Genomic DNA, 288,358 nt, shown 5'->3' with positions numbered 1-288,358 from the left:
TTGAATTGTTGTTTCTGGAATCGTACCATAAACTATTGTGGGATACAACCGCAGTACCGAAAGTCATAAATACGGTATTAAATTGTAAAAAAAATTAAAAGGTATATTTTACTCTTTATTATAGTTCACCGAGCTGTTTGCGGTCGTATAAAGTATTGAAGTAAACTAACGCGATATAATTATGTACAAATTATATCGTCATAGAAATGAACGCAGCGTATATTATCTGTACTAATGTTAATAGCAAGCTTGCAATCCACATACACACACACAAAAGCTTGGATAATCTTGTTTTTATCAGACGGCCAACTTCTAACATGCGAGCGAAACCTCGTTGGTAGGGCTTTGTGCAAGCCAGTCTGGGTAGGTACCACCCGCTCGTCAGATATTCTACCGCCAAACAGCAGTACTCGGTTTGAAGGGTGATTGAGCAGGGGACGTAACATCTTGGTTCCCAAGGTTGATGGCGCATTGGTGACATAAGGAATGTTTAATATTTCTTACAACGCCATTGTCTAGGGACGGTACAACTTACCACTAGGTGGCCCATTTGCTCGTCCGCCTACTGATGTCATAAAAAAAAGAAACCTCGGCCGATGACTTAAGCTAATGAATAACAAACAAATGTGTGTCAAAAAACTGTGAAAACCAACTCGAAATCCACATTATGCGATATTGGCCTTAATAAATATAACTTTTAAAGGACACACGCATCAAATTAGCATATCAACGTAAGACGGTTCAGAACGAGTAGGTTTCACGAGTGAAACGCAGAGTGAGTTCTTACAGCAACGCATCGCTGTAACCGAACACCGGTACGCCACTAAAATAAATAAAACTATTTAACAATAAATTAGACAAGTCTCGGACTTTAAAACGGGACATATATTACAATTGGTGGTTTATTCCCTGCTCGCTCGATTGTTTTTAATTTATTTCCAAACATAGGTTTAATTATCGAGGCATACGAAAATATCGGCAAAAAACGTTGGGAATTTGGCGCAAACGGCGGTTACCAAAATGATATCCGTACTATCCAGATTAGACTAGGTATACAGAGTCCAATGTATGCCAAGAACACTCTTTATAGCAAGACAACTGGCACACATTTCGAGTTATAAAAATAGGCTCATAAAATAACTTTTTAAATCATGTTATGTATGAAATATGTAAAGCACCACCAAGAACTGAGTTTTTTTATTTACAGAATTTATCAAGTATCAAGTATTTTAATATCAGAATTTATCAAAAAAGTACAATTAAAATTATTTACATCTTGCCTGAAAATCAACGAATATTAAGTCCACGATTTTTTACCATTAATATCGTCTAGTTCTAGTTTTAAGTAATATATCTTATTTCTCAATGTTTTTTTGACAAGTGATTTAAATTTATTAACTGGCTGTTTTCAAAATAATTATAATAAGTAGAATCTTATTATAGAAATGAATACCGTGCCGTAACGTACCGTACGTTGAATTTGAGCATTTCACGAGTTTTTTAGAACGCAGTAGATTGAACTGGCAGTATCGTCACGTGAGGAAAAAGCTTTATGCCCCACCACAACCATTCGTCCATCTTTCGGTGACCTCTCCCTCTCTTAACTCTCTATCTATCTCTATCTTTTGTATACAGTTTTAATTCGTTTTGTTCTAATAATATTATTAGATTTAGATAGATATATTCTATAAATAATGTACGTAAATATACATCGAATGTTATATCAAACAAATAAAAAATACTAGTATTATTTTATTGTTAATTTTCATGTTTGTTTCGTCCTAATTCCCCCTTCCTTATTTAGTCAGTTCCCAACACTTTCAGACATAAATTAACCATACAAAATTAAATACCGTCCACAAAATAATTTTAATTACCCAAGTAAAAATACACAAACGGAAATTAATTAAAAAATACACGGCGATTAATAAAAAATACCTTGCAATTGTTTTTGTTGCAATTAGTACACGACTGCCTGTCACACGATGTAATTAGTACGTTTCCACCAGTTCTCGAAACTGGTATCACGAGAGAGGTACCAAATGCCAAATACTATAAAAAGTGACAGTTTCCCGTAAATGTCATTGAATTGGGTATTTTAGTTAGCTAATTAATTATAAAAAGCGAAGCAATACATTTTGTCGACGACGGAATACTTGAACTTTTAATATTTTTTATAAATAGTAGAAAGGCAGACCGATAAACGGTCCACCTGATGGTAAGTGGTCACCGCCGCCCAACGACTTCGGTACTGAGTGAAGTATTCACCGCCCGATACATCGCCAATCCGCCACGTCTTGGAAACTAAGATGTTATTTCTCTTGTTACCGTAGTTACAGTAACTCAATTTATATATATATAAATGTCAAAAAGATATAAGCGACTTTGACTTTAATAATTATAAATTTTATTTGAAACTACATTTTGATACGTGGATCTTGATACGTGAATCTGAAAAATCATGTAGATCTGTCTATCTACCGAAGGCGCGCCCTTTCTCATTAGAATATTATAAGCATTAGTGTGAGTGAAGTCCGACTTTAAAATATATCTTAGTGTGCGTGAGACCAAGAATAAAAACAGCAAAAAGAAAAAAAAATTGACAACAAATATGTCGTTAACATTCATTGGTTAAAATAATCTCATAATTTATTCACTCTCATGATCCAATAAATTGGCAAATCGATAAAATGGAGGAGGAAAGGAGAAGGCTTAAGTCTGTAATCACTTGACTTCCTTCAGACTACAGCATCAAACATCAACTGACAGTTAAACAAAACCCGATAAATAAAAAGTTCGGTAACAAATAGATGAGTGTGTAATATACCAGCGTGTTAAAGGAATGTTCGTCTGATAACTCAATCTAACACTCGGGCCTCGATTATGTTAATGTGGGAACTTTGGTTTCGATTGGGAATTCGAATGTGTTCCTTTTTCTTTAATTTAAATTTCTTGTTGTAATATTAAAAACTATGTAAGTATTCCGAAGAGGTTGCATATATTAATTATAATTTAATAAAAATATTAGTATATTTCGAAAAAATCAAATCATTATTACCTTTGGTATTTTATATAGAAACCCCAAAAATTATACGTTTTTAAAATAATATGAACGCACCCATATATATAAATTTAGTTACCACAAGAATCGGTAGAAAAATCTTTATTAAAAACGATTTGATACTTTTTATAAGACTAAAGAGTAAAACGAATAAAATAAGAACAGATTTATTTAATAAAAAATTAAAATGTAATTAAAAACTTGTTTTTCACAAGATTTTAAGAACGTGTATTTTATTTAAAAAAAAAAAACAGTGTCGCGCGCGGCTACGCGTCTAAAGGTCTTCATATTGTTAGGTATATACCTATGTCCTTCCTTGTAGTTCGAACTGCCTTCGTACCAAATTTCATCAAATTCGTTTCAGCAGTTTAGCTGTAAAAGTGTAACAGAGAGAATTACTTTCGCATTTATAATATAAGTAATAATTAATATATATTATTTAACTTAATTTAAATGTCAAGTAGTCGCAACGACGCAACGCTTGGATAAATAAAACGTATCTCCCACAGATTAAATCTTTGACAGATAGAAAATCCAGCTACTCAACTAAAGTAAAATACTTATTCAACTGCATTTAATTATCTGTGTAATTTAATTGCCGGAAAAGACTACTATGTTTCCAATTGGTCATTTCGGTATAATTTACATTTCGAACCGGTGGTAGATTTATTTTAATTGATCTTCTGAAATGACGAATCAAAGTGTTTATAAGAGGCTACTTGAATTATGTTTATTAATATGAATATTCTTCTTAGTCTTAACTACTAAATAAAAGTATGTTTCTTAGGTTTTCTTATTATTTTATAATAATTATAAATGATGTTTTACTCGATGTACAATGAAATGTATATCCGAGAATCAATTTTCCCGCCATGAGGAATATCTATCAATGTTTGTGTTGCCAGTTTAAAAATGTAATATTATAAGGTTTTATTTACAAAGTGGCAGATATTTGTCTGTAATATACAGGTGTCACGGAAATCAACGTCAAACCGGCAATGGGCGATAGGCAATTGATGGGGGATTTATCAGAAGAAAAAGGAATAAATATTTAGAAATAATTTAAAAGAACATTGGCTTTTTAAAAAAAATCGAGAAATTGACATCCTGTGACAATGTTTCAAGCTTTGTGACCACGAATCTTGACCATGTTTTGATTTTTTTTTTGTGTAACGGATCCCTGAATAACAGTTTTATAAATTGTAATCTAAAATCGATACAAAAATTCCTCAATTTAGAAAAACATTTTATTGCGCAACCGTTACGCAAAAAAGATTACATCGTCCATCCTTATGTGACTGTCTTGTAAAAAAATGTACTGCGCTCTTTTGGCAAGTTACTTTAAAAGATGGCGCATTTAGTCTGGATTCTAAAATGTTACTACACTTAGTAGACTACACATTAGGTAGAAAAAAATGTAAACCAATTGATCCAGGAAATAAATATGATGCTGATATATGATGATATATTCTATATATTATATAAGTTTATTAAGACTAAATTAATAAATAAGTCTTATTATTCATTCAAAGAGTACTTTTTAGAAAAAAAAAGTCTGGATTTAGGCTCGGTTTCCATCAGAAGACACTAATTATTGTAAAAAAAAAACAGCATTGTAAATCTGTTTATTTGAAAAGAGCAACTATGCGAGTTTCTTGCCGTTTCCTCTCGCTGGAGGCTGCTTTCCGAAACGGTGGTAGTATTTTAAAATTGACGATTCAAAAACGCTTCGTTGTGAAGTTTACTTGAATACATTTGATTTGATTTGATTCCTGGCCGATTTCGGCCACGGCTCCAAACTCAAAGGAGACCAGCCAAGTACACAGGACATATTACTGCACTCTCTATTCAGACACTCTTAGAATCTGATAGGACGGCAAATCCGACACGACTACAAAGAGTTCAGGCATTGACCCTAAGACCAGACTCAGACCAGATCAGACCAACATTACCGAAAATTTTTCGACAGCCAAAAACCCAAAACCCAATAACTGTTTATCGGGGGTTTGAAACCAGAACCTCGAGATCTGTAGCCTTATATCAAGCAACAAGACTACCGAAGCAGTTAGAAATATAACCTAGAAATATATCTATGGTCGTGAAATAATTCTGCAGGCTGAATAACTGAGGGGGAACTCGCTTAAACAACTCTCTCGGATGAGCCTGGAATGCAATACCTGCTATCGAACATTGAAAGGATTAATGAAAGGGGTTCTTGAAGGAGGAATATCAATAACCAACGGAGTTCGTCTAGAACCTTCTAGAACCTTCTAAAAGCCTTGAAGATAACAAAAATATAATCTATTTGATAGAACATCTACCAAATAGGCTCAGGGAATGTATACCAATTAAAAGGAGCCCTAAGTTTGTATTTATATTTAATTTATAGCTATCTCTAAGTAAAAAAAAAACAGTTGAGCCGAGATGGCCCTGTGGTTAGAACGCGTGCATCTTAACCGATGATTTCGGGTTAAAACCCAGGCAGGCACCACTGAATTTTCATGTGCTTAATTTGTGTTTGTAATTCATCTCGTGCTCGACGGTGAAGGGAAACATCGTGAGGAAACCTGCATGTGTCTAATTTCAACGAAATTCTGCCACATGTGTATTCCGTCAACCCGCATTGGAGCAGCGTGGTGGAATATGCTCCAAACCTTCTCCTCAAAGGGAGAGGAGGCCTTTATCCCAGCAGTGGGACATTTACGGGCTGCTAATGCTAATGCTAATGCTAAGCTTGACATTAATATTTTATTGATAATTGCTACGATATATTTTTCGTAATCGATACTTGCAAATTAAAATCAAAACATCTGTCAGTAAAAGATCAGAACGGGACGAGACGTTGTCCTGAACGAAACTGTGACGTTTACCAAATAACATGGAACAGGGGGTGTGAGGTTACCCCGCGTCATGTTTATCTGTCAAGGTCAACGACGTATACCCTCATAAAACAGCATTTCTTTATGGATATATTTTTCGGTTTTATGATAAATTTAAGCAAAATAAACTTTTATAACACAATTATATACCTTCTTGAAATACGCAACAAAATATAATACGTTTTTTTAAATTTGGAATATCTGTAAACAAAGCAGGTTCTATTACGCTTTAAGCAGGTAGTATATGTATTAGAGGAACTGTTTCGATATATCAATTAAAGTCATGGGAAAAGAAGGTATCAAAACAAGCAACTAGTAATGAAATCGGATCGTGCCCTCTGAACTAAAAAAAAGTTAACGTCTTCATCGGAACATACGTCCAAACATACACATGAGCGTACTGATTGGTATGAGATAAAGAATCGATTTGGAGTTCAATATGACAATAAGAAAATCCTTTTTAATTATTATTCATAATAAATTATAAAATCAACTATCATGACTGTATTTTTAGATGTTGAAAAGGAGTAACTACTGAGTTTCTTGCCGGTTCTTCTCGGTAGAATCTACTTTCCAAACCGGTGGTAGCTTTATTTTAAATAGTTTGCTAAATGATCATTCAAGAGTACTTGTAAAATCTTACATAAAATATATCTTGATTTGATTCATTTATTTTAATAATTCATATTGTAAGCGTTTTACTATTGTTTATAAAATATACTGTTTTTATAAACAATGAATGTTACTTGTTTAAGAATGTTACTTGTAAGATGACGTCCGACAGAGAAGTATGGAAGAAGAAGACATGCTGCGCCGACCACAAGTAAAATTGGGATAAGGGCAGGACAATGATATACTGTTTTTATAAATACGTATAAATTTATACGAAACAGCGTGGTGGATGATGACGATACAATTGGAAACCTTCTCCTGAATCATCGAGGCTTTAGACCAGCAGTAAAATATTAACTTTCTATTAACAGCTACAGGCGATCGAGTTCAAGACTGACATTGGAAAAAATACACTTATTTTTACTTAACATAAATACACTTAATTTAACCTATCAGTTTTTTTTTTTTTATTAGCAGCCTGTAAATTTTCCCACTGCTGGGCTAAAGGCCTCCTCCCCCTTTGAGGAGAAGGTTTGGAGCATATTCCGCCACGCTGCTCCAATGCGGGTTGGCGGAATACACATGTGGCAGAATTTCGTTGAAATTAGACACATGCAGGTTTCTTTACGATGTTTTCCTTCACCACCGAACACAAGATGAATTATTAACACAAATTAAGCACATGAAAATTCAGTGGTGCTTACCTCTAATCATCGGTTAAAATGGTCTCGGCTCCTATCAGTAACCTATCAGTAGCAGTGATATATGTACGTGTACGTATATATGTGTGTGTATCGATCCTATTTCCAGGATTACTGTTGTTTGGAAAACCCCAACGTCTAACTACGTATTTATTAAATATTGTACACGGAACAGTTGTCATATTATATTCATAGATATAACTCGATTGTAGGGCTGTACAATCCGTCTGGGTAGTACCACCCACTTATTCTGTATTGTACTGCCAAACAGCAAAATTTAGTATTACTGTGTTCCGATTTGAACGATGAGATGTGGATGTGTGTCTCTTCCAGGCAACCAACTTTTATGCTATCCACTTTATTGTGACTCTCATGGTGCTGCTAGTGGTGCCTTTGTGTAAACCTGGGTTACTACCATCCACTCATCAGATATTCTAACAAAAAACAGTACACGTTATTAATGTATTCCGGTTTGGGTGAGTGAGCCAGTGCACCTACAAGGAACTGCCTCTGCTTCTCGCATAATCTTTAACGTAAATTAAGTCTAAATTAATTATACATATAGAGCTTAATTTTACGTAAGCGATTTCAAATCCAATGCATTCGGTAACTTCGAAACTAACACAAATTAAATATATCAGTAATACTTTTATTTATTACTTTTTTGTTATAATATATATAACCTTAATAATTATAATAGGTGCAAACATTTAAATAATAAAATAGATATTTTTTTAATTATACGGAACCTCGACGGTACGGAGCGACGCTTACGTTAAACAAGAGTCGGGTTACCAACGTGATGCTCGGTGTAAGTTACTGAGTGAAAAGTTGCTATGAGTTTCTATAAACATTGTTACCGATACGAATTCAACATAAATTTCAATTTGTTTTTACTGTTAATAAATAACACTTATAATTTAATGTAAGTCGAGATGAACAAGAACCATAAAATCACAGGTGGTTTCTTGTTAGGCTGCATAGAGGTCCTGGGTTCACGACTCGGGTTGGGCAAATAAAAAATTTTATGGTTTTTCTATTAGAAATTATCAGGAACAGCGCGAAAGTTGGACACTCATAACGTACATTTACTAGCTGTAAATTTCCCACTGCTGGGTTAAGCCTCCTGTCCCTTTGAGGAAAAAGTTTGGGGCATATTCTACCACGCTGCTCCAATGCGGGTTGGTGGATACACATGTGGTAGAATTTCGTTGAAATAAGACATACGCAGGTTTCCTCCCGATGTTTTCCTTCACCGCCGAGCACGAGATCAATTATAAACACAAATCATCGGTTAAGATGCACGTTTTATAACCACTGGTCCATCTTGGCACTTGTGCCTCGAATAGCATGTTCTGTGCATGAATTGCCTATCCGTCATGACCGAAGAGAGTTCATGCCATGAGAGAATCCATTGGATTAGGTATGGAGTGTCCTGTTGGGGAAAGTTTCGCTGAGCTACGAGTATACCGATACGATTCTACAGCCTCTCCGATCCGTACCGGTCTTCACAGTGGTTTTCCCATAATTCCCACGTGACCCAGAATTATAAGAGCCGATTCAAATCCAGGCAAGCACTTTTCACAATTTTCTAATTTCAACGAACATCTGCCACATCTGTAGCCTACTCACACTGGAGCAGCGTGGTGGAATAAGCTCCTATCCTTCTTCACAAAGGGAGATGAGGCCTTCGCCCAGCAATAATTATTTAAATAATAAATATATTAATAACCACCAAACATATTAAATGTTTGGTTTGGTATATTAAACGATAAGAATAAAAGCGACTATGACATTTTTATTTAGTGTTTTTTTAAACGTTAAGATAGCCTTTAGTTATTAATATCCATTAAAAAAATATGATAAAAAAACCATATAAATATAATAATGATTGAACTATACAGAAGTAAGTATTAAAAAAAATTACAAACGGATGGTAACGGGGCTACCGTTATCGTTCAGTTAAACTCAAAAGGTTAGCTTAGTGCTTTAATATATCACTTTTTTTACAATTATTTTAAGTAATTTGTTCAATTATTTGTCATTGAAGTAATTGGTTCCATATTATTGTGACAGACATACAATTAACATGTGGATATATAAATAATTTATTACCATTGCTATGTTGAGAAAAAAAAATTCAGCTCAACAAGGTCGGCAACGACTCAATTTTTTAGAGTTTATGTTACATGATAAAAAAAATTATAGCTCAAATGATAAAATACTTTTTCTTAATAGACGGAGCACGTGAATGGATCCAATCTGTGCAAATTTTCATCTTGTGCAATAGCAGCAAAAAAATCGGAAATATAAGAAATATTACGAACCCTTAAATCGTCAATGCACACCCAACATTGGTAACTAACGTTTGATGTACCTTGTTCCTACAGTTACACTGGCTCACTCGTCCTTCAAACGGTAAGACAATATATTATAAGTGAACATTACCTATGCAGAGAGGCTTCCATAAAGCCCTAGGAATTACGTCTATCGTCTTAAACTAAAAAAAAAAAAACTTTGACATTCATAAATAAAACTTGAATCATCGATAAGCAATTTCATTATAATCATTAAAATAACTAGTAACACTGTCACTAAATTAAGTAATGATTTTAAACAATCCTTATAAAACACTTTGACATAAGTTATATATAATTGTATACACAGCCTAAGTCAGTAATGGTCCAGACGTACAGACAGACAAATTTATAAGCGGGCGCTAACGAGATGTAAAGACGGTTCGGGTCGATAAATACGCAAGTGAAAATTATTTGAACAGCCTTAAAAAATATCAGTCTAATTTAGTATGAAACTTATTTATTCTTATATTACATTATTGTGATTTTTTTTAACTGTTAATTTATACTTTTAAATTGTTCCGTATTTTCTTAAAATGTTGTTTTATTTGTTAAAAAAATAAATGTATATTTCTTAAAAATAATAAATACATTAAAACTTTAGACCTTCTTTTTGGCAAAGGTATTGCAATATACAACCTAAAACTAATGACATAATTCTGACAGCTCAAAAAAAATAAAAAATAAATAAACACGAACGATACCATACAGCCAGTCATTAGTATTTCAATATCGGTAATTTTCATATAGAATCTTTTACACGTCGAGTCTGTAACGAGGTACTAAAATAAAACGACAGTTTAAACCTCAAACAAATAAACAGAATAATGTGCAGGTGTGAATGAACATTGGCTGCTGGTGGGAAGGAGATGGGAAACGCAACCCCAACGAGTGAGAAAGAGAAGATCGGGATGCAGATAGGGAGATCAAATTTCGTATAAAGGTAACGACTTATTTGTACCTTGTACATTTTTTTTTAATATACACATAATAAATTCAACGTCGAATTTTTGTGTGTATGATCAAATTAGAATCGTACGTAAGTATTAAAACCACGGCTTCTCTTTACGATTATTGGTGCACTTCATACAAATAATTTCTAAAATCATTATACAAGCTTTAATACTAAATAAAGTTACAACAAGTTTGTAAATTGTAATGTCAATTATTCAGAGAAGAACCGGTTTAAAACGCAGTAGTTATTCATTTCCATAAATCAATTTACATAAAACTACATACTACATACCCACAATTATAATTAGAGATACCCTTTCGAAATCAACAAATACTAGCTGCACTCCTTTTATCATCTATATAATATTGTATCGAGCAATATCCTTTTATAATTATAAATATAATGATAAATTATAATGACAATTGTAGAATTAAAAAAAAATACATTAGAGCAAATAGTTGTGTATTAAAATAGTGTATAACTAACTGCTCGCAAAATTATTAGGAATATATTAAAGGATATTAGAATTATCAATTATCATTATTATTTTTTTTAACTCCATTAAAAAAGACAGCATTAATACTGTTGTCTTAGATTTTCGCGATTATTACACATTGAAATAAAATTGCAGTGTTCGTGGTCACGTCAGGTCAGTCTGCCCGTGACCACGAACACTGCAAAGTGCTCGAAACGTCGGGATGTTAAAATAATTAATATACGCGATTAAATCCGTTAAAAACTAGTTTTATTTCAAGCATTAATACTAACAGTCTTAATACTAGGCTGTAACAATTAAGCCTTTCCCTGTATAATATTTGTAAAAAAAATCATTGCGTAATAGTCTGTTGATATTTACATAAATTGCCAACACTATTCAGTTTTAAAAATTTAAAAAATTATTATAACTTTCAATAAAAATGTATTGCATTTCGTTTCGATATTCTGTATCATAAAAAAATCCAATTTAAAAAAATAAACAATAAGTAGTTTTATGACTTAAAAGGATATTATTTAAATTAGTTTAACACGTAAAGAACAATAACGACAAACTAAAAAGATAAAAAAAAAAAAAAAAAAATCCTTCTCTCACTTTTTTATATCTTTATTTTTAATCGCAATAAACATTAATGAATTTGCCGTAAACCTCGATCCGAATAATGTCACAGATTATCAAAGTAATAACTGACACGTATTTTTATATTTAGGGTCTACCCGCATTGACGTCAAACGCATGCGTTTAGTGTATACTATTTTACATTTTTTATTATTTAAATTAGCTAGGTGAACGGGCAAATGATCACCTGGGGTTAAGTGGTCACCATCTTTAATAGACTTTGGCACTATAAAAAATATTTCCTGCGCCACCAACCTTGGCGATGTTATGTCCTTGTATTAATCAATTTCCAAGGTTAAACTAAATATAAATCTACAACCGTTTCAGGGTGTAAATTCATCCAGAAAAATCGGCAAGTAACTTAATACTCTTCGCCCATCAAATGTCATATAATAATTGTTAATAATTGTAGATGATATATTGTAATTGTATATGTTTCCTCCAGCAATAACGCGAAACAATAAAGCATAAATTGACTTACAAAAAAGTCATATTTTCGTTTACTTCTAGCTAATAATAACTTAACGGCAGTATGACAATGACATTTTATTAGAACCCAATACATTTGGGCGTCATAGACAAAAATTAGCATTAAAATTGGAAGAAGACATAAAAAGTCGCATTGTGGAAAACGCAGTGTGAACAGCGCCTATCTTTTACGATTTTATTAAATTTTATCTCGGCAAATGAGCATTATTAAAGCGTTTACGATATTTTCGGGTCGTAAAAAAAATCTTTTTATGTGAATAATTCAGAACGAGCTGTGATTATCTTTGGTCATTTTTATTATTTACAAATCGATATTAATATTGTAAATATGAACATGTCAATTGAACTGTCTGTATCTTTAAGTATAATTATATATTTTAATTTTTATTTATAATAGAATGGCTGAACGGCATATGGCATGGACTGGAACTGTAAAAAAAAAACATTATCGTACCGGCAATTTATCGTCAACCATAGGTAAGTTAAAGGCGGCTTTACACGGTGCGTAGTATTTGGACATACGCGAACTAGCACTGATGCACTCTAGGAAGTTTCTGAAGAACGTTTCTGAAAACACAGGCAGGTATGATCTGACTCGGATCTGTAATCACAAAGCTGTGCAAGTCCGAGCTCATCCGTATACACACAGACTAGCAAATCTTGTACCAAAATGTCATGTTCCTTGAGCAATACTTGACGATTTGGCGCTAAAATATTTTACATCTTTCATATATACTGTGTAGCACTCGCTTTATAATTATTAATAATATTTTTCTTATTTAGATTTAGCCTTATCTACATACGCATAAAAAAAAAATATTGTAAAAATTATAACCGGAATGGGGGCTACAATGCAAGCATTTCCCCGTTGAATCGCAATTCCGATCCGCTGGACAAAAAATGAACCAGCCCTCCTTATAATCAAGGTTTCTATACTGGACTTCAGCCAGTGTTTCTAATTGGTTTTCAAACACACGAATATTTAAACAAAAACAAACAATACGTCCCGCGGCTGGACTAAGGCTCCTCTTAAGGAGAAGGCTTAGATCGTCCGTGCTGCTTCAATTCGGGTTGGTACGTAGCGGAATTTCAGATAAATGTAGTTTTCTTCTCTTTAATTATTAGCCACTCGTTCATCACACATTCTACCAATAATCAGCAAAACTTAGTCTTTGAAGGGATGTACCAACTTGGTTCCCAAGGTTGGTGGTATTGGTGATGTTGGAAGGTTGTCATTTTTTAAAGTTTAAGTGGCTTTACATTTAATACAATACTGTTACGAACAGATTCATATTTTGAATTGATATAAACATTTCAGTGGTGTCTGCTTAGCACCTGGTGGTCAATTTGTCAATCTCTTTTAAATCAATAAAAAAACCTGCAATCTGCAATGCAATGTTTTTTTATTACGGTTCATGAGTACCACTGAGCCAACACGGCTCATGAATACCTTTACTTAATATTACTAACATGACAACAACAATAATTTGGTCACATCGTGTTGAAGTTTCTCGTGTAACGAATATTGCTTTTAAACATGTTGATAAAAAAAAAATAATCGATTCGAATCGAGATTATATCGGTTTGCTGATCGAGAAAGCTTATAATATTGATGCATATCGAGTCGGATTTAACCTCGGGTGTTCAGTATACAAATGGAAAAGATTTTTCACGCGCAATATTTTTTTCTTTAATATCAATTCAGTATATCTAAGCCATAAATTGACCAGATATCTTGACAATGTATGTATATATGAGCATCATTGATTAATTTTTCAGTCAAAAATATTTTCTTCCGTAACGAAGTAGGAACGAAGAACGAAGTTTTTTTTTCGAACGTTGGTTCGAACTGTTAGAGTAATAATATGTTGTAAGCTTGTTATGGTTAAGACAGGGGTCAGGGACAGCGATTGTTCTGGTGAACTCCCCTTTCCCCTAAAAAGTCTAACCTAACCTAAAGAACAGTTCAAGACTTGACAATCATCGGCAAGGACCAACGCCGTAACCGCAGAACACGCTTGTGAAATGATAATTGTAATTGCTTTTATTTTTATATTTCATATGGGTAGACTGACAATGATGGTAAATATCTCTTCCACAGACAAAGTAGACTGTAGGTAGATGCTGTAAGCCTTACTTCCAAATCAAATATCAAAAGTGTAAAACATAATACGGAATCCTAAAATATGAAATATTTAAAATTAAATAACTAATGTATTCAAATTACATTCTAAATTTTTTAATATAATTTTAATTACTACCTTTGCCTGAATGAGAGGTGATGTCATTTTAAGGAAACCTTTTTTAATATCACAGATAATTGAGCGTATTAGGTTCTTTTTTAACCGACCTCAAAGAAAGAAGGTTGAATTAGAGTTTATTTACTTTAAATGCAGGTTTTATATTTTCAAAAGTCGGAATAAATATTTTAATTTTATTTTATAACTGACATAAATTTTACTTTTTTAATCAACTTATATTGTTTAAGTAATTGACACATAAATTCATAACTTTTTGTTAAAAAAAAATATAAGTACTATTATTAAATATTTCATTCATGCAACACAACAACTCAATTAAAAAAAATACCACATAAAAATTACGGCATAATATATTTTTTCTTAACTACTCTATTAAAAAAAAAAAAAAGACTGTATATAATATATAATAAAACACAGCAATTGTAACCAATAAAATTAATTTTAAATTGCACGAGTAATACAATTTCGTTCGGCGCCATTTTATTTTCCAAGGCGATCGGATTTCGCGCGCTTTATTTTGTTATACATTTATTTTATACTTGTTTTTATATTAAAATTTCAATAATAACAAATTATTGGTAAGAATTTATTGTACACGTCGAATTGTTTCTTTAACAAGACGATTTATTTTATATAAAACACTTTTGTTTAAAAGCGTTCGAGCGATTTCGTTCACCGAGGTTATACCTTTTTGGCGCCATATATATTTAAAAAAAAAACTTATTATATTATTATAAATGAATATCGATCATGCTAATTTTTAATAATATACTTAGTTTTTTTTATTTTTTTAGGCACACAAAATAAGTACCTCAGAACATAGTCAAACATTATAATATATCTCATGTCTGTCATTACACTAGCTTACTTTATCTTTCAAACTTTAACTAACCAATACAAATTTTGTTGATACAATAAATAGCTAAAGCTTAGCCAAAGGCTACCAGTAAAAAAAATAACACATACAGTGGGTACTGTTTATGTAGTTGTCTAACACGGCTTCGCTCGAATTCTAGGGATGGGTCATCAGGTGATAGACATAGAAAAAAACAGACAGACAGTATTATTTTCGCATTTATAATATTAGTAAAGATAACCTTATTTACTTGGTGGTAGGCTCTGTGTAAGGCCCGAGCGGGTACCACACCCTCATCACATATTATACCGCTAAGTAGTAATACTTAGTACTGTTGTGTTTCGGTTTAAAGGGTGACTGAGTCACTGAAAGGAACAATGGACATAAAAACTCAGTTCCCAAGGCGCCGCATTGGTTATCTAAGAAATGATTAAAATTTCATACGGCGCCTATGTCTAGGCCGTGGTGAATACTTTCCATCTGGTGGTTCATTTACCAGTCTGCCATAAAACAATACTGACGCCATAAATAGCTTAGCTACAGGAAATATAGTCTTTTCCAATCATAGAAGAAATTAATATAAACAAATCTTTACCTTTTTTTTTTACATTAACTGCCTGTAAATTTCACACTGCTAGGCTAAGGCCTCCTCTCCCTTTGAGGAGAACGTTTGGATATTACATATTCCACCACGCTGACAACGTTCAAAACGCCATTCTTTCGCAAATCCATAATGAAAACCACAGATTATTTAAGCTCTCGACCAATGATATCGCGTCGATTCCATATCAAATGCTGTTTATGTGGCTCTTGTCCTCTTGTAGTTGGAATATATGGGTATTATAATTTATTGTGTCTTCCTATATTTTACTAATTGCTCCGCGCTTAAAGTTACTTCGATCCCGAAGGTCATAGCGTGATGTAATATCTATAGTATTTTAATTATCTTTCTCAATAAAGGGGCTATCTAATACCGATACATCCTTTAAACTTGAATTGGTGAAAAAAGTTTGTTCAAACAGATATTCTTCAGATTAATAATTAGTACAGATAATAAATATATTTTACACACACAAACATATATATATATATATATATATATATATATATATATATGTTTGTGTATTTATATTGTATACTAAATTGCTACTAAACAGGTCATTACTTTCTAAAATAAATCTATATTCTATTAATGAATTAAATCAAATTATAAAAAAAAAACTTGTATGAATTGACGTGTGAGTTTTAAATTTATTTAATTAATTAATCATTGAAGTTTTTAGTATGTATTAACGTAATGATATCTCATTAATAAAAGGTTTTACGTTACATAAAATATTACTTATTGATAAGGCCGTACAAGTCCGTCTGAGTAGGAACTCATCATTTATTTTACAGCTGAGCCCACTCAGTATTGTAGTGTTTTGGTAATTCAGGCACAAGGGACATAACTTAGTTCCCAAGGTTGGTGGAGCATTGGGGATACAGAGTATACAGAACAGTTAATTTCTTAAAGCGTTAATGTCTACGGCCCAATAACGAACAGCCTTTTATAAATAAAAAATATAGTATTTTTTGCATTTTATTAAATATTGAGAACAGTTGTAATTAGTGTAAAACAGATTAATAATACATTATTGAATACAGATTATACCAATCAATTTATAGTCTGTTATCTGCTACTGAATTTAATTAAATAAATGAATATAATTATGATTATGACACAGATCTTAATATTTTTTTAAAAAAAATGTTACTGATAACCGTTAAAGCACTTTTAAACGAAATAATCGTCCCTAAAAATAAATACTGTACTCAAACATCGCTATTAGGTCCGTATTAAGGGAAAGAACTCACGTAATTCACCCGTCTCGCTCTAGCTAGTCGCTCATATCATGGATGAACGGTATCGCTATCCTTGTCGCACGTCTTGGCAATTTGCTGGCACGTTGTTAAGTTGCAATCAATTGCCATGCGCAAACAGACGCCTATGATATATCCAATTAAGACGCTTTCAAGGAAAACTGAGTACGGGAAATTTTAAATCTGTAACGTTATTTTGTGGAATACATTTTGAAATTTAATTGAATTTTTTTTTTTTATTATGAATCAAACATAATTTATTTCGTTATTAAAAATATATTTATATTTTTTTATCATAAATTGTATATGCTGTTACTAAATATATATTCCTCAATACGTGTTAACATTTTGTTAATAATAGTGTATGTTTTGTTGCTTGCCTTATGACATTTTATTTTTTATTTTATTTCGAAGGTAACCTGGTTGAAATTTGCTAAACAAAATATAAACTTCAAAAATAAATTCCATTTTTAATTTTTTTTTTTTTTTTAATTAAATATAACCAATAAAATATAAATCATCAAATACTAAATTCATTTCTTCTGATAACTCCGTAGTTATTTATTTGCCGATAATATTTAGCTTCAGGAATATCAAGAATATAATTTTCACATACAATAATATTCAAGTTAACCGTAATCTCAGGTAACGTGAAGAAATTTACCGAGTATTAAATCTCTGAACAAACAAGTTGTTCGCGCTTACACACACACTCAACCCGCACACGCAGCTACACGTAACGATGTAAACATGTAAGTTACACGCACACAAATGCTAACTTAAGGGCAAGTTAACACATATATAAAGTTTATACTGCATTCTTAACTGATTATTTATCATTTATAAAGTTTATTATATTTTTGTAAAGGACTTTTTAATATATTATTTCTATTCAAAAATATATGTATGTAATATATATTGTTAATGTTAATTTTAGCTGATTTGATATAACTTCGCATTAACACACACATTTAATCAATACACGCTTACATAGCTTTTAAATAAACCTAGGCGTATACTATAGATTTTATGCGAACCATCAAAATACACAAATTAACTGTCAGAAAAAACTTATTCGCATCAGAAACGGAACACAAAACGTGACACGCATGAAATTTTACTCAAATAGAAAAAATCAAAACATTTAATTAAGATATATAATATAAGCAATATAAATATGACAGATAATTATTAATAATGTATTTCGTCCTTTGCAAAAAAAAAAAATTAAAAAAAAAAGTCAAATGTATCTCATTCATCATCATAATTAAGTGTAAGGTACATTCAAATGTAATTTTATTTAATAACATTTTTAATTGTGGAAATATGCATCTTGCAAAAACCTCCTTGTATAAAGTTTATTCTCCTGTTTATGTGTCATAAATATACATGGTGAGGTGAGGTTAAGATTAATCAAAACATTTTTTAACATAAAATTATTAATAATTAGTTAATTTTAATAATCTTTACGTTTCATTGTTTAAACTATAAATGCTTATAATTTTAGTTAACTCTTTAAGCTCGACACTTTTTATCATTGTTAAATCGTAACGTGTATCACTACAATTTAAGTATTTGTATGCCAAAATGAACTTACATGGTATTAACATTTAAAAAAAGAGCTCTTTCAAGTAAGAAATAAAATAATAAAATACTTCAATAGCAGATGCCACTTTCTTAAGGTTGGTTAATAAATTTGCCGTAATTAAAGGGCATTTAATTACTTTCGTTTTCTTTAGAGATATTTTCATTGTTTTTAAATGTATGTTTTATATATTTATCTGGTGGTAGACAGCGATATGTACTTAGTATTGTTGTGTTCTGGTTTGAAAAGAGCCAGTGTCACTACAAGGGACATAACATCTTAGTTCCCAAGGTTGGTGTTGCATTAGTTATGGCACAATCAGATGGCACCTAAGCCCGTCCACCTACCGATTACATAAAAAAAACAAGAAAAAATAAAAAAATTTAAATGTCAGATTTGACAGACCGCCAATCTATGCGAGTATTATAAATGCTGATGTTTGTTTGAAAGCGTTCATCACTTGATATGTGTACAATTCCAAGTTGAAAAATATATGCGATTGATAGCCTATTTATTGAGAAAGATTTTAGACTGGGGGTAGAGCAGTAACATTTAATAAGGGTGAAGGGTTAATTATAATTAAAAGAGAAATTAACACGAAACCAACATCTAAAACGCAAGAAAAGCCACGGGAAAAGAAAAATAAGATAAGCAATATATAAATGAATACTGTTGTATTCGTTAAGTCTCCAATGCGTGACTGCTTTCACACGTAACAACTCCTCTCGTAACTCGATATTGCAGTTACGGGCATTAGAGCAGATTAGCGCCATTGCTCCGCCGATTTATCGCTTTCCAACAACACCGTGTTTGTACACTGTGTATCAATTTGTTCGCCAAATCGTTCTGGAGATTATAGAGTTGGATGTGTGTGCGATTCAAAATTCGAACGTTTCGCCTGAACAACAGCGATATTATTGAACTATTAGAAAATTCCATAAAAATATTATATATGCAGTTATAAATAACAGCAAATTGCTTTTCTATGACAAACGTTTTATATACATAAACAAAATAATGTATTCGTTTAGAAACAGTCTTATATACAGCAATAAATATAACAAAATTGTTCACGTTTTCCTCGAAAGTCCTTGAAAATGAACAGGCGACTAAATTAAAAAAAAAAAAATTAAACCTCGTGTACAATTCTAGGTAAATATTTTACGTCCTTTTTTTAGACATAGATATTTAAACTGCAGGTAATCTTTTTTACTAAAAAATAAAAATACTTTTTTTTAATGTGTCGCAGGCAAAGACACAAATTGAAATGAGATAAATCTATATTGACTCCAAATTAATATAACCATGATCTGAGTTGTGTCTGTTGTAATGACATCAGCACTTACCATTTAAACTATAATACGAAGTAAAATAATAGTGTGTATCCCAGAGCTGGGCGAAGGACTCCTCTCATTTTGAGGAGGTGGTTTTAGCTGGATACACATGTGGCATTTTTTCAAATTGCCTATAATTTAAACAGGGCTCGAACCCACTATCACAGGTTAAAATTAACCACTGTGTCAACTCGGCACAAATTAAAATATAAACGTGTCATTTCCGCAAAAAAGAAAAAGATATTTTTTTGTTAAGACCAAATCCCAAATAGCGTCAAAGCGAACCGCCGTAACTAACCTAATGTTATTAACATCTTCAGTTAACTTAAATACGGCTTAAGATTTGAAACTAACTAAATAGGGATTAAATTTACATAATAAAAAATTATATAATGAATTGGAATCCATTCTAAAAGACCGTTAAGGTTCCAACAAATAATTACTAAACTATATATAGGTGTAATAAAATAGTATGTCAACTGTATATCTCAGGGACGAATTTGAAGAATAATGCTCTGATTATTTATACCTACGTCTAGTTACTATTTAAGCTGAGAATAGGTCGAAAAAAAAAGGCGGAAACTGTTGGCCGCTAAGTACACGCACCTTAGTAGTGTAGTACTAGTGGGTCCGCCGCGAAACTTCGCTTTTATTCAAAAGTTTTTTTAGGAATTTCGACACCTATGACAGGTCTTGTTTTGATTTTATTTCATTGTAAGCTGCAAGACACTCATCTACATTCGGCGCCAAAATTATGAAACCTTTTTTTAAATGAAATTTTTAATGTCAAATAGTATACATTAATTCAGTGGAATTGGAGTTTGCTGATAACAATATATGTACATACTTTAATTTTGTTTAAGTTTTTAATTTTTTTTTTCTTATACAGCCGAAGCGCCTCTCTGTATCCGGCCAGTAAACTTTTTCCGTTCTCTAAAATTAATTCTTTGTTAAATCGTAACAATTTAGTAAATTGCAATTAAGAATCCTCTTTTATTTTCTGCACATCTACGGCTGGAGCTCTTCAAATTGAGACTGAGAGAGAGAGATGAGATTTTATATACAACCATCACCATAATCGCTTGGACAAAAATCGGCTTTGACGTTTGGCGAGTGTAGCGTAACTGTCACCCACACCAAGATATATAAATTTGTCTTAGATCTTTTATATATGTAGATTTAAGTAATCATTTTTGAAAAATATTAAAATAGCATGTGCAGGCCTATTGTAACCTTGGAATAAAAGAGTGGGAATAATAACATTAATAAGAGTTTAAGTATTTGATTACCAGTACCAGTAATTTATTGATAATAATTAATCAATAAGGAAGGAATGGTTAATATTTCTTATAGTTCCAAAGTGTATGGACCATATCATCACCAAATACCATCAAGTAGCCCGTTTAATAAACTGCACAAAAAAAAAATATTAAAAAAAACGTATCTTTTAAGAAGTGTCTGACCACTTGTCTTCGGCCCCTGAGAATGACATAAATACTGGCTCTAAGCCGAGTTGTTAAGAATAACAAATTTAATAATAATAATATTAAAATTGATTTTAAGAGTGAAGTTAGAAACAATTTATAACGAAAAATTAAGGAAATCATATTCAAAAACAGTCATTCGCTTAGGTAGGTAATCGAAAACTATTACTAAATAGCAATAAATAACATCGTAACGAATTTTCTCCAATCATCCATCAAGTTAAATAGAGTTTTAATCTGATCGCTCTATTATATAGAGAATTATATGAAACACGCGAAGCCATTTTGTCTATAATTTTGTCGTAATTTCCTCTAAGTATTTTCAAATTAAGAATCCCATGTTTGTACTCAGTTTTTTTTTTTAAACTGTATCATTAAATATAAGTGCTGATAACGGAAATATATTATACTTATAAAAAAAATTATCCTGTCTGACTATACAAAGTATCAAGTAAGCTAAAATTAGCATTATAGTTTTATTCTAGAAGGTAAATTAATCGCTAAGTTGACATTTTTGGAAAATTTTCTCTTCTAGGAGGAAATTAAGATGTAACTTTGTTTAAATTATATATATTGTAAAATCTATGTGTTCTGGTTTAACGGGTCAGTGAGTGAGACAGTGAGACAGTGTACCGCAAGCACAAGGAACATAGCATTTTAGATCATTAGCGGTTCGTTGGCATTTTTACCATAAGTAGAGATTGGTGCGTAGTTAGGTAATACGGCGACAAAAAACAATTTAGATATATTAAAATTAAATACCGTTTTGAAATCGTATGTAAAGGATTCCAACGTAAACCAGTCGACTGCCAGAGCCCCATATTCCATGCCCTAGAACCCCAGAACGGGCTCTAACGAAAGGAACTGATATATAGTTCACGCTTTACACGTAAATAGTCTGTTCAAAGAGTAAACTTCTCATATTTTAATATAGATGTTTATATTCTTTAATTTTATATAGTTTTTTTTATTAATGATGATTTTAAACAGCATTACCAGCAAAGAGGTTTTAACTAAAAACTTGCATAAATTCACAATAATATTGGACATATTTTTCAGATAGATAAAAGGTATAATTAATAACATTGCATTAACAGATTATAAATACAAGATATATTAAGCTAATAAACGTAATTTCATCGTATTATTCATATAAAACTAATCATAAACATTACATTATCTTGGTAGTTATGACGAATGGTTGAACGAAGGGCGGGGCGGGGTATTAGAAATAGAATGAGCTTTTAAACACCCACTTTGCCCATCAACAGAGCTGGCCGCTAAGCGGAATAAAGCGGTGTACGTTTCCATAATAACTATGAAGTATTATTGGGTTTTTTTTTTTTTTAATCTATCAAAGGCGAACGTACAAAAATGACACTTGAATTTAAGTAACCTTAATATAAGAACTATTTACATTAAACTTAAATACAAATATGAATTAAAAATAATTACCAAATAAATTATGACCGCGTGGTATGGTGGCAAGAATGCTTTCATCGTTTAATCTCAAAAAATCTTTTTTCATAGACACTAAGTAGAATAAGAATAGATAACTATAGGATCTTAGATATCCATTATAAACCTTAAATTATGCAATGATGAATTATTATTTAATATAATAATCCGATTTCAGTAGATTTAAACACAGCCATCACAATTTGTAAGTGTTCGCAATCACAAGGATTCCGTTATTTGATTGGACGATTGGTTTCTGATCCTGTAATACCTCTAACAATCAATTTTGATTAATATAACAGATTAAAATAAAAATATTATTTTAATAAAGATCAAACCTTTTAATAAAAAAATATCAAGTATTTTTTTATATTTTTAAACATAAGAATGATTACTGCGATAAATAAAATTTATATGACTAAGGTACTTTAGACGTTTCGGAAATTAGCAAATGTTTTTATTTCGTAATATCTACAAATAGTATGATAGCGTTGATAATAAATAAAGAAAAAAACCTACGTTTGTAAATAATAGCAACGCCACACAAGGGTGTGCAGAGCGGCAGCGAAGAGGGAACACGACTGCATGAGAGTCGGTCTTACCCATAAGTCGTATCAATAGACGGTTCACATCAAAGGTAAAAAATCATGATGATCATATCATGATGATGAATTTCTTGCCGACTCATTCATTTTGGATAATAGTAAGACATAATTTATCTATTAAAACAATAGTATATCATAGATAAACACAAAAATCTTCTGATGTAAAGTGCTCAGATTTTTTTATTAATTTACACCAATTTATTTTCAATTAATTAAATACAAAAAAAAAATTAGTGGCTGTATTGTTTCAAGCCTTTGCCTTTTCTAAGATATTGTCAATACGATTTTTTTATCGTTGTATAGTGAAAACCTGCAACTCCCGTTTAGGCGTACCCCATTTATATAAATATAATTATGTTCCTGCCCATTACGTGGATACGATTTGTGCTCGATAGCTCCTTATTAAATGTTAATTTATTAGAAAATGAACGCATCCCTTACCCCGGGGTCTGGAAACATCTGACAGATGTTCTTGTGGTTAAAACAAAAGATATATTTAGGACTCGACTACGATTCAAACAAGAGTGATATTTCAGCCTTGTTAAAAGGCAATGGCCCTTTTTATCTCTGTGAAGTCTAAGAACGAAAAATGTCGTTAGAATAAATAAAAATGTTTTAACTTGAATTTACTTCACATGACAGATAAATCTTGTCATCGCCTCTCACAAAAGTAGGTGTATATCTATGTTCGAGCATCGATTGGAGTTAAATTAAATGTAGAGCTATGTAAGAATAAACTCGACACCAACTGTATTACGCGATCGTGATATTTTAGGATGTGATATTCGACGTTGTCTATAAAAACTAAAATATATATATATTTTTTTTAGCATTAGCAGCCTGTAAATTTCCCACTGCTGGGCTAAAGGCCTCCTCTCCCTTGAGGAGAAGGTATGAAGCATATTCCACCGCGCTGCTCCAATGCGGGTTGGTGGAATACACATGTGGCAGAATTTCGTTGAAATTAGACACATGCAGGTTTCCTCACGATGTTTTCCTTCACCGCCGAGCACGAGATGAATTATAAACACAAATTAAGCACATGAAAATGCAGTGATGCCTGGTAGCGAAATCATCGGTTAAGATGAACGCCTTCGAACCACTGGGCCATCTCGGCTTATAATGTATAAGATACAAGTATCAAAATGGCGTATCATCGTATGTCAACTGTCAAAATTTAACGTAAGGTACGAAGTGAATTTTAACAGAATCGCACTGTTCTGTTACTATACAAAATTTGTCTTAGTCTGGTTCTTCTTGCAAGTTCTTAGTAGAATCTGCTTTCTGAATCGGTGGTAGATTTACATTTTATTCAACACTAACGTGACGTTTCAAAAGTACTTTTACGAGCCCACTTGAATTAAGAATATTTTGGTTTTCTATCCATCTTTGTAAAAATATTTAAAAAAATTATCATTACATACAAATATATAATATAGAAAATGGCGGCGCTACATTGTAGCACCTGTTGAGTCAATAGTTTTTGTGGCCCAAAACATTTTTGGTATGTTTTTTTGTTCCAATTCAACTATTAACTTGCGTTCTGCACCTTTAACTCTCGTTTACATTCCACCTACTTAACCGTAGCTATTATGTTTAAACTGTTTAAGAGGTAATACATAAAAAAAACTCATTAAAAAGCAATTTTAGAAAATAATACCAAACGCTCGATAGTTATTTTATTTGTCTATCACGAAAATAGATAATTTCTTCTTGAGTAATTTTGGGCTCGACGGTCTTTTTAAGGTTATTTACAATTGACTAACCAGTCAAAAGCGCGGGATATAACATGGTGATCAGTCTATTCCAAAAGAAGAATTTGTTTTACGTATTCGATTCGTTTTGCTAATAGCTCAGCTATATTGTGCACTATACTAAAAGTTCTTGATTAATACATATTTATTTATATCACAACACGATTTAACTAAGTACTTGTATCCATTTTAATTTTAAGTTCCAAATACAGTCTCGTCGCGAAACGTCATTTTTTCACAAATCCATAATGAATATCATAGATAATTCAAGCTCTCGACCAATGATATCGAATCAATTCAATGTCAAATGTTGTTTATCAGGCTTTTATCCTCTTGTGTTCCGAATATACTATATCCTCGAATAATGCCACACAAATGCACTTTTTATTCCACTAGTTCTACACGCCCGATGAAAATTACAGCACAAAAACAACAGTTAACTAGAAACACTAACAGCAGCTAACTGATTTCGATAAAAATTACGCCCAATTTTTTTTATCCGTTGGCAGAATGGCTTATCTCCACCGCCTTGGGAACCATAAGATTATGACCCTTATAATCATTCAACAATTCTATTACATCAAGGTATTTCTATCTGGCGGTATAGTATGATAACTGGATACAGTAAGTGTTGTTGTATAATGTATTAAATACTATTATTATTTTGCAACTTGCTATATAGAATCCTTTTTTGGTCTGTTTTTTTCTAAGCCTAAATATGACCATGACTGTACAAAAGTACTAGGAAATATAAAAATAAAAAATTACATTACTATTAAGTAGTAACTAAATTAATAGCTTCTACAAATCAAAATCCAGGAAACATCTTAATTAGGAATCTTATTTTTAAAAGATTACAACATTACAGATTACAACAATAATCTTTTATACATATGTCAATATTTTATTTAAAAAAAAAAAAACTACATAATACATACTTAATAAATGTCATTTTTTTTTAATCAAAAATCGGTAAATCTTTAAAAATCACTGTGATTAATATTAATTTGGTAATTTCGGTAGACATTAGAAGCTATTTAACAAAACATTTATTAGTCTTACAGAAATTTTAATATCTATATGTATTAAGCGTATTTTTAAACATACAATGCTTAATCTGTGGTCGTTGACATGTTCAACACATGTCAAAGTTTGGCGCGCTTTAAAATTAATACTTACTAACACATTGTTAAGAAATGTACATGGAGAACATAAGTACCTATCATATTGATTTTTTATTATCAACTGAATGTAGGTACAATCTTAACTATCTTTACAAAATTGATATATTTTTAATTTTTGCTACAATGACATTAAACATTTGCCTTAAACAGGAAACAGGAAACAAAACCTAGTAATCAAAAATTCCTTAGCAATTAGCGAAAATACAAAGCCATATTTAAAAAAAAAAACTCCAATTCACAGATTAATAATATAAATAAAGGCCACTAGCTGGCTGCCGGGTATTATACATTTGCCTTTTCAAAAGTATCCAATAATACTACACATTGCTGCTTGGTATCATAATATTCAATAAGTACCTTAGACTACTTTTGACTTAGACCTAAAAGAAAGATACATCTTTGACTACAAGATATACCATAAGTAGTAGAAATATTAATTTTATGTTTAATACCCCCTCTAAAATGAGAAAGGTATATTTATACAGGCATAAATTCATGCTTGCTTGTGTTTACGGAGAAATAACGATGACTCCAATGAAATAGATAAACTTATACAATAGGTACTGGTTTGTTATTCGTATATTCAACATGTTAAGCAAGTGAAATCGCGGTTCACAGCTAGTATATACAATTATAAAATACTTATTATGTCAGTTTCGCCAGAAATCAATATTGTCAGTGTCTAATACTAACAATTACATATTTAAGGTTGTACTTACAATTGTTTTATTTAAAATCGACTGCCACTCTCATACATACGATTAATTAAAGCGAACATTATTTTAATCGAAATAATCTGTGCCTTTTCGGCCCAAATAAACGACAAAATAAAAAAAAAAATTACACAAAAAAAATATTGTATAAGTTATAAAGTTCTAAATATTAATTAAATAGGTTAGTTTTTTTATCGTATTTAGATTATCTTATTTTTATAAAAATAAAGTAAACCGTTCCTCTTTACAATAAAACAAAGTCACTTCCCGCGGTCTGTGCGTTTCAATTTTTTAAACTACGCAACGGATTTTAATGAGGTTTTGATCAATATACAGAGTGACTCAAGTTCTTTTAACGCTGGCTTATATATATATATATAATATATACATATGTATGTATGATTATTATATTAAAGAATAGACGAAGATGTCAAATTTAAAGCCGGAAGAAACAAGATTTTTTCTTTTTGTTTGTTCTTTGATCTTGAAGTTGTATTTAGACCCTAATTGTGAAGCCGTGACGGGAAGTTACAAATAAATAAATTAAAAATATATATACATTTAAACGGAAACACATCACGAGTTAAATTATAATTCAAATAAAAAAAGTATTAAATAAATTAAGACATTTATCAAAATAAGCCTTTTGTTAAGATTTCAAAATGATAATCACTAACAGATATGGAAACTAATTTGAGCACACAATTCCCCTTAACTGCCTGTGAAGCGCAAACGAATGTCGACGGACTGAGATTCAATGATAAAACACAATACAAACAAACATATATATTACAACTCCAAAACGGCCCAAAGCAAATCTAAACGAACCCTATTATTAACTAAATAAAGGTTATTTTGTATTACATCGAATACGCCATTTTGTTTTATCGGCGACACAATTAAGTCGGCGGTCATATTCTCTATTTATACACCATAATTTGATTATATTTATCTAGATGGAGCTGTCAATCGCTATTAGAAGCATTTTGACAGCTTTGGAAGGCTCGTTTGAATTTCGAACGGTTTCGAGTAACTAAAAAAAAACTTCGTCTTATATTGTTAAGATGCGGCTTTATTGAATAACATGTTTTTTAAATGTTTAAATAATACCTGTTGTACCTTTGACAGTTTTTTTTTTTTTTTTAGGTTAATAGATTGTCCACAGATTTTTAAATTCATTACACAGTTCAACAGTTGCTTTTTTATATTCATGTACTTATTTGACAAGTCGTAATCTTACCATAACTTATAAACTATTACTAATATGTACAACAGGTTCCTCTATAGTAACAATGATTTCATGTATCCATTTTATTTTGATATTTAATTCGTTTATTAACAAATTTACTTGAATAAAAATAAAAAAGATAATTATTTATCTATACTAACATTTTTAAGAGGTACCTAAATTTGTTCGTTTGTGTGTAGGGATTATCTCCGGAAATAATGACCCAATTCTAAAAATCTATTCACTTATATTGAGAATTCACTTATGTTATTTGGATTGAGTATAAGTGATAATTATATCATAAAATTTTGTTTATTAATAAATCGCACCCGTTCAAAGGGGCGCGTGGCTTGTATTTAATTCAATCGTTATATTATTTGATTTCGTGTATTATTTTATAGAAAACATAATATTAAAACAATTTTAAAATAAAAATGGGCGATGATCTAATTTGACAGATTTCATGAGATTTCATTTCATAAGTTGACATGTTTAATAATACTAAGATCTTCATTTGAGTGAAACCGATGTGAGATATGAGGTAGAGAGGACAAGAATAAGAGGAGCTGAAATACCTCAGTGGATAAAACGTGGATCTAGGAGATGGGATCAAGTCCCGACATGTATCACTGACTTTTTATGGTATTCGTTCTCAGCGATGAAGGCAAACATCGTGAAGTAACCGACTCGTGTTAAAAGGGCTAGTGGCCAAACTTCAAGCTTTATTTTTATGGAGAATACACTTGGGACCAGCGTTGGGCAACTTAAAGGCTGTTATAAAAGAAGAGAAATAAAATCGCTGTCATGATTGTAATTTAAGTGACATTAATTTGATACGAGATATAATTTCGAATTTAAATGCAACTTTTATATGTAACTATGAGTAAGATTCTGACGTAGCGATGTGCTTCCATTTCTGTATTGAGTTCAGGGACTATCAATGCTAATTATCTTGCATGTTAATGAGATTTCATGCAAATAGACAGATTGATTGAAAGTACATAATAAAAAACGCAGAGACAGGACTCGTAAAGTATTTAAATTAATAAATACAATTAAAGTCAATTCAAATTAGCATTAACGATGGATGAATGAAAAGATGAAAAAAATATCTTGTCTATTCTCAAACACCAAACGTTCCGCTTCGTGCTCAACTGAAAAGATCAATTAAACAGACAACAGATAATATATAATACATTTAAAACAGTTTAAAACTCTTTCGGCGTTAAAAGAACTTGAAAACGTCTACTAATCCGCCATCTTTATATAGATTCAAACGATTACAGATTATAAATGGCAAAGGAAAAAATTATACTTTTTAATCCTGAACGAAAAAAAATTCAAGCTAATTTCTCGAAGCTTATCTTATATTTGTTTGTAAAATCTTCTAATGTCATTAAAAACGCCACCCGCGTCGTTTCGTGGAAATTTCACTAGCTGCGGCTTGGAATCGAATCCACTACCTGTGGTAATCCCTTTACCTATTTGACTTTTCTCGCCTTACTGAACGCGGCACTTGATTTTTTTCAATTTTGATTTTTAATTTCTAACAGTGTCGGCTTTGTGCAGTCGCTTAGAATTAATTTACCGCATTTTTTTTTAAATAGTCCACCTTAACACTTGAAATAAAATTGTATTACATACTTGAAAAAAAATTGTCCTACCCGATTTCGATACGGCGGCTATTTTGAAGGGAGACTAGGCAACTACGTAAAACATACAGGTTACAAGTGTGTGTGTGCAAACATGGTACATATATATCCGATAGAACTGCACACAACTGGAAAGATTCTTTACGCATAAACAAAATCTTTACGTGTTTTCCGCGGCATGGAAATATACGCACTTTCAGACTCCGGGCTGTTGTTAAGTTTTTTTCGATTATATATACTATAGCTATACCTACATACATTTTATAAACTTACAATAAGGAAAATTACAAGTTTTCTCGATGTTTTTCTTAATCTATTATGTATATCTACGTCGGTGGACGGACAAATGGGCCACCTGATAAATATTGATTTATTCTCCGCCAATGCGCCAATAACCTTGGGAGCTAAGATGTCCCTTATAGTTTCACTGATTCACACACATTTCAAACAGACAGTAATTCTAAGTATTGATGTTTGTCAGTAGATTATTTGTTGAGTGGCAAGCTTGCACTGCCTAGCACGAGAATTCACTACCGAGTTTAAACCCGTAATCTTCAGTGAAGAGACACGTATCTACCCACAGGAGCATCCGGCATTTTAATCGACCAGGACATTATAGGAGTCTCAGAATATAAAAGAATAGTCACGGACAATACTTGTGTGATATAAAAATGTAATAAAAAAACAGCTACTTAACATTTTATGAGGCCATTCCGTTAGTTATATGTGACAAGTGCTTACGTATTAAACTGTATGAGACATACATACAGCACTATTTTTTACGACGTCTGTTTGTTTATAGCTCGTTAGAATAAAATAGTTTTTTTTTAATGGCTAAAGAAAGCGTTATGGTAACTTTTCGTCCATACTTATTGTCAATACAGTTACAATACAAAAAAAACAACGTTACCTTTATTTCCTATGCCAATTTCCTAATAACATAGTTTTTTCCTAACGTCGTCAAATTACACAATTATATATATTTTTATAAATAATAAAAAAATCTATAAAGATATATATAATATGTGCTGGATGTCTCGGCTTAGTATGGATCGAATAAAAATTTTATTTACTTCCGGATCACAGCGTCGCCGACCACTCAGAGTTCGCTCTAAACCATCTAGGATTACTCAAATTCACACAAAAAAAACATCGAAACGGTCCAACCAAGGAGTTTAATTATATACACACATAAAGATTATAAAAATATAATTTGAGTAAATATTATCTATGTTATTAATACGTATTGGGGTAATGTTATATATGTTCTTACGGTAGCAATACGAAAAATATTGGGCGAAGGCATCCTCCATGTCTGCCCTGCATATTTAAATATATCGTCTTCCGCGTGTTTACCTATTCATAGTCGAAGATAAAAACTAATTACGGTAACATATCCTGATGCGAAAACAATCATAAAATACCGAGTCGATGTAGAAAAAGTTTATTAGTTTTCTATGTTGTCTTGGGTCTGGGTGTTTGTGGTACCGTCGTTACTTCTGATTTCCATAACACAAGTGCTTTAGCTACTTACATTGGGATCAGAGTAATGTATGTGATGTTGTCCAATATTTATTTATTTATTTATTTATTTATTTATTTATTTATTTATTTATTTATCTTTAATTAGGATTTTTGTAGTCGATATTTGTAACAGTTACTGCGTGATATTCGCGTCCCTACCGTCCGACCGTTGTAACATTGTACAAGCGTCTATTATTTTCAGTGTTTCAATTTAAATTTTACTTTTAAGCAATAATATATAATATAAAAAGTGTTAAAATTTTCGGATAACGAATCTTTACAAACTTTTGTATGTATATTTTTTAAAACATTTTTACAATTTTTAAAATCATTAAATTAAGAAAATAATATGTTCGTCATTGCAAAGTTATGTCGATCAGAAAAAATTACATCTGTCAAAAAGATCAAGCTATATTATACAGGGTATTATGTCTTACACAGATGTCTAGTATTAATCTAGTCTTCCTTATTAACCGCATGGCCTACCTATGTAAAAAAAATAGATTTAAATTATGTATCAATGTATTGTTGCGCACTCTTTGCTAGAACAAATGACAGTTACTAAAGTTGACTGGAATTAAAACGGTGACGTCATCGAATCGTTCAATACTTCCTCGGTATCATTTTTATTATTTGCACATGCCTTTTGTGTTACGTATATAATAATAATACTAGTTAATTTCTAAGGTTTCGTCCGTATTGAGTATTAACTACAGTAATAATTTATATCAATCAGTATTGAAGTTGATTCAGTACCGCTTCTAGTGTCTATATTATCAACTATGTATTATTTTTGTCCGTGTAGAGATATATTTGTTACGGAGCTTTAATTTTTTTTTTTTACCATATGCCTAGTTCTGGCATATGTAAGAACAAGATGGCAAGCACCTTGGAAGGAACAAAAAATCAAATCAAAATATATATATCAAATCGTCATTTTACAAAACTATATTAAGTGAAGTTACCACCGGTTCGGAGTATAGGTTCTATAAAGGACGACCGGCAAGTAACTCAATAGTTCCAACATTTAAAATACAATGTTATGTTAGTTAAATACAATTATATAAATAATATATCCAGCCTGAAAGTCAACAAGTATTAGCTCCACGCTTTTTTTGTCATCTACATAATCTTGTTGAATATGCTTTATTTATTAATATCGCTGTTTGATAATAGAACCTGATGAGTTGGTGACACGTACCCAAACGCGCTTGCAAAGCCCTAAACCATCAAACTGCAGTGAAATTGTCTATGTCCATGTCTTGATTGTCTTTGATTAGTGTTTATTATATTTGTCAAGAGAAGGATCTATACCGAACAACTTCTATTCCAATAATCTATACTAATATTATTTATGCGAAAGTAACTCTATCTGTCTGTCTGTTGTTCTTTCACGAAACCACTAAACCGAATTTTAAACGTAAAGCTTTAATTCCATCGAATGATATAGGATACTTTTTAGGCCTAACACCGTTAAAAGTGATGGAAGTCGCGGACAACAAGTAGTTATGTATATATTGTACCTAATTAGTATTAAAATAATACCTATACCTTAATATCTGTAAGAATAACACCTAGAGTCTGTAGCTTTACTTATTCATAAGTCGGCGTACATTTTAACCGATGATTGCGAGGATCACTGAATTTTCATGTGCTTAATTTGTTTTTATAATTCATCTCGTGCTCGGCGGTGAAGAAAAACATCGTGAGGAAACCTGCATCTGTCTAATTTCAACGAAATTCTGCCACATGTGAATCCATCGACCCGCATTGGGGCAGTGTGGTAGAATATGCTCCTAACCTTCTCCTCAAAGGAGGCCTTAACCCAGCAGTAATTACAGGCAGTAAGTGCAAGACGATTACCAAAATTAACACCCAATTGTAGTCATTCTAGTAGATGTCTACTACTTGATGTTATAAACGCGAATATTACTTTGTTAAGCATATATGTATATCTATACATGTATTAAGCATAAGTATTTGTATGTAAGTTTATAATACCCAGATTGCGTTTTTAAAAGTCTCTCTGTGATCGTGTCTGGAAAAGATGGCTAATTATAGGTCCGTCTGTTGTACAGCACATCGAAAATATTTTATTTAATCCTTAGATTTTTGTATATCATGTTTGTGATGTACAATAAAGTATATCATTCAGCGATCTTCATGAAATTATGCACTTGCACTTGAATAGAGTTTATTGACTTAGGTACGTAAACTATTATACAATAAATTATAAAATTCCATCGAAATAGAGCCACAACGTGTAATCGTCGTGGTCATAAGAACTAGATGATTCTAAAAATCAAGCGCTTAAGCGCTGCAATAACCCAATCCAAAGTCCATAAAAAAAAAACTTAAACAAAGTTTCTAAAGAACAAGGATCTCTGAGCCCGAATTGGCATTAAGCGAATTCGTCAATAAAATTGTGTTAAGATGCTCGGCACGTGGCCATCGGTATGCAAGCGGTGCATGCGATCACGCGTGACGTCATCGTGTTGTGTGGTCGATTACCTAGGCCTAATAATAGACATTACGCCACATTCGAGACTATCTACCTAGGTAGCTGTAGATTATTAGTAAGGTTTTTTAAGTGTGACTTTTAATACAACTTTAATGTTTTTTTTTTTACGTTACAGACGTATGCCTTTGCCTTAGGTTATATTTTTTTAATGTCTTATACCACAGACAATATGTGCGTATTACCTTGGGTTATATTTTTTCCTAAATTTACTTACATTTCTGCCCATGCATATCGTCGACTTATACAATTTAAAAGGCACGTTTTTCAATTATAGAACAAGGAAATCACCAGACGAATCAAAATTAAGACCCATTAATAATAATAATATGTCTCATTTGGATATAGACAATTGTCAATTTTCGCATGTCTCATAAGGCTATAGGCTATTCCGATCACAGAAGGGGTAGAGATAAACAAACTTCATTAGTACATATTATGCGATTTGTTAAAAGCTCAACTTTATTTTGGTTCTCGATTGTATTATATTTATACTACAACACTATTCCAATATACAACTAACAACTACGTCGCTGATATAAAAAACGTCACTATTTCACGAATCCATAATTCATAATTTAAAGAAATATCAGTACCGAGGAGTAGTATCCGAAGCCGAATGAGAATCCTCGAACAAAAGTACATTTAAATGGTGATTTTGATTTTGACTTTGATTTTTGACTCTACTAAAGTGCGGCAGTATAGTGTTGCGAATGTCCATGGGTTATGGTACTCATATTCCACCAGGGGAACCGACGTTTACAGTCCTCGTTTAACAGTAGTACTTATATATAATAAACTAACTTCAGCTCCGTTCTCCTTAATTTCTATCAAAGTATTACATTAGGTAATTTATATTATATTCATTCAAGTAATAAAAGCTTAAAATTGCTGGGCTAAGGCCTCCTCTCCGTAAGCAGAAGCTTTGATTTTTCCACCATGCTGCAAAAATACTCTTTGGTGGATTTTCATACAAAACAGATATCCAACCAATGTTTTCCTTAGAAACCCAACATGAGATAAATTCTAAGTACAAATAAATGTATAATAATGCATGAAAATTTAATGGCCTAACATTGTAAGTCATTTGTTTATCTTTACAAAAATACAAATTGCATTTCACAAATACATACGCTACTAAGAAATCATTTTGAACGTATAACTAAAATAAACTACTAAACTTAGATAAATAAAACTTCTACCAGGATATGCTACGCGTTTCAAAATAGGGTTTAATCAATAATGTTATTATATGAACTGATGAACTTCGCAATTTCACAGGCTTTTAATTTAGACTATTGTCGTGACGAGCGTGATTTTAACGTTCTATTTTTAAAATAATAAAACAACAATGTAAATGAGTAAAAACATATATTTTTATATCACTCGTCGTTTTATTTACTACTCATACATTACTGGGTACAGTCACATAGAGAAGTGTTAGGAGAATATACACACATACACTTAAAATAATACCGAAACTAACACACAATATTTACACTTAAATAATTAAATAGTAATTTACAATTTATAATTTTAATATATTATGTTATATTTACAACCTTCCCTTCATATGGCATGAACTTCCAAGGTTAAAGGAACAATTTATCATACTGGGTTTATATAATAAACATGATACGCTAAAGATAATGCTACTTTCAAAATAAATTAAACACTTTTCGTTGTAACAATCTTTGATGACAGTTTTTTTTTTTTTTAATTTAGCAAAGGTTTCAAGAGAAATGATCTTAGATTATAAAGCGCTTTAAAGCGCGGCAATCATATTTTTACCAGTATGATATTTTTAATACTCTCAAATTAAGTCATTTAATTTAAGTACACAAATTATAATAAATAATGTATATTTACATATTCTTTTTATATTCACACGATCAATGGAAATGCGACTGAATAAGAAAAACGAAAATACTGTAACTTAATTGATATGTAAGCACATCTTACATCTAATTAAAAAAAAAAACAATGAAATTAAAAAAAAATCTTATTCGACAGTAAAAGAAAATTTAAAGTATTTTATTCACGTCTGTATTGAATTTTATGTGTAAAAAGAAAACAAATATTTAAAAATAGTAAAGTTTAAAAAAAAAAATTATTGAATGTTGGGTTAAGTACGAGATTTTTTCTAAATTTCCTTAATTATTATTGTTTACCTTATGTATAAGCAATAATAATTATGTATCGCCATAAATTAATAATGAATTTGTGTTATACAAATTAGACATAATTAGAAAAATATAAATTCCAAATTACGTCACAATTTGTCAAAATTTTTTTAAAAATGTCGAAATTCAAAAACCTACCATGAAATAGAATATTATCTTGCTAGTAAATAAATAAGCGTTAGATACTCTTTAAAATTGTTTCAAAATGATACAAACAAGAATGCCCAAACAATGGCTGCACATAGCACTTATAATATTTTAGCAAGATAATACTACAAAAAAAAAACTTCATTTTACTTATATATACAAAAATTAATATTGTTTTTTTTTTCATGTATTCTCGTGTACCTACTACAGAATAAATTATAAGGCTCCAAAATAATCAGATATAGGATATGTTTACATAATTTTTATTTTATATAGCAACATTAATTTATTTATAATTCATCGCAAAGAAACGTTGTTATTATATATTTTATTATTTAACAATAACTCTAAAGGAACTCTACACTATAATATTTTGAGCGATATCGTACTTTACATTTATATTACGCGTTTATGTACCTCGATGTTAAAATTTATACATAATATTGTTAAATGTTATAAAAACTTATTTCTTACAAACTCAATGTAAATTTCGCGCCAAAATCAGCCACACAGATAATATAGGATGGAGATGATAAACGTTTTTGAAAATAAATTGACTAAGAAAGGTACTCATTGAGCACATTTAAAAAAAATGCAGTATAACCAAAAAACAGTCTTAACTAAGGTTATCGCGTTTTAGCAAATTAAAAAAAAGTACTTTGGATAATGTTGACAGATAATAAAAAACTAATTATTAAAATGTAATAATAATATTTAAGAGTGTATAAAAAAGTAACCAAGATTTTTAATTAAATAGACGATATCAAAATCCTACATTTTATTATCTTTATCTATCTAAATTCATAGTTAAAATTATCAATAACGGACTATCGCTACGTTATCTATAATTATTTTTAAAATTGGAAGGTTGCGTCCGAATACGCATGCGTAGTGTTTTAAATAAAACAGTCTATGGACGTTAAATAAATTCCATAAATTCTTCAATTATTATTCGAAAGCACTTCAATCAAAATTGGATTTATTTTATTGAATCTTAGTCTAGTTATGTCCGATGTAAATTTTCATACAGTAAAAAAAAAAATTGCCAAGTCAAAAATAGAAACAAAACTTAGACACAAGTGGCATACTGTTACACACACAGAGGTGTTGAGTTTTATAATATTCATTTAATTTAATTTCTGCCTATAGATTCTAAGACTTTACACTCTAAATATAATACGGAATAAACTACGATTTTTATTTACAAAAGATCGAACAGATAATATGTTATTGTATCTAAATTGATATTTATAATTTCCCTAAAACAAAAGTTGAAACTAAAATCTCGGCTATTGTATGACATTTGTAATAAAAGAAGTATAATTTAAGTTGTGAACCCTAGAACTTCGATTTATTTTTAAATTGATGTGAAAAAACCAATATTACAATAGAAAAAAAAAACAATAAAAATCATTTTTAATCCAATTGCGATTAAATCAAATGAAGGAATAATTTCAGCTAATCAGTAACGATGTATGTAATTAAACAATCGAATGGAATCGTTAAATATCGACATGCTCGCTAATCAGAAACAGTTAATGAATAAAAACCATAATCAAAATGGCGGTCAATTGAGCGGAAAATGGAAATATGCAAGTAATGAAGTTGACATTAATATTGACTTTATTTTTTTTTAAAAAGGTGTGTAATGTATAATCTGTTTTTTTTTAATTCTAACTGTGAAGGAATAAAACGATAATTATGGTATTCTGTTATTATATATCTTAACCATATTTAATTGTCATTTGAAAATTACGAGTGTGATAATTCAAATAACTAATAATTCACGATTTATATTTAAAACAGCATTAACACAAATCAAAATGACTTCCCGTATTTTAATGTCTCCTTTAAAAATGTCTGAGGTTTTTAATTTCACAGATAATAAAACACAAAAGCATTGTTTTGTTCTTATGTTACTGAAAGCATTACCAATTGCGTTGTAATAACAAGGCATTACGCGAAATAAAGAGTTTTAATTTGGAATGAACGAATATGAACGAATGAACGGGAATACGATCTCGATCGTAAATCATTCGAACAAAGGACGGAAAAGTAAATACAAATTAGGCTTATAATCGCGTTATGGACATTTCTGTGGAATGCTTTATTGCCAGCTGCCACCCAGATTACGATTTTTTTAATCAAAACTTTCATTAATATTTTTTTTTAATCATGTATATAATACAACTTTGCCTTCAATTTAAACGTTCTAAACGTTCTAAATCGGAATAGTTTTAATAATTTAAGACATATCTAAATGTACATTTATACATTTCTGTTATCCTTTTTAATTAAATTTTAGTCCGTCAATTGATTATAGTTGTTTTTTTAATAAACAGTTCTACGAGTGAAGCAACGATACAAGTTTATACAAATGAAAGCTATTACCGGTAATGTTACCGAGTACTTAAGTTTTGAAAATGGCGGGAACAATAGCGTCTAACGTATACGAAGAAAATTAAACGTTAATTCCTATTACGATTCAAAGTAACTATTTTTAATTAAACAAATCCTATCTGGGCACGCTGTAATTTACTGCAATCATTTTTACACTTACTTACTTTTTACAAAATTTCATAATTGAATATCGCTAATAGATTTCTATTAATGTTTCATAGATTATATTAATGTATCGAATTATTGTTATTAGATTATACAGAGATATACAAAATAACGGACTTGTCAATTGGACTTGAATGACATCATGTACCAACTATATTTTGATTCAATTATTTATTTTTAGAAATAAAATATACTAATATTAAACAATCTTTGTTGTATATTTTTTATTATCATTAGCAAAATTTAAATTACACATATGTGTAAATATTTTGACACGTAAATATTTATAGATCTTTCTGAACGACTCGGAAACCTTTCAAATAAGAGTTATAGCAGACATTAGCGAAAATTACCGCGAAATGGTCTAAGACGTAAATATTTTGACATTACAACATTTGTTTATATTTCTTTTAAGTTTGATCGAAACAGACTTACTTTTTCAACGTCATTAAAAACGATGCTGAAAAACTATATCAAATTTAGAATCGATTTAAAAAGTTTGACACGCCATTGACTTTAGGCTCAAGCCCGTAGAGCTTTGGCCTCGGTGGCAAAATATGAAGAAAACTAAAAAAAAATGTTACGACGAAGAATGTCTCTTTTTTATTAAAACAAATACATATTTATCATATATACGGAACTCATTGTAGGTTCCTATATCTTAGAAAAATAAGGAAGCAAACTTACTTATATCAAGTAATAAGATATCCAAAGAGATATTTAGAAAGAATTGTCTCCATAAAGTACAGTCACAATTATCTTTTGACATTTAAAATCAGGTTGTCAAAATTAAATGCGATCAATACAATGGTCATACAATAGCTTACGCGTGAAAGCGATCACTAACAAGACTATTCGAGATCTTAATCAAACTCCAAACGCGTAGACAAATAGCCGTAGAGAACAATCGTCAACAGTTTAAAAACAATTTTGTTACGTCGCAAGCAATTACTAAGAAGATTTCGACCCGAGATACCGTCTCAGAAACCATCTCTTAATAATAGGCCCACAAACGACGTACAATAATCTACCTCCATCTCTATAAATATAGTGTCTCTCTCTCTAACAGCACATTTAAGCATACACCCGTCCCTTTCACACGTTGACAGCTCTCGTTTAGAACTCACAGTCCCTACGTATCAGCGTTTAAAATCAAACTGTCTAATTATACCCACATCACCAGTGGAACGCATCAAAGGAGGCATTTTTAATTAATTTAATCCCAAAAACTATTATAATGCGGCCAATTTTGTTATCTAATAATTCGTGACGCGCTAACAAGAGTTGTTCAGACGCCATTTTGAATGTATTCCGTTAATTTAATGACACGGTTGCTTGTTTGGGGAAAATAAATGACGGTTAGTGAATTGAGATTAATTGAGCGATGAGTTTTAAATAGCTGTTTTATTTTTATAACATTCCTTACCTTCATTTAAACAAATTATAATGAGTAGGATTCAATTCAATTGTTGCCAGTAGCAAAAATCTCTTGACCATATAATTTTCCAATTACTAGAAGAAATAAATAATAATCGATATACTATTTTTAACTAAATTACATTATTATTTACAGTTTAGTGTCCTGTCACATTTTGTATAGTTTTTACGTTTCGTTTTCACTCTCACTCAACTCGTCCATATCCATATCTATTAGTTCTTCGTCTTCTTCTTCATAGGAATTGTTGAACTGGTTACTGTCGTCTGGTTTCGAACTAGACGAACCAGATTTCGTTCCAGTTTTTGCTTCTTCTTCTTGTTGCATTCTTTTATGTTTCGTTCTTCTGTTTTGGAACCAGACTTTCACCTGTAAAAGAAATGAAAATTAAGAACTTGGAATATAAAACAAAATATAAGTAACGTAACGGTTACGGACAACATATAAATATAATTTAGTAATATACATTTCATTTCATGATATATGGAATTCATACAATTATTTGTGCTTATAATGTATACGAATATACGAATTGAAAACTTATATATATATTGTATATATTAAACAATAAAATGATTTTTATAAATTAAATAATAAATTTACTAAAGGCATTAAGCCATGCCTAAATATATAAATTGAAAAGACTAAAATGCAATGTAAACAACTAAATTTAATTAATACGATATGTATTATTAAATAACAAGGGTAGTTCTACCCCTGACAGAATAAACATTACACACACTCGATTAACTCAACCGTAAAGGGTTAAAGAAATAAAACTATTCAACCCCAATAATATATCATCGCATTGAAAGAAAATTGTCGAAATTTTTCTACTGGCAACACAAAGAGATTTCCCGCGTTACCGGACGCCATCTTGTGAAGCGATCTGTCACGTGTTTAATGGCGGGTGAAATCTATTCACGGAGTTTGAAAACTGTTTTGAGAAAATATGTTAATGGAAGCGAATCCCGGTTTTGGCAATAAACTTTAACAATGTACGGTACATACGTAACAGTCTCTGTTATCGATATTAAATGGAAAATACGTTTCTGTTTCTGGTTTATATGTATATTTATTGTTCTTATATCGCAAACGACTGTAACAATAGTTAAACGGAATTTATCTGTTATTTGCATATAAAACCTTATTCGATGAAAGTTTTAATGCAATTGAGTTTGTAAGTACAAAGATATTCAAACGCTATATATTATGTCAAACGTAATATATATAATAATAGTATCGTAAATAAAGTTAATTTTGTATTTCTAATTTGTAATATATGATTTACATGACGCAATTTTTTTTTTAAAAGTATATCTAAGTATTTATTATAAAGTATTTTTTAATGAAAAAAAGCCACGGCCGACAATTAGTCGTAGTAGTAAATGTTGAGAAAAACTTTCAATTTGTCATTATAATCCGGAAAGCGTGGCTATATATCTACTTTCCCCTAAAATTAGATAACAATGAGCGGCCACGGTACATTAGCACTACATATCGACATCAAATATCAATCAAACACCCTTTGTAGTGACGTAATGGTCCGTGACAGAAAGGGATGGAAGGTGTCCGAAAGGGACAGATAGATTAAATCATTTGAATTTAGGTATTGGTTTAAAATTCAATGTTTTATTCATACCGTATACATGAACGTAGACATGAATCTGTTTTCCTTCCAAAGTAAACAAACAATATTACCAACAAGTTACCACAGATAATTAAGATCTTGAAGACTCAAAGTCAAGTCAATTTAAGATCAAAGTTCATTCATCATAACACTACTGGACTATACGTATTATAAACACAGCCCTTCCCGTAACCGGCTAATCGGTTAACAGTTAAACCGAAGCTTAAAAGAGTAATTTAAACGAACGTTTCGAACTACAACAGATAATAAACGCTTTAAATATATAATCGTCTCGTAAAACATTAAGCAATAAACAAGTAACGACAAACCAAATATTAAGACTCATACGTGAAACGATAATTTCCCACACAATGACTCGCATGTCGAGTTACGAATGAAACTTAGCATTTAACCCGGCGTATTTGAAAAAGCTATTGTAAATTTTATTGCTACTAAACATATGATCTGAGCTAAGTTTCTAAAACCGTTTGTGTTCACTGAATGAAGTTATACAGCCAGACAGGTTGCTTTAAGTTAAATGCGTGAAAATTACTTAAATGTTTATGTTAAATTTTAGAGAATTTGCTAACTTCACGTAGGTATAAATATGTTAATGTTACTTTTTAAATATATTATAATTTATAAGTATATGATAATTATTTGCTTAATCTTATAAATAACTGAAAATTCTCTTAAAATATCAAGTTTGTAGACTTCGTCAATGGCAGTGTATTCGGTTTTAATATTTTTATATTTACCAATGAATAATTTAAAAAACCTGTTATAGCAGAATATTCACTTTTAATAAGGCTTTTGATTTTCGTACTCGATACGTAATTTTAATTGTGTGCGATTATTGAATTTGATTGAAGATAAGGAGTACCTGACTATTGACTGACAGTCCTCAGTAGAATAAACATTCCGAACCAACGTGAGTTTCAAAAATATTTTAATTACGCAGATTATTAAAGTTAATGCAGATGGAGGGCACGGAGCATTATCAAAAAATAATAATTATTATAATGACAATACTTTTGACGTATTCATATAAAGATCCATCGTTTCGCACTGCCAGGAGGATGTACATTATCAACCAAAGCGAATACTAATCGCTTTGGTTGATAATGTACTGTGCGCTTCTTAACCTTTTGTTTAAAATTGTTTAATTAAATATTAATTGATCATATGTATTTGACAGTTATACAGCAATAATTAGTATTGTTGTGTTTTAAAAGGTGAGTAAGCCAGTGTAACTAAAGGCACAACATTTAATTCCCAAGGTTAACCTAAAGGTTAAGAAACACCTAAAACTCGAACCAAGTACGGCATTAAAACTATTTCATTTGAAGGAGCACAGCTGTATAACTCTTTGCCTCTAAGTGTTGTAAATTCGAAATCTCTAAATATATTTAAAAAACGATTAAGAACCCATATATTAGAGGATTTCACTGATCTTGTTTAATATCACTACTGTTGTTATTTGTAATATATTAATTGTAGTTGTAATTTTAAAATTTCCTTTGTAAGCGAACTTTGTTCTTTTTGGAAATAAACTTCTTAAACCCTCAAAAAGGTTGGTAGGGCATTGGTAATGTTTCTTACAGTACCAATGTCTGTAGGTAGTGGCGACCACTTACCATCAGTTAACCTCTTTGCCAGTCCACCAAAAAATGATTTTCAGAAATGTTATACGACTAATTTATAGTTACATAATCCAGAAAGATAATCATCAAATTGATCACCGATTCATCTTACGCTTCCTCACCAACCCCATAATGTAACGAGGGTTGTAACCCCACGGGACATACCATGATAAATGGGGTGTTCGATCGGTACCAATAAATTGGCCTATGGGACCCGAGCCCGTCGGATACGCTTGTAATTTAACGAGTAATGGGGAATTTTATGGGGTTACAGATTTTTTTTTTTCGATATACAATCGACGAGTAAAATTTAGATGTTTTTATTGAATTGGGTTATGGGAAAGATTGATTGAGATTTTATCTTTTTCTCTCTGTATTTATTTAATGGTATAATACCCATAAAGTAAATCTCTATTCAACGTAGAAGCATTATTAGGTACTTGCCTATTGATTGACAAAAATCTACCACGAGTTCGGAAATTAATACTTCTATGAGTGAAACGGAGAGTTTTTATGTTAACAATAAACTGCGTTACGTATAGATACATAATTTATCTGGTTATCATGCTTAGGTACATCCTTTGATTTTTTTTTTTAAAAAGTAAAGAATTAATCTTTAATAAAATTCTAATCAACAATTAAAAACAATACTATAATTTACATAATAAGCTAAAATATAATAATTACACTGATGAACTAATAAATCCAGACCAACCACTGAGTATCCAAAAAAAAGTTAATTTTACAAAAAAAAAAAAAAGCGAACGGAACAACTATTGGGTCCTTGGTCTTGCAATCACTTAGAATAAGGTCTTATATCGAAAACAAATTATGTATCAATTACTATCTATCATCTATAAATACATAACAAGACAATGGCCATTATCCGTTCGAAACTCAAACACAGATAATAAAAAGCAAATGTCAAACTCGCACGGAAATAAATCTTTTATAAGTGACGATTAACAAACAAAATACGAAGTGATTAAACAATTACGAGGCCCCGATGCAAATTTTATGAAATAAATTTCATATACAATAAGGATAATTTAAACGGCGCATCTGCTATTACACGGGCGAGAATAAATCGACCCTTGTTACAACTAACTCGCGGTGTCAAAAGGGGTCCTAAATAACTGGTCCCATAAACGTTGTAAGACTCCGCAAACAACTTCAAATAGAAGGGTACCCGCGTTATAACGATACCCGCACTGAATAAATAAAGGGTGTCATTCAAAACATGCCCCAAAATACGATTAAGTGCTTATATACGCGATTATACTCCCCAGCGGATTAGAGTGAAACGGGGAGAGTGATCGCCGTATGAAAGAACGAGACGGCTACAAGGGGAGATGCGCAATTATGGGGTAGATACGAATTGGGCCAAAATTTAAGCGAAAAGCTATTTATCTCTATATTACTTTATTGTCGATCCATTAGTGTGGAAACAGGACAGATGTATGCGATAGAGTGGGACATCATTATGCGACAAATTGGGGTTGTTAGGCGATTGTAATTTTTACGCCCTATTCGCAATTCGCTACTGTAAGACAAGGAGGTCTGATACGGTTTTATTGTGCGCGAAAGAGACGGCTGTAAAGAGTTTAATGTCACGGTTACGAAAGATCAATTACTTGTTAATAATAAGCGCATTGTCAGATAATTGGTAAGTCAATTTGTAATCAGAAGTTTAGTTGTAACAAATGTTTGCTCTTAAATTTGTGGGCGGCCATTTTGTTAGTTTAGATAATAATTACGTTAGAACGTTAAACTAAGTGCTTTTTTAAATTATTGTTCGTTTATATGTTTTTAAGTAAAAATAATGTATGTTTTAATACTACCGTCATATGACTTTGAGTAGTAGTGTATTTTAAATGTAGAATTATTAGGTTTAAATGTTTAAAAATAACTTATTGTCCAAATCCCTTATAATATCTTTGATGAGATAAAAATGATTACGATCGGTTCAAAATTAGTCATGGTCACGTAACAGACAGACATTTACTCAATAATAATATTAGGAAATTAAAATATTGTTAAATGTCGATTATATTTTTATGTAAGTATTAATTTAAGCCAATATATAATTAGTAAAATGAAATTGTATATTAAACAGTTTTTATGGTCGGTAAAATTATGCGTAATTTACAAATAAGACCTTTTGAACTAACAGCAATAAAATTTTAAACTTACGCAGTTTCGATAGGTATCATTTAAACATTATAATTATAGCCGTCAATGGCGCTTAAAACTTTCTGACGTTTGAATATAGTCACAGAATAGGCTCACTGTTAGTAAACAGTTGCTATGATATTAACGAATTGGCTTGAAATATTGCTATCATTAAAAAATACCTTCTCGAACATAAATCGTTGCCGAAAATTTTAATTTCATCACTCAAAACATTTTAATTTACACCAATCAATTCTACTTAATAAATCATCGCTGACTTTTATTCACGAAACAAAATCTAAATTCATCAAAAGAGTTTTTAATTGTTTTTATTCCTTATGGCATAACAGTTTCAAGTCATCGTCATTCATCGATTTAAAAAAAAAGTAATATCCTGTTTAACCCCGGATACTGCTATTACTGATTGTATTTGGCGTCATTTTATTACTGCTCAATTATTATGCTGAATCTGTCATAAAATCATTACGGTTTATTTATTGATAACTAAAGCTACACGTCCGGCTTCACTTCTCGAAAATTCTCTATCATAATATGCGTGTATATCACATATAAACCTTCCTTTTGAATCGTTCTGTTTATTGATGAAATCCGTTGCGAAGTTTCAAAAATACCAACGGCGGTAAGCGACTTAGCTATCCTTAGCAAGTTATTTCGTTCATTTCAACACATATTTATATTAAAATAAAATGAACAACATTTAGTGTTTTGTGACATTTCGCAGTTCAGCGAAGGCCGAGACGCTTGGAACATATTCCTCCACGGTTGGCTGATACACATGCATCAGAGTTTTATTTGACACAAGCAGGTTACTAAACTTAAGATGTATAAATTCGCCTCTGGAGACAATCATGAGATCAATTAAACACAATATTTTAGATTTCGCCACGTCATTTTCGAAGATACAGATAAAAAAAAGTAAAAATTGCTATAGCCAAAAATTTTTAGCATTAAAAGATTTTAATACTTAAAAGCATTACGATAAACCAATGACAAATTCAACAAATATAATAAATTACTAATAGCATTTGCGATACACTGAATTTCTTTTGTTTTATAAACTGTTACGATACGATCCGCGCAACACGAATTATATATTTAAGTCCTATTTCAGAACCTTTAGGTTCTAACTAATACTACTGAGTCTTAGTAAGGAAACGCATAGAATACGAACAAGACAATCATTAACTTTTACGACGACGAAATGACAGCATTAGAGTTTGCATTTTGCATCTGTGGAACTATTCTCTTTGAATTCTAGTAAAATTACATCGACAATAATAATTATAAAATTTAAAGGACTCGAGCGGCAAAAAAGTTGTAAGCTGTTGTAAAACGTTTCACAAGTGAGATATATTTAAAGAAATAGCTGTATTAACGGCTGCTTCACAGTATATTTATGATAATAGGTATAATGTTTATACAGAAGAATATACAAAAGTATTCCATAAAAGCTGATATACATACTATTGATACAAGAAATAAGAATAAACTTGTAACCCCTACTTTTTTGGGCAAAGGTATACGCATATATAATAACATACCGGGAAATGTAACCAATTTACCATTTACGAAATTTAAAAAGTTTATTAAGACTAAATTAATAAATAGGTAAGTCTTATTATTCATTAAAAGAGTACTTTTTAGAAAAAAAACGCCTGGATTTATGCTCGGGTTCCGTCAAAGGACACTAATTATTGTAAAAAAACAGCATTGTAAATCTGTTTATTTGAAATGATCAAGTATGCGAGTTTCTTGCCGTTTCTTCTCGCTGGAGGCTGCTTTCCGAAACGGTGGTAGTATTTTAATACTGACGATTCAAAAACGCTTCGTTGTGAAGTTTACTTGAATAAAATTTTGATTTGATACGAAGCGACTTACAGAATAGCACTGTGCTCCTAACGCTTTATATAAACTTATTTATACATAGATATAGGTAGGTATGTAAGACGTGCTCATAGCTTTAAACTCTTTGGTTTCCAATCTCCTTTTTCCTTGTACCTAAATCTTTTTGTTTCTTATTTTGAAAGGAAAATATGGCGGCATTCGTGATTCTGATTAAAACTATAAAGCCAACCGCACATAACATTGCCACAGATAATATTCTTCAGAGATAATAAATATTTACATTCATTATTAAATTCCAAATTTAAATTTATTTACATAAGAATTATTTACATTAACGCCTTAATTATACGTAATAAATAAATAATTACAGATTATAAATACATATATGTATATTATTATTATTAATTAACATAAATAAAGACGAAGAGAAACTATTACCAACTTAATAAATATTTATTTACCGGCGAAATTGGACAACATTACAATAAAATCAATATGAATAAATAAATCGTTAATTACGTGTTATCACAAATATAAAAACAAACGAGTATTTTTCATAGTACTAGTTCTTTTCACCGATAAAACATACAAGAATTAATACTATACACGGATGTTGTGAGAAGTCGTTGGTATTCTCATAAAATATAATATAAATACGTGTTATAAATCATGTATGATACGAGTGTCATGATCCCCTGGGCGGAGCCGCGGGGTGCCGTCGTGTTGACACGCGCGCCCTCAGGGAACAGGGGTTGCGCGTTAAACGAAATAACTTCATATCCAATAAAGAAATATATCCGATTGTATATCATGGAAACGTGATAGGCTATGATCGCTTTTTATTAGTGACTTATCGGGACAGCCAGTTATAGAAAATTATTTTAATATTAGTTCAACGACGTGATCATTGCTAGACATGAAAAATTAAACTTAATAAGTACTGAATACTGCACGATCACACGAACAACGACGAGTGCTAAACGATCGAAAAAAATAAGTCGCCTCAAACATTTTTAACTTTTAAAAAAAGGTTTTTTTTTTCTATTAAGCGAAGATCGCAAGACAAGCAACCCGATTTTATTCTTGTTTTATTATATTTGTTTATGTTCTTAAATACCTAAAATAATTTGCAACACAATAATCGAATGATACTTTCAATAAAACATTATACTTAAATTTTAAATGTATCTGTAATAATACTATATGTATCAAAAAATATTTATTATAATTTAGTCTAGATTGTTATAGCTCCTAACTGAAACGTGTGTACTAACGTTAACTCTTGCGTATTCTGATGTACATTTTAATGTACAATCTTTCTCAATAAATGATCTCCCAAACGCAAAAGAGATTTCCTTAAACCCGATAAATTCAGAGAATATTCTTCATCCAAAACATGATTGAATAAGACACTTCCTATTTAATAAAGAAACGTAACAAAATTTAATAAACTCTACCAACCAAGTATCAACAGTTTTGGAGTTATTGAGAAACAAACGTCCAAACAGTCACTTATTTATATTAAAAAGATAAACAGAGATCAATTTGAATATATAAGAGGGAATTTGATACATAGATTATAGAGACGCGTATAAGATGATCCCCTGGGCGGGGCCAAAGGGTGCCGACGATTAACAACGCTTCCCTAAGCCAAATAGGGGGAGCGACGAGATAGGCATTACTTTGTACCTATCTATATCGTAAATAAAATATTTGACATTGAGTCAAATTTGATGTGATGTTACACACGCAAAAATATTTTAAATTTTTTATGTCATTGTTACTTGGTCACTATTGCCCAGAGACATCGGCTCAGAAGTTTCAGCCCTTCCTTATATCGCCAATACCCCACCAACATTGGGAACTAAGATGTCATGTCCCTTGTGCCTGTAATACACCGGGTTACTCGGGTTTTCATAACGGAACACAACAAAATTAAATATTGCTGCTTGCTTGCTTGGTAAAATATGTGATGAGTGAGTGAGAAATCCAGACGGACTAGCACAACCTACCACCAACTTTTTTCATATTATGTAATTAATATAAAAGTATTCCATAACCTCGTACAGACTTTATTGTACTTAAATTCTTCGGAGAAGAAATAGCAAATACTTCATATGCTTGTTTAAAATATTATTGCTAGAAGACTTTATCATGTGCAGATAATAATGTCTTCTGGCATTCATATTTAAAAGTGAAGACCTGGGTCGATTCTAGTGTAACTACGTTAATTATTTATCGAAGATGTTATCAAAATCAAATTATACTTTATTCAAGTAGGCTTTTACAAGCACTTTTGAATCGTCATTTAACAAACTGCTTAAAGTAAAGCAACCACCGGTTCGGAATGTACATTCTACCGAGAAGAACCGGCAAGAAATTCAGCAGTGTGTTATGTCTCCTGCCTGGAAGTCAACAAGCCACTCATAAGAGGGATAATATTAATTATAGACTCGTCAAATTGTGCAATCAGAATCCCTTCCTACACGTGGATTGCAATTCTAAAATGACGTATAATGAAGCATTTTATTGCAATGTAAAACAAAAATGGCTGCCAAAATCTAAATAAAATTCCTATTTTAAATTTTCATAGAACGTTACTGACAGATATATGTGTTAGGTTATTTTTTTCAGCTGCGATATAAATGTATTGTAATGAACTTCGACATAGTTAGTTAATCATTATTACCGTTATAATGATGACTTTATTCGTGTATTTTTTTTTTAATAAGTAATAATTATTGATGCAAACGTCAACAATAATTTGTAGGCGAAGTTGTAATTATTAGCTCTTAAAATTAACTACCCGTCACTCCCAGAGGGCTGAGTTTTAATTTTATACACGACTTAACATTGTTAGAAATATATTAAAGTCTTATTAAGCCTTAACAATTTGTTTATTCTAAACGAAAAATGATCGATTTTTTTTTAAAGTTTTTCACTATCCAATGTTGCCATTAATTTGAAAATTAAAAAATAAATAAGACATCATCACCAGCTGAACTGAATGTGCAAACTCCTTGGTTAAAATAATTACACTATATTTTTATTACTATAAATGAAAATTTAACAAATATAGCCGAGTGTCATTAATAAAAACGTACATTTATCGCATTCATAATAATTAAAGTTGTTTTTGCTTCACAATGTTGCCTGACATTAAATTCTTCGATGATCAAAACTGGTCGAGCCTCGTAATTTTATATTATTAAGTAAATTGTACACCTGCCTCATACGGTCTGCAGCGATTATAATAAAATGTTTATGTAGATAATTTGATTATTGGGAATTGTGAAAACGTTGAAATAAATCAACATAGGATTCTTTATTTTTGATTTTCGAATCGTTCGATTCTGTTCCGAACTTTGACACTTCTGAATGTTGACAGTTCTTTTTTTTTAAGTTTTTTTTTTTTTTATTTCATGTTTTATGCTCGAATTATTCGAACCATATTTAAAATAAAATATGAAAAGAAATACCTAAAGTTATTAATGTAATAAATAAATATGAATGTATAACATACGTATAAGATCTAGATCTCTCGACTTCACGCATGAAAAACTTTCAATTGGTACAAAAAAATGAGTAAAACCTCATCAAAATGTAATAAATATAACAGCAATTCAAGGCTCATTACCTCGCAATTTTCGATGTTAATTGTAAAGAAGAACAACGCAGACTTTATAAAAAAACACACAGAAAAAGTAACTGTCATGAATGACTGAGCTTGCACTATAAGTAGATACATGTTTTAAAAATAATTCATATCATATTCACATTTATGTTAATGTAATAAAAGCCAATTTGGCGTGTATGTTTTTTAAACGTGTTGTTGCGTGTACTTTACTTCGATTAAACGCTGAATTCTCAATGCATTCGCGTAAGGAAAGAGCAAGTTCTTGCAACATCAAAATAAAAAATACCCTATCCTTACTGTACTTCAAATTATACTTCTTTAAAAAAAATAAACGTCAAATAATAAGGATGTCAATGAGCTGTCAAAATTATTAAAAAAAAAAAACTATTTAAATAAAAATTATAACGTTCCATTTAACACATCAATAAATAATAATGTCATCTCCACACATGGTCATTAGAATTAATGCAGCTAATAAATTCACGATAACATTATAACCGATGTTTGTCTATTTATAATGTCCCATTCTGTTGTAAATACATCACTATCGAATGACAACACTTACAATGTTAAACGCACACCACTAAATAGCTGTAATAAATATACTTACGACATCTTTATAAAATAATCTTGTAACATTATAATATAATGCTTTAAATAACAAATATTGCTTGTATGTTACGTTTAATATGACATATACGAATAAAATATATCTCATAGTTGTTTAATTATACAATTGAAGATAACGTTGATACTAATAATATTGTTCATTGTTTTTTTTTTTTTTAATTTTATTTGATAGCTAAGGTCTAATTATATTCAGCAGAATAATAGCGCCAAAATCTTTATCATAATGACGTATTAATCGGTTATAAGATTATGTATTTTTAAAATCATGTATTGAACTTCATTGTTAAGTGTTTTATTTAAACTATTTCCAACGATCCGCTTTACTGATTGCAATTAGTGATGAGATGGATTTATAAATATAGAAAACGATTTTCATTTGTCAAAGTGTTCTATGAATCAAAATTATAACAGTCCGTTAACTTCCCACACCTGGGCAAAACCTTCCTTTCCCGTTTGAGGAGAAGGATTGGTGCTTCACACGCTGTTCCAATGTCGTTTGGTGGATTAACGTGGATTAACAAAAAATATATGATATTAGTAATCGTAAAAGTAATCGATCGAATCTTATGCATTTAAAACATAACCCTATTTTAAAGATTTAATTTTGACGGTGTTAACAATAGCAATACAATTTCTAATTAAAAAATTCTAAATATAATTTCGTGAATAAATTTCAATCTGAGTAAGAGATAGTTGTCATTTTTAAATTCTTATGTCCAACAACCAATTATACTTAAAATTATACATAATTAAAACATTTGCCAACATTAAAAATAATATAAGACCAAAATTAAAAAAATAAAATCTTTAAATCACATATAATTTAAGCTGTTGACGTGCTAATGACAGAGTTAGTGGCCTGTCAAGCAACAAGGGAATGACGATTCTTAAAAAAAAATTGAATTATTTTATTCCTTTAAAAATGTCAATAATATTAAAAAAAAGTTGCGCAAACGAATTAAATTTTAAGACATGTTTATCAAAATAAAATTCATTTCACTCTGTCATTTATGTTGTGTGACAACACTACGGATAGAAACAGAAATGTCATTAAAAAAAAAAAAAAGATATTATACTATACAGACACGATTTCTCGGTTATCTCTTGATCATATTGAAAATTATAAGCAATTTGACAAAGAAATCCTCTGTGTAACTGAAATGGTGGTAGTTTTTACTTTAAACATCACTAAGGATTACATTGAATACGTGAATTGGAATTCATAAAATAACTTAATAAATTGACGCATTATTTCTAAGATAAGATAAACTTAAATTAGAAATATCCATACATTAATTATTGTACAATCTTGCACTGATTAATTAAATCGGAACGAGGAAATGACAGGATGTCTAAGCAGAACGGTAATGACAGAAATGACGTTGCAAGACGGAACTATTTATAATTTAATATTTATTAAAACTTTATTCAAAATATTTTTTAGGAATTTCGAAACCTATCACAGGTTTTGTTTTGATTTAATTTAATTGTAAATTGCAAGTCACTCATCTACATTTGGCGTAAATTTGATGAAACCTCTTTTAAATAAAATTTCTAATATCAAATAGTAGACATTAGTTCAGTTGGAATTGGAGTTTGTCGAGAACAATTCAAATTTTGTTTGCGCTTTTCATTTTTTTCGTATATATTCTTAACGCCACTCTCTAACCGGCCAATAACTATTTACAAAAGAAATTCATTGTTAATTCGTAGTAATTTAGTAAATTGCAATTAAGAATCCTCTTTAATTTTCTGCACATCTACGACTGGAGCTCTTCAATGAGACCAAAACCGATTTATGTAGAGCTATCGTCCCATATTTAATCACTCGGACAAATATCTTACGCTATTAATATATAAGATATATTAAAATTTAACTGAATATGTGACCCACATAAATATGCACTAAATGTGAAACTCTCGCAATCATCGTTTGCATTCAGCTGTAAATAATATCAATGCTGTAGAAACTGGGCTAATAATCGCCGGCCACACCCGGGCGTGTCTATAGTATGGTACGCAGAAACATTATCATTTAATTATATATTTTTATTTCATGTATTAATCCGTAATATTTCCCTTAGGGAAAGGCCTTATTTTCATTAAGGTTATTAATCAGTGGCCATACTGTTGGTTAGTTGAAAACGAAATATTTGATATGAAAATAATTTCTCGTATGCATATCAAGAAAGTTAACAAGAAACAAAACGGTAACTTTTTTTAATCTATAGTGTGACCAAGATCCAATGTTTAATGTCATAAACTTTGCACTTTTATTCTAAGGAATCTGAAAAAAATAGTAATTTAATTGTAGTAGTATACTTAAGAATCCTCAAGTAATTAATAATAATAAATTCGAATATCGAAATGATCTTAAAATATAATTAATTAAAGTAAATAAACGGTACAAAACTAGTATTGAATCTAAAATCTAACAGGAGCCTTAACGAGTTAATTTTTAATCTTGATAATCATGTAATTATATTTTCTGCTATCAGTACTCGGACAGGAGCGCACGCAACGCCTAATGAACGTAATTATTGAGTTTTTTTTTCATAAATTTTAGAATTAAACGCAATGTTGATACGTTAGCCGATTTCATTATTACGTACGTCAGTAACAATTAATATTGAATCTATTATTGTTACGTCGATTTGTTATCTGTAATTGATTTTTAAAGTGCCGAAACGTACTCCTTTATTAATTCCTGAAGTTTAACTGAAACCATAAATATGTTTTTCTTTTTTCGTCTTTTGACTAGATTTTCATTGATATTTTATTACTTTATATTCTGTAAATATATATATTCTAATTCAATTCAATTATATTATATATACCTACTGGTGTTAAAACTACGTACCTACAATTTTTTTTTTAATTTTATAAATCGTTACTAAGACACTTTTTTTTTATAAATACAATTCTTTTTTTATCTATAAATATTCAGTATTTTTAATTTAGGATTGATATTAGATAATTTAACCAACTTTATGTTAATATTGTAAGTAATAATTATTATTGAAAAAGAAAAACAATTTAAACGGCAACACTAATATTAAAATAAGCGATTCGTATAATAATTTGAGTTTTAGTGTAACATCTATCGGCGCGCCATGAGGGTAAAGACCTAAACCCTTAAGACCGACCCTTATACCGTGACGTCAAACGGCATGACTTCGTTACTCATGTGTTCTCAGTATACACGCACACACGCGTGACGTATATACTATATATAAAAGTAATAATAAATATTACTTTTGCCATTACATTGCCATTTTTTATATGTTTCACATCTGCCGAGCGTCATATCCGTATTTTCTTAATAGTTTGCCTGTCACAATCTTTGTAATGAAGATATCTACACGGTAAGCCTTTGTGCAAAGACATACTAAGACACTTACACATCATATATTCTACCGGCAATGACTTATACTTATTATTGTTGTGTCCCGGTTTGAACGGTAAGTGTAGTGCAGACACAGATATGGTTAAAATTTTATACATTTACAATTAAAAAAAAATGTCTAAGGTAGTGGTCACCACTTACCATTTTAAATCACAACCGAACATAACATCTTCATACAAGAAGTAATATTGTATGTATTTTTTCGTTATATATAAAAATTAAACAAAGCTATTGAATAGTCTGCTCGTCTCGTTCTGTCATCAGGAATTTGACAGTTTGAAGAGGGCAATGGTTAAGTAATGCCGTCTTCTTCTCTCGAATGTCAAATCAATGATGTTAAAAAGAGATAAATCTGTGTTTATCTAAACGTCCGCTAAATAGTTTAGGTATCTACCTATCATTTTATTTTTAATTTCTAATGAGTTAATTAATTTAAAGGGAACTAAAATAAAATATACGAAACGCTGTTTTGAATATATGTACTACTTATATAAAACACCTTAGCTTAAGGTTTGTATGCCGAGAAAATGCAAGGAAATTGTCAACCGTCAACCAATGTCAAAAATGTGTCATGTCTGGATATAAATATAAACATAGGAATATCTAATAAGTCATTTACCTGTGTCTCAGTCAAGCTCAATGCTTGTGCTAACTGCTTCCTTTCAGCGCCGACGACGTAATGGTTCTTCTCGAAGGCGTGCTCCAGCTTCAACAGCTGGGACGGAGAGAAAGCTGTTCTGATCCGTTTGGGCTTGCGGAACGGCTGAAGGAGGAAGCCGGGGATATCTGGACCTGGAGAAAAAATATCACTTATTAAACGATTTGACAGAAAATTTAAACTTACATTAGAGGTTGCTTAAGTTATATCGATTGTTGTTGATATCGATTCAATATTCTTACATAATTTTTTCGATATTCAATGTATAAATTTATATGTTTCGAATAATTTATCTCTAGTTTTATTGCCATTTGTTTATTGATAACATCAAAGATATAACTACCAAAAAAAAACGGTTGCCAAACAAAGACGAAGATAGTACACTGTTGTGCCTTAGATATAGATTTTAATTTGACAAAATCCTTTTCGGAGTACTAGTTAAATATAATTTAGGACCATTTGTAATTAATTCACAAATGAAACCGTTTATTGAAGCGACATTAGTTACATTTAAAGTTATAAATCATTACAAGCATTGATTTAACGCTAACTTAATACATTCGGACATTTTCAATTACACTGACATTTATACAAACATTTATGTTAATTATACAAAATATTAAATTCATTAATTATACGTACGTTCATTAAACGTAATCTCCGTAACATTTCAAATTCTAAATGCTCGCAAATATAATAACAGGCTATTTCGTACGAAGTATCTTTGTAATGGCGGCCGGCTATTAAAATTAAATTAAGCAAAGATTACTGCTAAGCGACCGACAGCCGGTTAATCTATCAAGCGCTTACATACATATATTTTACGAAGAATTATTAAGTAAGGAAAGAAATAATACTATTTTATAAATTGCATGTTGTTCTTGTCTTTAACGCTGATGAGAAAGGAGCTAAGCGAACGTTACGTCTTATAATGTTGGTTAATTATCGTAGACTTAATATAATCTTTCGAGGTAAAAACGAAGTAATTCCCGTGTGTAGATGGTAGATAAGTGTCTAACAAACGTGTCTACTGGGTTTTAGACGTATTATCAACTTTGAGTTTATTTCGTTTTAATGCTAGCAATGTTCTGGAAACTTCTAGTAGTTTTCAATTTGATAGTTCAAGAGATATGTATTTTTTTTTGTTAAACCATGTTTTTTTTCTTTACTTTTATTAAAAAAGGTTTTTTATAGTCAGAATAATAACTGTAATAATTCGCCTGCACGCGATTAATTTTATTAATTTTATTTATTTTAATATGTAATTATTTGAGTATATAGATAACAATCAATTGAGTTAATATACATTGGATAATAGTTGGAGTTCGAGCTTGCCTCATACCAAATAATATAATCAAATGGTTTGGCGAAAGAGCAACAGACAGACATATTTATAATATTAGTAAACACTGATTATGATATGTAATCTTCTAGTAGTCATTTAATTTTCACTTAAACTGATTCAGTGATTTCACGCCAATACACTATTAAAATCATAAACAAATAATCAATTCAAAACAAAATTAATAAAAACCTAAATAAATAAAGTCTAAATTCATATAATTATCTAAATCATTTTGACACACCTTAAACTAGCAACGATTAATTTGGTCAATGCAATTATATTAGCAAATGGCGGACGTTTAATACAAGGGCACAGCGCCACCCACGTTTACCGTCGGCACCGCGAAGTATACTTTTGATTGGTGCGGATGATGTAAGCCGAGATAATTTTAAAGTTAAACTTCTTTGAGTGCAACGATATTTAACGTTAACTTTTCTTTTTAACGTTATGCGTGTATCGTTTCAAAATTTAACGTTTTCGACGTCATATAATGGAACCGTTACGCTTTTCCCACTGTCGTTTTATTTAATTTTGAATTAAGAATACATACTCCATCTATATATATATAAGCAATATACTACTGATTGACTCATCAGGAGATCTCCGAAACTATACGTTCGATTGACTTGAAAATTAGTATAATAAGGTTTAGGCGATGTAGACAGGAGTAACGCCGTACTAATCTTACCCATGACCACTAGATTGTATTGTCAATGTTTGTTTTTTTTTATTAATTTTAGAAAGCAAAAGTTCAAAAGTCCAATTCTTAATTTTTTATTGAGAGGAAATAAAATAATATTTAAATTACATTAATGTTTTACTTAGTATGGCTAGACTATTTTGATTTTACAACATTTTTCAGTTTATTATTGAAAGGCCTAACCTTACGGTGACCTAGTCAAGACAGAGTTACGACTCCGCGACCTTTATTTACGATCCTAATGTTCTACTCACTGAACAATCTCAGCTCATACAATGAATACATAATTAAGCACACAATTTAACAACTTAACACATACTTAAATTAAATAATATCTTATCAAACAAAAATCTTATTACTCGTTCCCACGATTAACCTTAATAATAACTAATAAATCCTCTTTATATTAATCAGTTCATATTCAATTACGAAAAGACAGAGAACACGATACTTTAACCGTATCCTCTCTTTCACTCATAGTTATGAGTACCAATTAAAAATCAGTGCTTGCAGTTAACTTTGGGTTAAGTCTGGGTACCACTCATTACATACGCAACAATCAAATAGCAATATTTAGTACTGATGCTTGGGTTTGAAAAATACGTGAGCCAAAACAAAGCTAAGCTCAAGGGACATACATACTTAGGTCCTAAGGTTGGTGATGCATTGGCGATACAAGGAATGGTTAAAAGTTCCGACAGTGCTCAAGTATATGGGCGATCATGTATCCTATCCCATTTGCCATTTATAAAAAAATAAAAAAGTGCTATTCTTTAAAGACTTATTTCGATTTCAATATTCACTCCTGAAATGTAAAAAATCGACTTACATTGATTGAATTACGCTATTTTTAATCGTGTATCCTATAATTGTCATAATTTCTTATTATAGTCAATGTCGCATGTCAATCTGACATTTCACGATCGTTTTCTGCGGTGAGTTACGAGTTTGTTCTTACAGAATAACACTATAGATCTTTATAAGGAAAAAATATTACGAATGAGACATTTACAAATATGACACATATCTAATATAATTAAATAAACAAGACATTGTTATTCGCCGTAGATAATGTATTTTTTATAAATGAAATCGTGAGAAGCATTCTTATCTGTGTTTATATGGGCAAAGACAAAACAGTTCAGAGCCGTTTTCTTCTATTTTGTTAACCGATTTTCTTTTGTTTTTTATTTATTGACAAGCTTTGCTTTAGCTTCGGTTGCACAGCAATGCAAATTAATAAATTTACGTTTTTTTCATTTTTTAATAATGTTTAAGGTCGAATTTCGGTCAACAGTCGAACACTAGGTAGTATTTAATTTAGACGTTTACATAATTAAAATTGGAACGTTTTATTTTTCTAAATTTAAATATATTTTTTGACACAACATTCCATTTCTATTTTATTTCAACGAATGAGGTTTTATTAGATTATTATTAAAGAGGTTTTAAGTCTGGCTAAGACATGTTTTATTTACATTGACAGTGACAATTCTGTGAAATTGAGATGTTTCATAATCATATCGAGATCTTTTCGCCGCTTCTTTCTTTGCTATGATGTCACTCAAAAATACTGTGTTTACATACTTGCCGTGAAACAAGAATAGATTTTAATGTACAATTAAATTTAAAAAAAAAGATTTAACCTAACGTTCTGAAAAAGCAAACGTTCGAGAAATATTTGTCATAAGGGGAAATAAATGACCATTAAACCAGAGCACAGCTACAGTAACAACTAAGCTGACGAGTTATCAATCAATAATTATTATATCAAGACTTATTTCTCACAAAGAAAAAACAATACGCATTCCATCATGACAGAAGGATACAACTATATTACGTATAGCAAAAACGGAAACAGTGTCTGTTTCTTTATTGAAATATCACGTAATTAAAAACTGTCAGTGAACGTTCTATGAGAACAAAACGCGATCGTGAAATGTCAAAAAGTTATATGCGACTTCAACAATTATAATTATTAGGTACATTTGAAGGACTCAAGCACCAAAATTGCGTTTCACTGTAAGTCGACATACGACATTTTACGATTATTCTTATGTTTTACAGAGTAGTACTAATATTAGGTAAACAAACGCTCTACTAGGTGTAAATTGAAGTTTAAAAGTACCCCATTAAGTAATTAAAACAATATGTATTAAATTAAATTAAATAACTTTTTATTAATCTGACCCGGGATTTTTAAGCCTTATAAAATAGGCCTTAAACCATAGCAGCATTTTAAAAGACTAAATTATAAAGATATAAAGACTCGCACCAGTGACAATTATGCCGTTTCATACGGAGAATTAACAAAACTTCAGTGTGAACACGCAAAAAGATCATTACGGCTGTCAAAAGTTGTACATAACCTGTAAGATTATAAATTACAAATACGTGTTTATTAAATTATATTTAACTCCTTAATGACATTTAAAGTGGGGTAGCCAGCTTTTCAAATTTCCTGGTATTCATTCATTTTTGAATATTCAACGACATTAATAAATTTTTATAACGTTCGAATTTTAAATATATTACATTTTTTCGTACATATTAATACAATATCATGAAACCGCTATCTTTACATACTTTTAAAGAAAGTTTAAAAAGACCTACAATGGATCAGCCTGATTGCAAAGGCTCCGGAGAGGATGCCTTTGCCCAGCGGTGAGACGTTTACAAGCTCTCATTCTTTTTTTTAATATGACAATATTCACCAGGACAAGAGTGCTAGTCTCATCGTCCGTAGAATTGTTGTAAATATAGCCCTTGCGTGCGTTTATGAGTTTTAATATTTTTTTATCTGTATTTATTTAATTAAGTTATAAATATAATTAAATATTATGTGATAAAAATTATTAATATTCATATAATATATTAAAGTAAATGTTGATGACTTCCGTCGTTTAGTTTTTCGTCCCATAACTAGTTATCGATCAGACATGAGGCATAACATCTCAATTCCCTGGGTGGACAACGCTTATTAAGTATAAATTATTCTTAACAATATATTGATATTGTTAAAAATAGTTTATACTTAATATAACGGCAATCGTTGTCAGCGTCTTAACCGAAGACTGCGGGTTTAAATCTTGACAACTACTGAGTATTTGTTGTGTGAATGTATTTAAATTGTGTTTGTGTGGGATTAGGGTGTTTACTAGCTGATACCAAGCCATCATATGATGGTACCAATACATAGATGGATGAAAGACAAAGGGTCTTTGGTTCAATTGTGATAAAAAAAACTGTCACAAACACTGAATTCTATTTTTAAATTCTTTTGACATAGTCGCGTGCACAGATTATGCTTCAATATAATAACGAAAATATGATGTGCGCTCATATTTATCAGTGACCTTAGAGCCATGAGTTACATAAATTGGTAGTTTAACGATTCTGATAAGTCCATTGACGTTTATATTATCAATACTTGATATCTCATGTTTAACCGACTACAGCAGTTTAAGAGGATGTGTATTATTATTACGAAGATTCATTGCTGGTTTGTATAAATAATATTGCATAGATAAGGTATTTTTTTTTTAATTTGAACCAGTCTACGTTTCGTGATTTTTATTCATAAATTTTCTCTATGTATGGAACATGAACTGAAACCATAAACAAATAATACACTTATAAGATGTCAAAGATCAAACATATCGGTCAGTATCAACAATTTTATCATTATTATATATTAATGAGTTCCGTGCTTCAGATAACACGTCAATCTTTCGGCGTAGGCTTGTCTCTGTGTCATATTTACGTCCGAAATTTGGGAAAGAATAGTGCATGTGTATCTGTCTCTGCGCTGTCAGCAATTTTATAGGCTTCATTTTAATCGAATCGAAGCCAGTGGGGCTATTACGGCTAAAGCATAGCAACTGTTACTAACAAATATTTGATACATTACATACATTACTCTGATCCCAGTGTAAGTAGCTGAAGCACTTGTGTTATGGAAAATCAGAAGTAACGACGGTACCATTATATTGTGTACCACCAAATTATTGTGTAATTTCACTAAATTTTGATCTTTTATAAACTGATTCGGATATCGATATGCATGCGTAAAAAATCATGTATCGAATAGAAATATGTCTAAGATTCTTTTAAGAAATGAGTTGTGAGGTCTCCTGATTTGTTTGTTGCGTTTATACTGTCACGTGTCTAACAGTATTTGATTTTGACACATAGTTTTTCTAAGAAGAAATTTAAGAAAATTATAGACATAAACACATGAAGACTTAAATGTACTTGACAGAGATTAAACCCGCAATCTCCACTGTATAACCACAATTTAATTCAATTCTTAGATCAATGGCTTTTAGTTGTGCCGACAGGGCACAGATTATTTCGCCAATGTCACTGTATAACCACAATTTAAAGCCCCCTAGTTGACAGCGCATTGCAAACGTCAGGTGACAAATTTACCATTACGCTTATAAGGGTAATAAAAAGAAAAAAAAACACGTGCTGCTGTCTTCGTCAAAATCGCTTTACCTAAACGTTACAAAAAATCGTTGCGTTTAAATTTACAACCACACGTTACCGTAAATAAAATTGAGAATATATATTTAATGAGGCTTCTTCTGCGACAGAAACGTTTAAATTAAATGTTACAAATAATATTACAGACCAGGGACCATGTTGTGAGAAAGGTTTTGAGTATGGATGTGGATGGATATAGAGGTAGGGGACGACCCAAGAAACGATGGATGGATTGTGTGAAAGACGATATGGTTAGAAAGAATGTTATTTATGAGATGACGTCTGACAGAGAAGTATGGAAGAAGAAGACATGCTGCGCCGACCCCAAGTAAAATTGGGATAAGGGCAGGAGGATGATGATGAAATAATATTACAGACATAATTCATCATTGCAATTATATCCTCACAATAAACAAGCTTAACTCCAAAAGCACAGACGAATGTTTGTGTAGGTAGACTTCCTGACTGTTCCGTAACTTTCTCAATTTCCAACGTTCCCATTGGCCGCAGTTCGAAATAAAACGTTTATAGCCGGAAGACCCTTTTAATTTATCAGTGAATTAATCAAAATAACTGCTTCTCGTTACTTATAACGAGTTATTTGTAACGTTAAATAATCAATGCGGTTAAAATAGGTTAGTATATTTTCATATATTGAAATAGTACTAGTTTGAAATGGTTTTTACACTCACGTATGAAATTAAAAATGAATGCCTAAGATAATTAGTAGGTTAGTCCGCATTAGGAATCAATTAATTTATCTACTAATAAAATATCTAACTATATATAATTTGTGCGACTTTGCCGTCGAATAATATAACATATCACAATAACGTTAAGTTTTTAGTAACGATTTTCGCGATATTAATAATTTCTTAAATGAATTAGTTTTTTTTTTATGGTCTAAGATGGTCATAAAAAAAAATGCAATCCGTTCCATTATGCTTGCATGCTTCGAGAAAAAATATTTGAATGTTATTCCTGTTCGAATCTTTTTAAATAATATTAACCGGATAAATATTTTCAATTTTATAAATCACTTAACAATAGCAATAAATAACTTTTTTAAACGAACGTAGGCACTTATTATATTTCCAAGCAATTACCAGTTAAAGACTTAATTATTACCACTCTGTTGTACAGAGTAAACAACTATTAAATATAACGAACTTTTGAACTCCACTTAAACATAGCATCCATACAAAATAATTAATCATAAATATTCTCGACTCCTAAACGTAAATCATTTCACCTAAGCAACGATCTTGTTTCAAGATGGCTGCCGCTGCCAACATAACGAACATAAATAGTTTAATTTAGGACGCCTGTTAATCTCGCTCACTCAACAACAAAGTCTCAAATTACATCCAATTATATACCATTCAATCCTTTTAGAGGTATATTGTAAAAAAACATCCGGTAACAATCGCGGTCATTAAGAAAAAAGGCGCGTAACGAAAGATTTGACGTTTCGAGCTACCAACATGTTTAACGATGCAGACGAGTAGTGATGCGCGTCTATCGATAAATAGGGGACGATTATCGCGAGTTAATTTCGCTTTGTCCCCTTTAAGGTTTACAATTAGTATCGATGAAACCTTAAATGTCGACGTTTATCCATACACTTAAACGATGACCATATTAAAAACTATAATTACACTATAATGTGTCGAAAAAAACTAATAACAGTGATTATAGGAACAAAGATAACCAAGGTTAACTTATTAGGTATGTTATTTGCTTTATTTTATAGGCATGTAATAGTAAAGTATGTGCAGTTTATAACTGTAGAAACGATTTATTACAAAAAAAAAAGTTACAGCATAGTGCTATAATGTATAGATTAATTGTGTTATAAAATAATATCGATAGAACGCTATCCTACTCTACGAAATAATCAAATTTGGAACAACAATGGCGCTGGCTGATAATCGCGGGCGTTCATTCCCGCCTTCACAAAAGTTCTTTGTCAAACCGCTTCCATATTACATTTGTATTTTTTTTTTCTTTTAAGCGACAATTTTGACGCGTTAAGCCGGCTTGATTAAAAACCATTTTTATTCTGTTCATAAAAATAATATTGTTAGAAGGGTAGTCAATTGAGGCAGGGAGCTCAGTTATTTGTCGAACAATATTTTTTATAGCTTTATATTACGTATATCGTTATATCTTTTTGTTGACACAGATAATGGCGAGTGTTATGAGGGGTTTGGGAACAGTAGCGAGTAATTAAATCTGGAGCGGAGTTTATATTTGGAACGATATCAACATTGTGTTTATTGTTCAATTGAGAAATAAATTACATAACGGTTCTTTTGCCTTTTTTTAATCGATCTTAAATAATATAATATTTAATACAACTAAAATTAAGTAAAAATAATATTATAAATATTTCTATGTTAGGGTCGAAATCATTACCGGTCATAGTATAACACAAATACTGGCAAGCTGCTGCTTTTGTATTAAAACAAAAGATTAAAAAAAAATGTTTGATTTATGAACAAAAATCATATTTTTTGAGAGTTAAATTTAAAGCTACCACAGATTAGGTTAGATCCCGTAAGATATTCAATCGGCGATATATTATGACATATTTAATATATAATATACTAAAGTTCATTGTGTTCTATTTAATAATTTATCATACATAAATAATAGGTAACTTAGTAAATAATAAAATACGCAACAGACTATCAAAACTTGACAGATTATTTACAATCATCCGAATAAAAGATTTGAAAATGTAATAAACTTTGTTTATTGAATACACTATCGTTATAATTAAGTTATCTCAAATAATTACAACTAATGAAGCGATTGTTACATTGTAAGAGGTTATCTGACACAAGACAGAGTAATTACGAAATGGTGCTGGCGGGTCACAGATAATATATCAAAATAACTTTTTAATTAGATTATATTATGCCAACATTGTTTAAGCTAAATGATAATAAACGATTTTAATGAGGACTTTTTGTACAAGATCAAAACGGACAAAGTGATAATTTTTAAGTTTTTTTTTTTTAAATTTATTTATAAGGTAGTGTAATTCGAAACAGGTACAAGGGACAACGCTTAGAGCCCACGGTTGGCGGCGTATTGAAGACGTAATGAGCAGCTTAAAAATCTTTTAGTGCACGCTCTTATAGGGAAAGGCTTGTTATGAAGTAAATTTAAAAACAATAACAGTTTTATGACTATCTCGTATTATACAAAGTTACTTTTTTGTTCGATAAGTTTAATATACCATAGATTTCGTTCTAAATTTTTAAATATGATATCAAATGAAGTATCACTATTAAATATCTAATAAAAGCAATTCATCCCTCATTACAAGTTTTTGCTTAACATTAATATAAACAGCTTGTCAGCATCTAATATTATTGGAGAAGTAATTATTCAAATTACTCACAACAAATATTGATACAAGATTAGTTCTGAGCGCCATATTTTTTGCTGTCAACCACGCACAGATAAAAAATATAATGATTAACGATTGTGTTTGTACAGCCATTACAGCACTATTGAACTATTTCACATAATAAAACTGGTTTAGCACTTTATAAATATAAGGAATTTATGTATGTTGGAATTAACTAACCTTTTTACATGACTTCTGTTAAGTTTATTGCGCTGACTTCTAGTCATATATAAATGTTATTTACAAATAAATCATTTTTAACAGCGATAGGTATATAAATGAATATTTTTATGTGTGTAAAGTTAAACCGTTTTAAATTTAATAAATAAGACGTGGTATTTATGTATGGGAATAAACATCGAACCCTTAATGACATGGCCACAAAAACGTAACTCGTTACAAACTCATTTTCACACGTAACTAATCCTCAAAAGTAAATATATAATTGTTTTATGAATGTTTGTTTATGCGTTTTTTTACTATTCAGCCAATTGCGATGGCATTTTCGTGATCGTGCATACGTTCGAAAATATTTCTGATATAATACAACCATTTCAAAATAATTAGGGACCATGTACGAAAGATATTGTAGTGTGTGTGTGTGTGTGTGTGTGTGTGTTTTTTTAAACAGTATTTTATAGAAACAGGGATCAATTTTTTAAGTCCTAATATGCGGCTAGTATAGACGACATAATTAATGGTTTAAGAGTCACAGCAGTTAGTGTTGCGGTTGCGGTGTTGTTTCAAATTTTCTGAATATTGAAAAAAATTACAGAACAATATCGTATCGAATATTTTGTTAAGCATTATTGAAATGTATCACATCTTAGAAGGCATCTTACTGTTATTAAAAATACATTTTTTGTGTATTCGTATGTTTATTCCTCACCTTAGTCACCCTTGGATAGCTCCTACTGATAGTATTTAATTAAATTTGATATACCTACTTAAATTATAATTAACTTGTGCCGTCGGATTGGACATAGAATAATAATAATTCATTTTTTTCTAAAAAAAAATCGTTAAAAATTATGTTACTAACGCTACAGGAGTTACCTGTACCTTGAGTTACATAATTTTGTAACCATCGAAAAATTGCAAAAGGAAAACTCTTGACATTGTGCATACACGTATATAAAAAATAAAAATAAATAAATACAAAAAAGAAACTAGAATGTTCGAACAAAACTACAGTTTCACTCGCTATTAAACTTATAATTAATTCCTATTAATTCAGACTTTAAAATGTATAAATGGGTATATTTTACCTTCTAATCAAAGACATGTGGACTGAATAGCTTGCACATACTTGTTAATACACTGTAGAATTAACAGGTAACTTTTTGACAGATGTTAAATATGGACATTCGCTCCTATTTTACCTTTTAAAAGACATTCATGACTTTTGTAACAGATTACATCTACACACACAAGATTATTAGGCAGAAACTTTTTTGTCCTTTGCAATAAGTGTCTTTAATATTTTTTTTTTATCTTAATGACATTCAAATTTAATATAAAATTAATAAGAATAAGCTATTTAGTATATTAAAAAAACACTAATAACTAACACACATTTCATTAAACTCTTAATTTTAAATATATTTTTATAGTTTGTAAATATCCATTCCATTACTCATATCTTAATAATCAGTTTGACATTTCCCAAATATATAACTCGCCGCCGTTAAAATTAAAAAAAAGAACGATCGTTTCCCGCGTAATCTTCACTTTCTTTTTTATCAAAGAACAGCGATCAGAAATGTTTCTCCTCGATAAATTTTTATCTTAATAGCCTCATGTTACGGATAAGCTACTATTTTTTGTGCGGTTAATTCGATGTATGTATCTTTAGTGGGAAGTGACAACTTTTCGATAACAGCCTCCTTTAAAATTGTAATAAAAAATATTTCAGGCTTGCGGCCTAGGGTTGTTAGTATATTCATTATTATACCATTTTTTTTTTTGTTTAGACCACTGGATGGTTATAAGACCTGACTAATGAATTTTTATAAAAAATAATAGCCATTAATAATGATAATAATAAAATTGACTATTAACTTACAATGTATAAATATATTTGTGGTTTAAAATTTTATAAGTCGGTAATTAATTATACAAAAAATTTTGATGTAAATAAAAATGATATTTTTAACAAAACTTAAATAAATTCTACAGTCATTACGATTTTTAAACATAATTATATCATGTAAAACACGAATATCAATTAGCCGTATTAATGTTTAACAAGCCTTTAGTTTAATATTTCACGGTCAAATTTATTGTAAATTAAAAAAGAAAAAAAAATAATTGTATTGTAATATTTATTAAACTTGAATTAATGGCATAAAGATAATAAACAAAAATTTTAAAATAATAATTTAGTATTAATTCAACAGTTATTTGTTTTTTTTTTTTATTAATAGATAATAGGAACGAAGACGGCCAAATAAGCGACCTACATATAGGGAGTGGTCAGGCCGAAAATATACGTAGAGTATTGTAAAAAAATAAATAAGCACTACGTGATGTTATTTGACAAGAATTTGTGGCGAAACTGGCAATTAAACCTTTTTTTATATAATAACTATTTCCTGTGTATATATTAGTTACTATAGATATGTGGTGAATGGTGACATTTTTTCTGCCAATTAAGAAAAACCGGTAAAATGTCTCTGCATGCCTTTTATAAGCCCGCTGGCCGTGTCGTTTAAGAACTTACTAAAAAATATTAAGATTGTACAAAATTAATACCAAAAAAGAAACAAATCTAATTGTAGCGACGGATACAAAAAGCTCTACCTCCGAATCTTATCCGAATCATTAAAATAATTCTAAAACTAAACTGATTCTCACATAGTACATAATAAAACTTACCCCCAGGGAATCTGTGAGGAAATATTCTGCCATGTCTGTTGATCAGCCAAGGGTAGAGCTGGTAAGATTCTCTAGGCACAGGCGCTGCTGGATGCGGAGGTGGATGTGGAGGTAGAGGAGCTCCAAACCCTTGTTGCTGATGAGCGAGCGCTGCGGCCAAAGCCGCTCCTTGGAAATGGGCGAGGAACTGGTGGTGATGGCTCTGAGCGTCCAAGTACGGTAGCCTCTTCAATTCAGGAGTTGGAAAAACAGCCGGCAACGCACTAGGTCTCAACAACGGCCTCGGAGATGGACTACGAGGAGACGCCACCGGCGACGGCGACCCAGGACTCGCCAGCGGAGGCGACGTTTGCTTCGGCCTCTCCGAACCACCAACTATACTGTCTATACTAAATCCAATCTTGGGCTTAGATGGCACCGCCACCACAGGGGTCGGTGCGAGAGGCATCATGCTTTCACACAACGGTTCCGTCACAAATAACACCAAATCAATACCACATGTCACAAGCACAATCCATCGTGACGCGAACACGCGATACGAACGCCTAGGCGGCGCGCGGCCGAATGAGCCCTACGCGCTCACTCGACGCCCGGCCAACGGAAAAAAAATAACGAACATGGACGCCCGTCCTCCGATTGGCTACCGATCTCCAATGGGTGGCGTCCGATCTCTTAAGAACGTTCGTTAGACAACTCACGAGGACCTCATTGGTCAAACTGTTTGCAGAGGTGGAATTTGAATTTAGAACCTTCCCGAGTGGGCGGATTCGGTTCGGAGCTCGTGATTTTCAACCGGATAGATGGAGAGACGCTACAAAATCGTCGCGTTCAAGCGGGGTTGAGAGGCTTTCGAACTTGGTCGGGTATGAAACAATTAAGGCACCGATTGGGTAGGTTAGCGAGCTACTCTTTGGTCTTTTTTGGTCCGTCGGAGCCGGTCGCGTCGTCCACACAGCGATGCTCTTTAATTAACTCCGATGCTTTATTAGCTTAATGTCTCGAGATAAAGTTTTTCAGCGGTTTCCGAGTGATGTATAATCGATTCGGTGCGAAATTGCTGATTCGCCGCGGTGTTTCGTGTTCGTAATAATTTTTATCGACAATAAAATAATGGCTGAAGCGACCTCGCCGTTCGATTGTTTATTTAAATTTTAATGAAATACGATAAAGTTTAAATTTCACGGAAATTTAACGCCATCATAAATATTACTTACAGTGTTTTGTAAATAGTATGATTTTTTAATTAAAATTTGTTTTGTAATAAGCTAGACGATTGATTTCAATTTAACAATATTGATTGTAAGATTAACTTAAGTCGCGTAAAACGTACACGTTTTATTGCGATTGCAAACATTTCATTGCTCGGTTCTGTAAAACAATGTCATAAATTAAAAAAAAAAAAAAAAACTATTCAAATAATTGATCGTTTTATTTTCATTACGCTCATATTCATTTAACTTCATATTGATTTTGATATTTTTAAATTAACTTTTCAACAAATCAATACATTAACTGATATAAGTAGATATACCTACTTATAAATATGTATAGGTACAGTTAACATTTAGTGGTAGGTGGTACCAATATACAGCCGTATTTACGATTCGGATCAACGAGTGTCCAAGTGTATCTATGTAAGATCATTCATTAGTTTGGATGTATGAATGTTACCTTTATCTCTAACAATTGGAAATACCTTAGCTTTAGAAGACATAAAAACCCTCGAAAGAAATATATAGGTAACATAATCAATAATAATAAAATAGACATTATTATAGATATGGCCTAATAGTTATACGCGTGCATCTTAACCGACGTTTACGGGTTCAAACACTACTGAATTTCCGTGTGTTTAATTTGTATTTATAATTCGTCTCGTGCTCGGTGAAAGGAAAACGCGAGGAAACCTGCATCTGTCTTATTTAAATGATACCACCAAGTCGCAATGCAGCAAACGTGGTTGTAATAGCTCTTAAACATTGGGAAGGCTTTAACTTTAGTGGGACAATTACAGGCTGGACTTAATAGAACTTAAACGAACAATAGTTAAATAATTTCATTCAAGCATGACATTTTTCTCTAATATAAACTATAGGAGTATAAATTGGGTACTACGTGTATCTAATTAAAAGTTTTCTATTAAAATATTTTCATTAAGAGTTTCGTTATATTAATCATCATAAACACACACAAATTATTCTATCAAACTTATATTTAAAAAAAAAAAAACGATTGACGTATAGTGTTTATGGGATATTAAGATTATATAGGTATCATATATAAATCTTATGCATGAGTTCTGCTTTGTTGTTCGAGCTTGCTTCATATCAAATTACATCAAATTCGGTTCAGTGCTTGTAAAAGGTCAACAGACAGACAGTCAAAATTAATTTCGCGTTTATAATATTAATGTAGATAAACATAAAAAATTGTGAAGTTCTTTTTCGTAAATTTCCATACAGAGCACATAAATTTAACTGGATATAGTTGACTATGTATTTGATACGTCAAATAGTGTTAATACCGAGTTCCTTGCCGGTTATTCCGATTAGAATCGGTACATTGGCACTCTGTGGTAGTTTTACATTTGTTTACTACAAGATGTCATTCGAAGTGCTCAAATATGAACCTACTTGAATAAAGAACTTTTCGATTTTTTTATAACAATAAAACTGTAATAAAAAAAAACGTACAGATAATTTTATACGAATATATTGAAAACATTTATATACTAACGTGATTTAAAAAAGATTTCCTAAGATTTAATTAGACATTCAATTGATTATCAGTTTACTTTTTTTTATTTGTGCCGAACGTGTTATTTCGCCAATGTCACGTGCGATCGGTTCACTTCAATAGAATCCAAATTTGAAATTTGTCAACAAAAAACATGCTTATAAAATATTATTCGATTTTCAAAAACACCTACTTAAAAAATAAAATAAAAAAATATACGAATGTATATTTTGTTATTTTATTTAAGTAAGGAAGTGAATACTTCCTTTTTAAAAAAATAATATGAAAAGCGAATATTCTATTTTCGCTTTTTAATTATCAATGTTGACATTTGTTTTTTTTTTATGATGTAAGTAGATGTAGTAAATAATTTAAAAATAAAGTTACATATCTCTCTAAGCATTTATTTATTGGAGATATTAATCTATTTTATTAATTATAGCGTGTAAATATATATATTAGGTATAATCGGATAGCGTGTTCTTTTATCATTGATATCTTAAAACATACATTTTCTTTTTTTTTTTATTGAATAGGTACAAGGCGTTATACCTAATTATTTTTGCCATTAATATATATTGAAGCAAATACATGCCTAGTAAATACAGCACGTGGATTCCAATCGAATATCGCGAATTCAAATACGTGCCACATCATTTAAGTGCTATTTTTATTTAAAATTCAACTCTTGTTCAACGATGAAGGAAAATACCATGACGTCATAACTGACATCGCTTTGAACTTTGCCCAACAATGGAACATTTAAGATCTATTATTTGATTAACATAAACGTACCAGCTTCCGTCCGTGGTTACCCCCCTTTTGGGGAGGTGTTAGGAAGTCTATAGTCAGGTTATAAGCCATCTCTATTCCAAATTCAACCTAAGTACATCCGTTCAGCCGTTTTTGCGTGATTGAGTAAAAAACTTTTAAATATTCACATTCATAATATTAGTTTTATGTCCAAGTTGCATAACAACATCTTCTAATTTTTTGTTTATATATATTTATTTTACACTAGTTCGCGATCGTGGCTTCGCTCGCGTTTAGGGATAAAAAAGTAGCCTATCCTTCCTTGAGCTTTAAGTATAAAATTTTATCAACATTGGGTTTAGGCGTAAAAGCGTAACAGACAGACAGACTTACTTTCGCATTTATAATATATTTTATTTGATTCACACGCAAACCGTTGTAGGTACCTAATCTTCACGGAAGTGAAACTACAAAGTTTAATATTAAATTACACAAACAAAAATATATAATTTATTATATTTATAGATATTGTTTTACGAAGGTGTTTTGATTATGTATATAGGTAATATAGATTAAATTCGTATCGTTGTATATCCTTTCACTAAAGTTGCTCAAAGGAGTTTCTAATGATAAGGCCGATTCTAATACGTAAATATAAAACTGTGTACACATAGCACTTATTGCATTTTTCAAAGCGTTTTTAAAGCTTAATGTAATCTAAACATAATTAGATTAGTTAATACGATTATAAATTTACTTAAATAGTTAAAAAAAAAAACTTGATTGATAGTGAATGATTTTTGGCATTATACCTTCCTGCCTTTGCATAATTTGTGCAAATGAAAATAAATAATTACAAAATCATATATGCATGGTAACTTACTTGCTCAGACAGAAATCTCTTGGAACTCGTTTGATCACTAATTTCAGCATCGTTACTCGACGTACTTATAAACCAACTTTAATATTTGGTATTATTTTTCTTATATATGGTTGAAGAAAATAATAATATTGTGTTCACGCAAACAGTAGAAATAAGCCGTATAATGGCGGTGAACTAAACTAAACAACCTAATAGAATTTCTTTCAATTTGTATTTGATTAAAATAAAAAACAAAAGAAAGAAAACCTTTTTTGTCAATAAAAATGTAATCAATTATTGTGTTATATGATTTTATCGATTACAAAAAATACTGTCTGTAAAATATATATATATATATATTTATATGAGTCAAACCCGTTTTAGACATGTCTATTTATTTAAAAAAATAATCTGTGTTTCATTTATCCGTTACGATAATTTCATAAGTTATATTCTGCCCCCCCTAAAAATGTATTATATTTAAAAAATAAACTTATTTTGTGTTAATTTAAAGTTATTTATTGCTATAATGTAAAACGGAGAGGTAATCGTTGTGTAAGTTAAATCAAGATCTTTGTCATTTTACGCTTTTAAAAAAAAACGAGGTACCTCAAAAGTAGTATGGTAAAAAAATATAGTCATGAATTAAACATCATAATTAACAGATTTAGAAAACATAACATTATTTTTTACCCTTGGCAATTGCCCACGCGAAATTCGAGCATATCCTTCCTGTCATTACAAATAAATCAAATAATTCAAAAATTAAGTCGCCGAGTATAAACAATTTTTAAATACATCCATGCCGTGAGGATCGGAATTGCAATTCAACAAGAAAATGTTGCTAGCATTCTTGCCACCATTCCACGCGGTCATGATTGATACAGTTTCTATTTTTAATTTTTCTTTGTATATAGTTAAGGCCTTAATATTAATCATTCATTATTTACAATTACATAAGTAAATAATAATAATCCTTATATAGAAAAAAGTGTAACATTGTTTTTACACTTTAACGCCTTAACTATTTAAAAGATCACCATAAGAATATGGCATCCGTGTTATCAGGAATACGGAGGAACACCTAGGATACTAAACACTTGCCCCTCCTAGTAGGTGGAACCTAGTTGAATAAAATCACTTATCAGGACACGCATCAAAATAACGCGTCACCTGAAGTCGGTTTTTAATAATTCACGAGACTGTTTCCGACTATTCTATTAAAAATTAAATGCACTATGGGCTGTAATGGTCAAAATATAATTGAACATCCCATATATACAAGCTTAGTTTTTTGTTATTAAAATATGTATTCAGACTGGCAAAGGGGGGCTAGTTAATGGCCTCAGCACTTTCACTTTGACACTGTAAGAAATATTTCTAGCAATATGTCAATGATCATGTCCTCCATTGATTTGGACTACAGCGGCCTTTTTCAATGAGGCTCGTACTGTACAGGACTTGTTATAATGAACAAGAGTGTCACCAGACTGGTGCACGCTATTCTTCCACTATCCAAATCCAATACCAAGTCTATAGGCGTTGCAAAGCACGGGAATACACTCGTAACCTCGAAACTTCGGGTTTTTACTGAGATTATTGAGAAAAAAAACATTATCTATACCTACTATAATGATAAATGCCAAAGTTGATCCGTCTGTTACCTCTTCACGCTTAAACTGTTGAACCGATTTAGATTGCATTTGTTGTGAGGATAGTCTGAGTTCCAAAGGACAGGTTACTACTACTACTTGTTGTAATTATAATCTCAAGAGGGTAAAATTTGAGGAGAGGATGGAATGTGAGGAGGTAATAAATAATATTATAAAAATTGCCCCAAATGAAACACATAGGCAAATAAATCTTTTGGAATACCATGTGGTTCGAGATCTTTTCATCATTTCATTGATTCTGTATTCATGCAATGCTATGCTATGCTATTCTATGCTATAGCTTTTTTGTCGGTTTTTTTATATTCCGAACCATTTGTAATTGTAACTTAACAATCATTTTTATCATGTAACATTACAATTTAAAAGTACTTATTGAATCCTACTGTAATAAAACTGTATACTTTAATTCAATTTTTAAATTTTATAAATCGTATACTTATTGAATAGACACCCATTTACCTATTAAAGTAAACTCATATACTCAATTAACGTTGCAGTATGCATAAACCTTTATAGCCAATCAAATCGCCCCAGGCTAGACTTTTGTCTAGGTATCCTATAGAAATCTAGACAAATTACCATTCTAACACTAACAGAGTCCAGCTTTTATAATGCTTATAATTAATTTGAATAAATAATGTCTTTCATTAAAATAATTGCTACTATTATTTCTAGTTAATTTTCAATTTCAATAAAATACGTCTGTCTCTATGTTCCGTTCGAATCAGAGTAATTCAAGATGTTTATAATATGGAATTGTACTATTTTAACATTTTCATTAAAACATATTTACTTGGTACGGCTTTGTGCCCGTCTACTGACATAAATTCTGCCACCAAACAGTAATACTTAGATAGACTTTACATCTTAGTTTCCATAGTTTGTGGCGCATTGGCGATGTATGTAAGAGGACGAACAAATAGGCCACTTGACGGGTCACCATCGCCCATAGACATTAGCGCGGCGTAGTACCAATGCACCACCAACCTTGGGAACCAACCCTTGTGCTTGTAGTTACACTGGCTTACTCAACTTTCAAACTGGAATACTACAATAAAGAATATTGTTTTTTGACTTGCACCGAGTATATTATTTATAACGATATGAATATTTAAAATCTAAATATTTTATATACATATACATATAAATAGTAATAATTATTTATTTAATAAATCTGTTATTACCTTCTATGGTTTCTAGATAGTACGGTATATAGTACTCGTAGAGGGATCTTATATGTTACTTAACACTTTTGACATTATTATTTTTAAATTATTGCTAAAATTACGATTAAACAGACCAAAGCTTCTTGGCATTACACATTTCTACCTTTGTGAAATTTGTGCAAAAAAAAAAGCATAATATTCACCAGCGTTAAATACATAACCGAACAAACGTAATCAACTCTCAATACATAGTTACCTAGTACTAAAATCAGACCTAGATTCAGTAAGATAAAGTCTAGGTAAGCTATTTATCTTTAAACAATGACAAATGACTGCGACTGCGCTAACAAGCGCTGAACATTACGCTTGCAATTAATTTGAATGACTGATTAACTTAGTACAAAATTAATCTATTTATCGCCCGCGGATTTGTCTATGGAAACTTAAAATGAAACATATTTCATACAAAGACGGAATTTAATAAATCTCACCTCATAACTTGATACCGGATTTTGTGTGCAAATAAGATTTTACTTCGAGATATTTGTAAGCAAATTATTATGTATAAACAAGTATAATAATACAATATCATATCAAGTAATCTTTGTGGCCGTGTGCTAATAAATCTAAAGGTATAACGACACTAAGCGGAACTGAACTGTAGAGTTCTTGGTGATAAGGATTAGGCCAAACCCGTCTGGATAGGTACCACCATCAAATATTCTACCGCCAAACAGCAATACTCATTATTGTTGTGTTCCCGTTTGAAGGTCGAGTGAGCAAGTGTAATTACAGGCACAAGGGCCATAACATCTTAGTTCCCAAGGTTGGTGGCACATTGGTGATATAAGGAATGGTTAATTTTTTGCAGCGCCATTCATATACGCCAGCGATATGTATTCACTACTAAGAACTTATGATTAACATATTTTTATATGTAATAAAACACTAATACACTTAACTACTTATTTACACTTTAATTATCCTTTTTCCTTCGATGTTCAAAACGACTTTTTTTCGCAAATCCATAGTGAATATCATAGATTAATCAAGCTCTCGACCAATCACATCGCGTCAATTTGCTGTTAAATGATGTTTATTTGGCTATTTTCCTCTTATGCTTGGAATAAAGTATACAATTTTACCAGTTTCAAATACGGTTACAGATACAAAATCATTTCGGACTATTCGATTCTTTCGGATAGTTCAATAGCGAATATTATATTATTTAGAAATTGAAAAGGAATTTTGAGAAAATGGTTAGGTGTTAGGTACAATATCGGAAAATAAATAATAGCCTACTGTGCAAAAATAATATTATAATAAACAATTTTTATACTCACATGGTTTCTTATACGGTTTCGGATAGATTTTTATCCGATATAGTTTCAGTTAAGGCTCTATAACATCCCAGCTACAAACGCAAAAAACCGTTACGATTAAGCTGAAGTTAATTTTTGTGAGGAACAGTCGAAGTATATCGATCGGTCGATCTAAATATAATCGTTAACGTATTACCGTTATGTGAATCTTACATTGCAACAGCTTTTCAATTTGTAAATAATCGTTTGTATATCTATTGTTCATTTTTAAAGTCATAGGTACTCGTTATGGCAACTCTAGACAGTGGCGTACTAACAGGGGAGCAGTCCAGCCCTGGAGTGCCCCCAAATGCATCCCCGTTTCCCTGATCAAATCCTAAACAAGACTTTAAAAATGTGCTCAGTACCATCATTTCATTGAGATGATTCAAAACACTACACATTACAGCCACCTAGACTTTTTACACAAGAATATAAATATATATACACAATAATACAAATATAAAGACGTATTTATACACACAAATGTAAAATGAATAAAAAAAACTACCTACTTTTAAGCTAACTAATTACATTTTTTTTAAAGCTGGGGTTCCTCATTCACCTTTGAAGCCCCGGGCCTCTGACGGGCATAGTCCGCCACTGACTCTAGATATGAAGTTGCCAATAGACTTGCGTAAATCTGCAGCCGCGTAATACGTCAACTGACATACGATTACAATATTGGCCGCGTTCGGTCGGCTGCAGCGCAGTTCCGCTGAATGGGGTCTTGCCTTTATCGTACAACACTTAGTATATTAAACTTATAATAAAGTACACAAAAAATACTTTCGATAACGATTAATTCAGTGTTATTAAGAAATAAATTATTCGCATAATATATACATACATACATAGTTTTCGCATGTATTTAATTAAAAATAGTTCCTATGACATATTTAAGATTAAGAATAATTATTTAACAACACTCTGAATAAGTTGATACATATTTAACACGTCACTATTTTTATTTAATTACATAATGCGAAATCATAGAGAGTGAGATGGCCCAGTGGTTAGAACGCGTGCATCTTAACCGATGATTTCGGGTTCGAACCCAGGCAGGCACCACTGAATTTTCATGTGCTTAATTTGTGTTTATAATTTAACTCGTGCTCGGCGGTGAAGGAAAACATGAGGAAACCTGCATGTGTCTAATTTCAACGAAATTCTGCCATGAATATGCTCCAAACCTTCCCTCAAAGGGAGAGGAGGCCTTTATCCCAGCAGTGGGAAATTTACGGGCAGCTAATGCTTATAAAAATCATAATGCGCAACTATCAAATCTTAGTAGGTACAATGAGCACTTTTTGAATACTTACGTATTGAATGGTATGTTAAGTTACCACCGGCACGGAAAGTAGATACCAATGAGAGGCATCGGCTAGAAACTCAATAGTTACTCTTTTCAACTGACATATAATATTGATTGATATAAATAAATAAGAAACACCATTGAGTTATGGTTTTATTACGAATAAAATTAGACACATTTGAAAAGACAATAAATGACATTCATTTACTTTTAAATATTATATGTCATTCACCCTCTCCCTCAAGACACAACGTAATCGTTTAAATAGTTCGGCATTCAATTACAATTACCAATTTAATTACAGAGTTTGTCTGCCAGAGATCCTAAAAATCAACAAATACTAAGGCCTCGTTTTTTTATCATTAATACAGTCTTGGATTGAGTAATATTCTTTATTTATCAATGTTTTATTGACATGAAATTTAAATGTCGGTAGGTACCTGATGTCGGGCCGCGGAGACAATGTGCTGTCAGCTCCGTTATTGAATGGACGACGCAACTTTGAAATGGCGCAGAATTTAAAATGAAAAACATTAATTTGTTTATTCGTCCTAAAAATTAATAATATACTTATCTAATTTAAAACTGTAATATGATATTATAATAACTTTTATTTCATTATCTTACAGGATTTTTTTATTTATAAAAAATCCTGTATACAACGCTCATAAGGCTATTATTGTTGTTGTTACAATATTATAACTATAAGCTTTTATTTCTGTAAGTTTGACAACTGACAATCTATTGGAAAATTATTTGAGGCGCCTGAAAATCAAAGACTAACCATTTAATACTCACGGTATTTCCTTTCCATCGATTAACGAATTATAATAAAAAAATGATGTCATCAAATATCAAAGGAATAATAAATGTCCTTTCTAAGAAACTGGTCCACACTGTTCACCAAAGAGGTGGCACTTGCCTGACTTACATATAACAAACACTAAGCCTAGCAATCATCTTTGACGTCGTATATTTTTAATTTGTCATTTATATAAGTTTCATTTCACTTTAAGTTTTACATATTTGCTATTATAATCCGAATCAAATTAAACTTTAATTCAGAACAGACTTACTTTCGGCCTACTAACGCCATCTAGTAACACATATCGGTATTAAAAGTTATTAGAATTTATATTTAAATAAATGTGTATCCAGTAGCCACAAATATAAAATTTAATACATATTTTATGATACTTTTGTTTAAGAAAAATAAAATTACAATATTTACCTTACAGATCTGCTAATAAATAAACAAATCAGTTCAGTACCTTTTCTTGACCTGCTTGTTAACCAATATAATTTCCTTCAGACTTAAAAAAAAAATTAATATGGAGTTATTTTAGAACAGTTGATCGAAGTTATGTTCGAATTTCAAACACTTTAAAAACATGTAAGTAAAGTTACAATATAAATAATATTAATTTGTTATTTCTTGTTAAAATCGTGAGTTCCTTTATAACCAACTCAAAATAGCAGTTATGTAGATATACGTGTGATTTTTTATAGGCTGACTATATATGAGTGTTTTAGCATTATACACGTACTTATATAATAATGTTACTTTATCAACAAGAAATTGCAACGATCGCGAACTGAGCGGTCTACGACTTAATTTAACCATTTACTGTAACAATGTTGAAATATAAAATTACTGCAATTTATACGAAAACTATTTATTTTTAAAGTTTCTTATAATAGAGACTAATTATTTATTCTTGTCAAAATATTCAGACAAAATTTGAATAAAAATATTGCGGAATATAAAATTCGAAATTCGAATATCTTTATTCAACATAGACGTTTCTTATTGTTTGTCAAAATTCTATCACCAGTTCGAAAATAAACACCTCAGACCTGAGAAGAAGCGGCGAAAAAAGCTCATTGGAAGAACGTTATTTTAACGATATTCATGATTAAAATTTTTTTTTTTTTTTCTAAACGGCCTGGAATCGATCAAAAGTGATACTAATATTTAAGAATATCTTAGATATATTAAAAAACAAATCTATGCGATTGATCTATTAAAGTCCCGACAAGGCGCGGTTGTTGCGAGTTGTACGTCGTCAACTCAAATATAACTTCTTAATCACCAACAGAATTACTAATAAACGTTGTGAGCGGGTGTTTAATTAAAGACAATCACTCTCTATGTCATTATTGATTGATGATGACATCGTCCTCACCGCTTTCAGCCACGGCGGTTAATCTCAAAGGAAACCAGCCAATCAAGACACATAGTACACAAGTGTGAGCACAAAGGACCACTCTCTATTCCCTCCCTTTCATAATCACGACCAAAGTGTTAAGACCAATAGCTTTAAGTGCTCTCCGAGGCATGGGAACGCACACTTACCCAACATCCATTCCAGGCTGACCCGAACTTTATCGACCCGACCGGGGATTTGAGCCCATGATCACGGGCTTTGCAGCCTTGTATGTAGCCACTAAACCAACGAGGTAGTCATTGATGGCATTCGAAGTAACAGGACAACATTGTGTTATTAATCACACCATTATGACGATGACGGTTTTTGTGCCATAGGTAAAGTTCTGTAATTTTCGCGCAGCAAAAGTCACAGGGTCAGATAGTACTTAATAATGATTTCGTGTTTAGTTTAAAGCGATTGTAATCCCCCATTACACAATCAGGTAACCAAATCGACGGGCGCCATTATCAAGTTATCTGACGCGGCCTGGGTGAGTTTCGTGACTTCATTTGAATACCTAACATGGTTAGTGTCTGTTGTATCTGTGCCTCGCTTCGTAACTTTCTTTACACGCGGTATTTTCGTTATGTTAACGGTTTATTTAAGTATTTGACTGAAATGATATATGTAGATATTAAGATTTATATTAATTGCTGAGCAAAAATGTAAGAAACTAAAAGGAGATGGCTTGGAGCTTTTTCCAGGATGCTGTATCAATGCGGATTTGCGGTTATACATGGCTGTCGCCCGACCAGGTCCGTCTCAAGGCAGGATGCAGGAGGTGCAAAAAGGCTGCTGTACTTTGAGTGGCACATCACCGATGATGGTTAAGTTTTAAATCATCGAAATTAGACCTTTGAAATACAAGTTTAGAGTTTCAATGTTAGGAAATCGCCAAAATACTGCTTACATCCGGGCACTTATTGTGCTTAAAACGAGGCTACACCCAATAAATGCAGGTTTGCTCACGACGTTTTCTTTCACCTCCGAGCACAAGATGAATTAAGCACAATTCAAGCGCATGTCAATTTAGTGTTGCTCGGTAGGATTATGAACCGCAACCTTTCCTTAAGATTGACGTTTTCTAGCCATTGGGCCATCACGGCTCCCCATTATATAAAACATTCATTGGTAAAAGATATTTTACCGTCGTAACTTAATCGTTGAGCCGAGATGGCCCAGTGGTTAGAACGCGTGCATCTTAACCGATGATTTCGGGTTCAAACCCAGGCAGGCACCACTGAAATTTCATGTGCTTAATTTGTGTTTATAATTCATCTCGTGCTCGGCGGTGAAGGAAAACATCGTGAGGAAACCTGCATGTGTCTAATTTCAACGAAATTCTGCCACATGTGTATTCCGCCAACCCGCATTGGAGCAGCGTGGTGGAATATGCTCCAAACCTTCTCCTTAAAGGGAGAGGAGGCCTTGATCCCAGCAGTGGGACATTTACGGGCTGCTAATGCTAAAAAAAAAAAAAAAAACTTAATCGTTAACTGTCTTACATATAGTGAAACTAAATATTTTTAAACAAGAAAAAATAATCTTAATTTATCGCTTAATCTGCTTATTTTTTACTTTTTAACTTTCCCGCCAGATGACAAAGACAGATTTTTAAGGATTAATCCTTAACCCTTTAGGGTTTAAAAAAAAAAACATTTTTATGCTTTATGCCATGTCCGACACAATGGTAAAACAGAATTATGGCATTACTTGTCTTAATCTGAATTTAAAAAATACAAATTAAGAATTACCGTTATTATAGACAAGAGCATTAACAAAACGCATCGTCGGCAACGTTGAAACGTCATTACGTCAAACACAAATTAAAAATTGTGTGTCATATTCCGTTCCTGCTTCACACTAAGTACAATAATTATAATGGTCCATATTATATAAACATAAAAAGATAAATTCTTGTTTTTCCGGCTTAAAATCCAGCTTTTCTCTGCTATAATATGCATCTATTACATATAATTTCTCTTGATTCACTCTGTTTATTGACAAAAATCACATTTAAATCCGTTGCGCAGTTTAAAAATATAGACGGCGGGAAAAGACTTAGTTTTACACTATATAGAGATGTTTGCAATTTAAGATTCGCAGTTCTTAAAACCAAAGCTTTTATAAACACAGTATTTTCTTCAATATTACCTAAATTAAATTACTAAAAACCTGCTTACAAATGACAAACGTATAAAACATCACAAAGGCCCAAAACCGAGCATCTCCGTTAATACCCGCATTGTTGTTTAAGAATTTTGAATACCGTTTAAAATACAGATTATATTACCGTTAAAGATTTTCTATTTAATTTTTTATCTGTTGTTTGTTAAAAGATACTTAAAAGATTAATGATTGTAATAAGTCACTTAAAATTATTAGTTTTTTTTTAATGTTCCTTATAAACTAAAGTCTTAGAGGTTTTAAATTCGCATTGCTTTACTTTATAAAGGCTGCATTTGTCTTTGTTTTTTTTTTAAACAAGCTAATTATCTAACTCCGTTAACTACAAAGAAACAAATCAATATATTTTTAATGAAAAATCAGTATGTTACATGTATTGTTTTACTTAGCTTAGCTAGGATATATATTTCGTTTGATGTCTGAAGATCTATAATGTCCTAGATCAACCGTGTAATTGTTCATAAATATTTTTTTGTGGAATTGAAATTCTTATATTATTTTAAGCACTGAACACTACCTTGTTTCAGATTCGAAAATCAATGTATTTAATTTGTGTTTATAATTCATCTCGTGCTGGGCAGTGATGGTAAAAATTGTATCGAAACCTGTATGTGTCTGTTAAATGCATGTATTTACTGCTACGTTTTAACTGAACGGAATTAAGGAAAAGCTCCAAAGTTCTCCTCAAAAGAAGAGGTCCTTAACCAAGATCCTTAGTCAAGAGGACTCTTGGTTAAGGATCAAACCTGCATCATTCACATCACTATACAGCCTGTTTAGCTTACCTACATGGTTAAATAAAAAATAAAAAAGTCTTATTTCAAAACAAGAAACGATAAATGGACTTTAATTCATACCTTCAACAAACAGTTAATTTAATAAACGAGCGACTCAAGAAAACTTTTAACATCACAAAGTTCCATCTTTAGTATCAACGGCATGTGACATAGAACCTTGTAAGCTCAACGAATATACCGCGTAATGAAGTCCAAAACATAAATTACTGAAAGTACAAACGATTAATGGGCTGCAGCGAGTCGATGGATAGGGATGGACATATGACATCGATAAAAAATATATATGGTAAAAGGTACTAGGTAATTATTAACCTTCAGTAATAATCTCTGTAATATAGAATATAATTATATCATAGCATGTGTACATATATGTGTAGTAAGACAAATCTTATCTTATCTTATGGTATCTTTATCGATAAAGAAAAAAAATAGGAATTTTCTCTAAACACAAACTGTTTTTTCAGACTCTACACGATTTGTGGGTTATTATCAATATACGTAACGATTTAGTTAAAAATAGGTATAGGAATTGTTTTTCTGTGTACAAGACTATCTGGACAAAATATATAAAAGGCACGCACACACTCCTACTATGCGACAAAGGAAATAGCCGTATGATAGACAGATAGAACGGCAATACATGATCGAAAAATGTAGTTGTAACCTCCCGTGTTTTCCAAGCTACAAGAGTGTATAACTGCTATCTTCGTAATTCTAGGTTACTTACGAATTTCAGAAGACGGAAAAATGCACATATGAGCACATTTAACTAATCACGCATTTCAGTATAAATATGCTAATTGATTTATCTTATTTCTTTACATCATGACCATCTGATGGTAAGTGGTCATCACCACCCATAGACATTGATGCTTTAAAAAATATTACCCATTACTTACATCGCCAATGCGCCACCAGTCTCGGTAAGTAAGATGTTAAGTCCCTTTTGCCTGTAGTTACACTGGCTCAATCACACTTCAACTAAAAACTAAGCATTGCTATTTGAAGAAGAATATCTCATGAGTTGGTGGTACCTACCCAACAGGTTTGCATAAACCCAACCACCATGTAAGTAAGTGATTAATTAAATAGTTTGATTTAATATGTATCTATTCTATTACAGTAACGTCTTAAGAGTCAAAAAAAAACAAACTATAAAAAAAACGACGAAACAAAAACCGACTTATCATTAATCTTAAATAATAAAGTAATTAAAATATAGTAAAAATATTAATTAAAAAAATTAATTATCGATTTGATTGGCATCACTATAGGAATCAATCATTTAGACGTCGTGGAAGTTGGAACAATAACAAAGCGGTGTGTGGGCGACGCGGGCGGTCGAGGGGCGACACTTTCGCACTTTACCGGGATTATCGGGGCTAAAGAATCGATAAACATATGCTAGACAGAGCACAACACTATAATTTAAAGCATTTTTCTTCTGTAATAGCAAGTGAACGTCCCATCGCCGACCAAGAACCTCCCCTCCTATGTAGAAAGTTTGGACTTTGTTACATATAAACATAATATTAATTGATTTTCTATCCCTTAATAATACAATAATTTTAGTTATAGTAGAAAAAATTATGATAAAATTTCGTATAATCAATTTAAATCCTAACTTACCAACCAATTTATTATGAATGCGGACGTCAGTTACATTAACACATCTAGCATACGTTGTCAAGGGATCAGAGAAGGACGTGGAATACCTAACAACTGCCTCACACTCGGACAAAGCCGTAGGCGGAGCTAGTGATGTCATACTAAATAAAAATATTCTCTATATAAGTAGACTCATAAAATCGCTTTTAAATCGTCATGTTACAGAGTAGAATTAAAAGTAAATAAACCAACGTTTTGAAAAGGATATTCTACCGGTAAGAACAGGCAAGAAACGCAGTAGTTTTTTTAAAAGTTTCCTTTTTTATTACAAAAACAAAAGTCGATTTATTTCAGGACAATGGCTTATCTGAACTATTCACGACATTTATGCAAATCGCTTACCATAAGTTTTCGTGTTATCTTATAATAATTAGCAGTCTAATTATTATTCAGGCCCCGATAAGCGCCAAGCTTTGTGCTAGTTTAAAGAAAAATAAATAGTGTTGTCCCAGGATATGTTGACGAATATCGATTAAATAAATCGACAATTATTGTTAAATTGTAAGTGATACAGATTTGATTGAAAATCACTTTTCGTTTATTTTTTTCCATCGATATCTTGGCCTTTCATTTAAAATTTCATTTAAAATTAAATCACTACAAGACCATTCTTGTAAAATATTTAAAATAAAAAAAAATAGAAATAATAAAATTGACATCGATTTAAACATCGAACGTACCGCTTTCGAATGATTTTACAAACATGGCGCTTACGATCAATTCTGAAGTTGCGTCAAAAAATTAACTTGTTTTTATTGTTTAGTGATTACCGGTTCACGACGATGTGGTTAATGAGATTTTTTTTTTATTTGTTTAAGCTTACGTATTTTCTATTTATGACTCTAGAGTATTATCATCATTACGTTATATCAAACTAAATTAATTTATAATACCTAATAGTAACCGAGATGGCCCAGTGGTTAGAACGCGTGCAATTTAACCGATGATTTCGGGTTCAAACCCAGGTAGGCACCACTGAATTTTCATGTGCCTAATTTGTGTTTATAATTCATCTTGTGCTCAGTGGCACCGCATGCATGCGTCTAATTTCATGAAATTCTGCTATATGACGTGTATTCCACCAACCCGCATTGGAGCAGCGTGGTGAAATATTCTCCAAACCTTCTCCTCAAAGGGAAAGGAGGCCATAGCCCAGCAGTGGGAAATTTACAGGCTGCTAATGTAATGTAATGTAATAGTAACCAACACCTTGTACATTGATTTAATATTTTACTTGCGACGCGCTCCGGCTCCGCACGGGTGCAATTAATTAATAAAAAAATGAGAAGTGCGGTGCCCTTTGCTAGATATTTTTTGTAGGTATATTTATTTTGCAGCGTTTATTTATTTTTTAGCCATAACGAATGTGAATAATATAAAAATTGGATTGAATTGTAATTTAATCGTGAGCCATGAATCAAAATTAGATAAACTACATTATTTGTATGTATCTCGTGAGGTTGTTCAGTTTTTTCGATAATATACCGTCATAGTTCATTCATTTTGTCACTTATTTATGCAAACATTCCTTATTTATCATTCTATTATTGAAACCCATTGAGTGGTTACGAAAAAGAAACCGAAGACAGGTATCAGTAACAAAAACATTAGGACTTTAACAGCGATCATAATTAAGATTATTACAATTTTTCCCGATGTTTCTACAAAGCTACTGCCTTGCTAACGTGCAGTTTTCTTGTAACCACGAAGACATGAAAGAAAAGAAGAATTATGTCATCTTGGCTTGTTTGTCCGGTTGTCTTGTATATTAGGAATGTATAGTACTAAAAAGAAGCAAAATTGTCTATGACTAAAACTCGAGACAACGAGTTTTAATCATAGACAATTTTGCTTGAATGTGATTATATATAATATTTGTCAGTAAAGAGTAGAGTCTATGCCACTGGACTCTGTAGTCATAATAATAATTAGTATATGGTTTAAATTGTATTTAAACAAGACCAAGAATTAAATAGATAATGATAATATAATTATGAATATTAAAAAAAAAAAACTTTCAAATTAGTGTTTAATTAAAAGTTAAAATTATCTTTCTCCTGATTCCTTACATATAATAAATAAAATAAAATGTATAAAAAATAACCTAATTAATGCACTTACGTTAATATTGCTGTTAAATATTAATTATTAAGTTATCAGTTTTAAAAGAAGCGATTGCAATGCCACCTTTTCACGTCGAAAGCCTGTCCTGTGACATTTTACAATCAAGATCATCAGATACGCGTTATCAAGATTTTCTTCGCTATGATTATCATCGGTCGTTTTTTTTCCTTCTGGCACAGAGTTTACTTTTCATTAGGTTATGGATTCAATATTAATGTAACAAATTAAATATTAACAGATAATCAAATATTATCTTTATCCTGTTCAAAAAAAAATTTTTTTTTTCTTTGGCTGTATTAAATGGAACTCGTCTTTTTCCAAACTAAAGATAAGTACCAATAAACTAACAATAAATTATCGATATTGGTTAAAGAAAATACTACTATAATTATACTACCAATAATAAAAAAAAACAATATTACAAGGGTTAATTTAAAAGAATCGACTTAACATACAAATAGTACAGATTACCAACAATTTTATGATTATAAATGTTTTAATTGCATCCATTCATTCATCCTGATGTTCAGATAAAACTTGCTATGCACTACTCATTAAAACTTGTAGCTAAAGGCTATATTCTAGTTAAAAAACGGCTTGTGCGGTTCGTAGAATATGTTATTAACTTACATGGAAACGTGTACAAGTTTAATTAAATATAAATAATTTATATACAAATTATTTTAGGTATTAAATTGTTATAATGTATTGACATCTTTATTTTAAACATTCGTTACTGCCTTATGGAGACTATTTTTTTTTAATTCCATTTAAGTATATTAACCGTCATACTTAGTTGTAAAAATAAATAAAAATAATTTATTTTAGTAAAGACACCTAAATTCTCCGACTACGCTTTTAAGCGTTCAAAATAATTTAAGTATATTTTTAAATATTAAACAATCAATATACATAGATTAAAAATTGAGAACTATTCTTTTTTTTTTAATTAAATTATATATTGGTTACAATATTTATATTACTTGTAGCATTGTCATTATAGTTTAAAACGTATAAACTTTTTTTTTTATATTGAACTAAGATACGAAATTCACAGACAATCTTTTATGTCTATGCCCCGAGCGTAATATAAAAAAAATAACCCATATCCCTTGTTTGTTAATTTCTTTAATTGCTCGCCGGAACGTAACCGTCAATTATTGTAAAAAAAAATATAGGACGCCATAACAAGAGTTTCGACTACTTATTCTTAATTACGTTTAACTAAGACGTAACTCAAGCTGAAAGTAGGTGTTTAGTGGACTTATCTTCGACCGAGGACGTTGATGTATGGCAGAATGGAACGGAACGATTTTGTTTTTTTTTTTTTAATTTATAAGCTGTGTATACATTATTGACAATAATGTCAAATTAATTATTGTTAAAATCACTTATTATTTATAAGGTATATCTTGTGTATATGACCTTAATGATGTTTTTTTATTGCCAATGCAAGAAAACGCATGAATTTTCCGCAGCTAAGAAAAATGATATAATAGTCTTATTTGGACCTAATGTAAAGTAACAGGTGTCCAAATACATTTGAAGGTCTAGTAGAATATTTAAATAATTATAAAAGAAGCAACATATGCCATTAAATATAATAAACTATGCAACATTTTAACATAAAACTGCAATGCAAAATATATTTCAATTAAAAATAATTTTAATTGTTTTTTTTCTTGTAAATTAAATTTCGTATTTTTTTATTTCAAGGTGCACGTTACGTGTGTACACACCTTAACTTCTGCGAGGCGCTGGAGCACACCATGTAATTAGTGTGATATAAAAAGTTCAAGTAATTAATTTAGCCTACCCGTGTACCTGTTTTGTGTTAAACAATACTATATCACTGTTGACATTTCGTGCTTAATACTACTTGCTAAAATTTCATTTATTTGTTTATGAAAATAGAAAATTAAATTAAGACGTTGAAATTTGTAATATTTAAGATTTTTTTAAAATAGAACTTAATTAACTTTCTATATTTGTGATGATAATTTAATTGGTGGTCGGCCTTTGTGCAAGCCCGCCTGGGTACCATCCACTCATCCTATATTCTGCTGCCAAGTTGAAATTCATGATATACTTAGTTGTGATCCGGTGTGCCTGTACACAAGAGACATAACAGCTCAGTTCCCAAGTATGTATGTGTTGTGTAAGAAATGGTTAAAATATCTGTTTGTTTGTTGTTCTATTTATATTAGACATATTCCTGAAGTTGGTACTACTTACCATCAGGTGGTCCATTTGGCAGTCCGGCTATCTATACCATAAAAAAAATCAGAATTATCCCTGAGCACTTTAGGAAAACGTCGTGAGGAAAAACACCGGAAAATGTTTCATGTGTATTATGAACGAGTCCTAATAAAGACTAAATAATTATATACCTAACGATAGCATTAATTTACATTTATAATGATTACTAAAATTAATATAACCAACATGGCGTGTAAAGCGCTCGTGTCTTCATTTCAAACAAATTACACTTTCGCTAATAGCCGCGTCTAATCTAATACTGATTGTGTTTAAATTAAATTAATGTCTTCCTAACTAACCTAACGTATTCTAAGAAATAAATATCCCCTGCCGCGATTAGAAGATATATATGCGACACTGTTTTTAATTCGTTTTTAAATCGTAGATACTTCCTTCCTAGATAATAATATAATTTAGAGGGGATTTTTATTTTATTTGCACGTAGAGTGCAGCAGCGGATTAACAAATTTGAACGGATAGGTTGGGAAGTTTTTGCCACCTCTACAATAGAATATTTGACAATTCGAAAAATAAAGTGTCAATTATTGTAATCAGTATATATTATGAGTTTAAAAAACGTTATTTATCAACGAAAGTTGAAAATAATAATTAATTTATTCAAAAACCCATAAATAAAAAAAGGATTTTTTTAAACGTTTGACAAAACGCCATTGCAGCGCGCCATATTGTCAAAGTAGCGTTTTCGCGCGCTATTTAAATATGGAATTTTTATTTTGATATTTTTCAGCAAATATGTACTAGCATTAAAAAAACAACTTTTACTGGGTTCCTTAACCTCTACTAAATAATATAAAATGCATTTAAAAAACCAGTCAAATAGCCTATTGTCATGTTCTAGAAAATTTTTACAATCCAAAAATTTCATTGAAATTGCACGTAAAATAATATTTGGGTTTATTTTTGAGCTAATCGAAGCTTAATCATGTATGATAATTAAAAAAAAATTCGCCCTTCTTATCTCGACTTTATTTGCTTCGAGACTTTATGACCCATCAAGAGTATAAACTCATCAAAGACGATCCTCGATAAGTAACTAGTACTTCCGGATCCTTGATTCCCAAGCCGTTCAATGTGACTAAGAAAGGATCGAACTCAGCTAACAGTTTCAGAATCATAAAATAATTTCCGTTGTGTGGATCACCAAACTTTTCACTTTTTCCTCAATTGCACTTCTAACTTTCAGGCTATCTTTTTTTATGACGCGCAGTGTTTCCCTGCTGAGCTATTCGGTGTTCTGCATTTTTCCAGTAATTAAATCCCTCATTCTCGAACTGAGTTTTATTCTCCACTGGACCAAGTGCCCAACAAAGTATACGGAACACTTACTCACCGAATAAATCAGCCGATTTCGGTCCTTCACTTCATTGTTTTTCATTTTTCTTTTGGAAGATACTCACTGACAAGAAACGACGTTGATCAGCGTATAGTTTTTCATTTTTAGAGAAATCTTGAGAAAACTTGATTTGATTGAAGCCGCATCTTGCGATCATTGCCCTTAAAGTGTCGTTAATTTCTTTGTTTTGATCTACAGCTGTTTGCATTCGGTCATCATTTAACGACTCGGTCTGAGAGGCATCTTCAATTTTGGAGCACTCGTCAAGAACATTATATAAGATCAGATCATATATAAGATCAGTTTTTCTTTAATCGATAGTTCAACAGATGACCATAGGGCTTTCAAGTGCGTTTCATCTTTTCCAGATTGTATTTTCATTTAAAAAATACTGTCAATTTTTGTGGTTTTTTCACTCATAAGTGTGGGCTAAGGGCACAGACGCCGATTATTGGTTGAGGGATGCGTAATGCAGAAATCTTTTTGATTTATATGAGCAAATTATATGCAGCAAAAAAAAGTTCGGTCCCCAAATATGCCGCCCTAGGCTCCAGCCTACTCAGCCTGCTAGTAAATCCGCCACTGCATCTAAGCTCATTAAAAAGATGTACTTAGCAGATTTAAGGAAAGCAAATTGCGTTTATACTTACTTTACTTTTAATATTAACATTATTATCCGCCGCTTTTAATACATTAATACTTATTTGAAGGACAAATATAATGATTAACAACTATCTCAACCAACGAATCGAATAAATTTTGTAACCGAAACTACTGTAATAATTGAAAACAATCAACTATATTTGATTATCACGATAAAATATCGATATGATTAAATAGTTACACAAATCGATGGTATCGATAATCAGAAACAGAACAATAGTCGATACTCGATACGATTCTAAATAACCTAATTTAGGCTTATGGCTTATATTCCGTTAAATAGTTAAATCGAACGTTTGTTTATCTATATTCATTCTTCGATTGGAATAGACTATACGATATTGATCATTGTCGATAGAAACGACTATCGAGAATCGACACTTTAACTCAAAATCTGACTACTGTACAAGTACAACCCTAATTTTGACATGACATAGACATATCATAAATCGTAAGTTTTGTTTTTGTAAGTAATAAATTGCAAGATTCCTCAAAATAAATAATGAATGTAGTCGTAATAATCAATACTTGATACAAGTTTTAATGTATAGGAGTTTTAATTTAATGGGGTACCGTGTGACTGGATCAAAATGTCTTACAATCTGCCTTGGATTCACTTTTATTATGGGGTGCTTCTTGGCATCTCTACCGATTGTTCCTTCGGGTAAGATTTAAAAAACAAAAGTAACATTACATTTAAAAAAGCAGAGTAAAGTTTCTTAGTTGATCATTTAACCACAATATATATTCTTGAGTCTTAACAAACGATTAAAATTAATAATTATTAATAAAAATCTTAGCCTTTTCTTATTCGACAATAATGTTAACTCGTTTAAATAAGTTAATTTAAGTTCATTTAACAAACATTGATTTCCTTTCTCATATTTCCAGAGCCCACAAACCACCGGATATCAACAACATATAGTAAAAAGAAATTAGCCATAATCGTACCATTCAGGGACAGATTTGAAGAACTCCTGGAGTTTGTACCTCACATGTATAAATTTCTAAACAAACAAAACATACCTTTCCACATATTCATCGTCCAACAGAAAGACAACAATCGCTTCAACAGAGCCTCACTCATAAATGTCGGCTTCATTTACACAAAGAAGGATTACGACTACATTGCTATGCACGATGTAGATTTACTGCCAATGAATGATAACTTAAAATATGGTTATCCCAAAAATGGTCCTTATCACATATCCTCACCGCAAACACACCCCAAGTATCATTATGATACTTTTATTGGTGGTATTTTATTAATAAAACGGGAGGAATTCGATTTGGTTAATGGTATGTCGAATAACTACTGGGGATGGGGTTTAGAAGATGATGAGTTTTATGTTAGGTTAAAAGATGCAAAATTAAAAGTTTTGAGACCTGAAAATATCACAACGGGATCAGATAACACTTTTAGGTAATTATTTTTACAGTACTAACCCTTTATTGTTTACCTGCTGAGTTTCTTTTGCTGGATACTTCTCAGGACATGGTATTTCCTTTTCCGAAACCTATGAATGTTTTTATTTGACAATCAGTATGTAAATGAAATTTAAATTAAGAAATTTGATTTGTTTTAAATATTAGAATTGTCGCAGCTCATTATATTTACTAGCTTTCATATTTTTGCAGACATATACATGACAAAACATATAGGAAACGTGATATGAGGAAGTGCTTTAACCAGAGGGAGATTACCCGCCATCGTGACAGAGTGACCGGAGTCCACAATGTTGCATATAAAATTCACAGCACTCACAATGTTTCTATAGACTCTTTACCAATCACAGTGATTAATGTTGAACTGATTTGTAATAAGACTGCAACACCTTGGTGCCAGTGTCCTGAACCACCTAAAGTCAAGAAGGTGAAGTGAGTTAATTTAAACATAGTTATGGAATAAGGCTTCTATGTACTTAAAGTACATTAAAACCATACTTAGCCTGACAAATATTGACCATAGACAATCTAAGGAAAGTCAAAAATTGAGACAATATTGATAATTATACCAAAACCTTCAATAAAAAAATAATTCATCTTCAGAATCTCCAGAAATTTCAACAATACTTGCAGGAATTATATACTCCAATTTAGAAAATAATATTTCCATCACTTCGAACGTTATAAATGTTTAGCTGATGTCAACATATATAAATTGTTGGCTATTTGCCTCGATGAATGAGGGCCAGATATCCGAGCCTTTAAATGTATATATTAGAATTAAAAACCAAGTGAAGATTAGTAAGAATTAAATAAGGCTTATAAAAAAAAGTCAAATTATTGAATTTTTGAAATGAATTGGTGATGCCCTTTTCTATTATGAGTATTTTAAGGGCTTGATCCTCTAATACCTTAAAAGCAATATTCAAACATTTTTTTAATGTATATATATTTTAAAACATACTAATACTCAATTTATTCAACAATAAAATTAAAGCATTTATGGATTTGTGAATGTAATATTTTTTATTCATTTACCTCTGTTTTTTGTATTATCTGTAACCATAGACAGAACTGAGCTATAGAGTTAGAAAATTAGCCATACTAGAAAGAGATAAAGCTGTGGTCAGCCATTAACTATTACTTTTCTAAGTTTGTCTTCTTTACAATTTTTACCCAGACATGTATATACCCTAAGAGCATTGTACAGCGATTGTATAATTAGACAATGGTTTGTCTCCCTCTCTCGAATGTACAATCACTAATGACAGAGAGAGATACAGTTCTGTTTCACTATTTAACTATATACAACTATGGATTCTAGATCAATAAAATTGTTGTACTTTAAGTAAATATTGTATTTGAATTTGTAAGTCAATTACTTATGGTATGTATTAACTTATGTTATAGTTGTATACAATTTAATAATGAAATCCTAGTCTGTCCTATTTTCAAGGATATTTCCTAAATTTATTTGATGTTTTTAAATATATATAATTTAGACTATAATATAGTTTTATTTCTTAACATCTACTGTTGATATCGATTTACAGTATCTTAACTAGTTTAAATAAGTTCGCCAAGTCCTTAACTGCGAATTAGAGACAATGGATGACGTTTTATTTTACAATATGAACTTTTTTTTTTTTAAATAAAGCATGTAAATATATTAAATTTTCCGTATTTTATTTGTTTTTTGATATAATAAAAATACGTTATCTTTTTATAACACCACGCATGAAAGAGAGAGCACTATTATGTAAGTATGATAAACTGCCATAATTGTTCATTTTTTCATTTTTTAACCACACATATATTTGAAGATATGTGCCAAATCCTATTTCATTTATCAATAAATATTATCTAATGTTAGTGTAATGGAACGCAACACGAGTAGTTTGCCTTTTTTTATCACCGCTGGCGCTGTTGTCGCTCTTTCTGTCAAAAAACTGCATGTAATTTTGAAAATTACGTTTAATTACCACGTCCACGCAATATTGAATATTCCTTTATCTAATAAGAAAACAAATATTGAAAAAAAAGTTTTTATTTCAATGTCCTAAAAAGGAGAAATGAAATTTTAAAGTAAATACTGTATACTATATATAACTCGAAGTAAATAATGATGAAATTATTATATTATACTAGTTGTCGCGCGCTGTTTCACTTGTGTTATAGTAGTTGGTCGTCGTGTGTTATATAAAAATGCAATGTCCTGTGGTTTGACCGTGAAAGCGTAAAAGAAAGACAGAATTACTTTCACGTTTATAATATTACTATGGACTAAAAGCTGGCACAAGTATAAACCAAAAATATATAAACGATGTACACACTATTCGAGGCATTTACAGGCACCTTCAAATCATCGTTTCATTCGTATTAAATTTAAAATCACCGGTTCGGAATGTAGATTCTACTGATAACCGGCAAGAAACTCAGTAGTATCAACAATTCTAGAAATAAAAAACAGTGGATTTGAGCAAAGCTTTAATTCGGCTATTACATATTTTAAGTACTATAGTAAAATAGTTGCCAGTATTAATTATGTAGGTATTCCATTTATAATCATAGGCACCAATTCTTTTACACAAAATCTAAATTAATTAACAAGTCTCAAATATACTGCCATCTCTTTCCAACATTTGAGAAGAGAAGAAGAGATAGCAATACTTATCGGTTTTATTTGAAGATTGCGTACAAGAATTAATACCTTTTCATATATATATATACAGAATTAATATTAAAAGCTAATAATGAAAGTACGATTGTATATATTTTATATAATATTATGTTTATAATATTTATTAGAAAAAAACAACTTTTAACATGATAGCGAAATGTTTTTTTGTCTCACAGAAAAAAGTCCTAAATACATTTTAGGATATGTACCATACATGTAATTATTACGTATATAAAAATATTTCATAAGTGTTAAATATTTTTATCTGTGGAAAAATATAAATTTCCCAAGAACATCGGAATAAGCTTGTTAAAATCTTAACCCTAATCTACCCATGAGGGTCGTTTACGTCACACGGAATAAAAAAATAAATAAACTTACTACTAAATTTGAAAATAAAGTTCTGGATACATATGTTTTAAGAGTTATTTCACCAACAGTGGTATATATTTAATTATTTTAAGTACGATAATTACATAAGAATACGAAAATAGGAACAAAAATTCGTTCGAGTTAATAAATATCATCTACACTTTTATACATACAAAGGCAAATACGTTATATGTTTCGTAGCTGATTATATCACTAGACACGTCATGTTTGCAAATGATTAATTGTTTATAAAAAATATAGCTATATATAACCTAACCTGTAAATATTTTAAGGGTATCTTTAAGGAAATTGTGACGTAATAAATGAAAGGAGGGATGTGGATTCAGTGTTGAGAGTCTGTACTTGACTAGAGCTGCTTGCTAAATCTGAATGCACTTTAGTATTGAAATACGACAAAGTTTTTTTTTTTGTTTTATTTGTGCCGTGATGGCACAGATTATTTCGCCAATGTCACGTGCGATACGACAAAGTTATATTGATTAATATAATGTAAAATTGAAAATAGTGTGACGTCATGACATAAAGACGTGTACGTATGAGATAGATTGATTTGTATTTTCCGCCTATCTCATGTATGAGATAGGCGGAAAATACAAATCAATATATAAAACCTTTTTTTTGTTTAAGATTAATATCGAGTACGCTCTTGCAAATACTCTCATTTTGGTATTAGTATGGATCTATGCACTCATTAAGTACGATCAGCTTGAAATTACTGGCGTGCATTTATATTAATTACGCTCGTACTTACATACAGAGCCGGATTTAAAGAGGCCGTGGAGCAACAGGGGAATGGAAGCCCTAATTATTATTATGCGAGTGTTACGAGACTAGCCCTAGCCTCCAATACGGTGCTACGTCATAGGATATCATAATTAATAATATCATTAATAATGTCACATTATTATTATTATTACATATTATTACAATTATTATTGTAATTAATTGATCAATAATTTGTACAACTTTAGTTGATATTATTTTATATGGAATAACATTTAATATTGGCATGTAACACTATTTCTTATTTTAAAAGTGATTGAGCTGTCATAAGGAAAACAATTGGATGATGGGGGCATTGTAAAAATATAGAGAGAGATTGAAACATCATGGTACAACATAATTTTATTTTGCCATCCCGAACTACTGAAATTACACGAGTTAATTTGAACATTTTCATTTCCGTCAGCCAAGTTTGTAAATAAATTGTTTAATTTCTTGTAGCAGTAATATTATAATCAGACTATATACATTGTGGGAGCCTCTCTTTTACGGAGGCTCCAGGGCAGTTGCTCCGGTTGTCTTCCCTTAAATCCGGCACTGACATGTAGCCTTATTATTAATTTAGCTAGGTGTAGAAAAAAAAATTTTAGGTTGTACAAATATGTTTGACTATTCTAAACATGTGTAAGGGCGCGATGTCGTGAGTTAACAAATATATAGACATTATTTAATTTACGTATATAACATGTCTAGATTGTGTGAGATATCATATAACACGTGGCTGTATAAGCTCTTACTAAGACTACACTGTGTAAATATGTAAATTACTACTTGAATAAGAGATTTTAACGTGCAAGTGTACGTACAAAGAGCAGCTACAGTGCGCATAATCGATTATTATTAGAATGATAAATAGTATCAACTTTGACAGTAAGTACTACAGTTTTTGTCGACTGCACATTAACGATATCGTAGAGATATTCTTTAAGAACGTTCTCGAAAATCACCGCAGAACACGTTCGTGAAATATAAGAAAATTATATGCTTCGTAGTTTCAATAATTGATGTACAAAAATATCGTTTCCATTTAACGATTTTCAAGATTTCTCGAGTGAGATGCGAAGCGAGTTCCGAGTTCTTACAGAATAACACCGATCATGACCATTCCGTTGTACAAAATCTCAAAACAGTTATCAAATCATTACAGAAACATACTTCCATCTCTTTCTCATTCAAGGGATTAAAAAAGGACAAGAACTCTTAGTCGAATCCAATTCGTTTCGAGATTATGTACAACAGAATAGTAATAAACAAAAAAAAAAAAAATTAAAACATGCCAACTATATAAAATAACTAATAAAATAAATATATCTTTGAAATAAACTTTTAATAAAATACATTTGTATTCAGCAAAACAATTGACTACACTTGATTTTGTGTTATGGCAACAAATTATAAAACCACAGTTCACTAATCAACTTTTTTTTTAATGTAGCTCATAAAAGCAACAACTTTATTAATCTCGGCTGTTAATTGGGATCTTACATGACGACATAAAATGGATACGAAGACATGACATCTGTTGGTCTAAATATAAAGTAATTTGAGGTTACCGTCAAAGATTCAGACATGCCCAAAAAAGGGTTAAGCCATTCAGTTAAAAAAAAAACGCCTCACCTTGTAAGTCAATATAGAATTATCTGGCAATTTATATTAGACGGGTAACAATTTTTCATTACCAGTCCAGAAAAGCTCAACTCACACGGTGTAGAAAAATTCGGAAATCACAATAAGAATTGTGCATTAACAATGTGTACGTAGCTTAATAGCTTGCTGTGTGTTCTGTCGCGTTATTTATGGATATTTTAACTTAACCGATGCTTAAGGTCGTGCAGATCCCAATTTAGTGTCAATTTAGGTGTGATTCTCTTATAAGATTCATAGTTTGAACTAAACGTATCTCTAACTAAAACAGAGATTATTTTTAATAATCCTATTATCACTTCACTATCACATTTCAAACGACCGTTAGTCCTCATTAAGTCACGATTCTAGACGCAATTAATATTGTCGCTTACATATACGAAAAGTGGCGGCTTTTGTCAAAGTACAACGCACCACCTCTAGCCGTTTCGTTGTCAAAAACGGCGCTTTAAATAATATGAATATTCAAAAAAAAATGTTTTTGCCATCCAAGAGTAGGAACATTTTTCGAAATCTTTGCGTCGTTTAATGACAACAAAATTAACGTGAAAATTATAAAAACATGCTTATCAACAAAAGATCTTCTTAACAATTTTAAATTTACATTTTTCGAAGATATTTTGTTGCTGACCGTACACACCACATAACCTATAAGATATTCATATTGGTTTTTAAAAACAATAAACATAATTATTTATACAACAAATCAAAAGTTATGTTCATGGACAGTCAGAATTGGCCGAACTACCTTATAATAAACTTCATAAAAAAAATTCAACAGTGTATAGAACAATTTACGTTACAATATAGAATCGAATAAAGGCACATTTGATATATTATGTATTAATTTTCTTCATGAAAATATTACTATATTTATATAATGTTAAGTAACTAAGGCTCTACACTGAGTGCGCAAGTAAAGCAATTCGGCCAAATAGTTCGTTCACTCAGGACAATACAAGTTTAAGAATTTAACTCATAATAAATTATAATTTTTGCTATAAAAAAATCATCTGACTAATTAAAGGCATTCAACAACAAAGGGATAACAAGTGACCCATCAGCTTTGGCAGTAATAAATTTCATCAAAATCATACATAAAAAAACGACAAGCAATCTTCCTAATATGCCTACTAAATATAAATTATTGAATATTTATATGTCCTGAAATGAACGCACTTCAATAATTATTTAATAAATTATAAGTTGTCATTCAATATGGCGCGCGACGGCGGTTTATTTCCCGCGCGGCGCGCAACACGTCAGCTACAGCGCGCAACCGCCTCCCTACACAGAAATAGAAGATAATATTACATCCCCACGACGTTCAATAACATATATTGATGTATATAATGTGATAATTTGTGTTTTTACTTGTATATAACGGTACTCTACGTAAAATAATTACAATTCGACACTCAAAATCAATACAGTTTAGATATCCTATAGTATATTCTACTGGCAAGAGGAATAAAGATAAACAAACCTTAGATTTACAGATTCTATGCGATTAGCTCTGCTATATTTTGCAAGAAATTATTGTTTAATAAAGCTTTATTAATGATAAAATACTATTTCACAAGTCCATAACGAATAACAAGAGATTACATTAGATCTTGAACTTACAATTTCAGGTCAAATTTGTTTAATTATTTTCACTCCTACCAGTCGAACCAGCTATAGTAATAATTGCAACTTGATTTTTTTATATCATTGAATAAATCAATCAAACGTAATTTTGAAATATACCAAAGTCACGTGTAGATTTTTTAAATTTTAAGCCGTTGAAATTAATTTGGCGGGAAAAACCAAAACGCCAGAGAAATTATCACATTCGACTTCATATTATAAATAATAGAATTATTTTGTTTTGTTTTCGAGATCTATATTTTATCTATATTTTCGAGATCTATTTGGTGAATCTAACTAGACCGAAGGAAAGTGAAGGTGGAGAGAATTAATGAGTTCGACAATTAAAATAACTGATCTCATCAATTTCGAATTTAGATTATGAAATATAATTAATTATCGTAATCACGTTGAGTAATGAATTTTAATTATTTTACATATTATGTACCTTATCGAAATAGTTAACAACGTCAATGAAAGATATATTTGTTATTAATTTAAAATTTACGAAATACAGATAAATAAAAATGACAATTAATGGATGCAAGGACAACAATCAAATGGGGTATTAACTAATGCTTTACATCTACGTATATTGCAGACTCAATATTTCCCGACAGTTATAAACTATACAGTTTTCAGGGATGGAAGAGAATTTATTATGTCAAATTCATTTTTATTTTAAAATAATCATCAATATTTACTGGCAACATTGTAATTCCAGTAAATATGATATGATTTAAATCACGTCACTAAATCTGCAATATACTCTTTAATATATAAAATCATATAATACGGTGAAAATCAACGTTGCAAATATAATTTTAAGTATGGTTTCGAATATTGATATAAAAAATATTGGCAACGTCGCAGAAGTAAAGCCTCGATAGAAAAAAAAAAAAACGGGGGACAGAATAAAAATACCTTGCTGCAAGTTCATTTTCTTTTATTTCCATAGAAGCTTTACTACGTCGAGATAACAAATAATAAACTAACAATACAATATCTAGACACTGACAACATTTGATTTTAAATTTAAAATACTGATACAACAATTAATTCTACTTATAAAAAATCTATGACACAACAACGAAAAAAAATTTTACAACATTAATAATCTTAATTTTAATACGAAGACTTTTTTTGGCATAATTTTGTGCGACTTTTGTCTTTTTGTGTTTTTTCTTTTTTTGTCGACAAGATTTTGTGCTGTTTACAATTTGACACATTGGGATATTACAAAGAAAAATATCACAGAATATAAAATCACATCTATTCAACTTGTCTAAAGATATAAATTCTTTTTGGAATTTTCTAATATTTTAGATTAAATAACCGTTATAATATGTATAGATAGATAGGTATACATTTATTATACTTACAACATAGTTGATAAAATATACGAATGTGTACAGCCAGTTTTAAAAATTGTAATAAAATTTTGAATTGACAAATACGATTTTATATTTAATTTACTACTAATATATCGTATACTTGAAATAAAATACAATATTGAATTCTAATTTATCAGAGTAAGATAAATTATTAGGATTAATATGAATTCAAATTTTAAATTTCGAACATTTTATTTATCGACTTTTATCTACAAATTTCTCAGATCATACCCAACGAACATCGATAGATCGATTGAAAATTTATTCGATTTAAAAATAGAAACGATTATTTTTCTACTCCTAATTATAATAAGAAGTGTTATAATCAAAAAGAGTAATGTAATTCCATTGAAAAATTATACAAATTAATATTAAAACTGGCTACATTACAGTTGTAAAATTTAATTCAAGTTTCATATATATATATATATGTATTACTATTATATATAAAATATTAATTAAAATACATATATACTATATTTATGAAATATATATCGTTTAGAGAACAGCTTAAAATATCTAAGATAAAATGTATTTCTTATATCACTAAAAAAACGACATACTATCTTTTAGAAATAATTAAATATTAAATAATGACAGAAATACATACATATATAATTATAAAAACATTTTATTATATACTAAACAACTAAATGTATAATAAAACAGTGACGTTTTATCTCAAGACATTATGAGTAAAATGTTATACATTATATATGAAAGAGCTTATGTTTCCTAGGTATTTGTTATTTAAAGGAAAAACAACTTTATGCCATTAACAAAAGGGTTCTTATTCGTTAACTTAGGTGCATTAAAAGATGTATAGTCATCCCGTTTTAACAGCAATGTTTTCTAACATTAAGAAATACTCTATCCCTCTCATATTTTTAATACAGATTATACACACGAATTATTCATTGTGTTTGCTTTTAAATTAATTATGTTTTTGTTAATTTAAGGCAGAATGGCATAAGGATAAAAATCTCGTCTCATAGATCCCTTAAGGCGTCACTAACCATATTGTAATAATAATATGCTCTAGGTATTCACATTGTCTTTTAGAATCTTTAAAATATTTATAAGAGTAATACAGGGATGTTGGTGGTTACCCGAAGGCGACGTTGCATAATGAGTCTATAGATAAAATGTCAATGATATTATATTAGCTATAAAAGACTTACGCCCTTACGTTATTCAGCGGATGTTCAGTTAAACATAGATTTATCTCTTTCTTACATTAATGATTTAACATTCGAAAGAAAACGAGAGCATTATGTAACTAAACACCCTTAACCAAATGTATGTAAAGCTGTTAGGTATTAATTGTGATAAATCGTTTTGTATTTAAACATTACATAGATATTTTATTAGAATAGGAATCATAGACATATTTAATATGTTATTAAAATAAATAAAATTTTGATAAATAGAGTAACCCTATAATTTGAAAAATTACACTGTATTGATCCATATCATCCCGTATGTCTTTATACCATAAACAAAAAACAACCATAGACTATTTTCTCAATTCATCGAAAAGTTAACATTAATTGAGTTTTATAATTTAATTATAATTGAAGTGTATTAAGTAACATTTTAATGTTTAATAAACGTTTCGAGTGAGAAATGGAAGACAATAATTGTAGAAAAATATTTACTTAAGAGCGGGGAGAATAATTTATATAAATTTAGTTTATATATTAATTCTACAACTATCAAAATTCAAATTCAAAATATCATTTAAAGTCTTACAAGAACATTAATTTATTTAAAAGTCTCTTTAGTATTATAAGAAGCTATCACCGGTTAAAAAAATAAGAACCGATGTGAATCTGCTACTGAGTAAGTCATCATAAAATCATAAGCACGGACACGCAAGGCCGGATTATACGTTAGGCAGTCAACTGCCTTGGGGACCCTAGTCGATGCGTTGCGAATAATAAGAAAATAAGGTATTTAAATATATGTTCATAAAAATTCTGGCGATATATATTTCTCTTATATGAAAAGCGTTGTCATACTTTCGTAATACAGTAAAAAAAAAATCATAATTATGAAGCATTGTGGTAGAAAATAAACCTTATTAGGAAGTTAGAAAGGGGTAAAGGGTCCCCGAAATGGTTAATCCGGACTTGCATACATTACCACAATTATAATTACAGTTGAGATTAAAACATTTCTAAATAAACTCTTTCTTGAACAATATAATAATACGAAGTTGGAGTAAAATTTTGGCAGACATTTGACACGATACAATGAACGAAACGATGAACCCAGCTATATCCAAATGCAATCACCATAATTTAAGAAAAATGAGACACAACTTGCATATATCGTCTACCTATTTTGGAACTGCGTGGTGGAATAAACCAAAACATTTTAACTAGAGAAGAGGATTAGCCAAGCATAACATACTCGCACATTTTTGAATATACGATAATATTCTCCCAAACTTAGTAAATCTCGGCGACCAATCAGAAGACAATGCACGAATGAGCACGCAAACACAAGGGCAATTCTCATTCCTATGCAAGTGAGTGTAGAGACCCCGTTTGCATAGGAATGACAATGCAATCCGACGAATGACACTAAAATCGTCAACTTTTTTAACTCGATGCAAAAGTTAAAACTTTATCGTGTGAATCTGTCTGTCTGTGACATCGTAGATCTTTGTTTGAAAGGCAACTTGAACGAGTGTTCTTAGTCATGATCAAACCGCAGTACAAAGATCATCAGCTCTTTTCTAGTTATTAAATGAATGAGCAACTTGTAATGGTCTTATGGAAACACCATTTAACTTCAATATTACAATAATATGACCTAGCTTGATGGTTCAGCATAATCTGGAACAGCATTTCAGCTGATGTTTGAGCTCATTGGTCTCAATGAATAGTTTTTTTTTTATGAAATAGGCGGATGGGCGACCTGGTATTAAAAAATTGTAATTATTTCTTACATCTCCAATGCCTCACCAAAATTGGGAACTAAGTTATTATCCCTGATGCCTGAAGTTATACTAGCTTACTTACCCTTTAAGCCCGAACACAACAATACAAGTATCTCTGTTTGGCGGTAGAATATATGTTGAATGGGTACCCAGTAAATTATAGTTAAAATCTATTTTATTGGGTATTCTTAGGGAAGATCATCTGGGGAGTACACTCGGGCACATAACTGGGTCCAATAAGTTTCCTCGAATACAACAACGACCGAAAACAAAACTAAACAATCGCTTCCGTATCACTAATGACATGAATCCCGTGTTTAGTCAAGATAAGTTTGACAATATCGTTACAGCTACGCGTCTTGTAGTTCCTACTGTCACGATCCTTCAACTTGATACTCTTTACCTTATCACATAGCTTACTTACCTCTGACTTGCTCTTCTTAATCTCGTCCGGTTTCAGTTTCCTTATCGTGGACGCAGAACACCGTTTCTTGACGGTCGGTTGTTTCGTTTCCGTGTTACCCTCGCTCACCCTCCGCCTGTACAAATCGTAGTCGTCCTTCGAAAGGTAACTATCGAGTGAACTGTAAGCACTTACCTTCTCGTCTTTGATGGCGTGTTGTTTTACATCGCTTACGATTTTAACCGCTTTTCCTGGGACATACGTCGACGGTACCTTATCGATGTACGCCATCTTCGGTTTAGGATCCAACGTTGGACTTATCGTGTCCGTATGATTGGGCATTAGGAAGTTTGATTTCTTCGCTCGCTTCACGGTTATCGTCTCGTCTACGATTGACGGTTTGTCTCGGATCGATATCAGTATGTTCTTGAAGCTCGTCTCCTCTGGTGACGTCATAATGACGTCTTGCGGTGACTTTTCGTAGTTGGCTAGGATATCATTGAGGAGGTTATACTCACTGTTTCCGTGCAGCGTGTAGATAAGGTCATGATTAATTATTGCTGTTAAAGTGATAAATTTACTTAAATATATAAGTCTGTAAGTATATATATATATATATATATATATATATATAATTAAATAAATCCTATAATAACATGAACATGACTTTCATAAGTACAAGCCTATTCTCAAACACAATACCTAATTTTCAATTTTCAAACATTTATCATAATTCTTTAAAAAAAAACATTACTCACGTGACGCAAGGTATAGATCCATAGAGCCTATTCTGCCTTATGTAGGCCAGTACTGCGTCGTCGGTCAAGTACTTGGCGCTTTCGCCGCGCTGCAGCAAGCGACGGATGACAGTCGAGCTCACTTCATTCGCTATGTAGTTAGTTACAAGTGTCACGTTCTTCTGTAATGTATATATGTATGTATATGTATATTTATATATATGTCAATGTACTGTATTAGTTACTAGTCTTTTTTACACGAGTGGGCAATAAAGGTGTGTAATGGTTTTCGTAGAATTAAATTATTAAATTCATCGTTAGAATCCTTAAATCATACGTTCAGGACAGTCAGTTTGCTTTTCTTAGGGCTCTGTGCAAACCCGTCCGGGTAGATACCAGCCATTCATCAAACATTCTACAAGTCAATGTAACTACAGTCACAAAGGACATAACATCTTCGTTCTCAATGTTGGTGGGGCATTGGTGATGTTTGGAATAGTTAAGCTGGTATTTGCTTCTCTTACCTTTCTTGCTGAGTTTGTTCATTACTTTGCCCTTCTTTGACGCCGCAACGTATCGACGAAATTAATTTAGGAACAATTTATGAGCCGGAAAGTATAGGGGCTATTATTTTAATTTAAAAATTAAATAGTAGTTTATTCTGTTATTTAGGTTTAGAGTTGTTACAGCGGTAACAGAAATACTTCATCTGTGAAAATTTCGAGTATCTGACTATCATGGTTCATGAGATACAACCTGGTGGCGGACGGAGTCTTTGTAATAGGGTCCCGTTTTAGCATTTGGGTACGAAACTAAAGACATATATTTCAGAAACTTATGTTAAAAATAAAATAAACTTACTCTATATTTGTAAAGCATATCCGATTCATATATAAATCGTCCAGGATCACTTCCGGCCCTCGTCACGACGACCAATCCGTGACGACCGACTATCGTCTCCAACTGAAATAGTGGACACTTACATTCAGCGAAAAATCTAAAAAAATTTTTTACAAAACCAGATGAAATCTTCCTAATTAACCAATAACATACCAGTTATTTTAATAATGTTCGATTTTCAAAAAACGAGGGTCTTTAGTTACTTTCGCATTTATAATATTAGTATAGATAAATATTATATATACATATATATATAATATTTATTATATAATATTATATATATATTAGTATTTATTTCACTTACATCTTCATCCGACCACAGGCCAGGTTTAGCGAACGACTCCAGCAGGTCAGCACCACAGAGCAATTTAACGGTGACCCCCTCGCCTACATTACCATTAAGTTTCTCGTTCAAATTATTCTGCTCGTCGATACTGTTCACGTTTAAAACATCGTCCGGAAGCCAAGATGGCGACTCCGTGTTAATATTTAAGGGTGACATGTGACAGTTGATTGTGTCCTGAAATTAATAATATTGACTAAAAATATGTCTCAAATATCGATCGTACTGTTCAATCTACATCGTGCCTTCTCCATCGCCCGTGACATTTGCAATATAATCTGTGCCCGCTTGGCACAAAATATCAATAAAAATCTTAAATCCAACGACATCAGCAGTCTATAAACTTAACCTAACGTCTTTAAAATTGACACGATGACTACGGTAGATAGTAGTCGTACGTTTTCTAATCGTAAATTATATTTTTTCTTTTATTAAGCCGTATCCTATATAAACTTTTTCTTATCTTAGATACAAGAACAAGTGCGGCAAGAATAAGAATAAAGCTTTTCTGCAAAGTTATCATTTAATATTTCAAAACAAAAAATAAGCTAAATTTTCCATTTAAGTGGGGCATTTTACGCTAAAAACTGTCAAAAGTCCAACAGAAAAGAAAAACATGTTATCACACAGATTATTTATGGACTATAACCCATTATCGACATTTGTAAATAATGTATTTTAACGTTGTTATTAAAACAAAATATAATGTGAACTATAATACTTATTTTAAGTCGCAAATAGGAATTTATAAATTTTAGAAAACTTATCGGCTACAGGAAACACTTAAAACATTAGAAAGTCGCACTGTTGACAACAATTCTGCTCCCTACATAGAAGAACACATCATTAATTACGGACATAAATATAGTTTACTCCATAAGGTATCAATACGGTTTTGGAGAACATTGGAGAAAATTGCCAACGTTACTTCTAGATGTTTCATCGCTCAACACGACATGAATTACAGACAGAAATTAAACTCACACAAACAACACTACAAGTGTAAAATAACAGAACAGATCGATTGGCTTGGCTATATTTACCATTGGCCTTCGAGCCTGTCCTTGGCGATGTTTATCGATTACAAGACTCATAAATGCAACGCTATATTATGTTGCAACCTTTATTCTAGTTACAGTGATATATCTATATTTATCTAAAGATATGGTAAAACTTCTCTAGCCGTTAATACACCGCGAACCATGGAATCTAAAATGCCTGCGTTTACACAGGCTGTTTTTATGTAAAGTAATCTTTTGTGGGAACAAATCTTTATATATTCTTCATGACTGATCATTATTAAATAACTTCTCTGTACCCTGATCTCCTTGAAAATGCCAAATGTTTGGCTGAACATTTCATGTAAATAACTCTGTCACAGTGAGAATAAAGTTCTTTCAACCGAATTTTTAATAGTTACAGCCGGGCTAAGCCTTCACTATTTTTATGGTTTGGAGCTTACAACACAACGTTGCTCCAGTGTGATTAGAATTGGAAACACGTGCTGCAGATTTTGATCAAACACACCTTGCATGTTTTCCTGCACCACCGAGCCCGAATGAATTATAAACACAAGTACAACAAATGATAACGGATTGGTGTTTGCCTGGATTGGAACCTTTACAATCTTTAGTTACCATTCATATGCCCTATTAGTTAGTGTGGTTGTTTTGTGCTAAGGTATGAATGAAACATTAAATACCTACACATAATTGCATATCTTATCGATAAATGACCTTGATCTTATGTAATTACATGAATTACTTTACGAAACGCTGATAGAAATTCAATGTTAAATTAAAATAAACAATGTAAATGATTAATTTATCTCAAGATAGCCGAGAATAAATGAAAATAAACAAACACATGGATGCTTACTCACACTTTAACACGGTTATACATAAACTGATTGTCTCCAAGCTAAATTATAGGCGCACCTATATATCTAAACTCATTTTTAATTGTTTTTTGATATCTCTATTCTTACATTAGTCATCTCACGCACACTAAGACATCTTGTAAGCACAAACATCACTCACTCATACTAATGCACGCTAATCAATACCAATTTCTCTCAACGTATATAATAAAATTTATATAAATAAATGAGAGGGAAGACTTAATAATAATAACTTATTGTTTTATTCAATTGCCTATACTGGCAGTAGGGTAGCAATCGGTATGATTTATTGTGGACTAGTTTGTGTCTCAGGTTGAGAACCAACTTATTATTTAGTTACTCGACTGCAAAACATAAATACTTTTCATATATAGTTATTTCACGATATTTGATTTAAAAAATATGCTTATCTGTCTCACATTAAGCTTGAACATATTATACATCACTATTAGCGTATCACTATTAGCGTACATTATTATAAGTGAATGATGCCTTAGCTTAGTAGATGTCGTAGTGTTTGTGTGGTACTACAACGAGTAAAGACAGCAAAAAAATACAAATTAGATTAAATTTGTTAAGTTTATTTTTTTAACTATTTGTTTAATTTAACATTAACGGATGCCTTGTTAGTAAATAGATCTCTACTTAAAAATATTCAGAAGAGCCAGGGTCGGTTAAAAAAAGGGTCCCATCATTAGCAAACAGACCTTATGAAATAATTTAATAGAAAAATTATTATATAATTAAAATTTCTACCTGATGGTATTGTAATGACAATTTCGTTCTCGTCCACCCAGACTGCTGTGTCTCCCATTCAGAGATCTTGATCCAACCCGACGATCTCAAAGCTAACTTGAGCATTGATATCCTATTAATGAGAAAAATAATCTTAGTAAAACATGTGTATGAATATAAATTTATTGAAAACTTTTAAAAATCTGTTTAGGAGATATTATGTTGTTAACTTGTAGGTTCACCCTCTAATCTCTATCTCTCATAGATCAAAAATAACAGAAAAATCAAATGCAGGATTAATGGATTGATGTACTTTCATAGAGATGGACTTTCACAATTTTCATATATCGGGCTTCTCGTAATTTCTCTACATCATTTTTTAGGCCTTTGCAAAATAAGAGATACTCTATTAATTTTATTATGAAAGAAGAACAAAAAATCTATTTAAGTCTCACCTATGATGTGAAGCAACAAGATCTTTCTTTCCATAAGCATCATGAACTGGAGACACAATACCACCTACAACAGTCCCCATACCCAAAGATTGCATATAATCTCTTGCTATTTCTGTAAAAAAAAAAAACTATATACTTTATTGATTTGATTAAATTCATTGAATTATTACACAACACTTGACTTAAGTGTAATGTAAAAGAAAAAAGCATATTTTTTATTTTTTTTATTTTGAATGAATAACAAGCACCAGTTATAAAACATAAATATCCAAATTATTTATTTTATATATTCTATGTTATGTTTTGTTAAAATGGTATAATAAAATCGTAACTCACGTAAATAATACATAATGTATTATTTACGTGAGTTCCATGCAGATAAGCACTATTATTATGTATAAAATTACACAATATATAATATTTATTAAATTAAAAAATATATATTAAACGTTTATTCAATATTTTTTTTAGATAATGAAATAGATCTAATACAGAAAATGTTTGAAATATATTTGAACGAAATCTGAATGTAAAAAATATAAATGTAGAAACACTATGTAAATAAACATCGGAAAATGTTATTATTTTAATAATTATATAAACGGCCAAACTATTATTAATATAACTCTATAATTAATATAAATAAATACGTAAATTGATATATCAATAACTTACCGAACATTCGTAAATGCATATACGTCGGAGGACTAAAACTACCACAAGCCATTAACACAATTTTGCCTTGAGACATTTTCCACAATCTTATAATTAATATTGTTCACAAAATTACAGTATCTGAAATTCGTATCCTGTCTTATATGAATGAAATCAATGCTTATTGACTGTTGTGTACATCAAATCTATACATTACTCATAGCTCAAACTGTATAACTGACATAAGAAAAACTGATTACTGAGCGTGAGTTGACTTGCTGAATAAAACCAAAATTCTAGTAGAAATTCTTGCCAAATAATGTATTAATGTTACCCCTAAACAAAATTATATTACTGTTTTGTAAAATTATTTATTTGTTTTGATTATATATTTAATGATTGCTCCAAATATATAATAAGAACCATCCAATTTTCTTATTCAAAATATTTATTAAAAAAGTATATATTTTTTTAAATCATTGTGTTGGATATTATTTTCATAAAGCTATGGCTAAAATTAAATGGGAATATTTTTTTATCGCCGTTTCCTTTTCCGTCCGAGAGGAATGAATAAAATATTTTACATATTTTTTATCAAATTAATTTTTTAGTCAAATTACAAATATAAAAACCTTTTGAACTTGTAATACCTAGTGACATAATAGGGTATTTTCGGTAGTGCAAAATAAATTATGAAATGGGACAATAATTAAAATATATGAAGAAATATACTGATATTACTGAAACACCAAATATTTATAAATGTTAACATTGAACGAGTACGGTTGTACATACACGATTGTTGTTTCTAACAATCTAACGTCATTAAAATGACTGAAAGCGTTTTTGCGGAAATAAAAAAGGCTTAAAATTTAATTTCATTTTATGGCAAGGAGCGTGTTTATTTTGCCGAAATATATATTTTGTGGCTTTTTATTGGGAAAAACAACTATTTGAAGTACTTTTTCAAACATAGTAGATTACCTTATTGAATAGTATCGATTGATCAATGCCTATAATCATATTCCCTTATGAAATCTACAATTAAAATTCAGTATTTTAGTATTTGCAAGCTTATAAGGAATTTTAAATCAATAATGTACTATTCAAAAAATAATCGTTAATTATTTTTATTATATTATGAGGCGATTCATAAGTGTAATACTTATGAATCGCCTCATAATATAATAAAAATGATGATGTAATTTTTTTAAGTAAATATGTTCACACCAATAGCTTTAAAGCATATTTTTTTTAAAGTTTTTTTTGCTATTATAGAAATTAATTAGATTTTTTTATAACATCAGAATGTTATAAAATGTTAAAGATTTTTGTCCCAGTTGTTTATTCATTCGAATAAATCGAGACCTGTGCCCACCCTCATTTCAATGATTTCATAGATATTTATTATTATATTTATAATCTGTATATAAAAGACAATAGAGGACGCCGGTCGCTGTCGCTTGTCGACGGTAAAATTGAAAATCGGCCATTTTATATTTTCACTGAGTCGGTGTCGCATTTGTTATTAACAAATTAACAATACATTTGCTGTTTCCACTTTTCTAAACCTATAAGTTTGTGCATAACTGCTGAAAAAAATATAAATTTAACTTGCTTTGAGATCTTTCAATAAGTGCATACACTGTGCGGTGAGTAATATCTTTTGCTTGTTATGAGGTTTTCGACCGGGCTACGTAAGCATAACATTTTTTAATTTATAAATGTACATTTTTTAGGACATCAATTTCGATGATTATTGAATTATTATATCATTATTTTTCTGCTTATATATTTATAGTGTAATCTTAATTTATTAAATTATTTCTCTTTTTTAAGTCGATCATTGATGTAGGTAGCTATAAAACTTATTATTTGTTTGTGAAATTAAATCACATGCTTTGATATTTACTGCCATTATTTGTTTATACCCTCTTGTCGATGTAAATAAAAAAAAGGTTTGTAATGGTGTGGCTAAAAGAAAATTAAAATATACTTATTGTTTATTCTATTAATATGTTGTCCATAATTTGTCCCTTTCTTTTTATTGATCAGCTTTGTCCTTAAGGTATAGAAGTAAAATATTTTTCTCCATTACGTCATCCCAATCGTTATTGCAGAAAAAATGGCGAACCGTCGCCCTCAAGGAGGTGGTAGGCGCATGGATTTTGGCCGCAACGATCGATCGAAAAATTTTCGTGGTGGTGTCTCACCATGGCAAGGTGGCGGCCCGGGCGGTGATCTTCCGAACCTCCTTCCTCTGGGAGGTGGCCCTACTGAAGCTACTCTGGCTCTTGCTAGCAACATTATCAACCTACTCCAACCGCGTCAGAATCCGGTGCCTTCCTTACTCGACATGCCTATGCGGCGTGATTTTGGTCCAAACATGAATCGGTATGACCGAGGTTATGGACCAAATAGGGTAAGCACATAATTCAATTGTTATAATTACGTTGTATACAAATAATATTAGTGGTTTGCGATCTGTCATATTTAAAATTTTATAATTAAATTACTGTAAAAAATATAACTTTAAATGGTTTGAAATTATTAATTTAGTATTACTGTAATAACATAACATGCCTAGTTTTTTTGAATAAAATTTCTAAAATGGTTATTTTTGAATGTGCTAGTTTACAGGTTTTGAACAAGAATGTGACTCATAGATATGTGGATTTTTGTGTGCAATTATCATATTTTAGCCCATCTTCATAAGGCCTACGGTGGCTAGCAGCTTTATACTAACAACTGCTATATCAATTCCCTCTAGATGGGCAATCAAGGTAATTTCCGGCGTACGGGAAATTACAATCGTGCTGGTGAGCGTATCAACAATCGTAAGCCGTTCAGGCCCAATGATGGGCCAAGACAACAAAACAAGAGCTCCCCGAAAAAGGATGCCGATTCTAAGGCTAAGCCTGTTAAGGACAGGTAAGGAATCCCAGATGTTTCCTTCCGGTGCTATCACCGTTTTTCCATTCCACGGCTATCCTATAAATTAGCTATTTCAGCAAAACTTACGTTCACCGGCAACTCTAGCCGCATTGGCAGTAATTTCCAACCTCATTCCGGGGATTTGTCATTCATAATCAAACAGCATTGAAGAAATTTGTCATGGTCGTCTTCATCATAGACAGCCTGTCTGTTTATGTTAAGTTCTGTTGAAATTGTTTTATAAATATCTTATTAACAACATGTCTAAAGCTTCATGCATCTATACAAAATTGTATAAAAATATTATTCTGATTCTTAGAAATGTTTGTTTTTTTGTATCTCTAAAGATTAAACTCAATAAATTAAATTATCTGTATGAATTTTTAACTGTTCTTCTGCTATTTCATGCAAATATTAGCCGTTTAGATTTTTTTACAGCTTTTAACCTTTTTTTATATATTATATTAACAAATAATAAGCAATAATAATATGTCACACACAACAATAACATCAATACACAATTTTAATGAAATAAGTAATCTGTAGCGAGGAAAACAATGATTCTGATAAGCTGGAAAAATCTGAAGAGGACAAGAAAGATACTCCGAAAACACGCTATGATGATATCAACCCGCAACTACTGAAGTGCCACATCTGTAACAAGAGTATGTGGGATGGAAGGTCATTTGAAAATCATCTCAGCGGTCGAGCCCATGCCATTATGATGCAAAAGACTGCAGAGAGTTATGCTCTCACTGCTGATACTATGAGGCAAGAGTTCAAGGTTAGTGTTATATTAGTGTTAGTTAGTTAGTGTTATAGTATTTAGAGAAAAATATCTCGAGACAAATTTTTCTTATATTTTGATACAATATTGTATCATATTTATTGTTATTAATACATGTATAAGACTTGTGTTTAGATTTTTTATCAAATTATTTTATTATAAGTTTAATCAATCACTTGCAGTGAATGATTAAACTAAAATTATAAATCATTGTAATACTTCTTCCCCTTGTAACTAAAGTTTGGTTTTTTTTTTAAAGATTTTCACCTGTGTGCATTGGTCTCGGTGTCCCTTTGCAAAATAAAGCAATAGTGCACAATTATGTTAGCATTCCATCTCCCACAGTAATATTATTCCATAAACTTTGTCTTGATGGAATCTCCCCGTCTTTAACTATTTAATACCCAAGATATCTCATTCACAATTGTTTCATGAGCCCAAGTTTAATATGAAATGGAAGTAAAAGGACTTAAACTGCATTGACCAAATCATCGAAGATAAGAATTGTTATAGCATGTTACTAGGATACCATTTGCATATTCTGATTTCTAAAAAAAGTTTCGTGATGGGTTTTTTTTTACCCATGCATATCTGCGTTATTTTTTTTCCATATAATGTTTGCTACAAATATTAATTAACAATAAGTTTTATTATATAGTTGGTCATTTGCTTTTGCGAGGTGCAATCACTACGCAGTCGTATGTAAAATATTTAATAAATATATAATTATTGACAGATACGAGAAATGAAACGGACTCGTAAAGCGGGGCAGCAGCCGCCGCGCGACTTCTACTGCGCCATGTGCGACATGTACGCGGCCGACGGCGCCATCCACCGCACCACGGTCGGACATCGCAAGCTCAAGAAGTACCTGCACCCCACCTGCACCTCGTGTCACAAGGAGATGCCCACCAGGATCGAGCTGGACGAACATCGTCTCACTGCTGAGCATTTGAAGAATATGCAGGATAAGCAGGAGGTCATCTCCAAGCCGAAACCGGAAGGTACTTTTTGTATTTCTATAGTAATTTATGTAGTATATAGGTCTTTACTAAATAAAAAACAACCATTGATTTAGTCTGTCTGTTTGTCCAAAATGTTCAAAAAGCGTAAAAATTACAAATATAAATGTTTGCACTATTATAGAGTGAAATATTAGTATTCCAAGGTATGTTTAGTAATTATTTCATCAAAACAATTGACTATATTAAAAACTATATCATTTTAATGTTTATGAACATGTTAATTCCATATATAATACAAGCTTTACACCCGTAAAGCCTCGGGACCCAACTAATCCGATTGATTATATGTAAGCATCTAAACTAGTTATGTTGGTGGGACCAACCAACGTCGAACGCACAAATTTAAATGTAGTATGGACGAAAGAATAAAGACTTAGAGGCTGACGAGCCTGGATATAATTATGCATTAAAATGGGCTATAATTTTGCATCTCTTTTCAACAGTGATGATAATATCAACACTGAATATGGAGCAGATGTACCTTCGTGATGACAGGCAACGTTGGAAGCGCGGGGAGCGACAAGATCGGGACAAGGACGAGGCAGAAAAAGACAGTGAGGCAAAGAAGGTAAATTTAATAGTAATCTATATTTCACTAACAAACAATTTTACCTTATTTAATTACGTTCATGTACTAATTAATATTTATAACAACAACCAATAACATTATACAACATATTTTGAATACTATCCAAATAAACAATGAAGATAAGAATTGTTACTATTGAAATAGTCGAATACTAGGATAGCATTAAATCAGATTTCCAAAGAACATTATTTGATGGTTTTTTTACTTCAAAGTCTATAATACAACATTTTAATACAATGTCACCATAATCGGAGGAATGGCTTAGAGTTTATTCTAAGTGGCTTGTCAGTGGATAATTGGATATACATCCTCGGTGGCAAATACATATACTTAAAATGAATATACACTTTATTCCAAACATGAGAGAAGAAAAGACAACATTTGACAGCAAATTGACCAAATATCATTGATCAAGAGCTTGATTAATATATGATATTCACTATGGATATGCGAAAAATTTGCGTTTTGAACGTCGACGAAACTGTAATCGAAATTTTGGAAATAAAACTAAAGTGGATATAAGTAGTTAAGTGTAGTGTAGTACTGTAATTTAAATAAAGATCAAAAACTCTAGGTAGTGCACATATTATTGTATTATAAATAAATATCATAAAATACATAAATCTAAGTTTTGGTTTACCTTTTTTTTTTTAAATACTTTATTGTACACCACAAATTAAACAGATTAGCCTTATAGTAAGTATATATAAAGAAAAGACGGTACAACCGGCGGTACCTTTATTCCTAGTTCGATTGGAATAGGCAAGTAGATTCATTGTTATTTGAGTTGTAAGTAAAAGTTAGTATTGAATAATAATATAATATAAAATGTCTAATAGGAGGAAGGTGAAGTCGAAATTAAGAAGGAACAAGAAGATGTTGAAGTTAAGCAGGAGCCAGAAGTGAAGAAAGAGAGCCTTGATAATGAAACCACAATCCTGGACTTCAAAGAGGGAGATGACATAACCAATATGACTGCTGAAATGTTGCCCGTTTACAGGTTAGTGATATATATTTTATATAATAAGTTTGTTTTAAAAATTAAAATAAAATTTGAGCAACAGAATATTTTCTGATTATATCTGTCTATAACTCAACAAGCTTCAAGTATATTGTGTGAAGAACTGAACAAGTTTCCATTAATTGAAAATCCATCTCTATGGAATTTAAAATGTCTAGTTCTAAAATGGGTTTTATGTGTATTATTAACATTCCAGGTAGTTTTCATGTTGTTTTCTTATCAAGCTAGAAACCAACCTAATTTTGACAATGTAAGCATATAATATTTGGTTTACAACAAATAATTTGGTTTTGATAATAAGAAAACAGAATTGAAATTTCCCATAGTATTCTTATTTGTCATTTATCATAGAGAGCAGGTCTACTCTGAAGCATTTGTAGTTGTTGTATGTATATGTATAGCCGATAGTAAAAAAAATGAGTATTTCTTATGGTAATATATTAATAACGCTTTAACTCTTTGCTCGCCCGCAGCACGGAGCGCGGCGTGGGGCGCTCGTTCCTATCGCCCTTCAGCTGCGTGCAGTGCACGCTCTGCCGTAAGCTGCTGGACAGCGACGAGACCGCCGAGGTGCACCTGCGCACCTGGCGCCACCACCAGCTCTTCGTGCGCCTCCTGGGCGACAAGAGCGGCAACCAGGTACTTACTGGCTATTACATATTTCTACAACTGCATCTTATTTAGATTTCTTGTCGATTTTATTTTAACGTTATTCATTCTGACTGCTGCATACTTATTTAGTTTTGACCAGAAATACAATATACATTATAAAAGGTGTAATAATAAACACCACTTGTCTGTCAATTTATATGAAAACCAAGTATGTTCCTTTTTTTAAACTTACTGTGATGTAACGAGAACAATTTTGTTTTTTTTGCATTAATATAGCATCTCATAGTAAATGAATGCTACATCATATTTTAGTTAGAAATATTTCTCAAATATTAATCATTTTTAGACACTACAACCAACAGCAGAGAGTAGTAAGCGGGCGATGAATAATGACGATTCTGGTACATGGAAGAGACGCAAGACAACCCGTGACGATGAAGAGGAAGAACAAAAAGAACAGAATGGACATGAGAGTACTGTTAAAAGTAAGTTCTAAGTTAACTGCCTTTTGGGGCTTATATACATATGTATACTATACTAATACATACTCAAATAGCATCAAAAATATTTTATAATCAATGAAGATGTTTGTTTATATAATAATAAATATATAAAACTACCTGAACCTGACTATTACACTTCGAAAGTTTAGTTATTATTATTTTAATAATAATGCATATTTCAATTATAGAGAGACTATATTTCGATTATTAAGTAGCAGCAATACTGTAGTGTGTAGGTCATTCATAGCTGTGTTAACTCATATTTGATATTAAGTCCGTCATTGTGGCTTATTATAAGATAGATGTACCTTCTGCTGATATTTTTTAGACTTGAATTTCAGTTTCTTTCACATTTATAATATTACTATAGAATTTAGGAAATAAATTCATTTAAAAAGGATGCTTTACAATTACTTGTGTTTATAATCGCAAAATGTACATTAAACAGAAGAACCAGCAGAGACCGAAGCAGAAGTTGAAACTAATTTGTTCAATGAAGATGGTGATCTCCCCGCTGCTGATGACCTTGAGGACTGGGAGCAGTCGGTAGATGAGATACTCTACGATGAGAACAAACGCGAAGACAGTCAGTATATTATTAGATTTATTAGCTTTCACTCATAACAGATTTAATCAAAACTAGAGTTTTATTAAAATAATTACACAAACGTATCATACACAACACACAAATGAATTTTTTACAGTAATTTATGATATTAAATCCACATTAAGAATGAATGTTTTTTTGTGGGTTTTTATAGTAAACTCTTCTGTATAATGTTCTATTAATAACACCTTTAAGCTAAATATTTTTTAATCATATATATATATATAACTTTGTTTGTGCCGTGTTGTACAGGTCTAGTTATCAATCTTTATTAATATTAAATAAAATAAAAATGCACCATGCAAAATTGAATCTATTTTATCTCATATGCAAAATGTTTTCATGTTGATTCAGTTATATTTTTTTCAATAATCAGAACCAGAGGAAAAAGCAGAACCACCAGTTGAAGAAGAACCAAAAGCTGCTGAGCCCGAAGAAGTAAAAGCAACTCCTCCGCCAGCCGCTCAACCGAAGTCTTCACCCACGGGTCGTGGCAGAGGGCGCCGTCGTTATTAGACGCATTGATTGTTTGTTCATTGGACAATCATATCACTCCCATACATTTTATAAATCATAATAAGGCAACAGTACCGTCTGGTTATCTCTACTGCGAGATTTCACGTAATTATCAAAGTTGCTGTTGAGAGAAACATGAAGCATGTAGGAACGGCGAAATGCCGATACACTTTTTGAAAACTACATTAACGGTATATAACTGTGTTGAACTTCACCCATCAGCTTATTGCAAGAACTCATTAATTCAAAAAAGTGACATTTGTGCGTTTATAATAAATTAATATGTATTATGACACATTTTAATTAATCAGATGTATTTTTGACAGCTTTGGTCAGATTTGACTGTAACAGAATGTAAGCTTACAATTATTCTATGTATGATTAACAAGGAAATTGCTACTAATACTTGTCTTAAAAATTTAATTGACTTTGTAATCTCAACCGTACCGATCAATCTCATTTGTGTCGTCTCCATCCTACGTGATATTGGCAAAATAAACTGCCCTGTCGGCACAACTAAAAGCCATTAAACTGAGAATTGATTGATCCATAAAATTATTCTGTTATATAACAATGTACTTGATATAAAAAATAGTTTGTTTCAACAATACATGAAATCAATGAGATGAAATTTTGTTATTATTTGTTGTTACTGAGTTCTCGCAGTAAGACAATGTACTAAGGGTGCAAAATTCTCGTAGGAGATATCTGACCGTCATAATCACTACACAATTGTAGCAAAACTATTTGTTATGTTGACATTATGCAAACTTAGATTTGAAATTATGTATAGTGATATTTTATTTAAATAAAAACTGAGATAATTGTCTGTATTAGAAATGTAGAACAAAATAATTCTTCATATTACATATAATTATCTGATCTCGAAAGATATACTAACAGTGGCAGATGATGTTCAACATCAGATTGGTTATAAACTAGATGCTCATTGGTGGACAGATGTTATATTGTCTGCTGCAAGCCAATGCTCATTCAGATTATAATTGAATTAGTTAAACTGTCCTTGATCAGCATTAACGAATCAGGTGATTAGCAGTAGAAAATGATTCTCCTTTTGTAGTAGCTTCATATATTAAAAATAGATATTTAGTGTCTTTTATCCAATCTTATAAAATATTTAAACTCAATACCTTAGACCTATATGATAGTATACTATTATATACTTCCCATGTATGGTATATAATCAAATATAAGCAATGTCAGATAAGAATACTAAATATGATAAAGTCATTAGTTGCCCTCCTTAAGAATTAGAATTGTATAGTGGTTGTAGTTACACAATGCTCTTATCGTTTGAATATACTATTTCTTATGACAAAGACATTGTATAATTATACAGAAGCTATATGACTTTTGTTAGTAAGACTAAGTAATTAGGTCCGTGTAGATCTTGTTGTTCTTGATTTGATTTTTCAATTTTGGATAAGGGAATTCACTATTTATATTTCAATATCAGATCTACTGAAAGACTTCTTAGCTTGATGAACTCATAACGCAGGGGCTATTAAAAGTATTACTCTCCAACTTGAAATGTAGATTGATTTGTTATCGATCGAAAATACATATTATGTAGGAATCTTAGATAAGTTATATGTCTAGATAGAATGTTGCACTACAAAAGAAATAAAACAAACTAGCCAACATTATAATCTTGGTGTGAGTGACCACTACGATTGACACTCGTCACAATACCCAGGCTATGACAAAGATTTCATATGTATTTCACTCCTAATTTATATTTCCTACATTGTTTTGTAGTTAGTGTTTATTGGTTATTACAAAATTTCTTTAAGAAATGTATAAAAACCAATAATCATTTAGATTTAATATTTCCTACATGGCTATAAGTTGTGCCAATTAAGCACACAGAACACTAACATAATATATCAAAGAGGTTATTGGTAATTTTTACTTTATAATAGTTGTAAAACATTAAAATGCACAAAAATATTGTGTCATAAAATATTCTCCTTTTAAGGAATATAATGATAGGCTTAGAAGAATGCAATTTAGGTGGAATTTTATATTAATGAATTTTAATAAAAGTCGTATATAATGCATCTGGAAATTTTCCGAATTCCATGATATGATATGATGATGTACACACATGTTTAAAAATTAAACATTCTAGACATTTAACATTATTATTTACACCAAAATCAAGACTATTTTGTATGAAACAAATTGGAAATAAATAGTGATTTTTTTCATGACAAACAGAAATTATTTATTCAAGTAGGCTGTTAGAAGCACTTTGGATTGTCATTTTATTAGATAAAATAAAATTTAACGTTATTTATAAAGTTAATAAGCATCAATCAAAACAAAAGTATGTTTTAGACAATTTGATTCCCTTTTTGAGTTTATTTATTTTCATTTATTATTTTATATATAATATTTTTACATCTTTTCAATCTTTATGTTGACTGATATTAATGTTTGTTAAATAAGTTTAAACAACAACCGTAACGTTATAAAATTATTACATATATTTTGCGAAATTATTAAAATAAAACTAGTTATGAAATATTTAACGATGGATGCAAATTAAATAATGTAGTAGCAACTTGTATTAACAGTAGAAGTTTTAATTAAACATTACCCTTTTTAAGTCCTTCTCATGTTTTTTCTTGTATCTTCTATCTTATAACAATAAACTGTGAGTACAGAAAATGTTGTATTATTTTTATATCCTAATACATACATTGGTCTTGACAGACATTCTTAATGGATCTTAGCCAACTACTTTCAGAAAGTCTTGAACTTAACTAATCCAAACTCAAAAAATCTAAAAACAAAAATAATGATAGCTTTGCCTCACAGCCAATGTTTTTACATAATGATCAAGTGTGAAACTGGCAAGCTCAAAACTGGACTTGCTTGGACTTGATATTCTTTACAAAAATAACCGAATAGCATTTTGGTCCAATTTTGGTCAAGCACCTAGAACCTAACCTTTCTATTGATTTGTGTAAAGATTTAATTTCCATCTACTTGTTACAATACTCAAATGGTAAGTATTATCAAAAATCGGTTCTAAAATAAATATTACTAATTATGAGGTAATATTTTATTGTACTGTGTAGAGACTCCTCTCTAAGTAAATAGAAATTGTATGTATTTAATATATTTATTTTACAGCTTTAAAATCTCAATAATGTAACAACACGGTCAACTCTTCTTCATCAAGCTTAATAATAATTTAGTGTCATTTATTTGCGTCTTCTGCCTTTTCTTTTGTTTTTCGACGGGTTTTGACTTCGGTTTTTTTACCTGAGTTTCTACGGGCTTTTTCTTTGATTTCTCGGGTTTTTTAAATAGATTTTGTAAAACGATATCAGTCTTCGATATATTTTGAACAAGGGAATCACTTTTTGCCGTTTCTTTTAAAAGCACTTCCTTCTGAAATGTTACTTTTTTCTCTGCATTAAGTTTTTTTTTTAACACCTTGTTAGAGGCATTACTTGGGCTACTGTTCTGCTTTTTAGCAAGTTTATTAAGGGCTTTTAGCTTGCTTTTACCGAATTTCACCATTATTATTGTATTATAATTGAAGGTTTTCTGATAAAAACAAACAGTCTTCTATCAATTCACAAAACATGCTACAGTTGACAGTGACACATGACAACATCAAAAAGAAATAGTGATGCTCTCGCTCTGTAAAAAGTTTAGTCTATTCCAACTGAAGAAGGAATAAAGATAAACAAACCTCAGATTTATGTACTCTGGGCGATCTTCTAATAGCTTTGCTATATTGGTTACTAAAAGCCTTTGATTAATATATCATTCATTATAATAAAACACAATTCCATTTAACTACTTATATTCACTTTAATTTTTTTCAAAGTTCAAAACTCCTTTTTTGGCAAATCCATAATAAATATCATAGATTATTTAAGCTTTGACCTAATGATATTGGATGTCAATTGTTGATAATTTGGTTGTTGTCCCCTTGTGGTTGTAAAAGACTGTAGGTAACCCCATGTATAAAATATTTATTAAATTAAGATGGCGGTGCTGGAGCTAGAAAACTAAATTTGAAGGAACGCGCCAAAACTCGGTACAGTAAAACGCAATTTTGGAGAGAAAGTTAGATAGTCTTCAAATACGCTATTTTCAAATTACACTGTTAATCAAATTACTAATAATCGCAATTAATTAAATATATATAAATCACATTAAATTGAAGTAAAGCAATCACGGTCATTTATAGAACCTTTATTTCAAATATTTCGGAAGACCTTACTTACCGGATTATTTTCACAAATCCATAGCGAATATCATAGATTAATCAAGCTCTCCACCAATCGCGTCAATTGGCTGTGTAATGTTGTTCATTTGGCTTTTATTCTGTTATGCAATACCATCTTTAGCATAATATTAAAAAAAAACATATAGTAGCCTACTTTAACAGACATAAAATGCTTCATAGAAAACAATTTGGATTTACAAGGAGACGCTCGACAACGCTGCAGGTCTCCTGGGGTCTCGAGGCCCATTTCTTTGACTTTTTCTAGTCCTCATATACATAGATAATCTTTTTATAGGGAAAAACATGATATAGTATTCTTTGCTGATGATACCTAAAAATTAATTAAAACAGGTATAGTATGAGGATGTAAGCAATGCTGTTTATGATTGTGGTTTCACTGATTTAACGTAAATAATCTCAGGCTAAATGATAATAAATAAATAAATAAATATGGTACAACAATATATGTAAATAATCAAAAATAGCGCCGGTGCTTCTCAGGCCAGGGTATTTTATTTTCCGAACCGGTGGTAAATTTTAATTTGACAATCAATAAGTAAGTGTTATAATGGTTTACATTAAATACTAAAGAAATTTGATTTGATTTGTGGTTAGACTTAGTAAATTTGAAAACAGAACCTGACATAATGATAACTCACTTTATTACTAAAAATATTATTATAAATGCGTAAATGAGTTCGTTTATGTGTTAGTTAGTTACCCAGTTAGATAAATAGACAATTTTGCATACATGTCGTAAGGGTACAGAAAACATAATTAAGAGACGATAAAATTAAATGAGTAAAAAAAAAAACATTTTTATTGAATAATTTATTATTGTCATATTGCGTCTGTAATATAACGCAGAGCGCGTAACAGAAACAACGACACACGACGGCTTCTTTAGACATTCCTATGATTTATTTGTTGACACATTACATCGTAATAAAAAAAAATATATGTAAATGACATTATAAAATTAATTATTACAAAATGAGCAAATAAATGCAACACACAATTTAGTTCTGTGGAAGTTATTGTTAAAAAAAATTAATCTAATTAGAAATATTTACAGCTTTAGTTACGTTATGTTATTTTTAACCATAAAAACGAAAGAGATTACATTCTATAATTCGAATATTGGCAGTTAAAATTGGAATGTTCGAGTATGATTTTTTTATATACAAAAAAAAACGAAACTTACAAGGAAAATTACACAAATTATAGCTACTTAAGAAATAAATAACAAAATAAGTTGATACGTCATGACAATCGAAATTTCTTTGGAAATGACAACAAAAACACAGCCTATTTGTAAAAAAAATTGATTTCGATTTGTGCATTCTTTTTTTTTTAATATTTTTATTTTGCTCAAAGTTTTAACATCTACACGCATACAAACAACGTATATAATCTAACTACATAAAAAAGCTACTTGCCTTAGATTTTAAGAAATATTGTCTTTGATAGGATTCGAATACAACGAAAGAAAAACTAAAAAAAATATATTAGCTTTTTTTTATATAATACGTAGAAAACTCATCAGAAAAAGCTTTTTTTATATATAACACGATTCTAAAAAGTTTACAACAGTTTCATTATTACAGATAATATTATTATATTACTGTTGTATATAAATTCTTTTAATTTTTTCTTATTTCAAGTTCTCGTCATAGAGAGAGATTCTATTATTTATGATATTTTCTATGACATAGTTTTTGGAACACTTTACAAGATGACATATTTTTAGCAGTAGACATATTTATTTTATAAAAAAAAAAGTGTAAAAAAATCTAAAATGATCTTTATATTTGTTCAAGAATAATAAGTTATAGTATATAGTCGTTCGTTCAATAAAAATATTTTTCATTTAGAGCTGAATTTTGGAAGCATTCGAATGATTTGTTAAAAAAAAAAAAATGAGGTCTATTGTTGAGTTAAACTCTAATGAAAGCATGCCTAAATGCTCTTAACATACACAATACACAATATGTATATATCCTTGAAACCGAGTATTAGACATACAAAAAGTTTCTAACATGAAATAACACCTAAACTAAATACTGCATGAATTTTCGGATATGTCTGGGCATAATCCGTTGGTCCTTTGCGTTTCTTTCACTGCAAAAAAAGTACAGCCATTAGCATATTAACTTGTGACACAGATTAAATTATTAAGTATCATGAATACAATGCAATTAATTAAATTAACATTCGTGGTTGTTTTGACATTGCTAAGTTAAAATATGCCAGTAAATATAATAAATAATGTACAATATTTATTTAGAACAAATTTTAATATGTGAGCTGGCACAAGATATGCCACCATTTTGAATAATTGGCCAGCTAATAAATAAATGGGCCAGCTGATGCTAAGTGGTCCATAGACATGGGTGCCGCAAGAATTATAACCAATTCCAAGGTTGGTGGCGCATTGGTGTTGTAACACCAATGCGCCACCAACCTTGGGAGCTAAGATGTTATGTTATGTCCCTTGTGCCTGTACTTACACTGGCACCCTCACCCTTTTACTGATCACAGTTTGGCGGTAGAGAATGCGATATGTTGGTGGTACCAACCCAGACGGACATGACGGTAAAAAGAACTGTTTGTAGTGTTATTAGCGAATCGCTTGGAATTTGTAAATCTAAGGTTCGTTTATCTTTACTCCTCGCTTGGAATATACTTCATATTAGGACAGTTTTTGCACCATTAGTGTTAGTTACGTTTGCTAAACGTACCTTTGTTTTTGGTCGAACGGACAGCGTTAATTTTTGCATTAAGCGTGTTGCAGCATCTGGAAATTAATAAAATGAATTCATTAAAAAAATATTCCATGACACATACAGCTCTGCCAGTTATAATATCGTCTAGCTTGATATAATTTTCAAGCCAGTGGCCAGATTAAAGCTGCAGATACTGAGGTTCTGAGTTCAAACGTAGGGACGATAAAAAGTCATTGGGTATTTCTGTCGAAAAAATCTCAGTAAGAGTAACAGCCTTAGAGTTTGCCTCGAGTTTGATTGAGCCTCGGAAATCACGTAATGCAGTTGGTCCTGCGCCTGAACTGTTTTTTTGTTGTGTCAGATTTGCCGACTGATCGGATTATTAGAGCGCGAGATTTATTATGAACTTTAATATGTCCGACGCAGTTTTGGTCTCCCTGGAGATTTGCCGCCGTCGTCAAAATCAGACAGGATGAAATAACATCATCAATGATCCACGTAATTCTATTATTTAGAAAATTTATCATGCAGAAAATATAACATAATAAATTGCTATGGCTTACCAGTAATAGGGCCCAGTCCTTTCAGCCTCGTCCTGGGTTCCAGCAGCAACAGATACACCGGCACAGCCGTCAGGATCATGAGACAGCCGACGCCCGTTTCAGCTGGAGACGCCACAGCTGGGAACGCTATCACCAGGATCGTGCAGATGATGTAGATCACTGGAAATGTTTATATATTTATTAATTTAACTTTATTGGCGCCGAGCAATTGTTTGGTGCGGAAGAGGGACTTACGTCATCTAGGAATCCCGTGCCAGATATCATATGTTTAATGTTTAACGCAGTATAAAATTCAGTTCAAAAGTCAATTCCTACCGTCTGTGCGCCTATCTCTTAAACAACGCTACGGACTTTAATGCTTATATATATAAATAAAAGAAGGTTTATATGTATGAAATACATGCACATTAAGGTAGAGAAAAACCGAGAATTTCAACTCTCTTAACTATTCAATTTAGAAGTTATGTATAGGAATTTGTTGTACCCGTGTGAAGCCGGGACGGATAGTTAGTATTGCATTACAACGCTCAATTGGTCTTACAGTCGCGTTTGATTAATTGTAGGTTGAATGAGCAAATGATGTGTGGGGTGCCACAAGGTATTGGTTTTGGTCACATTTCATTTACTTTCTCCGTTAAGATTCAATGCTTTACATTATAACATAGTAATGGTTTACGTAACATATTATATAGTTTTTATATTAGTTCCTTACCTGGGAAGAATAAGTTGACCTTTATGGGTCTCTCGAGATTCGGCTGGGTGTATCGGAGTACTGGTAGACACAGTACGGCGGCTCCTATGCTTAGCTGTAATAATTATTAAATTATCTTTAGTATACTATTAAAAGACTAACTGTAAACATGAAACTGTTTCAATAGAATAGTATTTTTATCAATTTATCCACCCGATGATGGGAAGTGATCCTCTTCCCCGTGGTAACTTATTTGGTACGTCTTCTGTACTCGCTATTTACTCTGGCTCACTTATCCTTCACAGCACGTCAGTCCCCGACGTCGGCGGTGGGAGGAGTGCTCACCCAGGTGGCGAAGCCGACGTAGTTGATGAGCGCGTAGATGTCGGACACGGTGAGGTAGAGCAGCGACAGCAGCGCCACGGCGAGCACGGCGGGCGCGGGCGTGGCGCGCGGCGTCACCATCGTCAGCATGCCCGGCATCTGCCCCTGCGCCGCGCCCGCGTAGAACAGCCTGCGGCCGCACCACACACACACACACATACAATCACTCGCGCGCTCTTGCACCCTACTCCTATCGACTTTTTGGTCAGTATTGTTATTTTTATTTATGTATATTCATACTATTCATGATTTACTTGAGGCTGTTTAAACCGAGGCATCTTGTGAATGTTCATTGTGTGAATTTTGAACGGCCCTGCTGTCCGATATTTATAAATTGTAATAACAAATCAGGTAATCGACTTATTAAGTTGAGAAAATTTCAGAATACTCGATTACATTCATAAAAACCTCATTTTCATAATTTTTTTTTAAATAGTTTAGCATTCATAATAATGATAATATTTTAGCTTCAAAATTATAACTCAAGTTATTTCTACATCTGTATCTACACTAAAAACTACTTAAAACACCAGCACTTGGAAAGAAAACGTATTGATATGGCCAACGAGACACAGAATACATTCGGTACAATAATATTTTTAAAAGTTGAAAATATAAAACAAATCCAGTTGATAAATCACATTGACTTACCTGGATGAAGTGAGTAGTACGCCATTAACAGCTCCGAAAGTAGAAGCTGCCACGAAGAGTGGTATCGAGAGAGCAAACCAACCGAAGAGACGTTCCGCGAACGTGACCGCTACAGCCGCCGAACCTAACACCTAAAAATGTGCGGGAGTGTTTAATATCTATTAAATAATTATAAATATGTATGGATTAATATGTGTTTTTTTTAGCATTAGCAGCCTGTAAATTTTCCCACTGCTGGGCTAATGGCCTCCTCTCCCTTTGAGGAGAAGGTTTGGAGCATATTCCTCCACGCTGCTCCAATGCGGGTTGGCGGAATACATATGTGGCAGAATTTCGTTGAAATTAGACACATGCAGGTTTCCTCACGACGTTTTCCTTCACCGCCGAGCACGAGATGAATTATAAACACAAATTAAGCACATGAAAATTCAGTGGTGCCTGCCTGGGCTTTGAACCCGAAATCATCGGTTAAGATACACGCGTTCTAACCACTGGGCCATCTCCGCCCAATTAATTAATATGTGTTTTATTTAAATTCTATTGCTGTTGATCCTGCTGGTCTCAGTGCGATGACCGAAGGTCTAAAGGTGTCTTCTCAGTATGCGTCTTAGATTAGGATACTTTTAGAATTTCAAAGTATGCGATGCATGTATGTGTGGTGTATGAGCCGGTCTTGTCCTGATAACTTGATCGTCTGTCTAATAAGGCAACGTTGGATTTTTATCTCTGTGTGTGTGTGTTAGTGTCTGTAGCAACTTGAATGCTAACCTCAGTGGGAGAGAGCGTAGTGTAGAAGGCGACGTTGGTGAATGTGTAGACGACCGTGACGAGCGTGCAGGAGATAGCAATGGCTCGAGGCAAGTTACGAACTGGATCCTTCAACTCTTCGATGATAAAGTTCAAGTAGTTCCTGTTACAATTAAAAAAGCAAAATTTAATTTCTATTTAGACACATTTAGTAGAACGTTCATTAGGAATACCGTATAATTTGTAACTGAAAGAATTATTGGAATTTAATGAAGAGGATTTATATATAAGAGACAGTACAAAATCATACCATCCGTTGTACGCAAAGAGGCCGGAGTAAAAAGACAGCGCTATTGAAGTTACGTCGCTCGTTGTGCCTTCGAACGTAAAATGTTCCACTTTCCCTGAAAAAAAAAAACATTTTTGATTAAATTCACTGGTATAAAGTATGAGTGTGGCATTGTGCTTAGATTTCGCGTTTACGTTCTAGAGCTCTGCAAATTTATCAGCAAAAATGGTAAGGGTTCAGCAATGCACGTTATAAGAATAATAATTAAAAAGATAAAATATCACGAATGTTTATCTGGTAAAGCAAAATCCAAAGAATGTTCATAGTCCAAAGAATAACGTCGAATGAAATTTCCTCAAACAACCTTTATAGAAAACCTACATTTAGAACGAAAGGATTTAAATCGAAGAGACATAATATTCTAATATTCTTGTAATACCTTTATTTATTTTTTAATCAGCAAATGTACACAACATCAATACGTCACAAAAATACTGCACATATAGACTTCTTTTTAGTCTTATTCAACGACGTTGCAACATTGCGTGTTCTTGCAGGCTTCCTCATGATGTTTTCCTTCACAGCCATTCACGACATCAATTACAAACGCAAATTAAGTACATGAAAATTTTATTGTGCTTATTTGTGATTAAGTTCTTAAATGACTTGATCTAATCAGACAATTACACTTTTTTATGGTATTGGTTGGCGGACTAGCATATGGGCCACCTGATGGTAAGTGATCACCATCGCCCATAGACATAGCGCTGAAAAAAATATTAACCATTTCTTACATCGCCATGCGCCACCAACCTTGGGAACTAAGATGTTATGTCTCTTGTGCCTGTAGTTACACTAGCTCACTCACCCTTCAAACCGGAACACAACAATACTGAGTATTGTTGTTTGGCGGTAGAATATCTGTTGAATGGCTGGTACCTACTCAGATGGGCTTGCACAAAGCCCTACCACCAAGTTATCTTAATTTAAGTTAAGTTAATTTAATTTTAATAATATTCAGGTATTTAGATTTAAATGAAACGAAGAAGAAATAATATTATATTGAAGTGAACGCGGACGATGACAGACGCTTTGCCTTTTCACATGAAAATTAAATAATGTAACCGGAGCGCACCGGATTGTAGCAATCTTCTAATAAGCTCGTCTGTCCGTTCGTCCGCCAACGCCTTCCGAGAGATAAGGAAATACAAATTGATATTAAAGACAATTTAGATGTTTCGAGACATCGATTTTAAATTACGAATCGACAAATTTACCACCAACACTGTCAGACGTTGGTGGTAAACTCTAAGTTATCGTATAGCTAGTAAGTATATAGCTTTCCTAAATATACTATCTATCATTTAATTTAATCATGAGTTACGTTAAGGTGGAATCATTTTCGTGTTTCATTTTGCATCTTTGACTCAAATTGACACGTCTAAACACAAAGTGTAACAAGTGCCGAATGAATTCATTAGTGAATTGATCCAACGACGTTGGATCGGTTCATTCGGCTTTCATTCCCACTCCGAATGAACGAAAAATGAACAGTCTGAACACAGAGTGAACGTTTACTCGGATTTGGCCATTTTGTCTCGAACGCATTTTTCTTGATCTTTTTTTTTAGCTCATTGATCAAATGATCACAAATTAAACTTATTCCAAGAGACACGACTTCATTCGACGCCATATTCAAAGAAACTACGGATGAATGTTCTTTTTACGTCATTCCAGCTAAGCCGTGTGAACATGGAATGAAAGAAAAATGAATCATTCACTCAAAAGAACACAATAAATAAATTGATTTTTATTTGATTTGATTTGAGGCGAGGGAAATTGTAAAATAATTCACTCTCACAACGGTATTTACTATTTTAAGGATATATCCATATAGATCGCGTACTTTATAGTTTTGGCCATATAAATACTAAGTTATATTGTCAAATATTTCGTTAAGTCATGAAATAGGCATATTTGTAACAAACATGACTATTTAGAGGCTTCTAAAAATAATATTTTATCAGGCCACAATTTCCTTCGTTAACTTCATGGACCTATATAATTATGAATTATGCGAAGAGGAGTAAGCTTAGTCGACGATTTCGCTTAACTATGATTAAAAAACCGGCCAAGTGCGAATCGGACGCGCACGAGAGAAGGGGTTCCGTACCATTCATAAAAACGGCAAAATAATCATGTCTGTTGTATGTATCCTAAATAAATATTTATTTTATTCTGGTTTACATCATCTGTAAAAAATCAAAAGTCTAACTATCACAGTTTCATTTGTGAACCTGCCTCCTTGAAGTCAGTTAAAAACGATATATATTTTTAATTGCACTAGACACACTGTAGCAATCTACAGTGTGTCTAGTGCATTTTTTTACTTGACGTTGACGTTTACTGCGATGCGCATGGGAACAAAACAGTGCCATCTCTTGACAGAAATGGGAATGACAATTTGTGAGAATTATTTTTTTACTTCGCCGTTAACGGGCATCGAACATCAACAAGAATTCAAAAGTGACAGCGTTAGCTTACTTAGTGTAGTTACACTGGCTCACGCACCGTTCAAACCGGAACACAACAACACTGGGTACTGCTGTTTGGCGGTAGAATATCTGATGAGTGGGTTGTACCTACCCAGACGGGCTTGCACACACAGTCACATCGTAACTGGTTCGTCGGTCGATAGCGTGGGCGTCCCTGTCTGTGATACTATCACCATCGCAACTATTATCGTTATTCCGCTTATAAATAAATTATCAAATAAAAATAAATATAGTCTTTATTAAATTTCTCTCAAAAAATTAGCTCAAATGTGTTTAAATTATGTATATTAAAACTGCTTTTGTCTAGTCTATATATCTATACTAATATTAGAAAGAGGAAAGGGGATAATCTCCAGAACTGGTGACCCAAGTCTAAAAATCTTTTAATGCTGGCAAGCTACATTATTCCTGAGTGCTATCCCGTGTACCTACTACATAAAAAAAACTTTGACAGAAAGAGGGAGAATACATTTTTTTTTTAATTTTAAATATTCGAATTCATTCGTCGGTATTTATAATTAATAAATACCGACGAATTAATCAAAAACCAAAGCATCCGATTCCAATGTATAGTATTTTAAAACGAAACAACTTTATTTGAAGCTATTTTTATCTCGTCCCTCTTTATTGTGTGTATGTTAAGCCAATTCAATATTCCTGCCCGGCGTGTGGAGAGTCATTTATGTAGTAAATAGATTTATCCCGAGCCATTGATGGCGAGCGCGTGCAGCTGACATCGAGTTAACGAAGTTTTTTCTTTCTTACTCCATTAACATTTGATCATACAGCTGTTTTAGATATGGGCGTGTCATGTTCTTTTATATCATTAATTCCATACTATTTTTTTTTACAATAGCTCCCCTTTCAACTAGGAAATCGTTTAGGCTTAAAATATTTCAGAAAGAAATGAATATTTGTCCTTTATTCTTCCTTAAACATTAATCCAAATGTGACATAATTCGGTTAGTTGTGCTGGGTGTGTACGCGAAGATTCCTGGCCAAAAAAAACTAACTTCTCATTCAGTGTGAGCGTTTTGACGTCCTTTAAGTCTACCCATGTGTGACGGGAACGATTAGTCCTAAATAATGTTTTTAAGTAACAGAGAGGTTAAAAAGAAGGGTTACGTGGAAATTAGCGATGATTTAAATTATTCTACATTACAAAAGATACAAAAAAATATCTTACCTCTGCAAAGTTGGTAGATACCAGCCGCGATAATGATGAATAGAGCCAGTAGTTTGGCGTAAGTGAACCAGTCCTGTACCCGGGTAGCTGCCTTCACCGACCAGCAGTTCACGAATGTTAGCAGAACTGTGGGTAATAAAAATAATTTAGTCACAATATTCACAATTATCTACTGACCTAAAATCTATGAAAATCAATAAGACGTAAGATTTAACCGTAGAACCATTCGTGTAAATAGTAACCACTGAACTTCCCTTAAAATACTAAATGTTGTTACTATCACACTGACACTTTTAATTATAAATGTTTTTTATGAGGGATTATTTAAAAAATGCCGTCTTCTTCTTTCAGACAGTGAAAGAGAGAGAAAAAGCTCTTTTCAACAACACACCCGCTATGTAATATTTATAAGAAACGAGAGAAAACGGTCGCCGTCTCCAGGCGATAACAGAAGGATTTATCTTTACGTTATGATTTATATCAGTTCACTCCACTATAAGCCGCGTAAAAGAACTACGTTCCAAAAAGGTCCTAAGTCTCTAACCTTGATTATGTATTAATAACTCTACAATACTATATTTATTCGTAGTAATCATAGACACTAAAAGCCATTAGACATACTGGGAAATATAGGGATACTCCCAAAGTCAATTATTACGTATTAAGCAATTGGACATATTCATTTATAAAAAATAAAAGGTAGATCAGTTTGAAGAAAAATATCAATAATAAAACAATAATTTCCCGTTATAGAACTTTATCTCATCGCTCGTCGATCTCGTCGATCGTCTTATTTAGTTAAAAAGGTTTAGTAACTTACGAATGCAACAAGCAGCCAATAGTCGTGTAGCGTCTTCTGGCGGATCACACTCGGGGAATATCGGTTTCAGCACGTACACACTGAATGTCAATGCAACGATTGCCTGTTGGGTAGAAATAAGTTAATAATAGTTCCATTCTGACTTCCAACCTTATACATATGTACAGTCACAACAGAGTACATAAGTCGAATAAATTATCGAATTCTTATTTTGTTTTGTATATTTATAATAACTACTTTTCGTACTTTTTAATATTTAGTGTGGCTATATTTTATATGTCACTTTGGTGGTGGGGTTTTGTGCAAGGTCATTTGGGTACCACCCACTCATCAGATATTCTACCGTTGAACTGCAATACTTAGTAATGTTATGTTTCGGGTTTGAAGGGTGATTGAGCCAGTGTAGCGTCTACGGGCACAAGGGACATAACATATTAGTTCCCAAGGCTAGTCACGCATTGGTAAACTATGGAATGTTTAATATTTCTTACAAAGGTACCAAAATCTATTCGCTCAACTGCTATATATATTATAAAAATAACAATAAAATAAAATAGTAGTTCTAATACATCCCAATAACAGAAGGAGAAAAGATAAACAAAGTTTAGATAACTTTGTCTATGCGATATACAAATAGCTTTTCTATGTTACGCACTCGGAATCGGTTCTTGATTAAAATATATATACAATAAATACATCACTATTTCCCTCAACTATTTCTATCCACTTTATTTAACTTCCGAAATTCCTATAGCAAGTCCGTCGACAAACAAAACGTCGGTATTTATGAATACCACAGATTATTTTAAATCTTGACCAATGTCCAATGAAATCTAATTTGTGTTGTTCGTTTGTCTTTAATCCTTTTGATACAAGACAGACTATACGTTTTACTTTATTAAACTATAGAAAAAGTGTGTGAACCGACGTTCAATTCTTAACAACCAATTTATATCCACTCTCCCAACGAATATATATTAAGATATAATATCACACAATATAATTCAAATTGTCCCACATCGGGCGCCAATAATAATCTCGTTTAAGAATAAATGTAAGCGAAGAATCAATATGGCAAAGAGAACTGATGAATGGTGATAGAAAATAGATGTCTATTTTCTTAGCTCTATACGCCTCATATGCCTTTATTACTCAAGTAAATACATGCATTGCAACAAATTGCGCGTTAAGCGTCTTTATTGGAAACAGTTCTATACATATTTATCTTTAGAAATTGTGTTACGTAAAACTACTAGAACTCATTTTGTTTTATTAATATATTCATGGCTTTGACCTTTGATTTGATTTATATAAATAAATATATTTGAAGGGTTATATAATTAGTGAGATAACCTATACGTTGTATTAATATGACGCCATATTGATTAGTTTTGTGTGAAAATAGGTCAGGCTAAGATTACCTAAGCGCATTATACACTTGATTGACAACGAATACTTTTGTTCATACTACCTTCATACTAAGTGTTTAAAATTAATCTACTTGCTTATAAATCTTGGTATATTTTTGCTATTTTCTACTAGGCTCAGACCTTTGTTTAAATACCAGCCAATAACAAGCTTTTCTGCCTCAAAACAATGCCTTTGTGTTGATGACGTCTTTAACTACGAGCATACAAAATTGCTGCGGGACATTAAACTCCAGAGAGCTTTTACTAGTAATTTTCAATTATGAATTACCTCCTTGCTTTATGTGTGACTTAGAAGGTTCATTCTTCGATTTATTTTCAATTAATTAAATTATTCGCCTTTCTTCTAATATATGTAAATATTAAAGGTCTTTTTTCTTAATAGAACTTATCTTTCTTTTTATACTGACAAATAGAAATAGAAAACCCCAAAATCAGTCAATCAGTTAATAGAACAAAGATGGTAGTTAATTCATTTATTAGTTCGGTTGATTGGTATAGCATAGGTGAATAGTGTCATTGTGGGCCACTCGAGTATAAATAATAATAAAATAAAGAAAACAACAAAAATATATATCATAATTCAGATCTTTCATTAAAAAATTCCTAAATTACTTGAGGTTTTGGCTGAAAACATTGGATCACAGCCAATGATAAATTCACAACGGTTGCAGAGCTTGGCTGATTTGATTATGCTTTAAAACTAGAGAGTTGGTATTAGCTATTGTGGCAGCCATTTTATATTTAAAACTATTGAATTCTTAGTCTCGTTTAGTAACTATTTACATTATAAACTGATAATTATTACATCCTCCCGGCATAGATACTCTAACATAGACCTCTGACGTTCTGTCCTATATATATAAGAGACAAAGAGATTTAGACATAGACAATTTTCCTACTTTTTACTAATACGTAATATTCTTAACAATTATTATTGTGAGTGACAATAATGCCATAAGGAGCGATCAGGACTGCGTCGATTACTATGGTATATCTGGATTGTCAAATTGCAAACAGCTGTTGGAATTTGTAAAAAAAAGCGATATAACTCAAAAACTCAGCGACAAAGAACTCTAAAATTAACTGGGTAAAATAGATATTCATTAAACTGATCCTTATCGGTATAAAGAAATAAATGTTCACCAAGATGACGCAACATTCTACACTAGCTAGTAATACAGGCCAAACTTTTGGGGGTTAAAAGGCATTGATTTACCTGGCCTCGATATCAAACGTGACTGTTGTGTGCTATCGAAAATATTTGATGGTGGGCGAGATATTTGTTTAGGTTAGTATGCTATCCTTGGGCGTAACAACTATTGAGGTTACTTCAAGAGGTTCGTTATTTCATGGTCCCAATTTACTATCAAGGATGTACTTTCCTCGTTCAACATTTTGCTTATTATAAAATAATCGTTTGTTCTCGGTGGTATTTAAGTGCATTGAGAAATATGAAAAAAAAAAATGAATATAATAATTTTAATTTCTCTATCAGACGTTAAATACGCGGATAGCCCATTTTATAATGACAATATTAAAAGGATTCTTAGCTGTTTAAAACAAAAATTCTTTATAGAAGTACTAAACATATCATTATTGATTATTATTCTCCCTCTACCTACCTCTACCTCTGCTATCTTTATGGTTAATAAGGAAAAACAACCTTTTAACTAACTTCAATAATGGAGAAATGATTTTATAACGAAATTATATTTTACATTATTAGGAATATAACAATACTTAGATTTAATGACAGTTATATTTGACAGAACTGTGCCGGAGGACTCTAGAATCATAGTGTATGAATGTAGTAAAGTTTGTAGTTTAAAAACTAAAAAAGAATAACTTTATTTGAATAATACAAACGTATGTAACAAGCAAAAAGTAAATTTTCTCTCTTATACTAATCAAGAATTTAAATGGTTCATGTACAAATATTCATGTACAGTCAGGGTAAGAAAAGGATCGTCACCTTAAGATCTATTTTCGTGTGCTCAGTATGAGCGATAACCTGCTTTACCGATTGAGTATGACATATTGCGTCGCAATGTCATAATAAGTCCCATCTAGGAAAGAGAATAATAGCTTTTAAAAGCTATTGATTCCCGATTAAATAAACGGAATTTCCAAAACATAATGCAGATTTGGTTTCATGAAAGTTGGCATCGAGACTTGATTAATTACAATTCTACAAAACACATAAAGATTCATTCTGCATACAAAAAAAATACAAAAAGCTTTATTTATAGTAACCGTAGAAATTAAACAATAATATACTTAATGTTACACACGATAAGGTTTAGAATGTTTTTAGCGGCGTGCACTCAAGTTGAGCGTTAAGTTGGCTTGCTCTCGCCACTTTTGAATGAGGTACGTGAAGTACTAGCTAGCGTTAATGGCTTAGAAAGAGTGAAAATTCTAAAGCGAATGAAAATGGACAGGCGTACGTCTCGCCACCAGAAGCGCTCTGTAAGAACTCACTTCGTGAAACGATATTTTTATCTTTGACGATTCATAAATTTAAATCGTTTCTTAAAACGTTAATAAATAAGGCATATTATTTAACACAAGATTATATAGGTAATACAAAAGCGTGGAGCTAATACTTGTTACTTTACAGGCAGGATATATTATATAAATGACATGGCCAATTTCTGCCTAGTACTAACTAGTCACTTACTAACAATTTTAAACGCCCTTTTAAATACCCCAATAACTCTGGCTTAACTACCATTTCTTTTCCACATAGCGGGAACTTTCAGGAAGGTATCCCTAGAGTGGGGAGATAAACCGGCTTATGTCTATATCCACTAAAACCATAGATTAACCTGTCGTAAGCTTAAGAATTCCCCAAAAAAAGTGTAATAACTTATTTATGATTTACTGCTGGACAAAAACCCCTCATTTTAGAGGTTTGGAGAGTAGTCCACCAAGCTCCTTCATTAGCTAATTCTTTTATTTATTTCTTCTTTGCAAATTACTCTACGATTTTTTCCTATACCATCGAATAAAATTGAAAATGCTCGAATATTAACTGTAACGATACAGGTAAATGCTTCCGACCAGGGTTGCCAGGTCGCCGAACCTAATAGCAGGACAGACCAGTTAGTTTGGCCGGACATTTGGGTAAAAAGGGCGGACGGCGGACACCCTACATTATTGAAGAATTTGTGTGTCAATATTAAAAGATGCGATAAAGAAATTGAATGAAAAATCAAGCTTTTCTGATTATTGCTAATCTGATATTTACCACGAATCTTGTTAATTTCTAATGTAATATATTTAGAATCGAATGTATCTCGTTTGCAAAATAAGTAAATAAAATGTAAACAGCCTAATAAAAGCGGGCATCGTTTGTTTTGACCGGATACGCAATCAAAAAGCCTAACTATGTCCGGCTTTATCCGGACGCCTGGCAATGCTACTTCCGACGAAGGACCACCCTAACAATATAGTTCGTAGTAACGACGATTTTTTTAGAAATCACATTTGTATTCGAATTGACAATTAGAAAATGTCGTCGACAAAGGATTATTTTCAAGCGAAGAGGCTCTTCGACATTGATTTTGACTTTCGACTAATTTGATTTGATTTGAAAGGCAGACGATTGATTTGGACGAAAGCTAATTTTGGATTCCCTTTGACAATTGTCGAATGCATTTTGTAGTTCTCTAGGTTTGAATTGAATCATCGATCTGGTAGCTAGACGGCGATGTAAGAGACGCTAGATATTTCTTACCAATGACATTGGCAACGGATGGTCCATTTGCCAGTCTGCCCAGCTATTTTCAATAAAAAACCAACCCACTAGCATTGGAGTATCATCGTGCTCCATACCTTCTCGAGAACTATAGCATACTCTCGTATGCCATAGCCCAGCAGCACGATAGTAGGGTGTAACTTTAATTTTTGTTTTATAAAATATAAATAAAATACTTTTAATTTCATTATTATGAATGTGATTGGAGCTTGGACTTGAACGGTGATAAGATTGTTTGAGGTTATAGGAGCGCAAGGACAATACAATATTGCTAATTCATTAAAATTCTTGATTTTAATATACGTCTTTCACTTGGTGTTAGGGCTTTGTGCAAACCCTTCTGGGTAGGTACCACCGAGTGGGTGGTTCATCAGATATTCTACCGCCGAACAGCAGTACTCAGTATTGTTGTGCTCCGATTTGAAGAGTGAGTAAGCCAGTTTAACTACTACACAAGGGATATAACATCTTAGTTCCCAAGGTTGGTGGCGCATTTGTGATGTAAGGAATGGTTAATATTTCTTACAGCGCTATTGTCTATGGGCGGTGGTGACCACTTACCATCAGGTGGCCCAATTGCTCGTCCGCCTAAATAAAAAAGATCAGAATTTTTTATTTATTTGTGTTGTAAGAAATTAGGAAAAATCATCATCTAATTCGTTACACGATGGTAACGTTAAAACCGAGGTAGTGTTAGAAAACTCACACACACAAACATGAGAATAAAGAATATTCCTTTTTTGAATTTGGTTGAAAAGGCAATGAGCTAGGGAGAATGGGGATTATTAGATCTCTTCACTTAAGATGACGCCCTTCAACGTTAAGATATCAATATCGTGTATTAGTAATTCGCAAGTGACGTTTGTCCCTTAGTGTGCGTGAGATGACTAAGTATATAAACAGAAAAAAAAACAAAAATTAGATTAAATTTTTAATTTAATTATATTTAAAAATATTTAATTAAATTAGGTCTCTACGTTGCGCGCCCTCGTGATTGAATAGATCTGGCATTGTGAACTTAATTAGTTTCTTATTTTAAATGTAGAACTAATTTTAGTCACTCAGTTCTTGATATTATAAAATTGAATACATAAACATGAAGTCTAAGGTCTTAAAACACTTTCAAATAGTGTTTTATGTATTGAGCCAACTACCCAAGACACAGTATAGTTCACAATTGTGTGCGCAAATACTGTTGCAGTACATATTCTCTAAATCCCATAATCCAATGGGACGGCAAAACCGATACGCCCTGAACGAATTCAGGCGTAGGACTAACGGCTTTACGAGATCCCTGTGACTTCGCACTTTCAACTTCTAGACTGTTGTTGAATTTTTCGATAGAAAAACACAATAACTTTTTATCGGCCCGACTTAGGGCTTGAGCCCAGGATCAATAGCTTTATATCTAGCCCCTAGATCAACGAGGCAATCAGTCATGTACTATGACTATACTAAATTGTATCGTTACCAACACGGTTGAGCGAAACTGGCTTATATTTCAATCACTTCGACCCACAGATACAAAAAAGTAAAGTCAAATAAGAATTTCTGAAGGTACCTGAGAACATGGCCGGACGATCATGCACTCGATCCACAGTCGGATGAAGGCAGCGAAGGGGCCAAACGTCTGCATGATGTATGCGTAGTCGGCGCCGCTGAGACGAATCATCGTACCCAATTCAGCGTAGCAATAAGCGCCTACCTGTGAAAACGGAATAATAATTAAAATTTGTTTACGTCATTAAATAAACAGTTAATTAATTTATAATTATGCAAAGATTCGAATACCATCCGAACGGTACTAGGTATTAAGAATGAAAAGAATGTTCAATATTCTGATCACATATGTTAAAATTTTGATTGTAAAACCTGAAATAAAAAACACACGATCACATCAAAATTATAGGAAGTTCCCCAAAGATATGAACTAGACGTGTGTAGAGTTTTGTTTACTTAAAATGTAATATATGTATATATCTTTTTCTGATTCACATCAGTAAATCAAATTTACAATATGTCAGTACGATCGTATTTGAATTAAGAATATTAAGAGAAACTTAGTAACATACATATTTTGTTAATGCACGCCGATAATTTTCCGTGGAAGAGCGCGCTTTAGTTTGTAAACAGGTCATAGTTTTAGTTTGTAACAGTCCTTTTCTAGAGTTTACAAAATCTAAAATCGACATAAAAATCTTTAATGGTCAATGCAAATAACTAATAAAATTATTTATCCAAATCTGTCCATAAATGATGAAGTGCTGAGGCAACAAAAATTAATTGTTGTCACCATTTTTTTTAAATCGCCTAAATAGTCCCTGTGCAGTTACTAACAATTAATTCAATTAATTCCAGCAATTTGATTTGGAGTGAGTTAAAAATTGACCATAATTTTATTATCATAATACGTTAACGATAGCGTTCAACAATAATATACATCACATGACTGATATTTTATTTATTCATAAGTATATACTTGTTATATAAGTAGTGATAAACTTTGTCATGTATAAGTTTTAGTTGCTCGGCCTTTAATATAAAAACATTATATAATAAGTATTATTATTAAATATAAACAATTACGAGTATCTTTCCGGTTCTCATTGGAGGCGTTTTGATTGCTCAACCTATCATTACAAAATTTTGCACGTTGATTTAAAACATAGGGTACCTAACCTGTCCCTTTTGGTCTAATTTTTATATTCATGGTGGTAGGGCTTTGTGTATGCCCGTCTGGGTAGTTACCACTGACTCATCAAATATTATACCGCCCAAACAGCATTACATTACATTTCAGTTTCAATAGTGAGTGAGCCACAGGCACAAGAGACCTAACATCTTAGTTCCCAAGGTTGATGGCGCATTGGCGATGTAAGGAATGGTTAATATGTTTACAGCGCCTTTGTCAGGTGGCCCATATGCTCGTCCGCCAACCTATACCATAAAAAATCTAATTTATCTAAAGGATCAAATTTATAAATAGTATGTTTGATCGTTTTGTTAAAAATCCTTTATTCTAACATTACCCCTTCAAAGAGTAAAAAAGTGCGTCCTTGAGTTTCAAGCTTGAATCAATAGTTTAACCGTGAAAACGTAACAAACATTCAAATTGATTCATTATTAATAACAATTGTAATATTTCATCCCGCGTTCTTATCATTCGACCGATAAAACTATTTGTGTTTGTGTTTTATTATTTACCGATAATTTGAATACATTATAACGAGATAGATGTGTCCCATTCACGTGATTTGAGAAATATAAGTACTTATTTTCGCTTATTTTGCTAGTTTTTTGTTGATTGTTCTACAATTGTTAGCTGGCGAGCGAATCTGATGATGTGAAATGTTCACCTTCTTCTTGGTGATGTAAGAGGTTCCATCTACTCGCTTCTGGCTTACTATAAAAAGCTGCCGGCATCCCTTGACGGTAACATATATTTCTATTAATTCATTTATCGTTTTTAAAGTTTCCATTTCGTATCTTTAATCTGTTAATATTGTACATGGTGCAACAAAATTTACAAATTATCTTTGTTAAATTTTCTAAGGTGGTCCGTCGACCTGGTGAAGGTCGCGGGAAGCCGCTGGTCGTTGTGGCGATCTTTGGGGGAGGCCTATGTCCAGTAGTGGACGTCCTTCGACTGAGAGAAAGAGAGAGAGAGAGTGAGAGAGAGAGAGTGAGAGAGAGAGAGATAGAGTGAGAGAGAGAGTGATAGAGTGAGAGAGAGAGAGAAAAATTTCCTGTTATTTACAATTAAATGATAATTCTAATGAGCTTTATAACAATTTTTTTAAATTAATTAAAACAGAATTTAATGCCATATTTACTTCCAAGACAGTCTATTCTAGGAATTTTCTTAAATTTAATGATTGGGCGACTGTCGGAATTCACAAGAGTAGGCAGAGGTTGTATGAACTTTATAGTGAAAGATCATACAATCGGTCTTTTTCATTTATCAGTTATGTTAGTGCCTACTCTAAACTATTCAAACGTGTATGTCATACAGCTAAATCATTGCATATAAAAAAAAAAAATTATTGAGGCACCTGATAAAATTAAAATGACATGGAAAATTATTAATTGTGAAACTGGAAGAGTCAAAAATAACATCTCCGACTTTAGCTTATCTATTGACAACAATTTATTTTCCTCAGATCGGGATGTTGCAACTGTTTTTGCTGACATTCCATTTTCGACAACTAACTCATTAAATTCCTCTCCTACCGTTGCTGAATCATTATTAAAAAACCATGTGGAAGAATGTAATATTAGCTTTAAATTTAATACAGTAAGTGTAAGTGATGTAATAAGTTCCTTCAGATCACTAGATATTAAGAAAACGGCCGATCTGTGGGGGATCTCAAGGTAGTCAAATCAATAATTGATGTAATCGCACCCTACCTTGTCACTATATTTAATAAATGTGTCCTTAGTGGCGTGTTTCCTGACCTCATGAAACATAGTAGAGTATTACCAATATTTAAATTAGGTAGTACATCAGACCCCAACAACTATAGGCCCATCTCTGTACTACCAACTCTTAGCAAGATCTTTGAAAAGTTATTACTAAATCAAATGCTAGTACATTTTAACAATAACAAGTTACTACACAAGAAACAATTTGGATTTACAAGGGATCGCTCGACAACTGACGCTGGTGTTGAGCTCGTTAAAAATATTTACAGGGCCTGGGAGGAGTCACAGGATGCCTTAGGGATATTTTGTGATTTATCTAAGGCCTTTTATTGTGTGCAACACGAAACTTTGGTCAGGAAGCTACGTCATTATGGAATTAGGGACACTGCACTCAGTCTTCTGATTTCGTATCTGAGCAATCGCATTCAGAGGGTTGATGTAAATGGAAAGAGATCTCCCGGGTCTCCAGTTACTGTGGGGGTCCCTCAAGGATCAATTCTTGGACCATTTCTCTTCCTTGTTTATATAAATGACCTGCCACATCTCCTAGGTGATAAACTCGAGATAGTATTGTTTGCTGATGATACTTCTTTAATTTTTAAAATAAAAAGACGTCTTTCGATATATGACGATGTGAACAATACTCTCTCTGAAATAGTAAATTGGTTTAGTGTTAATAATTTAATGTTAAATAGTAAAAAGACTAAATGTATTAAATTCACTACTCCCAATGTAAGATGTGTCAAAACGAGTGTAGGTTTAAACGGGGAAGCATTAGATGTTTTAGAATCAACAGAGTTCCTTGGTATGACAATAGACTCTAAGCTCCAATGGGGCCCCCATATAAATAAATTGGCGAATAGACTTAGCTCTGCAGCCTATGCGGTAAAAAAAATTAGACTTTTGACTGATGTGGATACGGCACGCCTTGTGTACTTCAGTTATTTCCATAGTATAATGTCGTATGGCATCCTACTCTGGGGTAATGCAGCTGACATTAATACTATTTTTGTACTGCAGAAGAGGGCTATTCGTGCAATTTATAACCTGGTCCCAAAAGATTCGTTAAGAGGTAAATTTAAAGAAATTAAAATAATGACTGTCGCTTCTCAATTTGTTTTTGATAATGTTACGTATGTACGCAAAAACATAAATGATTTTCCCAGAAATTGTGACGTACATTCTATTAACACTAGGAACAAGAATAAACTTGTTACTCCAAGTACCCGATTACACAGGGTTAGTAACTCTTTTTTGGGGCAATGTATACGTTTTTACAACAGGATCCCAGAAAACGTTCAAAATTATTCAATTATAAAATTCAAAAGAGTCGTTAAAGAGCGTTTGTGTGCTAAAGGATATTACAACACTAATGACTTTTTAGTTGACTGCACACCTTGGGAATGAAATGATCGCCTCCAGGCTGTTTCAAACAACTAAAATATACTTATCATTGTACCTACATGGAAAATGGTTAAAAAAAATAAAAAAAATATATCCCGCTGAGTTTCTTTCGCCGGTTCTTCTCAGGTCCGAGGTGCTAAATTCCGAACCGGTGGTAGATTTTTGACAATCAATAAGCAAGTGCAAACACTTCTATATTGAATAAAGATTTTTGACTTTGACTTTGACTTTGACATTATACTGGCTCACCATAGACAGTGTTTCTGTGAAGTAATTGATAAATCGAATGTAACTTTTACATTAATAATCATTTAAGTACATTAGTAAAATATAAACGGTAAAATTGTCGTCTGATTGTATCACCATTTCCATTATCGATACAGAACATCGTGTATATTGTAATCACCATTTCCATTATCGATACAGAACATCGTGTATATTGTAATAGTTCTTAATCTGGTAATCACATTTTATATATTATACATTTCCATTGAACCGACCGCTAAATCAAACTCTGTACTGCTCGGAGGAGTGAGTCAGTGTAATTGCAGGATACAAGATCTCAGATGACCAAGTAGACGACACAGGCTTAAGGATTGGATCATGTCTGTGGGTGACAGTGGCTTACTAAAGAAATGTAGAATAAAACTGTAGAATCACTAGGCAAAATATATACTATTCAATCGAGAAAATTAAATACTAATTAATATTATAAATGCAAAATTGAGTTCGTTTGATGCTCTTTCACCTCTTAACTACTCGTTCGATGATCGCGAATTAAATAATATAAGCTTAATATTTTAATATAAACTGTTTATTATATTTGATAATTATATATATCCACAATAGAAACTATAGTGCCCAACAAAGCTCAGACAATGAAGGGCGGTAGAAGCTGGCTATCTCTACAGCCACCGTAATCAATGAATCAAAACATACTTTATCAAGTAGGCTCATATAACTACTTCTAACGAACATGTCACAATATTAATTTAAATATAAAACAACTATCGGTTCTGAATGAAAATTTTATAAGAAGAACCGGCAAAAAACTCAGTAGTTACTTTTTTCCACCAATTAAAAAAAATAAAGGTCATATCAAAAACACATAGATAAATAAAGCATATTACTTTCTACAATGTCTTATTAAAGTTAAAAACGTGGATTTAGTATTTATTGATTTCTGGGCAGTATACAAAAATTAAATTGTAAGTACTTTACTGACATACTCTGTAATTAAAATGGTGGACAAAAGCAATTAGGTACTGAGTTGCCGGTTCTTCTCGGTAGAATTTAATTCAACACTGATTATTTTGGTTAAATTACATAGGTTCTTAATTAAAATCAACTAATGTTGACTCTACGTTTTTTTATCGCTTGGATTGTCCGTAGATTATAAGACTTTTGGCTCGAAAATAATAAAGTGTTTTTTTTTTTAATGCTATTATTTGTCTAATTCAAAATCTGTTAACATTTCATCCAATACAATAGACGCAATCACAAGACGCTATTCTTCACCTTCGATCTAATATCAAATGTTTGAGGTCATATTAAATTACACACAATTGAATAAATACCGCATAATTATTAATTGTATACAATGTTTTTTTAAGTGTTTTCAGGGCCTATTTTTAACACAAATTTTTATCGCAACGTTGGACAGAAAAGACGGACAAAAAAGGTAAATTGTAACTTACAAAAGGATCATTCTGTAAATTATAGGAAATTGAATATGAGTTTTGGAAATCTTTTATATTTGTATACATATATTTATTGGGTGGCTTTGTGTAGGCGCCGACGCTAAATATATCAAACTCTGTACTGCTCGGAAGATTGAGTCAGTGTAATTGCAGGATATAAGATCTCAGACGACTAAGTAGACGACACAGACTTAAGGATTGGGACATGTCTATGGGTGAAAGTAGCTTACCATCGGACCAATTAAATTGCCTTTCTTACTAAAATATTTAAAAAAAAAAACAACAATTGCATAGAAGTTACTGAAATTCAATATGGTAAATTCCTTCACTTCGGGATACCAATAATATTTTCTCTAAATCAACAAATAAACTTTTTGATGCATTTGGCTACTTAAACAACCATCTTCATTATTTAAAAGTATGAGAGATCCCATTAGAGAGAGGATCCCATTCTATACCGTGTAATTAATTGGGTATTACAAAATACAATTTCTCAACAAATGACCAATATTGTTCGGCATTAAGAGGATCTCCGTCTCCATCATTAGTACAGCGCCTTGAGACTTAAATAGATCACTCTCCTTTCGAGATATTAATTTAAGATAAGTAAATTATTGTCTATAAATAACCCTCTCTCATCAACTCAAACTCAAATTCCTTTATTCAATATAGAAGCATTACACTTTCTTATTGATAGTCAAATTAAACACTACCACCGGTTCGGAAAAGGAAACACCATGACCTGAGAAGAACCGGCGAAAGAAACTCAGCGGATCTATCCGAGTAAAAGCCTTTTCATAATCAAGATGATGTTCTACAATATCAAGTCTGTGCATTTTTCTGAAGTGCACAAGTTTTAGTTTTCCTGAGATCACAGGTTGAACAAGTTGAAGTTATGTTTCGTTTAAGCTCTACACAAGTATGATTTTGAGTTTTTCCCACGAATTCTAATGTCTTTTGAAAAATTTACTCATGAGTTCTTCAAGTACTGGATCATCTTCATTTATCCAGGTTTATGGCAGAATTTCACTGAAATTAGACAGACGCAGGTTTCCTAACGATGTTTTGATTTTGAAAACAGACAGAGTTACTTTAGTATCTATAATATTAGTATAAATAAATCAAATTAACAAAATTTAGCTAAACACTAAAATGCTTTTTAGTAGTATTTGGCCTCAAAAAGCTGCAGTTTATTAAATGCAATTTGATTGTAAACAATCACTTCTCGACCTTCAGTATTACGAGTAAGTGCTATTATCGCACGGACAATAAATACGAAATGAAACTCAATAAAAAAATGATTTCTGATTGCGGAATGCTCATTCTCATTTAAATCAAATGACCTAAATGAGACCGAAAATATTCTCTATATAAATTGTTGCTAAAACTACTTTAGTCCATTGAAATGTTACAATTTTAGGGCCAAACTGAACATTTCCTAGAGGACGCAATTTTATTTGTGGGACATGTAGGGGGTTAATACAAACTTAACCCCAAGTTTGTGAGGTTGGCGCCATTGTCCCCCGCCCGCCATCTTGAAAAGAGGGGTGAAAACATATTTTTAAACTATATCTCCGAAATTAGTTAAAAATATAATTTGTAGCAAATCGTTGTGACAAAAAAAACAATTATGTTTAAATGACTTTCTACCATAAATTTATAATTTAAAAAGTTATAAGGAAAACACTTATTTTACAGACAATCCCGCGACTAATTTAATATAACTAACGAGATTGCTATCTCTTTCTAACGTATGGAGTTGATATGGTATAGCACTGTCAAATTGGTTTGCAAAATCAATTATTAGCACTAATGTCAATGATCAGTGCGCTAATTAATCTACACGTATTAATCATTTTATTCCCAGACTTATTTCGGCGTAAGTAATATCACTTTGTATTTTACTCTTCTTCTATACTCATATAAATGCGAAAATAATCTGTCAGTCTTTTTGTAGGTCTTCCACGGCCGAACTACTGAACGGAATTCGATGAAATTTGATATGAAGGAAGCTTGAACTCCAAGAACCTTACAATCGACCTCTACGCGAGCGAAACCGCGAGTGACATCTAGTTATTTATGAAGGAAGGCAGATTTGCAAATTAGCCAACTCATACTAAGTGATCCAATAGCTAAATAGTTATAGTATATTTTTTTCCGAAATATTTGTGCAATGGTATCCATAACAAATCATAACATTCAACTAACTTATTTGTGAGCAAACATATTAGAGACTAGCTACCCATTCAGATTTCGTACGGATTTTGGCCCATAGACAATGGCGCTGCAAGAAATATTAACCATTACCTACATTACCGATGCGCCACCAAACTTGGGAACTAAAATTTTATGTCCCTTGCACCTGTAATTACACTGGCTTACTCACCCCTCAAACCGGTACACAACAATACTGAGTACTGCTGTTTGGCGGTAGAATACCTGATACTCATCACCACACACCCCACCATCACCTACTCGGGTGCTAACTACCCAGACGGGCTTGTACAAAGCCCTACCACAAAGTGAAAATAGTGGATAATAGTCATACAAAAGAACCGCTCCCATTTTCCACTCTTAAATTTGAAATTTTCGAAAACACTTACGTAGTGGATGGATGCTTACTTTAAAATATAAACAAATGTTCCAAATTTTAGCTTTCTAGAATTGAGTTCTAGCTCTGAGTCAAGACCTTCGATTTCATAAGTAGAAATAAAGCAAAACTTAATAAATTAAAAAAGACTAGCGACGCGACCCGACTTTGCACAGATGCAATTTATTAATAACGAAAATGAAATTATATAATAATACTATAAAAATATAAATAATACCGTAAATAATTTATCTAATTATACAATAATTGAAGAGTGATTAATACTAACATCGTCTGGCATGAAGCCCTACCATGATACCTCATTTTTTTGCGTAATACACAAACAAGGTGATCACTTATTATCAGATAGCCCATTTATATTTATAAAATAGAGGTAAGGCCCAGCAGTGAGACTATTACAAGAAATTTCCCTATAGAATATTGGAAAAACTAGAATTTGCATATAAAATAATACTTTTAAAATATTTGACGTATGACAAATTTCTAACTGTAAACAAATTACTCCGGGCAACCTTGAACTAGACCGAATTAAAACTCGCCAATCGAAATCCGTAAGGCTACACGACCAGTTACATTTCACCAACGAGGTCATTATCAGTGGCTGTTGAGAATCTAGGTCATTATATTATCTACGATTTAGCCTTGACGTCATGGCCTTGAACTCTTAGAATTACGTCCCATCGCATCCTGAGAGTAAGGAGTAGAAAGTATTCCAATTGAATAGTTTTAAATGGCCTCTCTTGAGGATACCATAAATAATATTTTATTTTTAGCATTTGAATTTTATTTATGCTCGTGAAAGCTCTTATTATTTCTGATATAAAAATCTTATCGAATTGTATAATAGATGCCTTATGTATTTTTAGTACAAAGACACACGAGCGATTACTTAACACTATAGACGGGTAGAAGATATTGCAATATTTTGAATAGTTTTAGATACGTCAAATATCCTCAGACATTTCGTCTGAGTAGTTTTACGTGGATGAGGATTTCGTCGAAGACTCGTTTGGCCTTGTTGTAGAGCAAAGTTTTTGTAGCGTAATCCCCAGCTCTTACAAGCAATTTCGAATCATTTAACATAATACATTAAATGTAAATATATATAAGTGTTTTGGAATGTATGTTCTACCGAGAAGAACCGGTAAGAAATATTGGATACTGTTTTAATCAATTATAGTATTTATTAATAACATATACATATATATTAAAATAATAATATTATCAAGAATATTTAAAAATAGATGTTGGTTTTTCCCGAGAACGATAAGCATGAAAGTTAGCACGCATATATATATATATATATATTCATGTAGAAGGTTTTTGGAAGGATGAAAGGAAGATGGCACTGAGGCATTTCAACTTCTCTAAAGATCCACTAATCGCCATGTAAAATAATTTAAGATATAGATTATGTATATAAGCAGGACAACGTCTACCAGGTTTCCCTTAATCCAGGGTTCAGGAGGAGCCAAAAAACTGGACGCCGATGACGACCGCCTCGCTGTTGATGTCCAGTCTTGGACTATTTGTGACGTGCCCCAGAAATACAATTAAATATAACTAATTTTAGTAATAAAAGTTAAAATTTTCTTAACTTTATTTAAAAAAGAAAAACAATAATAATTATTAACTTTTACTTTAGTTATAAGTTTTCTTGTTGGTTGGAACAGTGAGTTGGTTAGCACAATACGGTTCAATTGAAAGAGGGCTCAAAAGTTTAGTTATTTTTAATCTGTAACATCATTCCTCTAGATTTCCTATAATCTGTCGCAGTGATATCATGAGAAGGGTCGGAAATGTGTAACAGGAAACCGAGAGCGCGCATTTTGATTTGACCAATGAGCGCGCGCGGCTAGAGTTGACCGTCAAATAGTACCAACTCATTTTCCGAGAGAAAATAATGGTAACGTCGCTTATTACCAACTCGACGTGTCTGCTGTTATACATCATATGGGTCTTCTCTAAGACTCACTCTTTTTTATAATGTACAACATAAAAAATTGGAGCATGTAAATATTTTGTACATGACGATCATTCGTAACGCAATAGATGATTGGGAATACCTGCATGAGAAAATCTTGTGTGCGTTTATTTTATTTATAAATGTAATATTTTGCAAATGGTAACAGGTTACAGAGATGTGGACTCATATATAACGAAATCTTGAAGGTCATTGCGTTAAGATTATGTCTGCGAATGTGATTGCTAAAAAACCTTGACACGACTTATTATAATACTTTATAGTCGCATTCTTTTCTTGATCGTAACGGTATCTGTTTCCGCAATCATACTGACTCTTAAAGCCGATTGGTTCTTTAGGGGATGGTCACTTTCACGGTATGCGTAAGCGATCCCGTGGCGCCTCTGAAAAAACGCCGGAGGTACGCTTGCTTTTTAGTGGGTATTCTGGACATGCATTATTGTCCTCCGTGTATACGCTTTATCTTACGGTATTCTGATAATCAGCCAGTCAGTCAATATATCTCTTTTTCAGGAAGACGCGTAAATGCGATTCTCTGCGTAATAAAAAGAGGGGTCGTGTTCTCGCTTATCCTATGCGGTTTGGTGGATACAGATGTTGCAGATTTTCATCCAACATATCATGCGTGTAGGTGATGAAAGGTCGTGTGTGATTTAAACCCGTACAATCTGTGATTAAAATTCACGTGTTCAAACGACTAGTCCATCTCTCAGGCTTTGGTTCTGGCTGAATATCAATAAACAATCTGTAACGTATATTATATTAAGTATTCAAATATTTTGTTCATTATGCTAAAAGACTGGACAGATTTGCGTTTTTATAATCTGTGCGAAAGTATGTTATTTGTGATTAGTATCGTAATGATCTTCGTCATTGATGGAACGATGAGCGACGTAGGTTGTTATATTAACAATAATAAATAGTTTCTATAGAGAATATATAACTTAGGGTTTAAATTATAGGTCTATTTGACAGGCCTTCATTTAAAATGTGTTTTCGAATTTCCCATATTATCTGAAGTGTAATATACTCATAGTCACCAGTCGAGATATATTTAGAACGAAAATAGCGACCTATCGATTTCAAGTTAAAATATAATAGTATGCATTTTATTGCAAATAAAATAATATAATTAATGAGAAAAAAAGAAGAAAAAAACATTTTATTTTTTTTCGTTATTTGAAATTGGCACTTGGGCCTTGGAGTCATAGTGCCTCTATTAAAACTATAACAACACGCCTTATTGCCTCCACTGGCGACAGGAGGGTTTTATGTTTTTCCCAGAGGATCGAAATTGCATTCAAAGATATCACGCTGCGGTCATGATTTGTACAGTATTTATTTTTAAATTTTATTTCTATATTAAGGACTGAATGTAAACAATTATTATTATGTAGGGCAACAAAAAATAAAAATATAGAATTCCGTAATTAAAAATATACATTGTAGGTATTCCTTACTAGCTGACCCGAATGATGTTGTTCCGTATATTGAATTCGAATTGCTATAATGAAAATAAATCCGGAAACAATTTTTTTTTTATGCTTTATGATACACATCCTTAGTTTTATTTCCATGAAGGATAATGGAATAAAGAATAAAGATAAAAAACCTTAGATTTAAGTATTCCGTGCAATTTTCTAACAGCTCACCTACATTGTCCACTAACAGTTCTCTATAGATATATCTTAATTTATACTGCACATATGTACCACCTAAGCACTCACTTTTTCCTAAAACCATTAGAATATAATATATTATTCAACCATTCCAATGATATCGCGTCAATTAGATGTCAAAGTTTAAATTGACTTGGTTATTTTTATTACTACAAGTATTTAAAATGGAATATTTACCATGTTTTTTATTTTTATTTGAAAATCTTGTTGTCTCGTGAATAAGACATTCGTAGATAATGTCGAAATATCGAGTTCCACCAAATAAAAATAAAAAACATGGTAAATATCCCGGTTTAAAAACTCGTAGATGTCAAATGTTTTTTTTTTGGCTGTCCAGGAGGATTTGTCCTCTTATGGTTGAAATAGATTTTAGGTAGGGTATGACGGTATAAGTGAGCGTCATTACTTTTGTCTATATATGGTATACGTTTACCGTATATTTGAATAATCAAGAACTTTAAGAAATGACTCTAGAATATAAATCAAAAGTCCTGAGATGATTCCATTAACATTTCGGCATAGTTTGCTCTCGTCAGTCACAAGGTCTGTTCAAGTGTTGGCGACCACTTGAAGAGACTTTGGGTGTACGTATCCAGATCAAACAGATCTTAGATGATCCTCTTCGAGCAACGTCTCATACGTTCAAAATTCGTTTCGGCTGTTTCAAATAACTAAAATATAATTATTATTGTACATGCAAAATGGAAAAAAAAAACCCGCTGTGTTTCTTTCGCCGGTTCATCTCAGGTCCGAAGTGTGAAATTCCGAACCGGTGGTAGATTTTTGACTTACAATAAGCAAGTGTAAACACTTCTATATTGAATAAAGATTTTTGACTTTGACTTTGTTGCTCGAAGAGGTTTGAACCCGAAATCTTAGTTCAGATTCACGTGTTAAAAAAACTGTCACGAAATATCAATGTAAACACTGATACCATTATCACTGATACCAAATTTTTTACAAAAAATAGGCATTCTAAATGCCTAAAAGATAAAACAGGTAATGTTGGCCTTATCAAATAGGAGGTCAAAAGTGGCTCCAAATGGTTCGTGTTTTTTATAATATTAAATTTTACACACGGTGCTGCTCGCCAGTTACTAGTACTTGGCTGACACGCTACCGCGTGTCTAGATAAGAAAGCAAAATTTAAAGCTAGCTTTAAGCATTAGTGATCTGAATGTATCTGATACTAGATTACATGAGACTCAAAACTTTAATAGAAGCTCCATTTATCGTCCCTGACGGGAGACTCAGTTCCGCAATGTGTGCGGTTGGAAAAGTTAGACTACTAATTAATATTGATGCTCCATTAGTATACTTTGATAGTAAGTCTTCCGGATTTTTTTCTTTCTGGTAACGCAAAAAATGTTGGAACCGTTAACCGAATATACATAAAAGAGATTTATAAAAAGAGCTCACCGATCTATTTATTTTTATTTATTTATTTATTAGATTCGCTAGCGATTTTTACATTTGTCATTCATACATAAATACACAATTAGGTATATACATCCATAGATTATGTAAAATAATTTAAAAGCAAACACTACATGCTAATTAAACTATTAATTACAATTGCTTGCTACAACAACAAAAGTTAAAAAAAGAAAAAACGAAAGTTGAGCAAAAGAGAAAAAAAAGAAAGGTAACCTACGTTGATCACCTAGACAGTGTTATATGTAAAGCCTCTAAATTTTTGGGATTTATTATGCGGCATGGTCGCACTTTTAAGGACTTTAAAACAAATATATTACAATCTTGGAGCTCGGAATTCCTTCGGTGTATTTTTAATGAAGTGGATATACTTATAATTACTTAACAATGTTTACAACGATATTAAGTATATTATCACAATAATATAGACCTTTTTAAAAGAAACGGTGACAATCATTGTAAACAAATATACTGACATACTTGGTGGCTTTGTGCAAGTCCGCCTGGGTAGGTATCATCAGATATTTTACCGCCAAATAACAGTACTCGATATTGTTGTATTCCGGTTTGAAAGGTGAGTAAACCAGTGTAACTACAGGCACAGAGGACATGACATCTTAGTTCCCAAGGTTGGTGGCGCATTGGCGAGGTAAGGAATGGTTAATATTTCTTACAGCGCCATTGTCTGTGGGCGCTGGTGATCACTTACTTAAAAAAAGACATGGAGGAAAGGTAAACTAATAACATCTAGTTACCTAAATCGCAAAGTTAATACAAACTTCCTGGGTCACAGTATTGTGGACAGGAGTCTCGTATTAGAAATATTTTTTCCTTTGATATGAATCTGTATGATGAATGAATGAATTTGCATCAAAGTATATATATTCAAATTGTTACAATTTCCCAGAGAACATTTTAAAATATTTCCTTACATCATGTTTGAACAAGTGTGAATGTTGTCAGACCAATTACGTATAAAAATTATAAAACTTGACATTGCTATAACGTAAAACTAGGACAAGGATATCGAAAACAATGATTCTTCGAGTTTGAAATTCGAATATATTAGTGATGGTATAACATTTCCAGTGAAAATGATTAAATTTGTTATTAAAATTAGATTTTTCCGTTACTCAACTGTCATTATTTAGAGCTGTTAATTACGCGAATTATATCTTTACTCTATTTTCTGCTTTAACTACAAAATATTACCTCACAATTATGATTAAAGGTAAATAATAATTAATTAGGTGATTCGATAAGGCAAGAAATTATTTCAAAATCAGTATTTCAAAATTTGGATATTTTTTTTTAACTTATTTTTTTTGGCAAAGGCCTTCATCATTGTTAAAATTGGTGTTTGGCAATTAAATAGGGTAATCAGCTCTAAATTATCTAAAATTATCTTATATTATTTGCCGGTTCTTCTCAGTAAAATCTATATACCGAACGGTTTTAATTAAGTAAATGTTCTTTAATGATGATTGAAAAACGCCTCAAAGAAGCCAAATACCTACTTAAATAGAGTGGGTTGAACCTAGCCATGTATTTTTTTTTTAATATCTTAAGTAGACTTAAGTCGAAGTCTTATTGATTGTACAACTTCATGTTCCGAATTTATAAGCCAATATTGGTACACGATTTGAATAATTCACTTACCATACTGAATACCCCTGAAGCCACCCACACGATTAGACTAGCGTTTACTGAACCCGTATATTTCAGGACTCCGGTAGGTGATACGAAAATGCCACTGCCTATAATCGAACCGACGATAACTGTGATGCCATTGAGGAGTGACATTTTAGCTTCCAATGCGCCACCTTCTTTTCCATTGTCAGACTGTTCTTGGTCTGATTTAAGAGCTTCTGTGTCACAGTCTTCTTCCGATGCTTTACTTTTGGGTGACCTGTGAGAAATAAGGAGAAATTACATTTTGGTAACAATAGACTCATTTCATACATCTAGTCATGCAAAGGTTTTTATGTTTTTCATTTAGGAATTGTTTTTTTTTTTTATTTCTATAAATCTAAATTTAAAAATGGCTGTATTATAGAAATGATATACGCAAGGATTGGTGGCAAGAATCCTAGAAGCATTTCTCTATTGAATTCCGATGTCACCGGTGGAGGCAACTATACGAACGCCTTATATCGTTAGGAATATTTTTACACTCTGAAGACCATTCTTATAGTTGCAATTGATACAAATATTTATAAAGAATAAAAGTTTATAGCATATAAGTTTACTTAAGAATAATGTCATGATTCTGCCTGAAATTATATCATATGAAATGAGTAATAATTAAAAGTATAAAAAGATAACCAAGCAAAGATCAGAAACGAATACAATGAGGTACAATATTGCAGCATTTGCATTATTAGTGAAGAGGTGTACCAAAGTTAAAAAAAAAAACGGTTATTTTTTTTTACAGTTAGGCGGACGTTTAAAAACGCCCAAAGGCAGTAGCGATATAGTTAACAAATAACGTTCCTTACATCGTCAATGCGTCACCCACCTTGGAAAATGTTATGTCCCTTGTGCCTAAAGTTTCACTGGCTCACTTACCCTTCAAACGGAAACACAACAATTCTAAGTATCCCTGTTTGACGGTAGAATATCTGATGAGTGGGTGGTACCTAACCAGACGAGTTTGCAATAAGCCCTACCACCAAGTATATTATAAGACAGTTCAAAATATATTTTTTCTCTATAAAATTTATTTTTTAAAACCTGCAAAGATTTAAACAAATAAGTTTTTAATATCAGTACATGAGAATATAAATGATCATTTTGTAAACTTGAAGTAGGGAATAGTCATCGAAGGATATTGTTTAAATATGTTTTCGAAAACATTCGTTCAAATCTTTCCGCACTTTATCTTAGATTCCTTCCTTAACATGTTTTCCTTCAATTCAAAAGAAAATATGAGGCAAAGATCAGCAAATTTCCAGCCAGGATCTATAACCATAACCTTAAAATTGATACACGAGTTCATTGCGTCATTCACGTTCCTCCGAAAACCAATATTTGTAACAATAGCAACGACTATCGGAGTGCACTGAACTACGAGTATGTAGCCGCAACAGAATCTATTTCATTATCGCTCGACCTCTGACACCTGATAGCGTGACATCTATAAGAGAGATTTGCATTTGGTTAAAATATTCATAATGGTAATGTATACCTTTGTAGCTTCATTTCAAATACTAGCTGAATTTATTAAACATCACTAATAAAACATAACCCGTCACCCCAATTTATTCCCTCGGGAAGTGAAGAAAATGTAGCTTATTCGCTTTTCTCGGAACTTAAACTATCCCCATACCAAATTTCATCTTAATCGGCTCAGCGGCTTATCGTGAAGAGGTAACAGACAGAGATTACTTTCGCATTTATAATATTTATTTATTTAATTAAATATACATTTTAACTTATATTCTACTGTATAAAGAACGATGCAACAAAATCCGTACAACGATATTAGTATGAGAGATTCTCAATAAATCAACAGTTTATGGCAATCGATAAAAAAAACTCAAATTTGTTCATCATTCCTCGAACTCTTATAGAACCCAAACCTTCCATAAGTTTTACGCTTAACCAAAGTGAAAATAGTCTAAAAATGACATTACTTTTTCTAAAATTATCATCATAATTAGTGCACAATCGATTTAAAAAAAAGTAATCAACGTCAAAGTCATTAAGGTATATGGTTTATTTTTTTTAGCATTGATCGTTTAGTGAGATCTTAATTTTTATCTCATTGAATTAATAAATATCAAGTTAAGGTTTATTTGTTCTTTACAACGTATCCTCACGAAACTGAATCGAATGTTCAATTCACATTCGGCCCATCTTTTTTTTTTGTAATAGTCTCATACGTCTCATAGTAATTTAACATTATTATAGTCAAATTAAATCATTTTTATTTTTTTATCAAATATATAAATGAATGAAGACACTTAATTACCATTAATTCTAAGCGAAGAATCTAATATAATCTGTACAAGTTAGGTCACGATCACTATCATGGCCTAACTTGGTTAGTGTTATTCAGTCTAAATTGTCATTAGTTAGTCTTCAAGCAGCAACTTCCGGAACGTTACGAGTGAGCCAGTGTAGACACAGGCACAAAGGACATGTCTTAGGTGTCATAAATATCACAAAAGATTCTGTATTAAAATTATATAATTTTAGTATATATATTTAATAAGCGATGTGAATTTCAAAATATATATTCCATAAATGAATACGAATGTTGATCAAAGACGTTCGAAGCTTAAAAAACTTTCAAAAAAATTACTCACACGTGTTAAATATAATTATAATTATTTTTAAACAGTTAAAAACGTTATAAAATTTTTTGAGTTCATTAGTTTTATGCAGATTGTACAACGAGGGGCCGAGTGGACGTCCTTGGGTGACCCCTTTCTCAATCGCCCTACAAAGATTCCTTTAAGCCCATTCAATGTACATCTGGGAACTCGTCGAGTACAATACTCTCAGAGCATTGTATAATAGGCATATCAAAAGAGACGAGGAAACTTATACGAAGTCCAATTCAGGAACCAAATATATAATATTACTTGCAGATGTTGTAGAGCATTATGTAAAATAAAATGTACCTACATTATATTTTAGTACAAGATGATTATTGTATACTATGTAACTAAAATACTCACTGTTGCGTCACACATATTGTGACGAACCAGTGAGTATTCCTACTTTATTAAAAACATCCCGAAGATACTCTCTAGCTCCAAGATTATAAATAGACCGGATTGCTCTCTTTTGTTAAATAAAAAAAGGATTTAATATCTACAGCATTACCCCAAAGTAATATGCCATATGACATAATACTGTGAAAATAACCAAAATACATTAGACGAGCGGTATCAATATCAGATGTCTCTCTCTCTCTTGTGATGTCATGTTTTCTCTACAAAGTAACTTATTAAATAAATCAAATCAAATCAAAATCAAATAAAGATATTATAGATCTATATTAATAGAAAAATTGCACATACTCTAAATGCCTCTGTTGTCAAATTAAAAACTACCACCGGTCCGGAAACTACCGAACCGGATAAGAAGTTTAGCAGATTTTTGTTGTCATTGTAATTGTTTACAAAGATTCAATATGAAAAATAACCAGAGGAAACCGGTTCATTCCCAAGGTGTCCTAATATCAACCATAAACTCTCCAATTGTATAACCTTTTGCACACAAACGTACCTTAGCTTTTTTTTAATTTGGCAACAGAGGCATTTACGCGATTTCTGGTATTCAATTGTAAAATCTATTCATGCAGTCGAACAACAGAAGTAATTCATTTCTGTTGATCCTTCTACCAAAGTTATGAGTTTCGAATTTTCTCACAAAATTATTTATATTTTTCCATAAAACATATAACATTACAGAACAGTAATACTAATATACCTACATATGTATGTGTGATATTTAAATTGGTAGATGATGATAATGACGTCCAAACCTTGACTTTTACTTTGATACCATTATCGATCATGGCTGTTATTCTTAAGGAGCCAGCTGATCGGAGTATAATACATAAACAGTCAAATCAAATCAAATCAAAATATACTTTATTCAAGTAGGCTTTTACAAGCACTTTTGAATCGTCATTTAACAAACTATATTAAGTGAAGCTACCAACTGATCGGAATGAAGATTCTACCGAGAAGAACCAGTAAGAAACTCAGTAGTTACTCTTTTTCAACATATAAAAATACAGTCATGTTAGTTAAATACAATTATATATGTATGTAATATATCCTGCCTGGAAGTCAACAAGCATTAACTCCACGCTTTTTTATCATCTGTATAATCTTGTATCGAATAATATGCCTTCTTTACCGATGATTTTTTTACAAATTATTTGAATTTATGAAACGGCAAAGTTATCGAGTTTTAATATTGAAAAATATATACAATTAGTGGTATTATTCGTATTTTAAGAAATTGTTTATTCTCATTCTCACTTCTCTTATTTTATTTTCTTATTGATTTCTGTTTGTATCATGCAGCAAAATCCGGAACACTAGTTTGATTTAATAACTTTAAACTATATTAGCATTAGCAGCCTGTAAATTTTCCCACTGCTGGACTAAAGGCCTCCTCTCCCTTCGAGGAGGAGGTTTGGAGCATATTCCACCACGCTGCTCCAATGCGGGTTGGCAGAATACACATGTGGCAGAATTTCGTTGAAATTAGGCACCTGCAGGTTTCCTCACGATGTTTTCCTTCACCGCCGAGCACGAATTATAAACACAAATTAAGCACATGAAAATTCAGTAGTGCCTGCCTGGGTTTGAACCCGAAATCATCGGATGCACACGTTCTAACCACTGGGCCATCTCGGCTCTTATATATGTATTAGAAAATATATTTAACATATTAATGACTGAAATTAATACCGTTATATGTATCATATTTGTATTCATTATATTTAATAAAGCAAACAATAATATGATCAAAGCCTTAAATATTTTACATTTTATTTGGTGGTAGGGCTTTGTGCAAGCCCGTCTGGGTGAGTGCCACACACTCAGTATTTTTGTGTTCGGTTTAAAGGGTGAGAGAGCCTCTGTAACTACAGGTACATAATTTCTTAGTTACAAAATTTCGTTGGTCCCATTGTGATGTAAGACCATTTCTTAAAATTTCTAACAGCGTCAGTGTCTATGGGCGGTGGTGACCACTTACCATCAGATGGCCCATAAAAAAAAACATCTTGATCATTATTTCTAATCGCGGTTTAAAGGCAAGCGGCTTATTGGTTCAAAGTGGCTACGCGCTACGTAGAACCCCTAGCAGTGCTACGACCTACTATAATTAAACTTACTAATATATCTCTGACACTTTCTAAGTGTTCGTGTGTTTTAGATTTTATTCAAACTTGTTATTCGTGCTTATAAAGCAAACATATCAAGTTTTATCTTATGGAATAAATATATCCCGATTAAATTACAAATATGTACATATATAAAATAGTATTAAAAATATCATAATGATAAAATAATGGAGTGTTAAAATTACATCTTTTGTCGAGTTTTATATAGCGGCCAAAACTCGTTTTTACGCAAGCACTTTTTTTTTTTTTTTATTTAAAATACTTTAATGCACAACACATAAATACATAAGAGAAGCAAGAAATAATATATATAAATACGCTTAATATAATATTTAAAATAGTTATTTATTTAACAATACTCTCTTACTTTAGTTTAAAATGTTATATATTTGACTGTGTAATATACAGTAATACATAAGGAGACGGTGTTATTGTAATGATTAACTGAAAAATCTACTAAACCGACTTACATAAAACTTATACCAGGATATGCAGCGCGTTCCGGAGTAGGTTTCAGTATATAATATTATCATACATGTAGTGGCGCTTCTCAGTTTCACCCTCTTTAACTACTGAGTTTTTTGCCGGTTCTTCTCGGTAGAATCTATATTCGGAACCGGTGGTAGCTTCACTTAATATAGTTTGTTATATGACGATTCAAACGTGCTTGTAAAAGCCTACTTGAATAAATTATATTTTGATTTCATTTAAATTTAAACTATTAACGTTACGAGAATAATTTCATTACATTTTCTTGTAACAAATTTTCGGCTGCTTTTTATTTTTTACGTACGTAATACCCACTAAAATCAGCGGTACCATTCCGTCTTTTCAGAGAGGCATCACGGAATCGCTTGCGCATGCAACCGTGACGCCCAATGGATGGCCATCACTCGAAGCTAGAGGAGTTCCTAGGGTACAGAGAACCCCCTACACCCGGTGACGCTTACAGCGGGGCGATAAGGTACTCATAGCGCCGGCTTAGTACTACTCCCATAAATAAATAATAATATAAAAGAACCAACAAATTACTTAGCAAATAACTTACAGTTTTGTAGGGAATATAATCAATGCATTAATTAGTTATTTACAAATCAATGTTGTATGACAATCAAAGTCGATAAATACTAATTATTAGACATATATTAAATAAATAATATAATTATTACAATGTTTACAAATAAATAAAACTTATGTGTCTGACTGTATGTCTTTAAGTTAATATGTGTAGAAGTTACAAAAACCACAGCAGTTATTTTTTATTTATTTTTTTTTAACTTTCGGTCTATTTGTCCGGGATATTTAAGACGAGAAAAATTTACATATAGGCAGAAATCTAAAGGATTTTTTATATTATACATACGCGTACGGGCAAATGGGAGTAGAGTAAGGAGTAAGGAATGAGTACATAAGAGGAAGTTTGAAAGTGGCACCGGTAACCGAGAAGCTATCTGGAAACCGGCTGTCTTGGTATGGGCATGTTATGCGGAGGAATGAGGACCATGTTGTGAGAAAGGTTTTGAGTATGGATGTGGATGAATATAGAGGTGGGGGACGACCCAAGAAACGATGGATGGATTGTGTGAAAGACGATATGGTTAGAAAGAATGTTACTTGTGAGATGACGTCTGACAGAGAAGTATGGAAGAAGAAGACATGCTGCGCCGACCCCAAGTAAAATTGGGATAAGGGCAGGAGGATGATGATGCGTACGGCCAAATGGGAAAACTGAAGGAAAATAGTTTTTGTTACCATTGTAGTACCATGTTATGTCCCTTGCTTGTACAAAGCTTTACCATCAACGATATTACGTTCTAGTCTTTATTTCATCAAATCCGTTAAGCTTTCCAAATGTTATCACAACTTACGGCATTTTAAACGGCATTTAGCGGGAGTTTAATTAAACTCTGATTTCTCACTGCTTGACATTCGAAAGAAGACAATATAATTGTTTAACTAAAGTAGCAACATGTGGATATCCCACTGCTGGGCTAATGCGTCCTCTCCTTCCTGTCGATATTTTTGTCGTTTAACTAATCAGCCCCTAAACGACATCTGTACGTAAAGGTTTAAAAGTTTACGTACATTAATTCATGAATAATATAAAACGTAGATAAGACCGCGGGACAATGCTAAAATGTTATAATAATTAAATAGATATATAAGCACGTGTACATTTTATGATAATCGAAAACACCCTTGACCCATGTAACGAAAGGGTTAAATTGTATCGAAGTGACAAATGGTTGTCAAACGCCTCGTTAACACCAGTGTTAGGTTACTATTGATAATTTTGTCGCCAATATTGGGGTCTTCCTACCTGCCTAGGGTACTAGGGCACTATCGCTGGGTACGGGCATAGAGGTTATCCTCCGTATCCTGGCAATTCCTAACATGGCCTTCCTACCTGGTCAATTTATTTCGACCCAGAAAATCAAGGCCTCTTAGTCCTAGAGGTCCATTAGTCCATCAAGTGGTGTCTTACCCGAGGACGGTTGCGTTCTATTCATCCTCAAAATAGTCGTCGTCGTCTTTTCTTACGAATATTTAATATAAACTATATACACAAAGGAAAGAGTATCTCTATAAGATATTACTTCCAGCCCTATTGTATGAGTACGTCAATATACTGATATTAATAGTCGTAATAATAATTTATTATATACATTACAATCATAGATTAACTCAAAAGAAACTCAAACTCAAATTCCTTTATTCAAAATAGCATTACTTATTGATTGTCAAATTAAACGGGTTCGGAAAAGAAAATACTCCGACCTGAGAACCGGCGAAAGAAACTTAGCGTTTTTTTTTTGTCAATTTTATATTTACATAATATATTCAATATGAAAAGAAATTGCCAGAAGGCGATCGTTTCATTCTAAAGATAAACATATTATCCTTGCCTGCTTCCGTGTCATTAAAAAAGGGGGAAAGATTCTGCCTAATTATGAGAAATTAATTATTACCTTCAATAGTTTACACGTGACGGACAAAGAAAAATTAATAATTAATTAATTAATATAGCGTCAGATAATTAAATACTTTGATTGTAATATGTTAGTTTTGAGATTTGATTCTGGATGGCTACTAAGTCTAACTCTTTGACACGTTAGAAAAACATGGAATGTCAGCTGTCAAGAAGTATATGACAGATGTTGGCGCGGCCAATGAAATATTGTAAAAATCAATATACGGTAATCCAGCTATTGATTTGTTGTATTATTTCGTGAATATGTATGACGAAGATGGTGACCCCGAACTAAACAATCTTGCCAGCTCCCCGTCATATATACATAATACGACCGTGGTCTGACTTTATTCGGCAAAAGTCACGGTAATGATTTATTTATATGTTGTCATTAGAAAATCTTGCATGTGCGATTCAGAACTGGTAATAAGTAATTTTTATATTATTTATTTATATATCATAAACAGGACTTCGGTGTGTGACAGTTCGCGTTTTTTTTTTAAACTAATATAGCGTACATGGTCGAAGCCACTCATTTGTGCAAATATATTTAAAACTTTATTGACCAAGAAATGTTTACAAGTTTAAAAAATATATTAAGAATAAAATATTATCGTCATTAAACGAATGAAGTATTTATAGCTAAACTAGGTATTTCAGCAAGCAGCGCCAAATCCCTCCAATGATAAAATTGTCACAATGTTCAATATCATGGATTGCACATATTGGAAATGAAACGATCGCCTCCTATTTCTTTGTTATATTAAAAAAATACTACGAGATTTGTAAAAAAACATCGGTGTCTTTCGGCCGGATCTTGTCTGGTCAGGGTATATATATTTTCATTTCTGGTGGTGAACATTATTAAATTTAAGAATTAATAAGTACCTTAGTGTAATGCTTCTAATTTGAATAAAAAACCTTTGATTTTGAATATCCGGTAAATATTTACACGTAAAGATAAACAATCTCTATCAGTCTAAATTATTCCAAAACAACCAAACGTCATTCATAAGTTAAAATAAATCGACATTTCCTTATTTGTATCAAAACATAATATTTTGATTAAAAAACCAGTTTTTTTTTTTAAGAGCGTTAAGAAATTAGAAATAGTTCGAACTAAAGGTCAGAATTACGTGTACTGGGTCACTGGTTCAATGCAGAGTCGAGATGGATCGATTCCTCGTACGCTTGATGGAGGTTAATCCGTACGTCGTCTATTCCATCTTTAATTCTCGTTTTGTACGAAACTATATTCCATTTTTTTTTTTTTTTTTTTTAATATTAAGTCATCTGCAATATTGTCTATTTGATTTTTTATTTATACTGTACACGCTGTTTACAGTTGTTGGAAATATTACGATATTTTTTTAAATTGGATAATCTTAAAAATATATAAGTATATTTTTTTTTATTATACTTCAACTCATGCCAAAATATAATTGTACAGAAACATAATAAAAATGTATCTTTAAGTTTTGTGTTAATACAACTTGTTCAATGACATTAGATAGAAGCTAGTAATAAGGGTTTCGAGTAGGCGTCTCTTCCAGCCTCATCTTAGGCGGATCGATACCACGTGGGCAGAATCATTCTTTAAATCACAAGTCACAGAGTAAATAATTCATGAAAATATTTTCCAGAGTTTAATATTCTGTGTAGTTATCTTTATTCCTAATTATACATTAAATATATTTACGTAAAACGTTAATAATTTGCTCTTTATACTGATCATTTAAAAAATGTAAAAGGTACAATTGATTCTGCTGTCCGTAATTTTTAATGTTATTAAGTCTTTCACAATTTTATTTTAATGTTCCTAGATAATCTTTACGACATATATATTGAATAAGAATAGTATGACGTCACACGCATACTATATTACGCTAAGTTTTGCGTCATTCGACTTACCGTTAAACTTAAAGCTATGTAACCTTTTTCGAATATATTATTTTTATAAATTAAATTTATTAAAAAAAAAATATCTTACATGACTTATGTTCTCCAATTTAAGATTATAAAATATAAAAAAAAACCGTTAAGAACTTACTCTAAGAATATTTAAAAGGTACATTTAAGTTAACGTTTAATGTAGAGTTAATATTTTTGCCGAATTCCTTTTACCCAATGATATTTTTTTTTATCAAAGATTTTTTATTGACGTAGGTATGAAATACGTATGCCACTATATTATAAACTATCAATAAATAATTATTAACGTCTCAAATTACAGATAAAAAGTAATAAAATATTATGTAGCAATTTATTCATGTTTCACGGTCCTTACTAAAATACTTATCAATATATTTATAATGTTAAATTAAAAGTATTTGCTAATTTATAACGATAGAGACTTCTTTTCTAAGTTCTGAGAGAGATTTCTAAAGATAATTTTAATTAATTATAAAAATTTAAACATTTTAAATTGCGGTAAACTTTATTGTCGTATACTTATATCCCTCTGACCTTTAAGAAAAAAATATGTCAAAGGTAACAAAACTGATAAAATTTTACAATATTATAAATTACCTTATTATGATAATCAAGAGGCTATACATTTATTAATATATTTACTTACATTTTTATAGTATTTCCGTGAACGCTAGAAAATGATTTATTAAACACTCAACTGTTTCCCGCGTTTTTTCGTTTGGGGCGACTAAGCCCGCCAACACGGACCGCGAGACTGCCGTGCGCCAATTTAAAGCGAGATGGGAAAATGTATCTGCACAAGAGCAATAGAGATACACACACAATTTTATTGAACGAGAGTATCTAGGGGTGAAAAGGGGTTGATGTTGAAGCCCAAATTTTTTATCTGTGTTTTTAATTATTGAGCTTGGCATAAAAAATGTTTTCATTGCTATAAAATGTTAGTTTTAATATATTATAATTTATAACAAAATTTCATGTTTTGTTTCGTATCATGTTATCTTCTATTGATTTTCGATTTTCAAAATTGTTTAATGTTTGGTAAATTATATGCAAACTTTGTATAAAGTTTTAACTGTAATAATTAGTCACCTAGTCTACACAATAAATATTGTCTTTTACAGGTTAAACAGCTTTTCCGTAAAAATACTGTCATTTCTAGTTATAGATAAAAAGCAAAATGATCAAAAGCAACTGTACAAATTAGAAACTCATGGAATGGTGACAAGAATGCTAGCAGTATTACCCCGTTGTATCGGATTATATTTTTCTTTATGTTTTAACGACTTTGATATAAATTGTTGCTTCTCTATACACATATTTTTATAAAACTTTGTGAAAATTTTTTGTATTACTTTATTACTCAGTAATACTGAGTTCCTCGTAAAATTCAGTATTTTGGGTTGTAACTTGTACGTACGTACGTACAAAATAACCGTAGAAAGAGTCTAAATGAACTTATTTGTTACATTATAAACAAGTATATCTTTCTTTGTATGAATAATTAATGAGCTCATAGACAATAGCCAGTGCCTGATTTACTGGCAGTCTGAGTAAGCTTGAGCTTGGGGCGGCAAATTAGATAGGACGATTTTTTTTCTTAAATTGCTTTTGTAACATTTAGGGAACGAAACCAACTAATAGGTCAACCTATGAGAGGTAACTTCAATTAAAATCAATTATAAATATAATATAATTTAATATATCTAACTGCTAAGCATATAATAAGTTGTCTTGAGAATTAAACTATTTACAAGAGTAGGTCAATCTTAATAAATAATAGTGCGCCAACACTGTTTCATAGGTCTGTTAAAAAAAGATAATTAATTAAAAAAAAACCTGCACTGGTGTTGATTTTGAAGAATCGTTTGAGGTAAATCTTACATCCAGACTTAAGTGCCTATAAGTTCGGTTGGTCTACAATACAAATTAACTCCTAAAAAGGAGAAAAGGCCTAGGTCCAGGAATATTCGGAACTTTTACTCTTTACATTACTTAGTTATGTTAAATAAAAATAAATTGAATTAGGTTCATAAAGCGCAAATAATTAAATAGCCTTAAATAACTTATTTCTTATAAAAACATTTACAATGACACATAAACTTTACATTCATATAAAAAATATTTTTCCACCTGATACATAATTAATATAAATATATGTTTGTAATATATGTTTAAGAAATGCTTTTGTATCTGTCGGTAGAGGTGCTCAGACCAATCGTCTAAGTAGCATGCGAAAGCAAACCCGTGGCCCCGCTGAAGAGACGAACACTGAACAGAGAATACCACTGGTTTTTTAGTGGGTATTTCGGTATACTAGTCATCCTGGGCACCGACGAGCCCCAAATTAACCCCTACATCACATGGGGGAAACACTTAATCCGTTTTTCCCGCAAAAAAAAAAGGTGCTTAGGCATTAAAAATTCCGAGTATGAATAAAGCTCGCTTATGTAGTATCATTGTAATTACGCCATCGAGCCTGCTCATAGCTTTTCGTTGGACAGACAACAATCTAAAACTATTTTAATTGATATAAGTTATTTATATCAAGTATTTAAAAACATATAGATATGATATGACGATCTCCGTTTAAAATTTTGCCACATTGAGTTAAATAACATATTGATTTCAAATGCATTACATATAAATAAGTGTGTTAACAACTTAAATTTAAAATGAATAGTGTTTTATTATACGAACATAAGAGCCGTAATAATTATTTTCTTTATCGATAATATTTTAATATTATATGTATGTTTAACAACTGTAGTGATTATACCATAACGCAATTGTCAACATTATCAAACTTAACGTCAAACTCAAAACTGTTACTTGACGTTGGTACACATGTCACTTATGTTCTTTTAAAAGTAAATTTTAAATTATTTCACACAATGAACGACATAGGTAGACTTGTAGTTTTATATGGAAGTCAAACCTTTACCGCGCAAGAAGTTGCCGAACGAATATGGCGTACAACAAAGATATTAGGCTTCAAGGGCCCCGTACAGGCCATGGATGATTATCCAATATCTCGTTTAATTCATGAGGAATTCGCGCTATTTGTTTGTGCAACAACCGGTCAAGGAGACGAACCGGATAATATGAGAAAGTTCTGGAAGTTACTCCTCCGAAAAAATCTCCCTTCAAATTCTTTAATGAAACTTAAGTTCGGTGTTCTCGGTTTAGGTGACTCGTCATATTCTAAGTTTAATTTCGTGGGAAAAAAACTTCATAAACGACTGATACAGCTCGGTGCTAAACCTCTCTTGGATATAGGTAAGATATTACTGATTACAGAAAATGACTCTCACCATCACAAGGAGATATTTAACACAATAAATGGCATAGAGGCAGATTATATTCATAAAGGAGGTTTTATTGTATATTAATATGTCTTGTGATGAATTTATACTATATATTCTATAAGTATAAAAGTCAAACATAAAATTTCATTATTTAAGTGTTATGAACTGATATATTAAACTTTTTTAGTATTATAATAATGTTTTAAAAAATACTTTTTAAATCCATAAGTTACTTGTTTTAGCTTTATGTGACTACCAACATGACTTAGGTCATGATGCCGTCATGATTCCATGGCTTAAAGACTTTTTTGCAACAATGAGAGCTCATTTTCCAAATTTAAAAACCGACACCCTCAAAACCTCTTTCATACCAAGATGGAAAGTTTCTATATTGAAATTATCTGAGCAACCCGATGAAATCAGCCTTAATCAAGATATTTATTATGCGAAAGGTCATAAGGACCATTTCCATGATGCAACTTATTTTGAATTAGAAGAAAATAAAAGAACAACAGATGAAACACATTTTCAGGTAAGAAAAATCAATCAATTACAAAGGGCCATATATAAGAAAAAAAGATTATTTTTTAAAAATTATTCATTAAAAAAACAACTGATATTTGATTTATTCCTGTTAATTCTATAATTGTTTTGTTTTAGGATGTAAGACTAATTACTCTTAAAACTACAAAGGATAGAATTCATTATAATCCAGGTGATGTTTTTAATATAAGACCACGAAATTGTAAAGAGGATGTCGATGACCTCTTTGATATATTTCATACGCACAATATAGATATAAAACCGCATTATCACCTCTTAGTTGAAGAATATCACGACGGTAAGTGGTAGATAAGATAAAAATCTGTAAATCAGTTTTTTTAAATATCATCTCACCGAGATTTGTTATGTTAAATATGGGTGTTATGTTTTTACGAAAAATTTGTTAAAACAATAATATAAATGGAAAATTAATATAGAGCTGTGCATTGCATGTGCATTATTCTCGTGTCTCAACTATTACAAAAGTTTCTGCCAAATATTATATTTAAATTTAATATGATAACGCAAAATTTTATTTATTATTTTTAAATTAAAAAAATTCATATCATTTATCAAATAAAAATAACAATTATATTCTAATAAAAAACCTATTGTAATTTACAAACAAGCTGTCATTCTTTTAAAAGCTCATCACTAATAAAAGAAATATTAAAACATTATGAACACGTTTTATATAATTGTAAATTTTTCAACATATATATATTTATTTACATTAGAATTATTAACATTAAGACCATACACGTTCTACTAATGAAATTAATACTTGCGTACATAATTTTCAAAGCACTATCAAAACGCAATCTGTCAAAACACACGTGCCGCGGAAATTGACAATTGAAACGTCAGTGTCATTTACCAACAACGCTTCCAACCAAGTCCCATGTGATGAAATATATTATATATTAAAACTTACCTTAACAACTTAAAACCGATATGTTACGACGGCAGGCGCGTTTGCGCCGCGAATACTTATATAGGAAATCAGTGGAGGATAAACAAAAGAGTATTCAAGCGAAAAAGGATCAGTTGAAAAAAAGTTTGGAGGAAAACATTCCTATACATGGTGATTTACGTAAAGAAGCGCTCGCTTTGCAGAAAAGACTAGAATATGAGGATAAAGGTAAATTACAATTAAATAGTTTGATGATGAAAACACTGATCGTGATTGCTTGTGCAGAACCAACACCAACTAAATTTAAAGGGCTTCGTAAATATGTCTGAGTATGTTGTATATGAGTATAAGTCTGAGTAATTTAAAGGCTTTAATAAGAATTTTCATTGTGTTCTGCGTTTTTGGTGCGGTTGTGTACAGACTGTGCACAGTGCACGTAAATCTGTTCTTAAATAATAGAAGTAACTATCTTAAAACGCATTAATTTGAAGAAATATTTAACAAGAATAAATTACATTATTTTGAATAAATTATCGTATAAAGTATAGTATATTGTATTGTATAAAAAAAAAATTGTTGATCCATTCATCAGGTCCAGAAAGGGCAGCAGTAATTGGCGGTATCAGTGGTGGAGCAAACACACTCAACTCGCAAGATGATGAGTACAGATTTGCGGGTGTTGATGACCCTAAGATCATGATAACAACCTCCAGAGAGCCAAGTGCTAGGCTGAAGATGTTTGTGAAGGAACTCAGGTAGGTGGCCATAAATAATCAATACTAAACAATAGTACTTAAGGGGGTCATCAGGTGTTAGGTATAAAAAGTACCCTATGTCCTTCCCTGGACTCTCTTCTTATCAAATTTCATCAAATTCAGTTCATTGGCTGTGAAAGAACAACAGACAGACAGATAGTGGTCTTTCCATTTAAGAAGAAGGACCGGAGCTTCAAATTTGGGATGATGGATCAAATGGCAGATATTCATTTCTTTCACCACCATACAAAAGATGAATTAAAAACACAAAGTAGACATATAAATTCAGTAGTGTTTATCCATCCAGAATGGAAAATAGTAATTTAAAATATTGTCCTTTTGAGAATTCAAAAGGAGAATCTATGTGAGCACTCTCACCTAAATCCCTACAAATTATGATAGCTATGTTGGTCTAGGCCTAGGCTTTTATCCTTGATTCAAACCTTGGATTGGGCCACTATAGTAAGAATTTCAGTCATAGTCATAAGAGTCCAGTCCAGAGTGTGAAGTAGGGAAAGCAATTGGTCTTGCATTTGAACTCTTCAACTGCTCCAATGGCTAATTTTTTTTGTTTCAAATGTTATATTTATTACAATCAAGCGATTGTCATAACTACATACAGACTACATAAGTCAATAAAAAATGTAAGTAATAAAAATATAAATTTTTTCAGACTGATATTTCCAAACAGTCAACGTATGAACCGTGGTGGTTATGAAATGTCACAGCTGATTCATGCGTGTCGGGCGAACGATGTCACCGACTTCATCATTGTACACGAGACTAGAGGTGTGCCAGACAGTTTGGTGAGCTAATGGCTTTTATTCATTTATTAATTATATCAAAATAAGTATAAAAATTAATAACTTTGGCATATCTTTTTCTAGCAAATGTCAAATATTCATTGTGATCATATAAATCCAAAGAAATCAGTAACAGTTAGTTAACTGCTATATTGGCATAGTTTGTATAGTCATTTTATAGCAGTCCATTGATCAAATATTCTATATTTTTTATTAAAAATGTACACTGAATTATTCACATAATTTGTGTTTATAATTCATCTTATTCTCTGTAAAGGAAAACATAAAGAAAAACGTACATTTTTCATCAAAGCGAGGCACGTGTACACAAACCAACACACAGACTATTAAATTTACTTCATTGGAATAACGTCACATTTAAAATTTCAGTCGTTTATTTTCTTGCGTAATAAATAATAATAATTCTTCAATATATATTAATTTCAGGTAATCTGCCACTTGCCGTACGGTCCAACGGCGTCGTTCACTCTATCCGGCGTGGTAATGAGACACGACATACCAGACATCGGACCCATGAGCGAACAATACCCACACCTCATATTCCACAACTTCAAAACTGATCTAGGTGAGTAAATAAATAAGTCCATCAAGTCCTGAGTTCAGAATTGACACTCCAAATTTTTCCCTCTCATCTCATCTATTCACTGTCTCTTTCTCTTATATATGGTTATATATAATATTGTTTTAGATTATTTTTTGTTATTCTTTCAATTCACACAGAATTTTAATAACAATTTTGTACTTTGTTATTTAATTATTCTCAAACTTGTATATTAATTTTTTGAACACATCAAAGATAGTATTTCAGCTGGGTGTCCCAAGACAACTCTATTTTTTTTTTTCAAAACATACAATATATATATAAATATGTAAATATTAATATAAATACTAATACTTACCATTTTACCCACAGGTATAAGAACAATGAGTATTTTGAAATATCTGTTTCCCGTTCCGAAGGCCGAATCCAAGAGAGTGATCACATTTGCTAACAATGATGATTACATATGTTTCAGACAACATACATACAGAAAGGTATACTGATTTTTATTTATGTTATTTTAATATATGCCCTTTTAAAAGTAATGGCTAACATATCAAAAATAAATTTATAAACTTATTTTTTTTTTACCTGAGTAGCTAAGTGGTCACCACAGCTCATAGACATTTTTGCCATCAAATTTATCAAACTTTCTTTACATCGCTGATGTACCACCAGTCTCGGGAACTAAGAGGTTATGTCCCTTGTGCCTTTAGGTACACTGGCTAACTCACCTTTCAAGTCCGAACACAACAATACTAAGTATTGCGGTAGAATATACACATGTATCTGTTTAGGTGTGTGTGCACTGAGCATACATAGTTATATAATTTTCAATCGTTAGTCAAACTATTCCAAATTGCCATGTATGTCATGGCGATGGCGAGGCGTCGATAGAGATAAAAAGATATGCCACTATTGCTTAAACAAAGAAAAAAAATTTTCCCCTAACTTCAATAGCATAGATAATTTACGCAATATACGCAAGTATGTAGTGTTTTCTACCAACTAATATTATATTTTTTTATATTTTCAGGCCGGTAAAGATATAGAATTAACAGAAATAGGCCCGAGGTTCCAAATGAAGTTGTATGAAATCAAGCTCGGCACCCTGGAAGCCTTGGACGCAGCCAACACTGAATGGGCTCTCCGACCATACATGAACACAGCTGCTAAGAGAAGATTTTTGAGCAATGAGGATGGCTGGCAGGAAGAGGAATAAATGTTTTTTAAATTAATCTTTTGTTTTATTTATCAGAATCCTTTTGTAAATGGTCGTAATTAGTATATTTTGACTTGACTATATACTAAATATTTACCAAAATGTTTTCTTATTATGATATACTTAAATATAATGATATACTTAAATTAAATATAATGCAGATATTGACACCGAAAGAAATTCTAGTTATTCTTTTTATCATCAATGCACCACTGATGTCAGGTACATAAACATCAGAGATATATTTACACACAAACATACACGGGCAGCATTGCGCGTGCGCACTAACGATGACTGTGTTCACGTTAAAAACGTTCTTTGCGAGACTTGTGTTGAGAGTTTGCACTGCATTATACATTGCCAACATTATTATGACAGCTGTTATATTTTCAGACATGCCAGTTCCGGATTTCCTTAAAGAGCCTCTCACACTATACGAAATAGCAGAACAGTACTGGGATCTGAAGGCGTATCCAACACAATATGTCTTCTCTCTTCTTGCACTTATTTCCGAAGATAAATTAGAAAGAGACAAATGTCTTGAACTCAGCTCGGCTGAGGGTCAGGAAGACTGGTTGAATTATTGTAGAAGGCCCCGAAGGACTGTCCTTGAAGTTAGTTCTTACTATTGTTAGATTATTCGAGACAGTTCTCTTTATATAAGCACCTACTTAACTCCTCCATAAAGGGGTTCTGAGCTTTTAACATTAAAAATAGCATTATTTAAAGCCATTAAAAAGTTAATTTTAGATAATTTATTGTACAGGTTCTTCACGATTTTCACAAATCAGCCTCGAAGCTTACAATAGAAATAATATTCGAATTATTCTCGACTATAAAACCCAGGTCGTTTTCCATAGCGAGCAGTGGTCTCGCGTCTGAGGGCAGGAAGCTAGAACTACTTATTGTCGTGGTTAAATATTATAGCAAATTAAAAAAAGCGAGACTGGGTTTAGCTTCGAACTGGCTGAAAAGTCTCAATGTAGGAGATAAAGTTTATGGCTGGATTAAGAAGGGCACATTCAAGTTTCCAACGGATGTGGTAAGTTATGATCTACGTATTATACCACTCGCTTTGGGAAAATGTAACTATAGACAAGTTTTTTTCAAATCTATACATAAAAGACCAGGTATCACTGTTAAATGACTTTGAGAATGAACATTCATTGCTAAAGTTTTTTTTTTACATTGAGACGTTGGCAAATATGCTGCTAAGGCAGGATTTCTGTCTGTATTTTTCCAAAAAGTGGATCCTATTCTTTAAAGGACCAATGGTTTTTACGTTTTGAAGTTTAAAAATTATAAATAATATTACATTACATTACATTTTTAATTTTACTTGACTTGTATTTTGTCTTGTGAGTGTTGCCAGGTGATCCGTGGAAAAATCAAATATTTCTAATTTCAAACAGTAGTAATATTGTCTTTCTATGGTTTAACTGATTTAAATTTGATTAATTAGAATAATGTTAATTTTATTATATGTGGTCTGCGGTATTTTTTTGTATTCACACATAATATTAGTTCCATTTGGACTTTTAAATTCTAATTCCATAATTTACCTTCCAGAATGTTCCTCATATATTTATAGGGCCTGGCACTGGACTGGCCCCATTCAGGAGTTTGTTACAAGAGAAGATAATCCAAGGAACGGCTAATAAAGACACAATGCACCTTTTCTTTGGCTGCAGATACAAAGAAAAAGACTACCATTGTCGGGAAGAATTGGAAAAAATGGTCGAAGATAGGAAACTAACTTTGTATTGCGCCTTTTCAAGAGATCAGGAGAATAAGATGTAAGTAAAGTTAAAAAGTTAGCCTAAGTATATGTAATATTTGGGAAAAAAGGTAAAAATACATATTCTGGAATAATTTCTACCTTATATCAAAATGTTATATTGGTAAATAATTTACAGTTAAATCAGTAATATTCAAAGATCATGAGATCAACCAAACCATCTGATTTACTTGGTTAGTCTGATGATGAGGGAGTCCTATTCCTACAATAAGGACCGATTCGTCTAGACTAGATCAAGTAGATATTTCAACGTATGACAACTAAATAATCTATTAAAATGAATGACTTATTTAAACTTTTTTTTACAGTTACGTTCAACACAAAATAGCCGAAAATAGAAACTTGTTATGGCGACTTATAAATGAATTGGGAGCTTTTATTTTTATATCTGGCAACGCCAAGAATATGCCGGATAACGTCCGTGACGCGTTCATAGAGGATGTATTTAATAAGAGTGGCAACATTGAATTAGAGCAAGCTAAGGAAATGTTAAATAAAATGGAGCGAAATAACAGATTACAAGTGGAGACTTGGTGATATGTTGTGTGTTGAATGTGTTATTTGGAACGGGTTATTGTAACTTCTAATATTGTAATGAAAAGTTCGAAATATATAAATATATAGGTATAAGGAATTGACAAAATAAATCTTACAATACAAACAAGATTTCTTTTTTTATTTTTACTTTTAATTTTTTTCATTGTACGATTTTGATATAAAAATCTGTAAATTGTACACAGAATAAAACTTGAGATGAACCATAAATCTTTATTTTTTTAAAGTTAAACACCATGAGAAGATTCATTTATTTTAAATTCAGTCAATTTCACTTACATTTTTTTTATAAAAATAAATTGCTCTTAGAAAATATTATATTTTTATAGAAATTAGTTTGAAGTTAGTTAACTATTCAATAAAATTTAACATATTTGTCCAATGAAAATAGAACCAAAAGGTACCTGAACAAAATATCTCAATAATTGCTTCCTGTGTTGAGTGATTGAAGAATAGCGATAGATAACTCCGTCCAATTTATGTTTAATGTGGAGAATATAAAAAATAGTAATACTTGAAACATATTGATAACATGTATAGTCTATTCCAATGGAAGTACGAAAAAAGATAAACAAACTCTATATTTGCGTATTTCATGCGATTTGCTATTAACTCGGCTATATTGTGCACTACTAAAAGTTTATGATTAATTTATCTTTATTTATAATACAAAACTGTTACACTTTTACTTCTCTTAAATTCCGATAACAGTTTCGTCGACGTCCAAAACGCCATATTTTCGCAAATTCATAGTAAATATCAATTGATTAATCAAGCTCTCGACCAATGATATCACATCAATTTCCTATAAAATGTTGTTAAAGTTGGAATAGAGGATATGTATTTTCACCGTGATCCGCCATTTGTAAATTAGTAATTAAATTTAATTCCCTCTGACATTCCGTTCCGTTCTTATACATTTCTCTTGTTAAGTAGTTATGCGGGAAAAGAGCGACAATACTTGGACTAACAAGCCCTTGCAAGACGAAAAATTTCATTTCACTCAAGGTCAAGGCAATGTATTGAGTCTATCTTTCTTGGACTATTTGCATAAATCATTAAAAGTCATCTCAGACGATAAAGTTTAATTCACTTAAATCAATTCACAGTTATAATCACTAACACTAACTACTGCTCAGTCCCCACAACTTGACGTTGCCAGCGTCCCGTTTCCTCTCCGGGGGCTCCTTGTCTTCACAAGCGAATGCCACTAAGTATCTGGATGGATGCCAAGCTACTGTGAACGTGGCTGCTTGTACCGGTATTTCTGCTACTTTTTCTCCTGTAAAAGTAATTTATAATTTAGCTTAATCTTATGTTTCGTACAGTCTGATTTATTGGTGTTACGGTGATTCAATACTAGTGGCTATTTGTGATTTGCTAGTAACTCCTATTCGCTGCACTACAAACAGTTCTTGACTAATATATCTTTATTTATAATACAACACAATAAATAAAAAACTGGCATGAAAAATTAACATAGTCATAAAACTTGCATTGGCCCCTTCAAGCTTGTCTTGCGGGTACCTACTAGGCAAGTCTGTCTTAGATAATAATATTATAATATACAAAATACAGCAATATATACGAAAAATATTATGTGTTCCACATAAAGAACAAAATCAATAAATAAAATTTAAAAAATAAAATTGATAAGAGACTATATAGAATATATATTCAATGAGAATGGTGCTTGAATATACTCGTAGTTTAGTAGCTAGTGTAATGATGCCAAAAAAACCGCTCAACTACTTAATTTTAATTAAAAAGTTTCAATAACAGTTTTGTCGTTTATTAAGCCATTGTCGAAAATCTATAATGAATATTCAAAGATTATTCAAGCTCTCGACCAATGACATCAATTCAGTTCGTCCTCAAATGCTGTTTTGTTGGCTTTTGTGCTCTTGTGGTTAGTGTTAGGTTGTGGTTAGACTAAAGACTAAAGCTAATATGGCAACAAATTACAAAGAAGATATTTTTATAATTACGGCAATATAAATTTCCAATAGACAACATTCATAGACAATATATCCTAAAAATATTATAAAGGTCAAAATTAGTTTGAAACTTTCTTATCTATATATTATATACAAAAGTACTCACCTGTTTCAGTGTCACCAATATCAATAATGTGATCTTCACTCGCTGAAGCCAGGAGTCTTCCGTCAAAACTGAACGACAGGGTGCGCACCGGCCATTCCAGTCTAAGAAAAAGTCGATTATGTTAGGAACACAGATAATTAGGGCCGGCTTTACGAAAGAGCTACATGTGAACAGACCCTATTATAGAGGTTTCTAAAACAAAATCATCCCAATTCCGACGAGTAAACTTAAGTTTATATAGAAAAGGAAGATATATATCTATAGTAAGGAATATATAACAAAATAAATACGTCTATAGTTAAATACAAGAATTATAAATATTTATAAAGACTTAAAAGAATTTAATTTTGAAGATCTGTATCGTTTTCCTGTCTGTGCGCGAGTGTTCTTGTAACTATGAGTGTGTGTGTACATGTATTTATGTGTGAGAGTATATTTGTACAATAAGTCACCTGGAGAAGACCCTGAGACAGGCAAGCTCGTTAACATCCCACAGGGACACGAGCGCGTCAGCGGAGCCCGTGGCGAAGTACCGGCCCGTGGGGTCGTGCTCGATGCAGATACACGTGCCGGGGTGCGCCTTCAGCACCGTCTGCAGCTCCAGCCCCGGATAGCTGGCGAGAGAACCACAGCTCGTATTGCAGGATCTTCACGAGAGGCATTATTATTTACTATGAATAACACACGCACTCCTACTTACGTGAGAATGTGGACGCAGCCGAGTCCATTAGTCAAGAAAAAGAGATCTGATGTGCTGTTCCATGAGATTTCGTTCACTTCAAAATTGAACTGCTCTTCAACAACCTGAAACAGACCCACAAATTAATTTAATGCTCAGCTACACAATGCACAACACAAACAGTATATAAAAACATTAATGTTTTATGAATTTTGTTCTAATCAAACATTACATATATCGAAAGAACATGCATTATGCACCTGAACTCCCTCCTGATGAATTCCATCCTGGGGTTGCCAGAATACAGATTAAGTATATGATTTTATGTTATTTTATGATTAAAAAGCTTTCAAGAATCTTTTCCTTGCATAAAGAGCTACTGTGAGAAATTTTGTAGACTCACTGGTTTAGACTAATCATTGTTTTTCAGTCAATGAAAGGTACATATGTTGTATCTAGAACTAAACAGTAATATAAATTAAAAAAAAAAGTGAATATCTAACCACTTTGTAATTGCGAGCATCTATAAATGACACAAGGTCTTCCTTGTTCCCGACAGCAATCGTGGCTCCACTTGGCGACCATGCTATATTTATGTTTTCTCCCTTCGTTGAAATTGCTGCTGCGCATTTATGTGATCTGTAATTATATAGGATTAAAACTGACATTATTAAATATGACAATATACATTTTTTACTGCTTTTTTTTAGTGCAGGTTATAATGGATATTAGCTACAGAATACCAGGCACTTGCTTGCTCTGCATAAGATTAAATTTTAACTGTGACGTCTATTTTTATGATTTATCTTACCGAGTATCCCATATTCGCACTGACTTGTCTCCACTGGCCGTACTCAATAAATCAGGATGTGAGGCATGCCAGCACAGTTGATCAACTGAGCCAGTATGTCCTTTGAATATAAAATCTTGTGCCTGTAATTTTAAATAACATTCTTTAAAACAATGAATATGCAAAACACCAGTCTTGGATTTTGTGAATAAATCCATTTCACGCACACATGGATTTGTTTGTGACACACATATAAGATTACTTCTGTGGCATTTTTAATAATAAGATCAATGTTTGTACAGTATTTTCTGTATTCTCATTTTGTGTTTTTGAAAAATTTACTAACAATTTTGTTTTTTTAAATATGTGTATTAATAATGCTCTTCTCCTATGTTCATTTCGTATATAAAAGAATCATTATTTAAGAGTTTAAATGTCTTTGCTCACTATTTTAAGTACTTATTAGCACTATTTATTTATAAAATAACAATGAAAAATACCTAATAGGCAATATTAATGACAATTATTATTGAGAAATAAATAGATTATTTTTTGTTATTGTTCGATGGGTGGAATGTTAAGCATGGAACTCATTCTACAGTAATGTATTAAAATATTTTTAATTTAGTAATACACTTTAAACATTAAATCTCCCTCTCTAGTACCATTTTGCTGGACAATAAAGATCTAATTATTGTAAGCTAAATACTAAGGAAAATTGTTAATTATTAAAATAAGTATGGTATGGGATATAATTTCATATTTAAATACATAACCTCAAATAGTATGCATGTAAAAAGAATTGTTACTTTACTTACTAGTCTGTTTCTCTCCAAGTTAAAAATCGCGACACTTTTATCAAAAGAACCCGAAGCTAATCTTCTACCATCGCAAGACCAGCCAACAGAATGTACTTTGGAGCTGTGGGCTATATACTCCCGCACAACATTATGACTCGCGAAATAACTTCGTAATTCTGCTAAATCTTCTATAGGAGTCTGAGTTTGTTTAGATTCCTTCATTATAGTGTCTAAATTTATTTATAATCATTTACTTTTTAAATTAGTAAACAAATATGAAATACCGCTACTAAAATGTCAAATTACAAAATCTACTGTCAATTGTCAAACTTGAAGTTGTCAAAACTAATAAAGCTTGGGTATTGTATTATACAGGCGAATATTGATGGATCTATCAATAAAAAAAACCTTGACTTGTTACGAGTTAAGGTGGTGTATTATCAACGACACCACAGGACCACATCAGTAAGTTTTAGTTTACAAATTAATATATTTTTTGAAAAGTATCGTCGCTTTCAGATCTTGAATGTTTAACAATAGTTTTGGCTGTTAACAAGTAACAACAATCTTTCAAATTTTAGCTTAATAAACAGAGCAAAAACTGTCTAATCGCCGTAAAATTCATTAAAAAATTGATAAATAAGGAAACGCACAGTCTAATTAGAACATTTATTTCACAATATCTGTTTATTTTTTAATTCGACTGCACATATTCCCTCCTCCACACTTTAAGCTGAGTAAGAAAATACGCCATTGGTAAAAACCAGACGCAGTACATAAACAATATATGTAATACTTTCTCCTGTAAAAAAATGATTATTTTATTATAAAAACATAATAGCTTACTAAAGACAAAAAAAACTGATTAGTTAAAATACTAATTTCATGTTTAAAGACCTCAACTATTTTTAGAAGAAATATTTCGTACGAGACGTAAAATTAAGAAAACATTTCCAGATGTCCTTCCCTCTTACTTTTTAAAAGTTCTAAATCTTAGTAAGGCCATAAACTGGCTGTATGGTATATTTATATATTCGTTTTAGTTTACATAACAAACTACTCATTTTTTATATTTAATATTTTAGCGTTTGTGATAATTTCGCTTACCCCGTATGAACATGGAACCCTAGGAGGAGTGCATATAACTATACCAACTTGAGCAAAATTTCTTTTGGGCACGTGAAATGGTTGAACTGTTGTTCTACTTCTACGCAATATATTAATTAAGCTTTTTCCCAGCATATTTGAGTGAACAATGCTACCCTTGGGCGCTACAGCGACAATAATGCGAAACTGACATTCAACTTATTTAAAATAAGAATACTTTCATTTAAACAACTCTTATTTTTTTTTTTATTTGAGAGGTTTTAATATTTTTATAAAATATAAAATACTAAAGAGTTGGGTCCACGATCCAAATTGTGTCTAATCACAAACCTAACATATAAACAAGGGCGTTTAATAAATAAATAATTAGCAAAGCCCATTAGATTAGAGTATGTTCCCAGTTACGACATATTCTACCTTCAATCAGCGACATATACTATGGGTTACCGACATAAAAGGTGTTTTACTCAGTGTAACTACTGGCACAAGGGACATAACATCTTAGCTCATATGGTCCGTTTGCAAATTGGAAAAAGTTGTGAAGAGGGCACAAACATAGATACAAATACTCGGAGCACTTCTAAAAAACTTAGAAAATAGATACAAAACATCATATAAATAAAAGTCAAAAGGTAATTTTTTATAAACAAATATATTTTTCCATACCCACATTTCAAACATGTGTATTTCAAAAGTCAAATTAAATGAATACTTTATAGGAACTGTGCACAATACAACAAACCAAGGCACAAACGTCATATGTAAAAAATAAATTAATATTAAACAAGCTTTATACATTTAGTTCACATCTTACAAAAAAAAAAAAATACTAGATTTTATATACATCAACAATAAAATTGTGCATTAGGTCAATTTGTCTATCAATATGTGACTCACACAGTGACAGGGGAGTTTAATTACAGCTAAAAGAATATATGAACAAATGTTTTTTTTTCACTATTCACATAACATAGCATCAGCATATGTAATAGATATGACTATTTTAAAAAATGCTTTATAATCACATACATTAATACTGATAAATATTCATATGCAAGATTCCAAGATTTAAAAAAAAAAGTATATTAAATATTAAGGTGCATTCTTAAAGCATCTTATGGAGATATATACTCATCCAGTATATAGTGGTATCCTCAAGACCCAGCCAAAGGCCCTGGACTTAACATACAAACAGGCACAGGCAATAAAATAATAATTTTAAATAATGTGATATAACAAAAGCACGGACAGCATATCTGTAGAGAAATAATAATATAACACAAGGTGGTCTATGAATCAGAGTATCTTAACAATGTTTCTTCTAAATTCTGCATGCATTTATAAAGACAAAATGTCGTACAATCTAAAATCGCAGCGCATTCGCGTATCACAAAGACAAAACTTTTTGGACAGTTTTCCATAATTTCAATATCAAACTTTTCACTCATATCCAGGCTACGGGTGACAGCTCGTGACTTGTAATGTCTCATCCAGTAATTGAACTTTTCTACATCTAGATTACTAACAAGATTTTCACGCTTAATATGCATTCTACTATTTTTTGCCATACATGATAATTTTTCATTTGCAATTTCACTTAAAGGAATATCATCTTCAGAATCACTATCACTGTTCATAAGTTCTATTTTATTTTGTTCAGATTCAATGTTTGGATAGTTCTCTATTGTTTTATCAATTATCTTGTCAAGTTCTAAATCTGCCTCAAAGTTGACATTACAATTAAATTCTATGTCTTCATTCAATTTCAAGTATAATTGTTCAATGTCGTGAGTGGAATCGTCGAATTTCGGATTACTTATCGTTTTTGTAATTACATCTTCGGTAGTTTCGTCTTCGAGATCTGATGTTGTATTTATTGTAATATTTGGATGAATGCTACTTATAACTGATGAATTTATATCATTATCTTTTTGGTCATTTAAATAGTTATCTTCTATTTTACTAATGCAAGTTTCCATTTTAGTATCTTCAAAATCACAGTGATCATTTTCAAAAGTTTCATTATTTACTAATTCCTGATTATGTATGACAGATTTGACATGCTGTGCTACTTTTTCTAATAAGTCACTTTCTAAGCTTTTATAGTACCCTTCCAATATTTCTTTAACGGAACCCATCGATTCACTTTGACCCGTTGGTCCATCAATTTTTTTTCTTTTATTTTTAGTTTCACCAACCTCTTGGTTTTCATAGTTCTTCTTTCGCTTTTTTGGCAGTTTTTCCTTTGGCCGTGGTATTTTATATTTTCTGCAGGCCATTTCTATTAATGTTTCTATAGCCGAATTCCTGTCGAATGTATTTGGATTATAATTGTCTTCTGAGTTCATAGAACCTGATTCACTTAATCTATCGTTAAAGTCTAGTTTAGTATCTTGAAAATCATTTTGAAATTCGGCAGTGTTTTTCGAATCTTCGAATGTATCGTACCTTTTTTCTTTTTGAAAATTATCCATGTCTCTAAAATCATCATCAAATATACACACACCATCATCTTCTTCGTCTATCGGTTCAAAGTCCTTTTCTTCTTTCATCTTAATATTTTCTTTCGAGTCATCACTCACTGTCTCATCACTTTCAACGGGTGTGGATTCTATATTAGAATCGTATCCATGATCACTTTCTTTATCACTGCTAAGTTTACATTCAATTTCTTTTGTAACATGATCAGATGTAGGTGGTTTAGTTTTCAGCCAGTGTTTATTTTCACAATTTCTAACAAATACCATTGTAGTGTTCCCTTTGGATGATTTTAGGGTTCCAATTATAAAAGGATTTATACATTTATTTATTTCACTAACACCCTGAATCATGTTATCTACATCGTCATATTCTTCGGGAAATTTTAAATCAATTATGGCATATTTGAGAGAATATTGTGTGAAGTCTTCACTGAGAAGTAACCTTAAGTCCGGATCTTGTAAGTATTCTAATATAATTTCCGTATATGTAGACATAGGAGTTAGAGTAGCGGGGAATTCTTTTTTAGGAATAGCCGAAACAGTTTTCTCGACTGTGATCTTATTTATGATGTCCATTGTCACATTATCACTTAGCTTTATCGTCCTTGTTTTCCTTTCATTCAAATGTTCCATTAATACACAATCATCAACTGGCAGTTTGTATAATCTTGCCATCGGTAAGTAATATTTACACAATATTGTTTTTCTAAACAATAAAAACTGATACCAATCTTGAAATGAGAACAATCTCTCTGTTGAGTCTGAATATGAGCCGAGTTTGTAAGACTTTGAATAATTCTTTTCATAATTGATTCTATCAACTTGATCTGATATTTTTAATTCATATTGAGCATCCAAACCGAAGCACATTTTCAGAGCTATTAGGATATAAGACATACAAACACCTTCGTAATCTGGTATGCGTATTAGGGTTTGCTTAGCCCGAGTATCCAGTTTTAAAAAGTCACATGGCATGAGATTCATTAGCGATATTACTAAAGTTTTAAATTCGCACGGTAAACATAATTCCTTAACATAGTTGCTAATCATTTTATTTAAATCTGGTACGAGAGGGACACCAAGATCCAGACGTTTGAAGAATGTCATTGCTAATGTGCGAATAATCTTTGGAGTATAATCATTTTGACAAAGGATAAAGTTCTTCCAATGTGGAATGGCTTTCGTGTTTATTTCGTCTGGCACATATTTTGTACAATTATACAAGCTCAACCTGCCCTCTTTAATGAACCTAAGCAGATGGGATAGCTGGATCTCACTTCTATCTAAATTTAATGCTATATATATTAAAGTTAGCAATGTTCCTTTCGTCACGATTTTAATGTCACGTCGAAATTTGTCTGTTTTTTTTTTTTTATTGCGTGATGTTTTGGACATTGAAGATTTGTCGTTTTCATTATCAGAGTCATCTGTATTTGCATCATCAACTTTCTCTTCTCCTTCAGAGTGTATTGTTTCATTGAAACTTTCATTATCAAGTTGACTTTTGTTCCTGGAAAATAAAGGTATGTTAATAAAGTAAACCTACTGCAGGGTCGCACCAATACGAATTAATGTTTAATTTCAGCCACCGCTAATCACGAGATGAATCATTCAACATACAACAGCTAGATGAGGGGCCAAGTAAAGTTATACAAGGGAAAAAACAATTCAGAAAAGCTTTTAATTTAATTCTCGTATATAATGTCATGTAGCCCAATGAATATTACGAAGTGTGCTTCGTTATATTGGAAAATGAGCAGACATTCGCTCTCTACTACAAAGTTACATGACTCGAATTACTTTTAATTTTTTAACAAATTCTTGACCGTTATTTGAAAATTTTTGTTTAAGATAGGCTCTTTCGTTTTTTTTTAATTACCCTGAATTTTCTATCTATGTTATTGCTCTCTCACTCGCACGTGAGTTAATCTACCAAGAATTTCGAATCAAAAATCTTTACTTCCGGTCTTAGAACCTAACTTCGTTTTCGGAATCGATATTTATTACTTAGAAAGTAACGAGTGGTGTGAGTTTCGCCACTCAACCATTAAAAAATTATGCAATCATGGCATTAATAAGTTGGAGAGTTGGAGGCTAACGCCGAAATTAATGCTAACGATGCCTCGCGGCATTCAAATAAAGCATTCGTTAGAATTACTACAAATCATTTGCAGACATCGAGCTAAACTCAATCAGATGAGAAAATATTGTATAACAAATTATCAAAAGCTGGTACTAGCAGGCATATAATATACCAGCCCTTTGTTTTTTTTTTCTCGCTCGAAAAACGCGTTGCGCGTTTCCCTCACGTGATGAAAAGTGGGGGGGGGGGTGTGACTCCCCGGAGCCCTGAACGCCGAGTGCACCCAGGTACGCCGGGTTTTAATATACCAGCCCTAGCAAGGGCAGATTAACAGAAATGTATACCCTCAGGACTTTTCAGATGGGAGTTGTGCCTCAGCGCAGGGTTCCCATATAAATTAAACTCTTCATCGTAATTGTTCGCGAGGATAAAAGTATAACATTAAGAGAGAGGACAGTCAAACTCCTACTAACTGTGGTACTCACCTCGATAAAGAGGTGACCATCATGTTACTGTATAAAATGTAATAGTCGTCATCGAGATAGTAAGACCACTAACAAACGAATTGGCTACTCCACATTTAATGAAGACGGAAACGCACATTTTGACAAACAGAGTTTCAAAGAGGGTTTGCTATTTCTTTACCATCGACGATGGGCTTATCTCGCTGTTTCAGTTTATCTCCGGAAAATATGACAAGGATATCATTCTCTTTTGCAAAACTTCCTCTGATTTCACTAAGTCTAGCGAACAATCAGTTCTGCACCAAGTTTTCGAATGCAATATCATCGGTGATAATTCAAATGATTTTTCAAGACGTTTTAGAAGTAGTCGACCACGCTTCAAGGTTCCTTTCGGACTATTTTAAAAAGCCAATGAGTCTCATCGGCCGATTTTCAACGTTTCGGCTCTAGACTTATGACTTTGTAATTATTGACTAATTCAGACTTATAACTGTGAACCGTGTCTCGGCCTTCCTGCATTTAAAAGATTTGCAGGGAATATTTATTCTTATTTTCATCTATATTCTATAACAACCGAAGAAGGAATAAAGATAATCAAATCTTAGTTTTACGTTGCTATCCTTACAACAAACAGTTTTCCATTAAACTATTTATATCCATTTAACTGGAGTCCTAAAGTTTCGGTAACAACCTCGCCGTCGTTCAGAATGCCATTTTTTGCAAATCCATGATTAATACCAAAGATTATTCAAGCTATCGACCAATGACATCGCGTCAATTCGATGTCAAATGTTGTTTATTTGGCCTTACTATTACTTATTTACACATTAAATTTCGATTATAGTATTTTGCATATCTATGTTTTTGTTGATGTCTACAATTGTATCCAAATAACTTTTATATTTATAACCTTTTTGGTCGTAATACTGACTGACTACCACTACTATACTATACTACTGACTACACACCAATATAAGATACCTACTGTATTGTCCGTCTCCAGGTGACAAACCCGAATTCAAGCAAAATGTTTAAAATAACGGTCGATAACCAGTGAGAATAACTGATGTGCGATTGAGAGAGCAGCATGGAGGGAAATTCAGGGTTATTAAGCCGAAATCAAAAGAGTATCTCAAAAAAAAGTTTCAGGTAGGAGTAAGTATTTCATATGCATTTTATATCAGGTATAACGCTGGTATTATAATCTGTAGACGCTTCTTGCAACAATGTTACGTTCACGTTCATTAAAGGCGTAATATAATACACATTTAAGAAAATATTTAAACTCACTTGTCAACTTCGTTCACTTGAAACATTTTAATGTATTTTGTCCAAATCCATAATATAGCCGTCTTCACGCTGGGTTCAGCTCCCAAGTTCAACAATTCCTCTGTCAACCCGGCTAAGATGAAGTTGTAAGCATGCCACTTGTTCCATTCTGGACTCACTGAAACGATTCACAAAACATATTTCAACTACACTTAAGGCCATACGTAGGGTAATATATAAAAGGCTAAATAATATTTACAATGTTCCCATTACGTACTTGGCATATCAGTTTATGTATTGGCAACTAAGGGATTGCGTAATCAGTGTAAGAAAAAATTTCATTAGTGTTGCCAACATTCGCGTTTAACTTGTTTTTCTCGGCTTTGTTATGTATTTTAATAAAACATATGGCAAGAAAGTTCGCTAAGTATTTTTGTTTAAGTTAATTTACAATAACATCGAAGAAGCTCCACGATGCCGGATATTAAATTTCGGCAAAGTGCAGTTCGTAAAGCACTTTTTTCCTTGGACATTCATAAGTCGAGTGCACCGGTCTTAACGCGTCTTTTCCGGCAATCTTACGCAGTAGGCGTCGTCCCGATCTCCTGGAAGACTGCTTTAGTGCATCCGATTCCCAAAAAGGGTAACCGCTCAGACCCGTCCAATTATAGGCCTATAGCCATCACCCATTGTAAACTGTCAGCTCCTGCGGTATCTAGAGGAGTACCAGCTGATTAGTGACCGCCAGTACGGTTTCCGTCGGGGTCGCTCAGCCGGAGATCTTCTAGTTTACCTTACTCATAAATGTGCGGAAGCAGTTGAGAGCAAGGGGGAGGCATTAGCAGCCAGTCTGGACATAGCGAAAGCCTTCGATCGCGTGTGGCACAAAGCTCTTCTTTCGAAGCTTCCTTCCTATGGGCTTCCCGGGAAATTATGCAGTTGGATTACCAGCTTTTTGGCAGATCGGAGCATCAAGGTCGTTGTCGACGGTGCATGCTCCGACCAAAAATTCGTCAACGCTGGTGTTCCACAAGGCTGCGTTCTGTCACCCACTCTGTTTCTTCTGCATATCAATGACTTGTTGCAAATCAGGAACATTCACTGCTATGCAGACGACAGACCCGTTGACACCTCATACACCGGCCGTGCTAATATTTCTCGGGAAAACGTCGAAGAAAACCGGAACAAACTTGTGTCTGAAATCGAGTCTCGAACTGGGGCCGGCTAAACCTAGTCCATTTCAACCCCAAAAAGACGCAAGTTTGCGCGTTAACCGCTAAAAAAACACCATTCGTCGTATCTCCACGATTCGAGAACATTCCGTTAGCCGCCACAGCTAGTATCGGAATACTTGGCGTTGATGTTTCGAGCCTCGTTCAGTTCCGCGGTCAACTGGAAGGCAAAGCCAAATTGGCATCAAAAAAGCTTGGTGTGCTCAGCAAGGCAAGACAGTATTTCACGTCGGCCCATCGCCTAAGACAAGGCGCAAATTCGGCCTCACATGGAGTACTGCTCTCACCTCTGGGCGGGTGCTCCCCAGTACCAGCTCCTTCCATTTGACCGTATCCAACGTAGAGCAGCTCGAATTATCGACGATCAAGCCCTTTCTGATCTGCTCGATCCTTTGGCATTGCGTAGAGATGTTGGATCACTCTGCATCTTCTACCGAATTTTCCACGGGGAGTGTTCCGAGGAATTGTTTGGATTAATCCCGGCAGCTGAATTCCACCTTCGGACATCTCGACAAAATTCTAAATTTCACCCGCACCACTTAGATGTCCGTAAATCCACAACAGCGCGATTTTTAAGGCATTTTCTGCCTCACACAACCACTCTGTGGAACCAGCTTTCGCCGGCGGTTTTTCCGAAGCGATACGACTTGGGAACCTTCAAGAAAAGAGCGTACTTATTTCTTAAAGGCCGGCAACGCACCTGTAACCCCCCTGGTGTTGCAGATGTCCATGGGCGGTGGTAATCACTTTCCATCAGGTGAGCCTCCTGCTCGTTTGCCCCCTATTCCATAAAAAAAAAAAAAAACTAATCGAAGTACGAAATCGTACTTCGACTTAAACCAATGAGAGCACTAAGCAGTAGAAAGTCCAACAACTGACAGTGAGCACCAAGTCTATAAGATGTAATGCGACTGGAAGGTACATACCGGCCCAGAGACAAAATATTTACTTACCACTGCTTATCAAGTGTGTCTAATTACGATAGCTCACATCAAATCTGGGACGATGATAGCTGAATACTCTTCAATGAGGAATCTTACTTTGTCTTAAGACAGATGTTGGAAGAGTCTTAGTATGAAGACAACCTTTGGAACATTGTGTCGGCAATTATGTCGGAAAGAATATCCATGTTAGCCATAGTAGAAAAATTTACCTGACTGTGACACAGTATGTTAACGTAAATCAATTTATTTGGTAAAACAATATACCTCATGTCTCAGTTTTATTGATCACACTTTAAACTCAAGATAGAGGGAATTAGGACAGCGAGAGGAAGTAACACTAATCAAAATGTATGTCCTTGTGACTGTCTACGCTGATCGCAATTATTAAAATATGAGCAGAACATATAAAAGTGCACATGTTTCTGTAATAGGTGCTAACTGCTGTGTGTTTCCTATCATGGTCCGAAAGGGAGATTAGGCATGGGACTGAAGGATTGAGGAATTTCTTCAGTCACAGACTATATTATGCTAACTGCCTAACTCTAAGCTGCTACTGAAAAGTTCTGAATGCAAAAACCTAATAACGTTTATTGGGCAGCCCAAATACTCATAACAAAAAAAAATTAGTACCTAATATTAACCTAATATTTTATAGAAAGGACAACACTAGTAGGACTTTCTTTAAAACTAATAGTATTAAGTTTATTTTATTTCTAATTTTTTTTTTTATATATTATTTCATATATTTTTTATTTTTTAACTGGCTTTTATTTGTGCCAAAAAGGCACAGATTATTTCACCAATGTCACTTGCAAATTTCATAATTATAACATATTTATTAGGAATACCTGAAAAGTTAATGAAGGTGTTATTAAAGTAATTTTGTACCTTAGATTCCTTAGATACCTTAGATTCTTCTAAATATGTCATAAAACTATTACCTTTACTAGCTACTAAAATATCACTGGATCATTGTGTGTCACAGATCTGATTTAATAACCAATACAGATGTAGTGGATAGGATAGTAGATGGAGTAGATTTATCTTGTGACCAGGGGACATCAACCAGTTTTTTTAATACAGAAAGTGTAAGCTAAGCTTGTTCTAAGCTTTTAAATATGAAATGTTGATGAAGATCATGTCTGGTAGAAGACCAAGAGCTCAAGGATATTGGAACAAGGTTGTCTTGAAAATGCCTATTCACATGTGGAACTCAAACAACAATAGTTAAAGGAGTGTATGATCTGAGGGTACTGCCTTTTAGCATATTGTATTGTAAGTCAAATATGAGACCTATGAGCTGACAAAGCGAGTTCATAGTATATTTAGAGACAATAATAAAAATCCTTAAAAGAATTAATATTTTTTAGCTTCTATACATGTCCACAAGTCTCCATTCCCTACTTTAGTCTTAGCCCATTGAGTATTGCAGTGGCTTGTATTTAAATATCCATGCTAATGAATGTTTAAGCAATTATAATGCTAGTTTTACGACGAACAATTTCATATATAACATGCTAATTTCATAGATAGATTTATATTAATAATAAAGCTTTACATACTTTCATTTATTTGTTTATCTTGCGAGACTGTAGTAAGCTTCTTAGCTGTGGTATGTGCGAAGGTGCCATCAGCTAACACTGTTTGCTCCACAACAGTTTCTCTTACATTAACATCTTGAGTGCCACACTCAACGCAGTAGTAGAAGCCATCAACGAGATTCATATCTGTCCCATCACAAACTTTACAAGAATTTGACGTCATTATAAAAGTTAAAAGATAGTTTATAATTACTTATATTTTATGATTATTCGTATTTATCACAATTTAAAAAACACGTGAATAACATGCTGCAACTCAGCTGAGATTTGACATTTGTATAAAAACATTAAATAAAGTAGAAAACATAATTCAATAAATATATTACGTTATTTGTAAATATTATAATTTTCCTTTTTAATCAATTGTTTTTCAAACCATTCGTGTATATATTATAATAAAGTTTTTAACTTAACTACTTCTTGTTTAAAAACGTAAGTTACTACAATGTTGGCAAAATTGTTCTAAACTGACATATCAATTATTGCCACTTATAATAGAAAGCTCCCAATTTCGTTGAATTCTTTATAAAACCAATCACTTAAATACAAAAACTGAAAAGTCATTTACGAGGTTGGTAAATAGCAGAGATGTTATGCAGTTATGTAACCTGAGCCAAAACTATTGGATATCAGAATTAAAATTTATCTGAAGCCGTACCCGAATCTGATAAAAAAATTGTTTATTATATTTATATTTTTTTGCATGTTTTTATACTTGCAGAGAGTAGCTAAAATTGGTTTTTAAAGCTATTTGTTTTCTTGTGATTATATCTAATACCAATAGCCTAACATCAAATCAAACTAGTACCTTATTATTACAATATCTTAATAATTGAAACTATCCGAACCAATCGGATAATCTGAAATAATTTTGTTTCCGTAACCGTACCTGAAACTGGTAAAATATTATTCACATATCCATATCAATATACAGATCAGAAAAGATATAACCCGAGCATTCCTGATGAATAGAACTGATATTATATTCAATTAAAAAAATGTGAATGTGATTATAAACATATTTTTTTACTTCAAAGTTTTAAACGTCTAACAATTATTAGTCTGTTGAAAAAACATTACCTGTTAAAAGTTTTAGTAAAATTAATTTTATATATTTTATTGATAAGCATTTAAATTGAGATAAATTAAGATTGCACCATGATGTACGGCAAATTAGCGTTCAGGAATAAATATTCACTTATTTTTTATTAATTATTAATAAAATGTTGATTCATCAAAATAATTACTATTGTATGCTCTTTTAACCTTTTATTATACTATAATCGATTTTTTAATATAACATATGACGAATATTGTTATTTGTAAAATTATATTTCCATTTTTTTTTGTTATAATAGTAGCATATAAAGTTATATCATGGCAACTGGAATTGTACCGTACCTTGCTTGCGGTTGTGGTCATTTGTAGCGTATCGCTATCCGTCGTCAATAACTATACGATACGATCCCGGGGCGTGTTCTGCGTAACAGAGAACTGAAAGAAACTGACCGGCTTATTTCACTTTCATCACTTAAACGAGTAAAGTTAACTCTTTGTGGGTAAAAAACTGAAATGCGAGCTCTGTTACGACCCGTCACACCCCTGTGAGAGATCGTGATTCGTGTTCGTTGCGTGTCTCTGTTTCAAGGGTTGTGCTATTCCCGCGGCTGTTTAGCAGTGTTTACTATAGAGTGACTGAGCTGATGTTGTGCAGTGTAAGTTCTGTGTAAGATCGCGCGTTATTCATTGATGGGCGGCTTTTTGCACGCGGCGAAGGCGGCAGATCGGCCGCAACGGCGGATACCAGCTTTCCGGAGGGTCTACTTTAAAATCCGCCACACTGGAACTGATGGAATTAGAAAATATCGTAGCCAACACTGTCTACTTGAAAGCCAGAGAGGGTACGTTGTTATTTACAATTTAAATTAGTTTCGCGAATTATTATTCATGAGCGACTCTTGGATTCTTTATTTAAAATGGTATCGAGTTGTACGTGAATCTGTTTACCGTGCAATTTGTAAACAGGGATAGTTGAATGACCTAATAATCAGTGTTTTAATATATATTAATAAAGTTGATCAATAGACTCCTGTATGCACGTAATAGCGGCTATCTTTGACCGAAAAGTAAATAAATCTTGAACGGCTGGCCCATTAGACATTACACATTAGTCATAATTGTCTGTAATCAGCTGTGAAATGTAATTTACGACTTGAGGTATGTCATTATTATTTATATTCCTGGTAAAATATTTGACTATATTTAGTGATTCTATTTAAACAAACTTTATAAAATTATAACTTTACTTTGACATTTCCAGCAGAAGTTTTTGAATTGAAGGAATCATATTTACAATTTGGCCTTATATCTTAAATCAAAGCATTTTTTTTTACTAAAGTAAAGTAACAGCCTCGAAGTATCCCACTGCTGGGCTAAGACTTCCTATCCCTTTTGAGGAGAAGGTTATATATATATAAGCTTTAAGATATTGTGGAGTTAAAATTAAAAAACATTTTGCTAATTATTATAAATATTTCATGGCCAATGTACCTCAATTATTTTTATTCATAAACAAATTATATGAATATAAATTTATGACATCACAAATGTTCAACATAGGACTAAATATCCTTAATCACTAAAAATATACACAATTCTCTGTTTTCCTAGTATTTGTATCCATAAAGTGGTTTAATTAATTGTTAAACATTTAAAACAACCTTGAAATACAAAGATTTTGTAGTTTATACTTATTAATGGTGTTCATTTAGTGATTAGTTCCACGTAGTAGTAATTAGTTAGTTACAAAACTGTTTTTTTCAGATTTTTTTTTCCATATTAATAGAAAAAATATCAAATTGCCTATGCAATGGTTAGTGGTCATCACTGCCCATAGTCAGTAAGGCGGTATGAGATTTGAATCATTTCTTACACATGAAAAATGTACCAATCTATACGAGAAGCCAAATAAACAATATTTGACAGCAAAATTGATGCAATATCATTCGCGAGACCTTGATTAATCTATGATATTCACTATGGATTTGCAAAAAAATGCCATTTTGAACATTGAAGAAACTGTTATCAGGATTTTGGAAGTAAAATGAAAGTGGATAAGTAGTTTAGTGTTGTATTATAAATAAAGATAAATTAATCAAGAATTGTTGCACACAATATAGTTGTGCTATTAGCAAATCGCAAATAAATAAATGTAACCACCATGTAGCTAATACATTAGCATTGGTACTGTAATTAGCCCTCGCTTATTTATTTGAGAAGTATTTTGAAGAGGTATTATTCAAAATGTTAAGTGTTCTTGAAAATGTAAGACCAAACAAACTTAAAAGTACATACTTATTTCTCTATGTACAATCTTTATAGTAATTATTTAAATCTCAAATAAAATTCATATTGAATATTAGTTATAAAAATTAATGTGATTGTATGATTTTATTTTTTATATTAATTGCATCTGAATTGACCTGCATTAAATCAACTTTATTCGATAAAACAAATTTTATCAAATAAAGATAATATAAATTATAAGAAAATTATTCATTGCAATATAGTTATTGTTATCAAAGTTTTATAATATTTGTCATATCGTTGATTCGACAATAGACAAACTTTAAAAAATATAAAAGTTTGTAATGGATTAATCAGAGTTTATTGTACTGAACTGAGTTCAAAAGCTTGTTCTTCTGGTGGATCTATAAGCTGTTTGTAGTTATACATAGTACATAGACATTGTAAGTTCTTTCAAAGAGATATTCTTGGTTTAAAAAATATTCTAACATATACAAGATTATACATACTTTTTTGGCATACATATATTATTATTTGTTGTATTAAAAAAAAAAGTATTCCTTATTTGTTTTGATGCGTTTTCGCGCACAGTATTTTTACACTACTATTTCGCTATTTCAGCTAGCACTGGTTGAGAGAATTCTTGTTTTTGCCAGCAATTTTACACTATCTCCCGCGCAACTGGCTAGTCCTCGAAAATGATTGCCGAGGCCGAAATCACTTAGGAGGACATCAATATTTTGTGAATTTAGGTTTGATGTGTGACTCAGTGTAATAGCAGGCACGAGAAACATCTTTGACCTTATTGTTTGCAATAATTGTCGTTGAAAAGTGATTTAAACTTTATCACATTACCAGTATCTATAGACAAAGGTGACATACAATCAGCCCAATAATGTACGCTATTAAAAAAAAAAACGTTCCAAACTTCAAATTCGGTCACATAACGAATAATATTTTTCTCTTTGATTAATTATTTATAAGTCTAGGTAGACTTTCAAAGCTGAAACCGCGTCGAAAAAAACCAGTGACCAACTGTTGACCTCTAAATAGACGCACACTAGTAAAGTAGTGTGACGTTTGACGAGTGTCAAGCGTAGCTGTCACGCACACTAAGATAATAAAGTTAGCCCGTTATAATAATATAAAAATAAATAATCTAATATGGAATATCTTTTTTTATATGGAATTTAGTATTTAAACGACGATATTTTATAATAATGTACGTAATATATTTTGTTCCTTATCGCATTCAAAGGTTAGACAGTTACATAAACCACTTAAGATAAAATTGTTCAAACGCATTATGTCACATGTTTGGGTTAAACACAAAACAAAAGTTTGTTGAACTTTATCGTATTATAAAAATTAAAACCTGTTACATATTAATATTATCTACATTTTTTTTTTTAATAAAGTAATTTGAATGGGTGCTATTTAATCTATATACAAATTTGGTACAGTAAACAACTGCTGTGTTGTATAAATGGAAACTCAAATAAAAACTTTTGATGGTATTTCTTGACATTTGAATTTAGTTAAGAGTCGATATCACATTTTCTATGTAAATTACGCATACATGTGTAATAACAAGACCCAAACGGATAAGTTTAAAAACTGAAAATCACACTTTTTTTAAAACACTCCTAACTCTCATCAATCGTTCGATTAAAAAACAAATAATAAAACGGCAGTTCCGGGTTGAAGGCTAAGCAAAGTAACAGCTTTTAAGTGCCCTTTACCCATAAGGGCTGCTCTTGAGAAGGTTTGGAGCCTATACGCTATGGTGTTCAAAAGCATTCTGTTTAAAACATGTGAAGCAGAATGTCACCCGACACATGTATACTCTATTCCAATCGAAGTAGGAATAAAGTTAAACAAACCTTAGTGAATATCATAGATTAATCAAGCTCTCGACTAGTGATCAAATGTCACACGCGTCAATTTGCTGTCAAATGTTGTTTATTTGGCTTTTCTCCTCTTGCGGTTGGAATAGAGTTTAGTGTAACTCACGATCTTTTCCTATAGCGCCGAAACCGAGTGGATTTATTACAAACACAAATTGATCCAGTGATGAAAAAAAAACGTCTTCACATAAATTAAAAATTAAATTCAAGTGAAAATCTTTAATCTATGTATTTTTTCCTCCTTAGTACTAAACGGCCAGTATATTCTCTAAAAGTTTTTTTTTTTCAAGTGGATTCATAAAGACGACGTCACGAAGGTCAGAGTTCATATATGTACAAATTGATAACCACTCCTTTTTTGAAGTCGGTTAAACACTATTGCTTTGCATTTTGAATCAGCAATCTTCGGTTAAAACTCACGTGTAATAAACACTCGGTAATCTCGGCTTAAGAGTAATTGAGCCAATGTAATTAAAGACAATGGGATACAACATAGTAGATAGATAGGTTGGTAGCATTGATTGATTGCGGTTTGTTTCTCGCAGTGCCTGTTTATACGGGCGAAGGTGATCACTTATCAGGTGGATTCACTTACCAACCTAACAAAAATAATAAAACATTTGCCGAAGTTTGATTAAAAAAAAATGCGGTTGTAATTATCTTCGAACAGTTGCGAATTTAAATTTACTCTCATGCTTGCATTCTTTTTTTAAACGTAAACGGTATATTATAAATTGTAACTGCAATTCCATTATTAAAATTGTTCACATAACAACACTCCCAATACGCCTAAATAATTAATTGAATACAAGTGAATTGACTAACTAAGGATAGGGACAAGCGTGAACTTGATTAATTAGCATTCATGGCGCCGATCGACTGGTTTCATGCATTTCTAGAAAATACACCGTAATAAATTAATACGCGAACAAAAGCGTTTTAAAATAAGCTTTATTTAGTGGTGATAAGGGTTGTTGCTGGTCTTCCGAGTATGTAACGGTTCTTCTACGATAACAACTAAAGAACGTCCTTAAAATACTTATGTTTTGTTCTGAGAAAATAAATTTTTAGTAAAATTCTAGCCCATAAAAAAAAAAACATTTTTTATCCTTAGAGGTGGTATTTCTTCAAATTGAAATGGGAAGTTACAAACAAAAAAAAATCCAAATCGATTCACTAATGACCGAGTTTTGAGGCCACAAACAAAAAAAACAACAACAACCGAATTAAGAACCTCTTCTTTTTTTGAAATCTGTTAATAGTGTAGATTCGATTAAATTATAATGTTAGATAGAAAGAAAAATGAAAAATATGTCAGAAGGGAGTTCATTTTTTTTATACAGTTCAAACTAATTATCATTACGTAGTACAAAACAAAGTTGCTTACCGCTGTAAGTCCCTATGTATGCTTAAATCTTGAAAATTACACAACGGATTTTGATGCGGTTTTTTTAATAGATAGATTGATTAAAAAGGAAGGTTTATCTGTATAAGACATGCACATTCATTCTGTAGTATATTTAGTGGCAGTATTGCACCCGTGCGAAGCCGGGGCCGATTAATATATAAGTATTACATAGATACACATAATTGGTGTTAAGATGGAAAATATTTTTATCGCATAAGTAGGTACTTTTCAAATCATCTATGAATTCATTTTTCTCTTCATGATTTCATATTTTAAGTCACAATAATATTACTATACTGTCATCCTATATTGTCACGTCACATGTTTACAATTAAAGATGAAACTATTTAATAAACTAGTTTTTTTTTTTTATGTAAATATATTTTAATGTCAACGACCCGAAAAGGAGTGCCAGATCGACTATTTCATATTCAAGTAAATCGTTCGTATAAGATTGTTTACACTTTAAAAACACCTTAGCTGGCTCAAATGCTAGCTTTAAATGACCGTAAATGGATCTATGTTTTTCTTCTCACTTAACGGTACAACTAATTAACGACTTTTATATGTTAAGACTTTGGTTCAAATTATATGAGCCATTAAAAATATATATATATATATATATATATTTTAATTCGTACTCAAATCAAGTGAATTAACTTAATTGGTCCTGTACCTTTGAATTAACTTATAGTGACTTTAATTTTGTTTTTTAATTTATTTATGTCACATGTTCGTAGATATATGTACAATCCTAAAATTATGATTGTTATGCTGTTTAAAAATAAAATTATACAGGAGTATACAATCATAAAACCAACAAAAATTACATAGATAAGATATATCAAAGGCAATAACTAAACTATTATGTATATTTGTAAAGTAAAAATATGAGTTCATTATTTAATTATATTTTTTAAGATGTCGATCTAATGGTAAGTATTCTATCTCCCAGAAAGAAATATTGATCAAAAAACTGATATAAAATGTATGTTATTTTTTTTTTTTGGCAATAATCTAGCAAAGAGCAGGCGTTACAAATAATTAACTAATAAATCACAGTTTTTGTCTAGGTTTACATTAATATAGGATTTAAGTATTATTTACTTGGCGTAACAAAAACATGACGTGTAACAAACGTATTTTTCTGCTAAGCGTTGCAAAAAGTATGTTCCTAACTCAGTATATTGTTATATTTAAGTTTCGACTTAAAATGTACCATATAGAATCCTTAAATAGGAATTTAAATAAACGAACGATAAAATAGTAAAAACGGCCTGTGGTGACTATTTAAAACGGACTATTTAAAAAAGGTGGCAGGTACGGGTTTTATGCGGGCTGCACAAGATTGGGATGGTTGGCGTTCTATTTGGATTTCATCCAGCAGTTGTGGATGGAACAAAATGTCCTTTAATTTAATGAGTAACATCTCTTAAATTAAAAGCCTACATCTGGGCGAACGTCTCTTCACCTGTTAAGGAGCCTCTGCTCCCACTGGGGTGGGTATGTACATACCAATAAGAAGCAGGTTTTTATCCAATAACGTTCCTAATAAAATACAAGATGAAAATAATTTCTTAAAATTTTAGTTCAGATTCTTTTTTATATATACTATATGACGAGTAGTCCGCCGCCCATAGACATTAACTACATGGCCAACGGGCTACCAACCTTGAAAACTAAGATGTTATTATATTATTCTGTAGTTACAGTGATTTATTCACCCTACAAACCGTAACATAGCAATACTAAGTAATGCTGTTCGGCTAGAGAATATCTGATGACTGGTTGGTACCTACACAGACGGGCTTAAAGCTATACCACTAAGTGGCCATCTCGGCTCTCTTATTAATATAAGTGTTCCAAATTCTTTTTCTTCATAGGATATATTAAGTTGGCAACACTAAATCAAAATGATTGACGTCAACCTTAAAATCCTCATATGGTATAATTACATTTGCCGTTTTAGTTTTTTTTTTTTAATTCCGATTTTTAATGTTGCACGCCTGGGAATAACATTTATTGACACGTTCGTGTTAAATGAAAATGGTGTGATTTGATGCGGTTCGACACTTAAGGAACTTTAATTACTGTATTAAGTTCTTATATGGTCTTAAAGTGTTATTTATACGTCGAATACGCTAACTTAAGTCTTAATTCAATCGCCTGTTAGACATTCCACACGGTCACGATTTATCGCTGCGGAAAACCTGGTGTCTTAAACCCTATTTGTACATTTTTGTTATTATAATATACGTTTCTGTTAATTTTTTTTTTATTTTTTGTCTAACAGTGACACTAATTTAGAACTATTCTGCCAAAAATAATAATGTGACTTAATTAAAATGTACTAGAACATTTTGAAATTTCTGTAAAGTTCGTACGTTATATTACGATACAATAAAATCAATCGCTATATTGGTACAGCGATTTCATTTAACGAAATATATTTGATCGTCCGATCGTCGATTAGTAAGAATAGTTTTTGTATCATAACTTATGCGTGTCAATAACCTCTCCGGTCGATTTTGACGAAGAAAAAACATATCGTGATCGTTTGTTGATGCAGATTTGAGATATTTGATAGAATAGAATATAACTTTATTAATATAAGACAAAAAGGTATAAAAAAAAAATAAGATCGATCGAAAAATCAAACGATTGGCACGTATCATATAATATGTCTAAAATCGATTTAAATGATCATCATTATCAGCCCACGTTCGTTCACTGCTGGACATAGGCCTCTCCAAATGCACGACACTGTGGTCTTTCTTCGGCAACTCCAGCTCCTGCCAACCGTCTTGCGCAAATCGTCACTCCACCGTGCCTGAGGTCGTCCCACATTACTCGATTTAAATCTTGGATTGTAAATATACTATTTACTTCGACAGATAAATAGAAGTAAATTAAATATTGTATGTAAAAATCTACAACAAATATGCGTTACAAAGAAACGTTTTTAGATATATGACGGCACGTTTTAATCTAAAGAGTTGTCTGTTACTGACACTAGCAGAACATCGTGTCTATGGTAGCGATGGAGTCTTTAAGAATAAATCATAATGTCGCCAGCGCACTTTGTCAGGGCAACTTGCTATATAGTGTATAATTATTATATGATTGGTTTTGCTTATAACTTTTACTAGAAGATTATAATACTTTGTTTCGAAAAAGGATTAGTTTCACTTTTTTGATTATCTGCCCTACATTTACAATATCTTCGCACGTGACATTGGCGCAATAATCTGTGTCCTCTCGACACAAATAAAAGACCAAAAAATAATGATATCTAAAATACCGTGATGAATTCAGATAAAGGTCTTTATATAAATTTATATAACATATCATCATATTTGAAAATAGAACGCAATGAATAATGTCATGTTATGTACGTAAATTAACATTTATGAAAGCGGTAAAGTTTGGTCAGTGTGAAGTGACTTAACAAGATTTAGCGTTTAATTGCGCTCCAGTTGTGACAAGCTCGTGGCCAGCGATCCAGTTCTTATTAAAATTTATTTCAATTATAAATCAATGCATTGCGTAACCTCAATCTATATATATCTATTCTATATCTAATAATACATACATACGTACTGTATATCTAATATAATAAAGTTGAACGACTACTACGATAACTATAAACATTTAAATATTAGTTTTATTTGCGTCATATGATCCGTTTATTGATGGCGACAGATTATAATATAATACTTTCGAGTATTTAATATTTCTTTTAAATAGACTTTTTATAAAAGTTATTTGAAACGAAAAAAAATAATAAAAAACATGGTTCAAATACTTATAGTAATAAAAATAACCATCTTAAATTCTTTTAATTTAAAATCTTATAATTTAAAAAAGGGCCTGGACAATCGAAAAATCTCGTTCGGAAAGAAATTACCCAAGAATCGAAGAAAGTAACTCAACTGGATCATAATTTTTGAACCATTTGTTGTTTATCATTTATAATATTTTACTGACATTATAAATGCGAATGTTTGGATAGATGGATGTTTATCAGTCAATCACGCCGAATTGGCTGAATGGGTGTGAATGAAATTTGGTACAGAGATAGATTATTGTAGCATGTAAGCTACTTTTCATCTCGAAAAATAATATCTAATACCTGTAATATATATATATTTTTTTTTATTATGATCGTTGGCAATCTTGTGTTTCTGAACGATTGTTTTTTTTTTAAATTATTTATGCTTTGCTATAAATGTGATACATTATAGAAATAATTACAAATTCTTTGTGTTCGGGTAACGTAGGCAATAAGATTCTTCTTGTTCCGTGTTATTGATGATTATATTATGACGTTAACAGTCATCATAATTTCTAGGAATAATTGTTATGTTTTCACAAATATACATAACGTTATCAAGTATATATATTCATTTGTGACCATAATTATTTTTATATTTGTTAATATCAATCTATAATAAACACAACGCATCAACGCCTGCGCCTTATGCATTGCACGAATACTCTTTTTATATAGGACAAGCAATGTATCACATCGGCTGTATTCTCTGCTGCAATCTCCTGTTATATAGCTCCTAAGGTTATGGGGGCCATATATTAATAAACTCATGGCCCCCGTAACCTTAGGATCTATTCTGATATTTTTGGGTGCTTGCTCATTTAAGAGTACATTACTTAATGGGCATGTGATGAATGCCCCATGTCCCCTAGATGGAGCAGAGGGCGTCCACAGATGTCCTCCATCGCGATCGGTCTTGGGCTTGGGGATTCCAGTCCAAAGCTTGTTTGTTGGGGTCCCTTCGGAGCGTGTGTCCAATCCATCTCCACTTACGACGCTTGGTCTGACTGTCGATCGGGCTCTCATGGCATTTCTCCAACAGCTCTAAGTTTGAGATGGTCTCGGGCCAGTAAATACCGAGAATGCGACGAAGACAGCGGTTGACGAAAACTTGGATTTGGCGTGAGATGTTCTTTGTAACCTTCCACGTTTCGCACCCGTAAAGCAACACGGATTTCACGTTGTACCCGAATATCTTAAGTTTAATCCTTCGGGTCAGTTTCTGCGATTGCCAAACAGGTCTCAGCTGCGCGAAGGTAGCTCGGGCTTTGGCTATCCGTGAATCGATGTCCTCTTCACTTCCACCAGTCTCTGACACGACGCTCCCGAGGTATGTAAATTTGTGGACGCGTTCCACTGCCTCTGTGCCAATCAGCAACGGTGAGCGATTCTTCACACCAGTTCTCATCTCCTGGGTATCTAATGAGCATGTAACGTTAGATAATTTAATACCTTATTTATTCTTACTTTTTGATAGTAGGTTATTAGCAACATAAAGCGCTTGTAGTTTAGTGGAAGGATTTGTTTAATATTTTTAATCTCGTATTTATATTTAAAAACTATATTGAATCTTCACCAAGTATACCGACTTGTATGTGTTTGTTCAAATGAAAAATTGCGAGTCATTTATAGAAATGAGGAAGAGAAATTGAATAAGAATGGATCCTTGTGGGACGCCTTTACACTTTTTATTAACTTGAATTTACGCGAGCGCCTCTATTTCTTCGTCTAGTATTCGCTTTAAAATAACTGATACAACTTTTTAAAGTCGTCTTATTCTATTATGGGATTTATCTTATCTCTTTTATTTGTTTTAAATTTTGTGAATCAAGTTTAAACATAAATATGTATGTTTTTTTTTTCGTAAGCATATTATATTTTATTTATTGTGGCCTCGATAGTAAACACTGATCTTAAATAAAACATTAATCTGTAGTCAATTGGCTCAAATAAAAGCTAATGAGCAACATAACATGAAATCGACTTGTAATATATAATATACTAGCTGTATATTATATGTTTGTATATTTTATGCAACGATCGTGTCAAATTTTGCCCGTTAAACCTGACATTTATATGCCCATGTCCAAATTCCAGGCTAATTCAATGCCAAATTTAATTACGATCAGTTCAGCGTGTTACAGTGTTCGCGGTGAGTTATCAAACTGACAGAGATCCATTCTCATAATATAAGTGTAGATAAAATACTAATATGCGTCTAAAGTTAAAAGTGTATTATTTGTTAATGTTATATATGAAACATTAGGCATTACTCTATTCCCCCTCTTTGATGAAATAAAACCTATATATTCTCATTGAATATTAAGTGGAATAGTTATTTAAAATATATGCTTTTGTAAATGATTTGCTTACAATATGTTATACGAACTATACTATAAAATATACATGAAAATTATAAAAAAATCAAATACTTATTTTAATTTGAATTTCGAACACACAATTAGCATTCGATTGATTGGCCCGCTGGTCTAGTGGCTTGAAATCATTAGGTCGGGCCGATTAAACGTCATTGAGTTTTTCTGTAGAAAAATTCTCAGTTACAGGAGCTTGACAGTTGGAAGTGTTTCCCGTTCCTCGGTGAGCGCGTAAAGCCGTTGAGTCGTACGCATGTACCCTTTACGGTCGCGTCGGATTACGAGAGTGTGGGTGCACTTATGTTTGTGCACACACTTGATGCTATGTCCTAAGACACATATGAATTGTTTCACGTAATGTTTACTACATTGTCGTTTCGTGTGAGAGAGATAGCGTATTTAAAATAGTACGAATAAAAAGATAGCCAGTTGTTTGTCACTTATGCGTATTACACAGACCAACCAATCAGTGCACTTTGTCAAAGACTGACCAAAACAAATAGACAGAATCTGCTTCATTTTTCATGTAGGTATCATAATATATCATTGTTAAAAGCGAGGTTTCTTTTTCGTATTTCATAAAATTTATTAATAAGGTACATTTTGCGGTTCGGTTAAAACTCGAAATTTAAATTTCGACTAAAATGAACAACTTATATGTACTTTGTGGTTTCGTATTATACGACCGGGTCTAGTAGTTAGCTTATTATGTATTCGTATATATACCAGACCCGGCTTCGCATGGATAGAATAAATCTACTAAATATATTTACATCTCTACTGGTCAGCATAATCTTTTCTGATAACTTCAACAATCGTCATTATGTTTCAGCCAATTTATACAAAAAATAAACGAATTAGTCTTCTTAAAATAACCCTATGTATTTTTTTTTTATTTATCGCGTACAGACGCGACGGGAGGACTTTATTTAATAATATGTAGTGTAACATATGAAAAAGCAATGAAGATACATATTAATTGTGTATGTTTGTCCTCAGGCGGTTCCGATAGCAACAAGGGCAAAAGCAAGAAATGGCGGAAGATCCTCCAGTTCCCCCACATATCGCAATGCTTAGATATAAAAACAAAAATAGGTAAGTACTTTGTTATAAGTTCACTACATACAGATACCATTTATATATGTATATTATTGTACATTGTTACGTAAAAAGCATACATAAATTTGTCTTATTAGGTTTGGAGTATAATGATTTCAATGACGATTCAAACGACAAACACAAAAATACACGAAAAATTAAAAACTGAAACTAAAATTCGTTTTGAGTGCGATTATTCAAATCTCAGAAATAAATAAGTTGTACGTACGTATAAACAAACAGAGTTCGCCGACGACGATCCGTGAATAGTATTTTACCAGTTGACTCCACGCGATAACTGAGTGCCATTGTTAGTTAAAATAAAAATAAAACAACTTTCAACCAATGTCGACAATTCAAAAGAATTCTTGTAAACGGTTTTTACTCGTTTATCAATAAACCTTAAGTACCGTTCGTTTCGTATTTCATTCACATGTGTAATTTTTTTTTGCTGATGCTATAGTCTGGCGAACAAGCACATGGGCCACCTGATGGTAAGTGGTAACCACCGCCCATAGACAATGGCGCTGTAAAAAATATTAACTATTCCTTACATCGCCAATGCGCTACCAACCTTGGGAACTAAGATGTTATGTCCCTAGTGCCTGTGATTACACTGGCTCACTCACCCTTCAAACCGGAACACAACAATATAGAGTACTGTTATTTGGCTGTAGAATATCTGATGAGTGGGTGGTACCTACCCAGACGGGCTTCCACAAAGCCCTACCACCAAGTAAATAATCATTAGCAGTAGTAATATTATACGAATACACGCTGGCTATTTCTGCAAACGCTGAGCGTTACGAAGTGCCGATGAGAGTCAGTTCAGAGTTAGTTCATATTAGAACCATTTTTTTTTTCTATTCGTCTGATTTGTATCTATGTGAGTTAAATTAGTTGTTACTATAATATTATTAAAACGCTGTACATGCTTTTTAAAAGTGTTTTCACCACCGTCCTCTGTGGTCATTTTATTTTGAAATAAGTTCCTAGTTGTTATACATTTTTGGAGAGCTGATAAAACGATTATGTTTTTAAAATAATCTGCAAGACAAGTTTCATAACGATTTTTTTTTGTTTTTAAGGCATTTTTGTGGAAAAAAAATCAAAAATAAATTGAAGTAATATCTTTTTCCGTGTCGCATTTTTGAATTTGGACTGATAATTATAGTTTTAATATTGACAATTAACCAGTGTTTATTCGTTTTTATAAATCAAAAGAAAAAATAGATTTTATTTGATACTTTTTTTTAAAATAAATTTTTCAAGTTGCATTTTTGGCTTATTTTGAAAAAATCTAAAAAACGTGATAACTCAAAAATGGTTCACTTTTCCATTATGCATATGGGGTTAAAATTATCGCAAATAATCACCCCTATCAGCTCCTAACGGGAATACGTCGAATTACCAATAATATACATATATATATCACTCTATTCCAACAACAAGAGGAGAAAAGCCAAATAAACAACATTTGACAGCAAATTGACGCGATATCCTTCGTCGAGAGTTTGATTAATCTATGATATTCACTATGGATTTGCGAAAAAATGGCGTTTTGAAACTGTAATCGGAATTTTGTAAGTTAAATTAAAATGGTGATAAGTAGTTAAGTGTAGTAGTGTTGTATTATAAATAAAGATTTATTAATCATAAAATTTTAGTAGTGCACAATATAACTGAGCTATTAGCAAATCGCATGTAAAACGTTAATCTAAGGTTTGTTTATCTTTATTCCTACTTCGATTGGAATAGAGTATGCGCCAATATGTCTTCCGATACATTTGTCGGAAGATCAAAGTCGGGCCGACGTAATGTGAACCAGCTCCCGCATAAAATGAGATAAAGTCTTATTAATGTTCATCCTAGACTTTATTAATAATGGTTAATTTTAATGGCAGTAAGTGAAGGAGTCTTTCAATCCGAATAGTGGTTATTACTCTCGGAATGAGTCAGGACTGTCGTTTATGTTATACTGGCTATACTTCCCGGCTTCACGCGGGCACAATAAGGGTCTATGTGTTACTGTAAAAGCTCGAACTACGGTAAATCTTAAGATTTTCAAGCAAAATCTAAGCTTTACCGAATATGAATGGTAAATGTTCATAAAACTTTGGGATTCGAACTTTTACCATCATTCACTTGGTAAATCTTAGGATTTACATATTATTTTAGGTTAGGTTGAAATGGTAAAAGTCCGACAAATTCCTTCCTTTATAATAAATATTTACATTTACCAACTCATGTCGGTTATATATATATATATATATATATATATATATAACTTTTAAATTGAAGAACAAGTATGAAAAGGAAAAATGATTGTTTGTTCCGGCTAGGAAAGTTGAAATTCTTGGCTTTTCTCTACTATAATATACGCATGTATTATACATATAAACCTTCCCCTTGAATCATCTACAAAGTTCTTCATAGATGATATTGTTCATATGTGAATAACATTTACGCGGTTTAGAAAAACGCCTGTAACTCGGTCACAAAAGTAAAATACTGCAGTTAGAGTTACATGTATGTTACGTTTCATTCGACGATGTTCTTTTATTATCATCGGGGTCAAAGAGGTTGCACATCTAGAAGCGGCCAGTTTTATAACGGCAGATATGACGTTTCTAGAATCTATATGATCTAAATTTTTTACATATAGATAGACGACAAATACCCTATAAATGTAAACGATAGTTATTACGATAGTTGATGTGTACTGAAATAGTGAGACATAATAATTTTAATAAATTTAAATTTCTTTAAAAGCATCGACTGAGCAATCCTACGAAACAATCTATCAATAGCGTGGCTCTTATGTATATTAAAATAAAGACTAAATTTGAACCTCGTCGTGTGACTCGTGCTTGCTCAAAGAAAGCAGAGTTACAAAAGAAAACGATGACAATATGGCGTCCCATTTTCTCTCATTCAAATGTCACGTGCATATTAAGTGTACGTATGAACAGACAGACATTGGTTTACTCAAGTGGATTTTTTCTTACACAAATGGCCTTTAGCGTATGTTTTTTATGATATGATAAGGTTATGTTAGCAAGTTCCTACTAATATTATAAATGCTAATGTAAGCTTATTTGTTTGTAACGCTTTGAAACTGTCTTCAACTTTATGAATTTAGCGTAAAAAGTGTTAGCAAAATTTTATGATTATTAGAATGACGTAAGGGGTACGGAAAAAGTTCTATCCTTTGAGGTATTTTATTGGTATGTTACATAACTAAAAATTATAGACTAAAGCAATTTAGATTCAACAGCAAATCGTGTCAAAATTGAAGGTAACAAAAAAACAAAATGTCTGTTCACTCTGGACTCATGGTCTGATGGGACGGCAATCCGACCTGACGGAAGAGTTCAAAGTGGTACAAGTTATTCCGAGTATAAAATCTACTCCATTTATTGACCCCGGTTTTGAAGCGAGAACCTTCGGACATTTATAAGCAAGTCCTAGTCCAAAGAGGCAGCTACTTTTATGTTATATATGTGAAGATCACTCTAATTGTACAAATGTATACTGTGTATACAGTAGGGATACAATACTACAAAGTATTGATACTAGGCGGCAGAGTAAATGATGATTGCGTGCTCACTTCTGAGCTAAGAGGTCCCTGAACTAGCATTACCGTTAATATTACAGTGGATTTACAATTATGTTTATACGTTATTTGATATGAAATAAAGTTTACAAGACAATAAAAGTATTATCAACTTTATTATACGGAACCTAGTAGTAAGTCACCAGTATACATAGAAATTGGTACTGTCCATTTCCTACCAATGCACCACCAAACTCGCTAAACCACTCAAACCGTAACAGTAATATGTATTTAATTTAGTTTTATATTTCCGGTCCTATCTCTCGTTGACGTATGCATTTTTATAAAGACAAGTGATGTACTCCATAAGTCCACAAACCTCGGTTGCGGCGACGTTGTCAGATAAAACTGAGCACGTTGACATACTTATTGAAGCGGACTGAAATAGCATTACATCTATCAACTCCATGTTTCAGCTCCTTGATCATAAGCTCTCCGACATCAAAGTGTGACGTCTCTTAAAATTGAAATATTAAACCCATAAATATCGTCGCTAAGTCATCTATCGTCGAAAAAGAACGAAGTGAAAAACGTACGTAAATAACAATTAAATGGTAACGTTCGTTCCCAGTCACAGACGATGCCCTGCACGGTTGTGTAGGGTGACCACTAATCTTGGAAATTCGTAGGAATGTGTATTACTTGTTTATTATGTTTAAGTGATAATAGATTTTATGATTGACAGCGCTTTTATTTGAACAATGGATTAGTGTTTACTATGGCAACGTCTGTGGTCGGATTTGACAGCAACCATTGAGTGGGGGTAGACAAGAGTTTAAAACAAATTAAATGTATTTAATTCAAGTAAACTTTACAATCAATCGTAAAAATTTTTACTCTACTATCGTTTCGGAAAGCAGCCTCCAGCGAGAATAATTGGCAAATATCTCCCATAGTTGCACTTTTCATGGAAAAATAGTAATTCATTTTTTTTTAATTAAATAATATTATTTTATATTGCTCTGTTGCTCATTTAGTTTTGTCGTGTTTTATTTTTTAAATTATACATATATTTAATAATACAGTTTCTTAATAATATAAACTGATAGTTATCCTACCGTTCAAGTAGGATGCCTCTACTTATTACGCGCGTAGGGTGGCTCAGGGCTGTCTATAAGAAATTCATTTAAAAAAAAAATTCTAATAAATTACCCAAGGAATTGGTATTTTATTACATTACGATATTAAACGTAATTAATCATGTCTGGGTTTTATATTACGTTATAAAATTTTAATTTGATTTTATTTCTAGTTCCCTTCCGAATCCCCTCGCGTTATTCGGTATGATTACTTCCTTTGGTATTCCGCTATGATATCATAGCTAACTCTACTATCGATTATCATTCGAATTTAATCCTTATTCGGTTACTTTTAAAGTCAAAATCGAAATGTACTTTATACAAGAAGGCTTTAACGAGCACTCTTGAATCTTCATTTTACAGAATTGTATTGAAGGTAAAGCTATCACCGGTTAAAAGATTTTACCGAGAAGACCCGTCAAGGAAGCAGCTAAGCTCTTTTCCACCATTGTAATTACTGTAATTATAATAACACAGAAATAAATAACACTAGTTTTGAACAGAAGATTACTTGGCAATTAATTTTTAAACAACTCAGAGAAATATTGTGGGATAAACAATTAACCTTAGACAAAAAAATAGAAGCATGCCTTAAAATAATACTTCATTCATTATGTTCCTTTGTGAGACATTACTTAATAGAATTGCCTTTCTTTGCTTATATTAAACCATGGATAGTAGCAGACACGAACACATAACAATTAATATTGTCCAATGGAATTGCCAAAGTTTGACAAATAAATTAACATCTTTTGAACACCTGTTATCAATAGAAAAAGTTCATATTGCTGCATTAACTGAAACATGGTTAAACGAAGATTCTAATGTGAGGATTAGCGGTTATAATATTTTCCGTAAGGATAGGAGCGATGGTTATGGTGGTGTGGCTATATTGACTAAAAATTCTATTACAGCTCAAGTACAAGATACAAGAAGCAACAACAGTGACATTGAAGTCTTACATATTAAGGTATTTAACTGCGAACTAATAGAAAATATAGTTTCAATATATTGCCCTTCCTCTGTTAGAACATGCCAACAAGATTGGGATTTTCTTTTCTCACTATTTACTAGAAAAACGCTTTTACTTGGAGATTTGAATGGGCATCACACTACCTGGTCAAATAGAAATGACGCTAGAGGCAACCAAATATTTGCATCCTTGTTAAGTCTTAACTTTATTACCCTAAATGACAACAGCCCAACTCGTATCCAATTAGTAAATGGAAGACTTCGTCAGTCCTCCCCGGATATCTCGATAGTCACTTCTGATGTTGCAGTAAAGTATGATTGGGCCACTTTAAATGAAACGTTAGGAAGTGATCACATAATTATTAAAATATCAACCAGTTCTGTATTGCAGCCGTCTTTTATAAAAAAGAGAAATTTTAAAAAGGCTGACTGGAATTCATATAGCAAGATTCTTGAAGATTCGCAAATTTTGTATTGCCCGACAGTTTTCAAGATGCTTATGACTGTTTTGTTAAGGAAATTAACAAAGCAGCAGATAAATATATACCCTTTATAAAAATTTGTCAGAACCCCGGTGTGGTATTCGTTCCGAAATATTATTGGAATATCAACCTATCAAAAGCAGTAGCTGAACGTCGATTAGCCTTAGGAAACTTTAGACGTAATCCCACACCAAATAATTTGACTGTCCTCCAAGAAAAAGTAAGTGAAGCTCAAAGAATCAGTCGGCATGCTAAAAGTGAAGGATGGCATAAATTTTGTTCATCAATAGACCATGTTACTACTACACATGAGATGTGGTGGAAGATGAAATGGGTGAAAGGGTACAAAAGTCCGAAAGGATATGTAAATAAGAAACAAGCGTATGAACTTTTATGTAGTATCAGTCCTGATTATGTTATGCCTGAACAACCTTTATTTACAACTTGTAATGTAAAACTGGAATCACCTATTTTATTGCATGAAATTGAAAAATGTACAAAATCTTCTGACACAGCCCCAGGATGTGATAACATATCGTTTTCCATGATTAAAAATTTGCCTCTTAATGGTAAACGTATTTTAAACTTTCTTTATAATCAAATTTTGACGTATAGTTATATTCCAAATCAATGGCGTTATATTCGTATACACCCGATTGCGAAACCTGGTCGCGATTCTTCATGTTTATCTTCACTTAGACCAATTGCATTAATCTCATGCTTATGCAAAATATTTCACATGATTATTAATAAGCGTTTAGAGTGGTATCTAGAAAAAAACGATATGTTTTCACCGTTCGTGGTTGGTTTTAGAAAGTATCGATCTTGCATTGACAGTTTAAGCTACTTGGTTTCAAAGATTCAAATAGGTTTTACCAAAGGTCAAGTTACATTAGGGTGTTTTATTGATATAAATAATGCGTATAATAATGTCAATATTAACAGTTTATTATTACTTTTAGATAAAATAGGAATAGGGTCTCGGCTATGTACATATTTGTGGAATTTTTTAAAAGAAAGAAGATTAATTACACTTACTGATAATCTCACGAATAGCAGATTTACTGGATGTGGTTTAGCTCAAGGAGATCCACTTTCTCCACTTTTATTTAATGTCGCTACTATTAATATTTGTAAGAGTTTTAACAATGAAATATGTATATCTCAGTACGCAGATGATTTTGTCATTTTTGTTACATGTAAAGACGTTAGCAAAGCTGTGTCAGATTTACAACTGGCACTAAATGTTATCACTAAATTACTACTAGATATAGGTTTAGAAGTATCACCACTCAAGAGTAAAGTATGTATGTTCACTAGAAAGCCTAAATCGGTAAGAAATTATACTGATCTCAAAATTGATGGTATTAATTTAGAATTAGTAGATAATGTTCAATACTTGGGACTGTGGCTGGATCGTGGCTTAAGATGGGGTAAACATGTTAATAACGCTAGCAACAAAGTTATGAAATTTCTGAACATCTTCAAAGTATTATCAGGACCCGGTTGGGGTATACACCCCAAACACCTTAGACGCCTGTACATATCTATTATTCGAAGCAGACTAGATTACGCAAGTTTCCTCTACGATAATAGCTGTAAGTCACATTTATATAAGCTTGACAAAATTCAAAACCAGTCTATGCGTGTTATAGGTGGATTTGTAAAGTCAACTCCTATACATGTAATGGAATCTGAACTCTGCTTACAACCTTTATTTATTCGAAGACAATTCTTGGCTGCAAAATATATGCTTAAAGTCAAATCTCTTCAGTGCAACAAAATAAATAAAGTATTAAAAGATCTAGTTATTCTTCTCAACAATAACTACTGGAGACATAAGAAAAAACCACTACTTGCAGTTACTTATGAAAAATTTAAAGATATCTCACCTAGCAGTATTAATCAATTAGAAATGTTTTCTTTTGATAATTGGATTACGAATATAGATTTTTCAAATAATATTAAATTTATAAATGAAATTTCTAAACCAAAACGTAACTATAACTCTTCAGAAATAAATTCGATATGCTCCCAAACCTTGAATAAATATAAAACTTATTACCGAATTTTTACAGATGGATCTAAAGAAAAAGATGGATCAGGGGCTGCTTTTTATGACGATAATTTAGGATATGGTTTTAAATTCAAAATTAAAAATGAGTTATCTATTATGCATGTGGAACTTTTCGCTATAGCTGAAGCATTATCGTACATAGAGACTATAGATCATGATAAAATTGTAATCTTTACAGACTCGAAAACATCTCTTCAACACTTGGCTCGGTGTACCTCGACTTTTCGAGGCATCCCGATAGCCTATATTATACTGAAACTACTATTGCACTTTACATCTAAGGTAGTTATATTACAGTGGATACCGTCACATGTAGGTATAGGCGGTAATGAAAAAGCGGATAGTTTGGCAAGAGAAGCGTGTAATGATGGCATTGAAGTAGATTTACATCCTTCTTGTTCAGATTACACATACATTATTAAAAAATCTTGCTGTGACTTGTGGAAGGAATACTTTGATGAAAGATCCAAAGAGAAAGGTATTTGGTATAAAACGATCCAGCCTCAGCCCCCTAAATCATCTTGGATTGATAACAGTCGGTTTGATAGATCAGACTTAACTATCATGATGCGTCTTCGTTCCGGACATATTCCGTTGAATAAGTTCGCATACTTAATGAGAAAAGTTAATTCCCCGAATTGTATATCTTGCAACGTGGTAGAAGATGCCTTCCATATTATAATGGAATGTGCCCGGAACGAGGACTATAGACAAAATATGTCATTTGTATCACAATTAAAATCTTGTGTGGGATACCTTAATAGCATTTTAGCTGATCCCAGTACAGAGAAAGCTTCTCAATTAATAAAATTAGTTAAGATCGGCCTTAATAATAGAAAGGATAGCGTAATATTATAAGTAGTACTAACTAATTTAACTTTAATTACTCTATTGTTCATTTTACAGAGTGGCATATTCGTTTTAACGAAAAAACTCTTTAAATAAAGAAAAAAAAAAAAAAAAAAAAATACTGTAATTATATTACGTCCACGCTTTTTATCATAAATATGATCAGAATTCACTGGTCCAGATACTTTTTTTACATTAGAAATAAACTTATAACATAACTTAATGAAAAATGAGCGAATCATTTATTAAATTGGTCTTTGAATCGCGAGTTGCCTGCAGTATAGTGGTATTTGTGTTAAAGATAATACCTTTACGAGTTATTAATATACCTTCAAAATACAATTATAATCTTGTATTGAATAATATTAGATTTAAATTTATTAATAGGCAAAGTTAAAAATGATTGTGAAGTCTATATCTATAAATCTAGATAGATGGATGATCTAGTCTAGATCTATATCCAGTAGCTTAGTTTGTATACATTTCTGAAGGGTGATAACCGAATTTTGAAGAAAATGAAAAATCATGAAACGTACGGGTTTCATTTCGAGCAGCGCCAGAAACAGTTGCGTTTCGTTGTTGTTGATAAAATTTTATTTTGTCGACTTTCAATATTTGATATCTTAAAATATTATATAAATTAAAACTGGAGTATTCAAACACATCGCTTTGAGTTCTTTCCGATACATAGAAGTGTACCTACCTAGGAAAGTTACTTGCTTCCAAACAGGCTGCTCCTGAGAAATTATTCAATCCAGACTTGAACTAAGGACCTCGAGGTTTGTAGTTTTATAAACTAATCTACACGGGTGAAACAGCTATCGTCTATACATATAATAAAATTGTGTCCGTTTGTAATATTAAAATTACCACTTTAACTAAATACATATGTATGTATACACGGTACATATATCAAAATATTTTTTTTTTCAATTTTTGTTGTGTCTGTCTGTTTTTTTCGGCTAATCTCTGGCATAGCTAGACTGATTTTGACGGGACTTTCACAGAAAGTTGATGTAATAAGGAGTAACTTAGGCCACAAGAATCACTTTTTTTGTTAAATTCAAATACGCATGAAGTCGCGGGTACAGCTTGTTTATCAATATAATATAGGTGTTGTAAGGAATTTATGTTGGTTCATTTTCAACAACTTTAACGTTCATTAATAAAAGTGACAACATAATTATATTAACATCCTCTTCACCGCACCCGCATGGATTTGGAAACAAGAGAATAGTTTATATGAGGAAGGATTGATTGTAAAGCTACAGCTACATCTGTGTTAAAGGCGAACTTTAATAGTTTGCTTTACAATTTTTTCGACACGTTCACGTTGATCCCTAACCAGTGTTGTAAATGCTATTCTAAATTAAAACATTTTAAATAAATTGTTTTAATATATTGTTTTATTAAAATAGTACTAGCCTTTTATAAATATGTTAGTAACACTCTTTTTCAGGGTTAAATGTGTCAGACTTAAATCTGCATCATTTCATTCTGACGCGGCTCATATGTTGTTCTTGATGCGTATTTAAAATAAGTATTTTGTAGTGTTGGCGGAGGTGTGGTCGTAACTTAACAAGTGTCATTTTAATTCGCTTTACCGTAGTTTGTTTTATTAAGGTACTTGTTTTTCGTATATTTTAGGTATAAAATATTAGCCAATTTTTGGAGTTCAAACTTGCTTTATGCAAAGTTTCATCAAAATCGGTTTAGTCGTTTAGCGGTGAGGCCTAACAGTCAGAGTTACTTTCGCGTTTATAATAATAGTATAGATATTCCTGTGTTGGATGAAAATATTTCCTATGAAGGTAAACATTTTAATTGATACCGTTTGAATTTGTTAAAGTGCATTGCATTTGTGATAACCGTTGGGAGCGTTTTCCACACGTCAGATATGTGGGTGCTAACCGCTCAACGATTATTCTACGGGCAGAGATTAATATGTATTATTGTTACGTTCCGGTTTGGAGATCGAGTTAGTCAGTAATAACTACACGTGGAACATAACGTCTTAGATTTTGTAGGTGGTGAATGTAATTTTTTATATGTAATGTACAAACAAACTACGTTCGAGGAATTAATTACTCTAACGGTTTATAAATAATTGATAATATCAATGTCATAGCGAAGACAAGTTATGATTGTGATTCTGTGAAATTTGAATGTATGGCAATCAAATAAATACTCGAAAGATTTGATTGTCTAAGTAAAACAATAATTATATCACCGTAGAATTGTAAATACCGTTAGATTGTAATCTATCTCGCGAGATTGTAAACTATCGAAATATTGTGAACGGTGATTTAACTCAAAATAAAACTTCGAAAATTTCTATAGTTTATGATATTTCGGTTAGGTTAGAGTTTTTATAATTTAACTTTAATTAGCATCGGTAGATTATAATCTACCGAAAAGTAATGCGTTATATTGTAAGCAGTATGTTACGGTTCACAATCTCGCGAGATAAATTATAATCAAATCTTTCGTGTATTTATTTGATTGCCATAAAATCTTGTATTGAAAAAGTAGGTTAGTTTACATTATTGTCAATTTAATCTGCAGTGATGGAAAGATAAGAGTATTATTGTTAGTCTTTAATTTAAAGCGACAAAGAACAGCTGTTTGGATTTGTGTCGTCATTATCTATGTGATTGTAATTTAAATTTCGAACAAAAACATTTTACTTGCTATATTTCTCTTATGTTATTTTAAAGTCATACTTGTTACCAACCACGGCTTTGTTGGGTACATTTTTCCAGGATAAAAAGGGAGCTATGTGCTATTAAAAAAAATTATCTCTGCCAAATTTCATTCGATTCTGTTCAGTTGTTCTGGCGTGTTTGAGTAACAAACATCTATCCATCCAAACTTTCGCATATATTATAGGGATATGTATTGTATAAGAGCATGTAATTTTAATTTGGAACGTAAAGTAAAAACATTTTAATGCCTCTTTAAAAGTTGACGTACATTTATGGTACTATACCAGAAATAGCCAAGTACTTAATCATTTGGACGATGCGTAAAAGCAAATAATCGGAAATTTATTTATTTTTATATACATAATATTTCTCGTAACTATTTTTTTTGGCTATTTTAAGCAGGCTATTTTATTCTTACAGCTCCAATGTCTATGGGCAGTGGGGACCACTTAACCATCTGGTTGCCTATTTCCTCGTCTGCCTACCTATTCCATAAAACACAAAGCGGCCGAATAAATTACCCTCAAAAAATCTTAAGCGAAATATAATCAAAACCCCCTTAATAGTTTCCAAAAAGCTGATCACAGTTTTGTTTTATCTCTTAAACTTTAGAAATCAAAATACAGTAATGAAAATTTATTTTATTTAAATTAGAAGATTCTCAAAGAAATAATTAGTACAATTACGAATTACACAAGATATATTGATCGGGATAAAAAGTTAAAATTCAAAATATCTATAATGGTTCCAAAAACGGTAATAAATTAAATCCATATTCGACATTGTAATAATTTACCGCGGGACGTTTAAATTTGTTTCGCAAAACAAAATATCACTTAAAATTCAGCGCGCATATTTTATAGCGAGTTTAATTCAAGACGACAGAGTCATAACGCAATAAATTTAACACCTAACAAGAAAACACGCGCAGTCCCATAGATAAGACAGTTTAAGAGTTGTAGCCGTGACAGACTGACAGATTGACAGGGCGGCTCTCGGAGGTTTTCGCTGCGCCTTTAATGGTAAGGTTTTATAAGCGAATGCATATATGTATTAGTCTTGTGCCAAAACGGGCAAGAACTTGTCTTCGTGACGAATTGCTTACAAAATGGAGATTCACGATTCGGTGTGTATGATCTCGTGTAATAGACGGCTCGTGTCCCACTGCTGGGTATGTTATTTATGGAGTTTAATGTTTATACGAGACATTAACTACGAATTTTTATATATTTATGTATCACACAGCATCGGCTAAATTAGTTTTTGAATAAAATGCTCTATACCCTGTACAAGGTAGCTTGATTTTTTTGACAGATGTAAATTTTTCTGATCGACATAACTTTGCAATGACGAACATATTATTTTCCTAATTTAATGATTTTAAAAATTATAAAGATATTGAAAAAATACATATGAAACAAAAGTTCCTAAAGATTCAAGCGTTATCCGAAAATTTTAAGACTATAATATATTATTGCTTCAAAGTAAAGTTTAAATAGAAAAACTGAAAATAATAGACGCTTGTACAATGTTACATCGGTCGGAAGGTAGGGTCGCGAATAACAGGCAGTAACTGCTACAAATATCGATTACAAAAATCCTTATGAAAGGTCATTGTTAAGTTATTGTTACGAACGGGGTTCTTTTGGTTGGGGTCTCTTTAGCTGGTATAACTCTTTTTAGAAAAATAAGTTAATTTTTTTAAAATTCTAATTTGAATTACGCATTCCATCGTTCCATCGACTGTTATATATGTTATATTTTCAGTTTCTCATCACTAGACCGTCTGTCAAAAAGATCAAGCTAACTTGAACAGGGTATAATTATGATAATACTAAATGTATGTAGCGTCTCAATCATTACTATATATTATTTATATTGATTAATGAGGAAACGTGTTTTGTTATGCCTAACTGGAAAAACGACTAAACTTATATCGTTATGAAATTTGTACTAGAAGGTACAGAAGAAATTTGGCAGGTAGGTTCCTTATACACCCTGTATACATCCGCTAAGAACGAATTTTTAATGAAAACTCTATCTCTAAGTAATTATTTCAAGGTAAGCGATTAAGCATACATTATCTTTAATATACTATGTTTATATGCATAGCTATAATACTGTATGTTTCATTAATTTTAGTAGTGTCAAATTAAAGTTAGAAATAAACTGATTAATGCTATCTGTCATACATCTTATTTATATCTTAAATGTTTCCGCGACATATATTTAAACCAAATACCTACTCGCTATTACCAAATCGTATAATTTATATAACTATTTACGTTCAAAGTTTATTCTAGGCCGCGGAGATTTATCAATCAAATTAACCGAATGTGACACTCAGCCCTACGTCCCACTGACCCCGCCTTCCACAGTAAACAACTTTTCTATGTAGTTATAAATAAATCGGGGAGGACACTAAATGGTGGTGCCATTAGTCCCTAGCCCATCACTACTCATTCTGTCGAGGATTCCGTGTTTCGAGTTGAAGAAACGATTAAGTCGTTTTTTTTTGTGACGTATTCGTCTCCCTCGATCTGTATCTTGGCATGGGAATTCGGACTGGTTTTTTTTTGTTCGTTAAATCTAGAATCTTCTTAGTGTTCACCCGGCATCGTGCCAGATACACTTATTAATTTAATTCCAAAACTGTCAAGTAACGGTTTTTATTTGTAGGCAGCTTATAGGCAAATTATATTATCAATATTAAAAGGATTAATCTGGATAAGAAACACACATATATTAAGTGAAATTCTTATCCTTCATACTGATATACTGGAATCCACAATAACTATCGTACTGAGCAGGAGAATATCTCTATAGCGATAAACTCATGTATATGTTACTGTAAAAGCTCGAACTAAGGTAAATCTTAAGATTTTCCATTAAAACTTAAGATTTACCGACATGAGTTGGTAAATGTGAGTATTAATTATAAAGGGACTACTTTTTCGGACTTTTACCATTCCAACCTAACCTAACATGTAAATCCTAAGATTTACCAAGTGAATTATGGTAAAAGTTCTAATCCCAAAGTTTTATGGAAATTTACCCATTCATAATCGTTAAATCTTAGGTTTTACTGGAAAATCTTAAGAATTACCGTAGTTCGAGCTTTTACAGTAACATATACACTATTCTTAATCCGGTGAGACGACAGACAGATCGACCCATGAGAGCTAAAGTGCCGGCGTAACGTCCTAATTCTTTAACTGTTAGTGGGTATTTAATGGTAAAAAAACCGAATACCTCTTTATTGATCGGACCCTGAAACTCGGATCCTCACGATCTGTAGCCTAACAAGTTAACGTGACAAATGGACTTTGAGAAGTCGTTAATGCTTAGTGTGCGCGAGCAATACAATTTACACACATTTTTTACATTACATTAGCAGCCTGTAAATTTCCCGCTGCTGGGCTAAGGCCTCCTCTCCCTTTGAGGAGAAGTTTGGGAGCATATTCCACTACGCTGCTCCAATGCGGGTTGGTGGAATACACATGTGGCAGAATTTCGTTGAAATTCGACACATGCAGGTTTTTTCCTCACAACGTTTTCCTTCACCACTGAGTCCGAAATGAATTTTAGACACACATTGAGCACATGAAAATTCAGTGGTGCTTGCTTGAGTTCGAACCCTAACCTAACCCTAAAAAAATCATCGGTTCAGATGCATTTGCATGCGTTCTAATCACTGGGCCATCTCAGCAATTTACACACACTATGAAATAATCTGTAAATACAACACAATAATGTATATTTTTCTATATATATATATAACTACATAATATGAATATATAAACTAAGGTTGGCCGGCAAAATGAAGTAGATAGGCGAATATGTATTTTTTGCACAGTAATTATTCAGATTTGAAGCTGCGACCTTGATATCTACGTAAAGTGTTTAACGAAATGTCACGGCTCGATGTAAGGTTAAACAGATGAAAATCTGAACTCATCTGGGATATGTTTTTAAATTAACCAGGTTATTAAAGTATCGAGGTCTTTCATTGTTATACGTCATTTTTCTTATTTAGAACTATATGCAATTATATTTTCTATTATATACTAGCTATATGATACGGAATAATGGTTTAAGAACGTTTATGTTGAAGGATAAATATATATGTACAGAAAAGAATATGTTTTTGTTTTTGGCGCGATGATTTTAAGCGGGCGTACCCAGAGCGACTCAACTGCTTTTCATCACAATCAGGGCAATGTTTTAAGAATGCAAATAGAACAAATATAAATAGCGTACTAGTTGTAGCCCGCGGCTTAGCTCGCTTTTTAGGGGTTGGTTGTTGATATTAGGCATAAAAAGCAGCCTTTGTCCTTTGAGTTCAAGCTTGCTTTGTACCTAATTTCGTCATCGGTTTGGCCGTGAAAGACCAACAGACACGCATTTATGATCTTAGTATAGATGTTTGATGTATGATAGTATGTACAGAACAAATACCTACAAGTTTTTGGAGAGTCATGCTTATTTCGATACCTAAAAATGTATACGGCTTTACATATTTATTTGTCTCGTGTGCTAAAGTATGCTTTGAACGAATCAATTGGATCTAATTAAAGATTTATTAATAGTACTTTTAGCTCTGCCAATTAATAAATTTAACGTGAAATACGTTTAAATAAAACTGCAATAAATTAAGGCGTATCACTCAGTAAATAATTGTGTAGGAGATAAAAAGCGCGAAGTTGTTATTCATTGATTTTGTTGCGATTAAATTAATTCAATTTTCTTTAAACTTTACTTTTTTAACTCAGCTTTTTTCGTGATTCCGCCGGCACCCGGTTTATGTGTGACCTTTGGTCCCACGGTAACTATGAAGACCATTATCTGCACGGATCGAACAGGCTACGGGAACGTTTTGTTATAACACATCTTCTGCCCGTCCTGTGCTGTGCTGTGCTAGTGTTTTACTATATTCGATCCCCTGTGCTGCATTATAAACTTATTAATATTAAAACAAAACGTAAAATATATATGTATATCAGAACTCAACTCAGAGCTGACTGTAAGACGCCTTTTGGCGCTGCGTCCTCGCAAAATTTGTTCAAATAAATAACGAAATATTCACATCAATATATCTATTGCGTACATTCAATTAAATTCATTTATTCAACATATAGGCCCGTCAAGGCGAAGTAAACGCGTCAGCACTTGTGATTCCAACGACGCGCGATTGACGTACGACTTTTAAAAAAAAAACTATTTATTTATGATTTATTTGAGAATATCATTTATTGTTTTAAGACGAAGGACGCTGTAACTGTGTACGTAGAATGTTAATATAAATTATAATAGATTCGTAAAAAGAATTGTATTAATAAAACGAAAACGGCCAGCATGCGTTGTATGAGAATTGAATAATTATAGGTGATTTGTCTCATAAAATCATATGGAGTTTTTCATTCGAATGTTAAATACAAATGCATTATATATTATAATGTTCATTAGCATTATTGTGATATTAAAACTAGCTGGCTTTACCCTAAAGAAATATATCAAACTACAAATACCACTCATTTTATTCCCTTAATGTCCTTCCCCTGAACTCGGAACTATCTCTATATCAAATTTCGTCTTGATTCAGCGGCTAAAATGCAAAAAGGTAACAGAAAGAGTTACTCTACGTTGCGTTATTATACGTTACATTATTATATGTTATACGTTACAGCATATACATAATTTGCTCGTCTTTTCAAAAAAAATTAAATAGGTACATTTAGAAGTAATAAAAATACATAATCTCTGACTCTTTTATTTTTTTTTATTTTATAAGCTATCTGTCACAAGAATTACATTAGAATATTAAGTATCACAATACTAAGGGAGTCTTCGACTTATAACCCATACGCGCAAATCTTGAAGAAATCCCTCTATCGCCTTATAAATCAGTGCGGGACGGATCTGTGATATTTTTCTCCGCAATTACAAGGTACAGGTGTCTGAGATTTCCGCGCGCATGTTTATCAGTCACGTCCAAAACGAGCAAGGTCAACGTATATCCACATCTTAATGAAAATAAAAGATAACGCATCCTAATCTACAACGAAAACACATCTATACGATTTTCTAACATACACATGCCAGTCGCTCCAAAGTTATTGAGTTACTATTATCCAAACACAGTCCTTATAATTTTATTATTAGTAGAATAAAATCATACTTGTGCCAAATGGACACGGATTATTTCATTTTTTAAATCCATACAAAATATATTTCGATTAAACTCATGGAAAAAACAAAAACTAACGGAATTAACTTTTTTAAAAATAAATAAATTACTTTTACTCGACAGCTTGATCTTTACATTGGTGTACGAAAGCATCAAAAATTGTTTTTTTTTTGTTTTAATTTCTTTTGATTATTTAATCGAAACATTGTTTTGTGCCAAATGTTTGTTTAGTTAAATAACAAAGACATAAGATATATATTAAGGCAATAACTTTACAAATGTTTGTTTGCAGTTAATTTTAGCTGTATGACACCCGTTTTTTCCTAAACACACACGGATGGGTAGGGATACCGTTTCACGCACCGATAGTATTACGAATAGGGTCACTTAACACGCTTATCTTCGTGAAAGCCGGCTTATTTCAATCGAATTTTTTGACGGAGCATAAGCTCTTTTGAACCGCAGCAGCCGCTTCGTGTTCTTTGAAGGGTGACCTTGACTGATTCCAAGATTAGAAAACAAATGTTGGAACATAGTGTCGTAGTACCGAAATCAAATGAATGGAAATAAAAAACAGCTTATCGTGCTTTAACTCCACAAAAGCACATGGCTATATGTAGATATGGATGCTAACCATCTATTAGAGTACTTGTTATTTTATTTCTATAAATAAAAATTAAACATTTGTTGGAAACATATTCCTTTAAGATGGAACAATCACAGACTCATCCAGATGTATTTGTCAAAGAGCAATATTAATAAATAGGATTTTTTTGCGCGGGATTTTTGATCTGCTGTTGTCTTCTCCGCTTATGAACCTTGGCTATGTCATTGGCCGTGCTCCTCCATTCATTTTCATTTCAGCTGCCTTTTGTATTTAGTGACCTGTCCAGCTCTGAATTCAAAAGGGATAGGAAAATGTTAAAGCCTCTGGTATTTTTATCGCATGCTTTATTAACATGAAGAGACATACGTGAGTGCGGTCACGATTAGAAGTCAGTCGGTGTGTGCATTGTGTGACAACGTAGTTCTGACTGCATGGGATCTAAGAGAGACAAAGCGATCGTGCGGCCCTGTGTTCTATGTATTGTTTGTTGTCTCTTTCTAGAGAATGATCAATTTGCAAGGCTCAGTTTTTGTCTCAAGAGACAATAACAAGTTATTCCATTAAACAAGAGTAATTGTTATATTAAATTCCCTTGTTTGTCTAGTAGATTAAATGCTGTAGATCACTAAGCCCTTGGTTGGAATTCCGGTTCGGTAATCTATTTATCACGAGGTAAACGATAGGTCTGAACGATATGATGTTCAGTAGGTATAGGATTTTTTGGAAATTTACACTTATATTATTAATGTAATCCTGGCAAGTGAATATGTTTTGAATTATTGAATTGTTCTGTTCTAATAATAGAATTATACTGGCTGCCCCGGCTTTGTTTGGGTAAAGTACATGCTAGTTACGATTCCCATTTGTCCCCCAATTAAGGTTGAAATTCGAAACAAAAGTAATTATGCAAAATTTTAAGTTTCGCAGATCTAGAGATTCCTTAGGTCTTGAGATTCTGAGCGATATTATATGGCATGGTTCTGACCAAAATTATGTGCTGGCCAAAATTTCTGTTCATTCGGTCTTTTTCTCCCCTTAACGTCTCTATGTTCCCAATTGGCGGTCCGTACCTTTCTTTTTAATTGGATTTACGTATTTTTTTGTATCTGCATGATTTTTATCCAGACTGCACAATGTTCATTCATTTTGGTAAAGCTGCTTCAGTTGTAAGATAAACCCATTTTGTAGTTGTATGTATGTATGTGTATATATTTGAAGATAAATAAATGCGTGTAAATATAGCGATTAATATTTACACTTTGTATGCAGGATATCGCTTGTTTTTGTGCAGTATCCCAGAACAATGTAAAATGACACTTCCGTGGTTGTACGTATCGAATGTTGAAGTTGAAGGACTGATGCTGTTCTGCATGACGAACGCGGACGGACGTAGAATACTATATTTAAAATAATATATTTTATTAAGATTTTCTAAAGTTTATGTACTTACAAAACTTTGTATATTTAAAACACAACTGTGTTGGGGAGGTTTTGGGTTCGAATTCGTTTAAACAACATTGAGTAGATTGCTGATTTGTTTTGTTTTTTTATAATTTTCATTGAAAATTGTTTCATCATCGGAGTGGACCAAATTTTAAAGCTAATATTGTCATTATTTGGAAGTTTATTAAACTTCTTAACGTTTACTAAGTTATCATCAAAAATATTTCAAAGTTTTAAGATATTTTATTTAGAGTTAAATGTCAATATTTTCTTCGATAAAGAAAGAGACAACGAAACAATGTATATATCTGTTTCATCCGTTTGAATGACAAAAAAGGATGTCCGTCAATTGAGTGCATTTCATAATATGCCTGACATGTTTGACATACAATATGAATAACGATGGTGCTTTATTCGTAGCTGTTTCCAAACGACGTATTACGGATGTCATAAAGAAATATCTACTCATTCTCTATCCTTCTCTATCCCGTTGTAAACTCTTTAATTTAGAAAGAGACGATTAAATATCGCTGTGACATAATTAACGGGTCTTTAGTGACCTGAATCGAGAGACATGTTGAGCTATAAATGTAACAAAAGTGCTAATTGCTATGGACATTAACTTTATTGATGTGACGAACAGACCAGAGAATGGGTGCGAAATGACAGAGCACGGTAGGTTAGGTAATATTTATTTGTCGACATTAAATTAATATATTAATTATTTATTTGGTTTACGTGTACGTAATAGCTTTTTAATATCTGTGAGTCTATCGCTGCACTAACTATCCAGGGTCTTCTTATTGACCTTCTTTTTCCTTTGGGTCTCTTTTTTGTTTGAGCTGGTTGGAAGAAATGTTTAATTATCCGTAAGAGCCCTTGTACTACACATTTAGTTATAAGAATTTGATTCTTTGATGTATTATAAAGTATAAATACATAGAGATAAATAATAATAATAATAAAAACTTTTATTTCGAGACTAGCCCGTATAGTATTAGTAAGATAATGTTTTCATAAAAATCTAGTATTACTACAATTACAAAATTTAACAACAAAACAATTTCATCCTTACTTTGCAATATTTTAAATACATTACAATAATAAATAATTACAAATTTATATTAGAGAATACTTAGAGATTTACGCGTTATAGTATTTCCAACATATCACTTTGGACAGATTTTTTTCCTCAGTCTGTAATGGAAACTTCTAGAAAAAAAGCCACAATGGTATGTGTTTGTACGTGTATTAACTAGGGTATTGAATGTAACACGGTGCGCATGATTAACACAAATAACTCTCAATACTGTTTCAAAGCAACGCTAATACCTTCACAATGATATCTAATTAAAAAGGGCCCTTTGATCGGCTGACGTGAAATTAATGAGTTCACGTCAAAGAGTAAAAGCGATGTGAAGCAGATAGCGAGCCACGTGTCTTATTTGTGTTGAGAGTAATTCCAATTTCTAATTTTGTATGAAACGGTTTTGATGCAACGAAGTTTCTCTTCTATTGATAGTTAAGAGATAAGTATTTGAAATGAGATTTTTATTACATTATTTGAAAATGGAATGTTTTTTCTTTAAGGACTGACCTAACTTTTTTTTGGCGTCACTCGATATTTGAGTCAAGGTACTTCGAGAAATGCCTAAACCAGTCACTAGCGTTAAGTCCAATCGACATAAATTATATTATAAAGACTAGTTTTTTTATACTAAAATTAAATCTGCTTTTGTTGCATTGTCTCAAAGGGTGGCCAATTTGGAAGTTTATTGTGTACTCTTCAAATTGTATCCGGAGTAATTTTTTATTATTTTGTTAATTGATTGTTTGTTTTCGTTCAATTTATACGTAAGTACAGTTTTATAAATTTACAAAAAAAAATATTAGAAATACGCGCTACTCCAAGCTCGACACTTTTCGAGTAACTCTTTTCTCTGTTCGTCAACGGATATTATTTTTATTGTAGACGCGTTATAAAAAAAAATAGAAAAAAGAGCAGAATTTAAAAATCGAATCATACAAATGTTTTCTTTAATTTTTTAATAGTCAATATGATTAAATTTCGACCATTGGGCCAACGCAAGTCATATTAAAAAAAATCATTGCCTAAGACTTGTGATATACAGAAGAAATAAACATAATTAAACTTATTCAATAAATTAGTTCTACAACAGCCATAGTAACGGTATAAATGTAATCAAAATCTTTGATCAAGTTTCGGTCTAAGAAAATAATCCACACAGTCCCGAATTCGGTGAAGAGCTATTTGTAGGACGACAGATAAATAATTTAATATATATTGTTGAAGTTCACTTGGTAACAAAACGAAAGTGGGTGTTCCGTTTTCTGGGAAGGAAATAAATCTCCCTTTACGGAGAAAAGTTCGTAACGATATCCATCACGTGCGTAGTGTGAGTAATAATTAGGCGAGTTTCGAGAATTTTCTTTCTGGCTGGATATGATAGGTTCTCCAAGGGACGATAGAGGTATGAACTCCTATCGATTCTGAGTTATGGCGTAGTTGTCGTCATGTGTCTTAACTTATTGGTTTCGTTCGTTCTGTTTTACTCAGAGATAGTGATTGCGTAATCTCACTTATTCAACGCCATTAGCGATAGCGGTCCTCAGTGAACCGATGGGTTAAGATGCAGTGGCTCTGTCCTATTCTGCCTCGCTACCACGTTATATGTATTGTAACGTACGTTGTATTTAAATCGATTTACACACCTTTAAACGGGAATACGACAACACTAAGTATTGCTTTTGGCGGTAGAATGTATGATAAGTGAGTCCTACCAGGCCAATAAGTATAGTATGTAGGCATTGTTAATAAATAGTAATAATATAAATTAATTATAAAAATAAAAATTCTATTATTTCAAACGTAATTTTATATACTGTGTTATGACAATATCGCCATATGACTATTCAATTCTTCTGCCCTATATAATAAATAAATATTGGACAACATCATACATTACTCAGATCCCAATGTAAGTACCTAAAGCACTTGTGTTATGGAAAATCAGAAGTAACGGCGGTGCCACAAACACCCAGACCTAAGACAACATATAAACTAATGAACTTTTTCTACATCCACTCGGCCGGGAATCTAACCCGGGACCATACCCATGAAAACAGGAGTACACACTACTCGACCACGGAGGTCGAGATTTTTTATCTGTTATCGAAAAAGGCACAATGCATTTATAGGATCGTAATATCAGAATTTGACGAAAATTGATCTTTTAAACTTTATAATTTAAACTGCTATGACATAGTATGAGCCGAGATGGCTCAGTGAATAACCAAAGGTACAAATCTGGCTAAGTGTGTTCAATGATTCTGCTATATGTCTTTCCTTCTTTTATGGGTTTCATTGGAGTAGTAGAAGGAGTATCCTCCTCTCCAGAGGATAGCAGACTAAGGCAAGTAGAACATGTTTAGCAAATATTTCAGGTGTTATTTTTTTACAGTATTATAAGTATAAAAGGGGTTCCTTCATTAAATAAAATTTCTACACATATAATTATTCATAAATATAACCTTCATAAATAAATAAATCTCGTCTTAAGGTATCGGTTTTCCAAATAACGGACGGACAGTCGGTTTAGACAATGACCCGTTTAAAAGGACGAAATAACTCATTCCATATGTTCCATTGCGGGTGTAATATACTATGTATAACAATTTATTTGATAATTGAACTCATAAAAGAAAAATAATAGTAGTCATTTTTTAAAACAAGCAATTCCATTGCGTGTTATACATGAGGCAATTTCATCTGACGCATCTGAGCACGACATGCATTATAAAAATGAATTAAGTACGTGAAAATTCAGTGTAACTAGTCTGGGTGTGAATCGGCTATAATTCACACGCTCTATTCTATAATTGAGATTAAATTGCACGCGATTGCGTTTAAATACAATTAAGTACCTATTAAAGTAATTTTTATATTCGTACAGTTTCGAAAGTAATTTTTTTTATTGATTTTAAAGTCGAGGCTAAAGTTTAATGCAACATAAACGCGTAATAGTCGTAATACAATACTTAAGTATTTCGCAATGTAATCAAAATAAGTTTTTTTTATTTAATGCAAACTTTAAGCAAAGTTGATTTGTTTGCCAGTTTTTGGACGTGTCGAAAATAAATACAACATTTATGTTGATTGGCTACTGTCTGGAAATGTAATGCCTTTGCCTAAAAATTAAAATAAAAACAACAATCAACGCCACTCAAATGCCACTATTTTACGTTGATGGTACCGCCCTTGAAACTTTTAACAAGCCAACAACTGTATAGTCACAAATATATTTCAAGAGTTATTGCAATGTATGGCAGACTTTTCTTAGTAATAAGTTACATATCATCTAAAGCAATCTATATATATATATATATATGTATAAAGGTTAACGTTTTGTTAGGACAGCGGAAAAGTAAAATATAAAAGTTAATAAAAAATGTTCGTTCGAAGCAGAATTCTCAGGGCTTAATTGAATACACCTACGTTGAGCCCTCTTCAGATAAACGCGATATAATATCGAAATCGCTATACTATCTCCGATAATTCCAGACAATTTCCCTCACGCCCACGTTTACTATGTGAAAATTGCAGTCGTGAAAATCCATGGTGAGCGAAAATGGCACGATCGCTTCCGTTATTCGTAATATTTGAATTTCGATAATCGCATATCGTTATTTCGCAATTTTCCTCCTTATTGTAGTTGTAGAAAATAATGTTCCAACCGAATTTTGACTAGGAATCACTAGGAATACCTAATTTCAACCCTCAACTCATATTCTGATGCCGACCTGATATAGAACCAACAGAATTGCTTTCTAAGACGCGGCAACTCGACTCTGTCACTTTTATAACTCGTCTCTAAGAAAAGCCTCGAATCCTTTTCGACCTCGGTATTTCGGAATCCGTAAATCATAAGACAATCTAGATCTACGAAGTAACATTATAATGTTACTTCGTAGATCTAGATATAATAGGCACTAACATTACACTATTTGTTTGCCATTCTGTAACGTCTTCACGACTAAACCACAGAACCAGAATTCATAAAATTCGGTACGAAGTGAACATCAAGGACTCGCGCGAAAAAATGGTTTCTATAAAAGAAAATTCTATATGTAATTGAATAAATTAAGATGTAACGCGAACATTTATTTAATCTAACACTGAACTGCCATTGTACAGGACGTCTTACAACCTATCTATATAAATATAAGTAAATGAGTGTCAAATATGATCAGATATTAAAATGTTCGCGTGTATTGCTACGCAGATACTAAATTATCGAATATTTAGACGTTCGCTACGTACAGACTTAATGTTTCATTAACTTGTTATTGTTTGTTTAAACATTGTTCGAGTAAGTTGTTGGAGTTGTTCTAATTACAAGAGGGTTAATTTCGCCATCAGACAAGGGATGCCTACACGCCTTGGGCATTCATTTCAGAGGATTGAAATTGCTATAAACGTTATGTACTTCGTGTCTCCCATTATATTCGTATCTATAACTTTGAAGGGATCTCGGTGATCATCATATTGTTGACTGTTGACTTCGGAATTTTCAAATTTGTATACTTTGGGATATGTTGACAGTTGTTCGGAATGAAGAACATGAAATTGACTTTATATGTTTATGACTTGGTACGTTTTAGAGATGAGCTACTGAAAACGTGAATTAATTGATAAAAGATTTCTGGTACAAGCCCCATTGGATTTTTATGTTTATTTTATCTGCCTATTTCTCTGTATCTTTCGACGGCGATTTTTTAGAACCATCTTGGGAACCTTGATTGCAGATGGGCGGTGGAAGACACTTTCCATCAGACGAGCCTCTTGCTTGTTTGATACCTAAGCCATATATGTATTGTGTTAATGCTGTTTTACTTTTGATAAATCTCGATGTCCATTAAATGTATGCCGTCACGACGTTATGACTAATTAATTGTTGCTTTATATAGAAGTGCGTTACTTTGTTACGCTGTGAAGTGATATGAAATCTAATCATATTTATAGATAATGGACAATATACGCCCAATGTAGTTTTTTCTGACATGCATGTATAGCGCCTGTTCGTAAATGATCAGTAATCATAGACATAAACGCTATGAAATATTTACCACTCGGCATCAATCTTGACAACTAAGCTGTTATTTCCCTTGTGACTGTAGTTACACTGGCTCACCTACTTTTTGGAACATATTCATATAGAGTATAGTAATATAGAATATACGATAAGTTAAGTGATACCTACCGAGATGGACTTGCACAAAGTTCTAACAAAAAGTAAAGGATTATGTTTATTATTTTTATTATAAAAAACGAACCATTATAAATTATTTATATTTTTAATAATCCCAGAGAACTTGGATTGGACCCGACATCCGGTCTTGATCGCTTATAATGGTGTGATAATGGATTGAAAATAAGTGATAGTCGACTTCGTTTTCCAATTTTCAATTATTAATTAGCTGTTGAATCGAATTCATCAACATAAATATAAATATAAATATTGGACAACATCACATACATTACTCCCATCCCAGGGTTCCAGATCCCAGTGTAAGTAGCTATAGCACTTGTGTTGCGTTGTATGTAAAATCAGAAGTAACGACGGTACCACAAACACCCTGATCCAAGACAACATAGAAAACGAATGAACTTTTTCTACATCGACTCGGCCGACAATCGGAGTGGCGTACCCATGAAAACCGGTGTACACACTACTCGACCAAGGAGGTTGTCAAATCATTTCTATACATTTTGTTTCGAAGACTGGTTGCAATACCTCAAAAACGATTCGTTTCGCTTAAGAATATTAGAATTATTTACGAGGCTTTATTCAGAATTTACTATTGGTATGCTTTACCAATTTACCAGAAATATTCATATACATCAATTAAATACTCCAACTCGCATTGGAGCAGCGTGGTGGAATATGCTCCAAACCTTCTCCTCAAAGGGAGAGGAGGCCTTTATCCCAGCAGTGGGACATTTACGGGCTGCTAATGCTAATGCTAAAAAAATACTCCAATTGTCCGGGGTGAAAGGCAAGCATTGTACCACTGAAATATCGGGATAAAGCAGTAGTAGAACAGTGATGCTTATCCGATAATTGCGAGTTCAAATCCCAGGAACTGGCACTGAATCTTCACGTGCTTGCTTTGTTTTTTTACTACTATTCTGTAGCAACACTAATCGTTTAAAAATAAAAATGGATCTAAGCCGTGGTTGAACGTATCTTTGTAAATATACTTTATCTTAGTTAAAACAACATAAACTTGTCAACGTGCATGTTGATAAATTGGTGTAACGAACTTCGCGAGTCGTAATGAAGATTGTTTAGAAAAAAGTTAATCAAAGAAGAAGACGTAAATCGAATAGAATGTCTGTCGATACACTAATGGATCGCAGTTCCAAGATTGATAATGAGTATTTCGGTTAACTTTTTTTTTGTGGTATACCAACGAGCAAATGGGTGACCTGATGATAAGTGCTGACCACCGATAGACAATGGCTCTATGGCTCTGTAAGAAATGTTAACCATTCCTTACATCACCAATGCGCCACCTACCTTGAGAACTAAGATCCATCCTTCAAACCGAAACATAACAATACTGAGTACTGGTGACTAAGCCAGTGCAATTACAGGCAGAGTTACCATGGTTGGTTACGTATAGGCAATGTAAGGCATGATTAAATTTCTTACAGTATCTGCACATACCGACAGATTGCCAATTAACAGTTTGCCTAGGTTTTTTTATTTTTCTTCTTTTTATTTAAGTAACATAATGTATATTATATAACGGAATCGATTCACATATTATTAAGTAAATTATTTACTCAACTAATTATAATACGCTTGCTTGATTGTTATAAAACTTTAGTTGCAAAAATAAAAAATACCTACTTTGCTCTGCGCCAAAATACTGTTGCTAACCGTCGCTGTAATTATTATTTGTGTTTTTTTTTCTATGTTCATGTTGAAAACTAGTTGCTCGCGTTTAAGGGGTTGATCGTCATGCGTTAGACGTAAAATACTTCGTTGTAACTGCATGTCAAATTAAAAAAAAAACGGTTCACTGATATGGCTGTGAAAGCGTAACAAACATACAGACAGACAGAGTTAGTTTCGCATTTATAACATTGGTATAGATTGTTTTTTTTGTGATATTAATTATTATTTACTGTAGGTTAGTTGTGTTGCGAAAATGTGCAATCCTCAGACCTCGGACCATCTGCTCAATTATTTTTTTTTACTATATAATACATAAAATAAAGTACGTATACATTTTTGTATACTTATTAATATAATATGTCATCTCCCCTGTGAGTTGGGTAACACTAGCTCACTCACACACCAGAGAAATAGATACACTATATTATTATTGATGTTGGTGTTTAATTAATTACGACTAACTAGAATGATGTATTTTTTGCATTTAATATAATAATGTTTAGATTTTTCCATCGGATAACTGTTATCGTATAAAATACATTAATTTTGCTGTTAGTGCTAATTATAAAAATAAATGAGTATTCGCTGCGGTAATTAATCTTTATAATTATGTTTTTATTTTGTTATAAAAATTGTGTGTTGTATATATATACATACTTATACCAGCCACCCGTTCCGACTTCAGACAGATAAAATAAGGGTCTATATACAAGTTTTAGATTGATGAACGAACATAACAAGGAAATTTCTTTTGTTTTCTTTCTAGCCGGAAACGGCTTCCCCTTAAATCACTATGTTTTTTGATGAAAACCGCATTAAAATCCGTTGCGTAGTTTTAAAAGATCTAAGCGTACAGACGGCGGGAAGCGACTTTGTTTTATACTATGCAGATACATGAGTTCATGAATCAGATGAAATCCAATCTTAATCAAAAACAAAAACATAAGTATTCATTTAAGCAAAATTATAGATGCCTTTATGAGGAAATAATACCGTTCTATTTTTAAACTCGGAAAAGAACGTGTTCCAAAGAGGTCCGTTACAAAAAAAAAAAAAACTCAATATAACACCCGATGACATAATGAAAGGAGTGATTGAACAATGAATATCAGAAATAAAATCTTGATAAGATATTGTATGATTACGTTATTAATTAATAACATTCAAGGTTGATGTAAATAAAATATTAAACTGTCAGTATCAAGGTTAGGAAAGAGAGACGTGTGTGTTTCTTAGTAATATTACATATGTAGCGTGTTTGTATGTCTGTGTATCACATTCACACTGGCCGGATACAAATTATTGCCGGAAGTCGTATCATAATAGTATCTATCAGATTCTTTATCCAACAATCCTTATGTAGGCCTACATTAGGATATTTTGAGACTGTTTCCGTTGGTATGATTGTTTTTTATTCATAATAAAACTTTGTTATTAAAATGTTATGCTCTTTATCTTGAGTCAGTCGTGATTTGATTAGGAATTTTAATTTAATAAAGAAGCCGTTACTTTCGAATTCGGCATTTAAATTGTGCTCTCATCGTATCTAAAGAGGTTTTACGTCACAAATACAAGTTGGTATTGAATATTTATTAAAGGAAATGATATATTTGGCGTGTCTGTTGTTTTCTCAAGTCTACGTCGTGACATGCTGTTACAACATAGAATAGCTACTCGGACGGCGGACACGCTCAGTGTTTAATTTTAATTAATATGATTAAACGATTACTGTAATACTCACCACGCGACCGCGAGCCGAATAGTAATGAATGAATTGTTTAATTTATTTAATAGCTTGTTGTTATCGTCGTCTTAGTTAATTTGATATTTGAATGTCCCGACAAACATATATATATAGCGTTTGAACTAACTATTTAATCTTGGTTATACAATTTTGTAAGAAAAGTTTTAATTGAATAATTTCTCAAATAAAATAAGTACATACATTGCTAACCGCTAATGCCTTTTAAATGTCGCTCATTGGTGGAAATGTGACTATTATTTGCTAATAATAATATACAGTACTCTGACTGATACTTATCCATCAATACTTTTTAGATTATATATCATGAGGCTTTCAATAGCTCTGCGATGTTATGAGCTAACAGTTCTCGGTTGATATATAATCTCTACTAATATTATAAATGCGAAAGTAACTCCGTCTGTTACCTCTTCACGCTTGAACCGCTGAACCGATTTAGATGAAATTTTATGTGGATATAATTTGCTTGCCGGGGAAGAACTTAGGCACTTTAATTTAGCTAGTTATTCATAATACAAGACTATTTCACTTTTACTTCCAAAGTTCCGATACCAACATCGCCGATATTTAAAACGATTTTTTTTTACAAATACGATAGATTTTTACTTGCTGGTAGGGCTTTGTGCCCGTCTGGGTAGGTCCAACCTACTCATCAGATATTCTTCCGCCAAACAGCAGTACTCAGTATTGTTGTGTTCCGGTTTGAAGGGTGAGTGAGCCATTGTAACTACAGGCACAAGGGACGCAACATTGGTGATGTAAGGAATGGTTAATATTTCTTACAACGCCATTGTCAATGGGCGGTGGTGACCACTTACCATCAGGTGGCCCATTTACCGTCCGCTTACCGATGTCATAAAAAAAAAATAATTTATTAAGGATTTGACCAGTAATATTGTGTGTTTATCTTTACTCTGATTGGACTAGCTCATTTCGATCGGCAATCGAATGTTATTTAGAGATGTGATTTTTTAATATAATTGTCATTGACACGAGGTCAACACGGTTACCTCGTCAAATTTCCAAATATGAATCTTACGACTGGTATGGTTTGTACTTGCAACTGTCATCGTTAGATGGCCCTTTAAGTGGGCGATGGTGATTATATACTTATTTTTAAATAACAGTTTATATCAATGGAGACTAACTCCACAGACTGGTTACGAGATATAGTTCAAAAAGTGTGACTACAGGCATAAGAGACCTTGTTTGCGCGTTCACGATGTATGGAATGGTTAATATTTTTACAGCGCCATTGTGGTGGTGGTGATATACAATTAGATGGCCATAAAAAAAACTGATGTCTAAATTAGTTATCATTGTCTAGTGGTGATTACTTATCGTAAGGTGACGCATTTGTCAGAAAGCCTATACATGTATATGACATTAAATAAACTGGTGTCTCAATTTGATATTCCAACGACTAAGTTCCTGATCTGTAACCGTATTATACCAACAAGGTAGTTAAGTGTACAGCATTCAGGATGATAAAAAATAAAAGGAGTTCTTATTACATTTAAAATAAACTTAAAGTATATAATTTGAATGTTTTCACGAATCGTAATTCTTCAACACGATAAATAATATCGTGACGTGATAAGAACAGTGTAAATTATAAATAATTTCAGCCTCACATTCGCTGGATGTATCGGTACATCTTTAATTAAATAACATCTTTAAAGGTCCACCTTTTTTTTTTAATTAAACGTTTTTAATCTGGAAAGTTGGTGAGGTTAATGTGTGAGGTCGCGGCCTCATTCGGCTAATTACATTAAATCACTGGTAGAAAAAAAAAAACATGAGCGTGTGTGACTCAATGCTCCATATTTCACACTTATCTCCGAACGGCATCATTGTAATTGATCTCATAAACTTGTTAGTACGTAACACGGGATAATGTGCTTTAAAACGTATGTAATTGAAGGTACAATCGTGTGTTTATTCTGTTGATATGACAAATGTACGGAATGTATCTGTCGTGATGTCAGAGGATGCTGTAACGGGATCATTTGATATTGATAAATCTGTATTGGCATGTGGTGTTATTTATATACTCATTTTATCTATTATGTACAGAAATCTGGATCAGAATGTGTTTAAAATTAATAGTTTTTGACACTGTTTGGTCGATCACAATGTTATTTGGCACATAGATGTATATTTTTTTTTATTTGAGTTTGAATTTTTACACTTCCTACGTTGTTGTATTCGCTATTAGATGGCACACTGAACATTATCTTCTATATGCTATTATTGTTGTACTGGTTGTCGGTCGCGGCTTCGTTCGCGTTATAGAGTTCGGTCGTCAGGTGTTGAGTATAAAAAAGTTCAAACTACCTTCATACCAAATTTCATCAAATTAGTTTCAGTAGTTTGGTTGTGAAAAAAACAACAAACAGACGGAAAAGGTCACTTTCGCATTTTATTAATTAGTATAGATTATTTAGAAATAGATGCTTACTGCAAGATTATGCTTTGAGTATCTGAAGTCAACCTAATCGACAAGCCTAGCTGTTTGTGCGGACGCACAGTGTATGTGTGGCAAACACAAGAACAATCTCAAAACTCCAAAACGTTTTATTCACCAAACACGTGGCTTGAACTCCGTACCTCGGGATCTAGATGTGCGGAATTATAAGCTATCCTCTAGGTGTTTTGACCAACGTGTAAAACATCGTCAGGAAACCTGCATGTGTCTAATTTCAACGAAATTCTGCCACATGTTTATCCACCACCCCGCATTGGAGCAGCGGGGTGGAATATGTTACAAACCGTATTTAAAACGGGATATTTACCATGTTTTTTTATTTTTATTTGGTGGAACTCGATATTTCGACTTTATCTACGAATGTCTTGTTCACGAGACTGACGTTTGCGGGTAGATGTTGACGGCATTAGAAGTGTCCATATCGGACTACCTCTTTTCTCGTACGTTTGCTGCGTAAACACTGGTTACCACTACCAATGTCACTTTCACCCCTACTATTTGTTTTATTTGCACTCGAAACTCAAGAAATAACCATGTTACAAACCTTCTCCTCAAAGGGAGAGCAGGGCCTAGCCCAGCCGTGGGAAATTTACAGCTTGTTTCTGTAATTTCATTTGGATTTGCATTGCATTACTTCTGCCGGTTGCACGCGACTGATTGGAGGGTACATTAAAATCAATAAACAAAAGTCAAATACTCGTCGCCGATATGAATGAATCGATTAAAATAAAATTGACAAAGTTGAATGAATATAATTCGGTGTGATATATGAACATGTTAACAATAACGTATATCTCATCGAGATCATTAGACACGCAAAGAAAACGTAATTGCCGCTAAGTATTACTAAATGCGTAATTACTGTTGCTGTTCAATGAAACGGTTAAAAATGTAAATTGTTCATTGATTAACTTAGCAGTTTTTTAAAGTTCGATGATAAAAGAAAGAGAGCAATCAATGTTAAAAAACAAATTCGCTACATTTTTTATAAGTAATCCCGTAATGATAATAAAAAATAAGTTAGGTTATATATTCATTAAAACTTACAGCGAGATATTTATTCAGTATAAAACTCGACAGCTTTTTATATAAACGGCAATTTCCTGTCTAATCATTTAAACTTTAATAGTTAAATAAATATTTTAAATTTAGAGGAGGACCCTGTTTCATAACGAACTGTAGACTAGGGAAGCGTTTAGTTTTATCCAATCGAGTTTTTTTTTAGTACACAGTGACAAATAATGCTAATTTATATCAGTGTCAAATCGCGTAGGTAAGTCCGAATTGTGTTATTTCAATCTTAGATAGATATACGCTGAATAATAGATGATCGATAGAAGTATCATCGTTATACACCTCAGTCGCTGTCGGCAATATAACATAATACATACTTATATTTTTTTATTATTATGTTTTAATTTTAGTCATAAACCACCCGACGAAAACTCCTAAGTGACGAGACATTTGCTGGTCACCGGTTGTATGGTACGGACGATGGTGACAATCAGTGTTGGTCGTGATTAAGGTCACGTAAGCCATTTCGATTTTAATTTATGTTATTTTATTATTGAAATTCGTCTCCTCGTTTCTGGTTGCTAAAAATACATTATTCGTATCAGCGAGTCACTCCTGTAACAAGATTTTGACATTGATAAGACTTTCATTAAGGTGCTATCACTGTCGATGGGCTGTTATGAAACCAGAGAAGATATGTATAGATGAATTTTGCTTAAAGAGGAAAATTGGTTATCAGATTAGACTCATATTAAATCTGGTGTAAACAATTTGTTCGTGAAATTCCGATTTGTTGAAGATTTTTTTTTGGGAAAAACCCGTCCGGGAAGGTACCACCCACTAATAAGATATTGTGCCGCCAAGCAGCAATACTTGAGTGAGCGCAAGTGAGCCAGTGCGACTACAGGCACAAGGGACATAACATCTTAGTTCCCAAGATTGGTGCCGCATTGGCGAACTAAAGCATGGTTAATATTTCTAACAGCACCAATGTCAAGGACAGTGTGACTTCTTCAGATGGCTCGTTTGCTACGAAAAAAATGGATTGTGTATATTTTATTATAATATGTATTAACAGCATTACACAGAGCTATCGGTAATTTAATACATTAACAAAACGACGGAAGGGCGTGATTCTATCTAGTTTACAGATAGCTATAATATCCTCTTGTTGCTATAATTGCTTACATATTTAAATGTAACTAAATAGCAATGAGTATGTAATTTTTATATGTTATTTCCTTTACACAGTGATTATAATTTTATTGTTTCCGCAAAATAAGGCATAAAACTGATGTTGTCTGGGATGCGAGTCTTACTGGGCTTTTTTGCGACAGGTATAAATCTCGAAGTAAACATAATAGGAATTCCTGTTATATTTTATAGATGTATTATTCATGGTTGATCATTAAAGTATAGATCATAGCGGTATAGATTTTTATGGTGGCTTTCATTATTATAATATTTTACAATTTTTAGACATTGTACGTAATGGGCCATAATTTATTCTAGTGAATGTTTCAAACAAAATGAAAGAGAAGTCCCAGTCCGTTCTTCTAGAACGAATGTTTGTTTGCGGGTTTACACAAAGGTTTTATAAATTCAATTTTATTTTTAAAAAATACACTTGCTCTTATCACCTGACCAGTCCGTGACGTTGATTCTGCTCATGAATTATGTATGGTTGCAATATATTACGTGTTAAAATATTATGTGTCTTGTTAGGTGTACGGTTTTATTCTGACGAACGGTTTGATTTAAACGAATTACTTAACAAATAAATTAAAATACTTATTTGCGAAAAGTGATGCTATACCGAGCCATCACGTTAAAAGCCTACAAATGTTACTACTGTGCGGAAGCCTCTACTTATCTTATCTATGAGGAGTTTTGATGCTTATTCCATAGTGCTGATCCAACGAAGGGGAATATAGTATGTACATTTGTCTTGTATATCCGGCACATGCAGGTTGTCTCACGATTTTTCCTCTCAACTTCGAGAATGAGATGAATCAGAGACACAAATTGAACTCATTGTTATTTTATACTCCCGAGGAGGAAATCATTTCAGAGTTAAAAATAAATCAATAGTTTGAGTGACGGCCCGATGAATATGGGAAGTTTTTAATTAAAAACTGTCAAACAGAAGGACAGACGGGAATGTTTTTGGCTTATATTTAGATAATAGTCTGTCTTCCGATAACAAATCGTATAATGACGACCGTCCTATATATTTTTCTATTGTAAATTCGAGCTGTATACCCGACGCAGTGGTAGTTAGAACCCGTGTCGCTAGTCGTCAGTAGTGTCGTATCGCTTGTAACTGAATTTATAGTTACTTATGGATTTGAAGCGTTTTCTATTTCCTTTAGCGGAAATGATCTTATTTTCACTCGCTTTTTCTGTATTAAAATGTGTTTGGATCACAAACTATCTTGAAAACGTACACAAAAAGTAAATCATAAAATCGAAATGTCAGATAAATTATATCATGTTTTTTTTGCGAACAGCAAAGGTTTTCATTTTCTCAGATTGGAATCCTTATTTCATCTCATTCATACAAATATATATGTAATATACATTTTTTAATAAAATTAATACTGGTTATACTACGTAGGTGTTGTGAAGACGGTGTTGACGGACACAAGACAAGCAAAAAAGCTGTGTTGTTTTATAAAGATTTGTTGAGCTATTTTTTACAAGCATTATAAGAAAAGTAGGTTAATTTCAAATTAATTTAATGATACGTGACATAATCAGAAAAGAGTAGAGCCGCAGAAAAAAGGTCAAAAGATTTTATGCAAATTCACTCTAAAGTGGCTGCAGAGACCTTGCAATTATACATAGTATACACTCGACCATTTCCTTTTGGAAAATTGAAGAAAAACAAGAAAAGTTTTTAGTCGTAACTAATTTAAAAGTTCAGTAATAAGATAGATTTAAAGAGATTTTCGTGCGATCAGTATTAATAGTGGGAGGGAATTTGTAAATTTTATTTGGCTTAAGCCCAAATCGACGTGTCGAAGGCGATTCCACTTTGTTTAGATTGCAATAAATCATAGAAATTTTTTACACGGCTGCGAACCTTTGTCGTGAAATCTGGATTATATCTCGATTTAGACTTGTGATAATGAGAAATATATTTATTTTAGTAAGGAGTGGAAAATGGGTCGTCTGGTTTTAAGTGGTCATCCTCGTCCATGAACACGGGCACTGTAAAACATTGCTATAAAGCCGACAAAGCAGTGATAACCAATACCTAACATGTCCCGATCGCCTGTAATCACACTGGCTCAGTCATTATTTAAACCGGAAAACAAATTGTTGCCGTTTAGTCATACTGAAGAATGAGATTGTTGCTCAGACTTACTTTTACTTGGTGGTAGGGCTTTGTGCAAGCCCGCCTGAGTAGATACCACCCACTTATGAAATATTCTACCGCCAAATAGCAGTACTCAGTATTGTTGTGTTCCGGTTTGAAAGGTGAGTGAGTGTAACTACAGGCACAGGAGACGTAACATCTTAGTTCCCAAGGTTGGTGGCGCATTGCTGATGTAAGGAATGGTTAATATTTTTTACAACGCCATTGTCTATGGGCGGTGGTGACCACTTATCATCAGGTGGCCCATTTACTCGTTCGCCTATTGATATGTTATCAAAAAAAAAAACTTCTGACCCAGAGTTTGAATAGATTATTATTAATCTGCGTGTTTTATAAGTTTCTATTATATTATATATGTTTAGGGAAATGGTTGCATGTTGATGGTTAACATGCGTTTCTCGTCTACCCCAGTCGTGCGGGTGCGATAGATTTAAATTTATACAAACGAAAAAGTGTGCACTGATTGCCTTTGTAAAATCGATTCGATCAGACGTATCGGCTTATGTATTCGAGCCGAACCTTCGATATTTTGGCCGTACAGGGAGTATCGATCGTATGCAACACAGAAACGTCTCGTACGGAATTGAATCCTTTAGGTTATTGCGATTCCGTAACTGCGTCCGGGTATCGCCAACGGTAACTTTAATTGTGTGGCCTGAATACTATGTAAACTTGTATTATTAAATAACTTATGTATTAGAGTAACTTTACATTTGAAAGTTTAGCCCACTTACTCCAATTGGTCCGATTTATTGAATTGCAAATTTTGTACGATCTTCACGTATCGAGGTCTCTGTATGCAATTCTATTGCTGTTAAGAGTATATTGTCGGCTTATGTTGTTTATCGAATCGATGATATATGGACGATCGAAAAGCATATCACATATTATACGAATAAAAAAATAAAACTGATATCTAACAACGTCGAATTCGAAGATATAAACTGACTAATTTAAAAAAAGGAATTTTAGACGGATCGGGTAAACAATGCCGTGTCTTCTTCAAAGTCTTCTTGTTCGCTGTTTTATCTAAACCCTCGCTAAACAACGTTCATGAAGGCTGTGTATATGTATAAAATATTTTCTGTATGTAATTATCTCTCGTAGCTCCGAATAAAGTTTGAAACATATTAAGCGTATTACAGCCCCAGTTCCGCTGGCGTACTACGCGAAAAATATCACCAACCATTTGTTTATACGAGCCAAGTTCGTGCTTTACATCGCTAGAGCCTTCGACTCAATAAAACTTATCGCGAATCGATCGTTAAATCAAGGCATAGGCGGAAGCGGCAATGGGCTAAAATAAAATTTCGTCATTTTGAAGAGTTTATTTCTCTTTATCTCGTTTATTTTTGGTCGGCTTCGGGTGTTTGTATATTCTATGTATATAACAAGCAGTAACTATTGTATAAAATTAATAAATAACTTCTGATCGAATTTCGGGCACAGTATTACAAATACTGGTAAATATACTCAAATACAGGTTCTTTCCCTATACTTTCTATCTCACAAACCAGGCCCTACCCTGGATGAGAACGGTTCTGATCCAGAGAACAGGTATTGTACCATCGATGAGGCGCCCTAAAAGTTTTCTTGAAAACCTTTTTTGGGGGGTAAGATAGTCAAAACCCTCCTTTCATCCTGGCGCTTGTGCACAAGTCACAATCCAAGGATACAACAATTCGAATCAACTAAAGATACACAAGAATGAACCAATTCCAACTTCCTAACTCAGGGTCTTTACTTAGAACTTCCGGAGAATAACTCTATTAAATTTTATGGAGCTTTATAAGCGAATAAAATTGAATCCGCTATATAGTTATCATTTAAGCCACACGTTATTACTTCGCAAGCGCCCCACGCTTTGAATAACTATGCGTTGTAAATAAGCGATACGTCGCGTGTTTGTTTGTTCATGTCTCTTGACAACTTACTGTGATGCTAAATTCCTTATAAGACAATAGGCGGACGTATGACATTCGTCTTAACGAACAATATATTTTCTAGTGGATTAATATTGAATTATGTATTAATCTTTGATAAGTTTTTGTTAGGGAGTTGGACAGTGATGGATCCGCTGAGTGAATTAATGAGGCCAAGAGTACTGTTGCTAGGGCAATCTGGATCGCTAAATTACGATGATGTAGCTTAATAAATATTTCTCGGTAAGGATAGGATATTTCAAATTTGGAACAATTGAAGGAAAAGGTTTTTATGTATATTTTTTTTTTATTTCTCCTTGGCTCGTAAATATAAACCTTTTAAAGGATTAAATTGGCATAAAATTGGAATTTATTGCATAATACCACAACGGGCAAATGAGGGGAATCTTTGTATGAATGTCGGGACGGATAGCTACTTTATGTATATAAATCCTCTTTTAAAAAATCTTCCATACCTATACGTATCCACCATCACGCACAGTAGGAGCGTGGTAACGCTCCTAAAAAAAAGGAGAGGTTGTCTTTGCCCAGCAGTGTAATATCAATAGGGTGTTGGCTGTAATAAGTCACCCCACAGTGACTTAATCCCTTACTAACGGAATGATCAAATCGTTGTTAATTCAATGGATTCACTAATAGAATAGTTCCATTAATTAACCCGTTAGTAAATTCTTAATTTGAATAATTGGAACACAAGCAATGACCCAAATAGAGAAATAAACAAAACAATATCTATCTATTTTATATTCGTATTTGGTTATAAAATTTGTCGTCTGTTTATCATTTTGGCGAGACGTCAATATTTGTACCAAGTATTTGTATATCTGAATACTAGGAAATTTTTCCGCCTGTGTGCTGTTGTTAGCTGTTTGTCAATTGAAATTCTTATTCTTTTGTTAGTCTTTTTATTTTATTTTTGGTCTTCGACGTTTAGCCCAATTTTGATGAGTTTTGTAATTGACATATAATTGATATACCTATGCTATCGAAATTCAAATTAGTAATTAATAATCAATGTAGGTATTTAAACTAGGTTATACAAATTATTCAAATTTATATGAGAAAATAATGGTATATTGCCTTGGTAGCTTTTGTGATTCAGATTTTAAAACGTGTCTACGAAATTAAATTGAAAAGAGAAATAAGCCTAATTAAATAAAGTATGTATATATTCTTAATTTCCTAAATAATTTGGAGTAGCTTACATGTTAAATATAAAACTGCATACCCTGTTTCTGCTCAGTCAACGCAGTACACCGAATGTATTGACATTTGACATTCAACCGCATTCAAGGGAAGAATGCTTTTATTACTATTATTAATGCAACTTTTACGGAGATGTCGTTAAAAACATTGAATGTCTTGACGTCAACAGGAATTTATTTGGTAGCAGTTTTAGTAAGACGCATTACCAAAATAATTTGTTTCCTCAACTTAGTCAAAATTTTTTACTTGGTCTCCTACCAAGTGAGTTTGAGTTGAGTTGAGTGAGCTTTGAGTTAGCCCGTCAGGGTAAGTAGTAAGTTAGTAAGGCATAAGAAACAGAGTATCTTCGCATTGATGACGAGATAGTTAATATTTTCCATAGTGTGGACATTTACCAACAGGCTCATTTACCAGTCCTCCAAAGTCCGTACAAATTTTGTTAAAAGCGATGTTAGCGATATTCGAAAAAATAAATGTTTCTACGAACACAACAGGGTTACTGCCTAGTCTTAAGATAAAGAGGCCTCCCATTTGAATAGAGAGTGGATTGAGCAATATATTAAGGGGATGAATGTCCACGGCCCATAAAAAATATCTCCTAGCCTAAAGTGATGTCGATTTATTTCCCCCATTAAACTATTCCAGACTATTTCAGATTCATCTCCCTCGCCAAATTTAAATGTTGTATCATAAATATTTTAACTAATGGTGATAGGTACTGATTAATTTCATTATTTATTAATTGAACATTATTTTTTTTCTATTTGATTACGAGTTTTGTCATGTCTCTCCCTTTCTTTTAAAACATTTTTTTTTTTAATTTTGTCTATTCCGCCTACGCTTTGTATTTTGTTAATGTTAGTTTTAATCAATCATTGGAAACTTTGTTTGATAATTAGTTGACGCCCGCGACTTCGCTCGTGTTTTTGGGGTTGGTTGGTCAGGTTTTAGGCATAGAAAAATAGCAACAAACAGACAAACAGACATAGCTACTTTCGTAAAAAATCATGTTATTCAACACAAGATTATATACATACATGATAAAAAAGCGTGGAGCTACTAATAATACTTGTTGACTTCCAGGCAGGATATATTATATACATATATAATTGTATTTAAATAACATAACTTTGTATTTTAAATGTTGGAAAAGAGTAACTACTGAGTTTCTTGCCGATACTTCTCGGTAGAATCTACATTCCGAACCGGTTGTAGCTTCACTTAATATAGTTCTGCAAAATGACGATTCAAATTTTTTTGTAAAAGTCTACTAAAATAAATTATATTTAGATTTTTTTAATATTTGTTATTTATAAAATTTATAACATAGTACTGTTTGTTGACATAAATTAAATAAATAAAATAATAATTATATTAATGCCAAGTCTTTTTTTATATTGTGCTCATTCTGATTGTTTTTAAATTTGTCTCATCAGTGTTACGAAATATATAGATGATATAGCAATCATATCGTTTTGACATAAACAAGGTTATATACAAAGTTATCCTGTATTATTAATAAGTTTAATATGTAAAGACTTGTTATGTAAATACGAGAGAATTTAATTGTCGTCGGTATGTTTGCTCCTTCGAGTTTTTAAGGCTCGTTTTGTCTTGGCACCAAGGACATTTATTGCAGGCGAGTGTTCTGTATCAGGAAATAAGTGGATTGCAAGGAATATAAAATATTTGTAATTCATTCTTGGTAGGGTATTGGTGGTTTAATGGCTAGCTTAACAGCGGTTCTGGATTGAATAGAAAAAAAATAATTGTGTTTTTTTTTTATATAGAATTTTTAAGCAATAAGTTTTTCGTGCCTCGAAAAGCACTTTGAGTATTTGTCCTCTGCCTAATCTTTTTCCGTTTGTGTCTGATTATAAAGGTGAGTGAATTCCTTATGCTATTGCTAGTCTTCCATGAGTCTCCCAGAAATCCAATGTAAATTATGTGCTCTTTTATGTTCCAATTTGAAGGATGACTGCCTGATTCGAGTGTTTTTCATGCAAGGGCATCTGAGATCCCATGATTTCGGAGCGGTGACGATGTATTTTTTTTATATATTTTCTGCGTATGACTCCAATCCACCTGATGGTAAGTGGTAGTGGAGTCCAAACTATGTGAAAGTGAATGAACGGCACTAGTAGCCATCGCCACTACACACACGATACTAGTGCTTATGTCTATGAACAAAGGTGATCAGCCCGGTCTATTTGATTGTCTGGAAGGACTTATGGTAAATAAAAGAATAAAAGTATAGTCCGCCGACTAAATTGGTTAGTACTAAGTGCTACTGATACTAGTGCTTCTGTCTATAAACAAAGGTGATCAGGTTGGTCCATTTGATTGCCATAGAATGGTTCACCGACCAGAGTCACGGTGGAATATATGTTGTTGAAATATTTTCATAATAACGAGGTAAACGGCGTAAGGTTAATTGTTTGAGTGATATTTGAAATGACGTCGGCGTTCGGAATGCGTGACGTCAAACGTCTATTATTGGTAGCGCGGGCCCTTCGGAGTGCAGGTGAATTACTACACTTGCGGTTAAAAAATATATCTCCAGTTTTTTTATATAATACGTACCGATCTAGCGGCTTTCCTGGTGATATTTAAATTGATAGGGTTATAATTCAATTGAAAGCATATGCTATACTGTAACATTACACTGTAATTGTACCAAATAATGCTTAGTAATTTATTATAAACCTTATGTCTTCGTTTTTGGGTTTTCTCGACCACGTATAATTGAATTATCTATAGTTCCAATACAAGAGGTTACGTCCTGTGTAATGATGTTTACACAGTTGTTTAACAGTAGACCTGTTCTTTTCCAACTTGTAAAAAAATATATTACCTGTTTTCGCCCCCGTTTTAGGTGGAGCGGTACTAGGTTTCAGGTATAGAAAAGTACCCTTGGTGTTCATCCTTGCTTCGTACCAAAATACATCAAATTCAATTTAGTGGTTTAGTTGTGAAAAAGAGTTACTTTCGCATTTATAATATTAGTATGGATGAATTTAAATATATAGATTAAAACACGAGACATTCACTATACGTGACAAAAGTAATGTATATTATTTATTCAAGAATGACACATAAAAGCTCTTTTGAGTCGTCATGTTACTTATCATCGTATTGAATTAAATGTAAAGCGGAATGTCGAAGTCTGAACGTAGATTCTACCGAGAAACTCGGGAGTTTGCTTGAGCTCATTGTAACTAAATCGTTTCATTCAAATGTTACACATATGTAGATTAGTTGCGTTTTTATATTTTTTTTTCTTTATATTATCTCAGTCTAAATATATTTAAACATAAAATTTAGACTTAATAATAAGTCTAACAAATGTAAACACTGATTGGGAAGTCACTGGCCCCTAATATACGGGGTCTTCTAGTTTAGGGGTACAGGGCCTCTATGATAATACCAATAACAACATTATTATTATTAATATTATAGAGCCAAGATTAAGAATCTTATTGAGCCGAGATGACCCAGTGGTTAGAACGCGTACATCTTTACCGATGATTTCGGATTCAAACCCAGGCAGGCACCACTGAATTTTCATATGCTTAATTTGTGTTTATAATTCATCTATGTTCGGCGGTGAAGGAAAAAATCGTGAAGAAACCTGAATCTGTCTAATTTCAACGAAATTCTGCCACATGTGTATTCCACCAAACCGCATTGGAGCAGCGTGGTGAAATATGCTCCAAACTTTCTCCTCAAAGGGAGAGGCGGCCTTAGCCCAGCTGTGGGAAATTTACAGGCTGCTAATGTAATGTAATGTAGAGCCAAGGGAATTATCACTTAAAAAGTAGCTTTATTTTTACCCCATATTTTTATTGTATTTTCCTTTAAACATCAACATCGCGAAATAATTATAATGGCATTCATAAAACGCGCTATCGCAATCACTACTTACCACACCTCGCCGTGAGAGATTTCGTTCTTTGAGCCTAACATACATACAATATCAATTTCAATTATACTGTTGAACGTGCTTTTTTTATTTTTAAACCAGCTTTCCACGTGTCTAGGGGAAGGTACCCTTTTCTCTTGACAACAAACTATTAATTAAGCAATTTCAATATCGCATTTTTATTAATTAGGGTTTTCCAACATTGTCCTTTATACACATATATATATTTTTATTATTATCTCCAGCTTAGGAGTTTAAATGTTAAATAAGAACGTTCTCTCAGTTATCTCGTTTCATTGTTTTAAAGGCATTGCCGTCTAACGGTAACGGTCGACTCGGAGAAATTTAAGATCGCGTAATTTTAAAATAACTAGACAGAAAGATGCAAGGTTCTCGTTTATTGCTTTACGACGGCTTAAAGGACAAAAAAATGGCGGAAACGATTGCAACGATAAATATTTAAAAAGTTCATACTATTTATAAAGAAACAAAAGTTTAATTTATTTAAGGAAAGAACATATTGAAATATAAAATTTTATTATAATAAAAAAAGGAACTGTTCGACTTCGTAAAATAATAATTGTATTTATTTGCTGATTGCGGCGCCACCTGTCGTGTCAGGTGTAAAGCTTCCAGTCAAACACGCACAAAAACATTTACAGACACGTATACTTCTATACATACGTGTAACTACAGGCACAAGGGACGTAACATCTCATGTCATAACTTTGGTAGCGCGTTGCTTATGGAACTATATTATTAGATAATATTAAAATTACATACGCCGGCAATGTCTATGGTTAGTGGTGACCGCCTACCGATGCCATAAAAAAATCGTTTAGAACAATTATATGTATAAAGATTGTGTAGCAGTAGATTCATCAAGGTGACAATATCGGGGATGGAGGTTTACCATCAGGTACCATTACATAAAAAAGAGGATGTGATCGCCTCTTATAAACATTAACACTATAAAAGCCATTAAATTGTACCATTCATGTGGCGTAGTTTATCGGCTGAAGACCATAAAGGTTGCATTGAGAAAAAAATTGTTACTCAAATTATAGTAATGTGACCTTGTAATGATCTTTTTAAATATTGCCCTAGGGTCTTCTTGTCCTAGGGGGGTCGACCTTCGACCTTCGATAGCTACGCCACTGACACTGAATGAATCTCTAATAAGGGGCTCAAAGACGTAATGACCCTTATTAATGACATACTAATTACGTATATATAATAAATATTTATAATACAGGATAAGTATATCCAATTATTACTTATTAAACAATAATAAGGAAATTATATGAGTATTTTTATTACATATATAAATAAACGATTCGTTTTGTTTTCCCCACTTTGATTCTGTTTTCCGTCTCTAAGGTTTTTTTATGACATACGTTAGCGGTCGAGTAAAGGAAATCGTTCAAATTTCATTCGACGGCAATGTCTTTGGGTAGTGGCGACTACGTTCCTACCTTTGCCATAAAAAAAATAAGACGGCTCATTATGAGACGCAACTAATTTTATTAATCCTAAGTAATTTATTGTAGTGTACTTGCAGTATACAATAAAGAATGTTCATTAATTAATAATTCAATTATTATTCAGCCTTCTCTCCGCTGTATTCCCATGACCTAGAGCTTTATTTTATCAATGGTAATTTGATCCGAACGTTCACTTTAATTTCCAAGTTAGGAAGGCTCAGTTTAACGACTTCCACGAGGGTTTGAGTGCTAAATTATAAAGATGGTTAAAATTGACGCGAGACTAGCAAATAATTCTAACTTTGGGAGAAATTTATTTAACAATGAGATAAATATTTGTTCATTTTTCTTTTGCACGTCGTAAATTGTATGAACTTGACATTACTTACATGACATAACTTGACATGACTTACAGTCGCAACATTTTCTTAATGTAAGTTTAAATAATATCTAAATTCAATATAATGTTTTTATTATATAATTCTTTTATATTAATTTATATTTTATATTATTTAATCTCGTATATATATTTTTATAATAAACCATAAAATTTTATATTGGTTTTATAATTTTTACAATGGCAACAAAATATTTTTATTACTAATAAACGAGGAAACCCTTTTTTGTGACGCCTAATTAGAAAAATGTACTTAGTATACATAATACTTATCCGCGTTTCAGACGAGGTTTTATTATATAAGTCGCGCTTCGTAATTTCATCCGCATTAATTTAGACGATTGACGTGACAAACGTGAATTTTATGTTCTTGAATCGGGGCCCGTTCTCACTGAGACGAACCGTTTGCTCGTTCCGTCTAAAGTAGAGGTTCCCAGACTCGACTCGGTCCGTCGGAACCTCTACAGCTAAATTTTTTTTATGGTATTGGTTGGCGGACGAGCATATGGGCCACCTGATGGTAAGTGGTCACCACCGCCCATAGACAAAGGCACTGTAAGAAATATTAACCATTCCTTACATCACCTATGCGCCACCAACCTTGGGAACTAAGATGTTAAGTCCCTTGTGCCTGTGATTACACTGGCTTACTCACCCTTCTAACCGGAATACAACAATACAGTATACTGTTATTTGGCGGTAGAATATCTGATGAGTGGGTGGTACCTACCCAGACGGGCTTGCACAAAACCCTACCACCAAGAATTTCTACCAAACTCTCAAAACTCGACAAAAAATGTGAGGATTAGATCTATCCAAGAAAATTTGCATTGCGACGAGTTCCAACAAATAAAACTCTGTGAAATATGCAATTTTTTACAAGTAACAGTCGCTGAGCGTCTTAAAATATTATGTGCCTATGTTGAAGTTGAGCCAACATTTAAGTTCTTCACTATCGAAAGCAGATAAATTTTCGTGGACGTTGGTCGCTTAGGAACTGTGAACCCCTATTTTTATGTCACGCTAACATAGACCTCGTTAAATCTCTCATGGGCCCCTGGAACACTTAAGGAACTATATGCCTTAAGAGATGTATATGCCAATGGCAGCACCATTTATAAGACACTGTTCACATTTAGACGGATCCGAGAAAAGCAACGGATCAGGGTTTTTAGATGAACGTTTCGCCACTGCAACGAGCGGCTTAAACGCCCGGATCGGATATAGTGTGATTGAATCTACCGTTATATAATAACAACAAAAAGCGTTCGTAAACAAGTTAACATTCGTTCGCAATATTTGCTCCCATTTTTTTTCCAACGCCTCCAAATGCCATACTTTCGAAATATTAATCTTTTTACATTCAATAATAACTTTCGCATATAAGAAAAAAATACAGCAAAATTCAACTGTAAAGAGATAATTGATATTTAATTTCTAATTAACAGTAAAAGGTACCCAGTAATTGAACCGGTCCCCGAGCAATTGATATTAATTAGAAATTAATTACTCTAATTTATACTTACTTTCCACAACGTGTGGAGTGCCGACGTATGAACGGTATGTAGGTTTAACTGCCTCGTTGTTTTTTAGTAGTGTAGAGGAAAATGGAAGTATCTCACACTAAGATTAAGGGAAAAGGTGTTCACCCTCAGACTGTTGTTCCTCCTTAGATTAATCTAGTTTGGGTATGGGCCTCTTTTTACATTTTTTATACATTAACAGCCTCTAAATTTCCCACTGCTCGGGTAAGGCCTCTTCTCCCTTCGAGGAGAAGGTTTTGGAGCATATCCTACCACGCTGCTCCAATGCGGGTTAGTGGAATACACATGTGGCAGAATTTCATTGAAATTAGACACATGCATGTTTCATCACGATGTTTTCCTTCACCGCCGAGCACGAGATGAATTATAAACACAAATTAAGCACATGACAATTCAGTGGTACTTGCCTGGTTTGAACCCGATATTATGGGTTAAGATGCACGCGACAACAACTGGGCCCTCTCGGCCTCTAGGATAGGTCAAGGCTACCTTCTCAATCCTTTAGGTTTGAAAGGCCAGGATCAAAAAGTGTCCGAAACATACAAATTGCCAGAAAGACGCTTATGTGCCTAGTATAACCAGCCATTAATATTTAGTAATTTGAAAATAACACCTTTTTTATTGCGGATATTTCTTTCTATCTCTAATTACATTTAACTCGATCTCCTAGCTCGCACAGCGACATTTTAACTTCATAGATTTAGTGGCACAATTTTTATTTATAGCGATACTTCCTAACCACCAACCCCATATCAGTAACGTAGAACCTGATCGACGTGATTTTTTTACATAGAGGTAGTTCATGAGATTCGTTGGCTATCTCTATCATGGACTGTCTCTTAAGATCGTTATCTTTCAGCTTTAACCGTTAAAGTAGCGACCCTTCATGCCCTATCTTCATCCTGTTCATAGGATTCTAGTTAATACTAGCTAGTTTTATAAAACTGGCTACTCGACCCGGCTTCGCTCGGGCTTAGAAGGGTCTACATAACATGTTTATATCGTAATAAATTTTGTTCTATTCGTTCACGTGGCGCACGCCTATGAAGTATAGGTTTTTCCGACATATTCAAAAGTAATCGTCATATATCAGTTAATTTACACAAGAATTTAAACTTTAACCATCGTCATGAATCACTTCGTCCATAGGCGAAAATCTTACCAAGATCAGCTCAGGTAGTTTTAGAGTTTATCGCTTTCAGACTATGGGGGGCGGGGATGGGGGTTTTCTATCACTGTATAATATGTAGTGACGTGAAAAAAATATTGTACTACTTGCTGTATCTACTTATTATTACTCACAAATATTAGCTGTAAGAAAATTCCTATAGCTAATATATGTGTGTCACATATTTCAGAATTATCGCTGCAATCCCTCGACACCTCATACATATAAAATCCATACAGACCTTTTCATAATCCTCGGATTTTGCGGATCGTTCAGTCGATCGGGGAATAGACCCGGATTTGGCCGGATAAAAAACTAAATCTATAATATTATAACTTAGATAACGATAGGGAAAGGCGAAAATATACTCGCTGTTAAAAGTATGAACGAATAATCAAGAATTTTATCTTTAGAACTCTTTTGAATAACAATAAAATGAGATATTTTAAAGGAATGTTTTTATCTATAGTACATCTATTCACGTCGCGCCCGACCACGTTAAATAAATATTTTTTTAATAAATAAAGTTTTTTTTTTCGCTGTCTCTTCTTCGTCTCACGCACAAGTGTTAGTGCCGTGCGTTACAAATTAAGGCTCCTGAAATAATTTATCTTGAAAGGTGTTTAAGAAAAAATTTAAAAAAGTATAAAAATCCATGACATTTGTATGTCCTATTTAATATCAATATAAAATACTGATTGACATTTTTATAGACAAAAATTAAACATTTTCATGTAGGTACAAAATAGAGGTTTTGTGATTTTAATTATTTTTATTTGCTATTATCAGGAAGACGGGATATTAATCACAATCCAAATCCTTATCAAAATATACTCTATTCAAGTAAGCTCTGAGCACTTACAAGCGCATTTGAGCCATCATTCACAAGATTAATTAAATGCCGTTAAAACCTGTTTGAAATTTAGATTCAAGAACTTAGTTACTTAAAACTCCTTAGTTTACGATTTTATATAAGAATTACTGTGATTAAAAATTAGTATCTTATACTAAAATATATAATAAACTAGGCACCCGACCGGCATCTTACGGATACAGTTTTTATATTTTTATTGTCTCATATTATTGGCTATTAGAAAACTCGTGTAAACACCTAGTAGAGCATAAACGCTTATAACTTCTTTGAATATGTACAAATATTTTGAGCATTTTTCTTTCTCTTTCCATAAGAACTTTATAAGTAGTATAGTGACGGTAAGTTGTTACCGTATTTGGCCTATTTGACAGTCTGCCTGCTTGTGTAAAGATATGCAAGTACAAATAAAATTATTAGAAAACTTAAAAAAATATATAAACATTTGATTTTAACTATTCTTAATACGAACAAAAAATCAGAACAGTGTAGTATGAGTATTAAATTCGAATTTAAAAGATGTTAATTTTCCTTCCATATAATTGTCATAGAATCTCCTAACTAATATAAAATAAAAATTAATTTATTTTATTTTTTTTCCAGATGTAGAATACGATTACGTGGTGGACCAGCAGCCGATCGGAAAGCTGCTCTTCCGACAGTTCTGCGAACGGAACCGACCCAACTACCACAAGTACAACAGCTTCTTAGATGCGGTCAGTGACATGTTTGTTTGTTCGCTAGCTTCTACTCACAAGTTCTCACGTGTGGCCAGAAGATAAGAGGAACTTGCCGTGGTGTCGATTCTATTGTACACGATCTATTAAATAGACAAATTTAGACGAGGTAAGCCGAAATGTCCCAGTAGAACACGTAGAAAACATGGTTTTAAAATGATGATAACGGGTTGAATTCCGGGCAATCATAGCAGATTTTTCTTGTTTTTCGTTTGTGCTTATGATTGGATTGTGTTCTGACAGAAATACTTATAAGACTTATAAAGTTTTCAAAGAGAAAACTATAATTTTTGTAGTGACATTTGTGTAGTGATTTTTACAGCCTACATGTAATATTATGGATACTACTTTGAAGACATTTCGTAATTATTATATTTACTTAATGCCATCTTGTATAGGTAAATCTGTTTCTCTTTGAAATCTTAATGATTCTTATTTGTGTATTGTGGATTGGAATATTTCTGCACAACACGGTTTAATTAATTTCGCGTTCCTCGATGAAGGAAAACATCGAGTATATATAACGATATTATATTCAAAAATGAAACCTAAGACAAACTAGGTCCGGGGAAGACACCACAATATAGACACGGAGTAGACGTTGGCGCCAAAGTTAACATTAGCCCATATTATATTTAACCGAAAGTAAGTTTGTGTTTTGTTTGTGATATTTTTACAAAAATTGGAGTGCAGTGCGTTTAGATCAAAAATATAACTGTTTGTACTGAACTTGTTTATGTTGTGAAACTTCGTCCGAAGAATACTATACTTAAATAGTTACTAGATTTTAGGTAAATAAGTTACGTTTGAGAGATATCTTCTAAAGTTCAATTGAAATTATTAGTTTTTCATTTCAATATTATTATTTTTTTTATATTTTCGTATGTTAGAGTGTGTTTATGTCTGACATCACCGAAGAATTTTATAACATATTACCTAACGTACAAAGTATTCATAGAGTATTAGGTAGGTACTCCACTTATCACATCTACCGTCAATTTGTTCTTTTCTCTTTTGTGTTATGGATTGAAGAGTGACCTAGTGTAACTACAGGAGACATAACATCTTAGTTTCCAAGATTGGTGGGGCTTTGGTGACTTAATAGATAGTTAATATTTTAAAAGTATCGAAGTCTATAAGCAGCGGTAAGTTCTTACCATTTGACAGTGTGCCTACCTGTTTAAAGATATGCAAGTACAAATAACATTAACATTCAAAACATTAAAATGCAAATAGTATGTATAGCATGTCCTATAGGAATACCAATCTAATTTCTCACTTTTGTTGCCAGACGTAAAAAAAATTATTACTTTATTAACAAAAAAAATAAACAAGTCTTAAATTGTTAAAATCGTTTTATGTTTAACATTAATCACAAGGTCGCATTTAAATAATTTCTGATTAAATATATTTATTGCATTGGGTATTTTTAAATTATTTATCATAATTCAGATAATAGTGAACAATTTCAATGTCATTAGTTCGTGTGGGTGGTTCGTAATGATGTCCACACAGTACCTACATGTCAGTAAGAAGGCGTCGTTACCAAGGGACGATCGAATGATTTGAGCAAATTTATGCATTCGTTACATTCGTGAAATCAATACTAAACAGAAGTAGGTACTTAAATTGATATTAATTAAAAAACTCTTTTCAAAAATCGCTGTACTAAAGCTAGGGCCGGATTTAAAAGGCCCTGTGTCAAATACGAAGTGGAGGGCTGTATTATTTTGGACTAGGTAAAATGTTTTTGTTTTAATACATTTTTATTCATAAATTATCAATGAGATTTGAAAAATTACTTTTGTTAATGTGAACGTCTTTTTCTCTTAGATGTAACAGACAATTTTTCTTATCTATAAAAATATACCATACCGTGGAGGCCTCAAGGCTAAAACTCCTATTCTCTTAAATCCGGCCCTGACTAAAACAAACAAAAATTGTTTACGATTTATACGTTTAACGTACGTTTGTATAGCTAAACACCAAGAATGTAGTACTAATTTTAGTTAACATTGAGCTGCATGATTTAATCCCTATATAATAAATGGTAATTTACATAAATGCATGCGTGACTCTGTCTGACTGTTACCCTTTCAACCCAAAACCACTGAACCGAAATTGATGAAATTTGGTATGAAGCAAGCTTGCAATTCCAAGGAAGGACATAGACTTTTCATAACTGACATTTGACGTCGAATCTCTAAAACGCGATTGATGCCGCGGGCAATAACTAGTTTTATATAAAAGCATGTACTAAACTTGTTACTGAAAGCTTTACTTGCAATCTATACTCGATATGCCAATAACCATGTAATTTAGATTTATAAGTAAATCCATGCTTTATGACAGAAAGCCTCGCTTATAAACGTTGTATAGGGTTTTAGTTAAACACTGATTTCTCTTTCTGTCATTAGTGATTTGATATTCGAAAGAAGAAGACAGCGTTAACTAATAAAATAAACAACATTTATAAGTCACACGTGACATTGGCGAAATAATCTGTGCCTTATTGGCAAAAATTAAAGCCACAAAAAAAAAACATTTGTAAGTAAAGCTGTATATATGTGCAATGCATGGAATTAATAATTGCTAGATTTAGATAGAAATTATTAATATTAACAGTTTTTTATAATAAAATTCATATTCCGAATAAGTATTTCGGAACTATTTTTAAAAGTATATTTGTATAAGAATTTGAATGAGCCGTGGCTGAATGTGTGTGACCTTAATCAATGTATTTTTTTTAAACATACAATACGTTTCGTTATCTAGATCTGCGCATCGTGGTCTTCAAGCCAGAATAACAAGAAAAGCTTACGTGTATGTTAAAAGTTGGTATAATGTAAAACCCGTTCCATTAAGAAAGTCTTAAATGTAAACAATCTTTATCGCTGTTCCTTTTAAAATATTTGTTTGTTTGGTGTGTATTTATATATATGCGTATTATCTGTGGTCGACCATTTTATATAATTCCATTTATGGTTATCTATACGTAGTATTAATCAGAGGAGTTTTTTTTGTTTTTTTGTTTGAAGGCGCTTATCTCTTTAGCTACCAGTCGGTTTTGAATAAGCCTTCTGGAAGGATTAGGTTAATATTGGGGTTTCATTTATTGGCATTTTAACGCTGGTGTTAGCGCACGGAACAACTAATTAATACTAAGCACCATTTTTGTATCACGAAAAATTTTAATGGATGTATATTTAATATTCGCATATTTCAAAAGCAATTTTTAATTAAATGTAAGCTACTTTCAAACACGTTATACAAGTGTATCTGGCTACCAAATCATCATATATTTTACTGCCAAACTGAAAAACTTACAGTCACACGGTATGTAATTATAGACTCAAGGGACGTAACATTTAATATGTTACCAAGTTAACATAGTTGGTGGTGCATTGGCGATTTAAGGAATGCTTAAAATTTCTTGCTGCCTCCATGTCTATAGGCAGTAGGGACCACATACCAACACCTACCAACCGCTACCAATGTTTAATTTACTAGAAAATAAAATTCACGATTGTCACCACAATAGTTAAAATATACAGGCAGTCCTCGTACTTACGCCATGTTAGGTTATCGAAATACGCGACGTCAGTCGAGACATGTTAGATGGCTTCGTTTTTTTCTTCTTGCTATGACATTGACCTCGCGACAAGTGAATTCTCCCATGCCGGAAATGGAGACAATTGACGTATGTTTGAGGAATAGTGTCAAAACATTGTTCGACGTAACTTGAAACGACGTAAGTCGAGGACTGCTTGTGTAAGTAGAGACTTATTTACCTTAACTTAAATCTCCGAAAAATGTTGCATCTTTTGGTAAAGTTCTATATATATTGGTTTGGACAAATTCAACAAATAGGTTGGCCCAGTTACGAGTGATGATATAAAACAAACGCCCAGTCAGTGATATATCATTACGTAAAACGATATTTTTTTTTTTAATTTAAAAAAAATATTATTCACGAAATGAATAAAAATATTGTCTACGCCATAAGACTTTCGTAATGGAATAGTACCTATATATCTTTCTCTTTTTGATTGGACCAGAAATTTATGTTTCGGTCAACTGTAAGTTAATACATAATTATTTTCCAGAGCTTATCTCCTCGTTTCATAGAAATGTAATTAAAATTAATCTCGGTAGTTACTAAAGTGGACATAGATGGTCATATTGGCCAAATGATATGCATTAGTTATAGTCAAGTTAGCTTCAGTGTCAAGACTCCTCTCCGTCCATCTCCGCTTTGGTGGACACCGATCCTACTCGTTTAATATTATAAAAGTTTTCCGAAGAGCTGACTTCTTATCAGATGTAATAAATTAAATACTTACAGACGGAAAGATACGAGGTGGAGGTGGATGAGACGCGGACGGCGCTCGCCGTCGAGCTGTTCGGACGGTACCTGAAGACGGAAGATGGGGAAGCGGTCACGGACGTCGTCCCTCCTGACGTCATCGATGACGCGAGCAAGTTACTTGAAGGTAACTAAAGTATTCATATATTTTGTTTTTTTTAATAGGAAGGCTAGGTGATGCTTAATTCATCAATGTTTGGAGTGGTGTTGTTAAAAAGTGGAACTAAAGTATTTCAGTATCATCAAAAACTGACATCGAGAATCTTTATAATAAAAATCGAAAAATGATTTTATTAAGTAGGCTTATAAAAGCACTTTTGAATCGTCATGTTACAGTGTCGAATTAAATGTGAAACTATCACCGGTACGGAAAGTAGATTCTACCGACAGGAACCGGCAAGACACTCAGTAAAGATGTAATTTGTTCCGCCATTTTAATTACAGAGTATGGAACCAGCAAATACTAAGTCCACGCTTTTTTATCTTTAATATAATCTTGTATTGAGTAATACGCCTTATTTATCTATATATATTTATTTTTTATTTAATATGTGCTTTAAATTTATTAATAGACACAGTTAAAAATGTAAGATCAGTACTAATGTCTAAGCTATACTTGCTAAGTACTACTATTTTATGTTGTTTTTTCAGGCGGCTCGAAGGACATCTTCACGGAGTGCATACGATGCGTCAAGAGCTTCCTCGCCGGCAGTCCGTTCTCTGAGTTCGAGAGGTCGATGTACTTCCACCGCTACCTCCAATGGAAGTGGCTGGAGGCGCAGCCGGTCACTCAGCACACGTTTAGGATGTACCGCGTTTTGGGGAAGGGAGGATTCGGAGAAGTTTGCGCGTGTCAGGTGAATCATTAGTTCCAGTCTCAAGTCCAAGGTGTCTTATTTCTAATGATTCCGAACTTGAATTTACTAAAACCACAGGCACTGTAGAAGTAATATGATTTAAAATGTAAGCATTAAAAGCGGTTTATTGAAAACAAGTGCAAATGACATAACATATTGACAGACACCAGAAAAAGTTAGGAGATGACAAAAAAGTATTTAAGCTATTAGGCGTTGTTTAACATTCTCGTTTACCGCCGAGGACAAAAATAATTATACTATGTTTATAATGTTAGGTTTGAATTCAGAATGGGTAAGATTCGTATCTTGCAACCACTAGACCACCAACGTACATAGATGTCGACTTGGATAACGTATTAGAAAATATTTTTTACAAATATTTACAAATGTCCTGTTCGCAGGTTCGTGCGACTGGGAAGATGTACGCGTGCAAAAAGTTAGAAAAGAAGCGAATAAAGAAGAGGAAAGGCGAGAACATGGTGATCACGGAGAAACTAATACTGCAGCGGATCAACTCTCGCTTCGTCGTCAACTTGGCGTACGCTTACGAGACGAAGGACGCGCTGTGTCTCGTACTCACCATCATGAACGGTGAGCTTTGTCACTACCACGAACATATAAGGATATTATTGCATTCAATTACAGTGGACCTCCGATAATCTCCCGTAACCCGACAAAAGTTTAACAGCCTGCTATGACCCACCATAGTCCGGTTTTTTTTTAGAAATTTTTTAATCTGACAAATTACATATCCAATGATAAGAATCTATACGTTATACTGTGAAGTATCACATGTAGTCAAAATCAGACGAAGCAATCAGAATGAAAACAGAAAACGCGTCGAGAACAATAGTGGTGGCGCGTACAAGTTGTAATCTGCTCAATCGTGTATTATCTACATTAGCGAAGATTGACAAAATAATATTCAATAATGATAGACATGTCGGAGTGCAGGGGGTGCCGAATTAGCCACGGCGTTCCTGGCTATTTCGATTACTGGGAGTTCAATGTATTTTATTTATTGTTTTACTTTTAATATGATATACATGGCGCTTTTAAATGTCAAGTTCCTTTATTCAGTTTAGTAGCTCTTGCTTATTGATAGTTAAATAAAAAATGACCACAGATTTTGGAGGGTATATACATTTTCTCATACAAACTCTTTTGTAATTTTTTCGAAATATGAATAGTTGACGTGTGATTTTGTCCATATATTTAACTATGAATATTCTTCATTTGTATGTCGTTAAATATTTCAATTACGTATGATGATGAAACTTCTCGCGGTGCGCAGGCGGCGACCTGAAGTTCCACATCTACAACATGTGCGGCGCCGACACCGGGCTCGGCCTCGAGCGAGCGCGCTTCTACGCCGCGCAGGTCGCCTGCGGGCTCGAGCACCTGCACAAGATGGGCATCGTCTACAGGTAGCGTGTGCAGCCGGCACTGCCCCAATACTTGTATTATGAAAATGACATTTAACCAAACAGTGTCGATTTCTGAGTCGATAGGCATCGTAGTTGTCAAATAGTAATCCGGGTTCGGTCGCAGGGACTGCAAGCCGGAGAACATCCTGCTGGACGACGCGGGCCACGTGCGCATCTCGGACCTGGGGCTGGCCGTGGACGTTCCCGACGGAGGCAGCGTGCGCGGCCGCGTGGGCACCGTGGGCTACATGGCGCCCGAGGTACGCCAGCCCGCTCGCCGGACGAGTACATCGCATCTCCCCCCCCCCCAGCGACGACCCGACTGACGACCGACTGCCCGCAGGTGATCGACAACGAGCGGTACACGTTCAGCCCCGACTGGTTCTCGTTCGGCTGCCTCGTGTACGAGATGATCGAGGGGCGGGCGCCGTTCCGCGCGCGCAAGGAGAAGGTGAAGCGCGAGGAGGTGGACCGGCGCGTGAAGCACGAGGCGGAGAAGTACTCGCACAAGTTCAGCGAGTGCGCGCGCGCGCTGTGCGGCGCGCTGCTGGCCAAGAGCGCGGGCGCGCGGCTGGGCGGCGCGGGCCGGCGCGGCGCCGCGCTCGTCAAGCAGCACCGCTTCTTCGCGCGCCTCAACTGGGCGCGCCTCGAGGCCGGCATGGTGGCCGCGCCCTTCGTGCCCGACCCGCACGCCGTGTACGCCAAGGACGTGCTCGACATCGAGCAGTTCTCCACCGTCAAGGGCGTCAACCTGGACGCGGCCGACGACACCTTCTACGGGAAGTTCAACACCGGCTCCGTCAGCATTCCCTGGCAGCGGGAGATGATCGAGACGGGCTGCTTCACCGAGCTCAACGTCTTCGCATCGGGTCGGTATCTCGTCTGCTGTTGCGATATGCTAGTATGTAATCGTCCCGGTGATCGAAGGTGTTTTGCTTTAACGCCAAGTCTAGTAGCTAATTAATAAAAAAAAAATCTACATTAAAAACTACTGTCATTGTCCTCTGTCTGTCGAAATTGCACCACAAACTTACTAACATACACTTTTACGTATAAGGTGTGAACAACAAATAATTTGTATACTTACGAACATAACGACTTGGCCCTCCACAGACGAGGAGGGCAAGGAGAGTCGCACGGCGGACCTGCAGCTGTCGCCGCCCAGCGCGCCCGCCGACACCGACACGGGCTGCTTCGTCTTCGCGAGACGGGTACTTATATTGCTAGTAAAAACAAAGTTTAAATTGTACGAATAAACAGGTTTATTACGTAAGATACAAATTTAACATTTTGACTTAAGTAGAAATTAATTATTCATTTATGACGACATCAGAAAAACAAATGAAAACGCTGTTTAGATCTCTCAACTTATGTAAGTTCTGAGTGTCGTCTGAAACAGTTTGATGTGTAACTTCAGGCACAAGGGACATAATCATCTCAGTTCCTAAGGTTGGCGTCGCATTGACGATAAAAGGAATGTTTAAAATTTATTGAAAACAGATGGTCCTAAAAGATTTGGTCCATTTCCTCGTCACCCAATGCTTAAAGCAAATGAGATGTGTCGTAGGACACCCGGTTGGAACGAATATACTTTCCCTATATATTATTTATTGAATAACAGACATGAAAACTAAATTAACAACATTTGAGAATGATTAATCGACGATGACAAAATTATTATCAAGAATCCATTGTGATTTAAAACAATTAAAAAAAAAGATGTCTGAGTTCTCATTGGTCGCCTGTCGTGACCGACGATTGGCGGCCAATGAGCGCGCAGCACGAAGTATCACGGTGCGTGTGTCGCAGACGCTGTGCCCGCAGAAGAAGGTCCCGGCGCGCCTGCGGCCCGTGTGCGTGCCGGCGCACCTGCTGGCGCCCGCGTCGCCCGCGCCCGCCAGCTGACCGCCCGACGACGCGCTCGCGGCGCCGCCCGGCCTGTGACGTCGCCCGCCCCGTGACGTCAGCCCGTCTGCGACGTCACACCGCCTGTGACGTCACCCCACCTCCGACGCCGCGCTTTCGTTTCCGTACATTCGTATCGTTTCACGTCGTCGAGGGTCATGCGATGCACCACTCGAGATCAGTGATGCCACCTCCTACAGAATATTCCCCCCAGGACCAACTTCAAATTTCCCTAGATGTCGATTGGAAACGCCTAAAGTTTTTGTTGTTGTTTGAGAGTTCATTTCAAATATATTCAAGTTGTATAAAATAGTTGTTGTATTTATATGGGTGTCTATTTGACATTTACAAAAATTTATTTACGATCTAATAATTCAATTAAATAATTTTTACTTTTCCAATATTCCAATCAAATACTTTTCCAAGATTCCCCCTAAATTTAGGGGGAAAACCTCCAAGCTGGTCATCACTGCTCGAGCTGTCTATCGGACGAAGGTTTAAATCAACTCGATACAGCGCTTCGATTGAATGACTGAATACATTTTATTCTCACTGAATAATCCGAAACTTTGAGACTATTTTTAAAACGTACATTAAAATCCGACGTTTCTTTAACGATTATTTGGTCGCAGCGCTGTAATCGGACAAAACATTCATGAACAAGTTAGTTTAGGAACAATTTTTTATATACGTATTATAAATGTAATCACGCAGAATTGAATAGTTTTAATCGAACACCGACTCTATACTTTATTTAAGTCCATTTTGTATATTGACAGGTTATTTTGGCGATTTGTTTTCGGTCGACTGATGTTTTCTTTTTATACGTATTATTTACAACGCTCAAACGCGAGTATTAAGCGAACAAAAACCTTATTTGTATTGTAATAAAGTTTATTATTACTTGAAACCCCGATGGAAGCTGTTTTATCGTATGTTAAAATTTTGCTAATTAAAAAAACTAAGGCGTAAATCTTATTTGAAGTTTCCTTGGCGATTTATTATTTTTCGAGATACGTTAATACATATCTTTATGAATATATAATATACCTCATTATGTGTAATCGTTTGTGTGTTTAAGCTTAAATCGGGGTGTTATTTATTTAATGGAAAACGAGTTGATATTATTTATTAATTGATTACGTTTAATTGTAAATTTTTAAGAGCCGTATATTTGATATAATGCTTATTCGTGTTTAATATTATATGTGTTCGTATGTTTGTTACGGTTATGTGAGGTCGTTTCGGTGTGTCTGATGATGTCATGGTCGAAATTTTGAAAGATTCTCTTCGAAGAATACGTAAAGATATTTTTAATGGAACTAGGGAGTGGTCGACGTGTCGCTTTTCGGATAGGACGTATGTAGCCAGCTGAGAATCATGCAAGTGTTGTCATTATCGATAACTGTTAGCGAATGAAATGGAGGTACATGTTTAGATAAATAGATTTGAGACATAGCTGGTCTAGAGATGCCGTGGGCGATGGAATAGCACAAAGAAGCCCATTTATTTTCAATGCAATAAATTATTTTTTTACTTTTTGATGATAATGTAATAGAATTAAAATGCCACTATGATGAAGAACTTATTGAATGTTAAATCGAGCAATAATGATGAAAATTATACTATTTAGAAGTTGAAGTCATAAATCGATGTTTTTTCTATAATGTGTAATATTTTTAATAATCAGTGGATGTAACCTCTTTCGTATTCGATAAGATTTTTAATATTTCATTATTGACGTACGCTTTTCTTTAAATACGTTGAAAATTTATATATATGTAAAAAAAAACTTTAAACTTGCTTCTAAATATTTTGATGATAATTTTTTATATTAAAACTATTATTGTATAAGGAAAAGGATGAAATGTGTGTCAAACGATGAAATGAATTGGAAATCTTTGCTTACTTTGATTTATACGAATACCCGTTGAGAAATATTGTAGAGAATGTTATGTTTAGTTTTCGTAGAACTCCGTCATGACATTTGGTTTAAAATATCGTCATATTTATCGAATTGTATAGGTTGAATACTGTGTAGGCCAGGGTTTCCCAACCAGTGGACTTAGAGGTGATTAAATAAATTATTTGGTTTTTAAAAGACCTACGCTTTACATATTTCTTGTTTGGGCCATAACATCTTAGCTCCCAAGTTTGGTGGAGCATTAGTGGTTGTTACTTATCATCGGGTTGCCATTTTCCAGTATGTTGTATACTTATATAAGAAAAGTAATAAAAAAATTATTATGCTTGCTAATTTAGTAATTATAGCAAAAGTTAACATAATTACAATTTTTTTTTTTTATAGAAAATGTTGGCAAACCCTGGTTTATACTTCGAAGGCTCTAATTTTAGATCGTGATTAACGTTCTTTCATACCTTTATTGAATAATATTAAACAATGCACAAATTAATTCGGATATATTTTGACGCCATATTGTACATTGCCAGTAAAACTTCCATATTGTATTAGATGTAAGTATTAATGCATTTTGATGTGTACGTTTTATTGTATTTTTCGATTTTAATAATGCCTATTCGACGATGTCTCGGCGTTACGATGTTACTAATACGCGTAAGTAATTTTAAGTCGGAAGCCGTCTCGTGGAAAAGATTGGATCGTCGTGAATGTTCTAGAAGAATAGTTTTGTTTTGTTTTTTTTTTAATACGTGTCAATTTGCTCACATGTAGTGTAATAGCGCAGCACGCTCGCTCGCGGGTCGGCACTGCTGGGGTCTGCGGTCGCAATCTTTTTCGCGGCGGCGACATTTGTTACAAACGAGTACTGTCGCACGATATTTGTTTCTGCATCGCTTCCGTCGCCGTAGCTCTTCGCCGACTGCTCGTTCATTCCAAAAGTTCAGATCGCCATAGAATAGTATTTTTTTAATGTAGCAATATGTGTAAGAGTGTCCGGTAGTGCGGTGAACGGAAGGGTGCTAGGGCGATTGAGTTCCTAAAGACGAGCGCTCGGGGCGGGAATGCATGGAAGGCAATGGAATGTCGATCCACGTACACGTACCGTACTGCGCACATTGTTGTCGTGCGCGTGGCTCCGCTGCACGGCCGAGCACAAGAGCTGAATTTGTTAGCATTTACAATACACTCGTCACCGTTTTTTTTGTATGGATTTACTGTATTATTTATGAGAGTGAAGCGTGTAACGGAACGATTTTTAATACTTTTTTGCCGTACAAATGTCACGAATAAAGGTAAAGTTACACTAGAGTAGACACTTTTTTAGAAATTTTATTCAACCGCGCAGAACGCGTTTCGTTACACTCTTCAAAATTTTTTCAAGCCTGTATCATACTCATTGATGCATTTTCGACTAAATGTATTGAGATATTAATTTGTATTTATATTGGTAAAAAGGTATTTTCCGGCGAGTCACGTGACATTTATATATCAAATGCGAGCGATTTTAAACGTTGTCTCGATGGAATAAGGTCGATTTTGATGTTCATTTGAACACGTGACGGGTTGTACCTTGCGTCTTAGTGGAATGTAAACTTAGCTTTCTTAATACTGTTAGTCGTTATTGCAGTATTTTGATGCAAATATTATTATTTAATAAGCGTATTCATAAATAAATTGACTCCGATATAGAATTATTGTTTTAATTTTCCTTTCCTATTGACGTGCAATATATTATCAGACGTAGAACGTGGGGTGCACTATGGGACAAATAAGTCAAATAACACAAAAAATGGCACGTTGGAGCCGGGATGCATGGAAGGTGGCTGGAGTGGATGAGATGGCCCGAAGATCAGGCTCAGCGGAGCGCCTTGAGAGAGGCATACAAATGATGAATGATGAAACAAAATTTTACTAGATATCTAAATGAACTAAACATTTCAATTTTAAAACTAACAATATTTGGCGAAATAAATGTTTTTGATTTTTACCAATCTACTATCCGTCTATCCCGTAGTACAGAAACATAGCCTTAGGTACTTATTTTCTATGCATACATGCACAGTATAGTAGAGAAACATTTTTTTAATAGATGCATCTATTAAAAAACTGCATCAAAATCCGTTGGGTAATTTTAAAGATCTAAGCATACATAGGAACAGACAGACAGACAGCGGTAAGCGACTATGTTTTAAACTGTGTAATGATAGAGGCATTATACTTATTGACAGTCAAAGAATCTACCAACGGTTCGGAAAGAAATAACTCAGATCTGAAAAGAAGCGGCGGAAGAAACACAGTGGGAACATTTTTAACAGTAGTCATAAATTATAAAAATTAAAAAAATATCTTAATAATATTAAAATCTTTTATTTAACAAACTATATTCACAACTAATGACGAAATCAGTCGAACACGTTAATAATTGATATTTTTTTATATAAATGCACCAGTCAATGGTTCCTAAAAATATATCTGATTTTTGTTACCAAGAAAACAAAGATTTTGAGTAAATATGATAATATATATAATATCTAGAGATTCATTGGAATATCTTAAGGTGCGGTTACATGCACGGAAACTCGCTTAACCGCTCCATTAAATGGCACCATTTTCCAAGAATTTCTCGTAGCAAAAAGAAATCTATTACAAGAACTATTGAGCATGTTAAAAACAAAATAACTAAACATTTTATATACAACAATAAATAAATGTATAACTTGATGATATATATAATATATATGTATCACTAATCTCAATTTATAAAACAGTCTTTCAAACTTCTATTTACACAATCGCTTTCTTCTTCTGAACATTTTTCTTATCCACATATATCCGTTGGAATAACACGAATTTACCACTTTGAATATTTTTAGTTTCGAATATGGCGCCTTTTATCCTCCACGAAGGTCTCTCGCAGTGCTGCCAGTATCTACAGTCTTTAGGCACTTGTAATTTATCTAAGAGTCGACCCGATAGACTCGGTATGATAGGTTGCAATATAATCGAGCATATCCTCAGAGTCTCCAGCGTGACGTGGAGCACGACGTCCAACTCCTTCTGCCCCTCCGGTTTCTTCTTAAGCTCCCACGGCTTCATGGTTTCGAAGAACAGGTTAGCCAAATGCAACACGTGGATGACTGCGTCCACGCCTTTATAGAACTGGTAGCTCGAGTAGTGTTGGTGGCAGATCTCTGTCGAATGGAAGAATTGTATGAGTCGGAATTGTGAAATGACGTACACGCACGCGCGCACGCACGCGCACGCAGGCGCGCGCACTCACCGGGCAGGCGCTCGAGGGCGCGCAGCAGGCGCGCGGCGGGCTCGCGGCGCGCGACGTCGCGCAGCTCGTGCGCGTGCGGCGGCGGCAGCTCGTGGCGCGGGTTGAGCGCGGCGCCGCACGCGCGGCTGGCCAGGTTGCCCAGCGTGTCCGCCAGCTCCGAGTTCGCGATGTTCACGAGCTTCGTCTCGCTGTAGTCTGTAGTCCGGTTAGAACGATTTTAATTGAGTGTCCGGAGAATACACAGAACAATAGTATCGTTTACGTCGATAGATGATTTGTCGTCACGCCGTGCCGTCCCATTGGATAATGGGATATTATTGCAATTCGGCGACGGATGACACAGAAGCATATATTTGTACACATTATGCTTTCGACTTCTAGGAGCTGGTCGTTTGCTCCATCACATACATATAGACAGACACTCACTGGCGTCGTCCGCCAGGGTGGCCTCCCGCAGCAGCACGTAGCGCAGCGCGGCGGGCGCCGGCACACTGCGGGGCGCCACGACGTTGCCCAGCGACTTGGACATCTTGCTGCCGTCCACGGTCCAGTGCGAGTGGCACACGAGGCGTCTCGGCGGCTGCCAGCGAGCCGCCATCAGGAACGCCGGCCAGTAGATGCCATGGAACCTGGAACGACCGCCATATACTTTAATATCCTACATTCTTCTTAATCAAACTACACAATCAATCTAAATTACCTTGACAACTTTGGATACAGAACATATAAGCTTTTAACTTCACATAAAGGTAGTATAATAATTATATAATTTACTTTAAAATATCCTTTCCAACGACATGGACATCAGCCGGCCAAGCCCTCCGGGACATCAGTTGCTCCTCGTCCGGGTAGCCGCATACAGTCAAGTAATTGATCAGGGCGTCAAGCCAAACATATATACTTTGCTCTTCATCATCCGGCACCTAGACCAACAAAATAGGTTTTACAACTACGTAAAAGACATGCCTGTCAGTCATAACATTTTATTTAAATGAGATTCTAATTTTAAAAATATATATTTTCGACATACCCGCACAGCCCAATGCACTCTGGAAGAAGGACGACTGACAGAGATGTCGGGGAAGTAGGCATCGCTTGCGAGAAAGTCTTGAAGTTGTTTCTGGAACTTACTGGGTTGGATTACTCCATCTAGTAAAATAATTTACTATGTATACTTATTAAACATGTTTTGTATTCAGAAAGATTATTATATTTATATACTACCTGGTTTCAGCCATTCTTGGAGATGTGTTTTGAATGCACTTAATCTAAACATGTAGTTTGTCTCCTCAGTCCATTCCAGTTGGTGGCCTGATTCTACGGACACTTTTATCTGTAAAAAGTAAATATTTGTTTTCAATAAATGAAACAGCTAAACAGTTACCTCATGTTAAACTATATAGAGCTTTTGTGGGTTGGTACAGAAGATTTTGGTTACCCACCTTTCCATCTTTAGTAATTTCCTCTCTAGTATGCGACTCAGGAACAAATGCTTCATCGTTAACACTGTACCAGCCAGCATATTTCGCCTTATAAATATAGTCTTGTTTTACTAACTTCTTCTGAAATTGTTTTATAAATGGAAATGTAAAATTGTAAAATCAAAACCAAGAATGCATTGCTGATTAAAAAATAATAACAAAGGATGTACAATAAAGGGTACATAATATTAAGAGTCAACTTTATTGCCACTTGTACTTAAAATGTTAAAATTAAGGTGCTTAGCACATACTTATATAAATCGTATAAAATTTTGAACACGAGACTCATACCACAGATTAAAATCATGAAGGGTCAGAATGTTATAAGCGACATTAACTCTACAATAGTATATGTAGTAATAATTCTACAATAATACTAATAATAATACAAGATATGTGTATTAATATAGCATATGACAGAAAGTATTTGTCAACATTTCACAAGTGAGATATGAAGTTAATTGTTACAGAATCACACTGCAATTAAAAAATATATAAATTAACAAACCCAAAAGTGGCGCACAGCTCTTTTATGCCTCTCCTCAGTTGTTCTAATGTAATCTGTGTATCCTACTTCAAACTCGTCAAAAAGATCTCTGTATTCCTGGGAGATGTTATTGCAATAGTTCTGTAAAGGAAGGTTAGCCTGAGCAGCCGCTTGCTGGATTTTAGTACCATGTTCATCTGTTCCTGTGAAATTAAAATAATTATGAACATCAAGTGATTTAAAACAATATTGAATAATTTCATACATATTATTTTTCAGAACTATATGTATGATTTATTATTAATTGAGAACATATATAATAATTTTAAAGGAAATATGAATTAAATTTAAAGACAAAAACAAGAAAGTATTCCCTAAACCCCAATTGTATAAAGTATTTTTTTACCTGTGCTAAATATAACATTACAATCAGGATTTGTTAGTTTCTCAAACCGTTGTATCGCATCAGCCACTACAGCTGTATATAAGTGGCCCAAGTGAGGTGCTGGAAGAATTATAATAAGAACATTTAAAATAATGATAATAATAGATGTTCAAATATATATATTGAAGTTTTAAAACCTTTTACTCAGTTGTTATTGGTTAAAATAGAAGTTGTCAATTTCACAACACAATTATTGTTCTTTTTTTTAATTCATCGTTCTTAAATAGAGGCTAAGAAAATCAAAAGTAACAAGATTCTAGTAACGCAAATATGAGTTTAATTATGAATTGTTAAATTTTTATATATTGCACTTAAAGATTTGAAAAACTTACCGGCATTTACGTAAAAAATCGGAGTTGTAATATAAAAAGGTCTTTTCTGCACAACAGACGATAATAAACGTAAGGATAATCGCATTTTTATAATTATTTATAGAAAATCTTATTTGTTTAGGTTATAAAACTTGACATAGAGTGTTCAATTCATTTATGAACTTTGTTTTATTTACTACTTAATGTAATGAAGATTAGAAATACTTTGATATATATATAATAAGCATTATTTGTAAATTAATAACAATTTTCTTAATTGGAAAATTACAATATTTACTAGGCTTGAGACTGCAAAGGTATCTTTGAATGTCAAAGTTGTCGACAATTCGATATCGATATTTTTGAACAAACTCACTTTAACGATCTATTATTAATTCATATACATACGTCATATAAATTAACATTACACATTTATTTTGCTAATCTGATAAAAATATTTTCTTATTGTCTGGAACTTTTTATAGACACAGCCTAAAATGACCATCGAAAAATTATTAGTATTTATTTAATTATGTACAATATTTTATATTTCTTAGATATCGATGTAGTGTATCGACGATCAAGATAAAATCTCTATAACTTACTAATCAACGTTCCTTTTAACAAAATGTATAAATATATATATTTATATAGGTATATCAATCCATATTAATTAAATGAAGCTTTATCTTACATTACTGATTAAAACAACTACCCTATAAAAACTACAATAAGTAATAAGGTGTTTTTTTTTGGCACACGCTTCTTAAATTTAAACATTATTTTGACAGCAATTAAGTACAGATAACAATCTACCTATGTTATTTTTTATTCTTGCAGCAGCCGCAGTGCCAAATATATTTCAGTTGTATCTTGTAAAGTCTGACTGATTTTAAGTTTTTGTCACAAATATTCTCAGTAGTATTTTAAGAAAAATATTTACAAACTAAATATGGATGACCACGAGAAGGAGAATGAATGTAACCGTAATAAGGTAATATAATTTCAATAAGACAATGTTTACAAACTTGTTGCCTTCGTCTTGAATTTCGATATTCTAAAAATTCTCACGTTTTCTAGAACATATTTCTATCTTAACCCACAATAATAATAAATATATTTTAGCTTTAGATAATAATAGCCTTAGGCCTAAGCCATAGTTTAGGATGATTTTTTAATCATTTGAAATTAATGAATGAATGTATATAATATTTAGTATATTATTATTTTATATTTAATTACTATTCTATATTCTTCAATAAACATATTTATAAAAAAACAATAAAATAGATTAAAACAAACAACCTCACAATATATATGAATTATATTATTATAGAATCATATATCAATTAAGATCGAATAAATTTCGTATGCATTGAACGATCGAAACAATTCAAATTTTGTAGGCATTGAAATAAACTATGATAAATAATTGTAAATAATATATTTTTAGGACCGTAGCCCATCTCCCGGTGTGAAGTCAACAGCGGTAGTCAAATATACAGCATTTCAAAGTCCAGTGGGATATGCTAGACTACAATGTAATACAGATCTCAACCTGCCCCCTTCTAACTGGGGTGGGATTGACACATATGGCCTTAAGCAGATTATTACGAGAGATAGTGGGCTTTCAAGGTATGGAACTTGTGTAATTTATATTAGGAATAAGTATTTAATAATAATTGAAATTACTGTTTCATTAATAAATAATGTTTACATAGGTGTACATTATTTTTTTTTTTTTTAAATATCTTCATTGGATATTTTATTTAAGATTTTCTCTTATTATGCTTATGACTTAAAAAAATGGTAACGTCAGTCATGTAAATGTAGTTGTCTAATATTTTGACACAATGTCAAAAGTGGGTATGATAATACTCTCCATAATGCGCCCCTGAAGAGACAAAATGGGTACCATTGGTATTATTTAGTGGGTATTCTGGTGTACTAGAGTGTACTAGGCGTTCTGGGCACCGGCGAGTCCCTAATAGCCCACACTTTATGCAAGTGAATCCTGTAATGCATTTTTCAAGCTAGAAAAGAAAAAACATATGACCCTAAACATTAAACCTCCAAGTTTCAAACACTTAACATGTATCCTATATGTACCGTTAGCAGTTGAGACATACTCATTACCACATTATTGAACAAATTGCCCGGTTCAAACTACAGGTCGGTCGGTTGGTACCTAATTTTGATAATGAGGGGATAGAGACTGCACCTGTGCTTATACACAAATTTGTGAATTAAAATATCTCCTACTTTTGGAAGCTGTCAATAAGTATCCATGTTTTTTCCAACAGTTTTAGAATGGCACATATGTTTCCTGACTGTGTTGGTGAAGTGGATGTTATATCTGATGCAGAATGCATAAAAAAATTACTTAAATTGCCATACCAGCCCAATGGAACAGTAAGTTAAAAATTAATTCTTATTTTATTGTATTTATATTAATGATTTCATTATAAAATTGTATTTTAATTTTACCCCATAGAATCTTAATGATATTGTTTTAAGATCCTATGGAATATTTTACAATTAAACTTTACTATCTACCCTACGTCCATTTAAACAAATTGCATTTTTTTAAAATATATTTGACATTGTTCAGAGTAATGCCATTAAATTTGGTATGCATGTTGATTATCATCAACATTACATAGTATAAAACAAAGTCGCTTACCCTGTCTGTCCCTATATATGCTTAGATCTTTGAAATTACACAACGGTACTTGATTCGGTTTTTTTTAAATAGATATATTGATTCAAGAGGAAGGTTTATGTATAATACATGCACAGTATAGTAGAGAAACACTGATAATTTTAAAGGTTTCTGAAGTGATGTCGTAAATAAACAGATTTTTTGCGCTTACATTGCAAACGCTGGCTGAACCCTACGAGATAGATCAAAATAATGTTCTACAGTATTGTATATCTTAAAATGGTCTTCAAAAAAGTCTGGGATGGTATATGTCTATCTCTTAGGGATAACCTACAATAACTATTTTTTATCATTTACTTTTGACGAGAAATAATGGCTTGTTTCCGAAACGATTTTAAGCAAAACAGCATTAATCCTTATCCAATTAAGTACATTCCATACATTGTGCATTTAATATAGATCAATATGGCCCTGTACAGCGTGTAATTTAAATAAATATTTTCGAAGATATTACAGATTTAAACAGGGACATACCGGTTTGTATTTTCTAACGTCTGAAAAACTGTGAACGTTGGAAGACATTCTGTAGTATATTTAGTGGCAGCATTGCACCCGTGCGAAGCCGGGGCGGTGCGCTAGTTTAATATAAAGTACATAACTTTATTATTAAGAAGAATTATTATATTTATATTATAAAGAATATTATTATAAAGAATTTTATTGTTTTAGGTGAGCATGATGGTCCACAGAGTAGAAAATACGTTACTTTTAGATGATTTTGATGTTTACGAGTATCTTATGAAGTCAGAATGGTCTTGGCTGAAGGATTTCTTCTATGAAAACATTCTTAAAACGATGTCTGAAAAGGTTATATATTTTTTTTCCTCATTATGTTTTAAAATAATTTTATTTTTTAATCAATGTATATCACTATAATAATAATTATTATTTTTTTATTTCCTTCTTAAAATCCTAATTAAATATAAGGCTTTATTAATTATTAAGTTACATAAACTACCAAACCTCACACTAAATCTGGCTGACTGACTCGCGAAAAGTAAAAAATTATATTTTTGAAGGTTTATGTGGCCTTTCCTTTATCTTATATATATACATAAGATAAAGAAAATATAATAACTACTATAATGACAGTAACCATCAAAAAATATTTCTAACTTTGAATTTATTTTAACTAAACCATCAAATACATATTGAAGTAAATTACTTACTCAGTTAATCCAAATAAAACACACAATCTAAATATGGACCTAACTGTTCAAGAGACCAAAAAGGAAAATTAATGGCAGTTCAATTCAGATTAGCGCGCCTTTTTTCAGTTTTAGGGATAACCGAATATCCTAAATATATATTTACAGGAACGTATGTCATTGACATTAGCCCCAAGCCCCAGCTCAGCCTTACAGTTGACGCATAAGTTTCTCTCTCACAGCGTGGTGGAGCGACCTCAGCCTTTACCTAGTGTGGTGCCCCATACTCCCATGTGCTTAGCTGGTATGGATGTTTTTATTTATAGTATATAAAAATAATTATTCGCAATATTATACTGTAATATTATTTATTTAAAAAATATGACGACATTTCCATAATATATTCCATTATTTATTTTTAAAAAATTTAAAAAGAAAATTATGTTTCCAATTTTCTTATTAACTTTTTCGTATTCAACATCTATTCCAAAGGACCTTTTCTCCCTGAACCCGAAACTAGACCAGAGGAGCCAACCAATGAGAAGAGTTTCAACCGTAACGTGCTCTGGACGTTCGAAGATATACACATGTTAATCGGAAGCAATTTGCCAATATTCGGTGACAAAGACCGACCCTGCGTCAGCCTCCGCTTAAGAGACGCCAGGGAACCGATAAACGTACTAACAGGAATAGACTACTGGCTTGACAACTTGATGTGCAATGTCCCTGAGGTTCTAATGTGCTACCATCTAGACGGAATAGTGCAAAAGTACGAGCCAATGAAAACCGAAGAGTTGCCTAATATGGAAAATTCTAGATTTTCACCGAAAGTTATAAGAAACGTCGCCCAGAATATATTATCTTTTCTGAAATCGAATGCGACGAAAGCGGGTCACACTTACTGGCTGTTCAAGGGGCCTCACGATGACGTTGTCAAGTTGTACGATTTGACGTCACTTTGTCCAGACGACATGGACAACCCCTTCACGACGCCCGTGGCAATGCTTCTCTATCGAGTCGCCAGGAACATGCGGCTCATGAACAGGTCCAAGCACGTGAGACAGTTGCTGGAACACGTCGTGGAACTCTTACAAGAGGAACGGTATCCGCAGATCGTGGCCTCATCTCACTACATGTTGGCAGATTTGTACGTCCCGGCGACTACTAATCCAGCTTGTCCCAATTTTAAAGGCAAGTTTTTTTAAATTTAAAATAAGAAGACATACTGCCTTCTACCTTCTACTACATTGACCCTTTAAGAAATATTAACCATTCCTTACAATGTAAGTACCCCACGAATCTTTGGATCCAATGTGTTATGTACATTGGCTCACTAACCCTACAAACTGGAACATAACGTTACTACGAATTGCTATTTGACGGTAGAATTTATGTACGTGGGTGTTACCTAACCACCTACCTGGACGGTCTTACACAAAGCCCTACCACCAATTAAAAAGTCAGTTTTTTATAAGAATTATGAACTGGATGATTTTCGTTTTTTACTTGTGACACACGAAAAAGCAGCGTGGTGCTATTATGCACAAAAAGTAGGCCTTGTCTAGTTGTGACATAAACAGACTGTAGTTACTTAACATTTGTAAATTTGGTTTTGCTGCGTTGGAAAATTATGAATCAATGCGTAATCGTTACAATATTATTTCAAGATGAAAGTTCAGACTCTGAAGAAGAGTCCGACTTTGGGGATTATGCGGAGTTCCCCCCCCACACAAAGTCGGACGGAGACGGTGGATCTGAGCGAGACAAGGGCGACAACAACAACGTTGAGATCGTGAGCGATGCCGCAGACAAGGTATTAACTGTAGTAGTAACTTGGCTATATTTTGTGGTAGAACATTTTAACTTTCGTTCATCGATAATTTTTGAAAGAGCTTTTGCGAGTCGCGAAATAAGATTATCTCCGTTTAAACTTGGTTAATTTAACTCATAAATGTGAGTAGATTTTCAGTTCCTTAAGTTAGTTTAAAGTTAAACTTTTTGACAAGTACTATCTATTAGCTTATTAAGGAATTAATGATCGGTTTCAAGGTTATCTAACGGCTTGTTAAGGAATGTATTTAGAAAAGCAGTGACTGTAAATCGCAAATTATGCCTCAACAAATTGTATTATCAGTTACACGTAGAATTCAATTGTTCAAGATGAACTAAAAGCGCTGCTGGTTTTCATTAGTTACTCGGTGTATATTTTGTTTTATACCCATTTAAGACTGAATTACTTTTTAGAAATTGTTTACATAATCGAAACTAGTGTTTTTTTTATCAATTTATAAAGTATTGAAGTATCATCAGCAAAAAATACAAAGTTTTTGACGTAAAAAAGTCATTAATATGTATCAAAAATAGATAGAGACCTAAAATTGATCCTTGCGGTACACCCATTCTTATACTAGACCCAGAAGACTTAATTCCGTTACCGAAAATTGTTGAGTTCTTCAATCCAAATATAAAGCAATTAAATCGAAAGGCTTCTGTTATATTGTTCATTTTCACATAAAAACGTCTCATGTGACACATAATCGAATGCTTTACGTAAATCACAGATGTATTTTGTTTATGTTATTAATGTCTATTTCGTAGTATCAATGTAATTTTATAAAACATATCTTGCCTTATTTTACATCTTACATCTATTCTGTCTTGTTTTTTTTTTTAATTTTCTTTCTAAATCCTAATGCACACTTTCAACTTACTGAATATCTTGTGATATTGTGTTTGGGGGCAATAAAATTTATAAATAAAAAAGAAGATCTTAATCCGTCAAAATCGAGGTATTTTGCAAATATAGATTTATAGTCACATAAATGATATGTTTGTAAGTAGTATTTAGTGTCAGCATTTAAATACGACTGTGACGTCACAGCGCACGGCGGGCGGCACGGCGCTGTCGCTGCCGCGGCGCAGCGAGGCCGCGGGGGCCGGCGCGCGCGGCCTGGCGCTGCGCGACATCGGCCACCGCCGCTCGGCGCGGCGCACGGTACGCACGCACGCACGCACGCACGCACGTTGCCACCGAGCCTAACTTACACTTAAACCAAGATTATCTACGATACTATAATAGCCGTTAATTTTTTCAGAACGAGAAAATCAAAACAGACGACAATAAAGGTTTGGGACTCGAACCGGCTACCCGCTGTGGACGGGCGCTGAAGCACGCTCTCAGAGGACTCAAGGCCTTGCATCACCTCACTATTGACAAATCGAAGGTATGTTAAATTTTAGGAAATGATTTTGAAGTCAGTTAAATTTTTTTAAATATTCCCTATATATTCTGCCCGATTGAATTGAATAACTCTTTGTTACTTTGATATAATTTAATATATTTATTGAAAGGAAGAAGAACGCGAGCGTCTCAGACAGCAAATCATAATTGAGGAGCAACACCCTAAAATGGCAAATCCATATGAACCCATTTCAATGAACTACGAGCCGCTAAAACGCAACAAGGACGCGAAAGAGCACGTATCGAGGAGCAGGAGACGCAAGAGAGAGAGAAAAAATACGGACAAATCTGGAAACTGCTTGATAGAATCTAAATCTAACATAGATAAGAATGCCATATTAGTAAGAAAGGAGAATAACACGTTACCGAATTGGCACGAACCCAACAGAGATGACAATTTCGCTTGGAAACTCCATTTGAAGACTTTACTATACGAAAAAATATGTCTTGCTTATGCAACACTGGCGGAATACAGCTACTCACACGAACAGTTTGGTTTTTCACTTAAGTATATAGATTTGGCCAGCAAATGTCAAAAATTGTTGAGCAATATGATTATAAAAAGTCGCGTCGTCGACGCTGGCTGTCTCATTGGTAGAGTTGGTGACAACTTCTTCCAGCTCAGCAAACATTGGGCCAGCTTGGAACAGTTCAAGAAGCAATTCGAAACTGATCACGACATCGATGGTCAGATAAAAGTAGAGATTGAGAACGATATGGCGGAGGAGATCGACGGGGACGCAGGCGACGAGTTTGAATTAGGTGAATTGATCATTTTATTATGGGATGTTTGTATAGCGATTTGTGATGATTTACTTTTTCATACAAGTTTTTTTTAGTAATTTAGGCATATCACTTATTATATCTTGAGTTTTTAATTCTTATACAACCAAGTATATACCTTATACTCCCCGTTTTTTCAAGAAAATAAATACATGACTAAGATTTGAATTTGGCTCTCCATCTAAGCCAGACCCGATACGACTACGCAACATTCCGTTTCAGAGATCGCGCTCCCGCTGAGCGAGACGGAGTCGATGCTGTCGTCGTGTCGGTACTACGAGCGCGCCGAGCGGGCGGCGGCCGACGTCACGCACAAGCGGGACGAGCTGCTGCGCAGGCGGGCCTCCGTCTGCAACGAGCTGGCGGTGCGGTACATGCACGACGCGCAGCGTGAGTACACTCCACACTCTCCCCGCGTGCAACACGCTGGCGGTGCGGTACATGCACGACGCGCAGCGTGAGTACACTCCACACTCTCCCCGCGTGCAACACGCTGGCCGTGCGGTACATGCACGACGCGCAGCGTGAGTACACTCCACACTCTCCCCGCGTGCAACACGCTGGCCGTGCGGTACATGCACGACGCGCAGCGTGAGTACACTCCACACTCTCCCCGCGTGCAACACGCTGGCGGTGCGGTACATGCACGACGCGCAGCGTGAGTACACTCCACACTCTCCCCGCGTGCAACACGCTGGCCGTGCGGTACATGCACGACGCGCAGCGTGAGTACACTCCACACTCTCCCCGCGTGCAACACGCTGGCCGTGCGGTACATGCACGACGCGCAGCGTGAGTACACTCCACACTCTCCCCGCGTGCAACACGCTGGCGGTGCGGTACATGCACGACGCGCAGCGTGAGTACACTCCACACTCTCCCCGCGTGCAACACGCTGGCCGTGCGGTACATGCACGACGCGCAGCGTGAGTACAATCCACACTCTCCCCGCGTGCAACACGCTGGCGGTGCGGTACATGCACGACGCGCAGCGTGAGTACACTCCACACTCTCCCCGCGTGCAACACGCTGGCCGTGCGGTACATGCACGACGCGCAGCGTGAGTACACTCCACACTCTCCCCGCGTGCAACACGCTGGCCGTGCGGTACATGCACGACGCGCAGCGTGAGTACACTCCACACTCTCCCCGCGTGCAACACGCTGGCCGTGCGGTACATGCACGACGCGCAGCGTGAGTACACTCCACACTCTCCCCGCGTGCAACACGCTGGCGGTGCGGTACATGCACGACGCGCAGCGTGAGTACACTCCACACTCTCCCCGCGTGCAACACGCTGGCGGTGCGGTACATGCACGACGCGCAGCGTGAGTACACTCCACACTCTCCCCGCGTGCAACACGCTGGCGGTGCGGTACATGCACGACGCGCAGCGTGAGTACACTCCACACTCTCCCCGCGTGCAACACGCTGGCGGTGCGGTACATGCACGACGCGCAGCGTGAGTACACTCCACACTCTCCCCGCGTGCAACACGCTGGCGGTGCGGTACATGCACGACGCGCAGCGTGAGTCCACTCCACACTCTCCCCGCGTGCAACACGCTGGCCGTGCGGTACATGCACGACGCGCAGCGTGAGTACACTCCACACTCTCCCCGCGTGCAACGAGATGTTCTATTAAATATTATTATTCTTATTGTACTCCAACAAACATCTATTTACATTTTTTGTAAACATGAATATTTTGCATATACAGAGATCTACATAAAATACGTAGAAGAAGCAGACCAAAATGATCCCAAAGTGAAGCTACTCCAAGAGCAATTCCTGACGTTCTCCCGTCGCTCGTCCGAGTGCCTCGACGAGGCCACGACGATATTCGAGCAAGTCAAGGATGTGCCTAACTTAGCCCTATTGTATTGTAACAAGGCGAGGTACATGAGGTTCAAAGCTCATTGCGACCAGGGAAGCTTTAAGTGAGTAAAATTTACCATTTCATGAATCAAGTGAGCTTTGTTTATTCAATCTTACTCAATAATTTGAAGAGCCTTAAAATTCCCAACCTCTAAACTAAAATCTATGGAGATTAAAACCTATGCGGTACTTTCCCGTTGACCTAGAATGTTTAGCTAATATTTCCTGATGAAGAGCTTTCTTGAATAAAGTATATTTGAATCAAATCAGCTCCGAGAAGCGCAGCCTGTACAGCCAGGCGGAGGACTTGTACTCGTCCGCGCTGAAGCTGCTCGGGCCGCGGGAGTCGTGCGGCGCCGTCTCCGTGTGGGACCTGGTCTCCTGGGAGCTGTCCTGCCACCTCTACACCCGGGCGGTGCTCATGCAGGACTGCCCCAGCATATATGCTAACGTGAGTTTACAGGATGGGGAAAGTAATTTATTCAAAGTATAGCGTCTGTTGCCGTCTGTCAATAGTGATATAAAATTATTTTATTAGAAAAAAAAAGTGTTATGCCCTCTGAGACATTATCTCGTTACACTGGTATAGTTCCCAGATCGGTCGTCCTCTCATAGTTACCATTACAGTTCTAAGGGTTAAGTTATGAAACCGTCCTCAATAATTTGGCTGATAAATTATGGTGCAAATTCAATGTGAAAATGAAGATCCTCCAAAACGCAGCATCCATACAAATTCTCCAGCTCAATGACAAAACTGCAATCGCATATCTTATATCATACCGCAGGAGGTAACCGAGGTCGCGGATGCGTTCAAACACGCTCTCAAGTATTGCCCGCTCAGCCCCGGGCCGAGGCAGTACCTGTACCAGTTCCGAGCGGCCATGATCTACCACCGGCTGGGCTCGCTGTACCACTCGCAGTACAGGTGAGCGATGTATATATATATATATGAGTGAGGATAGCGTGTGGGTGCGTGACGGGAGTGACGGGTGCGCGTGCGCAGGGCGACGGCGGCGGAGGGCGCGCGGCGGCGCGGGCTGCTGCACGCCACGTGCGCGCACTACGAGCGCGCGGCGCTGCAGTTCGCGGCGCTGGAGGACGCCGCCATGTTCCTCACCGTGCGCCTGGAGCACGTGGCCGCGCTCGAGGCGCACGCCGCCGGTGCGTGCGCGCTAACACATTAAAACACGAATACTCTATCTTAAAGTTTATTTTTATTAACTTAAATATATATATATATTGGCTGTGCTCGCCACGTGAATTGCGATGAGTTGGCAATGCGTCACGCAGCTCACGCGATTAAATTATATGGCCCCTTTTAAAATATGTTTGAGTAGGATAAAATTACTTTATGGCGGATCGACGTGAGATAGTACGCTTAAGTAACTAAATATAGTAGAGAAACACTGATAATTTTAGAGGTTTCTGAAGTGACGTCGTAAATAAACACATTTTTTGCGCTTACATTGCAAACGCTGGCTGAACCCTACGAGATAGATCAAAATAATGTACTAGAGTATTGTACACCTTAAAAGGGACTTCAAAAAAGTCCGCTTCAAATACACATGTCTATCACTTAGGGATAACCAACAATAACCATTTTTTATCCTTTACTATTTACGATAGATAATGGCTTATTTTCGAAGCGATTTTAAGCAATAAGCATTAATCCTTATCCAATTAAGTCCCTTAAACACATTGTGCATTTAATATAGATCAATATGGCCCTTTAGAGCATGTAATTTAAATGAATATTTTCGAAGATATTACTGATTTAAAACGCAGGGACATAGCGGGTTGTATTTTCTAACGTCTGAAAAACTGTGAACATAAAGCGGGTCGCAAGTGAAAAACACCCCATTTGAATAATTAAATTGAATATCGAATATCGATGAGAATTAAAACTTTAAAATCAGTAGGAAGACGGGCAAATGGGTCGCCTATCGGTAAGTGGTTATTACCACCCATAGACATTGGCGCTGTAAGAAATAATACCATCCAACAATGAACCTTAAATCGCCACATAATATGGCGCATAAAAAGGCCCTTATAATTACTAAAAGCACACAAATAAAGTTCAATTATAACCATATTCTTATTACAGTATCGCCGAATCTCAAACTGAAGGCGCTCCAAAACGCCATAGAGTTACTCAGGCAGTGTCACTCCATAATGAAGGTATTGAAAGATCGCGATCCCGATGAGCACAAGGAGGTCCCGAAGTCCGAGGACGGTGATGAGAGAACGCTGAAGGACGAACACAGTCTCCTGTGCCTCTACGAGAATCGATTGAATTTCATATTAAAAAGCGTCATACAATACTGCAGATCGAAATCGAATAAAGATTACGAAAAAATGACGATCATGTATAAGAAATTGTACTGCGCGAGTTTACAGATAAAGAAGTCCGACAATGTGAGATTGTATGCGGCCAGCATCTGTGACGTGCTCACCGCTATGGACGACATCAGCAAGGAGTTCGAATAGATATTACTGATTACAGTTATGTTTCATCTTTATCAAATAACTTGCACTTGTATCAAAGATATCTTCATCAGTATAGAACGTGGAAAAACGGTCGAATATTTTGAAGAAATTTGAGAATATTTTTATCTTAGCTTCGTACTAGACAATCGCTGACGAGACATTTAAGAGCAGGCAAGTGTGTGCAACAGTATTCTTTCACGCACACACACCATGACACACTCCCAGTCAGACAGAGTTACTCGAAGACCGACGCACAAGCTACATAGGTGCTGATATAAGTCACGTTAAAGAATTTTGGACATAAAAAGTCGGTGAGATCAAGACCTTTAGACCTGTAGCTTTATAACCTAGTCACTAAGGCACATGTATTTTATAAAGTCGTTAATTTTATGTGAAACATCTACCGCGCCTCGACGAGACCGACTCTTACTGTGTGTGCGTGACGCGTATTATTCACACTTTGTTGCTATATAATTGTTATACATTAATAAGAAAAAAATATTATATTAACGATACTATGTTTTTATTTATTTCACCATATTTATTACTTTTCATTATAATTTTTTCAAATAACAAAATAATAAGTATACGGAGCGCACGGAACATTATAATGAAGCAACAAAAACGAATACGTAGTCAAAGTGAATACAAATTCCCAGTGTCTTTTTGTTTATATGTCAAAAGTGTTGCCACTTTAATTAATAATTATTGACGTATTAATATTTTTAATACTACACACACTACGTGTGGTCCTCTCTGCCTTTTACCTTTTTATAATTTGAGATAAATTATTTTAATAATTATGAATTTCCTCCAGTCAAGTGGGGTTACATCTTTAAAATGTCAAAATCTCATAAAAAAAAACAAAACACAGAACCATAAAGCGTTATCTTTAAAATATTTTACAATTAAGCGAATCTCTGTATAAGTTGTGTAAATAATTTAATTGTTTTGTAAATAAAGCGTTTCGTTTTCAAATGTTTACTTGTGAATTTGTTTTATTTGCCAAGTTTAATATTTGTCTCGACTATTTTCATAAGACTACTGAACGTCTGACGGTTTAATGACTTGTTTTTTTATTGTTAAGCGATGTGACAGTTTTGTTTTAAAGATTATTGAAACGTTGAATTAATATTGAATGAACTACTAAAACTTATCTTAGTCTAAAATATTTTTATAATGAGCCGAGTGCGTGAACTCGTGCTTCTTAGTCGTTGATTGAGGGTTCAAACCACAGTTGAATTTTCATGCTTTTAATTTGTGTTCATGTGTCTAATTTCAACGAAATGCTGCCACATATTTATTCGTTTTAACTCCCATTCTCCTCCAAGGGAGTGGAGATCTTGGCCCAGAAGTGGGACAGTTACAGACTTTCATTACTTTTTATTTTTATAAATAGCTGCGCTTCAGTTTCGCACGCTTACCATTTAGATTTGACCTTTTTTTTTCGCTGAAAAAACGCGTTATGCGTTTCCCCCCACGTGGAAGTGGGAGGGTATGTGGGACTCGCTTGTGTCCAAGATGTTGAGCGGTTTCACCGGGTTATCCACTAAAAAACCAGCGGTACCCTCTCCGTCTCATCGGCGGGCGCCAAGGGATCGCTTTCGCACGCTACCGTGACGTTTTAGACTTGACCTAACCCTTCCATACGGTTAGCGAAATATAACGTTCAACTTATAACCATTTACCGAACTGTAGCGTAATATTCCGTTAGAACAAAAACGCTGCCACATGCGAGTAAATCTAGTAGGAAGTTACCGTTTCCGTACAATGTCAGTAAAGACAAATACATCTTGTGAAACTGAAAGAAAATATGTACTTACTCATTATGTATACATACGTGATACGCAAGAATTTCTAATGCTTTTCTTTTTCTTTTGGTTAATGAAATTAGCTCACTCAAGTTAAAACCGGTTTACAAAAATATTGCCGTTTGACGGTATATCTGATGAGTGGTGGTGCCAACCAGACGGTTATATTCAAAAGCGAGTTCATAACTTTGTTATTAGTATTTACTGACTATTTATCGAGCTTTGTTTAAGAAAGCGAATGACCATTTAAATTATTCTTATTAGACAAGAAGAGAACATTAGTATTTTTTAAATTACTATTTAATATTTGACTTTATGCGAGGGCTGTTTTTTAAGTTGTGTTGTTTGAAATAAGTATAGACAATTTAATAGATTATTACCATATATTGCTTCACGTTTAGACCTTCACGTGGCTTGTCACTGGGGCTAGAGTGCCCACGTTGGAATAATAAATACCAGCTTTCTACAGTCCTAAGAATCTGGAAACTAGAACGCACGTGTACCTGAAGGAAGGCGCACCAGTCTCGCCAATTCTGCCAATGTACTCCGTCTGCGCCTTAGCAATCACGTTTTTGAGGGACCTAGAGGCAGAGTTATTTTCTTTTCTGAATACGCTGGTCTTTACATCACGAGACGTCGATGCGTTAGCCCAGTCATGGTAACGTTCCCATTTACGGCGCGAGGCCGTTTTGCAGAAACGACCAATCCAGGGTTGGAAATTGCCACCAATGGGCACCGCAGAATATGGAATAAACAGTTCCATACCCTGAAGCACCACATCGGCAACAGAGTCAACAACAACTCTCGGATTATCCGGCGAGAAACAAACCTGCCCATGGGTAGGATCAAAGAAGTACCGCATCCCATCCCAATCTGCTGACTTGTAGACCCACACGCGACGGCAGCCCACGAAATGAGGTCGTGAGTACTTGGCGCTGTACTCCGAACGAGACAGTTGTCCGACGAGCCCAGTGGGGGATCGACGATAACCAGATAGCTGTCCGGATGGGAAGTCAGCAGAAGGTCCAACAGGGAAGGTGTATGATCCTCCACGTCACGTATTCGCGTTGGCGAGGTGACCAGTTGTATCAAATCATATACTAAAGCGAAG

General features: G+C 32.8%; 12 protein-coding genes and 1 long non-coding RNA gene across 20 annotated transcripts; 6 read left to right on the top strand and 7 right to left on the bottom strand.

Annotated features, from left to right (window-relative positions):
* Positions 1-39,832: 39,832 nt before the first annotated feature.
* LOC125073101 (homeotic protein empty spiracles-like) lies at positions 39,833-69,562 on the bottom strand. Its single transcript, XM_047683798.1, has 3 exons — positions 68,991-69,562; positions 56,121-56,293; positions 39,833-40,886 (listed from the first exon to the last, which is right to left on the bottom strand). The coding sequence occupies exons 1-3, from the start codon at positions 69,439-69,441 to the stop codon at positions 40,686-40,688; spliced, it is 825 nt and encodes a 274-aa protein (XP_047539754.1). The 5' UTR covers positions 69,442-69,562; the 3' UTR covers positions 39,833-40,685.
* A 22,979-nt stretch (positions 69,563-92,541) lies between these two features.
* Positions 92,542-95,070, top strand: LOC125073027 (beta-1,4-galactosyltransferase 7). Its single transcript, XM_047683704.1, has 3 exons — positions 92,542-92,782; positions 93,010-93,541; positions 93,757-95,070. Exons 1-3 carry the CDS (start codon positions 92,662-92,664, stop codon positions 93,998-94,000), a joined length of 897 nt encoding a protein of 298 aa, XP_047539660.1. The 5' UTR covers positions 92,542-92,661; the 3' UTR covers positions 94,001-95,070.
* Positions 95,071-97,799: 2,729 nt separating this feature from the next.
* On the bottom strand, positions 97,800-111,389 carry LOC125073012 (nicotinamide/nicotinic acid mononucleotide adenylyltransferase 3). Of its 3 annotated transcripts, XM_047683669.1 has the most exons (8): positions 111,183-111,389; positions 110,508-110,619; positions 110,074-110,185; positions 107,379-107,594; positions 107,036-107,137; positions 106,196-106,356; positions 105,633-105,954; positions 97,800-100,351 (listed from the first exon to the last, which is right to left on the bottom strand). In XM_047683669.1, the coding sequence occupies exons 1-8, from the start codon at positions 111,256-111,258 to the stop codon at positions 100,331-100,333; spliced, it is 1,122 nt and encodes a 373-aa protein (XP_047539625.1). In that variant the 5' UTR covers positions 111,259-111,389; the 3' UTR covers positions 97,800-100,330. The 3 variants fall into 3 exon arrangements, with proteins under 3 accessions (XP_047539625.1, XP_047539624.1, XP_047539626.1); XM_047683668.1 differs by lacking the exon at positions 97,800-100,351 and having other exon boundaries at positions 102,764-105,954; XM_047683670.1 differs by lacking the exon at positions 97,800-100,351 and having other exon boundaries at positions 105,603-105,925.
* Positions 111,390-112,632: 1,243 nt separating this feature from the next.
* LOC125073241 (zinc finger protein on ecdysone puffs) lies at positions 112,633-122,134 on the top strand. 2 transcript variants are annotated; one of them, XM_047684002.1, is made up of 11 exons: positions 112,633-112,813; positions 113,282-113,583; positions 113,932-114,092; positions 114,642-114,879; positions 115,619-115,886; positions 116,351-116,475; positions 117,336-117,496; positions 117,991-118,156; positions 118,476-118,614; positions 119,081-119,218; positions 119,616-122,134. In XM_047684002.1, the coding sequence occupies exons 2-11, from the start codon at positions 113,287-113,289 to the stop codon at positions 119,753-119,755; spliced, it is 1,833 nt and encodes a 610-aa protein (XP_047539958.1). In that variant the 5' UTR covers positions 112,633-112,813; positions 113,282-113,286; the 3' UTR covers positions 119,756-122,134. The 2 variants fall into 2 exon arrangements, with proteins under 2 accessions (XP_047539958.1, XP_047539959.1); XM_047684003.1 differs by lacking the exons at positions 112,633-112,813; positions 113,932-114,092 and having other exon boundaries at positions 113,410-113,583.
* A 2,736-nt stretch (positions 122,135-124,870) lies between these two features.
* On the bottom strand, positions 124,871-167,634 carry LOC125073242 (large neutral amino acids transporter small subunit 1). The gene is made up of 13 exons (XM_047684005.1): positions 167,488-167,634; positions 156,724-156,973; positions 141,392-141,535; positions 134,641-134,743; positions 133,821-133,946; positions 130,101-130,194; positions 129,812-129,953; positions 129,044-129,174; positions 128,354-128,522; positions 128,030-128,123; positions 127,318-127,476; positions 126,770-126,825; positions 124,871-126,149 (listed from the first exon to the last, which is right to left on the bottom strand). Coding segments are annotated over exons 1-13 (1,473 nt in total). The 5' UTR covers positions 167,490-167,634; the 3' UTR covers positions 124,871-126,146.
* Positions 167,635-169,688: 2,054 nt separating this feature from the next.
* On the top strand, positions 169,689-177,362 carry LOC125073176 (NADPH-dependent diflavin oxidoreductase 1). The gene is made up of 7 exons (XM_047683900.1): positions 169,689-170,120; positions 170,392-170,681; positions 170,810-170,990; positions 175,341-175,561; positions 175,714-175,989; positions 176,517-176,743; positions 177,054-177,362. The coding sequence occupies exons 1-7, from the start codon at positions 169,736-169,738 to the stop codon at positions 177,280-177,282; spliced, it is 1,809 nt and encodes a 602-aa protein (XP_047539856.1). The 5' UTR covers positions 169,689-169,735; the 3' UTR covers positions 177,283-177,362.
* LOC125073177 (U3 small nucleolar ribonucleoprotein protein IMP4) lies at positions 171,528-174,963 on the top strand. Its single transcript, XM_047683901.1, has 6 exons — positions 171,528-171,833; positions 172,198-172,360; positions 173,034-173,166; positions 173,611-173,749; positions 174,098-174,219; positions 174,762-174,963. Exons 1-6 carry the CDS (start codon positions 171,647-171,649, stop codon positions 174,945-174,947), a joined length of 930 nt encoding a protein of 309 aa, XP_047539857.1. The 5' UTR covers positions 171,528-171,646; the 3' UTR covers positions 174,948-174,963.
* Positions 177,363-178,044: 682 nt separating the features above from the next.
* On the bottom strand, positions 178,045-181,967 carry LOC125073141 (THO complex subunit 3). Its single transcript, XM_047683847.1, has 7 exons — positions 181,691-181,967; positions 180,894-181,015; positions 180,586-180,721; positions 180,104-180,207; positions 179,856-180,017; positions 179,404-179,504; positions 178,045-178,582 (listed from the first exon to the last, which is right to left on the bottom strand). The coding sequence occupies exons 1-7, from the start codon at positions 181,892-181,894 to the stop codon at positions 178,425-178,427; spliced, it is 987 nt and encodes a 328-aa protein (XP_047539803.1). The 5' UTR covers positions 181,895-181,967; the 3' UTR covers positions 178,045-178,424.
* A 360-nt stretch (positions 181,968-182,327) lies between these two features.
* On the bottom strand, positions 182,328-182,955 carry LOC125073142. The gene is made up of 2 exons (XR_007120027.1): positions 182,780-182,955; positions 182,328-182,474 (listed from the first exon to the last, which is right to left on the bottom strand). It is a non-coding gene; the product is annotated as an uncharacterized LOC125073142 (long non-coding RNA).
* A 511-nt stretch (positions 182,956-183,466) lies between these two features.
* LOC125073140 lies at positions 183,467-193,299 on the bottom strand. 3 transcript variants are annotated; one of them, XM_047683844.1, is made up of 4 exons: positions 193,179-193,299; positions 192,814-192,978; positions 189,097-189,253; positions 183,467-186,769 (listed from the first exon to the last, which is right to left on the bottom strand). In XM_047683844.1, the coding sequence occupies exons 2-4, from the start codon at positions 192,974-192,976 to the stop codon at positions 184,069-184,071; spliced, it is 3,021 nt and encodes a 1,006-aa protein (XP_047539800.1). In that variant the 5' UTR covers positions 192,977-192,978; positions 193,179-193,299; the 3' UTR covers positions 183,467-184,068. The 3 variants fall into 3 exon arrangements, with proteins under 3 accessions (XP_047539800.1, XP_047539799.1, XP_047539801.1); XM_047683843.1 differs by having other exon boundaries at positions 192,814-193,261; XM_047683845.1 differs by lacking the exons at positions 192,814-192,978; positions 193,179-193,299 and adding an exon at positions 189,353-189,391.
* Positions 193,300-194,258: 959 nt separating this feature from the next.
* LOC125073005 (G protein-coupled receptor kinase 2) lies at positions 194,259-265,366 on the top strand. Of its 2 annotated transcripts, XM_047683658.1 has the most exons (12): positions 194,259-194,753; positions 206,680-206,775; positions 256,565-256,677; positions 259,474-259,521; positions 261,044-261,191; positions 261,716-261,921; positions 262,323-262,512; positions 263,216-263,348; positions 263,473-263,608; positions 263,692-264,217; positions 264,462-264,559; positions 265,158-265,366. In XM_047683658.1, exons 1-12 carry the CDS (start codon positions 194,702-194,704, stop codon positions 265,251-265,253), a joined length of 1,842 nt encoding a protein of 613 aa, XP_047539614.1. In that variant the 5' UTR covers positions 194,259-194,701; the 3' UTR covers positions 265,254-265,366. The 2 variants fall into 2 exon arrangements, with proteins under 2 accessions (XP_047539614.1, XP_047539615.1); XM_047683659.1 differs by lacking the exon at positions 259,474-259,521.
* A 4,159-nt stretch (positions 265,367-269,525) lies between these two features.
* On the bottom strand, positions 269,526-273,508 carry LOC125073046 (methionine--tRNA ligase, mitochondrial). The gene is made up of 10 exons (XM_047683729.1): positions 273,200-273,508; positions 272,829-272,927; positions 272,444-272,625; positions 271,897-272,016; positions 271,679-271,787; positions 271,485-271,603; positions 271,229-271,377; positions 270,881-271,083; positions 270,455-270,649; positions 269,526-270,365 (listed from the first exon to the last, which is right to left on the bottom strand). Exons 1-10 carry the CDS (start codon positions 273,282-273,284, stop codon positions 269,959-269,961), a joined length of 1,668 nt encoding a protein of 555 aa, XP_047539685.1. The 5' UTR covers positions 273,285-273,508; the 3' UTR covers positions 269,526-269,958.
* A 377-nt stretch (positions 273,509-273,885) lies between these two features.
* Positions 273,886-286,420, top strand: LOC125073045 (erythroid differentiation-related factor 1). Of its 2 annotated transcripts, XM_047683726.1 has the most exons (16): positions 273,886-274,172; positions 274,632-274,813; positions 275,482-275,590; positions 276,570-276,707; positions 277,217-277,352; positions 277,541-278,239; positions 278,716-278,861; positions 279,930-280,043; positions 280,144-280,272; positions 280,400-281,051; positions 281,295-281,462; positions 282,792-283,011; positions 283,220-283,400; positions 283,735-283,874; positions 283,953-284,110; positions 285,054-286,420. In XM_047683726.1, the coding sequence occupies exons 1-16, from the start codon at positions 274,131-274,133 to the stop codon at positions 285,434-285,436; spliced, it is 3,597 nt and encodes a 1,198-aa protein (XP_047539682.1). In that variant the 5' UTR covers positions 273,886-274,130; the 3' UTR covers positions 285,437-286,420. The 2 variants fall into 2 exon arrangements, with proteins under 2 accessions (XP_047539682.1, XP_047539684.1); XM_047683728.1 differs by lacking the exon at positions 283,953-284,110 and having other exon boundaries at positions 285,054-285,283.
* The last annotated feature ends 1,938 nt before the right edge of the window (positions 286,421-288,358 follow it).

Source organism: Vanessa atalanta, chromosome 23 (assembly GCF_905147765.1).
Source record: "Vanessa atalanta chromosome 23, ilVanAtal1.2, whole genome shotgun sequence".
NCBI classification, from domain to species: domain Eukaryota; kingdom Metazoa; phylum Arthropoda; class Insecta; order Lepidoptera; family Nymphalidae; genus Vanessa; species Vanessa atalanta.
The sequence above is the reverse complement of the archived record's forward strand: the minus strand, read 5'-3'. Positions and strand labels throughout refer to the sequence as shown.

Bases quoted from the DNA above. Each gene is read 5' to 3' on its own strand.
- LOC125073046 (XM_047683729.1), bottom strand. From the start codon at position 273,284: ATGCGATTATCCTTACGTTTATTATCGTCTGTTGTGCAGAAAAGACCT. The intron at 272,017-272,443 runs GTTTGTTAATTT...AAACAATTTCAG, and splicing joins GAGCTGTGCGCCACTTTTGG to AAGAAGTTAGTAAAACAAGA. The intron at 271,604-271,678 runs GTAGTATATAAA...TTATTTTACTAG, and splicing joins CCAAGAATGGCTGAAACCAG to ATGGAGTAATCCAACCCAGT.
- LOC125073045 (XM_047683726.1), top strand. From the start codon at position 274,131: ATGGATGACCACGAGAAGGAGAATGAATGTAACCGTAATAAG. The intron at 274,173-274,631 runs GTAATATAATTT...ATATATTTTTAG, and splicing joins ATGAATGTAACCGTAATAAG to GACCGTAGCCCATCTCCCGG. The intron at 284,111-285,053 runs GTGCGTGCGCGC...TTCTTATTACAG, and splicing joins GCTCGAGGCGCACGCCGCCG to TATCGCCGAATCTCAAACTG.
- LOC125073027 (XM_047683704.1), top strand. From the start codon at position 92,662: ATGTATAGGAGTTTTAATTTAATGGGGTACCGTGTGACTGGATCAAAA. The intron at 92,783-93,009 runs GTAAGATTTAAA...TCATATTTCCAG, and splicing joins TCTACCGATTGTTCCTTCGG to AGCCCACAAACCACCGGATA. The intron at 93,542-93,756 runs GTAATTATTTTT...ATATTTTTGCAG, and splicing joins GGATCAGATAACACTTTTAG to ACATATACATGACAAAACAT.
- LOC125073012 (XM_047683668.1), bottom strand. From the start codon at position 111,258: ATGTCTCAAGGCAAAATTGTGTTAATGGCTTGTGGTAGTTTTAGTCCT. The intron at 110,620-111,182 runs GTAAGTTATTGA...TTTTTTTTACAG, and splicing joins TATGCATTTACGAATGTTCG to AAATAGCAAGAGATTATATG. The intron at 107,595-110,073 runs GTAGAAATTTTA...TATTAATTTCAG, and splicing joins TGTCATTACAATACCATCAG to GACACAATCAACTGTCACAT.
- LOC125073177 (XM_047683901.1), top strand. From the start codon at position 171,647: ATGTTACGACGGCAGGCGCGTTTGCGCCGCGAATACTTATATAGGAAA. The intron at 171,834-172,197 runs GTAAATTACAAT...TCCATTCATCAG, and splicing joins ACTAGAATATGAGGATAAAG to GTCCAGAAAGGGCAGCAGTA. The intron at 174,220-174,761 runs GTATACTGATTT...TTATATTTTCAG, and splicing joins GACAACATACATACAGAAAG to GCCGGTAAAGATATAGAATT.
- LOC125073140 (XM_047683843.1), bottom strand. From the start codon at position 193,015: ATGACGTCAAATTCTTGTAAAGTTTGTGATGGGACAGATATGAATCTC. The intron at 189,254-192,813 runs GTATGTAAAGCT...GAATCGTTTCAG, and splicing joins AGATAAACAAATAAATGAAA to TGAGTCCAGAATGGAACAAG. The intron at 186,770-189,096 runs GTGAGTTTAAAT...TTTATTTTCCAG, and splicing joins CAAGTGAACGAAGTTGACAA to GAACAAAAGTCAACTTGATA.
- LOC125073242 (XM_047684005.1), bottom strand. The intron at 133,947-134,640 runs GTAAGTTACTAA...TATTACCCACAG, and splicing joins ATTGGCTGCTTGTTGCATTC to TTCTGCTAACATTCGTGAAC. The intron at 126,826-127,317 runs GTAAGCCATAGC...ATTAATTTCCAG, and splicing joins AGGACTGGGCCCTATTACTG to ATGCTGCAACACGCTTAATG.
- LOC125073005 (XM_047683658.1), top strand. From the start codon at position 194,702: ATGGAATTAGAAAATATCGTAGCCAACACTGTCTACTTGAAAGCCAGA. The intron at 194,754-206,679 runs GTACGTTGTTAT...GTTTGTCCTCAG, and splicing joins CTACTTGAAAGCCAGAGAGG to GCGGTTCCGATAGCAACAAG. The intron at 262,513-263,215 runs GTGAGCTTTGTC...CGCGGTGCGCAG, and splicing joins CGTACTCACCATCATGAACG to GCGGCGACCTGAAGTTCCAC.
- LOC125073176 (XM_047683900.1), top strand. From the start codon at position 169,736: ATGAACGACATAGGTAGACTTGTAGTTTTATATGGAAGTCAAACCTTT. The intron at 170,991-175,340 runs GTAAGTGGTAGA...TTATATTTTCAG, and splicing joins AGTTGAAGAATATCACGACG to ACATGCCAGTTCCGGATTTC. The intron at 175,562-175,713 runs GTTAGTTCTTAC...TTTATTGTACAG, and splicing joins CCCGAAGGACTGTCCTTGAA to GTTCTTCACGATTTTCACAA.
- LOC125073101 (XM_047683798.1), bottom strand. From the start codon at position 69,441: ATGATGCCTCTCGCACCGACCCCTGTGGTGGCGGTGCCATCTAAGCCC. The intron at 56,294-68,990 runs GTAAGTTTTATT...TTTTTTCTCCAG, and splicing joins TCCTCACAGATTCCCTGGGG to GTCCAGATATCCCCGGCTTC. The intron at 40,887-56,120 runs GTAAATGACTTA...TTTCTTTTACAG, and splicing joins TGAGCTTGACTGAGACACAG to GTGAAAGTCTGGTTCCAAAA.
- LOC125073241 (XM_047684002.1), top strand. From the start codon at position 113,287: ATGGCGAACCGTCGCCCTCAAGGAGGTGGTAGGCGCATGGATTTTGGC. The intron at 113,584-113,931 runs GTAAGCACATAA...AATTCCCTCTAG, and splicing joins GAGGTTATGGACCAAATAGG to ATGGGCAATCAAGGTAATTT. The intron at 118,615-119,080 runs GTAAGTTCTAAG...TACATTAAACAG, and splicing joins ACATGAGAGTACTGTTAAAA to AAGAACCAGCAGAGACCGAA.
- LOC125073141 (XM_047683847.1), bottom strand. From the start codon at position 181,894: ATGAAGGAATCTAAACAAACTCAGACTCCTATAGAAGATTTAGCAGAA. The intron at 179,505-179,855 runs GTGACTTATTGT...ACTTTTTCTTAG, and splicing joins TGTCTCAGGGTCTTCTCCAG to ACTGGAATGGCCGGTGCGCA. The intron at 178,583-179,403 runs GTGAGTACTTTT...TTACTTTTACAG, and splicing joins TATTGGTGACACTGAAACAG to GAGAAAAAGTAGCAGAAATA.